This window comes from Ovis canadensis, chromosome 23 (assembly GCF_042477335.2).
Source record: "Ovis canadensis isolate MfBH-ARS-UI-01 breed Bighorn chromosome 23, ARS-UI_OviCan_v2, whole genome shotgun sequence".
NCBI classification, from domain to species: domain Eukaryota; kingdom Metazoa; phylum Chordata; class Mammalia; order Artiodactyla; family Bovidae; genus Ovis; species Ovis canadensis.
The window spans coordinates 60,259,813-60,548,170 of NC_091267.1; the positions used below are offsets into that span (position 1 = coordinate 60,259,813).

At 42.1% G+C, this 288,358-nt stretch overlaps 5 protein-coding genes across 6 annotated transcripts; 1 reads left to right on the top strand and 4 right to left on the bottom strand.

The window, feature by feature from the left end:
• The first annotated feature begins 30,379 nt into the window (after window positions 1-30,379).
• KATNAL2 (katanin catalytic subunit A1 like 2) lies at window positions 30,380-131,156 on the top strand. Of its 2 annotated transcripts, XM_069568291.1 has the most exons (17): window positions 30,380-30,537; window positions 73,132-73,202; window positions 82,352-82,518; window positions 84,040-84,082; window positions 86,102-86,219; window positions 87,261-87,359; window positions 89,509-89,607; window positions 89,826-89,903; window positions 94,088-94,186; window positions 96,616-96,741; window positions 97,532-97,595; window positions 97,792-97,910; window positions 108,256-108,347; window positions 110,944-111,054; window positions 129,151-129,313; window positions 130,133-130,235; window positions 130,744-131,156. In XM_069568291.1, the coding sequence occupies exons 1-17, from the start codon at window positions 30,487-30,489 to the stop codon at window positions 130,881-130,883; spliced, it is 1,743 nt and encodes a 580-aa protein (XP_069424392.1). In that variant the 5' UTR covers window positions 30,380-30,486; the 3' UTR covers window positions 130,884-131,156. The 2 variants fall into 2 exon arrangements, with proteins under 2 accessions (XP_069424392.1, XP_069424393.1); XM_069568292.1 differs by lacking the exon at window positions 96,616-96,741.
• LOC138428078 (elongin-A-like) lies at window positions 43,899-45,842 on the bottom strand. Its single transcript, XM_069568300.1, has one exon. The coding sequence runs from the start codon at window positions 45,840-45,842 to the stop codon at window positions 43,899-43,901; it is 1,944 nt and encodes a 647-aa protein (XP_069424401.1).
• A 4,527-nt stretch (window positions 131,157-135,683) lies between the features above and the next one.
• On the bottom strand, window positions 135,684-182,301 carry HDHD2 (haloacid dehalogenase like hydrolase domain containing 2). Its single transcript, XM_069568487.1, has 7 exons — window positions 182,134-182,301; window positions 169,619-169,729; window positions 164,937-165,145; window positions 159,069-159,153; window positions 147,912-148,128; window positions 143,851-143,914; window positions 135,684-138,938 (listed from the first exon to the last, which is right to left on the bottom strand). Exons 2-7 carry the CDS (start codon window positions 169,717-169,719, stop codon window positions 138,835-138,837), a joined length of 780 nt encoding a protein of 259 aa, XP_069424588.1. The 5' UTR covers window positions 169,720-169,729; window positions 182,134-182,301; the 3' UTR covers window positions 135,684-138,834.
• Window positions 182,302-187,295: 4,994 nt separating this feature from the next.
• IER3IP1 (immediate early response 3 interacting protein 1) lies at window positions 187,296-203,154 on the bottom strand. The gene is made up of 3 exons (XM_069568488.1): window positions 202,930-203,154; window positions 189,352-189,453; window positions 187,296-188,484 (listed from the first exon to the last, which is right to left on the bottom strand). Exons 1-3 carry the CDS (start codon window positions 203,018-203,020, stop codon window positions 188,429-188,431), a joined length of 249 nt encoding a protein of 82 aa, XP_069424589.1. The 5' UTR covers window positions 203,021-203,154; the 3' UTR covers window positions 187,296-188,428.
• Window positions 203,155-239,039: 35,885 nt separating this feature from the next.
• SKOR2 (SKI family transcriptional corepressor 2) lies at window positions 239,040-273,349 on the bottom strand. The gene is made up of 7 exons (XM_069568489.1): window positions 270,752-273,349; window positions 269,659-269,722; window positions 269,235-269,306; window positions 256,548-256,613; window positions 256,069-256,167; window positions 246,770-246,837; window positions 239,040-239,102 (listed from the first exon to the last, which is right to left on the bottom strand). The coding sequence occupies exons 1-7, from the start codon at window positions 273,347-273,349 to the stop codon at window positions 239,040-239,042; spliced, it is 3,030 nt and encodes a 1,009-aa protein (XP_069424590.1).
• Between the last annotated feature and the right edge of the window lie 15,009 nt (window positions 273,350-288,358).

The window sequence follows — 288,358 nt, forward strand, 5'->3', positions numbered from 1 at the left end:
CTCAGGTTTGATCCCTGTTCAGGAAACGAAGAGCCCACATGTCATGGAGCAACTAAGCCCCAGAGCTTTGGAGCCTGAGCACAACTGGAGAGCCCCCAAGCCACAACAACTGAGCCTGCAAGTCTTAACTAGAGAGTCTGTGGAGCGCAGCAAAAGATCCACCTGATGCAAGAAGATCCTAAGTGCCCCAATTAAGGCCAGACACAGCCAAATAAATAAATAATATTTTTAAAAGCCATACTTACTGTATATACCCTTGATATGATGTGATACGAATGGCAGTTTACCTCTGTGATCTTCCTCTCAAAACACACACCTGTGTGAGCGCTAAGTCACTTCAGTCATGTCTGACTCTTGGCAACCCTATGGACTGTAGCCACCAGGTTCTTCTGTCCATGGGATGTTCCAGGCAAGAATACTGGAGTGGGTTGCCATGCCCTCCTCTAGGGGATCTTCCCAACCCAGGGATTGGACCCACATCTATTAGGTCTCCTGTATTGGCAGCTGGGTTCTTGACCACTAGCACCACCTGGGAAGCCGCACACACAACACACACACACACACACGCACACACACAACCCCAGTTTAATCATGGGAAAAGTTATCAGACAAATCTCAGTGAAGGAGCATTCTACAAACCATTTGACCAGTATTCTTAAAAGTGTCAAGGTGAAAAATAAATAAATAAAAGTGTCAAGGTCATTGAAAATAAGGAAGTGAGAGAAACTGTCACAGCAAAGAAGAGTCTGAGGAGACACAACAACTAAGCATGACGTGGAAGCAGTCCATATCCCTTTTGGCACCAGGGACTGGTTTCATGGAAAATACTTTTTCCATGAACAGGATGGGGGAGATAGTTTGGGGATGATTTAAGTGCATTACTTTTATGGATGATCTGACATGAAGCAGAGCTCAGGCAGTAATGTGAGCAATGGGAAGTGGCTATAAATGCAAAAGAACCAGGTTTGCCCACTACTCACCTGCTGTGCAGCCTGGTTTCTAACAGGCCACGGGCCCATACTGGTCCATGTCCCAGGGGTTGGGGACCCTTGTAATACGGTATTCTGGCTGGATCCTGGTGTAGAAAAAGGATAATGCATAAGAACTAAGGAAATCTGAATAAAGTGTGAACTTTAGTTAGTAATAATGACTCGGTATTTGTTCATTAGTTGTGACATGCATGTGTGTGTGCCAAGTTGCTTCAGTCATGTCCAGTTCTTTGCAACCCTATGGACTGTAGCCCACCACGCTCTTCTGTCCATGGGATTCTCCAGGCAAGAATACTGGAGTGGGTTGCCATGCCCTCCTCCAAGGGATTCCCGACCCAGGGATTGAAAGCCTGTCTCTTAAGTCTCTTGCATTAGCAGGTGGGTTCTTTACCACTACCACCACCCAGGAAGCCCAGTTGTAACATACATTAATACAAGATGTTAACCACTGTATAGTACAGGAAACTCTACTCAGTGCTCTGTAATAAGCTATATGGGCAAAGAATCTGAAAAAGAATGGATATTTGCATATATAACTGAATCACTTTGCTGTACACCTGAACTAACACAACATTGTAAATCAACTATACTCCAATATAAGATAAACATTAAAATTTTTAAAAGATGCTAATAATAAAGGAAACTGCAGTATATAGGAGGGAACTGTGTTCTGTCTACAGAACTGGAATCTAAAACCTATTTGTCATAAAAAAAATTTCAAAATTAAATTTGTCAGTGATAGAAAGAGACTGGCTACTGGATTTTTAAAATATAATTTCAACTTTTGAATGATTGAAAAATACAAAATATCTTATCAATTGTGTCTGCAGGAATTTGAAGATATTGTCATTAAAAATGTGTTGACCAGGAAATACAGACAATTCAAACATTAAATCTGACCACAGAAGTCCTCTCAAGCTTTTCATTAAAACTCCTGAAGTTTTCTGTTTGAAAGTTTTAAACAAATTTAAGATTTATATTTTCCTTAATATTTTAGTATTCCATTTTTCTTATAAAAAGAAAAAAGTAATGATCTTTTTCACTGAGCTCCATGTAGACATTCCTAGATCCCCTCCAGTTTATGAACATGCCTCAGAAATATTACTATTTTGTGTGCATGATCTGAAAAAGGTTAGGAAGCACTAACTTAGAGAAACTTTTATACATGCACATGTGCACCAGGAGATATGTACAAGAATAGTTACTTCACTGTTTGTAACAGCAAAAAATTAAAATAACTTGTCCGTCAAGGACAGAATGACTATATGTATTGTAGTGTGTTCCTGCAAAAGAATGCTATGTTTAGAGTACGAAAGAAATGAATAAGCCAGAATTGCATATATGAATATGGACAACACCCTAAAAAATGCTAAGTGAAAAAATCAAGTTGGAAAAGTTACATACCTTTTATATAAGTTTTGCAAAAGGGAAAAATAATGCTGTATAGTTATAGATATGTAAATATGTGCTAGAAGTTCAAAAACATTCATGCGAATGATGAGTATCAAAACCAGGAAAGTGGATCCCTCTGAGAAGAAGGGAATAGGATCTGGAGGCTATTCTTGGGGTTTTACTATATTTGTAAAGTTTTCTCTCTTAAAAAAAAAAAAGATCTGAAGCAAATATGGCAAAATGTTAAGATATGATAGAATTGGAAAGTAGGTATATCAATCTATTATCCTCTATACTTGTGTGCTTGAAATATTTCATAATGAAACAAAACACATAAACACCCTAAATCTGATCATCTTAACTACTTCGCGGCTACTGCAGCCATCGTCCTGGGTGACCACAGTTGCCAAATGTCTTTCTATCTTGCTTTTTATCTTGTTCCACTCCATTCATTCTCCATGTAATAGCCAAGATGCATTTTTATAAATATAATTCTGATCTCACCATCTCCCTATTCACAATCTTTTAGCAGGTTTACAGCACTCTAGAAATAAAAATTAAATTCCTTACCGCAGCCCACAGACCCTATTTATCTCTCACATTTAGCCCTCATTCTTCCTCCATTGTCATTATTTATTCCCTCAAACTGTGGAACTTCTCACCACCTCACATTATATTAATTCACGGTTTACGGGAACAGTTCTTCCCAGAGTCCCCACCTCCTTTAGAATATAAGTTCCTTGAAGGCAGGGACTTTGTTTTTCACTGCATCCCCATTGCCAAGAACATCATTTGATTCATATGAAGCATGAAATTAATATTTTCTGGATTAAAGAATGAATGATTTCATTTTCATTCAAATAGAGGAAGAATAAAATACTTCAGTGGTTAAAAATGATATAATCAAACACATAGAGTCTGAAAATGACAGGTTACACTCTCAACAATAACAAAAATTGCCAATACTCATTAAGGATTCATTATGTGCATTTCCAAGCACTGGAACCACATACATTGTGGGGTACATATGAACCTTGCTTTCCTCCTAGGCCGTGCAAACCTATTTGAGATATGGGAACCTCCTCCCTAGCCACAGCTGATTGGATCTGGAGGAGAGGGGACTGAGAAAAAAATCCATGTGTTAGCCAGAGGGAAGTGATCGGTTTCTTTTTCTTGAAAATCTATGCTGAGTGACGTGTAGGCTAAAAAAGTTTAAAGATGAGTCATGTTAATGGCAGGACATTTTTGAGCGAAAGGAACAGCTGCTGAGGTCCCTGAAGCTGCACCAGTATCTATCCTTTCTGAACCTTGCTGTTCAGTGTTTCTTTGGCTTAATGACATAAATTACCCCACTATTCTTCCAGAAAAATCCACCGCTTTCATTTTTAAAACTAATATGCGTAAGTTACTTTGTTTTGTTAATTATTCATTCTCTTAGAAACAAACAAAACTAACAATCTCTTAATCAAGGAAACTTGACTAGGGCAATCTTTCCCACACATGGTCCACTTTCATTCTGAGAAGGTATTACTGTTCCCATTTTACAGATGAGGAGACAAGGCTTGAACATGTCCAATACCTTTCCTAAAATCATACAGCAGTAAACAATGGGGCAAGATTCCTATCCTGGTCTATGCGGCTGAATGTGGCTGCAAGAATGGAAGCAGGAAAACTGTTCACAGATCAAGTTAGGAAGATGGGGCAAACACTTTGATACCATTTAAGGTAAATTAGAAAGTGACATTGATAACAGAGACAGAGTAAAAACCAGGTTTCATTCTTTTTTGGATAAGATCCAGTAAAACCTCTCTATTCTTATATTTCAACAACTGTTGGCAGAGAGACATTTATACCAACACAGAATGTCTATATGATTAAAACTTTTTCTCTTTCTACCGACAGAGTTGACAGTTTTAAAAGAATGACAAGATGCACTTTTTTTTTTTAAGGATACATTCTTTTTAAGCAACATAAAAAATAGTTTTGGGGGAGCAAGTGGGCAAGGGAAATTGTTGTTTTATCTCTTTCCCACCTGCTGCAGCAAGGGCCCCAATAATGCCTTGCCTGAATTTCCTGTCTGACCTCTAGTCAATTTCTGTTGATTGAGGAAGGCCAGTAACACTGGCCATTATCAGCTTTAGGGCTCCTAATGTAGGACTGTTGTCCCCTTCTGGGGAGAGGTTCTTGGGACCTCCTGGACCACTGGATGCAACTTCCCTGTGGGTGACAAGTGGCCACCTGACCATCTTGTTTCAGCGTCACCAAGATTGGGAAGTCTGCCTTCCTGGCTTCTGGGGGCCTCAGTACCCTCATCCAGGCAATGCTTTTCCCTCCAACTTGTCCTTTTCCTTCTTCTGAAGCCTCTTTACTTCTCGCTGCCTCTCCTGTCTCTGTTCCATCCTTTTGAGAGAGTAGACTTCGGGCAGCTACAGCATCACTTTTCAACTTGTGAGACCTGCCCTCTCTAGCTGGCATGGCTCACCTTGATGAGTGACAAGCAGAAGTGGGAGAGGTGTGTCTTACACAGACCCTGGTTCAGCAGGCTCTCCCTGACAGGAGTGATAGAGGTTTAAATCTCATATTGTGTAGTCCTGTCTTTTTCTAGTAATCTCCTCTTTATTTTGCTGTTGTCTCTTTTTCCTTTTTCAGTCTTTTCCGTCCCTCCTTCCTCGACCTCTCTCTTGATCCTTAAAGGGGACTCCCCTTCAATCTGAAAACTTCTTGTGTCTTTAAGTTTTTGTCATTGGTTTGTTTGTTTTATGTAGTTTTGTCTGTCCAACTGCTCCTGCAATTCTCTGCCAAAATTGTGGGCATAGTGGAGCATTTAAATCTTGAAATACAGCTGCAGCCCTCATTGCCTGAAACACCAGCCTTGAGTTACTCTGTGGGATTTTAAAGAACAAAAACAAAAGAAAGGAGTTTGTATTTTTCCCTCTTCTGCTTTTGCTATGTAAGTGTTCTACCTGGGCTCGAGGAGCTTGCATTTCTCTCCTCTCTGCCATTGCAATGTAAGTGTTCTTTCTGCCTGAGCTCAGCGGGGCTTGCATCTCTGTTCTGGGCCTTGGAGTGTTAACTTTTCTGCCTGGGCTCTCAGGAATTACCCAACTCTTCTGGAGGTGCCCCAGACTGAGGGGGAAAAAAGGGACCATTTTCAATTCAAGTGGGAAAACTATGAACTCTCTGGTTCTGTCTATCTTTATGTAAAAATTAACTTGTAAATGAGCTGTATTTAATTGGCTTAAAGAAGACTGAGTTCTCACATACATTCTTGGAAATATAAAGGAGGCTCACCAGAATACAACTTGTGTTCATGTGATCTGGGAAATATTCAATATTTAATTAATATCTGATCTTGGAGCTAGCTTAAGCTTATGGATTTAATTAATATGAACCTGTCTTTAGAGTCATCAGAATTAAGTATAACACATTAATTTTCCCTAGGGTTCCTAGAAGTCAATAAGAACATTTGTTTTTATTATGAAATTTGTCAACAGGAAAAATAACCTGATATGATTAAATTTTCAAGTAAATATAACTGGGATAAGAAATTTGGGGCAAACTCTACAGAAATAATTATGTTTTAGAAACGTCCATCTGAAACAGTCTCTCTAAATCTTGGTAAACTAAAATTAAGTTAAATGATAAGAATTCATTGAGTATCCAGGCCATTTCAAATAATATAAACTATTGGGAAGGTTAAGTTTCTAAAACAGGTCTAAAATTTACCTACTTTTGTCTTCTTGTGAGAAACTAAAGCTCTTTGGTGCCACTTTGAGATTTCTCTACCAATCTATAGAATGCTAATGTAAAGACATGGTTGCTTAAGCAAAGTAGGATGTGTGTTTTCAGAAAAGAAGGTATGAGGAATGGAAATATATTTTGTTAAAGGAAAAAAGGTGATTTTTGTCCTAAAGCCGGTTATTTCTAAATGGGAAGAATAAGGGACAAAGTATGACTACAGCAAGTTCATGAGGTCTGCAGAAGAGGAACACTGAGAAAAGAATTTTGTATGTGTTCAGGATTTTCTAAGGTTGGATTAAATTTAATTAGGTAAATGGATTTTGTTAAGAGCAAGCTGATGCAAGACTGGATTTAGTTTCTCTCTTTCATAAAAGAACAAAGTTTTCCTGGAATGCTGCCTTTGATATCAGATTATGTGAGTTTCTGTGTCTTTAAGTGATCTGGGGTTTTTTTCAATTTTATTTCTTTATTTTGGCTGCCCTGAATCTTCACTGCTGCATGGGGTTTTTTCTAGTTGCAGTGAGTGGGAGCTACTTTTCGTTGCAGTGCACGAGTTTCTCATTGTGACGACTTCTCTCGTGTAGCATGGGCTCTAGGCACATGGGTTCAGCTGCTCCACGACCTCTGGGATCTTCCTGAACCCGGGATCAAATCCATGTCCCCTGCATTGGCAGGCAGATTCTTAATCCCTGGACCAGGGAAGTCCTGTAATTGTTTTTGAAATCTTCTTTTTTTTCACCTAACTCAAGGAATAACTGTTCCACAGTGGCCTTTGAGTCTATCAGACCAGGTGTTTTAAAGCTTTTCGAAAGTTTTGACAGACTTCCCAAATATCAGATTCTACTAAAAGTTCTTTTAATCTCCAGCTACTTCGAGGGGGTCCTTCAAAGTGCTACGGGAGCATCCCAAAAAGACATTCTAATCTCAGTGGGATGGTATGTTAAATGACATGGGAAACATTGTCCAGACTGTTGCCTATGTCAGAAAGAATCATCAGGCTCTCCCCAGTTTTATCACAGTCACCAAGCAGATAAGGGAGAGGATTTGGGGATTTTCTGCTCCCTAGTCCCTCACCTTAATCTATGTCCAAAAAAATCCCCTATGGGAATACTCCCAGCTCTAGGGCCTCAGGTCCTGACCCCCAAGGCATTTTCCATTGCATCCAACTCCAGCTCCTCCAGGAGTTCCATTTTGCAGCTCTAAGATCCCTTTCACTTTCGGCCTTGGCAGCCTCATACTTTGTTACAGACTACCTATTGGGCTGGCTAAGCAATCCATGTCCTACGCTTTATAGATGCTCAATCTCAAGGAATATAGCCCAACATAAGAAAATTGTTATCGGACATAAGCTTTATAGACAATAGATCTCCCTCAAGGAAAGCCCTGGCTACACGCTGGCACTGGTTCAAACATCCCCTATTGAGGACACTTGGCACAAGGGACTGGATCAACCAGAGGCACCTGGATAGGAATCAGTGGGAGAGTACAGGATGCTCAGAATCCCATTAGGTAAGGGGAATTCAGAGGACACTCTGATCCCCTTTAGACAGAAAGATCCTAATGAATGTCTCTGAGCGTCATTTCCAGGAATGCTCTCAGTTGCAGGTTACTCAGTATGGGAGGATCCTCTTCTAAGCCAGAAGAAACACCTCTGGAATGTATCTTTAAAAACTGGAAATTAAAAAAAATAAATGTGCTGAAAAGGGGAAAACTTAAACTCTGCCATAACACTGCCTGTTAAGTTGGTGGGACAGAGAAAAATGGCCTGAAAATGGGTCTCTAAATTACAATACTGCCTTGCAATTGGATCTTTACTGTCGTCACAAGATGGGGAAATGGACTGAAGTTCCATATAGCCAAGTCTTCATGGTCCTTTACCAAAACCCTGCTCCATGTGGCCTGGGGAATCAGAAAACACTCCCGACATTTTAGATGATTCCCTTTTAACCTGCCTCAACTTTCAGGGTGAAACCAAGTTTCCCCTTCTTCTCCGGAGCTACCTATTTCTTCAGAGGCACCTACTTCTCCAGATATCTCTGACCAATCCCACACTCCACCTCCCTATGTTCATTTATATGCCATTACCCTAGGAAGGAGACAGTAATCCCTCTGGGGTAACCCGTAGTGGAAATTCCTATTACGCAAAATCCAGCTCCAACCAGTCAATCCTAAAGGAAATCAGTCCTGAATATTCACTGGAAGGACTGGTGCTGAAGCTAAAACTCCAATACTTTGGCCACCTGATGCGAAGAACTAACTCATTTGGAAAGACCCTGATGCTGGGAAAGATTGAAGGCGGGAGGAGAAGGGGACAACAGAGGATGAGATGGTTGGATAGCATCACCGACTCAATGGACATGAGTTTGAGTAAACTCCGGGAGTTGGCAATGCACGGGAGGCCTGGTGTGCTGCAGTCCCTGGGATCACAAAGAGTTGGACATGACTGAATGAACTGAACTGAGAGGGGTGCACTGACCACCTTGCCAGGGACCAACATGAACATTTTGTTATTGGTGGAGATGACCGCCTCTTCCGAATCAGTAGCCCTGCTAGAGTTATAATTCCCAGGAGGGAACAGAAGCCAGATAGCTCATGATCCAATGTGTATTAGAAGGGATGAGGAAGTATATAAAAAAGCCGGTTAACTGGCTTTATGAAAACATTAAAGGAGTGACCCAAGAAGATAAAGAAAATCCAACCCTCTTTCAGGGGCAGCTTGTGAGGGCTTTTAGAACATTTACTAATATTGATCCTTCCACTCCTGAGGGCCAATCCCTACTGGGACAACAGTCTGCCCCAATATTAGAGGCACAATTAGGCCCACAAAGCCTGATCCCCCAACTCCTAGAGGTGGCCTTTGGGATACTTAATAACTGAGATCAAGCTGAGGAGGAAGAAACTGACGTGAAAATGGGCAGGCTACAGCTCAAGCTAAACTGAGGCCACAGCTGTCAGCCATGCCTTGCAACCTCAGGAGAACCCAAGGGATCCCGAGGAAGTTTAGCCATCTGCCTGGAGGTAAAACCAGCAAGGGGGAATGCTTCAAATATAAGTCAACCAGTCACTGGGCCTGAGAATGTCAAAAAGAACCCCCTGGTCCATGTCCAGTCTGCAAACAAACAGGTCACTGGAAGTGGGACTGCCCTCAGTCCTGAAGGAGAAGGGACAGCTCCCACTGTGGAGATGGCCACACTGGATGACTAGGGTGGCCTGGGGATTCTGGAAGCTCTCCCCACAATGAGATTTCTATCTCTATTGAGGAGCCCTGGGTGATCCTTGACATGGCAGGTAAAAAAAAATCAACTTTTAAACTGATACAGGAGCTACTTAACTCTATCCTGGTCTCTCACCCTCGGCCTATTTCCTCCAAAAGCTGTACTGTGATTGGTGTTGATGGAATCTCCCACGCACACCTGTTGCTTCACTGGGCCTCTCATTTGCCAACCTGAATAGCATTTGGTCTCACATGCCTTTTCGGGTGTGCCTGAGTGTTCTACCCCACTACTGGGAAGAGGGAGAAGGCAATGGCACCCTACTCCAGTACTCTTACCTGGAAAATCCCATGGACAGAGGAGCCTGTAGGCTGCAGTCCACGGGGTCTCGAAGAGTCCGACATGACTGAGTGACTTTACTTTCACTTTTCACTTTCATGCATTGGAGAAGGAAATGGCAACCCACTCCGAGCTCCCTCGGAGACATATTATGATTAGGAGACCCTGAGCAGCCTCTTGCATTGACTCTGATGAAAACAAATCAGCTGAAGGAACAAGGGCCTATTCCCTGCCATATTCTACACACAGCAAAACCTGCAGTTTGGAACAAAGTAATCCCTGAGAAGGCTATAAACGTCCAACCTGTAAAAATTAGCCTTAAGCCAGAAGTTGCTTATCCTAACAAGAGACAGTATACCCCATAAAGCTGGAAGCAAAAATAGGTTTGCAATCCCTTATAGATTTATAACGTGGCCTCTTAGTGCCCTGTCAGTTTCCTTCCATGCAATACCCCTATTCTGCCAATTATTAGGCGAAATGGGGAATGATGAATGATATAAGACATAGAGCAGTAAATGAGGCATGGGTCCCTATACATCCCAATCCTTAAATGCAAAAAATTTAAATGTGAAAAATTCCCCTGTTAAACACGGGGCTGAACTATTCACAGAAGTTTGGACATGGAAGCAACCAAAGTGTCTATCGATAGATGAATGGATAAAGAAGTTGTGGTATGTATATGCAATGGAATATTACTCAACCATAAAAGGGACACGTTTGAGTCGGTTCTAGTAAGGTGGATGAACCTAGAGCCTATTGTACAGAGTAAGGTTAGTCAGAAAGAGAAAACCAAATTTTGTATATTAACACATATATATATGAAGTCTAGAAAAATGGTACTGATGAACCTATTTGCAGGGCAGGAATAGAGACACAGATGTAGAGAACAGACTTTGGACACAGCAGGGGAAGGAGAGGGTGGATAAATTGAGAGAGTAGCACGGAAACCTATACATTACCATATATAAAAATAGAGAGCTAATGGGAAGTTCTTGTATAACACAGGGAGCTCAACCTGGTGCTCTGTGGCAACCTAGAGGGGTGGGATGAAGTGGGAGGAAGTCAGTTCAGTTCAGTTGCTCAGTCGTGTCCAACTCTTTGCGACCCCATGAATTGCAGCACGCCAGGCCTCCCTGTCCATCACCAACTCCCGGAGTTCACTCAGACTCACGTCCATCGAGTCCGTGATGCCATCCAGTCATCTCATCCTCTGTCGTCCCCTTCTCCTCCAGCCCCCAATCCCTCCCAGCATCAGAGTCTTTTCCAATGAGTCAACTCTTCACATGAGGTGGCCAAAGTACTGGAGTTTCAGCTTTAGCATCATTCCTTCCAAAGAAATCCCAGGGTTGATCTCCTTCAGAATGGACTGGTTGGATCTCCTTGCAGTCCATGGGACTCTCAAGAGTCTTCTCCAATACCACAGTTCAAAAGCATCAATTCTTCAGCACTCAGCCTTCTTCACAGTCCAACTCTCACATCCATACATGACCACAGGAAAAACCATAGCCTTGACTAGACGGACTTTAGTCGGCAAAGTAATGTCTCTGCTTTTGAATATGCTATCTAGGTTGGTCACAACTTTTCTTCCAAGGAGTAAGCGTCTTTTAATTTCATGGCTGCAGTCACCATCTGCAGTGATTTTGGAGCCCCCCAAAATAAAGTCTGACACTGTTTCCACTGTTTCCCCATGTATTTCCCATGAAGTGATGGGACCGGATGCCATGATCTTCATTTTCTGAATGTTGAGCTTTAAGGCAACTTTTTCACTCTCCTCTTTCACTTTCATCAAGAGGCTTTTTAGCTCCTCTTCACTTTCTGCCATAAGGGTGGTGTCATCTGCATATCTGAGGTTACTGATATTTCTCCCAGCAGTCTTGATTCTAGCTTGTGTTTCTTCCAGTCCAGCGTTTCTCATGATGTACTCTGCATATAAGTTAAATAAGCAGGGTGACAATATACAGCCTTGACGTACTCCTTTACCCATTTGGAACCAGTCTGTTGTTCCATGTCCAGTTCTAACTGTTGCTTCCTGACCTGCATACAGATTTCTCAAGAGGCAGGTCAGGTGGTCTGGTATTCCCATCTCTTTCAGAATTTTCCACAGTTTATTGTGATCCACACAGTCAAAGGCTTTGGCATAGTCAATAAAGCAGAAATAGACGGGGGAGGTTAAAAAATGAGGGGACATATGTATACTTATGGCTGATTCATGTTGTTGTATGGCAGAAACCAACACAATATTTTAAAGCAACTATCCTCCAATTCAAAATAAGTAAAAAAAGATACAGGGCTGAGATTTTACATCTCATAGAAGTGACTCAAAAACCGAAACTAGTAGCAGTCATTCACTGCCATGGGCACCAAAATGTAATTCTAAAATTACCCACAGGAACAACAGGGCAGATCGGGAGGCAAAGAAAGTAGCCCTGATGCCCATACCAGGCAAAACTCAATGTTGAAAAAATTCAACAACAGGCCACTTGACTTTAGCAAACAGTGAACAACCAATCCTTGCTATTCAATATAGGTGGGGAAATTGAAAATTGATTCTAGTTTGTTCTCTTGGATCCTACACAGTATAAAAATTTTTCTACCAGGAGGTTTTCATTTTCTTATAACCCTTTTCTTTCCAGTCATACTGATTGACGCTATATTTCATCTAGGGCTCCATTGTCTTCTTTACTGTTGTAAACCTGTGTCTAACACCTTTTGGTCCAAGAAGGACACCTGGCACCAACAGGTCGAGACCTTCTATTCTAAAATTAGAGAAACATGGTAAACTTTAACCTGGAGATTAACAAAAATATACACCCAAGCAGAATGGCTTCTTGGCAGGGGCAATATCACTCCCTGTCTGGCCACCAGTTAAAGAAGGCCTCCCAAAGTTAACCTGATTCCTTCTCTTTCTAGACCCTTTAATGGTTATTGTAGTTTACCTCCTTTTTACCCCTTGTTAGCTTAACCTTTTGGTTAAGTGTCTGTTTTTTAGACTCCAATATTTCTAAGTAAGACTCATGATGGCCCAAGGAATTCAGCCCATTCCAACGGAGAGTGGCCCAGGGCCCTACAATTCCTTGGAACAGTCAGCGAAGGACTTCTACACCTCTAGAGTAGGCTAGGGTCTGCGGTCCCTGTCCAGCAGGAAAAAATTTCAGAAGAGCCTTTGGCCCCTTAACCCTTAAAAGTAAGGGTGTGGAGTCTCTCAGAGGGGAACAGGACATGTGAGGGCCTGGGATCCTTGCTGCAGAGCTACAGTGCACACTTGGACACACCTCTCCTCCAGCAACAAAATACAAAGAAACTATACGGGACTAAAAATAACTGCAAGTGAGCAACAAAATACAAAGAAACTATACAGGACTAAAAATAACTGCAAGTGAGAAACAAAATACAAAGAAACTATATGGGACTAAAAATAAATGCATGCATAGAGGGTTGGAGCAAATTCTGGACAAAAGATACAGAGAGACCAAAAAACCCAACTGCCACTTTTGAAGAGCCTGGAACAAAAAAAAGGGTGTCAGGAACAAAAGCAGGGAACTGAGCATCCCCCCCTGAACTCAACACCACCAGAGGGGTGGGCAAACCACCTAAGCCACCCACCCAGCCAGAACCCTGGACACACAGCTACCTTCACCCCATATAAGGAACAAGCTTGACCTGCTTCAGAGAGACATCAAGCAAGGGAAACTGTTACTTGTTCTTGCTCCCACTGCTGCAGCACGGGCCCCAATAAACCCTTGCTGAAAGAAAAAAATGGAGTTTTAACAGTATATGTTTAGAGATGAGTTATCTGTTAGGCAGGCATCTTTCTTGTCATTCTTGAAAACTCTCCTGCATCCTTGCATGCCCAGTTAGAAGCTCTGTGGAGGGTAGTTGGATGTAAGTAAGGCTGTGAATACAGGTTCCAAGGTGCTTGTGTGGGGAGGGGCTAGTAGAAAGGGAGAGGCCTTGATGGATTCACACATACTCTGAAGAACATAGTCAATTTTTTAAAAAAAGGTTTAAAAATAAAATACACTCAATTCGCCCTATAGAACATAAGCTGTAAGAGAAAGAACAAGTGAAATAACTTTTTTCCGATTGAAGTTGGACTGTGTTTTCCAGTATTTTAGAAATAATATGACTTTAAAGAAAAGAAATAATATCCCTTGAGAAATAAGCGGTAAGCTTTGATTCTGTTTTATATACATGAAAGGACAAAACTTGGAAACATCACTAATGTGCACAATTCAGTTCAGTTCAGTGGCTCAGTCCTGTCTGACTCTTTGCGACCCTATGGACTGCAGCATGCCAGGCCTCCCTGTCCATCACCAACTCCGAGTTTACTCAAACTCATGCCCATTGAGTCGGTGATGCCATCCAACCATCTCATCCTCTGTCATCCCCTTCTCCTCCTGCCTTCAATCTTTCCCAGCAGGGTCTTTTCACATGAGTCAGCTCTTCGCATCAGGTGGCCAAAGTATTGGAGTTTTAGCTTCAACGTCAGACCTACCAATGAACACCCAGGACTGATCTCCTTTAGGATGGACTGGTTGGATCTCCTTGCAGTCCATGGGACTCTCAAGAGTCTTCTCCAACACTACAGTTCGAAAGCATCAATCCTTTGGCATTCAGCTTTCTTTATAGTTCAATTCTCACATCCATACATGACTACTGGAAAAACAATAGCCTTGATTAGATGGAACTTTGTTGGCAAAGTAATGTCTCTGCTTTTTAATATGTTGTCTAGATTGGTTATAACTTTTCTTCCAAGGAGTAAGCGTCTTTTAATTTCATGGCTGCAGTCACCATCTGCAGTGATTTTGGAGCCCCCCAAAATAAAGTCTGCCACTATTTCCACTGTTTCCCCATCTACTTGCCATGAAGTGATGGGACCGGAGGCTATGATCTTAGTTTTCTGAATGTTGAGCTTTAAGCCAACTTTTTCACTCTCCTCTTTCACTTTCATTAAGAGGCTTTTTAGTTCCTCCACACTTTCTGCCATAAGGGTGCTGTCATCCGCATATCTGAGGTTATTGATATTTCTCCTGGCAATCTTGATTCCAGCTTGTGCTTCTTCCAGCCCAGCGTTTCTCATGATGTACTCTGCATAGAAGTTAAATAAGCAGGGTGACAATATACAGCCTTGATGTACTCCTTCTGATTTGGAACCAGTCTGTTGTTCCATGTCCAGTTTAACTGTTGCTTCCTGACCTGTATACAGGTTTCTCAAGAGGCAGGTCAGGTGGTCTGGTATTCCCATCTCTTTCAGAATTTTCCACAGTTTATTGTGATCCACACAGTCAAAGGCTTTGGCATAGTCAAGAAAGCAGAAATAGATGTTTTTCTGGAACTCTCTTGCTTTTTCAGTGATCCAGCGAATGTTGGCCATTTGATCTCTGGTTCCTCTGCCTTTTCTAAAACCAGCTTGAACATCTGGAAGTTCGTGGTTCACGTATTGCTGAAGCCTGGCTTGGAGAATTTTAAGCATTCCTTTACTAGCATGTGAGATGAGTGCAATTGTGCGGTGGTTTGAGCATTCTTGGCATTGCCTTTCTTTGGGATTGGAATGAAAACTGACCTTTTCCAGTCCTGTGGCCACTGCTGAGTTCTCCAAATTTGCTGACATACTGAGTGCAACACTTTCAGGGCATCATCTTTCAGGATTTGAAATAGCTCAACTGGAATTCCATCACCTCCACTAGATCTGTTTGCAGTGATGCTTCCTAAGGCCCACTTGACTTCACATTCTAGGATGTCTGGCTCTAGGCGACTGATTACACCATCGTGATTATCTTGGTCGTGAAGATCTTTTCTGTGTATTCTTGCCACCTCTTCTTAATATCTTCTGCTTCTGTTAGGTCCATACCATTTCTTTCCTTTATTGAGCCCATCTTTGCATGAAATGTTCCCTTGGTATCTCTAATTTTCTTGAGTAAATCTCTAGTCTTTCCCATTCTATTGTTTTCTTCTGTTTCTTTGCACTGATCACTGAAGAAGACTTTCTTATCTCTGCTTGCTATTCTTTGGAACTCTGCATTCAAATGGGTTTGTCTTTCTTTTTCTTCTTTGCTTTTTGCTTCTCTTCACAGCTATTTGTAAGTCCTCCTCAGATAGTCATTTTGCTTTTTTGCATTTCTTTTTCTTGGGGATGGTCGTGATCCCTCTCTCCTGTACAATGTCACGAACTCCATCCATAGTTCATCAGGCACTCTGTCTATAAGATCTAGTCCCATAAATCTATTTCTCACTTCCACTGTATAATCGTTAGGGATTTGATTTAGGTCATATCTGAATGGTGTAGTGGTTTTTCCCTACTTTCTTCAATTTAAGTATGAATTTGGCAATAAGGTGTTCATAATCTGAGCCACAGCCAGCTCTCGGTCTTGTTTTTGCTGACTGTATAGAGTTTCTCCATCTTTGGCTGCAAAGAATATAATCAGTGTGATTTTGGTATTGACCATCTGATGATGTCCATGTGTAGAGTCTTCTCTTGTGTTGTTGGAAGACAGTGTTGGCTATGACCAGTGCGTTCTCTTGGTAAAACACTATTAGCCTTTGCCCTGCTTCATTCTGTACTTCAAGGCCAAATTTGCCTGTTACTCCAGGTGTTTCTTGACTTCCCACTTTTGCATCCCAGTCCCCTATAATGAAGACAATATCTTTTTTGGGTGTTAGTTTTAGAAGGTCTTGTAGGTCTTCATAGAACCGTTCAACTTCAGCTTCTTCAGCATTACTGGTTAGGGCTTAGACTTGGATTACTGTGATATTGAATCATTTGCGTTGCAAACAGAGATCATTGTGTCGTTTTTGAGACTGCATCCAAGTACTGCATTTTGGACTCTTTGAGTTGACTATGAGGGCTACTCCATTTCTTCTAAGGGATTCTTGCCCACAATAGTAGGTATAATGGTCATCTGAGTTAAATTTACCCATTTCAGTCCATTTTAGTTCACTGATTCCTAAAATGTCGATGTTCACTCTTGCCATCTCCTGTTTGACCACTTCCAATTCGCCTTGATTCGGAGAAGGCAATGGCACCCCACTCCAGTACTCTTGCCTGGAAAATCCCATGGACAGAGGAGCCTGGTAGGCTGCAGTCCATGGGGTCGCAAAGAGTCAGACACCACTTAGCGACTTCACTTTCACTTTTCACTTTCATGCATTGGAGGAGGAAGTGGCAACCCACTCCAGTGTTCTTTCCTGGAGAATCCCAGGGACTTTGAAGCCTGGTGGGCTGCCGTCTATGGGGTCGCACAGAGTCGGACACGATTGAAGCAACTTAGCAGCAGCATGGACCTAACTAACATTCCAGATGCCTATGCAATATTGCTCTTTATAGCATCGGACCTTCCTTCCATCACCAGTCTCATTCACAACTGGGTGTTGTTTTTGCTTTCTCTCCGTTCTTCATTCTTTCTCGAGTTATTTCTCCACTGATCTCCAATAGCATACTGGGCACCTACCAACCTTTGTGAGAGCCCCATGAACTAATGTGCACACCTGATGCAATGTTCATACTTGGATGAGTACTGAAACAATGTTTCAAGTCAAGGATAAGAAATTTATTGAATGTTTTATAAAAGGAGAGGAAAATAAAATTTCCTTAGAAAGAGGGCAGTTTTTCTTTTCTCTGTAGGTGTGAACAGTTTAGGAAGCAATTAATTGATATATTTTTAAAGTAGTTCTGGCAGTGCGGGCGGGTCACCTGATGCCTTTGCAGTCCCTGGAGCTGCAAAAGAAAGGGAGGTCGGAGTGTCACTCTCTTCCTCGAAGATGTCTATTGCTGTTTGGGTTCAAGTCCTATACGAGGCTAAGGGTCACTTTTTTGAAGTCACTTTAATTTCTGGAGAATATTTTCACTGGATATGGAATTAAGTTGACGGCATTTTGTTTCCTTTCAGTGCTTTAGAGATGTGTTTCTATAATCATCTGGACTCCTAGGTTGTTTCTATGTCTTTGCCATTGTAAATAATGGCCCAATGAACATGGGTGTGCAGATATCTCTTCAAGTAAGTCATTTCATTTCCTTTGGGTATGTATCCAGAAATGGAATTGTCATATCATATGATAGTTCTATTTTTAATTTTTCTGAAAACGCCCATCCTGTTTTCCACAGTAGTTATACTAGTTTACATTCTCACCAAGAGTGCTATTGCCTTTTTTCCGCAGCCTCATCTCTTGTATTTTTAATAATAGTCATTCTAATAGGTGTGAGATATGATACTGTGGTTTTGATTTGCATTTCCTTTATGATTAATGAGGCTGAGCACCTTTCTATGTACTTATTTTCCATTTGCCTATCTTCTTTAGAAAAATGTCTATTTCAAGTCCACTGGCAACTTTAAAATCAGATTGTTTGGGGTATTTTTGTTATTGTATTGTGTGAGTTCCTTATATGTTTTTGTATATTAACCCCTTATCAGAAAAATAACAAATATTTTCTTCCTTTCTGTAGGTTAGATAATTTCCTTTGTTGTGCAAAAGCTTTTTAGTTTGATGTAAGATTGCCGGGAGAAATATAAATAACCTCAGATATGCAGATAACAACACTTTTACCGCACAAAGTGAAGAGGAACTAAAGAGTCTCTTGATGAAAGTGAAAGAGGAGAGTGGAAAAGTTAGCTTAAAGCTCAACATTCAGAAAACTAAGATCATGGCATCCGGTCCCATCACTTCAAAAAAAAATAGATGGGAAACAGCGGCAGACTTTATTTTTTTGGGCTCCAAAATCACTGCAGATGGTGACTGCAGCCATGAAATTAAAAGACACTTACTCCTTGGAAGGAAAGTTATGACCAACCTAGATAGCACATTCAAAAGCAGAGACATTAATTTGTCAATAAATGTCCGTCTAGTCAAGGCTATGGCTTTTCGGTAGTAGTGTATGGATGTGAGAGTTGGACTATAAAGAAAGCTGAGCACCGAAGAATTGATGCTTTTGAACTGTGGTGTTAGAGAAGCCTCTTGAGAGTCCCTTGGACTGCAAGGAGATCCAACCAGTCCATCCTAAAGGAGATCAGTCCTGGGTGTTCATTGGTAGGTCTGAGGTTGAAGCTGAAACTCCAATACTTTGGCCACCTGATGTGAAGAGCTGACTCATTTGAAAAGACCCTGATGCTAGGAAAGACCCTGATGCTAGGAAAGATTGAAGGCAGAAGAAGGGGTTGACAGAAGATGAGATGGCTGGATGGCTTCACCGAGTCAATGGACATGGGTGTGGGTGGACTCTGGGAGTTGGTGATGGACAGGGAGGCCTGGCGTGCTGCGGTTCATGGGGTTTCAAGGAGTTGGACACGACTGAGCAACTGAACTGAACTGAATCCCATATGTTGATTTCTACTTTGGTCATTTGTGCTTTGAATGTCATATAGAAAAAAAAAAAATCATTGTCAAGACCAATGTTAAGGAGCTTTCCCCTTATGTTTTCTTCTGAGAGATTTATAGTTTCGGGTCTTACACTTAAGTCCTTAGTTCAAGTTAGTTTTTGTGATGTAAAAACGGAATGCAAATAATGCAAGATAGGAATCCAATTTAATTTTTTTTTGCATAAGAATACTGTTTTCCCAACATCATTGATTGAAGAGACTATCATTTACTCATTGAGTATTCTTGGCTTTCTTGTCAAATATTAGTTGACAACAGGTGTATTTCTTAATGTGGGCCTCAGAAATGTTTGAAAGCCAGTGGTCATGTGGAGAAAATTCTTTAGAAAAAAATTATATTACCTTTGGAAATAAGGCAAAAGAGAATATGGCATGTCCTGTCAATATCATACCAGAGCAATATTTAAGAGACCCAACTGTTTTTCAAAAGGACTTTTTGTGATGATGTAAATGTTCTGTATCTATGCAGTCCAATATATTTGTCATTAGTTACATATGACCATTGAATACTTGAAATGTCACTAGCCTGACTGAGAAACTAAATGTTTAACTTTAATTTTAAGTAGTTAAAATACAATGTAAATACCCAACACTAGAGAAATGTTTCTATGTCCTTTAGAAAAGAAAATGTCAAGATTTTATTGCCCCTTAAACTATTAACTAGTTTTGTATCTAACCTAGAAATCTTATTTTAACTTTTTTTTCTCAAAATGCCTATAAATACCCAGTTCGTCAAAATGCTCTTTAAATCAGCTTCACCATCTTATTGGCTTCCTCAGTTAGTTAGACAAAAATCTTTGGCATATGTCCATTTATATCAAAGAGAATCATAATTTTAACTTTTTGAAAATCATGTCAACAAAACAATTTGATAAGTGTAGTATAAAAGAGTGTATAGTGAAATCAAGGCTTCCCTGGTAGCTCAGCTGGTAAAGAATCCCACAATGCAGGAGACCTGGGTTTGCATCCTAACTCTATCCTCTTGGATAACATAACATTAGTTAACTCAGCTCTTTAAGCCTGTTTCCACAACTGTAAATTGGGAGTGTTAATAACTGTAAATTGGGAGTGTTTCCTCAGGGTATTAGGGGTAAATTAGATAACCATATAAGTCACATAGTACATTGCCTGGTGCCCTGATTTAAATGTTCAACAAATTACAGCTATTATTACTGATGAGAGAGTGGTGAACAATTTCAAATGGTGCCAAGTTTAAATATAGTACAGTGTAAAATAATCTGTAATTAAATTTTCTAATTAGGAAGTTCGGCTTCCCTGGTGGTTCAATGGTAGAGAATCCGCCCACCAATACAGGAGACACGGTTTGATCCCTGGGTTGGGAAATTCTCTTGAAGAAGGAAATGGCAACCCACTCCAGTCTTCTTGCCTGGGAAATCCCATGGACAGAGGAGCCTGGCAGGCTAGAGCCCATGGTGTCCCAAAAGAGTGAAACATGGCTTAGCAACTAAACAGCAACAACCATTAGGAAGTTACTGGCAACTGTGACAGGAACAGTTGCAACAGAATAGGGACAGAAAGTGTTGAGAAATGAATGGGAGGTGGGGAAGTGAAGAAGAGAGTCAGTCCTTTCCGAAAGCTTGGAGAGAGGGTCAGAGAGGCGATTCAGTTTAACAATTATAAGGTGAGAACTTTTTTAGATTGAGGTGACTTGAATATTTTCGTACCCTGAGGGGAGAAAATGGATGAGAAAGCCAAAGAATGAAGAGAAGATGGTTTAGAATAAGATTCATAGCAAGAGAGACAGAAGGGAAAGACATTGAAGACACAAGAGTAATTTAGTACATGAAGAAATTAAGCAGAGGAAAAGGTAAAGTCCATGTTTGTCCACTTATAATGAGTAGGTCTCATGCAGCGGACAGTGGAGGAGAATGGAAAATTTAATGCAGTAAGAACCCACCTGCAATGCAGGCAATCTGGGTTGGGAAGATCCCCTGGAGAAGGGAACGGCTACCCACTCCAGTATTCTGACCTGGAGAATTCCATGGACTGTAGTCCATGGGGTCACAAAGAGTCGGACATGACTGAGCGACTTCCACTTTCCACTTTCACTTGAATCCAATAGTCTCTGACAATCAAGTCCACAGTAGATTCTATCAGTCTAAATGGACCAAGTACAGACAGTTTCAAAGTAAAGCAAAAATTGGAATTTCCAAACTTTTGCTTTGATTAAGGGGTGGGGGGAGCCTAGAGTAGACAGGATGCCAAAATACAATCTTGGGAACATAAGCATCGGCTCACAAACGCCTGAACATCTGCTGAAATAAAGGACAAATACTATGATGCATAAACTTTAGAGACAGAATTAAGAGAAACAGACAGTTGCTCCCCCACAAATTCATCAAAAGATCATTTGAATGTCGAGCAACTTCCACAAAACAACTTCTGAACACTGGCGGAGGACACCAGGCACCCAGAAAGGCAGCCCATTCTCTTTGAAAGGATATAGGACATCATACAGGTTGGTCTGTGGGGAGTTTTGGAATCTGAGAAGGCAACATAACCGGAAAGAAGAAAAAAAAAAAAAAAACCCCACAGAATACACATCTAACCTCAACTGCAGAAAAGAGAACTTTCCCTCCAAAGGTTCTAGCCTAACAAGCTAATGTGCAACCTAGTCCACTCACAGAACAAAGGATTGGGCAAATACCAAAGAAGAGCTAGCTGGCTGTGGACCAGCCCTCCCTGTCCAGAGGCAGAAAGGCTTGACAGCCAGAGCCGGAAGGCAAGGGGCTGCTGCAATATCAGCCTCAGAGATGGACTCTTCTACCAAACTGTGAGCAGGCTCCCAGCTGCTAACCACATCTTCCTGAGATCCTGGATGGTTGACAGCTGCCAGGAGGGTTGCAGCCTGAGATTAGCTCTACAGAGGAGACACACGGCACACCTGAGACAGTGCTCTAGCAGCGCACCCGGGACACCAAGTGGCCAGGAAGGGGAGGTGATTAAGATGCACGGTCACCTGAGCAGATCAGACCTGGAAGGGCACAAAATGCACAACCAACCCACAGAGACTGAGCCAGAACTGTGTCTGGATGTCTCCTGTGGAGGTACAGGTCAGCAGTGGCCTGCCCCAGGGGCAGGGGCTCTGGGTGCAGCAGACTTGGGTATTGCATAAGCGCTCTTGTAGGAGGTAGCCACTGAACCCACCATAGAACCTCCAGAACTTACACAAGACTGGGGAAACAGACTCTTGGAGGGCACAAACAGAACCTTGTGCACACCAAAACCCAGGAGTAAGGACCCCACAAGAGACTGACCCAGACTAGCCTGTGAGTATCCAGGAGTCTCTGGTGGAGGCATGGGTTGGCCTGCAGCAGGGTCAGGGGCACTGAGTGCAGCAGGGCATGCATGGGACCTTTTGAAGGACCCTTATCTTCAGTAACACTGAAGAAGCTGATGTTGAACGGTTTTATGAAGACCTTTTAGAACTAACACCCAAAAAAGATGTCCTTTTCATTATAGGGGACTGGAATGCAAAAGTAGGTAGTCAAGAAACACCTGCAGTAACAGGCAAATTTGGCCTTGGAATGTGGAATGAAACAGGGCAAAGGCTAATAGAGTTTTGCCAAGAAAATGCACTGGTCGTAGAAAAAAAAAAAAGAAAATGCACTGGTCATAGCAATCATCCTCTTCCAACAACACAAGAGAAGACTCTACACATGGACATCACCAGATGATCAACACCGAAATCAGATTGATTATATTCTTTGCAGCCAAAGATGGAGAAGCTCTATACAGTCAACAAGAACAAGACCAGGAGCTGACTGCGGCTCAGATCATGAACTCCTTATTACCAAATTCAGACTCAAATTGAAGAAACTAGGGAAAACCGCTAGACCATTCAGGTATGACCTAAATCAAATCACTTATGATTATACAGTGAAAGTAAGAAATAGATTTAAGGGCCTAGATCTGATAGATAGAGTGCCTGATGAACTATGGAATGAAGTTCATGACATTGTACAGGAGACAGGGATCAAGACCATCCCCATGGAAAAGAAATGCAAAAAAGCAAAATGGCTGTCTGGGGAGGCCTTACAAATAGCTATAAAAAGAAGAGAGGTGAAAAGCAAAGGAGAAAAAGAAAGATATAAGCATCTGAATGCAGAGTTCCAAAGAATAGCAAGAAGAGATAAGAAAGCCTTCTTCAGCGATCAATGCAAAGAAATAGAGGAAAAGAACAAAGTGGGAAAGACTAGAGATCTCTTCAAGAAAATTAGAGATACCAAGGGAAAACTTCATGCAAAGATGGGCTCAATAAAGGACAGAAATGGTATGGACCTAACAGAAGCAGAAGATATTAAGAAGAGGTGGCAAGAATACACAGAAGAACTGTACAAAAAAGATCTTTCATGACCCAGATAATCATGATGGTGTGATCACTAATCTAGAGCAAGACATCCTGGAATGTGAAGTCAAGTGGGCTTTGGAAAGCATCGCTATGAACAAAGCTAGTGGAGGTGATGGAATTCCAGGTGAGCTGTTTCAAATCCTGAAAGATGATGCTGTGAAAGTGCTGCACTCAATATGCCAGCAAATTTGGAAAACTCAGCAGTGGCCACAGGACTGGAAAAAGTCAGTTTTCATTCCAATCCCAAAGAAAGGCAATGCCAAAGAATGCTCAAACCACCGCACAATTGCACTCATCTCACATGCTAGTAAAGGAATGCTCAAAATCCTCCAAGCCAGGCTTCAGCAATACGTGAACCGTGAACTTCCAGATGTTCAAGCTAGTTTTAGAAAAGGCAGAGGAACCAGAGATCAAATTGCCAACATCCACTGGATCATGGAAAAAGCAAGAGAGTTCCAGAAAAACATCTATTTCTGCTTTATTGACTATGCCAAAGCCTTTGACTGTGTGGATCACAATAAACTGTGGAAAATTCTGAAAGAGATGGGAATACCAGACCACCTGACCTGCCTCTTGAGAAATCTGTATGCAGGTCAAGAAGCAACAGTTAGAACTGGACATGGAACAACAGACTGGTTCCAAATAGGAAAAGGAGTACATCAAGGCTGTATATTGTTACCCTGCTTATTTAACTTCTATGCAGAGTACATCATGAGAAATGCTGGACTGGAAGAAACACAAGCTGGGATCAAGATTGCCAGGAGAAATATCAATAACTTCAGATAAGCAGATGATACCACCCTGATGGCAGAAAGTGAAGAGGAACTAAAAAGCCTCATGGTGAAAGTGAAAGAGGAGAGTGAAAAAGTTGGCTTAAAGCTCAACATTCAGAAAATGAAGATCATGGCATCTGGTCCCATCGCTTCATGGGAAATAGATGGGGAAACAGTGGAAACAGTGTCAGACTTTATTTTTGGGGGCTCCAAAATCACTGCAGATGGTGACTGCAGCCATGAAATTAAAAGACGCTTCCTCCTTGGAAGAAAAGTTATGACCAACCTAGATAGCATATTCAAAAGCAGAGACATTACTTTGCTGACTAAGGTCCGTCTAGTCAAGGCTATGGTTTTTCCTGTGGTCATGTATGGATGTGAGAGTTGGACTGTGAAGAAGGCTGAGCACTGAAGAATTGATGCTTTTGAACTGTGGTATTGGAGAAGACTCTTGAGAGTCCCATGGACTGCAAGGAGATCCAACCAGTCCATTCTGAAGGAGATCAACCCTGGGATTTATTTGGAAGGAATGATGCTAAAGCTGAAGCTCCAGTACTTTGGCCACCTCATGCAAAGAGTTGACTCATTGGAAAAGACTCTGATGCTGGGAGGGATTGGGGGCAGGAGGAGAAGGGGACGACAGAGGATGAGATGACTGGATGGCATCACAGACTCGATGGACGTGAGTCTAAGTAAACTCCGGGAGTTGGTGATGGACAGGGAGGCCTGGCGTACTGCGATTCATGGGTTCGCAAAGAGTCGGACACGACTGAGCGACTGAAGTGAACTGAACTATCTTCATTACCTGCACCATAGTTTGGCCTCAGGTCAAGCAACACAGAGGGAACACAGCCCTGCCCATCATTAGAAAATTGGGTTAAAGATTTACTGAACATGGCCCTGCCCATCAGGACTTTGGCCACCTGATAAAGAACTGACTCATTTGAAAAGACCCTGATGCTGGGAAAGATTGAAGGCAGGAGCAGAAAGGGATGATAGAGGATGAGATGATTGGATGACATCACTGATTCAATGGACATGGGTTTGAGTAAACTCCAGGAGTTGGCAATGGACAGGGAGGCCTGGCGTGCTGCAGTCCATGGGGTCACAAAGAGCTGGACACGACTGAACGACTGAACTGAACTGAACTGAACTGATCAGAACAAGACCCAGTTTCCCCCTCAGTCTCTCCCATCAGGAAGCTTTCATAAGCTTCTTATCCTTATCCTTCAGAGGGCAGACAGAATGAAAACCACAGTCATAGAAAACTAATCAAACTGATCACATGGACCTCAGTCTTCTCTAGCTCAACGAAACTATGAGCCGTGCTGTGTAGGGCCACCCAAAACAGATGGGTCATGGTGGACAGTTCTGACAAAACATGGTCCACTGGAGAAGGGAATGGCAAACCACTTCAGTATTCTTGCCTTGAGAACCCCATGAACAGTATGAAAAGGGAAAAAGTTATGACACTGAAAGATGAACTCCCCAGGTAGGTAGGTGCTCAATAGGCTACTGGTAAAGAGTGGGGAAATGATTCCAGAAAGAATGAACAGACAGAGCCAAAACAAAAACAACACCCAGTTCTGGATGTGACTGGTGATGGAAGTAAAGTCTAATGCTGTAAAGAGCAATATTGCGTAGGAACCTGGAAAGTTAGGTCCATGAATCAAGGCAAATTGGAAGCGGTCAAACAGGAGATGGCAAGAGTAAACATCTACATTTTAGGAATCAGTGAACTAAAATGGACTGGAATGGGTAAACTCAACTCAGATGACCATTATATCTACTACTGTGGACAAGAATCCCTTAGAAGAAATGGAGTAGCCATCATAGTAAACAAAAGAGTCCGAAATGCAGTAGTTGGATGCATTCTCAAAAACGACACATGATCTCTGTTCATTACCAAGGAAAACCATTCAATATCACAGTAATCCAAGTCTAAGCCCCAACCAGTAATGCTGAAGAAGCTGAAGTTGAATGGTTCTATGAAGACCTACAAGACCTTCTAGAACTAACACCCCCAAAAGATATCATCTTCATTATAGGGGACTGGGATGCAGAAGTAGGAAGTCAAGAGATACCTGGAGTAACAGGAAAATTTGGCCTTGGAGTACAGAATGAAGCAGGGCAAAGGCTAATAAGAGTTTTGCCAAGAGAACGCACTGGTCATAGCAAACACCCTCTTCCAACAACACAAGAGAAGACTCTACACATGGACATCAACAGATGGTCAACACGGAAATCACATTGATTATATTCTTTGCAGCCAAAGATGGAGAAACTCTATACAGTCAGCAAAAACAAGACTGGGAGCTGACTGTGGCTCAGATCATCAACTCCTTATTGCCAAATTCAGGTTTAAATTGAAGAAAGTAGGAAAAACCACAGCACCATTTAGGTATGACCTAAATAAAATCCCTTACGATTATACAGTAGAAGTGAGAAATAGATTCAAGGGACTAGATCTTATAGACAGAGTGCCTGATGAACTATGGATGGAGGTTCGTGACATTGTACAGGAGACAGGGATCAAGACCACCCCCAAGAAAACGAAATGCAAAAAGGCAAAATGCTTGTGTGATCGGGCCTTACAAATAGTTGAGAAGAGAAGCTAAAGGCAACGGAGAAAAAGAAGGATATATCCATTTGAATGCAGAGTTCCAAAGAATAGCAAGGAGAGATAAGAAAGCCTTCCTCAGAGATCAATGCAAAGAAGTAGATGAAAACAATAGAATGAGAAAGACTAGAGATCTTTTCAAGAGAATCAGAGATACCAAGGGAGCATTTCATGCAAAGATGAGCACAATAAAGGACAGAAATGGTATGGACCTAACAGAAGCAGAAAATATTAAGAAGAGGTGGCAAGAATACACACAAGAACTATACAAAAAAGATATTCATGACCCAGAAAACTACGATGGTGATGGTTTACGGTGAAATGTGTCAGATTCGTGATTTCCGAAGATTTAGTTTCAGGACCAGAGACTGGCTTGACCACTCAGGGCTCTTGTGTGGCAGAATTTTTATTATTACAGTGAAAAGGGACAGAGAAAACTTCTGACATAGACTTCAGAAGGGGGCGGAGAGTGCCCTACACTAGTCTTCAGCAAGGGAATTATATACTTTTTAATTCGTTATTACAATAAATCAAAAGAATGTCTCAAGTTTGTGAAAATTTTACCAGTTCCACTCCCACAATTTGCATTTTAGGATAACAGGATCAGAACTTAAGGATAGAAAGATCCTATTAGACCAACCCCCATAATTTACATTCTAAGATATCAGGATTAGTCAGAAGGTTTTTAGGTAGGAGAAACTGTCCTCAAGCAGGATATATTGTTGTTGTGTAATTCCTAGTACAGAGTTTAAATTGAGTTGTTTATTGTGTCATCAGTTCCTGTAATCATCAGGGCTTAAGGAAAAAATATTTTATGTGACTAAGACTAAGGAATGTAGAAAAAAAAAAAGTTTGTCCTTTCCTTCTCCTTGAGAATTCCAGACCCCTATCTATCTCCTCCTTGAGAACCCCAGACTCCTCTCTCCTCAGAGACCCCCCGACCTCTTTTTAACCTGCCTAGGAATTAACTCTCTGAATGGTGTGATCACTCACCTAGAGCCAGACATCCTGGAATGCGAAGTCGAGTGGGCCTTAGGAAGCATCACTATGAACAAAGCTAGTGGAGGTGATGGAATTCCAGTTGAGCTATTTCAAATCCTAAAAGATGATGCTCTGAAAGTGCTGCACTCAATATGCCAGCAAATTTGGAAAACTCAGCAGTGGCCACAGGACTGGAAAAAGTCAGTTTTCATTCCAATCCCAAAGAAAGGCAATGCCAAAGAATGCTCAAACTACCGCATAATAATTGCACTCATCTCACACGCTCGCAAAGTAATGCTCAAAATTCTCCAAGCCAGGCTTCAACAGTATGTGAACCGTGAAACTTCCTGATGTTCAACCTGGATTTAGAAAAGGCAGAGGAACCGGAGATCAAATGGCCAACATCTGTTGGATCACTGAAAAAGCAAGAGAGTTCCAGAAAAACATCTACCTCTGCTTTATTGACCATGCCAAAGCCTTTGAGTGTGTGGAGCATAAGAAACTGTGGAAAATTCTTAAAGAGATGGGCATACCAGACTACCTGACCTGCCTCCTGAGAAATCTGTATGCAGGTCAAGAAGCAACAGTTAGAACTGGACATGGAACAACATACTGGTTCCAAACTGGGAAAGGAGGACATCAAGGCTGTATATTGATACCGTGCTTATTTAACTTATATGCAGAGTACATCATGTGAAATGCCTGGCTGGATGAAACACAAGCTTTAAGTTGGCTTAAAACTCAACCTTTCGAAAACTAAGATCATGGCATCTGGTCCCATCAGTTCATGGCAAATATATGGAGAAACAGTGGAAACAGTGCCAGACTTTATTTTTGGGGGCTCCAAAATCACTGCAGATGGTGACTGCAGCCGTGAAATTAAAAGACACTTGCTCCTTGGAAGAAAATCTATGACCAATCTAGACAGCATATTAAAAAGCAGAGACATTACTTTACCAACAAAGGTCTGTCTAGTCAAAGCTATTTTTCCAGTAGTCATGTATAGATGTGCAAGTTGGACCATAAAGAAAGCTGAGTGCCAAAGAATGATGCTTTTCAACTGTGGTGTCGGAGAAGACTCGTGAGAGTCCCTTGGACTGCAAGGAGATCCAACCAGTCGATCTTAAAGGAAATGAGTCCTGAATATTCATTACAAGGACTGATGCTGAAACTGAAGCTCTAATACTTTGGCCACCAGATGCAAGGAACTGACTCATTTGAAAAGACCCTGATGCTGGCAAAGATTGAAGGCAGGAGAAGAAGGGGACGAAAGAGGATGAGATGGCTGGATAGCATCACCGACTCAATGGATATGAATTAGAGCAAGTTCTGGGAGTTAGTGAAGACAGGAAAGCCTGGCATGCTTCAGTCCATGGGGTCGCAAAGTGTCAGACACGACTGAGTGACTGAAATGAACTGAACTGCCAATCAACCTTTTTTTAAATATAAATTTATTTATTTTAATTGGAGGTTAATTACTTTACAGTATTGTATTGGTTTTGCCATACATCAACATGAATCTGCCACAGGTATACACGTGTTCCCCATCCTGAACCCCCCTCCCTCCTCCCTCCCTGTACCATCCCTCTGGGTCATCTCAGTGCACCAGCCCCAAGCATCCAGTATCGTGCATCGAACCTGGACTGGAGATTCATTTCATATATGATATTATACAGGTTTCAATGCCATTCTCCCAAGTCATCCCACCCTCACCCTCTCCCACAGAGTCAAAAAGACGGTTCTATACATCTGTGTCTCTTTTGCTGTCTCGCATACAGGGTTATTGTTACCATCTTTCTAAATTCCGTATATATGCGTTAGTATACTGTATTGGTGTTTTTCTTTCTGGCTTATATCACTCTGTATAATAGGCTCCAGTTTCATCCACCTCATTAGAACTGATTTAAATGTATTCTTTTTAATGGCTGAGTAATACTCCATTGTGTATATGTACCACAGCTTTCTTATCCATTCATCAGCTGATGGACATCTAGGTTGCTTCCATGTCCTGGCTAATATAAACAGTGCTGCGATGAACTCCTGCAGCTCAATTTCAGAAAAATAAACGACCCAATCAAAAAATGGGCCAAAGAACTAAATAGACATTTCTCCAAAGAAAACATACAGATGGCTAACAAACACATAAAAGATGCTCAACATCACTCATTATCAGAGAAATGCAAATCAAAACCACAATGAGGTACCATTTCATGCCAGTCAGAATGGCTGGGATCCAAAAGTGTACAAGCGATAAATGCTGGAGAGGGTATGGAGAAAAGGGAACCCTCTTACACTGTTGGTGGGAATGCAAACTAGTACAGCCACTATGGAGAACAGTGTGGAGATTCCTAAAAAAACTGGAAATAGAACTGTTTTATGACCCAGCAATCCCACCGCTGGGCATACACACCGAGGAAACCAGAATTGAAGTGACACGTGTACCCCAGTCATCCCCTTTTTTGTCTCTCGATTGGCCAGTGCGGTGCAAAAGCTCCGGATTAACAGGTTTATTTTGATTGGCATGCGGAAAGAAACCATCTTTGTCCAGTGATTGGCCGGCATGTCTAAACTCTGGCCAATCCTGAAGGGGGCGGGCTGGTTAAGCGTCAGATTTCCCTGAACGGCCTCGGTGGCTGTACTGGTCGGCCTAGTAACTGGCTCCTTTTCTTCCTTATCTCGGTTCCTAACGCAGCGTCCTGATGGAGCTATCTTACCAGACCCTCAGATTCACCCATCAGGCTCGGGAAGCGGTAAGGAAAGCATATACTCTCAGGAACGCCTCTCCTCTTGCTGCGGGCCGATTCCTGTGCCCAGTTGCTATGGCGACAGAGTCCGCTGCTGTTGTGGCGCAAGCACAAAGTCTGGGGACTAGGGTTGAAGCGGGGTTGCGGGAAGAAAGAGTCGGATTTGGACTCGAGTACTGTTTGATGAAAAGAGACCGCAGAGTTTGTGACTGAGGAAATGAGATGTTGAGGGGAAGGTATTATTATTAGGCAGGCTGAGTCTTGATGGGTGAGCGGATTTAGAGTATGGTCAAAATGAAATTGTTGAAACGCAGGATAACACTGACCTGGGAGCTGGAATACGGAGTTCTGGCCCTGATTCACTACTACCAAGGTTGAGAGACCTTAGGAATTTAATTCCTCTCTCAGGCTTCCGTTCCCGCAGTAGAAAGTAAAGTAATTGGACTATAATCCTTTCACACAAAGATTACATGAATTTTACATTATGTAGTGTTTCCTATTTTCTGGGTCATTGGCTAACTGGCTCAAGTATATTTTCCACAGCAAAAAACGTAGATTGAAGGTGTATTATATGCCAGGCATCGAGGATATAACAATACTAAAAGGTAAAAATGATTACCAACATTTTTTTTTTAATTGAAAAATACTGATATTTAAGCTCCACCTCAGAGACTCTGATTTACTGGTTTTGGTGTATCCTGTTCATTGATAGTTTTTAAAACCTCAATTGTGATCTCAATCTCGATTGCAATGTGTAGCCAAGATTATGAACCACCACTCTACTCTTTCCCACCTTTAAAAAGAAGCTGATAATACACAATAAAAGGTAACCCTTTGGCCTTACACTCCCTCTACCTAGCAGTGTCTGTGCAACGTCTCCAATTTCTTTCCAACTTCTGGAAAGGATTGGCTACACTAGCTGTTGCCACTTTGTCACCTCTGGATTGTGCTTAAGCCCTTCCAACCTGAGCCTGAACTACCTGCATCAAAACATTTGGAGATGGCTTTTAATAAAGATTTCTGGACCTCACTGAGAATTACAGAATCAGAAGCTCTCTGGGATGAGGATCTTGAAACTTGCATCTTAAGTTCAGACTCCAGGTTTGAAAACCACTGCCCTAGATAGTCTCATACATTTTCATGACTTCCAATGCCATCTGTATGCCAGCAACTCCCTTAAACTGACTTTAGACTGTACTTCTTTGCTGAGCCCCCAAACCCATGTGATATCCTAGAATATGGAACACAGAGGATGATAAATCAATTGACTACTGGACAAATCCAATGGAGAATCAAGCATCTGCATGTTAAGTTGTTAAACCCTAACTCTTAACCTTCTTCTCTGAAACTTGTAGCTTTCCCAGTCTTCCTCCATCTGGGAATGTGAAACCACCATCCACCCAGTGGCTCAAATCAGAATTCTGAGAGTCATCCATAGCTCCTCCTTCCTGCTAATTCCTGCTTAAGGAAGGCATCAGCAAATCTTACAGGTTCTATTTATATAATGGGTCTTTAATGAAAAATATTTCTACAGCCTTTATCTGGGTACAAGCCACCATAATCTATCACTTGAACCATTTCAATAGCCTCTTAACCATTCCCCCTGTTGGTTTTACCTCCTTTCAGTCAGTTCTTCCTCCAGCAGTCAGAGTGATCTTAAAATTGTGTCACTCCCTGGCTGCTGCTGCTGCTGCTAAGTCGCTTCAGTCGTGTCCGACTCTGTGCGGCCCCATAGACGGCAGCCCACCAGGCTCCCCCGTCCCTGGGATTCTCCAGGCAAGAACACTGGAGTGGCTTGCCATTTCCTTCTCAAATGCATGAAAGTGAAAAGTGAAAGTGAAGCCGCTCAGTCCTATCCAACTCTTAGCGACCCCATGGACTGCAGCCTACCAGGCTCCTCTGTCCATGGGATTTTCCAGGCAAGAGTACTGGAGTGGGGTGCCAATGCAAGGTGGCACTAGGGAGAACCATATTTAGGTATGCTCATTGATGTCTAAAACTCCTGGGGTCTAAATGCAAGGAATTGTACTGATTAGGGGCCAGTGGAGGGGATAGATTGAGGTGGGGAAGATAATCAGTGAGTTTGATGTATGTCCATAGGAACTTTGATCATCTGTGTTCTCTACTGTATTGGATTTCAAGAATGCTTCCTCTTTATTTGGGTGATTTTTATTGTTGTTTCAAATTTTAAACATATATGTTCTCATATATATATATTTCATTGGATTTTTATTTTAAATAATGTAATGTCAGCACTCAGTTTTAAAAAATTTAATAGTTACACTGCAAGGAGATCCAACCAGTCCATTCTGAAGGAGATCAACCCTGGGATGTCTTTGGAAGGAATGATGCTAAAGCTGAAACTCCAGTACTTTGGCCACCTCATGAGAAGAGTTGACTCATTGGAAAAAACTCTGATGCTGGGAGGGATTGGGGGCAGGAGGAGAAGGGGACGACCGAGGATGAGATGGCTGGATGGCATCACAGACTCGATGGACGTGAATCTGAGTGAACTCCGGGAGATGGTGATGAACGGGGAGGCCTGGCGTGCTGCGATTCATGGGGTCGCAAAGAGTCGGACATGACTGAGCGACTGAACTGAACTGAACAGAACTTAAGAAAGTTTCCTGTTCCCTTTCACAGCCTCAAGTATTGCTCCCCAGAAGCAACTGCTGTTGCCCTTCTTAGCAGCTTCTTCAAAATAACAAGTTAAAATTTCTGAATTTTGATTTTCCATTGTCAGATGTAAATTCTGCTTACTTTGATGGAAAAAGAGCATTCGGCTTTTTTCAATCCTACCTCGGTCCTTCCCCGTCCTCTCTCTCTAGCCCATACTTCCCTTCCTCCATTCTCCCAAGATCGTTTTATCACAATTTTTGGTTAAATACATATTCAGTATAATTGTGTATATTAATCCGACCATGAAACCATTATTCACAGCTGAGCCATATGGTAAACTGTGATTGTATTTTATTTTTTATTTAACTGTGGGATAAGACTCAATCGTAACTCTGCCTTATTCTTAGGGTTACTTTTCTGTATTTTTGATACTACTTCCTAAATTTTCTGAAGGAATTGTAAACCTCCTTTCCATGTGGTGAAGCTCACCAAGAAAATTTTCAGGTTTTTTTCTTTTCCTTCTTTCGTTTTGTTTAGAAGAGTGACTTAAACAATTTATTTATTCGTTTTTGGTTGTGCTGGGTCTTGGTTGCTGCGCAGGCTTTCTCCAGGTTGCAGAGAACGGGGGCTGCTCTCTAGCTTCAGTGTGCAATCTTCTCAACGTGATGGCTTTTCTTGATGTAGAGCATGGGCTCAGGGCGTGTAGGGTTTCAACAGTTGCTCCTCCCGGCTCAGTAGTTGCGGCCCAATGGCTTTGTTGCCCTGAAGCATGTGGGATCGTCCCCGACCAGAGATCAAACCCATGTCCTCTGCAGTGGCAGGCAGATTCTCAACCCCTGGGCCAGCAGGGAAGTTCTTCTTTTTCCTCCTTCCTCCCTTATATCCCTGTTTTAGCAAAATACCCCAACCAATGGCTGCCAGAGAAAGGGCACACAGCAAGCGAAGTTTTTGAAGTATGTATGTCCATACATCCATACAAAGCAGCAGTGTATGAAGTGGCTTTCCAGGTGATGCTAGCGTTAAAGAACCTGCCTGCCAACGCAGGAGATGACTGAAGTGGCTTAGCATGCGTGCACACTATGTGTGCAACTCTGTCCTTCTCTCACCTTGTTGATGGTTGGGCTGAGATTGATACTCTAGGTTGGAACTGATTTCATGCATTTGAAGAGGGATTTCTCCATATTTTTTAGCTTCCAGTGGGGTAGCAACAAGTGTGATGTTATTCCTTCTCTGAATCCTTTTAGAATCTTCTCCTTACCATCTCTAGTTTCTGAATTTTCATGAAGATATCACTTGTTGAGAATTCTTTTTCATTCCCAATTCTGGTATGAAGTTATGGGCCATCTAGATCAGGGAATTCATGCCCTCAATTCTGGAAAATATTCTTGTATTAGTTCTTTAGATAATTTCTCTGTCTGTCTCTCTCTTTTTTTCCCCTCTCTTGCTCTTCCTTTGTTTCTCTCTTGTCCTTCTTCCCTCCCTCCCTTCCTTTCATTTTCATGTTTTCCTTTCCTGGAAGTCCTATTCATTGAATGTTTGACTTCCAAATGGAATCTGTAACATGCTGTTTTCTCTTTTATTTTACATTGCTTACTCTTGTTTTTTCTTATCAAGAGACCTCCTCGACTTTTTATCCCATTTTGGTTGAGTTTTAAATTTCTGCTTTCATATTTTTATTTCCAGATACTTTCTTATTGTCTCAATGTTCCCTTTTCATAGCTCCTTTTAACTCTGAAGGTTTCCTCTCCCCTCCCTCCCTGCCCCACCCCCTTCCCTCTTTGTCTTTTGCTCCTAGTATTATGTCTGTTTCCTCTTAAGTTTTTCTTTGCTTTTTTTCCCTGGTGCTCTGTCTTTCATGTAGGTTTTCCTCATAAATCTAGTGAACTTTGCCTGAGCAAGACACCTAAAAGCTAATTAGAATCTGTGAGCTTTAGAAGAGGCTCCTCAAATAGGGATGAGTTTTTCTGTTGGATGATCTGGTAGGCAGGAGCCATTTTACTGGGACATCCACAGAAGCCAGTTTCTGTAGATATTTGCTCTGAGGTTTTCAGTTTCTCCAAGAAATGCTCTTCACTTTCCTACAGGGAATGAGGGCAAAACAAGCATGCTTCCTATCACTGTTGGAGTTAAACAGGGAAAGGCAGTTGTTTGGGGGTGGGGGGTTTCTCTTCACTGTTCAGTGCAAAATTTATACTTAATTATTCTTTCCTTTAAAAAAAAATTCCTTCACCATCATTTTAATGTGATTTGGGGAGACAGCAGAGAAACAATCTCTAGAACCATTTTTGTTTTACAGATATGTATTGTCTACTGGGCACAAAGACTCTCACTAGTTGCTTTTGCAGGAGGTGAATTTAAAAAACATTAACGAATGTGTGATTCGTATCTAAAGGATAGCTTTATTTTGTATTGTGGGTTTCAAGTCAGGCATTTGTCATACATATTTGTATGTTAAAATTTACTTTTAAATACGGTTGTTTATTTGCATATGATAGGGGTTGGTGGCTGAGCTTAAGAATGGGAGTTAGATCCTTTTGAATTCATATACTGGTTTTTTCTTAACACTGAGGTGTAAATATACATTTATTCATCAGCTCCTACAATGAACACTTACTTCTTGACTACTATATATAAAAACATGGTGTTTTGAGATACCCATGATGTTTTAGGCATTGACACTGCTGATTAGCTTTAGGATACGCCTCTTGGTTTCCATGATACTACAGTCTGCTAGAGTTCTGTTTTCCTTCTTGGCCTCTTTATTGCCCTTATCTTTCTCTGTCCCTTACAGTTTTGTTCTTTAGGATCTAAACTTGCCTCTTCTGGTCAGCCTGCTTTCCAAACTTGACAAAGTGCCCCTCCTTGATGCAAAGAGTAGACATCACCATGCCACCTTTATCCCAGTAAATTATAATTGGATTTTTCCTTGCCCTGACCTTTTCCTTTCCTGTCCTTTTCCTTCCCCTGACCCCAGTAGACTATAAGCTCCTTGAGGGCAAGAACTCTGGTAAGTTTCTTTCCTGATTGGGAAGCTGATCATGTTTCAGAAGGGCTTCTGAGTCTTTAGTGTGCATGCTGAACACCCGGGGTGTTTTGAACACTCAGGTTGTGATCCAGGAGTTCTGGGTTTGCATCATGACCTCCTGTGTGGCACCGTAATGATCTGTGGGTAGCAAAAATCTGTGAGTGGAGAATTTTCTCCTGTTCCATTTAAATTTAGTGTTTAATTAAAATAAGGCTATGTCCAATTTGTAAACCTCTCCCACTGTTTTTTTTTTTCCCCCTACTTGAAGGTAAGATCCTGGGGGAAAGGAACTCTGAAGAGCAATTGCTTCAGTGTTTTAAATTTGACCACAGAATTTAAACCAAACAAACAGTAATTGGTATCAATGCAGAAGAACAGTGTTTAGAAAGCCATAATTGACCCACACATTCATGTGCAAAATAATCCGATACAAAATTACTTTTATTTATTCTCAGGTGTCATTACATGTACTTTTCAAAAGTTGTGACTTTGCTTGTGTGAAACTTTTATATTAAAAAAAATACCTACTATAAGTGTTAACTAATTAATGAGGTGGCAGATTAGGTTTTTAAATGAGTGTTGTTAAATGCCTTAGCTTTTATTAATCACATGGTCCCCTAAAAAAAAAAAAACTAGGATAATTGAAAATTTAATTACATCACTGTTTTTCTTCAGAGAACTAAGGCTTATTAAACTTTAAATGTTCAAACATTTAAGCATCTATTGAAATACCAATAGCTATAAACAATGCACAGTTCTAAATACTAATTAAATGAGCTCTAAATCACCATAAGCTAAGCTGAATTTTAAGTAACTCATGTTTTAAGTGCTCTGCTCTGCTCTTACTTAAGGAAGATTAACTACTTCACTGCTGACCACTGGTGTAGCCTTGTGGGGATCTTTAAAAATGCTGTGGCTGATGTTGAACCACATTTTTTCTGTACCTGGACCACGAAAGGGAGACTGATCAGACAACCTGGAACATTTTGCTAATGTCACATTGAAACTCTTGGAGATGTGGGTTTTTTTTTTTTCTTTATTCCCCTACTTTTAACCACATAACTGAGAATATACACATGTGAGTTTGTATGTTTGGTGTTTTGTGTTAACATCCTTTCTTTCTTTTGTAAAAAAAAAAAACCATTAATTTTAATAGATTTTCTTTTTAAGTACGAAAAGTATATATCTCTCCATTCAGATCAGTCTTGTGTACATTTAAAAAAACTGATACAGCTTCCTGCTTTCAAATGTGATACAGCAAATAGTACCAGCAGTTTTGCAGAGATGAGGCAGGGAGCTGAATTTGGGAAGACTTAGGTGGTTAGAATGGGGAGGGAAGAGGACCAGAGAGGAGGCAGCTTGGCAAACAAATTGCTCCATGCTTCTGAGTTTGGGCTGAATACTAAGCTGTGCATACACAGAGTGGAAATGTTTGAAGCTGGGGAAAAGCCAATTATCAGGGAACTGTAAGAGGAACAGCTACCGGTGCTCATGTAACACTGAGCTGTTTGAAGTCCAACCAGCCTGAGTGGAGACCTCTTGTGGAACAGCAGAGCATTTACTAGAGATTCTAGGAAAGCAGCGCAGGAGGGAAGATTCCCCTGGAGGGCATGGCAACCCACTTCAGTATTCTTGCCTGGAGAATCCCATGGACAGAGGAGCCTGGTGGGCTATAGTCCATGGGGTCGCAGAGTCAGACACAACTGAAGAGAGCTGGCACAAAACTAGTCTTAGAATAAACATGACTTTACATAACCTCTTTCCAAACAAAGCTTAATAGGATCAGAATTACCTGCAAATAACTGAACGATCTGCTTCCCCCAAACCCTCAACATACTTAAGGTAATATAATCTAGAGATTTGCAGAACTGGCATCCAAGGAAAAAACTACTAGCAGTCATAAAAAACAGGAAAATGTGCCAAAACGAGGACAAAAATCCATCAACAGAAGACTCAGTAATACAACAAAAGACAGAATTAACAGACGGCGGAGGTGGGGGGTGGTCTTTAAAAACAGTTGTTATAAATATGTTTAAACATTTAAGGAAAACATGATTATAAACAGGAGAGAAACAAGATAGAAGAAAATAAAATTTATAGACTTGAAAAATAGGTAAAATTGTTTCTGGGTCCTCAAGTCTGTTCCACTGGTCTTTTTGTCTACTTCCTATGCCAATGCCTCACTGTTTTAGAAATATAGTTGTATACATTCTTTTATTTTTATTTTTTTCATTTTTTTAGTTATATCCATTCTTCATGGGCTTCCCCAGGGGGCTCAGTGGTAAAGAATCCGCCTGCCAATGTGGGAAACACACGATTGATCCCTGGATTGGAAAGAGCCCCTGGAGAAGGAAATGGCAACCCACTCCAATATTCTTGCCTAGGAAATCACCAGAGGAGTCTGGCAGCCTACAGTCCATGGGGCCGCAAAAGAGTCAGACACTTGTTTAGTGACTAAACAGCAATCCATTCTTGATATCCTCTGGAGCAAAGACTTCTGACTTGTTCTTTTTTGTCAAATGGTCACACTATTATTGACATGTGTTTACATATTTTAGAATCAACTTGTCAAATTCCACAAAGGTTGCTGAATTTTGATTGAGATGGCGTTGAGTTGGAAGAATAAATTTGAGAAGAACTGATGATTTAAAAATAATGAGAATTACAAAGAATTCTCCAATTGAAGAGTATCGTTTCTCTTTTTATTCTGGCTTCCTTAATTTTTTTCAGTAGCAGTTTAGAATTTTTTGCATAGAAAATCTGCCCATTTTCTGTTAGAAATACTTGTAGTTCTTGATACTATTCTAAATGATTTTCATATCATTGTAAGTGGTTTCTTGGTTTTTAAATTTTAATTTTATATTTATTACTGATATGTATAAACGCAGTTGATTTTGTATGTTGATCTTATTTTAGCAATATAAAATAGTGTGTTCAGAGTTCTTTTTTTAATCAAAGACATATATTGATTTTTACCAAATGCTTTTCTACATTTGTTAAAGTGATTATAATATTTCCCTTTATTTTGTAATGTGGTACATTAACTATGTTGTTTGAGTCTCTAATATTAAATGGTCTTACCTCATTCCTGGGATATGCTGAAGTTTGATGTTACATAATGGTGATTCAATTTGCTAATATTTTGCTTAGACTTTTTCCATCTGTATTAATGAGTGAGACTGGCCTACTGTTTTCCTCTTTTGAGTGTCTTTTTCAGGTTTTAGTATGAAAGATATGTTGTCTTCATAAAAATTGAGAAATATTCCCTCTTCTTCATTCAGTAGAAGAAATTATGAAGATTGCCATTGTGTTTTTGATTGAATGTTTGGTAGAGTTTGCCTTGAAAGCAATCTGAGAATGGATTTCCCATAGAAAGTGTTTTCTTCGTTTTTTGTTTGTTTATTGGTTGGTTTTAAACAAATTCAGGTTATTTTCATCAAAACTGTTGGTACTTTAAAATTTCTTTTTGCTGTTGGTTTGGTATGTTATGTTTTTTTAGAATTTATCTATCTCATCTAAATTTTTGAATTTGTTGGCATAATCGTTCATAATATCCTTTCTTAAAAAATTAAATATATATGGAATCTGTAATCATCTTCCCTTTTTATTCTTACACTGGTTTTTTGTGCCTTCTCTCTTATTTTTCTTCATTAGTCTTAACAAAGGTTTATCAGTCTTTTTAAAGAAACAAGTTTTGTTGATCCTGTCTATGATCTGTTTGATTTCTATTTCTCTACTTTTGCAGTCTTAAAATTATTATTTCTTTGTAAATCAAAACAACAATGAGCTATCACCTCATACCAGCCAGAATGGCTAGCATCAAAAAATCTACAAATAATAAACACTGGAGAAGGTGTGGAGAGAAGGGAACCCTTCCAGTCTGTTGGTGGGAATATAAATTGGTACAGTCAATATGAAGAACAGTATGGCGGTTCTTAAAAAAAGTAAAAACAGAGCTACCATATGACCCTACAATCCCACTCCTGGGCATGTATCTATCCAGAGAAAAACATAATCTGAAAGGATGCATACACTCCAGTGTTCATTGCAGCACTGTTTATAATAACCAAGATATGGAAGCAGTCTAAATGTCCATAGACAGAGGAATGGATAAAGAAGATGTATTATATATATACAACGGATTTTGTGGATGAATGGTATCCCCATCTTCTCAAATGGTATATGTTTAGGTACCAAAACATATAGAATTGTTATCTTCAATTAATTTGTGTGTTTGATGTGAGATAGGGGTTAAGTTTCATTTTTTTTTCCTATTTGGTGATCCAGTTGCTCTGCTGCTGCTAAGTCGCTTCAGTCGTGTCCGACTCTGTGCAACCCCACAGATGGCAGCCCACCAGGCTCCCTTGTCCCCAGGATTCTCCAGGCAACAACACTGGTGTGGGTTGCCATTTCCCTCTCCAATGCATGAAAGTGAAAAGTGAAAGTGAAGTCACTCAGTCGTGTCCGACTCCTAGCGACCCCATGGACTGCAGCCCACCAGGCACTTCCATCCATGGGATTTTCCAGGCAAGAGTACTGGAGTGGATATCCAGTTGCTCTAGCACCTTCAAAATTTTTTTTGAATTACTGTGGCAACTTTGTAAAAAATCACGTTACCATATATTTGTGGGTTTATTTTTGAACTCTCTGTTCTGTTTGATTGATAGATTTATCTATCTCCATGCCAGTATCAAACTATCTTAATTATTGTGGCTTAATACTAAGCCTTAAAAACTGGTAGTATAAATTCTCTGACCTAGCTATTTTTCAATGCCATCTTGGTTCTAAATTTCCACATAAATGTCAGAATCAGATTTTCAATTTATATAAAAAAGTTCACTTGAGTTTTTGATGAGATTGCATTTAATCTATACATCAGTTTTAAGGAGAACATCTTAAAAAAATCATTTTCTCAATTCTTAAACGTTAAAACTTTTTAAATATCTCTTAGCCCTATTTTGTAATTTTCAGCATAGAGGTTGCATTATTTTGCTAGGGCTGCCGTAATAAAATATCACAGACTGGGTGTCTTATACAGCAAAAATTTATTTTCTCACAGTTCTGGAGGCTAGAAGTCCAAGAAAAAGGTGTTGGCAGGTTTGATTTATCCTGAGGCCTTTCTCCTTGGCTTGCAAGTGGCCACCTTTTTGCTGTGTCTTCAACATGGTATTTCCTATACTAGAGAACCATCTCTGGCATCACTTCACGTGTCCAAATTTCCTCTTCTTCCAAGGACACCAGTCAGATTGGATTAGGGCCCACCCTAGTGGTCTCATTTTAATTTATTAGCCTGCTAAAGGCTCTATCTTTAAATACAGTCACATTCTGAGTTATTCATGGTTAGGGCTTCAGTATATGAATTTGGGGAAAAGGTGATACCATTCATCCCACAAAAGAAATCTGCAACATCTTTTGTTAAATTTGTTCCTACTTGATTTTTATAGACTGTTGTAAATTATATTGATTGAAATAGTTTTCCTCAAGTCTGTGTCTGATATACTTCTAATATCTTGAGGTCCATGTTTCAATTTTCTGTTATTCCTAATGTTTTTCATTTATGTTGTTCTTCTCTTAGACTGCATGGTAGTGTAGTTGATTTGTTTTTAGAAATAATTTGTGATGAAGGATGATGATATCTTCCTGTAAAGGTAACTTAGGCTTGTTTCTGTCTTGTGCCTGGTGGGAGGAGCTAGCAATTCAGGAACGTCTCAATCCAAATTTAGGGACTGAGATTTTTCTGGGGTTTCCCTAATAGCTCAGCTACTAAAGAATCCACCTGCAATGTAGGAGACTCCCATTCAATTCCTGATCCGCTGGAGAAGGGATAGGCTACCCACTCCAGTGTTCTTGGGGTTCTGCAGTGGCTCAGCTGGTAAAGAATCTGCCTACCATGTGGGAGACCTGGGTTCAATCCCTGGGTTGGGAAGATTCCCTGGAGAAGGGAACAGCTACCCACTCCAGTATTCTGGCCTGGAGAATTTTAGGGACTGAAATTTAGGGACTCAATCCAAATATAGGGACTGAGATTTTTCTGGGCCATACAGAACATGGGCACCTTACCTTATCTTTTGTCCTCATTCCTAGAATGGAATAAGGACTGAATATTCATTGGTTTTGCCAGGGTCCCCTATCTTCATGGGTCTTGGTTTAGAACTTTTGCACCTTAGCACTTTGAGGTTGTCAAATATACTACTCAGCTTCTTAGCCTTTTAGAGGCTGGCAGATGTTCTAGAGAAAAGTGGATTCACATGCCACGGTCATGTCTTTGTATTAATTAAATACATACACACACAGTTGTGTCTGTAGAATAAAATCCTATCAGTGAAATTGTTATGTCAGTTTGTATATGTGTATATTTGACATGTGTGCATCTGACGAATGCAATTCTGTAGAAATAAATGAAAACCACCCATACTGAGCAAATAGGCTATTTATTGAGCGCTTGCTATAGTAAGAAAGTCAACTGTCATCACTTGCATTTGGCAGGCAGGGGAGTGGGAAAGCTTTATAGTGAAAAAAAAAGGGGAACTGTGTGTATTTAACATTTTCTGATTGGAGGCTGTTGACTTGGGACATCTGGAGTTGGGCTACCTAGAAGTGGGGCATCTTATGTAATTGATTTGGAGGTCATATTCGGCTTTCTTGGTTGGTCCTGACTTGGAGGCTAAGAGCGAAAATAGGGAGGCTGGCAGTTGTTGAGCAAATCTTGACCATTCTGGGCCAGTTGCTGTGGAGGTTGTGGTTTAGTTTCTTGGACAGATTGCTATGGTCTGTGATTTGGTTTTCTGAGATGGTTGCTTACAGAGGTTGCGGTTTGGCTTTCTGAGCTTATGTGGGTCTGGCCATTATCCATTTATATATTCAGTTTCTCATCCTAAGTGATACTGTAGTACCAAAGGATGTATATAAATTTGCCTTTTAACTTCCGTAGAAGTTGTATCAACTTATCATCTTACTAGTAATGTATGGTCATCTGCTCCAACATAGCAGGCCATTAATTTTTTGAGTTTTACTCAAATGATATGTGGAAATGTGTATTATGTTTCAAATTTGCATTTTTGTAAGATTGAGCATTTCCTCATATAGAGTCATTTGTGTTTCTTTTTGTGTGAACCATCTTTTCCTATACTGTCCATTTTTATAGTAAATTGTTGATCTTTTTTTCTTGCTTTGTGGGCACTTATTATATATAAAGGAAATTGGCCTTTTGAATGTTAACTGAGTTGTAAATATCTTTCCCAGTTATTGTCTCTTGACCTTTTTTATATATTTAGAATTTTTTATGTGGTCAAATATATCAGCCTTTTTAATTAATGGCTTCTGGGTTTGTGTTCAAAAAGGCCTCATCTACTCTGAGATTAAAAAAAAAATCCCATGTTTACATATTTTTATTTATATAAATACAACCTGAAGATAATATTTTTTAATTAAGACTACGTCTTACTGTTTACCAAGGTTAGTTAAGAACAAAGGTATAATGGATCTTAAAATTGTCAATGAGAATGAGGTTTCTCATTTTCAGAATTCTGAAGTGTTCTCTAGGCAGGGAAGCAGGGGCTTGGTGTGCAGGTTTACAGGTCCAACACTTGAAAACTATAGGCGTCTGAGTCCAAAAGTTTCTACAAAGCAAAAGTTGCTGGTCTCCTTTGAAAGTCGCATTCCATAACCCCCGCTGCCCTTGTATTTCTCACCCTGAATTCCACCTCCAAGGCAAGGCCTCAATTTATCGTCGGGAGAATCTGTTCTTGAAATCTTTAATTGTCTTGGCCATCATGGGAGCAATTTTCTTCACAGGTTTCCTGCCATTGACCACCTGTGGCAAGTGGGTACTGGTAGTGCTTGAGCATGTGTGGGCCGGCTTCTCATGGGTAAGGTTAAGGCCATTGCTGCTGGAGGGAGTATGGCTGGTTTCTCTGGGGTATGGAGCTGGCTTGATCTTGACTTTTTCAGGGACAGCTGCTTCTTGTGTTTCAAACTGCCGCCTCCTTTGGACATCAGAAAGTGGCTGGGCCAGAGAGTTGAGTAGGATCATTTTTGCTTGTCGGCCTTTGGGTTTATTGGCGTGTGCAGTCTGGATATTCACCGTCAGTGCTCGAAGCCGCTGCTCTTGGGCATCCTGAAGCCGCATGTACATCTCTCGCCATGACTCATGCTCTTGTGGCCTTTCTTTCCTAAAGTTTTGGTGACAGTGAATTTTCCATAGTTGATCTGTTTCTTGAACTAGTGTATGATTGTATTTCTCTATGCGATACAGCTGATCAGGTGCACAGCTCTTCAAGATGGGTTCAAGAACTGAATATGGGACTCCTCCCACTTTAAAGATTGAATTGATGTTGTTTTTAAGTACCCAGATGCACTGTTGGCGCAGGGTCATCATTTTGGCGAGATAGGCACACTTAGAGCCAGAAAACACTTGCATCTTAGAATTCATTCTGCATCCAGTAAATCCAACTTCTTCCACTTTCTGGGGTGAAGACAGTGCTTTTTGCTTTGGTCGGAAGGAAGACATCAATCTAGAGGCAGGAAGTGGATGGTACTTGGCGGAGATCCTGGGTAATGGAAGATCTGGCCACACAGGTGCATCAATGGGGACCTTTTCCAGCTTGGCCCAGACGTTTCCAGATGGTTGCTGCTTCTCTGATCTGTTTTCATTCACCTCAGGCAGTTCCTGAACCAAGTCCAAGTTTTGACTTGAGTCATTTTTTTTAGGTTCTTTCTCTTCTAGAGCAGTGGCTGAAGTTTTCATAATCTTTTTCTTTTCCTCCCTAGGCTGGTCCTGGTTGAGGAATGAATGAAAAAACATGGTGGGCGGCTTGCATTCATTATCCATATCTGTCTCCTCAACTTCAGGGAGGGAGCCATCTGGCTTTCCATTCAAATGGGGAGGTCTTACTTTCCCTTCTTGAATCTTTTGGTTATCGGTAGCCTTCTCTTTCACCATGGGTAACAGGCCTTTTGTCCCCTCTGTTATGTCCAAGCGGTTGAGGCTTTGCTTGTTTTTGTCTGGTTTGGTTTTCTCTGAGTCTTCCTGCTTTTGCTTTTTAAAGTCTGAAGTGTGCCCGAAGGAAGGTGAAAACTGGATCCCGCGGCGCCTTCTTTCCTCCTCTTTGACGCTAGTAGAAGGCGGATTCTCCTTTGCTCTGTCGCTGGGGACAGGCCGCGGGCTTTCCTCTCTGGAGGAAGCCAGGACTGATTTTTGGCTGGTCAAAGTAGAAGACTTCTCGTATTCTTTGGCACCCAAAGGGTGTTTGTCATCGTGGGGAGACTGGTACCCCCAGCTTAGGCTCCCAGCCTCCCTCCTGTGGGGGGCACACAGGCCGTGGTCTTGACTGAACCCCAGTCTGGCCCGAGGAGCATCATAGGGCCCTCCTTCAGGTCCCCGCTGTACAACGTAGACCTCCGAGGGGCGTCTGTGACGGTCCCCGGACATCAGACGAGGACGTGTAGACGGTGGGGGGGACCGTCTGTAACCACAATATGCCCGCGCTGAGGAATAAGCTGGGGAACCTCTGCAACACTGCCTTCTGTCCTCGTCCCTCTCACGGCCGCAGGACTCATGATGGGGCCTCGCGGGCTCTGAGGGGTGTCTGTGTTGCTGCTGTCTGTGCTCGCGGCCACGCGAGCGACCGCTGCGGTCTGCGAGGTGTGCGCGGCCGTCTCCCTCCATCGCCGCCTCCTCCTGAGGAGCTTCCCTGGGGCAGGTTCCTCTCAGGGTTTCAGTCCCCCGGAGCCAGCCTCCTCCACTGCGCTGCTAGGTCCCGGCCAAGCTTCCGACGCGATGGCTTTTGCGCCCGCCACTGCCGTCGGGCAGACCCGGCTCTCCGCTAGAACCGCCACGGGGCCGGGCGAGACCGAGGGCACTTCTCGTCTCTCCACGACCTCCTTGGTGTGAGGATGGGGGCGGCCAGGCCCCGCGGCTCCTCAGCAACCTCGTGCTCGGACCCCGCCGCCGCCCGGCTCTGCCTCGAGCTCCCCCTGGTGCACACGGCGCACGACCCCGCCTCCGGCGCTCAGGACGCAGCGTGCCCACGGCAATCGCTACCTGCGCTGCGTCCGGGACTTGAGGAAACCCCAGCGCCCCCTTCCTGCGGGGGCTGCGAGCGGTGCCCACATTACATCACCACCAGGAACCCCTGGGCCACCTCGCCCCGCTCCCGTCCCCGGAGCAGCAATCGCGACAACCACCCTAGCGCTGGACGCTTGAGGTCGAGTAATTCCAGCCTGTAAGAACCAAAGAAGAGTTATATTATCCTCATTTTATGGGTGAGGCTTAGAATAAAGTAACTTGCCTGTGATCACGAAACAGGAAGAGGTGCAGCCGCACTTTGACGGCAGGTAGTTGAGGTCCAGAGTCACAGCTCTGAATACGCCGAGGACCTGAGGCCTAACCGAGAGAAAGGGATTTGCCTAAAATCCGACAGATTAGGCCCATGGAGGGCAATAATAGTCCCTGTGTCTGATTTTGGAGAAGGAAATGGCACCCTACTCCAGTACTCTTGCCTGGAAAATCCCATGGACGGAGGAGCCTGGTAGGCTGCGGTCCATGGGGTCGCGAAGAGTCGGACACCACTGAGCGACTTCACTTTCACTTTTCACTTTCACTTTTCTCTTTAATGCATTGGAGAAGGAAATGGCAACCCACTCCAGTGTTCTTGCCTGGAGAATCCCAGGGACGGGGGAGCCTGGTGGGCTGCCGTCTATGGGGCCGCACAGAGTCGGACACGACTGAAGCGACTTAGCACCAGCAGCACCAGCAGCAGCAGTGTCTGACTTGCCCTCAAGCAATATCTAACGAAGGTGTCAATAATTCTGAGAGGAATGAATGCTGTTTGCTCTGATCACCAAACGTCAGCAGTAGGGCCTGAAATGGATCAGTTCATGGTGGTGCCTTAGACCGAAGTGTGCTCGAGGAAACAAACCCTTATCTTGGAAGGCCGAAATTTATTGTTACTATTATTACTACTAAAGTGAAAGTGAAGTCGCTTAGTCATGTCCGACTCTTTGCAACCCCATGGACTATAGCCTACCAGGTTTCTCGGTCCACGGGATTTTCCAGGCATGAATACTGGAGTGGGTTGCCATTTCCTTCTCCAGGGCATCTTTCCCACCCAGGGATCGAACCTGGGTCTCTTGCATTGTAGGCAGATGCTTTACCGTCTGAGCTACTAGGACAGTCTACTAAAAGGCACAACTAAATAGACAACTTAAAATGTCATCATTGATTACATCTTATTTGATTAGATCAGATCTTACTAGATTATTAGATTCTGGCTAGAACTCTAATAACCCACTCATTGGAAAAGAACCTGATGCTGGGAAAGATTGAAGGCAAAAGGAGAAGAGGGCGGCAGAGGATAAGATGGATAGTGTCATTGACTAAGGGATATGAATTTGAGCAAACTCCTGGAGATAGTGAAGGACAGGAAAGCCTGTCATGCTGCAGCCTATGGGATGGCAAAGAGTGGGACACGACTTAGCAACTGAACAACAACTTTGGTATAGATGCCAGGCTCTTCGAAGAGCTTGGTTCCTCTCTTAGATAGCCCAAGACTATCTGATTACCTTTGGTCTCCTCATTGCTCTTGGACTTAAAGAAATTCCAAGTCACTGATGTTATCTTCTTCCCTTTGTAAGCAGAGAAGTGACCTTCTCCTCGCCAACCAGACTTTGGATCTGAAAGCAGGATCCTGTCATTGACAAGAACAGAAAGATTTGTGTGTCTTCAGTGAGCCCAAGTGGTTGGGATACTAGGGTCAGAAGAGGACCAAGATTCTGTGTCTAACTTCCTCTTTATAGTAACTTTCTCCTGGCATGCTGCAGCCTATGGGGTCGTAAAAAGTGGGACATGATTTAGTGACTGAACAAGAACTCTTTAAGAATGCACCTGACCTGACCTCTTGCCCAAATCAGGAAAGACCAGTGATTGCTATCTTTGTTTTTTACATTAAGACTTTTTAAAATCTCTTTAACAATTCTATAAGTATTCATTGTGAGCTATGGTTCAGCTTTAAATTTTTTCCTTCATTGTTATGGATAACAATAAGTAATCTATATTTCTCTCATCATTCTAGGTTTTAAGGATTTCCCAGTTCTTCAGTTCAGTTCAGGTCAGTCACTGAGTCGTGTCCAACTCTTTGCGACCCCATGGACTGCAGCACGCCAGGCCCCCCTATCCATCACCAACTCCTGGAGTCTTAGAATTTATTAATCTAAGAATTGCTGACAGTTCAGTTCAGTTCAGTTCAGTTCAGTTGCTCAGTCGTGTCCGACTCTTTGCGACCCCATGAATCGCAGCACGCCAGGCCTCCCTGTCCATCACCAACTCCCAGAGTTCACTTAGACTCACGTCCATCGAGTCCGTGATGCCATCCAGTCATCTCATCCTCTCTTGTCCCCTTCTTCTCCTGCCCCCAGTTTTGTTTATTTTGTTTTCAAGGTTCTCAGTAGTATAAATTGGCAGTTCTAATGGTTACTTACATAATAATAAGTCAAACTTAAAGAAATAATAGGTAACAAACAGAATAAATAAGTAAAACCAAAATATTCCCACAACCCAGATATACTAGTGTATTACCCAATGGTGAACCTTGGTATATATCCATATATCTTTTCGGATCCTTTGGCATAGGTGTGTATACACATACATGCACAAACACATGTTTTATCAAAATGAAATTGTACAGTACATGTTATTTTTAACCAACTAGTTCTGTAATCTAGGTCTAAAACAGGGTCATTCATTGTACCTCATTGTATCCCCTAAATATCTCTGAATTTTCACAGCTCCCCCTGTCCCTACTTTCTCTATTTTATTTATTTAATCTTCTAGTTTTATTGAGATATAATTGACATATAGTACTATATAGGGTATATAACCTAATGATCTAACTTAATACATTGTGAAATGATTATTATAAGTTTAGTGAACATCTAGCATCCCGTGTAGATACAAAATTAAAGAAATAGAAAAAAATTTTCCTTGTAATAAGAACTCTTGGAATTTGCTCTCAACTATGTTCATGTATAACACACAGCAGTATTAATTATGTTTATCATGTTGTATGTTGTATTCCTAGTACTTATTTACCTTATAACTGAGAGTTTGAACTTTTTGACCACCTACATCTAATTCCTCCTTCTCCTCCTACTGCCTCTGGTAGCCCCAAATCTGATGTGTCTTTTTTTTAATGAGTTTGTTTGTTTTTGAAGTATAATTTACTTACCACACTATGTTAGTTCCTATTTTATGACATAGTGATTTGGTATACATTTGATTTATATAATTTCAAAATGATCAACACAATAAGTTAGTTTTGATCTTTAGATATTACATAGTTACTGACTATTTTCTCCATATTGTGCATTTATTTTGCAACCAGAAGTTTGTACCCCTTAATCTCCCTCACCTATTTCTTTCCTACCTCTCACTCCCCTCTGGCAAATCACCTGTTTGGTCTCTGTATTTTTCATTCTTTTTCTGTTTTGTTAATTTGTTTTGTCTTTTAGATTCCACACGCATGTGAAACCATATGGCATTTGTCCTTCTCAGCTGGATTTATTTCCCTTAGTGTAATACCCTCTAGGTCCATCCATGTCATTGTAAATGGCAATATTTTATTCTTTCTATGGCTATGTAATATTCAGTTGTATATATATGCCACAACTTCTTTATCCATTCACTTATTGTTGGGCAATTAGGTTGCTTCCATATCTTGACTATTGTAAATAATACTTCAGTGAACATAGAGGTGCATAGATCTTTTCTAATTAGTGTTTTCATTTTCTCTGGATAAATACTCAGGAGTAGAGTTACTGGATCCTATGGTAGTTCTATTGTTAATTTTTGAGGAATTTCCATACTGTTTTTCATAGTGTCTATACCAATTTAGGGAGAAGGCAATGGCACCCCACTCCCGTGTTCTTGCCTGGAGAATCCCAGGGACAGGGGTGCCTGGTGGGCTGCTGTCTATGGGGTCGCACAGAATCAGACACGACTGAAACGACTTAGCAGCAGCAGCAGCATACCAATTTATATTCCCATCGATGATGCTAGAGGATTCTCTTTTCTGCACATCCTCAGCAGCACTTGGTATTTGTTATTTTTTTGGTACTAGCCATTGTGACAGGCCTTGCCTGAAAAATCCCGTGGACAGAGGAGGCTGATGAGCTGTAGTCCAAAGAGTCACAGAGAGTCAAACACAATTAAGTGACTAAACACACAACATAACACACATTGTGATAGGTATGAGGTGATATCTCATTATGGTTTTGACTTGGCATTACCCTAATGATTAGTGATGTTGCATATCTTTTTATCTGCCTCTTGGCCATCTGTATGTCTCTTGAAAAATATCTATTCAGAATCTCTCCCTCTTTTTTAATCTGGTTGTTTTTTGATGAGTTGTGTGAGTTCTTTGTATAGTTTGGATATTAACCCTTTGTTGGATATACTGTTTGCAAATATAGTCTCGCATTTAGTATGTGGCCTTTTCATTTAGTTGATGACTTCCTTTACTGTGCAAGTCTTCTACTTTGATGTAATCCTATTTGTTGATTTTTGCTTTTGTTTCCCTTAGCTAATAAGAAAGCACATTCAAAAAATATTACAAAGACAAATGTCAAAGAGCATATTGCTTACGTTTTCTTCTAGAAGTTTTATAGATTCAGGTCTTACATTTAAGTCTTTAATCCATTTTTAATTTATTTTTGATTATGGTGTGAGCATATTCCAGTTTGATACTTTTGATAGTTTTCCCTGGTGGTTCACACGATGAAGCGTCTGCCTACAATGCAGGAGACCCAAGTTCGATCCCTGGGTCAGGAAGATCCCATGGAGAAGGAAATGGCAACCCACTCCAGCATTCTTGCCTGGAAAATCCCATGGACGAAGGAGCCTGGTAGGCTACAGTCCATGGGGTTGCAAAGAGTCAGACACAACTGAGTGACTTCACTTCACATAGTTTTCCCAACACCATTTATTAAAGAGGCTGTCTTTTCCACATTGTATATTCTAGCCTCCCTTGTTGTAGATTAATACTGTATATAAGTGTGGTTTCATCTCTGGGTTCTCTACTCTGTTCCATTGATCTATGTGTCTGTTTTTGTGCCAGTACTATACTATTTTGATGACTGTGGTTTGAAATCTGGGAGTATGATACCTTCAGCTTTGTTCTTTCTCAAGAGTGTTTTGACTGCTTATTTTGTGGTTTCATACAAATTTCAGAATTTTTTGTTCTAGTTTTGTGAAAAATGCCATTGATATTTCAATAGGGACTACATTAAATTTGTAGATTGCTTTCAATAGCATGGTCATTTTAATAATTTTCCTTCTTCCCATCTGTGAACATGGTTGTCTTCAATTTCTTTAATCAGTGTCATAGTTTTCCAAGTACAGACCTTTTATCTCCTTAGATTTGTTCCTCAGTATTTTTTATTTTTAATGTGATGATATATGGAATTTTTTCTTAATTTCTCTTTCTGGTAATTCATTGTTAGTATACAGAAGTGCAACAGGTTTCTATATATTAATTTTGTATCCTCCAACTTTACCAGATTAACTGATGAGTTCTAGCAGATTTTGGTGGCATCCTTAGAATTTTTATGTATAGTATTGTGTCATCTGCAAACAGTGATAGTTTTACTTTTTTCTTTCCAACTGGATTCCTTTAATTCTTTTTTCTCTGATAGTAGTGCCTAGGATTTCCAGTGCTATGTTGAATAGAAGTGGTGAGGGTGGGCATCCTTGTATTGTTCCTGATCTCCGATGAAATGCTTGTAGCTTTTCACCATTGAGTATGATGTTAGTTGTAGGCTTGTCATATATGGCCTTTATTATGCTTTTATTATATTCCTTTTGTGCCTACTTTGTTGAGAGGGTTTTTTTTTGTTGTTGTTGTTACCATAAATGGATGTTGAATTTTGTCAGAAACTTTTTCTACACCTGTTGAGATGATTATATGGCTTTTAGTCTTCAATTTTTTAATATGGCATATCACATTGATTGAGTTGCAGATATTGAACCATCCTTGCTTCCTTGGAGATAAATCCCAATCGATTATTATGTATAATCCTTTTAATGTACTATTGAATTCAGTTTGCTAATATTTTGTTGAGGATTTTTACATCTATGCCCATCAGTGATACCGGCCTGTAATTTTTTGTGTAATGTCTTTGTCTGACTTGGCATCAGGGTACTTCTGGCCTCATGTTTGGAAGAATATGTTTGGAAGTGTTTGTCCCTTTGCAGGTTTTTGAAATAGTTGGTGAAGTATCAGTTTAACTATTTTCTAAATGTTTGGTGTAATTCACCCGTATAGCCATCTAGTCATGGACTTTTGTTTGTTGGAAAGTTTTTTGTTTTTATTTGTTACTGATTCGATTTCATTACTGGCAATTGTTCTGTTCATATTTTCTATTTCTTCCTGATTCAGTCTTGAAAGATTGTACATTTTTGTGAATTTATCCATTTATTCTAGGTTGTCTATTTTATTGGCATATAATTGTAGTACTCTCTTATGATCCTATGTATTTCAGTGGCATTGGTTATAAATTCCCCTATTTTGTTTCTGACTTAAATTGATTTGGGCCCTCTTTTTTTTTTTTTATGAGTCTAGCTACAGGTTTATCAGTTTTGTTTATCTTTTCAAATAACCAGCTCTTAGATTCATTGATCTTTTCTGTTTCATTTTTTAGTCTTTATTTCATTTATTTCTGCTCTGATCTTTATTATTTCTTTCCTTTTACTAACTTTGTGGTTTTTTTCTTTCTCTAGTTCCTTTAGATGTGAGGTTAGGTTGTTTGAGTTTTCTTGTCTCCTGAGGTAAGCTTGTATTGCTATAAACTTCCCTGTTTTACTTATAAACTTACTTATAAGTTTACTTATAAACTTCCCTGAATTACTTTTGCTTTATCTCATAGATTTTCAATCATGTATTTTTGTTTTCATTTTCTCTGTGTTTTAAAAATTTTGCCCTTGAATTTTTTCAACAACTTCTTGGTTGTTTAGTAACATATTGTTTAGCCTCTACATGTTTGTGTTTTTGCATATTTTTTCTTGTATTTGATTTCTAGTCTCATAGTATTGTGATTAGAAACGATGCTTGATATGATTTCAGTTTTCTTAAATTTACTGAGACTTGTTTTGTGACCTAGCATGTGATCTATCCTGGAGAATGTTCCATGTGCACCTGAAGAGAATGTGTATTCTACTGCTTTTGGATGGAATGTTTCATATAAATGAATGTGATCCATTTGGCCTAATGTGTCTTTTAAGGTCAGTGTTTCCTTATTAATTTTCTCTCTGTATGATCTGCCATTGATGTAAGTGAGGGCTGTTAAAAAGTCCCTTACTATCATTGTAATACTGGTTTCTCCATTTCTATCTGTTAATGTTTGCTTTATGTATTTAAGTGCTCTTATCTGGGGAGCATATATATTTATAATTGTCTTTTTGGATCGATCCCTTGATCATTAGGTGATGTCCTTCTTTGTCTGTTACAGCCTTTGTTTTAAAGTCTTTCATCTGATATAAGTATTGCTACCCTGGCTTTTTTTTTTTTTTTTTTCATTTTAGTCTGCATGGAATACCCTTTTCAATCCCTTCACTCTCAGTCCATGTGTGTCTTTAGATCTAAAGTGAGTTTCTTGTGGGCAGCATATATATGGGTCTTGTTTTTGTGTGCATTCAGCCACTCTGTGTATTTTGATTACAACATTTAGTTCATTTACATTTGGAGTAATTATATATATATATAGAAATTTTGTAAATTGTTTTGTGATTGTTATTGTATTTTTTCTTTTGTTCTTCTTTTTCTCTCTTCTCTTGTGATTTGATGACCATCTTTAGTGTTATATTTGAATTCCTTTCTCTTTTTGCATGTGTGTATATGTATTATAGATTTTGGTTTGTGGTCATCATGAAGTTTATATATATAGAAATATATATTTTAAGATGCTGGTCTTTTAAGTTCAAATACATTTTAACAATCCTGCATTTTTACTTTCCAATGTTTATTGCTTTTGACATTTTTTTGATTTGTCTTTATTTTTTGTAAATTAATTAATTTATTTTAATTAATTACTTTACAATATTGTGGTGGTTTTTGCCATACATTCACATGAATCAGCCATGGGTGTACATGTGTCCCCCGTCCTGAACTCCCTCCCACCAGCCCGCCATCCCATCCTTCAGTGTCATCACCGTGCACTGACCCTGAGTGCCCTGCCTCTTGCATTGATTGACATCATTTTTATCCCTTAACTACTTAATATGGATATAGATGAGTTTACTACACTTGTCTTTTTGTTAAGATTTATGTATTTACTAACTTTTGGCTGTATTGGGTCTTTGTTGCTGCCTACGGGCTTTCTCTAGTTGCAGCAAGTGGGGGCTACTTGTCGTTGTGCACGGGCTCCTCGTGTGGTAGTTTCTCTCGTGGGTCATCGGCTCTAGGACACATAGGCTTCTGTGTGTGGGCTCAGTAGTTGTGGTGCACGGGCTTAGTTGCCCCACACAGCATGTGGAATCTTCCTGAACCAGGGGTTAAACCCATTTCCCCTGCGTGGGCAAGCAGATTCTTAATCACTAGACCCCCAGGAAAACTCAACCCTTGTCTTTTAACCTTCCTACTAGGTTTACACATGGTTGATTCACTGCCTTTATTGTCTGTGTGCCTTTACCCATGAGGTTTTTCCTTTCATAATTTTCCTAGTTCTAGTAGCAGTCTTTTCTTTTTCACTTAAAGAAGTCTCTTTAACATTTCTTGTAAAGCTGTTTTGGGAGGGCTGAGCTCCTTTTGCTTTTGCTTGTCTATAAACTTTTTGATCATTCTATCGAATTTGAATGAAAGCATTGCCTGAGAGAGTATTCTTGGTTATAGGTTTTCCCCTTTCATCTCTTTAAATATATTGTGCCAGTTCCTTCTGTCCTGCAAAGTTTTTGCTGAAAAGTCAGTTGATAACATTATGGGAGTTTCCTTGTACTTAACTTTTTGTTTTTCTCTTGCTATTTTTAATCTCTCTCTTTATCTTTAATTTTTGCTGCTTCTATTACAGTTTGTGTTGATGTGGTCCTCTTTGGGTTGATCCTGTTTGGGAATCTCTGTGATTCCTGGACCTGATGTCCATTTCTTTACACAGGGAAGTTTTCTGCTATTATTTCTTCACATAAGTTATCTGCCACACTCTCTCTCTCCTATTTCTGAGACCCTATAATGCAAATGTTAATACCTTAATGTTTAAGAGTTGTCTTAAACTCTCTTCATTAAATTTTCTTTTTTTTTCTGTTCAACTTGGGTGATTTCTACTTCTCTGTTTTCCAGCTCACGGATTCATTCCTCTGTATCATTTAATCTACTATTGATTACTTCTAGTATATTTTAAAATTTCACTTATTGTAGTCTTTATCTTTCTTTGGTTCTTCCTTATTTCTAACCCCTTATTAATAACTTTCAACTTCTTACTCTGCTCACCTAATCTTCTCCTGAGTTCTTTGAGCATCTTTACAATTATAACCTTGAGCTCTTTATTGGGTAGATTGATTACCTCCAGCTCACTTAGTTCATCTGGAGTTTTATCATGTTCCTTCATTTGGAACATATTCCTGTGTCACTTCATTTTGCCTAATTTCCTGTTTTTATTTCTGTGTATTTGGTAGGTTGGCTATATTTCCTGACTTTGGAGAAGTAGAGTTTTGCAGGAGATGTCCTGTGTTTCCCAGTAGTCAGCAGTGCACTTCCCTCTGGTTGCAAGAGCTGTATGCTTTAGGGTTCTCCCCTATGTGGGCCGTGTGGGTCCTTATGTTGTGACAGGCTGACTACTGTGGGTTGTCTGGTAGGCCTGGGTGCTTTATATATAGAGCTTCCCTGGTGGCTCAGATGGTAGAGAGTCTACCTAGAATGCAGGAGACCCAGGTTCAAACCCTGGGTCAGGAAGATGCCCTGGAGAAGGAAATGGCAACCCTATATATATAGCAATATAAATAGCTATAAACCATATTGTTTCGTTGCCTGTGCTGAAGCTGCTAGCCACTGGTGGGTGAGGCTGGGTCCCAAAGCAGCTGGGTACAAAGCCCTGAGGGGTTCTGGGGCTAGTGCTAGTCCAAAGATGGGTGGAGCCAGGTCCTAGGATGGTTGGTTGCAGGGCTGGGTGTCTCGAATTAATTAGATGGCCTGCTGGTGTGGGGCCTGTTCCTGACACAGCTATCTGTGGAGTCCAGGGTGTCCGAAAACAGGTGTTGGCTTGCTGGTGAGTGGGGCTGAATCCTGGGGCTTGGGGGTCCTAGGGCTGGGTATTGACCTGTTGGTGGATGGGCCCAGGGCCAGGGGTTTCCCAGGGCTAGTGCTAGCCTGCCATGGGTGGGACTGAGCCCCTTGGAGTCCTGGGGCTAGCCCAGATTCACTGGTATGAGGGTTCTGGGGGACAGGTCCTGGGGCAAGGTGGGTAGGGTTTTATCCCCACCTGTCTAGCTACTTGGCCTGAGGTGTCCCAGTACTGGTGCTTACAGGCTTGTGGGTGAGGCCAGTCTCAATGCTAACAAGCTCCAGGGAGGATTCTGGAATGGCACTAGTCAGCAACAGTGTGCTTGTGATAGAATGAGCTTCCAGTAACGGCTGCTACCAGCGTCTGTGTCTACGAGGTGAACTCCCATGTCTTCCTACCTCTCCAGGAGGCTCTCAGAGATCACCGGGGAGGTCTGACCCAGGCTTCTTTCAAATTATTGCTTCTGCCCTGGATCCCAGCACATATGGGATTTTGTGTGCACAAAGGAAAAAAAAAAAATAGAGGTGAGGTCTCTATTTTCCACAGCCCTCTGGCTCTCTTGAAAGTAAGCCCCATTGGCCTTCAAAGCCAAACATTCTAAGGGCTCATCTTCTTAGTGCAGGACTCAAAGATCATGATGTGGAGCTTGAACCCCTTACTCCTTGTGGAAAACCACAGCAGTTGTAATTATCCCCCCATTTGTGGGCTGCCCACCCATGGATATGGGTCTTGACTGTACAGCATCTCCACTCCTCCAGCCTGTCTCATTGGGGCTCCTTCTTTTCTATCTTTACTTATAGAAAACATTTCCTGCTCTTCTTCTGGTCTCATCAATAGTTGCTTTGTAAGTAGTTGTAATTTTGGTGTGCCCATGGGAGGAGGTGGGTGCAGGGTCTTCCTCCTCCACCATTTTGGCCATTCACCTTTATTTTTAATGACACTGACTTGTTCAAGAAGCCATGTCAATCATCCTGCAGAACATCTCCCTTTCTGTAGTTGTCTGATTGTTTCCTCGAGGTTTCACCTGCTGTTTTATGCCTGGTCAGACTGTGATGTCACCTTACCAGGATGGCAGTCTGATCTTTCCATCATGCAGCTATGTTGCAACTAGAAAGTAGTCTGTCTGAGCATGAGCTTTTGACAAGAGCATAAACCTTGTGATTCCATAATCTGGTTATGTGTTTATAACAGTGGCATGGCATAGAAAGTCCTCTGTATTTCAATAGGCTTTATACTTCCCTGAAATCCCCAATTTTATAACCAATTCATACTCAGGATTGACTGTACATGCCTCCCTTCATGGAACACTGTTCCTGAGCATAACTGACTGGTTCTGATTTTATTTTTTATTAAGTATAGTAAATGCCTTTCTTGGATCTGTAGACACCACTTTTGGTAGTTCTAGTGCTTTATCAAGTTGAGCAGCATTTGAAAGTTGGGAAGTTTCCTGGTAGAAACAGGAGGTAATCAGGAAACAAACAAAAAACAAATTAGAACTTATGGGTATATATATTCAAGCTTTTAAGTGAATTTTAGATGCAAAGACTGTAAAAGAGAACTATAATAAAAACATTTGAAAGAAGAAATGTGTCCTTTTTAACTGTTTGTTTTTGAGATGGAAAGCTTAATGCAAAATTTGGATCTTATTACAGAAATTGAAACGAGCTCATGCAAATTAATCTCCATTGCACCCGTAAAAAAGAAATTAAAAGCACTAATGCTGCTTGTAGTGTATATACAGTAACATTTCCTAAATATCTTCTGGGTCTAAAGCTAGGAATGATATTCAATGCTTCCTTTTCCTCAGGCTACAGTATCATAGGATTCAATTTTGAATCTGATAATGGAGGCACTTTTGTTGCACAATAGCCCACAAAGGAAATGAAGGAAGTAGAAAACAGGCAGATTATTGAAGCAGAGACAAATGAGACGCCTCGGTTAGATGCTCAGTTCTGGGCTTCCTTTCTTTGGTAGACAGAAATTAATTGAGCATCTAATTGTGTCCATTTCGGGGGCACGTTACCTTTTACAGTTTAAATCGACCATTGGTGGTGGCCCTATTCTTAGTCTTTTAATCCAGAAGACAGTTTTCTATGTTCATTTGAATGACATGAGTAGAAGATGTTACAGATCTGGCAAACGTAATACTTTTAATTAACAAATTTATAAGATGACATTCTGTGTTTCAAGTAATTACATATCTTAAATAGTTAATACCAGGTATTTCCATAGAGTTTTCTTAGCTCTCTTTTCTGCTGTTAACAAATTCTGAATTTCCATCAAACTTATCTCATAGAAAAAGTAGTGATTTTATTTTAAGGCCTGGGTACCTCAAGTATAAGCTGTTTCACAATCTGCATAGAAAGCAAGCCATTTTTGAAGCAACCCCATGATCAAAGAATTCTAAGTTACTGAGCTACAGCGTGTCCTTAAGTCCCCATTATCTGCTGTAGAGAGCGAGACTACTTGCCAGACTTAGTGATTCCAGCCGTAAAACCCTAGAAATACTCTTGACTGGAGTTGAGACGCTGCCGTTTTCCAGGAATGTAGTAAAACTTTGCTCAAGCATCTCTGACAGGTCGTTTATAGTCTTGTCAAGAATATGGTCAACATTGCTCAGATCAGCTCAGGATCCGGAAGTCCCTCCATTCCAAGAGTTAGAGCTTTGCCTTCCCATTCATCTTGGTATACCAGGATTTCACTAGGTCAGTGATTCACTGATTAAGTGACTCTGCAGGGATTCTAAAAGGAATTTGAAGGAAATTATTCTAACAAATCCTTCAGCTCATTTGGTGAGGGCAGCTGTGAAACCCAAGGCGCTCCATATGTGTGTGGATAATTGGATCCCTAGATTTCTCTGCCTTAGTGTATATGTACATGAAAGGCATCTGTATATTCGGTGTATAGGCATGCGAGGTCAGGGGGACAGGGAGTGGGAAGTGTAGTGTGGAGGAGGAGATGCCTGTGGGTGCCTTTGGCTGGATCTTTCCCTCCTAGTGAATGGAACGCCCAAGGCCAGCATCAGTGTCAGGACATTTCCCACTCCCATACCTACTGATGTGGAAGAGGGGAGGGACCCTGATATCAGAGTGGCTCATCTGCCAAGGCGATGATGGAATTCCTTAGCATAGACATTTTTTGATCTGTGAACAGTAGAATCCAGCCTATTGTGTTTCCTTGCTTTGTACTTGCCAAAGTATTAAACAATTCAGAACCTCTGGATAAAAAGAAAAAAAAATGGAGTTGCTGTACCCTCATCCCATTCCTCTACCCAGAGGTACTACATAGCTAAGTTTTTCACCAAATCAGAGAGATACACATCCACACTCTTTCACTCAGAGAGAAAGAAAGGAAAAAAAATATTAGATATGTAGATACCTTTTCACCTTACATATGTCTTGGGCTTCCCTGGTAGCTCAGACAGTAAAGTGTCTGCCTGCAATGCAGGAGACCCAGGTTTGATCTCTGGGTCAGGGAGAGACCCTGAAGAAGGAAATGACAACCCACTCCAGCACTCTTGCCTGGAAAATATGCTACAGTCCTTGAGGTTGCAAAAAGTCAGACATGACCGAGTGACTTCACTTTCACTTTCACTACGTATGTCTTAGAATTAGGTAGATCTGCATTTGCTTACATACAGAGATGTTCAAAACATATTATTAAATGGGGGAAAAAGGCAAGATGCCAAACAGTATACACAAAATGATTCCATTTTTGCAAATTTAGAAGAGTATTTACAAAAATGGAATCATTGATATATTGATATATATATTGATATATTCAGAACAATTACATGAGAAATTAGCAATAGTGGTTGGGTGGAAAGCTAAACGTTTCCTTTTAAACTTTTTGTGTTAATCGAAGTTTTTCTTTGTCCAGTTTAAACATTACCTTTATATTTTAAAAAGTTACTTATTTATTTTTGGCTGCGTTGAGTCCTCGTTGCTGCACGAAGCCTTTCTCTAGTTGAGGCGAGTGGGGACTACTCTTCGTTGAGGTGAGAGGGCTTCTCATTTCAGATTCTCTTGTTGCAGAGCACAAGCTCTAGGGCACGGCTTCAGCAGCTGTGGTGTCCCACAGTATGTGGGATCTTCCTGGACCAGGGATCGAACCTGTGTGCCCTGGGCTGGCAGGCAGATTCTTAACCACTGTACCACTGGGGAAGTCCAAACACTACCTTTAATTCAAACTTTCTTTCTACTTGGGAGTGGACAGATAGTACGTGGGTGGGGAGAAAACACTACGTGGGTGGGGAGAAAACACTATGTCTTCAAAATCTTTCCTTGTCAGTGTATATAGGTCTACTTTGTTCTTTGTATTGGGGCATAGTGATCCTTCGTAAGCCTGTAGCATGATTTATTTAACCTCTAATGGACATTTTCTGTGTGTGTGTGCGTGCGCGTGCTCCATCATGTCCGACTCTGTGTGACCCCATGGACTGTAACTTGCCAGGCTCCTCTGTCCATGGAATTTTCTAGGCTAGAATACTGCAGCAGGTTGTCATTTCCTACTCCAGGGGCTCTTCCTGACCCAGTGATCGAACCTGAATCTTTTGTATCTCCTGCATTGGCATGTGGATTCTTTACCACTAGCGTTTTAGATATTTCTAATTTCAGAGGAGAATGTGCATAATGCTTTATTAAATATCCTTGAACATTAATTATTTTGCACATGTGAACCATTTCTATAATGTAGTGTAATTAATTGATCTTGCATAAATGGTGAGGTGTCGAATTGTCAGTTGGTGGGCATGTGTTTCATGTCGCTCTGTAAAAATGTTGTACTAGTTTATATTCCTACCAACTGTATCTGAGTACATATTCTTTCATACCTTGCCTGCTCTGAATATTAGCTGGGTAAAATCTTTAAAATTTCTGCATTAAAAAATTTTGAGACTCTTTTCGAAAGAAGCTAATATTTTTGTCCAGATGCACTGAAGAAACATTAATGATACTTAAGGTGGTTTCTTAAATTTCTGTGCACAGCAAGCTTTTTGATACAACCATAAAGAAAACATATGAAGGGAATATCTGCTTAGATGATTTTGTGTGTTCTTTTCTTTCTGGGGACTCTATCCTGTAGTCACATTGGCTCAGCAAGTTTGTTACAGCCAGTTCATCAGAACAAGTAAATGAGCATCGTTGCCACATTCTAAGATATGACCCGGCTCTGCCATCCAGGCAGTAAGGACACCCTCATAATCGTTTGGGTAATAAGCAGCCTCCCATTTCCATTTTGAGTAACTTCAGAATATTACATGAAATCATTTGTATTTCCAGTAATATCATTTATTTTATATTACTAAAACAATTACTCAAATTATTTACATTCATTTTAGCCTTTTTCTCCCTACCTCTCTCTGTTTTTATGTATTTTAAGACAGCTTTGTTGAGATATAATTCATATACCATGCAACTCACCCATTTTAAATGTATAGTTCTATGGCTTTTAAGGACAAAGGGTGACGGCTAAGGGGTGCGGAGTTTCTTTGGGGAGTAATGAAGATATTTTAAGATTATTATAGTGATCGTGGTATAAATCTGTAAATAAACGTGGGCTCTACCCAGGTGAGCACCTTTAGGAAATTCAGGGCTACCAGCCAAAGCCAGAGCAGTGCGTGTCATACTGAGGAGCACAAGGAAAACACCCCTGTCTTTTCTAAGCATCTTAGTCACAAGAGAACACGAGTGCGTGTTTAGATTACGAAGAAACTCGTACTTCCAGAGTGGAGCATGGAGGAACTCTGAACTCCATGAACAAAGTAACTAATAGATGTTGAGTTGCCACCAAACGCTGACCCCGATGCTGGCAGACACCCACAGTTTTGCAAAACACTGCCCAGGTAGACATGGTCACAGTTAGTGTCCAGTGTAGTCCCTCTGGGGATGTCTATGGCTTTCACTGCTCTTTAATTCAGATCCTTTTGTTCTCAAAAACCGTTGCTTACAAATGAAACAGACGAGCTTCAGGTACAGCAGGACTGTAACTTTTCTGGAGCTAAAGGCATAATCCCCTACGAGATACACTTCTCCCGGTGCAGCAGAGTGACTAATTAACTGAGGCCTGGCCAGTAGTTGCTCTGAAATGGTTACTAAAATTGTGAGATTCAGTTTGAGGACCTGTCAGAGACACCATTTGTTACTAATGTGAGGTCAGCCAAGACTTACTGGTAACCATAGTTGTTTGATTTTGGCAAATTTGGCACACCATTTTTGACAAATTAAAACAGCAATTTCTCTTTGGTCTCGTGAATTTGCAGGGGTGGGAATGGACATTGATGAGTCAGGGTTAATGCAGGGGAGGAATTGATGGAGGGAAGGTCACTGGCCTGGGAGCCAGAGACCTAGGTTCTGAGTCAAACCCTCAAGTGTGAGTTTGAGAATGTGGAGATTTAGAAACGTATTCCGTCAATCTTGCTTGTTTAACATGCAGTTTTAGTTTTTATTTTGCAAGCTTGATTTGAACTGAATTTTATGCTGATCATCTTTATTCTGTAAACAGTCCTTCGGAACTACCCAAATTTCACGAAAGGACCCCAATGCTGGGAAGGATCAAGTGCAAGAAGAGAAGAGGGACAGAGGATGAAATGGTTGGGTGGCATCACCGACTTGACTTAAGTCTGAGTAAAGGACAAGGAAGACTGGCGTACTCTAGTCTGTGGCCTCTCCAAGAGTCAAATATGATTTAGCCACTAAAGAGCAAAATTCAGGAAGTGCTTCCCCTCCTCATACACTAGATGACACTATAGGTGAGGCAAATCGATTTACCAAAAAAGAGCCTTGGATAACCAAGACTAATTTTGATAAATGAGAAAAGCTTAGCACTACAGGATACTTCTATTTTCTGGGAAACAGAAGAGTTACCTTGAGAAGCCTTAAGATAGCAACCCTCTAAGACACTAAAATTATGCCCACAGATCAGAAAGCAGTGGAAGCAGATAATTGAATAAAGATATTATGAAATAGCTGCATTATACCTAAGCTCTTACTTTGATATGAACTTTTTTTGGGGAGGGGGGGAGAAATTACATACTGTGAAATAAAAGTAGTCACAAGAAGAAATAAATGTGAATTCTATTCACGTAATGTTAAAAAATATGAAAACCTAAACCTACAGTCTGTTATACAGAGTGAAGTAAAGAGAAAAACAAATATATATATTAAGTTAGCTACTTAGTCGTGTCCGACTCTTTGTGACCCCATGGACTGTAGCCCGCCAGGCTCCTCTGTCCATGAAATTCTCCAGGCAAGAATACTGGAGTGGGTTGCCATTCCCTTCTCCAGGGGATCTTCCCAACCCAGGGATCGAACCCAGGTCTCCTGCACTGCAGGCAGACTCTTTACTGACAGAGCCAGCAGGAAAGCCAAAAATATTTACTCGTGATCACATTTTAACGAACTGAAGAGTCTATTATTAAGAGATAAATAACATTGTGTGATACGTTCTTTTTTTAATTTAACTTTTGTGTGTGTGTTAGTCCCTCAGTCGTATCCGACTCTTTGCGACCCCACAAACTAACCTGCTAGGCTTCTGTGTCCATGGAATTCTCCAGGCATATATATACAGTATATATATATGTACGCTATCTAAACGACATATTCTAGAAGAATAGAACTGATGAACCCGTCTACAGGGAAGAAATGGAGACACAGACCTAGAGAACGGACTGATGGACCCAGCTGGGGTGGAGAGGCTAGGAGAAATTGAGAAAGTAACATTGACATGTGTTCACCATCATGTGTGAAATAGATAACTAGCAGGAAACTGCTCTGTAACACACAGAGCCCAGCCTGGTGCTCTGTGACGACCTCAAGGGGGTGGAATGGGGAGAGAGAGAGGTTTTAGAGAGGGGAGATGTGTAAAATTATGACTGATTCATATTGATGTACAGCAGCAACCACCACAACATTGTAAAGCAATTCTCCTCCAATAAAAAAGTGAATTATCCTCCAATAAAAGCAATTATCGGCCAATAAAAAGGCCCTTCCTCATTAGTATAGCAGTGAATATCTGCACCTGTCATGTGGGAGACAGGGGTTTGATTCCCCAGCAGGGAGGCTGTATACATTTAAAGGACTTCCCTGTAACTCAAACAGTAAAGAATCTGCCTGCAATGCAGGAGACCAGTGTTTGATCCCTGGGTTGGGAAGATCCTCTGGAGAAGGGAATGGCAATCCACTCCAGTGTTCTTGCCTGGAGAATTCCATGGACAGAGAAGGCTGTCGGGTTAGTTTGTGGGGTCACAGAGTCGGACATGACTGAGGGACTAACACACACAAAAGTTAAGTTAAAAGAAGAATGTGTCACACAATGTTTACTCATTCTCTTAGTAATAGACTCTTCAGTTCTTTAAAATGTGATCGTGAGTAAATATTTTTGAATGTTAAAAAATGTGAAAACTATCTACAGTGTTTTTTTAAGGATGTACGGTAGGCTTCCCTGATAGCTCAGTTGGTAAAGAATTCTGCAGTGCAGGAGACCCTGGTTCGATTCCTGGGTCAGGAAGATCCCCTGGAGAAGGGAAAGGCTACCCACTCCAGTGTTCTGGCCTGGAGAATTCCACGGACTGTATAGTCCACCGGGTCACAAAGAGTCGGACACGACTGAGCGACCTTCACTTTCACATAGTTGGTAAAACCATAAAGAGAAAGGGAATGCTCAGCATAAAAATTGGGATGGAAGTTACCTCTGGTGGGAGGAGGGGAAACGTCTGAAAGGAACAGTGAGGGGGTTTCTAAGACACAGAATGTGTTCTGGGCTTTAACCAGGGTGAAGCCTGTTATTATTATTATTAAAAAGGAATGGATGTTTTATACTCTTCTATATGAATTATATATTTCATAATAACAGATTAAAGCATAGCAAAGATTACTGTAATTCCCTTCTTGATTCTTTATCTTGCCTTGTTAAGTTGCTTTCCAGTTTTTTAACTCACCCTGATGCCACAGATTTCTTCAAGGACAGAGGGGGAGATGTACCCAGGGTCATTTTTAAAGAGTGGCCTGTCATCTGCTTTTAAAACTCTTAATGTTATCAGATCTATCCCTGAGGGCAAATTTGGACTTTAGAAACACTCAAAGCTGCTAATAAAGGGTGTTCTTAAATTTGGTGAGGCCCAACTTCAAACAAGAGGACTCTCCAACAGCTGAGGGGTGATTAAGTTATGATGATTTCAGCGCAGTCATTAAAACTTTTAATAACTGGGAAAATATTTACAAAGTATTTTTAAGGAAAAAAACACAGCTAATCAAAACACATGAGAAGCCTATTTTGTAAGAAGATGGAAAGAATGTAACCAAAATATCTTATTTTTTTTCTTGTGCATTTATGCATTATTCTACTTTTCTACGGGGCCACATATTATTTTTGTAAATGTGGGCTAGGGGAGGATGAAGTGAAGTGAAGTCGCTCAGTCATGTCCGACTCCTTGCTACTCTCTGGACTGTAGCCCACCAGGCTCCACCGTCCATGGGATTTTCCAGGCAAGGGTACTGGAGTGGGTTGCCATTTCCTTCTCCAGGGGATCTTCCCGACCCAGGGATCAAACTCAGGTCTCCTGCATTGCAGGCAGATGCCTTACCATCTGAGCTAACAGGGATGAATCTACATTGAAGATGATTTTAAAAGAAGAGTTTCAGAAATGTTTTGATCAATGGAATAAAAGCGTGACCTACTAAGGTGACTATTTTGAAGGGTGACTCAGTTTAAATACATTGAATTGGCCAAAAATTTTCCTTCAATTTTAAAGTAAAAATAAAAGACATATTTTTCATTTTCACCAGGAACTTTATTGAACAATGTACTCACCGTTTTCTTCCACTACCTTCTGGCATTTTCCAGACAACTTCATAATTCCATAGTCCCAAAACTGTTTCTCTTTTAGAGCAAAGAACTCTTCTAGGCGCTTTTTACAGTTCTAGGGAGTTGAATTTTTTTCCATTAAGAGAATTTTGTAAAGACCAAAATATATGGAAATCCAAAGGTACGATGTCTGGTGAATACATTGGATGAATCAGAACTTCCCAGCCAAGCTTTAGTAGTTTTTGCCTGGTCATGAGAGAAATATGTGGTCTTTTGTTACCTTGATGGAAGATTATGTGTTTTCTGTTGACTGATGCTGGACACTTTTTGTTGAGTGCTGCTTTCAGTTGGTCTATTTGGGAGCAGTACTTGTTGGAGTTAATTGTTAGGTTTTTGACAAGGAGCTCTTAATAAAGGACTTCCTTCCGATCCCACCATATACACAACAGCACCTTCTTTGGTTGAAGACTGGCCTTTGGTATGGTATAGGGTGGTTCATTTCGCTTGCCCCATAATCTCTTCCGTTCTACATTATTGTACAGTATCCGCTTTTCATTGCCCGTCACAGTTTGTTTTTTTTAATGGACAGTTTTCATTACATTTAAGTAGAGAATCGCATGCAGAAATATGGGCAAGAAGGTTTTTTTCCCACTTGACTTATGTGGAACCCAATCATCAAAGTGATTAACATAACCAAGCTGGTGCAAATTATTTTCATTGCCTGATTTGGATATTTTGAGTATATCCGTTGTCTCCTGTATGATATAACATTGATAGTTCGCAATTAATGTCTTGATTTGATCTCTATCAAGTTCAACTGTTCTACTTGACTGTGGAGCATTGTCTAGCAAAAAACTCCACAAAGCACCTTTGACATGTTTTTTCACCTTCTCCAAACACTTCAAAAAACTTTTTTTATTTGTTTCAATTGAGTTTTTACCTTTCTCAAAATAGTAAAGCATAACATGCTAAAAATGTTGCTTTTTTCATACATCTTCAATATTAAAATGGCTACACAAAAATTCACCAATTTTGATGCTTTTAAAAAAAAATTGCACACTGATATGACTGCTGTTAAAATAGTCTGACAAAATTGTTTCCAAAGAAGTTAAAGACGGCTGAGTGCTATTTAGATCCAGTTTACAGAAAAAAAAAAAGAATGAACTTTTGGCCAACCCAGCATTATATGATATATTTGTTTAAAAATCAATTCATATTAAAAAGATTTTTTTTTTTATAGAGCAGTTTTGGGTTCACAGCAAAATTGAGTGGAAAGTTCAGAGAATTTGCATATATCTCCCACTTCACATGTCCACAACTCCCACATCATCAATATCTTGCATCAGATGAATCTACATTGACACATCTTTATCACTCAGAGTACATAGTTTGCATTGCATTAAAAGTCACTTTGGTGCACACCCTATTGGTTTTGACAGCGTGGCTACCTTGATAGTGTCATGTAGAATAGTTCACCGCTCTGAAAGCCTCTGTGTTCTGTCTCCCCGTCTCTCCCCACTGATCTTCTTATTGTCTTCATAGTTTTGCTTTTTTTCCAGAATGTCACATAGGTGAAATCATACAGTATGAAACTGTTGATATAAATAATCAATAAACAACCTATAATAGGAATGTTGTGAAGTGTTAGTTGCTCAGTCGTGTCCGACTCTTTGCGACCCCATGGACTGTAGATTGCTGTAGGCAAGAATGCATGTAGGTAAGAATGCTGGAGTAGATTGCCATTTCCTTCTCTAGGGGATCTTCCCAACTCAGGGATCGAATCCTGGTCTCCTGCATTGCAGGCAGATTCTCTACTGTCTGAGCCACCTGGCCAATCCCGTAATAAGAGTAGAGAATGTTTATTTGAGCCAAGCCAGGGACTATAGCCTGGGAGACACAGATTCAAGAAGCATTTGAATTATATTCTGCAGGATCAAAATGGGGCAGGCTTTTAAAGGCAAAAACTGGAAGGTTGCAGCTTTATCAAGAATTATAACTGGAACTGGCAAGAAGTAACTGTGCTTGTGGAGGAAGGATTGGTTGGGGTCCACATGGTTGCAGCTGCTAGCAGATACTGGTGTGAGGATAGCTAGTGGTGGTGTTGAGTCTTATACTGTTCAGAAACTCAAGTTCTTAGTAATGTAGAACCTGTCTGAAACCACATTCACAATGGCCACCAGGCTCCATTTTGGATGCTTGAACCACAGTTACTCCATTCTGATTTTTAAAAGCATTCTTTTCTTTAATGGTTAAAGCAGATGTACAATTTATATCTGATAGGCTACAGACTGGCTATTCTAGACTAAGTCAAATCATGTGTTAGTCAGAATGACTTCTCTGTAACTCAGTATTTGAAAGTTTCTTCCATTGTTACCTTTTCAGATTGGCGTCTTTCACTTAGTAATATGCATGTTTCCTTCATGCCTTTTTATGGCTTGGTATTTTTTTTTAAGTACTGATAATCCATTGTGTAGAAGTACTGCACTTTATTGATTCACACACTGAAAGGGTATTTTAATTGTTTCTGGCAATGAATAAAGCTGCATCGGCAGCTTCAGAGTGAAAGTTTGTGTGTAGATGTGTTTTTAACTCTTTGGAGTAAATTCCAAGGAGCATGACAGCTGCATCATATGGTAAGTGTATGTTTAGTTTTGTAAGAAACCACCAAACTGTCTTCCAAAGTGGCTGTACCATTCTGCATTCCCACCATCGGTGAATGAGAGTTCCCATGGCTCTACATCTTCCTCAGTATTAGTGGTGTTCGTGTTTTGGATTTTCACCATCCTCATAGGTGTGCAGTGCTATCTTGTTGTTTTGATTTGCCACTCCTTGGTAACATATGTTGTTGAGCATCTTTTCATATATTTGTTTAGACAATCCATATATCTTTTTTTGTGAGGTGTTTGTTCATTTTTTTTTTGCCCATTTTCAATTGTATTTTTTGTTTTCTTATTGTTGAATTTTAGGAGCTCTTTGTATATTTTGAATAATAGTTCTTTATCAAATGTGTCATTTGTAAATATTTTCTCCCAGTTTAAATCACTACTTTTTGTGTTAAATATTTTATTACTTCAAGGATTATAATTTTCCTTTAATCTCCTTTTCTCTTAGACTTCTGGGGACTTTTGCTTTATTTATTTTACCCTGAATTCAAAGAAAAAAGTTTAACTAAAAAAATAACAATAAAATGTGTATAAACTGGGTGATAAAATGCAAATTTATATTTTTAGAAAGCAATAATTATCTTTGAATGGCAGAAAACAAATTTTGGTTTAAAAAGTAGTACTTACTCATGTTTGGGAACGCATGTAAGAATTAAAGATTTTAAAATTTTAAAAATAAAAAATTAAAAAAAAATAAAAAGTAGTACTTACTATGATTCCTTCACAAGGTCTTTGAAACACAAGTTGCTTCATTTTCTGTATTTTCTGGCAATCTGAATAAAAACTTGTCACCTTAAGCAACAAAACTTTATTTGAATCATTTTGGGTGGATATCTTTATAAAATAGTGTTTTACTTGCCTATATAAACAGCAAATATTGAACATAACTAACTTTGAATCATAAGAGAATGCTGCTGCTGCTAAGTCACTTCAGTCTTGTCCGACTCTGTGCAACCCCATAGATGGCAGCCCACCAAGCTCCCCCGTCCCTGGGGTTCTCCAGGCAAGAACACTGGAGTGGGTTGCCATTTCCTTCTCCAATGCATGAAAGTGAAAAGTGAAAGTGAAATTGCTCAGTCTTGTCTGACTCTTCACGACCCCATGGACTGCAGCCCATCAGGCTCCTCCGTACTGGAGGAGCAAGAGTACTGGAGTGGGGTGCCATTGCCTTCTCCAAATCATAAGAGAATGGTGTATTCAAAAAACAAGAACAAGATGTTTTGGAAAAGGAACATCAGAGCATAAGAAAAAGCTCTTGAAAATTAAAAATGTTATTGTCTAAATAAATTCTGTGGAATAGTTTGAAAACAAGGCAAAGGAAATTGCCCAGAGAATAGAAGAGAAAAAAAGAGACCAAACAATGGGACACTATGGGGGGGGGGGGGGGAATCGTGTAAAACATGCATACAGGTATTTAAAAATCAAATAGTGCTATATTTTATCCCTTTTTAAGTTTCTTTTTCATTGTGATAAAATACACATTACATAAATTTTACCGTTTTTTACTATTTTTTTAAGGTTTATATGTTTATTTTTCACGATACTGGGTTTTCATTGCTGCATGTGGGCTTTCTTCAGTTGCAGCAAGTGGGGGCTACTCTTGGTTGAGGTGTGTGGGCTTCTCACTGCAGTGCCCTCCCGTGTGCAGACCACAGGTTTCCGTAGTTGCAGGTCGTGGGCTCTGGAACATAGGCTCAATAGTCAAGGTGCGAAGGCTTAGAAGTCCCTTGGCGTGTGGGTCTCAGACCAGGGGTCGAGCCCGTGTCCCCTGCATTGGCAGCCGGATTCTCAACCACCAAACCACCAGGAAAGCAAAGACACAAGGAGATGTGGTTGAGAATTTGCATGGTTAAAAGTGTCTTTGTTCTATTTAAAAATGTGATCCTTTGAAAAGGCATAACCTTCTTACTCCTGATCCTTTGAAGGTAAAGGATCTTTGCTTCCCAGGAAACTTAGAATCTTTTTAACTCTGGTGTTCTGAAATTACACAACTTTGTTTATGCCAGCCTTTTTCCATTCGCTGTGCTTGCCGTTGTCAAACCAGACATTCTCATGCTTCCATTCTAAAATAAAATGTCTTTTATTATTTATTTGATAAATTATTCCTCTATGCTTTCTCTAGTTTATTTTTAAGAACCTGTATTAACGGGGCATAACCTGGATTGATTTTTTAAGATTTTTTTCCCCTATAGTGTCCCATTTTTTGGTCTTTTTAAAAAAATATATTTTCTGAGCAGTTTTCTTGGCCTTGTCTTTAAACCATTCTACAGAATTTATTTAGACAATAATATTTTTAACTTCCAAGAGCTTGTTCTTATTCTCTGTCCCTTTTTCAAAAGAGTTGGCTTAAGACTAAATATTAAAAAAACTAAGTTCATGGCATCTGGCCACATTACTGCGTGGCAGATAGAAGGGGAAAAGGTGGAAGTAGTGAGAGATTTCCTCTTCTTGGGTTCCAAAATCACTGGGGACGATGACTGCAGCCATGAAATCAGAAGACAATTGCTTCTTGTCAGGAAAGAGATGACAAACCTAGATGGTGTGTTAAAAAGCAGAGACATTACTCTGCCAACAAAGATCCGGATAGTCAAGGCTATGGTCTTTCCCAGTGGTCACGTATGGTTGTAAGAACTGGACCATAAAGATGGCAGACTGCCAAAGAATTGATGCCTGCGAACTATGGTGCTGGAGAAGACTCCTGAAAGTCCCTTGGACAGCAAGGGGATCAAACCAGGCAATCTTAAGGGAGATCAACCCTAAATATTCACTGGAAGGACTGATGCTGAAGCTGAAGCTCCAGTATTTTGGTCATCTGATGCGAACATTGGGAAAGTACCTGATGCTGAGAAAGACTGAGGGCAGAGGAAGAGAGTGTCAGTGGATGAGATGGTTGGACGGCATAACCAATGGAATAAACATGAACTTAGGCAAACTCTAGGAGATGGTGAGGCCTGGAGTGCTGCAGTCCATGGGGTCCCAAAGAGTCGGACATGGTTGGGCAACTGAACAACAACAATGCATGTTTCAATTTTATTACATTAATTTTTAGAAAGTTTGGATGAATGCCTGAAAAGTTTCTATGTGTCATTATCGTGTTTGTGCCTAGATTTTATGATATAATTTGGGCCACTTGTGCCTTTCTTGCTTTTATCCAGTTCTTACCTGTGTTCTCTTTAGATAAAGGTAAGCATTTTCAAATAAGGGAAGTATTAGTGAAAGTCAATGTTTTATGAATACATTTTAAGGGAATGTGAGATACCAGATAATGTAATTAATACTGCTAATGCACATTAATACTATGAATAAAAGTACAGCTTCATTCAGTTTGAATAAGGATATTGTTATTCAGGAATGTCCCCTTTATGGCCCCTGCTACTCAAGAGGATATTCTAAATGCCCGGGGTGGTGGTGGTGGGGTTCTCCTGAGCAGTTTGTTTGAGCTTATCTCCACAATTTTTTAAAAAAATTATTTATTTTTAATTGAAGGATAATTGATTTACAATAGTGTGTTGCTGCTGCTGCTGCTGCTAAATCGCTTCAGTCGTGTCCAACTCTGTGTGACCCCATAGACGGCAGCCCAGCAGGCTCCCCTGTCCCTGGGATTCTCCAGGCAAGAACACTGGAGTGGGTTGCCATTTCCTTCTCACATCATCTCCATGTTTGTGCAGGGTCTGGGTGGGATCCTGGGTGAATTTAGGGGCTTCCCTGGTGGCTCAGTGGTAAAGAATCTGCCTGCCAATTCAGGAGATGCAGGTTTGATCCCTCAGTCTCAAATATCCCCTGGAGAAGGAAGTAGCAACCCACTCCAGTATTTTTGCCTGGGAAATCTCATGGACAGAGGAGCCCGGCAAACTACAGTCCATAAGACTGCAAAAGAGTTTATCTTTTAACATCACTTTCCTTCACCTGGTCCAAATAAATGTGTATATATTTGTTCCTTTAGTGATAAGCAATAAAATGCCAATTAGTTTGGCAGTAAGAAGTGAACTAGTCAAGTGCAATCCCAATTGAGATCATTGTACCTTCAGTTTACAATTGAGAAGGCAGCTCTGAGAAGAAAATTAACAATGGAAAAACAACTTTATATATCCTTAGAGACCCCAAACTACCTTGCAGGCTTTAAGTTATGCTTCTTGCTTTTGACAGGTTACAATTACCTTCAAGGGTTTACTGCTATACAAGGAGTGTTATATTTCATTGTCATCCCATCTGCATTTTCTTTTTTGTTCACAGTGCGAGATGAGGACAGAAGCACGACGAAAAAATCTTCTGATTTTGATTTTGCATTACTTAACACAAGAAGGGTATGTTACATTACAGATATTTACAGAGATGATTCCTCTCTTTCTCTGACCTCTGCTTTTCCAGATACACACTTTTAAAAGCAATTAATAACTTTTTTTTTAGAGCAGTTTTCGATTTACTGAAAAATTGAGCAGAAATTTCTGGTATATGGGCGAGAACTCCCATATATCAGCAATCCCCCACCCTGCCTCGTGTCCCCTGTTACAGCTTACATTGGTGTGTACATTTATTGCACTTGATGAGCCAATATTGATATATTATTACTAAAGTCCGTAGTTTATGTCAGAGTTCACTTTTGTGTCATATAGTTCTACAAGTTTTGACAAAGGCATGATGTCACATATCCACCCTTGTAGTATCGTACAGAATAGCTTCTCTGCTCTAAAAATCTCTTGTGCCCTACCTATCAATGTCCCAATCCCACCTCCAGCAACCTAGACACATTTTTATTGTCTCATTTGTCTAGATATTTTTCACATTGTACATTAAAAAAAATTTTATTAACAAAGCTACCCAGTTCATGGGATACTTGCCCTTTCCCATTCAGGTTTGAAGATGGTGTAGGCCTTTTAATAAGATTTCTGAAGTCCCATTGCTGGCACACAAAGAAAACTTTCTTATTCCTCAGTTTTCCTTCCCTCAATATAAAGGTTTTGCATTTACCTGGATGACTTGTACTCAACTCTCTTTCCTGAGGAAATTGGGAAGCATTTGAGTTTGGCCACCTACCCTATTTGAAAATGTGAGAGCATTGTAGAAGGAAATGACAACCCACTGCAGTACTGCTGCCTGGAGAATTCCATGGACAGAGGAGCCTGGCGGGCTACAGTCCATGGGGTCACATGACTGTGCAACTAGAAAAAAAATGTGCGAGCACTTACAATGAGGACTGCTGGTATACTGGGTGTTGGGAGAGGAAGAGAGACTGCAAAGTATCTGAAGGCTCCTCTTTTTAATTCATTTTTTATTTTACTTTGACTGATGCACTGCACTGCATGTGGGATCTTAGTTCCCCAATAAGGGATCAAACCCTCGCCCCCTGTTAAACTCAGAGTCTTAACCACTGGTCCACCAGGGAAGTCCCCGAAGGCTACTCTTTAGAGTTTCCTTTCCTTTTAATTTTCATCCTGGAAGAAAATATTCAGGTTTCAGGGTTAGGGCTGAAAACATTTGCGTTAAAGCAGTGCTTCTCAACCTGGAGAACCACTGAGGGGATATTTGGCAGCGTCTGGAGTCCTTCTGAGTGGTGTACTGGCATCTAGTGGGAAGAGGCCAGGATGCTGCTGAACGCCCTTCAGATGCACATTTTAAGTCACTTCAGTCATGTCTGACTGTGCGACCCCACAGATGGCAGCCCACCAGGCTACCCGGTCCCCGGGATTCTCCAGGCAAGAATGCTGGAGTGGGTTGCCATTTCCTTCTCCAATGCATGAAAGTGAAAAGTGAAAGTGAAGTCACTCAGTCGTGTCCGACTCTTAGCAACCCCATGGACTGCAGCCTACTAGGCTCCTCCATCCATGGGATTTTCCAGGCAAGAGTACTGGAGTGGGGTGCCATTACCTTCTCCGTCAGATGCACAGGACAACCCCAAATGTCAATGACGCCCCGATGGAGAAACCTTTCCTTAGAGCACAAAGAACCAGCCAGCTGCTGGTATTTTCCCAAAAGACTGAATGAGCATCTCTTCCTCCGATAAATGTCATAGCTGTCCGTGAAATAGGAGATCTACTGTAGCTGAGAGTCTAGTAACCCTAGTGTTGAGGTAGGAAGGCAAGCTGGAGGGTAGGAGGTGGCTGGGACGGAAGTGAGAGCTGATGCTTGTTTCTCTGATCTGTGCCAGCAGCAGCTGTTTTAAATAAATAAATCTAGCGCCTTCCCATGGAGAAGGCAATGGCACCCCACTCCAGTACTCTTGCCTGGAAAATCCCATGGACGGAGGAGGCTGCAGTCCATGGGGTTGCTAAGAGTTGGACACAACTGAGCGACTTCATTTTCACTTTTCACTTTCATGCATTGGAGAAGGAAATGGCAACCCACTCCAGTGTTCTTGCCTGGAGAATCCCAGGGACGGGGAGCCTGGTGGGCTGCTGTCTATGGGGTCACACAGAGTCGGACACGACTGAAGTGACTTAGCAGCAGCAGTGCCCTCCCAAGGGGAAGAGACCTTGAGGAATTTTTCTTTTAAGCTCCAAGGGAAGTAGTATTAGGGTCCCCCCTTTACATGTGAATAAATTGAGGCTTAGGGGCATCTAGGAACTTGCTGGAAGTCTCCTGGGTCTAAGTGGGGGCACTTTGCAGGCCTGTCTTGCCCCCAAAGTCTTCAGGGTCTGATTCCTCTGCTCTGGTGTGGAAGACTTGTTTTTGTTTGAGGATTACCTCAGGAAAATCAAAATGTATGTGTGTCATATTTTTTGTTAAAAAAAAGATGGCTTTTTAAAGTCAGAAAATGAAATCTTTACAACTGTAGTGAAGCATTCTTTTGTTATTGAAAGATTTGACTTTTTATCGTGGAGGTTTTTTCTTTTTTTTGCCAAAATTTCAAAGGCATCCTTTTTGGTGATGGATTATAACACAGCATTTTTTAAAAACTTTTTATCTTATATTGGAGTATAGCCAGTTAACAAAGTTGTGATAGTTTCAGATGAACATCGAAGGGGACTCAGCCTTCTGTTATACATATCTCCAATCTCCCCAGACTCCTCTCCCGTCCAGGGTACCACATAACATTGAGCAGAGTTCCATGTGCCAAACAGTAGTTCCTTGTTGGTTATCCATTTTAAATATAGCAGTGTGTACATGTCCATCCCAAACTCCCAAATTATCCCTCTCCCCCTCCCCCTAGCAACCATAAGTTCGTTCACTAAGTTAACAACAGCATTTAAAAATTCTTTTTGTTTACTTATTTATTTCTGGCTGCATTGGGTCTTCGTTGCTTTAAGAGGGCTTTCTCTAGTTGCGGCAAGCAGGGGCTCCTCTTTGTTGTGGTCCGTGGGCTTTTCACGAAAGTAGCTTCTCATGTTGCAGAGGAGGCTTCAGTCGTTGCCGTACACAGGCTCAGTATTTGTGGCGCACGGGATTTGTTGCTCCATGGCACATGGAATCTTCCCGGAGCAGGGATCAAACCTGAGTCCCCTGCATTGGCAGGCAGATTCTTATCCCACTGAGCCACCAGGGAAGTCCCAGCAATTTTTTTTTTTTTAACAGCACTTTTGAATAAACTTTGTTACTGAGTAATATTTCTCCCCTGGACTGACCACATTAGATCTTCAATTACAAAATGTGGCCTTTCTTATAATATGTTACATCAAAATTTTGGAAATGGCTTTTTTTCTCATGGTAAACATGATGAACATGGTAAACATGATGAACATGGTAAACATCGCTGCAGATGGTGACTGCAGCCATGAAATGAAAAGACGATTACTCCTTGGAAGCAAAGTTATGACCAACCTAGACAGCATATTAAAACGCAGAGACATTACTTTGCCAACAAAGGTCCGTCTAGTCAAAGCTATATTTTTTCCTGTACTCATGTATGGATGTGAGAGCTGGACTATAAAGAAAGCTGAGCGCCGAAGAATTGATGCTTTTCAACTGTGATGTTGGAGAAGACTCTTGAGAATTCCTTGGACTGCACGGAGATCCAACCAGTCCATCGTAAAGGAGATCAGTCCTGAGTGTTCATTGGATGGACTGATGTTGAAGCTGAAACTCCAATACCCTGGCCACCTGAAGTGAAGAGCTGACTCATTTGAAAAGACCCTGATGCTGGGAAAGATTGGAAGCGGGAGGAGAAGGGGACGACAGAGGATGACACGGTTGGATGGCATCACCGACTGGGTGATGGACATGAGTTTGGGTGGACTCTGGGAATTGGTGATGGACAGGGGGGCTGGCGTGCTGCAGTTCATGGGGTCACAAAGAGTTGGACACGACTGAGCGACTGAACTGAACTGAAACATGATGAACTGCATCATCTTTAACAAACATTTCTCAGTCCACTTACTTTGAAACACAGTTTTATCAGACACTTCTCTTTTTGGTGTTGGGGGTTTAAATTTTATTGAGAAAATGGCTCATCACCAGTCTCTGGCCAGAGAAATGAATCCCTGGCCCCCACACCTAGTTGGCAGGCAGAACAATCAGGTGATGCTCAACTGCTAAATCTCTGTGTCCCCACGTAGCAAGGGAGTGGACAGCAGAGCCAGAGAAGAGGAGTCGGCGAGCCAGGCAGTCTGCATGTGGGCACTGGGTTGCTCTGCACTTTCCACCATTCACTGATGGAAAGCACTTCCAAGGGCAGCATAGTGCCAAGTGTCTGCTCTAAAACCAGGGCTGGTGGGTTGGTGTGGTAGGAAGGGCTTGCAGGATAGAAACACAGACTCAGGAGCCAGTATTGTTCAGTCGCTAAGTCATGTCTGACTCTTTGTCACTTATGGGCTGCAGCACACCAGTCTTCCCTATCCTTCACTATCTCTGGAGTTTGCTCAAACTCATGTCCACTGAGTCAGTGATGCTATCCAACCATCTCATCCTCTGTCACTCCCTTCTCCTGATGCCCTCAATCTTTCCCAGCATCAGGGTCTTTTCCAATCAGTCAGCTCTTCGCATCAGGTGGACAGAGTATTGGAGCTTCAGCTTCAGCATCAATCCTTCCAATGAATATTCAGGGTTTATTTCCTTTAGGAATGACTGGATTGACTGATTTGATCTCCTTGTGTCTCAAGAACCTTCTCCAGCACCACAATTCGAAAGCATCAGTTCTTCAATGCTCAGCCTTTTTTATGATCCAACACTCACATGACGACTGAAAAAACTGTGGCTCTGACTATAGGACCTTTGTCAGCAAAGTGATGTCTGCTTTTTAATACTCTGTCTAGGTTTGTCATAGCTTTTCTTCCAAGCAGCAAGCTTTTTTTAATTTCATGGCTTTAGTCACTGTCTGCAGTGATTTTGGAGCCCAAGAAAATAAAATATGCACTGTTTCCACTTTTTCCCCATTTATTTGCCATGAAGTGATGGGAGCGGATGACATCATCTTTGGTTTTGGTTTTTTGAATGTTGACTTTTAAGCCAGCTTTGTCACTCTCCTCTTTTACCTTCATCAAGAGGCTCTGCCTTGATGCAGGAGCCAATCTGCCTTGGTTCAAATGCCCACTCTACTCTTTCCTAGCCAGTGACCTTGGGCAATCTACTTACTTTCTTTGTCCCTCAGTTCCCTTGCTTGTAAAGTGGAAGATAATGAGTGTCAGACACATGCTTTTATTATGAGGATTAAATATATGACATGCTTAGAGTAGCCCCTGACACCAAGTGAGCATATATGAGTCCTTGCTTACTTTTACTGTGGAGGAGGTACGGGCTGGATTTTATTCTTCTAATACACAACCTGGATTAGCAAAGGACTTAAAGCAGTTAAAAATGTGGGTTTGGCCCATTTTTCATTATCTTTTGATAAAAATCTCAGCTCCATTCAAAAAACTCTGAGCTAAATTACCTCAAGACGGTGTTTTCTAAGCACCTGGAACTCTACAACAGTCATTCTGCAGAATGTTAATTGATATGACTCACATGAGTTTATGGTCAAGTAAGCTTGGCAAACATTGGGTTCAGTTCAGTTCAGTTCAGTTGCTCAGTCATGTCTGACTCTGCCACCCCATGAACTGCAGCATGCCAGGCCTCTCTGTCCATCACCACCTCCAGGAGTCCACCCAAACCCACATCCATTGAGTTGGTGATGCCATCCCAACTCTGTCGTCCCCTTCTCCTCCTGCCCTCAATCTTTCCCAGCATCAGGGTCTTTTCAAATGAGTCAGCTCTCCACTTCAGGTGGCCAAAGTATTGGAATTTCAGCTTCAACATCAGTCCTTCCAATGAACACCCAGGACTGATCTCCTTTAGGATGGACTAGTTGGATCTCCTTGCAGTCCAAGGGACTCTCAAGAGTCTTCTCCAACACCACAGTTCAAAAGCATCAGTTCTTTGGCGCTCAGCTTTCTTTATAGTCCAGCTCTCACATCCCTACATGACCACTGGAAAAACCATAGCCTTGACTAGATGGACCTTTGTTGGCAAAGTAATATCTCTGCTTTTTAATATGCTGTCTAGGTTGGTCGTAACTTTTCTTCCAAGGAGTAAGCGTCTTTTAATTTCATGACTGCAGTCACCATCTGCAGTGATTTTGGAGCCCCCCCAAAATAAAGTCTGACACTGTTTCCACTGTTTCCCCATCTATTTCCCATGAAGTGATGGGACCAGATGCCATGATCTTCATTTTCTGAATGTTGAGCTTTAAGCCAACTTTTTCACTCTCCTCTTTGACTTTCATGAAGAGGCTTTTTAGTTCCTCTTCACTTTCTGCCAGAAGGGTGGTGTCATCTGCATATCTGAGATGTTATTGATATTTCTTCCGGCAATCTTTAGGGACTAGTTTTTCAAGGAACACTCTGAGAAATACTTCCTTCACAGATTCACTGACCCTTATAAACCTGGACTCACCTTATAAGACCCCAACATCATGAACATTGTATTAATAGATGCTTGATAAGTGTTATTTGAACAGCCATTGAGGAACTTACTAGCAGGTAGGTGGGTGAAATAATTGGAAAGAAAGACACAGCCATCCACACAGGTAATTACTGATTTTTTTGTTGTTGTTGTTTTCTAGAAACTGTATCAGAAAGGAGAACTGTGAAAACAAAAAGACCAAAGTCACACAGCTATCCTTTCTCCTGCAGGTGCTATTACGGCCTCAAGAATCGACTGTTTACAAAGCATGCATTTCCCTTTTCTGCCACGAGATGGCCTCTTGCATCTGTAATTGATAGAAGTTATGCTAAAGTTGATCATTTCCAGAGACCTGCTGGGAAAGGGAGAAATGAATGAATTATCAAGTTGAAAAATGTTTAAGGACATATTAGTATCACGAAAGTAGACTTTCCTTTAACGAAGAGCTGAGAGGATTGATTTTTGTGTATTAAAATAAATAGAGAAAGCATTGTAGGGAAGGCCACGCGAGCTGGTCTTGAAAGATGTATAAAATGTGGATAGACAGTTGTGATGGACAAGGACGATTTAGACAGGGGCACAGAGCAAGCAGGGGCAGGGCATAAGTGAACCACTAGGTAAACAAAGAGCAGAGATCAAATGCATGAGGGAGAGTTAGTGAGAGCAGACAGTGAGGGGTCTAGCTCCGCACGTGTGCCTCCTCTGGCCCCAGTGCCTGTTACCAGCCTCTCCCTCATCTTTTCTACTTTGGCTTTCTCCTTACTGCTCACACCTCTTTTTAAAGTCCTGTCCTGTCACTCTGTTGGTTAAGAATTTCCAGTAGCTCCTCCTACCAGCTCTGTTAAATTGAGACCTCGTTCAAGCCCAAACAATGGATTGGAACACATAGACATAGCTCTGGGGACTTGCCTGGTGGTCCAGTGGTTAAGACCTTGCGCTTCCAGTGCAGGGGTACAAGTTTAATCCCTGGTAGGGGAACTATGATCCCACATGCCCCATGGAATGGCAAAGAAAAAAAAATCCTGTTTTCCTGATCAATTAGTTTAAGAAATATGGGACCTGCCATCACCTATTGTTATCATTTTTAAGCCCAAACTCTATGATCCTGGAAAGTGTTCAGAATGTGATGTCAGGAAAGCAATCTTTATATTCAGGCAATCTCTAATGTATGTTCCCATCTTTTTTTTTTTTTTAAACAAGTGTATGTATATAAGTATATGTGTATTTAAGTCATTTAAAAATGTTTGGAAAGAGAGGAGATGTTAACATTGTCTCTGAGTAGTGCAATTTTCTAATTTTTTCTTAAATGAGCATGTATTACATTATACTAAAAAAAATTATTAATAAAAGTGGATTTAGTTTTTTTCCTATGTAAAATGGGGATTAAGACATAGGATAGAAGCCTGATGAGCCATTAATAAGTATAGAAGCTGACTGACCTGATCAGTTCACATTTGCAAATTCTTTAAAATAAGCAAGGTACTGGAAATAGTCATGGCAACCCCTTTCAAGAAAGTTTAGTCCTCTAACTGATCTGAATCTGGAACACAGAGGAAGCATGACAAAAAGGAAAGTTTTCTCCTCTATATGTTCCCAGGTTTGAAATCAAAGAGAAAGAACTCTCACTGAAGCCTGCAATCTGAGGTCTTTGGATGAGTTCCTGAAAGTATATGCTAATTTGTGCATATTTGCATGTTTTTCAGGAGAGAGTTTTTGGTTTTCAAAGAGGTTGAGGACTCAGATTAAAACCAGAGAGTTTTTCCGCTTTCGGAGGATTGTGAGACAAGGAGCTTGCTTTTATTGCTGAGACCACTTAAGTCAGACAGCCTTCCTACTGACCAGGTTAAAATGAGTGAGGGACCCACGCTGCTGACACTACATGCATACAGAGGAAGCTGCTGGTATCATCTGTGACCAGTGAAGAAGTGATCAGAAACAACACATCCAAGCAGATGACATTTTCTGATACTAAATTTCCTTAGTGATGTCGATCAACAGATTTTTGGAATCCCCTTCAGAGCACATGACATATTCTTTTCAGCTACTTCAATGATGGCAAGCCTTGCCTGTGTGGTTAAACTGGGGTTTTATCACTCGTCAAATGTTACCTGAAATGAATACTAGTAAATAAAGAAGCAAGCAAGTTGGGCAAATAACCATCTTTGGCTAAACATGAATAAAAGTAAATTACAAGATATTTTCTTAGTTGATTTACTTATTTGACTTTTAAGTACTTGAATTTTTATTTATGCATTTACTTGGCCGTGCTATGTCTTAGTTTTGGTGCCTGGAGTCGTCCATCTGCTTTGAGGCATGTGGGATCTTTAGCTGTGGCATGTGAACTCTTAGTTGCAGCATGTGGGACCTAGTTCCCTAACCAGGGATTAAACCCAGGTCCCCTGCATTGGGAGTGCAGAGTCTTAGCTGCTGGACCCCAAAATGTTTTGAAAGACAGTGTTTGGATATACTTAACCTATGTGGTGGAGCTCTTTACTGTACAGGCAAACCTTATATACTCTAGTTTTTGTTTAACGTACTCTTTAATATACGCTCACTATTTGTATTGAGTTTCTTTGGACTTTGCCTTTATTCTCTTTACCTAGAGTTAATTTTGTTTTTCTTTCTTCTGTGACATGGCCAGATATATTGATGCAGCCAATGCTTTGGAGCAAGAAACTAAAATGGGGTTACGACGCTTTCAAGTTTGTGACAACGTCGATCTTGAAACTATTTTAATGGAATATGAGAGCTATTATTTTGTAAAATTTCAGAAATACCCCAAAATTGTCAAAAAGGCATCAGACACAGGTACATGGCTATTTTTTAGAAGTAAGGCGCTATCTCATCTTTAAGCTCTGTGTGTCTTCCTCATTTTATTCCCAGATAGAGGATGTCCCCAACTCTACACTGAAAGGATAGACCAGAAGGATTCTGTAGCCTCTTTTAGATCCAGTGCAGACAATTTAAACATGATCGTCTGGACACTGATGTCCCTTTTTGTCTTGTCGGCATTTGCTTGAGGACTGTATGATTTAGGGCAATGAAAACAAAACTCCAGCAGGTCACAGGTACTTTCTTTCTTTTCTTTAGAGATGGAAAGAGCTGTTGGAAGACAATAAATGACAGAAGACTTTTTTCTTGTTGGGAAGACCTATTATCTATCTTGAAAATAACATGAAAATGAGTATTGGTGAGGCTAATAGCTCATGTATAGATAATGAAATGCTTTTGAAAGCCATCAATCCAGATAATGATCAATATAATGCAAAGACCCAGTATAGGTTAGCAGTCAAGGAGGCTGGCTGGAGGAAAGATCTAAAGTTAGGGCCCTGTGTTTTGTAGTGACATTGACTTAGAAGTCTGTAAGTGGGGGAAGTAATTATAAACCAAGGGAGATCATTGTCCTGTTTACAAGGCACTTGTTAAGCCACAGACTTTAACATTTCATGTAGGGACCAGGAAACCAAAAGGAACGTCAATTAAAAATAGCCAGGGCTGAATCACAGAGCTGGAAGGGGTCTGAGAGAGCAAAAGAGGTTTATCTGCGCTCCCTTCCAGTACAGTGTGCATAGCTCTGCATCTGTGGCTGGTTGTTGGATCTGAGTTTTGGCAGAAAAAGGCAGAGACTCCTAACCACTGGGCCACAAGACTGTTACTGACATGGTTTGATTTTAATGCTAGTTCTAGCTTGGAACCACACTCTCCTGGGATATTGGACACAGTGTCTTTACTTTAAGGTAAACGGGCAGGGTTTGACTGATAAGTGTTCCATTCTGGTGTCCCAGAAAGTAAGAGTGAAAGTGTTAGTTGCTCAGTTGTGTCCAATTCTTTGCGACTCCATGAATTGTAGCCCGTCAGGCTCCTCTGTCCATGGAATTCTCCAGGCAGGAATACTGGAGTGGGTGGCCATTCCCTTCTCCAAGGGTCTTCCTGACCCAAGGATCGAACCCAGGTCTCCTGCACTGAAGGCAGATTCTTTACCTTCTGAGCCATGTTCCAGGGACCACAGCAAAATAGTGTCAAGTTCATGAAAACTTAATGAAATGGTAACTATAAAGCAGCCCACACTGGAGCTGCCACCGAGTCTGTGGTCTCCCAACGTGTTTAATATCTTCTGAGGCCTTTGGGGTCTTTGTGTGGAAATGCTTGGGAAGCATGGGCTTCTTTCTCTTTGCTGGTAATTCCATTCCTCTCTAGATGAGAATAGCTTACAGTTTCTGCATGTAGCACAAATTTTAAGAACAATGTAAAAGGACAAACATACCTGAAAAATCACTTTCTCTTAAAAAAATAAATGTCCTTCTCCTCTTGATATTTATTTTGCCGCAGCAGAAAACAGTTTACCTCAAAGAAGTGGAGGGAAGACCAGAAGGTAAAGTAAATGGTATTTCATCTTGACCAACTCAACCCTTAAGAGTTTGTGGGATCTGTTTCCAGAAGATTCTCCAGTGTGGCTCCATGTCTGCCAAGCAGCAATCTCAGACCATGGTCCTGTGACCCTGGGGGGCCAGCCATGGGCTCCTCTGATGTTACAGACAGCCAGGGCGTGGACCACTGTCCATCGGCTCTCTGCTTTTACCATCAAGAATTGCATCCGCCGATGCTTTGTCTTTCTAGGCTAGGAGGTTTGAAAAGTATGGACCTCAGAGACCAAAAGATCCAGGTTCAATTCCTGGCTCTGCCACTTACAAGCTTGGAGCAAGAGTCTGACACATAGTGAGTTCCCAGAACATAGTAAGCACCTCCCCAGAAATATTTTTCCTTTCTGAATCGTAAAGGTCATTTCTCTGTGTACCCCAGATCACGTCCTGACAGTCTGGAGGGAATCGGGTCTTTCTCTTCCTCTCCTTTTCTCACACTCATCTTGTGTATCTCTTTCTCCAGCTTCTCAAATCCCGGTCTCATTTGGAAGTTGTGGTATCTGACTGGAGCCCCTCTGTCTCCTGACTCTTCTGGGTTGACGCTTGCCTCAGTGTCCCCCGCGTTCCCCTCCTCCCAATCCGGGCTACATGCCTGTCAGCAGAGCCTGTTCACAAAGTGCCCAGGACCGCACAGCTGCGGGGCATCAAGGCCTGTGGCTCTTTGCTATTACGGGAAAGCCCAGACCTCAGGGGAAAGTGGCAGTGGGCTTCCAGTAGAGACCACACAATCACTCAGGCCGTGAGCAAAGTTTAAAAAAAAAAATCTTAGGACACAATTAAAAGAAGAAAATTTGGATTGTGATCGTAGGTAACTCACTGGGCCCTTAAGAGCTTCTGTGAGGCCCTCTGGATTCCCTGCTCTGTGACTCCAAGTCCTTTGTCCACAACCTGAGAAGGAAGGGACTTAGCCACCTCATCTTTTATTATTTTTTAAATATAAATTTATTTATTTTAATTGGAGGCTAATTACTTTACAATATTTTATTGGTTTTGCCATACATCAACATGAGTCCACCACAGGTATACACGTGTTGCCCATCCTGAACCCCCCTCCCACCTCCCTCCCCGTGCCATCCCTCTGGGTCATCTCAGTGTACCAGCCCCAAGCATCCTGTATCATGCATCGAACCTGGACTGGCGATTTGTTTCGTATATGATATTATACATGTTTCAATGCCATTCTCCCAAGTCATCCCACCCTCTCACCTCATCTTTTATAAATGAAGACCTTTGGTGTCGTTTAAAGAAGAGCCGTGGAGCCGGAGCCTGCTTCACCATGACAGTCACGGGGTCCCTCAGCCTGAGGCTACCTTTGCTTTTGTGCAGTTCTTTCCAAATAGTCTCTTTGTTTTCACCAAAGTGTTCTTCTTTCCTTTATAGTTTCCATAAAGCTAGTCAGACTCCGGTAATAAATGATAACTACTTGTGAACAGAAACAGTGAGGAGCATTTTAAGAGGCAGCTTTGGAATGCGAAAGGAAACCTGATTGCTTTTCAGCCGCAGGTTCATCCCTGGAACTGCCTCAGCACTCCGTATCTGGCGGAAAGCTCTGGGAGCGACTGTCTAGGAGCGCCTTGCTCCTTTAGCCCTGGAGCAGGGTGGCAGGGGGCAGCTGGGGGTTCTTCAGCTCCTCTCTGGGTAGCTGTTTATACACGGCAACCATCGAGGTTGGCTGTAAGAAAGATAGCTAGAAAAATGATACATAGCATTTGTGTATAATCTTATACTCATTATACTTTAAACGGTTATTGAAGTGAGAGGTTGTGTCATGAGAGGAGGCGGTGGACCCTCTAGCCCCACCTTAGACCTGGGAGGTAGACTGAAGATGGGCAGGGCTGGGTGGGAGGACGGTCCAGATGGATTTGTGCCTCCAGATCTTTCCAGAACTCTCTTTAAATGCACTGTGTGAGGAGTTTGCGATCTCAGATTGTTAACAGGATTTCCTCCAAGGTCTTTGTTCCCTGCCCTAGGGTGATGACCGACAGTTGTCAGAATCTTCCCAAGATCAACCAGCAGAGGCCGCGGTCCAAAACCACGGTGGGAAAGCTTGGGGAAGCCAGGCCCCTCCACACGGAGCATCCTAAACAGGTCAGCTTTGCTTGGCGCTGGTCTCCTTGCAGGTGGCTGAGAAACAGCCCCAAGGAAATAGTCATGTTTATTTGTCCCTCGAGGACAGTTTGATTTCGTTCAGTTAAGAGTTTCTTCCAGTACTTGGTGGAGGACTCCTTCCTCCCCACAAACTTTTGGCTGGTCTGCGTGCTGGGCAACAGGCCTTGAGGGGTGAATCCTAGGCCCAGTCAGAGCAGGAGGGCCTGGTTCCCACAAGGCTCAGGCTTCCTCTTGAGGAAGCTGGACGTGCCAGCTCTTCCCGTCCCACAGGGTGTCCCGGGGTCCTACCCGTAGGTTGGGGTGGTCTTGGTGTGGCCGGGCTCCAAGTCTCCTGTTGGGTTTCTCCAAGGCACACGTGGTGGGTCACTAAGCCCACCTCCACACTGGGCTTTCTGCGGGGAGAGATGGGCAGGCGAGTGAAGCCCATGCTGAGAACCTTCGGTCCAGGACAAAACATACCAACCAGGTTTAAAGGAAGGAGAACCAATGGAAATGGTGAAGAGGGAAGGGAAGGATGCATGTCAGAGCTGTCCGGGCGGATGGAAAGTCATTATCTCACAACTCAGTTGGTCAGAGAGAATCTCTCGTCTTCAAGGGGGTTGTGTGGTCCTGGCTATTGTGGACTGGCTCAGGTGGAAGCGAGGTAAAGCGGGAGGGGCAGGATAAATCCCACAGGAGGCTGGCTGACTGTTGACTCTGCTGTGTTTCCAAACTCAGCCACCCCTGGCCACAAACACCTCTGGTCCCAGGAGAAAAGACAGGCCTGTGAGTGGAGGTGTGGAGGCCCAGCCATTTCCTCCATTGTTTGTGGGCCTCAGAGCCTGTGGCTTCCTGGGACAGCTCCTCCCACCCAGCACAAGCAGTGTTTATTCGTCTTGTTGGGTCTGCACAAAAGTGGTGGAATCACACATGGAGGTCCCCGTTTGCAGAAGGATTTGGGACGACGGGACAGGCAGCTGCAGCCAGCATCTCAAATTGCTTTCTGTCGCTGACTTCTCACTTCTCTTCCTCTTTCTCCAGGAGGTTGTCAATCACACTCACAAGGAGAGTGCTGATTTCGGCTTAAGTATATCTGGAATCAACAAAGGCAGAGGAGAAGAAAACGTCCATCCAAAGAAAGTAAGTGGGTCTCATGAACCGAACACTGAATGGGGAATTTCCTTTTTCTTTCTGAAAATGAAAAATTTTGATTGTTACATTTGTCAAACAGGTAAGGTAATATGTGATGATCAAAGGTTGGCTATAGGGTGAACTGGGAATAGATGGGCTGAGGATGAAACCCTGAGGTCCTGGACCGGGTCTCCCTTCTGGATGGGTGGATTTGAATGAGTGGCTCCATCTCCAAGGGGCTCAGTTTCCCATTTGTAAACTGCGGAGTTTGGAAGAAATGGCTTGGTTCCTTTCAGCTTAAAAATCCTGTGATTACAGTGATAAACTCTCCCACATTATTTAAGGAGTTGTGGCCTCACATTCATTCCTTTCTGCCCTGTCAGTGGGAGTTGACTAGCAGTGTCCCTTTCTCCTGAGAGATATGACTCCAGATTTGAATGTAATTTCATGTGAACCTCAGTTGATATAAGGTTGATCTTGTCCTCGATAGCTATTTCTACTGCTTTCCTAATGAACTTCATGTCCTGATTCGTGCGTAAGAGTCTCTCAAACAGAAAAGACCCAATTTGGGTAGCTGTAGGCTAAAGGCAGGTAAAAACGTGTCACTTTTTAAAAGCAGCATTGACACCAGTGTGTTTCTCTTGACTGTAACTTTGAGGACTGAATTCTGTTCAGAGTTACCTTTCTTTCTTCGATCCTATGGGACTGCTGACTCACCTCTAGTCAGCGCTTCTCAGGCAAACTAAACTCTGGGTGTGTGTGTCTGGAGGGAAATGGGGAGCATCTCCCTGGAAATCAAGGGGAATTGGCTCCTTTTAGGGCCCCAATTATATGGGTGATTGCTGGAGGCGACACATTCCAATCAGCGCTGCCCATAAAAAAGTACTTCCCTGCTCACCGTTACTACCTTCATCACATTGTCCAGTCACTTTTGTGCCCAGCAGTGTTGCAGCATTAATTGCTCTTATGAACATCTCACATTGATATGAATGGATATTTCTAATCAGGTCAAGGAAGGGGCTATTTAATCCAACACTTAACCTTTGAAAGAATCTGGCTATAAATTCTGTTTGCAGCAGAAATGCCCTCAGGTTAAGCTATGGACAGTTTCTGCCTAGCATTTCATGAGCTGAAGAAGGGCTTATAGTCAGGGGCCCATCCCCAAAAACGGGCGCTTCATTGCCATCTCAGAGGTGCCCAATCTCAGAGCCTCCAAAGCTCGAGATACCCAAGTCCCTTTGCAAATTTACTAGGTGTATTGTTCTCAAGGCACCAGCTTTGAAGTCAGCCTGCCTAGGTTCAAATCCCACGTCTCACCTTCCTGACTGTGATTCTTGGGCAAGTTTTTAGATCTCTCCAAGCCTCATTTCTCTCATCTGTGAAATGGAAATAATCATAGTGTGCATCTCCAATGTCATAATGAACAGAGAGCACACGATAAACACTTAGTAAGTGGTGGCTACTGTTACTGTTATTTAATTTTGACATGTATTCTTGCTTTTTCCTTCCCCCTCTAGGGGGGACAGTGGCATCAGAAGGAGTCTGGGTATGGAAGATAGATATCTGGGTTTGAATCCTGGTCTTAAGTTCCTTGTTAGCTGTGAGACCCTGGGTAGATCATTTCACTTCTCTAGGCTTACCTCCACATCTGTGAAACTAGGCTGCCACTCCTGACTAGCAGAAGTGTTGTAAGAATTGGCAGTAATCCACAGCAGGTACCTCACACACCTGATTTGTGCCAGGCAGTCTCCTGAGTGGTGAAGGTACAGTATAGTCAGTAGATAGGAACTATCATGATTCTTGTGCCAATGAGTTCTTCCCATGTGTGGAATATTTTAAAAGAAAGATGATACAGGGGAATTGGACACGTAGAAAACATGGTGCATCAGGAACTGAAAAATGCTCGGGAATTTTATTCAAGCCAACTTCATTGTGAAAAATTTATTTATAACGTGTTTTTTCTTTTTTTCCTGGAGTGCCCCAACCTGAGGAAATCATCTTATTCATTATTAGCATAGTTTCCTCTTAAAGCTTTACTTTAAGTTTGCACTGCAGACCATGGTACATAAATGTGTCTTGATTTAATGAAGCTGAGCTACTAAGGATAGTCTCCCCTCCTGTTTTAATGGCCACTGCAATAACTGTTATTCCCTTTCAGGGCCCAATCATTGACTTCCGAGGGCTGCTCACAGATGCCATCAAAGGAGCAACCAGTGAACTTGGCTTGAACAGCTTCGACTGTAACCCAGACCCCTCAGTAAGTGGCTGGGATGGGACATTCATCTTGCACACTGTCAAAATCCAGATGAAATTCTGGAATACAATTTTGAGTCCAGAGGAGCCTTGAGATCCAGATCCCTGTGTTAAAGGGCACAGCGATCTGCCACCATTTGTGCCATGGAGCTCTGTGCTCTGTTTTCCTTCCTAAGTGATGAAGCAATTTTGTAACGTGAGGCTTTCTACTCTCATCATCAGGAACGACTCTTGAAACCTCTGAGTGCATTTATTGGCATGAACAGTGAGATGCGAGAATTGGCAGCCGTGGTGAGCCGGGTAAGATCTGATATTCAATTCACAAATTTACGGAGGCAGACTGGGGCTCCAGGAGCATTGCGGGCTGCTTCTTTTATTAATAACAATAAATATGATCATTTATTTATAAAGTGCCCCCACTTGCGAAGGCACTCATATTGTTTAGAGGCACAATAATGCATGATGAATAAATTATAGAATCATAAAATTACAATACAAAAAGCCCACCATCTCACTATAGAGGCCAAGAAAACCCAAAGAGAAAAGGACTTAGAAAGGAAGGGACAGGTGAAAGGTTTTAGAGCTAAGCCAAGATTTAAGGAAAGAAAGCCTCTAAGAGAAGGAGAGAGGACGTCTGTATTTTGTTTAAACAGTCTAAGCCTAGAAATAGAGATGTCAGGAGTCTGGTTTTATAATTGGAAATTTTCATGAAGAAACAGATTAGTGGGAAAGATCTTACCATCTACACGACTGATTTTTTTCAAGCTTGGTCCCCCAGGACCTAAAGGCAGTGAAATCTAGTGGCTGATGACACACAAGCTTGGGAATAGGTGACCTGGATTTGATTTCTAGATCCTCCTCTTTTTCACTCTGTGACTTGGGGCAAGTTCCTTGGTAACAGAATAGATTCCTGAATTATAGGAGATTTTTCTAATCTCCAGTGATCTCATATTTAATGAAAGACTGAAACCTAGGCAGGCTCCTTCCTGGATGTTTAAAATGATGCAAAAATTGCACAGCTGCTCTGAGGTCGTTAAGGTCCCCAGGTCTCCATTTAGCCCAGAGGTGTGTCCCCTACACACCTCTGATGTGTCAGGCATGTGCTAGCAGCTGGAAACACAAAGGTGAATGGGAGCTGGGAAGGATCTATATCTTCTTAGGGAAGAAGAGACACAGGAAATAGCCTGTGAGAGAGGGCAGAAGAGGGCGGAGGGGAGGCATTCTGAGCAAGGTACAGACAAGTGAGTTGTAGCACTTATGCAGTGTTTCTGGGGAACCAACTGAAACACCATTAGAAATGGTGGGAGAAGGGACTGGAGAGCGAGGCTGGGGTTCCTGCGTGTTAGGGCGCTGTGAACAGTACCCGAGGCTGGGCTCAGTCTATATTAGACGGAGAATCTCTGAAAGGCATCCATCAGGAGAATGGGATAATCAAATGTGCTTTTAGACAGCTTGTTCTAATGACAGTGTGGAAGGCCATCAAAGAAATGGAGATAAGACCAGCTCAGAAGTTATTATCAGTGAGAGGATGAGGGGTTGAGCCAGGCTACGGTAATTAGGATGCATAAGAGAGCAGAGAAAAATATTGTTATACCCCCAAATCAAGTCTTGTTACTGTCTTTGCAAATGGATACAGTGACTAGTGATGATAAAGTTGTGGAGTAGAAGTGGCCTGGAATGATTCTACCTGGAATCCTTTCTACAGAACTGTGAGAGGCAGTCATATGGACTCTGCTTGAAAGCCGACAGGGATGGGGAGCTCACCTCCCGCTGAGGCAGTTCTACTGAGTTCTGATAACTTTTGATTGAGATAAGGAGGAACTTCCTACTGGGAAATTATAAACACCACCATGTGGAATTCAGTGTCAATGCTTGATGAGGACAAGAGATTCTGCTGTTACCGATGGACGCCTTGAACTCCAATGAATGCCCATTGTGTGCAAAGCTTTTCCTAAGAAAGTGTGATAATAAGAGTGAGTGGCTGGTCCTTTCAAGACGGGGTGGTTCTCCCAGGATTTGGGAAGACCGAGACCTTTGTCATCTCACCCAGGAATGGATCCTGCAATCACACAGTATCAAAATCACCTGCGTAAAGAGTTTCTCTAAGAAACGTTGTCACCCCTTGTGGAGGGACCTGGGCGGATGGGGCACTGAATGGGGGCACAGCATCTCACCAGCATTTAAAACATATGTTTTTACGTATTACATAGGTTTATTAGGATGCACCAGGTCTCAGTTGCAGTACACAGGATCTTCACTGCATCATGAGGGATCTTTTGATTCAGTGTGAGGGCTCAGTAGTTGCAACACTTGGGGGCTTAGCTGGTACTTGGGCTTAGTTGCCCCTTGGTACGTGGGATCTCAGTCCCAGACCAGGGATCAAGCCCATGTCCCCTGCATTGAGCAGGTGATTCTTAACCACTAGACCACCAAGAAAGTCCCTGGTTTTATGTTTTTTCAATCATGTGCATGTATCACTTTTTTAAAAATTAAATAAATATAAAATTAGTTTCCAGATTGTTCTGTAGTCACTCAGAATGACTGTGGAAGGAAGATGGGTTTGTTTGTTTGTTTTTTTGCTATAACACTCTAGACAAGTTTGCCCAAAACAGCTCCACTGAGAAAAGCCCCTGAGTGACTGTTCTGAGCATCTTGTGAAATTGAAGTTTGGAGACTGCAAATTAGTTATCAGTAAAAGCTACCTTAATTGATTATCCTCCGTGGTTGCTATGGGTCCTCCGTGGTTGCTATGGGGCTCTACTCTGTGAGGGGAAAACTGTACTTTCACTTGGTTGTTGGCTTCCTTGGATTTTGTAGAAGCAATTGCTCCTGATGGAAGTAGGGAGCAATCACTAGGGAAAAAGAGAAATTGGTTTCAGAGGAGCATTATCTCTTTTATGTAGCAAATTAGAAAGTGTTGTTGAGATCAAGGAGCAGGAGAGAGTCCAGGCACCAGCTAGGAACTATGTTTCGGATAAAAGCTAACGTAATTTGTAGGCATGTTCTGTACCTTCTTTGATTACAGTCGTAAATCAGCATGGTTTGTTATTGACTTGAAGACAGGTATAGTCCATTGTTTGGAGATTTTTTCTTTTTGGTAAATTTTATGTTGTATTATTGTTGTTGTTTAGTCACTAAGTCATGTCCTCTTTTGCAACTCTATGGACTGTAGCCCGCCAGGCTCTTCTGTCCATGGGATTTTCCAGGCAAGAATACTGGAGTGGGTTGCTATTTCCTTCTCCAGGGGATCTTCCTGACCTCAGGGATCGAACTCAGGAATTGAACCCACATCTCCTGCATTGGCGGTTGGATTCTTCGCTGAGCCACCTGGGAAGCCCCTTATTTTGTATGTGTGTATGTAGTTGGAGAAGGAAATGGCAACCCACTCCAATATTCTTGCCTGGAGAATTCCATGAACAGAGGAGCCTGGCAGGCTACAGTCCATGGGGTTGCAAAGAGTTGGACACGACTGAGTGACTAACACTTTCCCTTTCATATATATATATGTGTGTGTGTGTATGCATATATATTTTGTATATATAGCTAATATTTGTATATATACATATTTTATATACATATATATGTACATGTGCATGCATGCATGCTAAGTCAACTCTTTGTGACCCTATGGACTGTGTTCTGTCAGACTCCTCTGTCCATGGGATCCTCCAGGCAAGAATCCTGGAGTGGGCTGCCATGCCCTCCCCCAGGGGAGCTTCCCGACCCAGGGATCGGACCTGCATCTCTTATGTCTCCTTTGGTGGCAGGTGGGAACTTGACTACTCAAGCCACCTGGGAAGCCCATGTATGTATAAGTCTGTATACAAAGCCTTTTAAAATGTATATATATACACATGTATATACATATATACACACACACATATATAATGTATGCATATATATACACATGTGTATACATATATATACATATATGTGTGTGTATATATATATACACAAGTAAATGGCAGCCCACTCCAGTATTCTTGCCCAGGAAATCCCATGGACAGAGCAGCTTGGTGGGCTATAATCCATATGGTCACAAAGAGTCAGACACAAATGAAGCAACATAGCACACACACATATACATACATACATATATGTTTAATTTGGCTACACCAGGTCTTCGTTGTGGTGTGTGGGCTCTAGTTCCCTGAGCAGGGATTGAACCTGGGCCCCCTGCTTTGGGAGCCCAGAATCTTGGACCACCAGAGAAGTCCCTAGGAGATTTTTTTTTTTAACCCTAAAAGTACAGTATTATATTATGAATATCTTCTTCAGGGAAAATCACTAAATATTTTCATGGCATCCCTTTGTTGAACTGATGTCAAATTACAATATGTATATACATATGTATCTAATACGAAAAGCTGTTTTTATCACAAGCACTTTATGTCCTATTGCAAGTCAAGTATTCTGCTCCTGTGTTTATTACAGCTGTGAAGGAGAACATTAGTTTTAACAGAATGATCAAATGTGCATTGCAGGACATTTATCTCCATAATCCAAACATAAAGTGGAATGACATTATTGGACTTGATGCAGCCAAGCAGTTAGTCAAAGAAGCTGTTGTGTATCCTACAAGGGTAAGGATGGGAGGCCTCTTGGGAGGCCTGATTTCTGTTCATTATCCCTGGGGCAAGCTCACCTATCAGGAGGAGAAAGACAGGGTGATTTTCTGTTCATAAGTTGACTTTTTATTTTCTTTTTTAAAAATTCAAGTATATTAAAAAATTTTTTACAATGTTGTATTGATTTCTGCCGTACAACAATGTGAATCAGCCATAATTATACATACATCCCCTCCCCCCACCAGTTTCCCCTCTTCCCCCCATCCCATCCCTCCAGGTCATCACAGAGCACCAGACGGCTCCCTGTGCTACACGGCAGCTTCTCACCGGCTGTCCTTCTTACAGCTGACGGTGTATATACGCTCACGCTACTTTCTCCTTTTGTTCCACTCTCCCTCCCCCACTGTGTCGACAAGCCCATTCTCTACGTCCGCATCTCCATTCCTTCCCTACAGATAGATTCTTCAGTACCATTTTTTCGATTCCATATACATGCATTAATATCTTATATTTTGTGTTTCTCTTTCTGACTTACTTCACTCTGTATAACAAGCTCTAAGCTCATATACCTCACTAGAACTGACTCAAATTCATTCTTCTTTACGACTAAGTAATATTCCATTGTAGGTATATACCACATCTTCTTTATCCATTCATGTGTCGATGGACATCTGGGCTGCTTCCATGTCCTGGCTATTGTAAATGGTGCTGCTGTGAACACTGGAGTACATGTGTCTTTTTTTATTATGGTTTTCGTGTGGTACATACCCAGCTGTGGGGTTGCTGGGCCATATGGTAGATTTATTCCTAGTTTTTTAAGGAGTCCCCATACTGTTCTCCATAAGGCTATATCCATTCTCATTTTACATTCCCACCAACAATGGAGGGTTCTCTTTTCTCCCCATCTTCTCCAGCATTTATTGTTTGTAGATTTTTTTGATGATGGCCATTCTGCCTGGTGTGAGGCAATACCTCATTATACTGTTGATTTGCATGTCCCTAATAATTAGTGATGTTGAGCATCTTTTCATGTGTTTACTGGTCATACATTCACTTTTTGTCTATGTCACAATATTTTGTCAACACGGGAGCACCAAGGCTCTGTCCATTCTAGGCCATTTGAAATCATGTTACGTATTGGTTGAAGGCAGGTGTCTCCTCTAAGAGGTAATTTAAGATCTAAGACTCCGTAGTATATATGATTAGTCAGTTACTATTAGCCTGCCTCCCTAAATATACTTATTATAGTAAAAATACCTGCCATAGGAGAGAGCATCTGACTGTGTTTGCATGGATTCCCCCCGCCTCGCCCCCAGTACTCCCATCATTGAGGGCTTTGCTTTTGGCTGGTTGTAAAGACTAGACAGCCCCTTCCAGAGCACCAGGTAGTAGAGCCATTGAGTTGTTCTCATTACTTACTGCTGACAAATCTTTGTGCGGAGTGGCTCACTAAACAGGAAGAAAAATAAAAAAACAAGACTCCATGTTTGGTTTATACCAGTGGCGGTGAGGTCAGTGTTGTTCGATCACTAAGTCATGTCTGACTTTGCGACCCCATAGACTGTAGCACGCCAGGCTTCCCTATCCTACACTATCTCCCTGAGTTTGCTCAAACTCATGTCCATTGAGTCGATGATGCCATCCAACCATCCCATCTTCTGCCTCCTCATTCTCCTCTTGCCCTCAATCTTTCCCAGCATCAGGGTCTTTTCCAATGAGTTGGTGCTTCGCATCAGGTGGCCAAAATATTGAAGTTTCAGCTTCTGCATCAATCCTTCTAATGGATATTCAGGGTTGATTTCTTTTAGGATTGACTGGTTTGATACTAAACAGGAAGAAAAATAGAAAGCAAGACTACATGTTTGGTTTATAACAGTGGTGATGAGGTCAGTGTACCACATGGCTTTTGCTGTATAACAGACCACCCCAACACTTAGTGCCTTAGAACCACAATCATTTCCTTGTTTGCAGCAGTTCTGTGGGTGGGCATTTGGGGCTGGGCTTGGCAGGGCCAGCTTATGCTTTTCTGCGTGATGTTGGTTGGGCTCACTCACATGTCTGGGGTATCAGCCAGTCTGGCTGGAGAAGATAGAAAGGCTGGGAAAGCTGGGGTCACCAGGGCCCCTGAGACCTCTCTTTGCCTCTCATCCTCCAGCAGGAGAGCCCAGTCTTGTTCACGTGGTGGCAGTGAGTTCCCAGACAGAAGCAAGAAAGGGCCCAATCGCTGAGCCTTTCCCACGCCCTTATATTTTCAAGTCTCTTCCATGTGCTAAGGCCCCACTGGCCAAATTCATGAGGTCAAGTCCAGATCCAAGTGGTGGAGAAATATCCTCTGCCTCTTGATGTGAGGAGCTGCAAATAATTAGTGGCCAGTTTTGGTGATCTCCTGCAGTCAGGATTACAAATTTACTTTCTTGAATAACCTATTTATTCTTACCTCTGAGCCCTTGCAGCCCCTGATTTTTGGATGCTTCTATTCGAATGAGACAAAATCAGTCAGTTTGGACTGTCTTTCCTTTCTTCCTTCCTGTGTTCAGACACGTAGGGGAGGAACCACAGTGGTGGTCAGGGTAAGTAGAAAGGTATTCCCTGCTTCCTCTGAGTGGCTCCATTGTTCAAGTCTTCTTGTGCAAAAGGCTAGAGCATCTCATTAAGACTCTCTGGATGTGTTGTCGCCGTGGTATTTGAAGTTCCATACGATGTCAAGATTTTGGATTAGCATTGGCAAGAAGCTAATAGCTAGTTATAATTTTACTGTTCCTTTTCCTTCTCTCTTGTCCTTTACCAACTCCAGATGGTTTGAATTTGAACTAACAGGAGAGATTCACTGAAGTCCATGCATGTCCTGTTTGGAGTCGGTGTCTCATTATGTATTATGCATTGCATAGTCTCAACTTCCAAATCAGGCTTCACCATAACGTTGAACTTTACTCACATACACCTTTCTATATTGGTTTTAAAAAGTTGGCATCTTAAAGAGCGTACCTGCTTCACAACATTCGAAAGACTGCTCGAACTCTAGGGGAAATTGTTATTTGCATGTGAGCGGTGACTACTGCAATGGAGGGGATAGTACCTATATGTGCCTTTCTTCTCCTTAAAATAACTGCTCTTTTAAAAAGCAAAAAAAATCGGCCATGCATCCTATCCAGAGTGAAAGTCAAATTGGGATAAATTAGATACTTGTGTGTGTGTGTTGGGGGAGGTGGTGTATACAGAGAGAGACAGCTAGTCTTAAAAAAGGAGGGGCTGGCCCAGAGTTGCCTGTGTTTCACCCTAGCTCCCCTAGCTTGCCTGAGCTGAGGGTGTGCAGGCTGCCCTGCAGGTACCAAATCTCATCATTGTTCCTTGCTCCCACAGTACCCACAGCTGTTTACAGGAATTCTTTCCCCCTGGAAAGGACTGCTACTTTACGGACCTCCAGGTAAAGGGATCTTTCTGCTGTGATCTTGGTGTGAAGCGAGTATGCAGGGGATGAGTGTGCATCTGTCTTCCCTTCGGGACTGAGGCATCGCGTGCTGTGTGCCCCCCTCCTGTGTTGCTTGTGTGACTGTCTTGTGTCTGTCAGCAGAGGGATGGAGTTCGAGGGTCGCTCATGTTTTACCCACATGTGTCTCCAGGTACAGGAAAGACTTTACTGGCCAAAGCTGTGGCTACGGAATGCAAAACCACCTTCTTTAATATTTCTGCATCTACCATTGTCAGCAAATGGAGAGGGGACTCAGAAAAGCTTGTTCGGGTAGGGTTTCTTGATTTTGTTTCTTTAGAATGAATTCTGGCAGAAGACAGTGGTACAGAATGATGACAGTGGTCTTGTTTGTTCTTAAGTGATTTAAATGTTCAAATTTATCCTGGATCTTAATGACCAAAAGCCCGGGAGGTGGATTGACTACTATGTAGCTGTTAGTGGTGCCCCTATCAGCAAACATGATCTCCCTTCTTTGGGAATTTGGCCAATAGCCCCTTTTCGATTCACATGACATAGAAACAGAACCATGAAAAAAATTGTCTCTGTAGTGGCCTATTTTTCTTTTATTCAAGAAACATTTATTATTAAGCATGTTCAGTATATTCAGTTAAGATTTACTGAGAGGCTACTGTGGTATGCTTGTCCTTATACTAGATACTCTAAGGAAGAATCAAGAAACTTAAAACTTACTCTTTCAGTTGCTCCAGCCAACTTTACTCCACAGCACTATAGGTTGGAGGGATTTTTTTTTTATTCCCTTAGGAAATTGTTTTTATCTTTATAATATACCATTTCTAAGAGTATATGGTATATATTTTAAAAAATATTTATTCATTTTTAACTGATTGATGATTGGTTTACAGTATTGCTTTGATTTCTGTCATAAATCCACATGAATTAACCATGAAAGTGAAAGTTGCTCAGTTGTGTCCAACTCTTTGCGACCCCATGGACTGTAGCCCAACAGGCTCCTCTGTCCATGGAATTCTCCAGCCAGAATACTGGAGTGGGTAGCCTTTCCCTTCCCCAGGGGATCTTCCCAATCCAGGAATCGAACCCACGTCTCCCACATTGCAGGCAGATTCTTTACAGCTGAGCCACAAGGGAAGCCCAAGAATACTAGAGTGGGTAGCCTATCCCTTCTCCAGTAGATCTTCAGTTCAGTTCAGTCACTCAGTCGTGTCTGACTCTTTGTGACCCCATGAATTGCAGCATGCCAGGCCTCCCTGTCCATCACCATCTCCCGGAGTTCACTCAGACTCACTTCCATCGAGTCCGTGATGCCATCCAGCTATCTCATCCTCAGTCGTCCCCTTCCCCTCCTGCTCCCAATCCCTCCCAGCATCAGAGTCTTTTCCAATGAGTCAACTCTTTGCATGAGGTGGCCAAAGTACTGGAGTTTCAGCTTTAGCATCATTCCTTCCAAAGAAATTCCAGGGTTGATCTCCTTCAGAATGGACTGGTTGGATCTCCTTGCAGTTCAAAGGACTCTCAAGGGTCTTTTCCAACACCACAGTTCAAAAGCATCAATTCTTCAGTGCTCAGCCTTCTTCACAGTCCAACTCTCACATCCATACATGACCACAGGAAAAACCATAGCCTTGACTAGACGGACCTTAGTCGGCAAAATAATATCTCTGCTTTTGAATATGCTATCTAGGTTGGTCATAACTTTTCTTCCAAGGAGTAAGCGTCTGTTAATTTCATGGCTGCAACCCAGGAATCAAATTGGGGTCTCCTGCGCTGCAGGCAAATTCTTTACCAACTGAGCTATCAGGGAAGCCACAGGTGTACGTATGTCTCCTCCCTCTTGCATCTCCATCCCACCTCCCGCCCATTCCCACCCCTCTAGGTTATTACAGAGCCCCAGTTTGAGTTCCCTGAGTCATACAGCAAATTCTCATTGGCTGTCTATTTACATATGTTAGTGTATATGCATCCATCCTACTCTCTCCATTTATCTCACCCTCTCCCCCATTTATCTTACTCTCTTCTCCCCCACCCTTGTCCCTGAGTCTTTTCTCTGTGTCTGCATCTGCATTGCTGTTCTATGAACAGATTCATCAGTACCATCCTTCTAGATGACATATATATGCGTTAATACAGGATATTTTTTTCTCTTTCTGACTTACTTCACTGTTTAATAGGCTCTAGGTTCATCCACCTCATTAGAACCGACTCAAATGTGTTCCTTTTTATGGCTGAGTAATTATACATGTACCACGGCTTCTTTATCCGTTCATCTATCAATGGACATCTAGGTTGCTTCCAAGTCTTGGCTACTGTAAGTAGTGCTGCAATTAACATTGGGGTATATGTGTCTCTTTCAGTTTTGATTTCCTCAGGGTAATGCCTAGGAGTGGTATTGCTGGGTCACATGGTGTCTTTATTCCTAGTTTTTAAAGGAATCTCCATACTGTCTTCCATAGTGGCTGTATCAGTTTACATTCTCACCAGCAGTGGAGGAGGGTGCCCTTTTCTCCACACCCTCTCCAGCACTTGTTGTTTGTGGATTTTTTGATCTGGCCATTCTGTCTGGGGTGAAGTGATATCTCATTGTAGTTGTGATTTGCATTTCTCTAATCGTGAGTGATGTTGAGCATCTTTTTATATGTTTATTACCATCCGTATGTCTTCTTTGGAGAAATATCTGTTTAGGTCTTTTGCCCACTTTTTGATTGGGTTGTTTGTTTTTCTGGTATTGAGTTGTATGAGTTGCTTGTATATTTTGGAAATTAATTCTCTGTCAGTTGTTTAATTTGCTGTTATTTTCTCCCATTCTGAGGGTTGTGTTTTCACCTTGTTCATAGTTTCTTTTGCTGTGTAAAAGCTTTCAAGTTAAATTATGTCCCATTTATTTATAAATTCTTATTTTTATTCCATGCTAGGAGGTGGGTCACAAATGATCTTGCTATTATTTATGTCATACAGTGTTCTGCTTATGTTTTCATCTAAGAGTTTTATAGTTTCTGGTCTTACATTTTGGTCTTTAATATATTTCAAGTTTATCTTTGTGTATGGTGTTAGGGAATAGATCTGATAGACAGAGTGGCTGATGAACTATGGACGGAGGTTTGTGACATTGTACAGGAGACAGGGATTAAGACCATCCCCAAGGAAAAGAAATGCAAAAAAGCAAAATGGCTCTCTGAGGAGGCCTGACAAATAGCTGTGAAAAGAAGAGAAGTGAAAAGCAAAGGAGAAAAGGAAAGATATACCCATTTGAATGCAGAGTTCCAAAGAATAGCAAGGAGAGATAAGAAAGTCTTCCTCAGCGATCAATGCAAAGAAATAGAGGAAAACAATAGAATGGGAAAGACTAGAGATCTCTTCAAGAAAATTAGAGATACCAAGGGAACATTTCATGCAAAGATGGGCTCAGTAAAGGAAAGAAATGGTATGGACCTAACAGAAGGTGAAGATATTAAGAAGAAGTGGCAAGAATACACAGAAGAACTGAACAAAAAAGATCTTCACGACAGAGATAATCACGATGGTATGATCACTTATCTAGAGCCAGACATCCTGGAATGGGAAGTCAAGTGGGCCTTAGGAAGCATCATTACTAACAAAGCTAGTGGAGGTGATGGAATTCCACTTGAGCTATTTCTGATCCTAAAAGGTGGTGCTGTGAAAGTGTTGCACTCAATATGTCAGCAAATTTGGAGAACTCAGCAGTGGCCACAGGACTGGAAAAGATCAGTTTTCATTCCAATCCCAAAGAAAGGCAATGCCAAAGAGTGCTCAAACTACCGCACAATTGCACTCATCTCCCATGCTAGTAAAGTAATGCTCAAACTTCTTCAAGCTATGCTTCAACAGTACATGAACTGTGAACTTCTAGATGTTCAAGCTGGTTTTAGAAAAGGCAGAGGAACCAGAGATCAAATTGCCAACATTTGCTGGATCATCAAAAAAGCAGGAGCGTTCAAGAAAAATATCTATTTCTGCTTTATTGACTATGCCAAAGCCTTTGACTGTGTGGATCACAATAAACTGTGGAAAATTCTGAAAGAGATGTGAATACCAGACCACCTGACCTGCCTCTTGAGAAACCTGTATGCAGGTCAGGAAGCAACAGTTAGAATTGGACGTGGAACAACAGACTGGTTCCAAATAGGAAAAGGAGTATGTCAAGGCTGTATGTTGTCAGTCTGCTTATTTAACTTACATGCAGAGTACATCATGAGAAATGCTGGGCTGGAAGAAGCAGAAGCTGGAATCAAGATTGCCAGGAGAAATATCAATAACCTCCGATATGCAGATAACACCACCCTTAGGACAGAAAGCGAAAAAGAACTAAAGAGCCTCTTGATGAAAGTGAAAGAGGAGAGTGAAAATGTTGGCTTAAAGCTCAACATTCAGAAAACGAAGATCATGGCATCTGGTCCCATCACTTCATGGGAAATAGATGGGGAAACAGTGGAAACAGTGTCAGACTTTATTTTTGGGGCTCCAAAATCACTGCAGATGGTGATTGCAGCCATGAAATTAAAAGACGCTTACTCCTTGGAAGGAAAGTTATGACCAATCTAGACAGCATATTAAAAAGCAGAGACATTACTTTGTCAACAAAATAGTCAAGGCTATGGTTTTTCCAGTGGTCATGTATGGATGTGAGAGTTGGACTGTGAAGAAAGCTGAGTGCCGAAGAATTGATGCTTTCAAACAACCAGTCCATCCTAAAGGAGATCAGTCCTAGCTGGTCATTGGAAGGACTGATGTTGAAGCTGAAACTCCAATATTTTGGCCACCTGATGCGAAGAGCTGACTCTTCGCAGAGTCGCAGAAGAGCTGACTCATCCCTGATGCTGGCAGGGATTGGGGGCAGGAGGAGAAGGGGACGACAGAAGATAAGATGGTTGGCCTCACCAAGTCAAGGGACATGAGGTTGGGTAAAGTCCGGGAGTTGGTGATAGACAGGGAGGCCTGGTGTGCTATGGTTCATGGGGTCACAAAGAGTCAGACATGACTGAGTGACTGAACTGAACTGAAATGATGGTGTTAGGAAGTATTGTAATTTAATTATTTTGCACATAGTTATCCAGTTCTTCCAGCACAGCTTATTAAAGAGACTATCTTTTTCCCGTTTTATATTCTTGCTTCGTTTATGACAACAAAAACACGATGACCCAAAACCTATGGGATGCAAAAAGAGCAGTTCTAGGGAAGTTTATGGAGAAGGAAATGGCAACCCACTCCAGTGTCCTTGCCTGGAGAATCCCAGGGACGAGGGAGCCTGGTCGGGCTGCCGTCTCTGGGGTCCCACTGAGTCGGACACCACTGAAGCGACTTAGCAGCAGCAGCAGAAGGGAAGTTTATAGCAGTACAACCCTACCTCAGAAAACAAGAAAAACATTGAATAGATAATCTAACTCTACATCTAAAGCAGCTAGAAAAAGAAGAACCAAAAAATCCCAAATTCAGAAGAAGGGAAGAAATCATAACAGTCAGAGCAGAAATAAATGAAAAAAAGAGAAAGAAACAATAGTAAAGATTAATAAAACTAAAAACTGGTTCTTTGAGAAGATAAACAGCATTGACAAACCATTAGCCACACTCATCAAGAAAAAGGTGGAGAAAAATCAAATCAACAAAAAAGGTGAGGTTACAACAGACAACATAGAAATACAAAGGATTGTAAGAGAATATTGTGATCAACTGTATGCTAATAAAATGGACAATTTAGAGGAAATGGACAGATTCTTAGGAAAGTTCAAGCTCCCAAGACTGAAGCAGAAAGAAATACAAAGTCTGAACAAGCTGATTACAAACACTGAAGTTGAAACCATGATCGAAATCTCCCGAAAAACAAAAACTTAGGACCAGATGTTTTCACAGGGGAGTTCTATCAATCATTTAGAGAAGAGCTAATCCCTGCCCTTCTGAAAGTCTTCCCAAAAATTGTAGAGGAAGGGGCACTCACAGACTCATTCTACGAGGCCACAATCACCCTGATACCAAAACCAGGCAAAGATATCATGAAAAAAGAAAGTTATAGGCCAATATCAATGATGAATACAGATGCAAAAATCTTCAACAAAATTCTAGCATGCAGAATTTAACAACACATTAAAAAGATCATACACCATGATCTTGGATTTATCCCAGGGATGCAAGGATACTTCAATATACACAAATCAATTAATGTGATACACCATATTAACAAATTGAAAAATAGAAACCCCATGATAATCTCAATAGATGCATAAAAAGCTTTTGACAAAATTCAGCACCCATTTATGGTAAAAAACTCTTCAAAAAAATGGGCATAGAAGGAACCTACCTTAACATAATAAAGGCCATATACAATAAACGCACAGCAAACATTCTCAGTGGTGAGTAACTGAAGACATTCCCTCTGACGTCAGAATGTCCATTTCTCACCACTATTATTCAACATAGCTTTGGAAGCCCAGTTACAGCAATCAGAGAAGAGAAAGAAATAAAAGAAATCCAGAGTCTAAAGGAAGAAGTAAAACTCTCACTACTTGCCGATTACATGATACTATATATAAAAACCCTAAAAATACTATCAGAAAATTACTAGAACTAATCAGTGAATTTAGTAAAGTTGCAGGATACAGAATCAATATACAGAAATCACTTGCATTCCTATATACTAACAATGACCAATCAGAAAGAAATTAAGGAATCAATCCCAGTTACCGTAGTATATGGTATATTTTATATTATAAAATTTTATTATACCTTCCAGTCACCTTAAGAAAATACTTGTTTTAATTTATGCCTCAATATAAGGTGGGTCCTGCTCAGAAATCCTGTTAAACTATTGCACTCTGTCGGGTGACTGGTAAGTAATCAATACAAAGTGAATGTAAATATATTTTCTGAAAAAAAATCCTTTAAAATATTGCACTTAAGTTACATTTCCTTGGAGAGGCTCATCTTCAAAATATTATGGCTTATTTGAAAGTGATCATAAAATATTTTTAAAAGATTGATTTACCTAAAATACCTAAAATAACCTATTTATTACTTTGTGATTGTCCTCAAGTTACTTCAAAAGTGTATATTTTTATAAATTTTTATCACCCGTATCAGATTGTAATTTTTGGAAATCTATGCTGACATCTTCTGTTTCATTGTTCTTCATCTTGAGTCTAACTCAGTGCCAGATGGGATTTAAACTTAATCCTCCTAAATTTATGGGTTTCATTTGATTCTAGTTAGCTATATTTCAATTAGCTTAAATCCAACTAACTATAATTCTTATCAGCCTGAAGACTTCTTTCTAACATTCCATTTCTATGGGCTGAGGAACAGCAAAACTTACAAGGTCCCCTCAGAATCAGCTTCGAATCAGTGAGCAAAAAACACTGTAAGGTGTTCAGAGAAAAGATTCCATCAGATTCCTTGGACAGGACTCACCTAAGCAGAAGAAAAAATTCAGATGTTTATGAATATGGATTTTCTTGTTCAATGTTGAACAGCCAGAAAAGTCATTTAACTAGAATGCTCCATTCTCTGGGAGCATTTTATATAACTCCAATTTTCCTCTGCTTCAGGAAGACTTCTGAGAATGAGGAAACAATTCCACCCCCAATTTCTCCCCTTTGTTTTACCAAAATATTTTAAAAGTTGTCTTTAAAACAATATTAATAGTAAAAAGACCCCTGAGCTATCTTTCCAGAGGAAACCAGAACAGTTGCTGGTACAGCTTTCCAGAGCATTTATTTGTATTCACATTAACCTCAACAACCATATCTCGATTTTCCCTTCCTTTTAAAATACAAGTAGGAACATAGTACATATACTCTTCTGTACCTTGTGATTTTCTTTCACACTTAACAATGTAACTTGGATGTTGCTCTACCGTTTTATAGACAGCCCTAACATGGTTTTTATATGTCTGCATGCCATTTCATTGCATGGTTAAAGGCAAAATGTGTTTAACCAGCCTTTTCTCAATGGACATTTCCATTGTTCCCAGTCTCTTGCTATTATGAAGAAAGCTCTCCAAGCTCCTGTCTGCATATAGTATAGCGTAGGACAGTTTCTTTGAAGTAGAGTCACTGATCAGAAGGAAGGAAAACCACTGGTTGACAAATTCCCTGCCAACAGGGTTGCACCAGCTTACACTCCCGTCAATGTGTGTGTGTTGGTTTCCACAGCCAACACCATGTAGCACCCCAATTTAAAAATCTTTGCCAGTCTGATAGTGAAAGTAATATTTCAGTGCTCAGATTTGCATTTCTTTCATTCTGAATGAATTTGAACATCGTTTTATAGGTTTAGAAGATATTCATATTTCTTTCTGTGAAATACATTTTTGTTTTTGATATTAAAAATAATTCAAAAGGAAAACAGAGTCAGCTTGTAGTGCAGGAAATGCAAGAGACCCTGGTTCGATCCCTGGGTGAAGATCCTGGAGAAGGAAATGGCTACACATTCCAGTATTCTTGCCTGGAAAATTCCTTGGACAGAGGAGTCTGGCGGGCTATAGTCCATAGGGTCAAGAAAAGTCAGACATGACCAAACAACTAGGTGCACACACAATCACGAAACCTGGAAGGAACCTATCTTCTGTGCTTTCTGAAATTACTCTATTTTCTGAGCTCCTGGAAAGAGCCACACCTGGAAAATCTTGGTCATGCTCTCAAGATTCTTATTGTGAAGCTTTCAGATAAAGAAAGCCCTTCACGACCTTCTCCTAAAGCAGAGATGCTTTCCTACCATTTGCATCTCTTTCTACTCCAATTAAGGAGTTATTTATAGGGAACCCTTTTGTTTCTCCCTTCCCTCCTAATGTTTATGCCTCTTAGGAGTTGATGCTATTGAGTAGTTGAGTGGTCTCTTTAGCAAATGCACACACCTGTTGGTGGTTACGTCTTTCAACATTTCATGGCCATGCGCCCCCCCCCCCCATTGCATGATTTAACTTCCTCCAAGTACTTTTGAAAAATTTTAGACTAATGCTTCCTGAGTGCTTACCCAGGATTCCATATGTTCTCTGGCCATGGGAAAGTAGTGGTCCACATGGAGAGGTGGGCTTCAAATGTGGTTCTCCTTCCACCGGGATGTTTGGTCTTATTGAACCCGATGGCCTCTCTGCAATTTGGGGAGTCTTTAAAATGTGTATGGTTCCAAAAGAGTCCGAGTATGCCATTTTTCATCCGGGTAGACTGCTGCTGCTGTAATCATCCTTATTATCAGGTCTATTTGAACCTTTCTGTTCGTGACAGGAAGAGATTTCCTGCCTCTAATGAGCTGGTATCTGTTGTCTGTCTAAAGATCTTTTGTGATGAGTGTTCCAGCATTGACACTGTTCTTGTAAGCTCCTTGGACTGAGCGAGTTGTCCTGGCCACATAAAATAGGATTCTGTGAAAGGAAAACACTAGTGCATATGAGCTTGGAAGGGGCGCTTAGTGGTAAAGAACCCATCTGTCCGTGAAGGAGACATAAGAGACGTGGGTTCAGTCCCTGGGTTGGGAAGATCCCCTGGAGAAGGGTATGGGGACCCACTCCAGTATTCTTGCCTGGAGAATCTCATGGACAGAGGAGCCTGGCAGGCTATGGTCCATAGGGTTGCAAAGAGTTGGACACAACTGAAGCAACTTAGCACGCACGCACATGAACAGCCAGGGACCACACGCACAGCAATGGTGAAGATGAGGCTGTTCCCATTCAGTGACAGCGAGGCCTGTAAAAGATAACTGGCTACTACTACGAAAACCACAATCTGGCCTTTTCTGAGCCCTTCCCCTCTTCTGTACTCTGTGATGCTTTGCTAGTGCTAAGTGACGTGGAGAATAAATCCCCTATGCCTATTTAAGAACATCTGTTCTTTTCTAAATCTCTAATGCTTTCTCTGATCAACCAGGGAAAAACTGTATATGGTGCTCAAGTGATCAGTTTCAGGGCTTTTTGGAAAAAGGTGTAGCTTCTTATACTCTTTTCCTCACCACCACATCTCCCTCTAGAGCTCTTGAGTTTGTTTTTATATGTCTGTTCTTTTGCTGGTTGCTTTCCTGTTCCTGTTTAGTCTATAATATTTTACTCTGGAATTGAGCATTTTATTCAATCGGGAATTGCCTTGAAGTACCTGAGCCTACCAAACAGCAGTGTGGGGGGTCCTGGGGAGTAATTTGGGGAGCAGAAAAGGGCAGAATTCTTCAGCCTTGTTACTCACAACTGGATCTCTATTCTTTTTCTGCAGTTCTTTCTTCTGAGAATTACCTTCTTATTGTCCCTAAGTGTTAAGCAAAAAAAATTGTTAAATGATTTTACATCTTCTACAGCTTTTGTGTCCATATGGAACACGTCATTGGCAGGGGATCTCAAGGGTTAACTAACTGACTGGAAGTTCAGGAACTGAGTTTTGTCTTAAGCTCTGCCACTTATGATTAGTAACCTTGAGCTCACCACTTATTCTCTCTGGTTCTCATTTTATCAGGTGATAGATGGAAATAATTGGACCATCCAACCCCATGGGGTAGTGCTAGGGAGAAATAACTAATGATTATAAAGTTGTTGTGAGATAAAGTGCAGCATAGATGCTTAATATTACAGCCATCCTAATCTTTTAATCTCTGGGGCCATCTGAGAACTTTAAGTATATGGATTTGAACATGTTGGTTTTCTCCCACCCAGGTGTTATTTGAACTTGCCCGCTATCACGCCCCCTCCACCATCTTCCTGGACGAGCTGGAGTCAGTGATGAGCCAAAGAGGCATGGCTCCTGGGTAACAGACCGGGTTTTTTTTGGTCCTCACTTTTCCCCTCCTGTAAGTGTGTTTGATGGTCGGAAGCCCATCGACATTTACCAGCAGAATGAGCCTATTAATAAGCCCACAAATTTTCTGCAGACACACGGAAAGGTCTTTAAATTAGATCCTGTTAACTGAATAGCTGATTTAAGTAGTTTTTATAACCGGAGGAAATGTCCTCCTCCCTTCCCCCCTTCCCCACAGAGTGGTTTTCAGGCCCAAAGATCACCCAGCCCCTGATCCCAGGCCGCCATAACCGTTATGCTAGCTCAAAATAGCTGCCTGTAAGCTCCTCTGCTGGAGCCAGAGGGGCTGCCTGTGGGGAGCGGGGCTCCCCAGGGCCGAGTCTGGAGAGGAGGCCCTTGAGAAGGTGTGTGAGGCCGGGGAAGTCACCGCTTCTCTGTGACACCAGACTGCGGCTCAGCCTGACCGATTGTGAACATGTCACACACGTTATCTCTAAAGATTAAGTGTCCACTAGGGTCCCCAGCCAGAAAGCCCACATCTCAGACTGTAATGAGGCTCTCCCTCTGTGTGTGTGTATGTGTGTGTGAGTGGTGTTTTAAGAGTTGTTTTTCTTTGAAACGTTTTACTAACCTTGATATCCCTGGCTTGAAAAAACAGGTCTCAGGGAAATCTCAACACAGCTGCATTTATTGATGGCCTCCAAGGGTCTGTCATCAAGACAAAATTGATAGTAATAAAAAGCAAATAATTATCTTGTTGGAAGTATAACTAGAATTTAATTTATGAAATTTTACTTATGAAGAACCATTTTCCCAGCAGAGAGAAAATAGCCATCAAGACATACCCAGGATGCTCAGGACTGCGACTATTTCTATGGCTTAAAGGGTGCTAGTCAGCCCTGGACTCCAGAGAGGGCCTGATGGGAGAGGCAGCTGCGGCGGGGCCTGGCAGGGAGCCCACCGGAGTGCCGAGTGTCACTCGTCCCCACGGCCCCATGCAGGCGGCCTGCCTTCACCCTTGCGTGCAGTCTGTCGGCCTCCATCCCCAGGGTTCCCCACAGCTGTGACTGAGCTGCTTTGGAAGCTCCTCCTCTATTAGCCTTAAGCATGTCAGTTTCCTCCTCTGGAAGTTAAACACTAAAACTGGAGGCTTCAAAGTGTCACGGGAGTGTATGTTCCTCGGTTCTTTGTCTTGTCACAACAAAGATTTGGAGTGACGGACATTAAAGCCCCCTCGGCGCGTCACAGCTCTCAGGTCTTGGATAGACCGTGTTATAGCTCTCAGGTCTCGAATGGACCGTGTTATAGCTCTTAGACAAATCAGTGTTACAGCTCAGTGTTACAGCTCTATTTTATTTAGAAGATAGCAGGAAAATCCATCTTCGAGGCGTGAGGGCACGTCAGTCCAAAGACGAGGAGAAGAGCGCCCCAGCGCGCAGGAGAGAGAGAGCTGGCTTTGGCCCCTCTATTTATATGTTTATCTCTCCCTGGGCCTGTCCTATGTAAATTGGGCCAGCCAGGAGTGTTTGTTTTACCTGAGGTCCTCACTCCAGTCCTCGGGCCTTCTTTTGTTCCATTTTCACGGGCTTTTCCCTTCCTCGTCTTGGAGCCACCGCCATTTTGGACTCCTTTTCCGTGTTCTACCTACCTAACAAAAGGATCAGGGAACAAGGGCAGGTGCTCTGAAGACTTTGGGGGTCATATTATGTTAAAAGACTAGTAATTATGTGTTAATACTAGATAAATATATAACTCTACTGTGAGACTGGCTTTTCTCTGAGGTAGAAAGGGGCACAGTTCCTAAAAAAATCCCAGAAGCCTAATTTGGGCTGCCAGCATGTATGTGCAGAGATGAGACCCTGAGTGTGTGTTGTGCTAGAACGGCCTTTTATTGTCCTTTAACTTGATCTATATGAGCGCTTGCTGGAGGCGGCCAGGCTTAGCCCCTTTTCGATTGTGCAGGTCCTCTCGGGTCCTGAGGATGGCCTCAGGCAGTGGGGATGGCGGGGAAACTGGAGGGTGAATTTGCACAGAAAACGGCCTCTAACCCGTTTTCCATGCTGTGCATGGAAAGCCTAGTTTCCCCGCCATTCTCTCCTCTCTCATTAGAAGAGAAGGAAACAGATTGTGTTGTAGCTCATCTCTCTTCTTGGACAGTTTATATCCATAGATTACACTAAACAATAATGTGTGTAAAATACTCTCATGCCCGCTGTATAAATGAAAACGATTTTCAATGAAGCCTTTTTTTTTTTTAAAGGGTGGATGATTCTGCAGGTCAGTACAGCTGGGCTGCCTTTTTAAGTCTACTAGTGCCACGGTCTCCCCCTCGGTTATTTTCCGGTTCATTGCCAACCTTTGGTTTTCTTTTCGGTATCATCATTGTATTCATTTACTTCCTTCCTGGTACTATTTGAAAAGAGTTCCAATTGCTCATTTGCTCCAGCCTTGGGGTGAGCAGCACCTGAGAACGTGGCAGGGCAGGGGTTACTTGTCCAAGGGGAACTCAGCCTGCAATCACCGCGTCCTTACTGTGAGCCTCACTGTGGTCTCGGAAGCAAAGACTCTGCCTCTGGGGAGCATCTCACCTCCTCGCCTTTCTCTAGGGGAGAGCATGAAGGCAGCCTGAGGATGAAGACGGAGCTTTTGGTGCAGATGGACGGGCTGGCTCGTTCCGAGGATCTCGTGTTTGTCTTAGCAGCCTCCAACCTGCCGTGGTAAGAGATCCAGAGAGTACATTCTGAATGCATTTTCAGGAGCCACTGTGCAGGTGCGGATATCATATTGATTGCTTCAGGCAAAGTCTCCTTGTTTGGTTCCAGCCCTGGAAGGTTAAGCTGAAGGCTTTCCTAGACCAAATTCTCAATCCTTGCTACTTGGATTGTGAAAGAGTTTGCCTGAACCGAAGGAACATAGGTCAGGGCTACCACTGACTATTTAAAATGGACATTCTGAGCCAAATATTTACGGTGTTTAAGCAGGGCTTTGGCAGAGAACCATAAAATACTAAAGTCTCCCAGACTCAAGAATATTCCAGAAATAATATGTTTGGATTTTAACAGTGTTAAATTTAAACTTTTTTTGAGTTACCAGGAAAATCTTTAATATTGTGCAGTAAATATGAAGCTAAATAATCTCTAATTGAAACTATAATCTACTCAGAGAGTCTGTTATTCAAACTGTATCCCAGAGTGATATAACAATTCTAGAAGTAGAATTGGGAAATAAGAGATGTTTTTCGAGATGACTAGAGAAACATAATGTCGACTTGGAGAGAATATTTTTAAAAATTATTATAATCCCTTTATAGTTCTCAAGAATATGTTCACATTGTTTGTTTTGAGCTACAGGTGAGACAGCAGACAGATAGGAAAGGCTGCTCTTGCCATTTGCAGAGGAGGCCAAGGTCAATCCACCTAACTTCAACAGCCAATTTGCAATGGAGCTTGAGCTAGCCACACCCTCCCCCTTCCCATACCTCATCCATTTCTGTTTCTCTGTTCAAAGATGCAATGCTTCTGTTTGTGCACGCTGATCATCTAGGCTCCCAAAGAAGTCACTGGAGAGAGATAAGGACGTTCATGTGGAGTCTGTTATTTTAACTAAATAATTTCAACCCAACTTCGCCACTTCTCAAATTCATGACTTTTCTGATGTGCTAAGGTGATCAGCATTTTACATTGTGAGGAGAAAGGTTTTTATACACAATGTTGAAGTTGAAATCAGACAGCCATCATTTAGGCATGGAGAATCCTTCAGAGAGAGAATCTCCATTCCTTCACTTGTTTGAAACAGGGTTGATCATAATCTCTTTACTTATGTCCTTATGTGAGAGCCAGCTGAGGAGGGTGGGTGAAAACTGGACAGCTTCGTGCATGGCTCTGGAAAGGGCTGTGCCTGCCGGGGCGGAGTGGAGAGCCTTCATTCCCAGCGAAACCTAGGACTTCACTGGGAGGTGATGGTGCTGCCACAGTTTCCCTTGGGCGACCAGTCTTTGATAAACTCAAATAAAATGGTTCAGAGAAGAAAACCAAAAAGCTGGCAAGCAATCACAAATAAAGAAGCTCAGAAGGGCTTTTCTGAAAGAATTACCTCTCATCATGAAAAGAGTGAAAGTCCATCATGTCAAATGGCAAATACATACGTTTTTAAGCTTGAATTCCTTGACATCACAGCTTGCAACCCTACAGCATACCTGGGAACTGTCCTACCCACTTGAACGTTGCTGGGTTTAAAAAACTTTTTATGATCAAAAATTCTTGACAAACACTAAAGATGAGAGTACAAAGAACTCAGCATTTTCCAGTTTCAGTAACTAGCATCTGGCCCAATTGATTTTAATCTATTTCTACCTCCTCTCTTGTTTTGCTGCAATATCTTAAACTATATCCCAGATTCTCATGTTATTGCTCACATATGTATACTTCAGCATACATCTTAAAAAAATAAGGACATTTTCTTACATTATCACAATGTCATTATCAACCCCAACAAAATTAACAATAATTGCTCAATATCATCTAATATCCAGTTTATATTCAGATTTCCCATACTATTCCAAAAATATCTTCATACAGTTGGTTTACTGAACTGGTAACCAAACAAAATTTGCATTTTGTAATTGGCTGTTCTCTTAAGTATCTTTTAATCTAGAACAGACTCTTTCTTCCCCCACCCCTTGCTATTGACTTGATTACTAGAGAGATTGTCCTGCAGAGCCTAAACTTCCTGGATGTGGCTCATTGTATCCCCGTGGTACTGTTTAGCTAGTTCTCCTTGCCCTTAAAATTACTCTAGACTAAAGGTTAGATTGATTAGATTTGATTCAGGGCCAATGGAATTCTGGGGTGAACATGCTTCATAGGTGATGCTGAGTATATCGCATATCATCATATGCAGCCATATATAATGCCCGGTCGTCCCACCTTTGGTTATACCAGGGCTGATCCGTGGGTTCAGGTGTGTCAGCCAGGGTCCTCCACTGTGTAGTTCCCATCAATGTTTGAAGCATCCATTGATATCTTTGCCTGAGTCACTTATTTCACTAGAAGTGTGATTCTGTCATGCCTTCTGATTGACAGCTGGAATTATTCTCTGCGATAGAACTTTCCCCAATCCAAAAGGGTTATTTGGTAACCGTAAAATAGAGTTCATCCCCAAAATGAGGAATTCTTTCTCTTTGATATTTAGAGTCATGTGTTGTGCCAGCAACCTCCAGGTAACTGATGAGTCCTGTCTCCCTGTCTCTCTCTGATCTCATGCCTTGTTTGGTATAACATCATTTGTTTTTTTTTTAAGTTTTATTGATATATAACTCACATACCATATACTTTACCCATTTAATGTATACAGCTCAATGGTTTTAGCTATATTTATATTTATATGGTTGTACAACCATCACTGCAATCAATTTTAGAACATTTTTCTTTACCCCAAAAGAAACCCTATACCCATTAGCAATCATCCCCATCTCCCACTCCCAGCACTAAGCAACCACCTAATCTATTTTCTGTTTCTATAGATTTGCCTACTTTTGTACCTATTAATATGAGTGGAATTATTATGGTAACTCTATGTTTAATTGGGCTTCCCAGGTAGCTCACCTGGTAAAGAATCCGCATGCAGTGAGAGAAACCTAGGTTCGATCCCTGGGATGAGACGATCCCCTGGAGGAGGGCATGGCGACCCACTCCAGTATTCTTGCCTGGAGACTCCCATGAACAGAGGAGCCTGGTGGGCTGCTGTCCATGGGGTGGCAAAGAGCCTGACACGACTGAGTGGCTGAGTACACACGCGCGTGTTTCCTTGAGGAACGGCCAGTCTGTTTTCAGAAGTGGCTGCACCATTTTACACTCCTACTAGCCATGCACCAAGCTTCCAGTTTCACCGCATCCTCGCCAACACTTGTTATTTTTTGTCATTTTGGTTGTGGTCATCCTAGTGGATGAGAAGTGCTGTCTCCTCTCTTTGCTTTGCTTTTCCATGGTGACGGATGATATTTATAGTGAGCATCTTTTCATGTACTTACTGGCCAATTGCGTATCTTCTTTGGTGAGATGTGTTTTCAAATCCTTTGTCCATTTTTATGTTATTGAGTTATAAGATTTGTTTTGTCGTGTATCAGATATATGATTTGTAGATATTTTCTCCATTATTTGGCCACTAGTCCGTCTTCCCTCCCTCCTTCCATCTCTGAATTTTTTTGTTCCTCTCTATCTTTTCATGCCCTTGCTAAACTTTCCATGGCTATCCCATTTCCTAAGCCCCAAGTCTTTCAGAAGACACTATGACCATTTTTTTGGCAATAGTTCTGTCTAATAGAAGTACAGACTTAAAAAATGTCTGAAGTGAAGTGAAGTGAAGTCGCTCAGTCGTGTCCGACTCTTTGCGACCCCATAGACTGTAGCCTACCAGGCTCCTCTGTCCATGGGATTTTCCAGGCAATAGAAGTGGAGTGGATTGCCATTTCCTTCTCCAGCAGATCTTCCCGACCCAGGGATCAAACCCGGGTCTCCTGCATTGTAGACAGACGCTTTACCGTCTGAGCCACCAGGGAAGCCATATTAAAAAATAGCAAAAGAAACAGATAAAATACAATTTTGTTAACATGTTTTATTTAACCCAATATATCTAAAATATTATTTCCATAGATAATCAATATAAAATTATTGTGATATTTTACTTTTTTTTTCATACTAAATCTTTGAAATCCAGTGCATACTTTACACTTATGGCCTGTTCCAGTTTGGACTAGCTACAGTTTAAGTGCCCAATAGCCACACGTGGTTGGTAGCTACTGTATTGGACAATGCAAATCCAAGGGTAATTTGTCAGTCCCGTACCTCTGTGGCAGAGATTGATAACTGCCTTCCGGTATTTACTTCATCCTTGTAATGTAATAATAGAACCCCAATTTCTGAATTCTGTTTCTTAGTCTTCCCTGCTGTTAGGTGTGGCAAAGCCAAGTTTCTTTGTCATTTTCACAAGATGACCCAGGCTCAATTTTAATATTCTGCTACAGACTTGGAATCAACCATTGATTCACAGAGCCCTGGTTCCCTTCATTGAAAAGTACTGTTTAAATATCATAGTCCCACAGTACGGGTGTTCCTTGCTACTGGATTATCATTGATTCGTGGCCTTTCAACTGAGTAGAGCTAGGAAATACATACCTAGTGTCAAAAAGGGGCAAATGATGAGTTCGTGCTGGTATTTCCCATTCAAATGTAAGATTACAAGGTTTTTAGTTAAATTAATTGATTTTATATTTGTGTCTTTTCTTTGTGAAAATTTTAGTTCTTAACCGGTATAATTACTATTCACTTTATCCTAATATGTAGATATATTTTATATTTGTGTCTATAACAGCATTTTCAGTAATATTACCAGTACTATCATAAGAGTAGTATTTTTATAAAGAAAATGGTATGGACCTGACATAACTAAGATGAAGAGCTAATCTGAGGTTTCTCATCTTCAGCACTCCTGACATTTGGGGCCAGATAACCCTGCTGTGGGGCATCCTGTGCACTTTGCCATGTGGAGCAGTATCCTTGGTCTCTCCCCACCAGATCCTGGTAGCATCACCCCCAGTTGTGACAACCAGAATATGTCCACAGACTTTGTCAGGTGCTCCCTCGGGAGCAAAATCATCTCTAGTTGAGACTCACTGGATTAATGGGAGGAATGACAGACATTAATTGTTACATCCTCCACAAATAAACTCTCGAGTTTTTTTTTTTTTTAAGAAAACTGTAAAATAACTGAACTTGATTTACTTACACGAAAGGTGGCATATTATAGAAACTGTCCTGTATTTTTATTTTTTCCATAACAAAATGTTGGCGATCCTTCTAAATAAGTACAGAAAGTTCTCGTTCCCATTGTAGCTGCCTGTGTTCCATCTAGATCATATAATTTATCCCGTTCACCTGCTGATGGGCACTTGGCCATTCCTGCTCTTTGCTATTATAAACAATGTTGCAGTGAGGAATGGTGCGCACATACATCCCTTGGTGTGTTTTCCAGTGTATCTTTGGGGAAAGTTCCTGGAAGGTTGCTGGGTCAGAGGGTTAATGTGCATGAAATTGTATTCGAGATTGCCAAACTTCCCTCCATAGCGGTTGTGGATTTTGTATTCCCACCAGTGTCCTGCTTTCATTACTTAACAGTATAGTAAGAACATTTCCAATGTCATTAAATAATCCTTGGAAATTGGATTTTGTAATGACTGCCCAAAATTCCCACATGCAAATATACTATAATTTAGTTAATCATTCCTTTCCTGTTGAACGTAAATGATGCTCCCAACTTTCTCTATTATAAATAACACTGAAACGAACTTCCTTGAATAAAAATCTTTGGCCAAAATCTAGTCATTTCTTGAGGAGAGATTTCTTGAAGTAGGATTGCTGTATCAAAGGGTATTGATTTTTAAAAGGTCCTTTGTTACATATTGCCCAAGTTCTTAAACTAGGAAATAGGATTTTTATCAGACTACTTTACCTGTCTCCTGAGAAACCTGTGTGTGGGTCAAGAGACAACAGTTAGAACAGGATATGGAACAGCAAACTGGTTCAAAATTGGGATATACAGTCAAGGCTGTATATCATCACCCTGCTTATTTAACTTATATGCAGAGTACATCATGTGACATTCTGGGCTGAATGAAGCACGAACTAGAATCAAGATTGCTGGGAGAAATATCAATAACTTCATATATGCAGATGATACCACTCTAATGGCAGAAAGTGAAGAGGAACTAAACAGACTCTTGATGAAGGTAAAAGAGAAGAGTGAAGAAGCTGGCTTGAAACTCAACATTTGAAAAACTAAAATCATGGCATCCGGTCCCATCACTTCATGGAAAATAAATGGGGAAAAAGTGGAAACAGTGACAGATTTTCTTTTCTTGGGCTCCAAAATCACTGTGGATGGTGACTGTCACCATGAAATTAAAAGACGCTTGCTCCTTAGAAGGAAAGCTATGACAAAGCTAGACAGTGTATTAAAAAGCAGAGACATCACTTTGCCAACAAAGGTCGACCTAGTCAAAGTTATGTTTTTTCCAGTAGTCACATATGAATGTGAGAATTGGACCATAAAGATGGCTGAGCCAAAGAATTGATGCTTTCAAACTGTGGTGTTTAAGAAGACTCTTGAGAGTCCCTTGGACTACAAGGAAATCAAACCAGTCAATCCTAAAGGAATTCAACCCTGAATACTCATTGGAAGGGCTGATGCTGAAGCTGAAGCTCCAATACTTTGGCACCTGATGCAAAGAGCTGACTCAGTGGAAAAGACCCTGAAAAGCTCAGAAAGATTGAAGGCAAAAGGAGAAGGGGGCAGCAGAGGACGAAATGGTTAGATAGCATTACCAACTTATAAGGATAAGGATATAAATCTGAGCAAACTCCAGGAACAGTGAAGAACAGGGGAGCCTGGCGTGCTGCAGTCCACCGGATTGCTAAGAGTTACACGACTTAGCGAATGAACAACAGCAAACATTTTTATCAAAAATGTTGCTGCTACTGCTGCTAAGTCGCTTTAGTCGTGTCCGACTCTGTGCGACCCCATAGACGGCAGCCCAGCAGGCTCCGCCATCCCTGGGATTCTCCAAGCAAGAATACTGGAGTGGGTTGCCATTTCCTTCTCCAATGCATGAAAGTGAAAAATGAAAGTGAAGTCTCTCAGTCATGTCCGACTCTTAGCAACCCCATGGACTGCAGCCTACCAGGCTCCTCCATCCATGGGATTTTCCAGGCAAGAGTACTGGAGTGGGGTGCCATTGCCTTCTCTGAAAGAATATTGGGGCATACCTTTATTTTGGCTTTAGATGAGGGAATAAACTTCTCTGATAAAAGCAGTCTTCCCTTCTTGGGGAAGTAACTAAATCACACCAAAGTATGTAAAAACCCAGTCGTAAAATCCCCAAAGAAATCCTTTCTGGTTGTTTAGTGGTGTTTCTTATCCACATCTTCCAGAGCTCTAGGCTATTGTCTACTGCTTGTTAACTTATCACTTTCCTTAGACAAATCCGTTCTGTCTCAAAGGGCCATCCATCATTTTCTCCCTTCTCACAGTGAGACAGCGTGCAGCATCTTTGTTTATTCAGTGCTTCTCCTCCAAGGAGCCCCTTCCTTGATCTGTAGCATCACAGAGAGGACAAGAAAGAAGCAAGAAATAACAGTTCATCTGTGTTATTTGATGGGTAAATTAGCAATGAGAGGAATAACAAATATTGCACCTTTAATATTTCCACTTAAAGTAATAGCTATGGAAGAAGTGTTTAACAAACACGATTAGGGCTAATTTGACCCACCTCGACTATTGAGTATTCAAACACTGAGCTCTGGGAGCCCAGAGGAAAACAAAATACTGAACAGGGCTATTAAAGTAAATGCCATCTTTAGATGTCTATTTAACTTGATGGTAGTTGGTACAAAGAAGGTACAAAAATTGTATGTGTGAAGCATGTTGAAACTCATCTTTTCTTTGTTAAACCCTAGTGAACTTTTTGGCCAACCCAGTATTTGCAAAAGGGCTAGACATTTCACTATCCCTCTTAAAAATCATCCACATGATATGACCAAACTCTAGATTTTATAAAACGTAGAAGAAAGCATAAGATCTGAAAGGTTTGGAAGGGGTTTATATACTGGGAACGTGCAAAAATGTACCAGTGTAAACTAACTTCTTCACATGTGTGCTCTCTCCTGTCTGGCGTGAGATCTCTACAGAAGTGTATACATGTGATCCAAGAGGGCAGCAGACATAACCCTGGGCTTTTCCACAATAACTCCATGCATCTGCTGGGCTCCAGGGAGAAACTGTGCTCTCTGAGGTCCTACCTTTCAGCCTCATGTCTTGACTGTCATCACCCTCTAGACCAACATTTCTCCAACAATGGTTTCCCACAGGGTCAGATCCCCCAAAATGAGATTTCACAGGATCTAATTTAACTCAGAGATACTGAGTTAAACATAGTTCAACTGATTTCCCCATGACAGGACTTTTAAGTGCCTTCAAGATGCTCTTGTGTGTTCTGACTGTCTAAGAAAAGCTATGAGAAGTGCATTCCATATTTATTTGATCCCAGAATCCTTTACCTTAAAGAGCATCTCATAAGATCAATGTTCTATTTGAAAACTTTTTGCAAATAGTGGTTTGCATTAACTCATTCTGATCCGATAATTGCATCTTTCATTGCGATGGCATTCAATTCTACTTGTAAGCATTTAAAATCTTTTGTTTTTAAAAAAGTGGCAACAGGCCCAAAATGAAGTCACTCATTCTAAGCCCACGTCGTTAAACCAAGACTCAGTCAGTTCAGTTCAGTTGCTGAGTCGTATCTGATTCTTTGTGAGCCCATGGATTGTAGTACTCCAGACTCCCCTGTCCATCACCAACTCCCGGAGCTTGCTCAAACTGATGTCCATTGAGTCAGTGATGCCATCCAACCATCTTGTTCTCTGTTACCCCCTTCTCCTCATCAGGGTCTTTTCCAATGTCAGTTCTTTGCATCAGGTGGCCAAAGTATTGGAGCTTCAGCTTCAGCATCAGTCTTTCCAATGAGTATTCAGGGTTGATTTCCTTTAGGATTGACTGGTTTGATCTCCTTGAAGTCCAAGGGACTCTCAAGAGTCTTAAACACCACAGTTCAAAAGCGTCAATTCTTTGGCGCTCAGCCTTCTTTGTGATCCAACTCTCACATCCATACACGACTACTGGAAAAAACCGTAGCTTTGACTAGATGGACCTTTGTTGGCAAAGTAATATCTCTGCTTTTTAATATGGTGTCTAGGTTGGTCATAGCTTTTCTTCTAAGGAGCAAGCGTCTTTTAATTTCATGGCTGTAGTCACCATCTGCAGTGATTTTGGAGCCCAAGAGAATAAAGTCCATCACTGTTTCCCTATCTGTTTGCCATGAAGTGATGGGACCGCATGCCATGATCTTCATTTTCTGAATGCTGAGTTTTTAAGCCAGCTTTTTCACTCTCCTCTTTCACTTTCACCAAGCGGATCTTTAGTTCCTCTTCACTTTCTGCCATAAGGGTGGTGTCTTCTGCATATCTGAGGTTATTGATATTTCTCCCAGCAATCTTGATTCCAGCTTGTGCTTCATCCAGCCCAGCGTTTCTCATGATGTACTCTGCATATAAGTTAAATAAGCAGAGTGACAATATACAGTCTAGACATATTCCTTTCCCAATTTGGAAACAGTCCATTGTTCCATGTCCAGTTCTACCTGTTGCTTCTTAGCCTGCATACAGATTTCTCAGGAGGCAGGTAAGGTGGTCTGGTATTCCCATCTCTTGAAGAATTTTCCACAGTTTGTTCATACATAACCTAATTGTAATTTCAGCCTCTTCCAGGAATGTAATCTTAACCAGTCAGTCTGGAATTACCTGGTCAGTACTGGTGAGTTAATCCACCAGGTGGACTTTGCTGTTCCCCAGCGGAAGGTGACCTTGCCTAAAACAGTCCCCTCTCTGCTCTTCGCTTTCTTGTGTCTCCTTCTGCTTATGAAAGTCTTCCGTTTTGCACAGCTCTTCAGCATTCCTTTCTATTTGCTAGGTGAGATGCTCGTGGATCCCTGAGTCACTGAACAAGAAAAGTCAGATCTTTAAATTTACTCATTTGAATTTTGTTTTTTAACAATAGTATGTCCATGTCTACTGGTGATCAGATTGTTTTGCTTGAAGTTGCTTCTCTCCATACAAAGCTTCACTAACCCATGCAATCCTGTCGAGTTTTTGTTTCTCCACATGTGGCTGTTGGATGATTCTGACACAACCAGGAAGGAAGCGTGAGGCGCAAGATTTGATGGGCGCAGCGGGGCAGACACGGGGCTGACCCGGCAGGAGGTCACCACGAGCATCCTCGGTCTCGCCCCGTCCACACCTTCTCAGTCTGGTTCCCTCAGACATAAATTGATTTTAGCCTGGCCTCCTGCGGCGTTACTTTTTCTTAGGGTGCAGGTTGACATGTGAACTATAAGACCAAACTTTAAAAAATACAAAATTAACGTAACCATTTTACAGAAAATTTGAGAGCTAGAATAAAATCACTCATAATTTCAGCACTGTGACTTAAGTATTATCATCTTTGTATACATCCTAATGGTGGAAGTGTTTTGGTTATTTGTTATCATTTATTGCCGGTGTATCCTTCTGTGGTAATTTTTTTCCCTCAGAGGGAAGTCATTTTTATAATTTTAGCTGTTTACAGAGAGAATACATGTTCATCATAAAAATCATATTTTATATGCTTTGGTATTGCTTGAAAGTGAACAGTCCCCTATAATTGTATACACAGACACCACCACCACCCCCAGAAACAAAAACGTTACATATTATTTTGTTTTACGGCCTGGGTTTTTTTTTTTCTTTCACTGAATATATTGTGGACAACTTTGAAAATTCTATTTCAGTATAGAATCCCACTGTGTGAGTGAGCTGTAATTTGTTTTTTAAATTAATTTTTGAATGTTTTGATTGGAGAATAATTGCTTTATGATGTTGTGTTAGCCTCTGTGGTATAATGGCGTGAATCAGCTCTAAGTATGCATACATCCTGTCCCCCTTGGGCCTCCCTCCCACCCCCATCCCACCCCTTTAGGTCGTCATAGAGCACCCAGCTGAGCTCCCTGTGCCATAGCAGCTTCCCACCAGCAATTTATCTTACACTTTTCTTCTTCTTGAGGGCTTTAATATGGCACCAACCCATCGGACCAAGCTCCTTCCACCCTGGCTCCTAGCACAGACACTCGAGGTGGGGGGCAGTTTTCCCTTTGGTGTTGGGCTGAAGCAGCGGAGGTGTTATCAAAACGGCTTTGTGTCCTGATGGACCTCCCCTTGCCAGTCCTTTGTTCGAGAGATCTTCTTGGGGCTTTTGTCTGTGCCTGTCTGCAGTTTGCCAGCAGGTTTCTCCAGCGCCCCATGTGGGAGGGCTGTGGGAGGCCAGAAGGGAACCCCTGGAACACTGCCCCGTCATTCCACCTGCCCCTCAGCCCCTCAGCCCCTCACCCGCCGTCCCAGTGTCTTCCCAGGTCTAGATGCTGCAGGGATTTTGGTTGCAGAGTGTGGACTAGAGAGGGGCGGTCTTCTCTATCTTGACCTATCTCTATCTGCTCTATCGTGACCAGAAGCAGTCTCTCGCTCATGTTTTTGATCCCCTCTTTTCTCTCTATATGCGTCTTAAATGCAATTATTTTATGGCCTGTGTCAGTGGAGTCCAGTTCTGTTCTCAGCTTCTTCTGCAGACTCTCATGGTGGTTCCTTATGTTTCATGATTTTGGACGGTGAGCTTCCATTTACTGAGGGGGATCTTGTACACATGCCTCCGCAGAAAATTTATGTCTGACTAGGTCAGGCTGTGGGCCACTGCAAGCTGATTTCTCAGCATAGCATTTCTTCAGCCGTGCCTGTGAAGGTGCATAGTGAAGATTTTCAGTGAAGATTCCCCCTCCCCTCAAAGTACAAGACGGACAAATTCCCTTCTTCCTTCCACTTCCAGTGAGGGGATTTTTCTGACCCACCTTGTGATAAAGGATGTGCCATCTAGTTTTTGTTTGTTTGTTTAGTGTGATGGACTTTGTTTCCACCTACCATCTAGAATGGGTCCAAGGCCTTCTATGCTATCCCACAAGTGGACTTTAAAATCCAAACTTTTTTGGTAACTAAGAGGCAAACACTCCTGAATCAACCACAACTTCAGTTTCACTTGCCCAGCCTTGAGTTTTGGCTTCTTCTTCGTTTTTAGGCCTTGAGAATTTTGGTGCCACTTCCTTGTGGACTCTTTTGTTGTGTGTTCCAAAAAAATATGTCCTAGCAAGCTTTTTAAGAGACTTTATATCAAGAGATGTCTGAATGTCTAGCTCATCATCTTGTTAGAAAAAGAAGCTTCCCATTTCTTTTTCTCAATTATTGATCATATATTTTCTGGCAAGAGTAACTGGAATATATTTCCTTTGTCGGTATTGTAGTAATTTGAAGTAGTTGCGATCCTTTATTATAAATGAGTGATGCTCTTAACCCCAACATCAGTAGAACTCGGACCAAACTGATGGCTCTCCTGCTGGATCCCCTTGTCTAATGCTTGTGAGCTTATCCTCAGTCTCTGGAGATGAGAGACCCTCTATGGAGATTCCATCTTTCACCTTATCTTCAAAAGCATTGCCCAGCCAAGTGAGTTGAATGAATCATTCCCTACAATCATCATTTCCATTATTTTTTTTTTTACTAAAGGTGAAAACAAAATGTTTTATTCCTATGTTGGTTTTCTCTGTTAATTCTAGCTAATGATGATTATAAAGTGCTAGTTTTCAACAAAGCAGATTTACCTTCATAAATAAAGACTGGGCTCTAAGCGAGCCGATCATTTTACTTGAAGCCAGTAACCCTGAACTGAAAGCTTCCTTACTTACTCAAAGTAGTGTCTATTGAGTACCTATTGTGAGTATTCTGTGTGATGGATGAGGCACCCAAGATATATGGTTCAGAGGCTGGCTATCTGATGGGACAGTGGATAAGACATAAACACAAATAACTAGGAAGTAAGGCTATAGCTGGAGAAGGCAATGACATTCCACTCCAGTCCTCTTGCCTGGAAAATCCCATGGATGGAGGAGCCTGGTAGGCTGCAGTCCATGGGGTTGCTAAGAGTCGGAGACGATTGAGCGACTTCACTTTCCCTTTTCACTTTCGTGCATTGGAGAAGGAAATGGCAACCCACTCCAGTGTTCTTGCCTGGAGAATCCCAGGGACGGGGGAGCCTGGTGGGCTGCCGTCTGTGGGGTCGCACAGAGTCGGACACGACTGAAGTGACTTCTCAGCAAGGCTATAGCCAGCCATATGGCTGGTACGGACAATACACAGGATAAAAGTATATAAGGAAGAGGCCATTTCTGATGAAAGATACTTAGAAAATGGAGTAGTGGGCACTTGAACTGGGCCTATAAAATGTATCTGGCTCCCAGTAGACAAAGTGAAAGTTCCCAGTAAAGAAAATGGCCTGAATAGATTCTCCACTAGAATGGCAAAAGGTAAATTCAGACAGAAGCAGACAAAGGAGTTTGGTCCAAGTGGGAAGTGTAGGTAGGAGGAATCAGCTCCTGCAGAGCTCAGTGCAGTGGACGAAGTAGCCTTTGAAGCTTTGTTCGTTGGTTGTCATCTGCCAAAGCCCACGACAGTTCTGGAATCTGCTCTTCAAGGATTGTCACGCTCTCTTACTTCACGTTGGTTACGGACATTCTGCAAAGACTCCGCCTAACAATCTGAAGGTTGCTTTCCTCTTGCCACACTGAGATGGCTTGAAGTTAATGTTTTCATGATGGAATGAGCAAACTGGAATTATGTTTAATTTCCAATTCTGTTAACTTTGGAATGATCATTTTCCCAGGAACGACATGGTTTAACAGGAGACACAGACCAAGGGCTAAGGAAGGGCCCTTACAGTTTGGCACAGGAGCCCAGGTGCTCAGGCGCGACGTCTTGTGGCCCATGTAAACTGTCTAGGTGGCCAGCAGGCATTGCCACCTTGTCTCTCTCAGTGGGCACCAGTCCAGTGGTCAGGCTGTGAGGTCTGTGAGCCTTCACTGGGTTACAGTCTCTCTTGCTGGTTGCTTTTGACCTTCGAGGTGATGAAACTATGAAATGACCAAGATAAAGGAGATGTGAAAACAGAATAATTTAGGTTTAAAAATCAAAGTGTAGCAGCTAAAGGGAGTGTTTCCTGGTTGCCGCAGGTTAAATTTTTTCACTTGAATATATTGGCAGAAAGAATGATTCCTGGGTACATTCCATTTGTCCTTTGTTTCCTCCCTTGTATGATTATATTATTATTGATGTCATTAAAAGTACATTCATCAGGCCCGGCTGTCAGTGACTTGCACTTATTTTGTGCCCACAAGCAGTTTTGAGGTGGATCTCTTGCTTTAGGGCATTAGCTGATCAATAAGACCATCTGTCGTGAGGGACTGTTTTTTCCACCTCCCTCTGCTGCCTCCATTTTCCCGGGGCATTCGGGGATCTGGTCTTCCTCTCACTAAGAAGTCCCTCCCGCTGGGATGGAGAGACCAGAGGTGCCCCACCAAAGAGCCGTCCTTCCGCAGCCCCTGCCCTTTCCGGAGGGACAGCTGGTCCAAGCGGAGGCCTTGGGGGAGATATGGCGACTGCCCACCACCCCAGTGCTGCCGTTTCTCCAGCTTATTCTCTCTTCCTTCTTGGTTTTCAGGGGCTCAGGTCTTGCTTTATCTTTGAAGTTTACAGGGCCCAACATTCCTTCAGTCCAAGGCCCAGGCCTCCCTGTTATTATAGCCTATTATTTACATAGAAAGTGAAAGTGAAAGTCTCTCAGTTGTGTCCGACTCTTTGGGACCCCATGGACTGGAATTCTCCAGGCCAGAATATGGAGTGGATAGCTTTTCCCTTCTCCACGGGATCTTCCCAACCCAGGGATCGAACCCAGGTCTCCCACATTGCAGGCGGATTCTTTACCAGCTGAGCCACAAGGGAAGCCCATTTACATAGAAGTAGGGAGTTAATCACATTCGTTTCTGTGTACTGGAGACTCAGCGGTTGGCAGTACACTTGACAGGAGGGGAACATTGCTGGACTGAACTCCTGAAAGCGAGTCTAACGGTTTCTCTTCTCTGTTAGAAGATCTCCCCGACCCCCTCCTTTCGTCACCCCTCACCCCTTCTCCTGCTGCCGCTAATCCAGGCCCAGCTCTCTGCTAACTGTCCAAAACAACTCTGAATTCACTCAGACTTACCAGGTGTTCAGTCCATTTCATCTTCTTGGAGGCACACCTTCCAGAACCTTCTCACCAGCTCCAAACTGAGTGGCTGTCCTCTGCACCCCGGGCCCCCATGTCATCTCTCTGTCAGACCCTCTGTTTCATGGAGCCCACGTGGCCCTTTGGTTTGGCTCCTCCTTGGGTCCTCCAGAACTTTCCCGATAAAGGGTACGTGGGAGGTGATTTTTTTTTTAGGCTCTGCATATTGGTTTGATCAAGATACTGATTTCTACATTGGAAATTATTTCCCTCAGGATTTTGAAGGCACCACCCTATTTTTTTTTTATTATTATTATCTCACTTTGCTGATGAGAAATCTTATTCTCCATCCATTGGATACAACCCATTTTCCCTCTCTGGAAACGTTTATGCTCCTCTCGTGGTTCTCAGGGTTCTGAGATCTCGCCTTAATGTGGCTTGGGGTCTCTCTGCCGCTCCTGCACTGGCCTCAGTCCAGTGACTGGGGCACAGGCTGCGGAGCCTCACTGTTTGGGTTCAAGTCCCCGGCTTCCATTCACTCGCTTTGGCCTCAGGCAAGCTACTCTTCTTTGTACCTGTTTCCTCATCTTTAATGGAGATGGTAGTGCCTACTTCACAGGGTGGTTCTGAAAATTAAATTAATATCTGAAAAGTGCTTGAAATAGTACCTGCCACTTGGTGAGTGCTATTTAAGCATTAGTTTTTATTATTATTTCAAGTGTAAAAAGTAATGTCTTAGAGGGCTTCCCTGGTGGCTCAGCTGATGAAGAATCCACGTGCAATGCGGGAGACCTGGGTTTGATCCCTGGGTTGGGAAAATCCCTTGGAGAAGGGAAAGGCCACCCACTCCAGTATTCTGGAGAATTCTATGAATTGTACAGACCATGGGGTTGCCAAGAGTCAGACACGACTGAGCGACTTTTACTCTCTCACTCAGAGGCCTGCAAAGTTCCCTTGACCCTGTGTCTGGAATATAAACATTGGCCCTGAGAGGGAGGGGGCATGGTTGTGCAAGTGGCTGAGTCTCTGATGAGATGAATTTCCACAGGGTGAAGCTGATAAAGCAAATGCGAAAAAGAAATAGGTGGTTGTTATTGCCAGGATAGTGCTCTGGACTGGATTCTTAGCTCGGAGGAGTAATAGGTAAAGAAAAAAACTTAATCTTTTAAGAAATCTGGTCCTTCCAATTTAGATTCAGATATATTTCCTTTTCAACTTGAAATATCCTGACATAGATTCAGAATGAGAGTAAGAAAAATGGGAAGATGCTTTGCAGAGCCTTGGTATCTTTAGGACAGAAAATTTGGTGACCATGTTACTCTTTATTAGTGGCTCAGCCAAACCAACACACAGGCATTTCCTAATTTCTTACCCTGGAAAATCAGAGATTTCCTTCCCATCTAGGAGACTGAAATTTTAACATACAAAGAGTTCACAAACTTACACTCAGAATGATATGTTTTTAATAGGTACTCAAGGTAACCAGAGCTGCAGTCAATGAGGGAAAGTTCCACTTCACATAATAATTCCAAATAATACATTTGGAATGGAAAAGGTTTTTTAAATTGCCATTTTGCATCGCTCTCATGAAACAGTTTATTCAAAGATCATCAACAGATGCCAAAACCCCTAGTTGAAATGGCCTGGGGAAAGGGGTATTCACATGGTGCCAGAGTAGTCTACATAGAACACTTACTCCTTGCAAGGGATCTTATCCAATGCAGAGAGCTGTGGTCAGCAGATGATCTCAGTAATTAAACATCACATCATTAAAGTGAGATACACCAACATGTGGATTCCAATGTAATTAATACGAAAACGTATCATCTATGAAATGTACTTGACAGAACTGTTTATCCCGAGTCTGATTAAGTTTTGAGATCTCACTTCCATCTTGGAGAACTGGGGATAGAGGAACCAGTTACCTGATACCATGAGGAAAACAGGCGAATCCGGAATGTAGGGCATTGTACAACTAGCCTTATCTTTTCAAAAAGAGGCCAAAGCAAGGAGACTGCTTTAGATTACAAGAGAACTAAGAGATAGAATCATACGTGGTACATAATCTTTGATTGAATTTTGGTTGAAAAAAAACAGTAAAAGATATTTGGGGGATGATTGGAGAGATTTTAATATGGAATAACCGTTAGACATGTAATGATTCTGTTAGCGTCATAATGATATTGTAGTTATATAAAAAGTCCTTTTGGGGGGAAATACACACTGAAGCATTTGGGGGTGGAATTTCATGATGGAATTTACATTGAAATAGTCTAACAAGAATAGATACATAGATATGAAGCAGATATGGCAAAATGTTACCTGTTAGGTCAAGATGGTAGGTATGTGGCTATTTGTCGTTTTAGTCTATTTTTCTACTTGCTTGAAATTTTTACCAATATATTAAGAAATGTAGGGAAATGGCCCACAGATGCAAAATTACACAAACCTGGCCTGATGGTGTTTTGAGAGGAGCAAGGGCCAGTGTTTCAAAGGGCCACATTTGCACTGGGCACCCAGGAAGGAGCACTCACTTTCACTCACAATGGAGTGAGATTGTCATCTGCTCCAGAATGGATGTGAGTTTTGGAAGAATTAGTGTCCTTCCCAGAGTGCCCATGTTATTGTCAGGAATAATGTACTCACTGGCAGGATCAGATTGAAAAACTGAAGTTACAACTGCATTGGGAATGCTCACATGTTTGGTTGTTGTTAGCTGGATTTATTTCCCCTCAAATTAAGTCATTTAAAATTCACATGAGTTCTTTGGGGGATTTTTTTTCTTTCTCTTATTCTCCTTCCTTCCTCCTTTCCTCTCTCCCTCCCTTTTTTTTCTCTCTCTCTTTTTCTTCTTTTTTAACTTTTTCTTTCTCCCAAACAACACAAAGTGGTGGTGCTGTCCCCTCAAGCACAGACGTAGCGTCACAGGGAAGATGCAGGATTATCACCTGCTAAATTGTTCTTCAGATATAGTTGTGGCTCACGAAGCGAGTTTACTGCCTCAAACCAGTTCCTCTGTTTCGGCTGTGATTCAGGGAGCTGGACTGTGCCATGTTGCGCCGCCTGGAGAAGAGGATTCTGGTGGACCTACCAAGCCAGGAGGCCCGGGAGGCCATGATCCACCACTGGCTGCCCCCTGTAAGCAGGAGCAGCGCCCTGGAGCTGCGTGCGGACCTGGAGTACAGCCTGCTGAGCCGGGTGAGCCGCCGGGGAGGCCGCCCCGAGACCCTCTTCTCGGCAGGGTCATCTCGTGAGCTGTTCGAAGGTTGGAGTCAACTAGAAAAGATCCAAGCTACCCCCAACAACCCGACAGGCCTCTCCTTCATGAAAGAGTGAGCTGTTAGTCCCTTGCAAGCATTCCAGCAGAAAGGGATGTGATGAAGTGGAAACAGCATAGGGCTTGGACTCAGAGGGCCTCTGGTCAGATCCTGGCCCTGTCACTTATATTAGCTGTGTGCCCTTGGGGACATCACGTCCTCTCTGAGCCTCAGCTTCTTCATCTGTAAAATGGGTAACAGGCCACAGAGGGTTACTGTGATGATTAAATGCACATCTTTCACAAACAGGCTTTAGGTCACCTCTCTGTTACCCCACAGCCACTGGTGTCATTGCTTTCTTGAAAGGACACTTGAATGTGGTGTTCTCTGAGGTTCCTTAGAGACAGGTTATAATCTTATTTACAGGTATAAAAATGTCCACTAAATTTGATCATCCTGGGATCTGGGCACAAAGGCCCCATTAGGCTGACTTGAGCGGGCCAGTCGTTCACCAGCATCTCACCGCCTTTGCTTGGATGGTATTAGGAATCCATTCGTTGCCCAGCTTCTTAGGTTATCCAGACACGTTAGCAGCCTCCTCCCCGCAAACACTGTTTATCCGGGAATCTTTTATATAGTGTCCATGGGTGACAGACACGGAATCCAAACAGGGGCTCTGACCCCTGGTCCTGCCTGTGAGGATGTAACCACCGCCAGCGTTCTGCCTGCTGCCTAATGGCTCGATCTGCGGGTGTTTCAGGAGACCGAAGGCTACTCTGGCTCGGACATTAAGCTAGTCTGCAGGGAAGCAGCTATGCGGACTGTGAGGAAGATCTTCAACGCCCTTGAAAATCACCAGTCAGGTACGGTGGGGATGACAGCCAAGGGGCTCTGGTAGAGAAAATTGTGTAAAATTTAGCTTTCGCCAGCAGGTGGCGCCTCGCCTCTGTTACTCGTGGCTCCCTACACTGGCACTCGTTCTTTGGTGGAAATCTTCCTTCTGCACCCAACTCCTTTCTCCTCTTCTGTTCTGTTTTGGATCAACTTTGCCCCCAGGTGATAAACTCCTTAGGGCTCGGGCTTTTATTTCTCTGGTACACTATGTGGGGCTGGATCTATTTGCGGCACTGTATAAATATTAAATAATACTTTGTAACGATACATTTAAGTCAGATTTTCTGTACGGGCTTCAGGGGCTGAGTGCGCATTAAAGATGTTTTCCCCCAACCTCCTTTAGCCTTGCCTGTTGCTGCATTAACCATTAAGAATGCTGCATTATGCATTGTCTTGAAAGAAGGTCTATTAGCGTTTCAAGAGCATTGATCACTGTTAGGTCGATTGTTGAGCTGTTATTCTTGTGTTTCCATCTAGAGAGCAGCAATTTACCTGGGATCCAGCTGGATACAGTGACCACTGCCGACTTTTTGGATGTGCTCGCCCATACCAAGCCTTCAGCAAAAAGTCTGACTCAGAGATATGCAGCCTGGCAAAGTGAGTTCGAGTCTGTGTGAGGTCACATTTACCCTGACTTGGCCTCAAAGAAAACCACAGAGGCCTCCTCATTGATTAGTGTAAGTTTACAGGAAGAACAGAAAATGGGAATAGAAAACAAAATTTATCTTGAAGACTGGATTAATTTGGACAGCTGTACTGCTTTGGAAATACATATTTTCATGGTCAATGTCAGCAAAATACTGACAATTCTAATTACAGGTATGTGTGCTATGAGGTCATGCAGTGCAGACTTTTCTGACAGTGAGACCCCATAAAATTTCAGTGAGTGATTTCTTGTAGTGTTCCTTCTTTGTGAACTGGCATTTTTATTTTGAAAAAGGTGTGGTTGGGAAAGTTGTGTTGGGATGCACAGGGTGGTTCTGAGTTGGGGAGCCAATCAGAAGCGAAGCTTGACAGACCACCAGCAGACAGTTCAAGGGTGGATAAGAGAGAGAACATGAGAAGGAGGCAGAGTCTGCTTCCTTCTTCTGACAATATTCTGAATCTCATCAGCTCTCCCTGATTCTGACTCCAGCCATTCTATCAGCAGAGCCAACTCCTAACAGACTAGCCCCACTCAGGAATGTCACTGGCCCATCTCTGAGTGAAAGTCACTCTTTGTGACCCCATGGACTAGTCGGTCCATGGAATTCTCCAGGCCTGAATACTGGAGTGAGTTGCCGTTCCCTTCTCTAGGGGAACTTCCCAATCCAGGGATCAAACCCAGGTCCCCTGCATTGCAGGCAGATTTTTACCATCTGAGCCCCCAGGGAAGCCCATGTCTGGAGATGAGCTGATAGCAGAGGGGATAAGCAACCATTTTCCCCACCCACCAGTTGCAGTGTTTTGAGTTCTGGCCCCTCTTAACATCTTCACATCTCACACCCTGTGTGTTCAGCCCTTCTCCTTCCATTGCCACGGCTCCTCATTGGATCCAAAGCTTAGGATGGGATACCTAAGCTTCTGGAACAGTCCTCCCTGCTCTTAGGCTCCTTAATCTCCTTATGGGGTTGGAAACAGCTGGAAACATCTCATTCAGAAAGCCACCATCTGAGGCATCCACTTGCAGATGCTGGTACATTTGGAAGACTTTCACTAAGTAACGCTGTGCCCACCCCCGCCTGGAATTTCCCCTGGCGGCCACCTTCTGTCGTCTCCCTTGCCTTGTTTTCTTCATCTCTGCAAGTCAGACTCATCCAGAAAACACTTCCAGGAAAAAAAAGGACATTTTGGCTACATAGTCCTAAGGATTTCACCCTTAAAAACACATACACACACACACACATTGGGGTATTGATCATTTGGAATAGAATATTCTCAAATGCCTCTTAAGACATCATTTCATGGAAAATGTAATCAAATTGAAAATATACCCTTATAAAATGAGTTTAAAAGAAACAAGAAGACATTCATCTTAGCAGAAGCGCAGCCGAAACTTCTTCATGGTCACTAGGTAGGCCCTGGAGCAGCACTGCTGATAGCCAGGACATGGAGGTCTCCAAGTTCAGTGGCCTCGCTGCTCAATTTCCAAGAGGTGCCTTCTGTGCTTTTGGGTTATTTTCTTTGTCTAGCTGTCAGCTGACATTTCTTACAGCTGTTAGGGCATTTGCTTGTGACTTTTGCCATCCTTTCTGATTTCATAAAATCTCAAGTGGATGGAACCTCCACTTGAAAAGCAGATGTACTGTACATGTACGTAAGATGTATTTAAGATATAGGGTACTTAACATGTAATATATGTGTACTTAACATGTACTGTACGTGTACTTAAGAGTGAACAGGCAAAGGAGTGGAGGAGGGCTCCTGTGGACAGCATGCTTTGTGACAACAGGGTTGGGCCCCTCAGCTTACTGCCTGAGAGTTTCTGACTCCATTCAGGTAAGTGTGGTTTGGCCATCCTTCCCACAAATCCATGTAACCTTCCATTTCCAAAGCCCACTGACACATCCTTCCTCCATTCCTTTTGAGAATCTCCAAATTCATCTTTGGAGCACTTCCACCTACATTCAGTCACATTCTCCTTTCCCCATTCCTTGGAAAGTTTGTCTACAAATGATCACGCATGACTGTTCTTAGATCATCCTTTTATTTTAGTGGCTTCTTCATCACTTTTATTCATTATCTAATGATTTCCTGCTTTGGATGAAATGAAATGTCGCTTTTTCATTCCTTTGCCCCATCTATACCACATACATACATCTTTCCCTATCGTCCTCAAATAGTTTTATTACAGTTTTAGGTTAACTCAATAATCATATTTTTATGACATTGTTCATTGGACATTGTTCACTGCAGAGGCAACAATTGGTTCAGGTTACATTTCCTTTCTTGATGAGTTTTGTCTGTCTTGGAATTAATAACTGTCTCCTTTCTTTCATTTGCTTAATTTTCTTGGCAACATTCTGAGATTTGTCAGATGCCCATCAGTGTTGAGGGCTTCCCTGATAGCTCAGTTGGTAAAGAATCAGCCTGCAACACAGGAGACCCCAGTTCAGTTCCTGGGTTGGGAAGATCTGCTGGAGAAGGGATAGGCTACCCATTCCAGCGTTCTTGGGCTTCCTTTGTGGCTCAGCTGGTGAAGAATCTACCCGCAAAGAGGGAGACCTGGGTTCGATCCCTGGTTTGGGAGGATCTGCTGGAGAAGGGAAAGGCTACCTACTCCAGTATGCTGGCCTGGAGAATTCCATGGATTGTACAGTCCATGGGCTCGCAAAGAGTCAGACACAACTGAGCAACTTTCACTTTCATCAGTGTTCTCTTCTAAATGGCCTCACACATCAGATAAAGCTTCAAGCCCATTCCCATGCACTCTGGTCCGGGAGGTAAGGGGAAGGGGGCCAGAAGACCGGTGCAGCATAAGCAGATTTACCTAATCCCGTTTTCAGCCCTGCCCTGCTCATCTCACCCTGGCCCACCCCCAACTCCACGTCTCCAAGGCCTTTATGTTCACAGGCCCACTCTCCCAGAGTAAACCTCCTCTCTTGCCTCACTGAGGGTGCTCATCTGGCTACTTAGGGTGGGGAGGGTTTCTGGGCTTCCAGCCACTTTCCCAGCTTTGAACCAATTCCTTGCTTCTCAAACTTGCCCTACACCTCATACCTCTCTGCTCAATGTCTCCAAGCCTTGAGTTTTTGAGGTTGTCTTACAGGATGAATTCTGTTTTTTTTCTTTATGCTGATTTTGGCACAAACGCTCCAACCTCTTCACAGATCCTAGATAACTGTGCTCTCTCACCTGCCAATGTCTCCTCTACCGCTCTTGTGGGTTTATTCCAACTTTATTCCTCTCTTGAGTGGGGCTTTGAGAGATATCAGCTAATACATGATTAATCTGCTGTTTAGAGTCTCTGGTTATTTTTTTTAAAGTAGACTAAAAGTATGTCTAAGTTTATAGAGATATAGGAGACCAGCCTGGAGAAGGCAATGGCACCCCACTTTAGTACTCTTGCCTGGAAAATCCCATGGACGGAGGAGCCTGGAAGGCTGCAGTCCATGGGGTTGCGAAGAGTCGGACACGACTGAGCAACTTCACTCTCACTTTTCACTTTCCTGCATTGGAGAAAGAAATGGCAACCCACTCGTGTTCTTGCCTGGAGAACCCCAGAGACGGGAGCCTGGTGGGCGGCCGTCTATGGGGTCGCACAGAGTCGGACACGATTGAAGCAACTTAGCAGCAGCAGCAGGAGACTGGCCTGTTAGTTGTTGATGGAAATTTTAACTTATTTCCACATGTGGTATTTTCTTCTAAAGCAGAGGTCAAAATTGAAACGCCTACAGAACTTCAAGCATAGTAACACATGGGTAAAGTAAGGTAAGGAGAGGTGGGGACTGTGGCGAACTGCGGACACAGCAGCGACCTGGCTCCAACTGAACACGGAAATGCAGACCCTCTGACCTTCCCAGGAAAACCAGTCATGGATTTGCATTTACCATCTCCGGGTAATTCAGACACTGGCAGTTCAGGTTCTTCGCCCGATTCACCCACGGCACTCATTCTGGCCATCAGATGCCTTCCCTGATGGCATACTAGTCATCTAAAGGGACAGCAACCTCGTGCTTCCTGGCTCTGTTCCTCATCACTTGTCCGTAGCTCCACTGCATGGCGTAACTGTGTGTACGGGTGACTGTCTGTCTACCCTACCTGAATGTGAGCACCACGGTTGTACTTTCTGCCACTGCTCCTGAATGGATGAAATGACACAGACCAGACTTGTCTGAGCACCATATGTGCTTCAGAGGCTGGACACTGTGATTACTGTTCCGAAGCCTTTCGCTCACTGCACATCAGCTTTTCTCTGGGAGGCCTTACACAACCACCTTGAACTTGCCCGAGCCGCTTGGACTTCTGGGTGCACTGTTTACATGCTTTTATTTCCCAACTAGAGGATTTGTATCTAGGAGTTGGAGCTACAGTCTGCTCGGTCTTCCTTGGTGCTTTACTCCCAGCGGGCATTTAAGAAAGAACTTTGATTTCCTCAGGCACAGCAGCCATTGAAACAAGCAGGCACTGAGATGTGTATGACATTAAATACTGGAAAAAGATACTGAAATCTGTTTCATCTTAATAGATGCCGTTTGAATTATGATAAACAATTTCTGGTGTTAGGGCACCTCGCCTCTTGAGGAGAGCAGCGTACTTTGAGTAGTAGGTGGTTGGTGTAACACAAAGTTAGCAAAGGCCTTGTGCATTTATTCTGGGCAAAATTTTGTGATTTATGTCAAAGAAAACTCTGATACACACTTGGCTCCATGCAGATAACTGCTAACAGGACAAGGGACTCTGCCACCTGAGGCAGGTGTTTTAATGAAACACATTAGTGCAGTTTTAAAAATTCTTTATTATAGGTACCCAAGGACTTGAGTTTCATCCTACATGAACCACCAGTGATCCAAAATCAACTGAACATCATCAACACAGGTGTATTTTGACTTTCCTGTACAATTCACTCCTGTAATTTTTCAATGTGTAAGTAGGGTTAGGTGACGACAACTGTCACTCCAGGGGAGTCTGTGACATCCACAGCCATAGGTGTTTGATGGAGCCGTTGCTGAAGGAGGTGGGAAAGCCCCCTTCTTTCGGGGCATCACTATCTGCTCTGGGAGGGGTGGAATGGTGGGTAGGCAGAGTCACTGCAGAACTCGCTGATTCTGGATGGTGTGACGTGGGCATAACTGTGTCTCCCCCAGGACTGGTCCTTCGCCCATCATACCAAGCACACACCTAGCTCACAGCAGACACGCAATGACCACCTCCCGACAGTGGTTGTTCTCTAATGCCCTTTCTGGCCCTAAGATGTCACTTGGTCCCTTTCTGGGGCCAGGACAGGATTACAGTAAAGCTGATACGAACACTATCCTTGGGGTCAGTACCACAGGACAGTCCTTAAATGTAATGGCTGGAAAATAAAGTCCTTTACATACTTTGGTTATTAAATCTCCTCCATGAGGCCCAACGAAGACCAACCTGCTGAGCTGGGAATGTTTCCAGTAATTTCAGCACTGGACAGGTCGGTTAGAAAGCCCTATTTAGCATTTGTTAAATAAAATGGTAAACTAAAGTTTAATGGCCTCCAGGGCCGCGTGAGAGTGGAGGGAAGTGGAGCAGCCACTTTTCTTGGCGGGGCTGGGCGCACACGGTGCCTTACCCTCTCCTGCCACACACCTGTCAGTCATGTCCACTGTGTGGCTTTATCTCTAACCTGTCCCCAGAGCACCAGAGCCATTGCTTAAGGTCTAATAGGCCTCTTCTATGGACAGCAAGTCTAAAATGAAACTTATTTTCTCCTCCCTACCCACAGTTATACGTCCTAGCATTAAATTCTTGTGATATTTACAGCCAAGTTTGATTGGCCCGGTGACTGCCTGAGTACCTGTTCTGTGCTGTAGCAGACACAGTCCTGTCTGGTGGGGAGAGGATTCGAGTGAAGGTCCAGGTGTACTCTAACAAGTGCTCGGCATGAAGGCAGGGACTCTTCCTCCATTCTGCAGGCAGGACCACATCACAGGACAGGGACACAGGATCTCCACACTGCCTTGGGCATCCTCCTGGCCCCGAGGCCAGATCCTTCTCTCATACACTTATGTCCTAGCAGCCACTTCACACACAGCATCGAGCAAACACTTGAGAATGCCTGGGCCAAGGAATCGCTGTCCAGGTGCTGGGGAACAGGCCACAGGTGAGCATACCAGCAGCCTCTCCGCTTGCACACGGCGCTTCCCTCTTTGCAGCTCTGGTCTGAAGGAGTTCAAATATCATAGAATGTCTCCTTTTTAAATTCTCAGGAAGACCCTCCCCACTGAACTGGCTATAGAGATGACTTCTACCAAACTTTCCCAGATGGTTAAATGTGGACACTGCTATATCTGCATCTCATCGTCGCAAACGTGGGCCACTTAGCATCATCTGCCTGATTCTATTCAAAGTCCTTAATATGTGGGCTGTGCATTTAACTCTCACAACACGCCTACGTGGTGGGCACCATGGTTATCTCTACGGAGAAGGGAGCAGAGGCAGGAGAGGCTAGGGGAGTGGCTAGGGTCACGGAGGGGCGAGCTGGCAGTGCTGGCCAGGCTCTGTGCCCTGCCACTGCCCCCTCCTTCCCATCTGGGTGGTGTCCCCGCACTGCTGTCTTTTGTACTCTGGCATGTGCAAGGACTAAGTATGGGATCTGCACAGTAAGATCAGCATGCAGCAAAACGGCCAGGAGGAGGGGGAGTGGCCATTTAGCTTTGCCCCCTCCCACCTAAGACCAAGGTGATCTCTAAACAAGCATGAAAACCCGAAGCTCATCAGCACCGCTGTGTGCTTCAGTACAGGGAGCACCAAGATGATGGACAATTACATGCTGAAAATCCAACGCCCAAGAGCCCAGTAAAACAACTGCAGAGGCCCAGGATCATCAGCGTATGCAAATATACAAGGAAAATCATGACCTCCTCAGTCCCCTTCATTTTGGTGGGTTTAACATGAGAAGAATCATCCATGCTACAAGGCGAGATTTCATTTTACAGCCGTGGTAACCAAGTACATAAAAGCTTGAATCTGTCCCAATAGTTTCTGAAGGATTTTTCCCAGAGTGTCAGAGGCAAAAATAATGAAATCTTGCAAATGTACAGTTAATGGGACCCAGGTGGACACTAACCTCAAAAATGCATGGTCTGTAAGACATTAAAGGCTTGATTTTAGTTTCTGCACTGTTCCTGTTAATAACAATGTCTAATTAAAACATCTGTGAAATACTGATAGTTTTAATTTTACATAAAATTTCCAAAACAACTGTTACACAGTATAATAGGTATCTGCAATGAATAGGTTATTAATGGAAATATTATTTTAAATTAAAATCAGGTTCTAAATTTAAATTAGTTATCTCTGGTTAATGAAGAGAAAAAGAAGTCACCCAGGCTGGGAGTAATACAGTAAGCTAATCTAGTTTTCAACATCCGTGAAAGCAAATCCACTCCATCACTTGGGCTAAAGGACAATTTATTTTGTTGCTTCTGTTCTGTACTCCACTTGGCACTTCTGACGGATTTCACAGCTGAACTCAGTATTAAAACTACAGCCTAATGTACCCTTTAATACTTTATAACTTAAAGAGACGCCATTCAACTTTAGTCAGCCTGAAGCCCACCAATTTACCATTGAGGAGAGGGCAGAGAACAAGGCTCCCTGCAGTAGACTCTGCAGCCCTGCTAACCTGATGAATATTTTAAAAGGAACATGCAATCTCAGCTTTCCCTTTTTTGGGATCTCATCTTCTTTTACGAAATAAAAGGGATTAGCCTGGCTGAGTGGCTGGCTGCAATTCAATACCTTTCTTTCTAATTACTGCACAATAAAAGAGGGTTAAACGGTGAGCAGGGCTGAGTGGTCTGTGTCTGTCTAGGCCGGCGCTGAGTGTGTTGAGGGATTCATTCCAGTCAATGAAAAGCTGCATTTCAAGTTGCTTCAGATTCACGGAACGGTTCACAGCAGATGCTGCAGAATGTGGTCCACGGCGTGCGGGAAGCTCTCACAGGTTAAGTAAGGAGCTGGGTTAATTTTGTCTTCGTCTGCTGCTCGATATTTCCCTGAAATGAAAGTAAAGCCCATGAACAAAGGCTACTGCCAGGATGCCAGAGTAATCACGGCCTCTGAGCACACAGGCCACCTCTGAGCACACAGGCCAAGAGAACCAGGGGCTCCACAGCCCCCACAGCACCTCTCATCCAGGCTTCAGGATGCCATGAGGCAATCCAAAGCCAGATGTGTTCAGCATTTTCCAGGCCCTCTGGTCTCTTAGCAACGGATGCCGGATCCTAGGCACTGGGTCACCTGACAGTTAAGGGTGCCCTCAAATCTCCTCACCTGGTAAAATTTTCCTCCCCCACCAGCCCTAACAATACGGACAGTGATTAAATCAATGCTTTTAGATGACAGCCCAGACCCTATAGGACAGAGGCCTTGTCAGCTCATGGGTGACTGGAAACGGCATGAGCTGCTGCCCAACAGGAACCCTGTGTGAGTGGGCAAATGAGCACACCAGGGGCAGGGAGAGACGGATGGTCACGGTGCTCACGTGCAGGCTGGCCGGACAGGCTGCCCAGCAGGGCACTGAGGAATTCGAGACCCACAAATGAACAGCCCGGCACCGCAGAGGAACTGGTCACACAGGGTCACAGAGCTGACCTGACAAATGGCCATCAGGCCGTGCAGGACCCCCGTTTAGACGCCCTTCATGTGTCCCAGTGCTCTCCAGGGAGAACCCCAAGTGTCTGCTGTTGCCCACCAGGACCTCAGTCACCCAGCTCAGCACCCCTCACATGGTGGGCACTCTGTAGCACTGGTTAAATGAAAGGCAGGAAGGCAGGAAAGAAGGGATGGAGGGACGCGAGGAGGAACGCCGCTTCAGTCAAGGCCTTGGGGATGAGACCGACTGCCCTGCAGCCTCGCTGCGGCCTCTGCACTTGCCCTTTCTGCGTGCTCTCTCATCCCCCTTTCTGCGTGCTCTCTCATCCCCCTTTCTGCGTGCTCTCTCATCCCCCTTTCTGCGTGCTCTCTCATCCCCCTTTCTGCGTGCTCTCTCATCCCCTTTCTGCGTGCTCTCTCATCCCCCTTTCTGCGTGCTCTCTCATCCCCCTTTCTGCGTGCTCTCTCATCCCCCTTTCTGCGTGCTCTCTCATCCCCTTTCTGCGTGCTCTCTCATCCCCTTTCTGCGTGCTCTCTCATCCCCCTTTCTGCGTGCTCTCTCATCCCCCTTTCTGCGTGCTCTCTCATCCCCCTTTCTGCGTGCTCTCTCATCCCCGTTTCTGCGTGCTCTCTCATCCCCCTTTCTGCGTGCTCTCTCATCCCCCTTTCTGCGTGCTCTCTCATCCGCCTTTCTGCGTGCTCTCTCATCCCCCTTTCTGCGTGCTCTCTCATCCCCCTTTCTGTGAACTCTATTTATTCTGCAGTTTCCCCTATTCTCCGCCTAAACCTGGGTTTCCAAACAATAGGCTCACCACTTTCTACAATACAACCCCTTTTGTTTTCTACAACTACCTAAAAGGTTTTGTCCAGCAAACACGAAGCCTGAATATCCCCAGCCCACAGCCTGGCACTGTGGTGGTGACACTGCTCCTGTCCTGTCTTGCTGACTTGCGAATTCCTACAGGAAAGGAGCCAGCATCAAATGCACAAAGGTAACTTCCTCAGCATCCTCAGGGCATCTGCCCACAGTATGGTCCACACAGCAAACTCTACTGCTTATTTCTTCTTAAACTTAAATCCCATTGAGTATAAACCTTTGCAAAGTTTCTGCATGGTCTCACAGGTAAGTTAATGACTACTTTTTACTACACCACCCACTTCTTTGACCTCGTTGTCTAAGGACTGACGTGTGAAAGTCAGGGTTCTTAGCCATGGAGAGAGGGGCCTGCAGCATGCTTCTGCTTAGTCTGGCCTGCGGTTTCTACAGACTGACACAGCGGCTTACATGTGTGTGCAAGTTCTAGCAATCTGCACTGTGTCTGGCGCATGGCCGGCGCTCAACAATGCTGGCTGAGGGAAGGGGGCAGGCCGCCGCCACTCAGGCCTGACGCAGCATGGCAGCCTGTACTCTCCTGGATGAATAAATGTAAACAGAGGCAGAATGCAGGAAGCCATGTTGACAACATTGGACAAAGGGTGATCCCATCTTTCCTAGGTCATTGTTTTAAATGCTAAACAGATTCTGGTCAGGGCTAGTCACGGAGAAGGCAATGGCACCCCACTGCAGTACTCTTGCCTGGAAAGTCCCATGGACGGAGGAGCCTGGTGGGCTGCAGTCCATGGGGTCGCTAAGAGTCAGACACGACTGAGCAACTTCACTTTCACTTTTCACTTTCATGCATTGGAGAAGGAAATGGCAACCCACTCCAGTGTTCTTGCCTGGAGAATCCCAGGGACGGGGGAGCCTGGTGGGCCGCCGTCTATGGGGTCACACAGAGTCGGACATGACTGAAGTGACTTAGCAGCAGCAGCAGGAACAGCAGCAGGGCTAGTCAAAAGTCTTTACAAATGTCTATTGAGCGTTTAACATGTGTTAACTGAGAAACAAATTGCTCAAGACAATCACTGAGTAAGTTAAAATTTCCATGGTAATTTTCAACAGTGAGAAACCAAGCACTTGTCCACTGCATTCAGTTCAAAACCATCAGTGGAACCGGCAGCTCTGTATGCTTTCAGAACAGTGGTCTTACTTGGGATTTTTTTTTTTTTTCCTGACCAAAGATGAACAGTACAAATGGGTCTGTTTCCATGAGCTGAACTTAGCTACATAACTTAGACATTTTAGATGTGACTGTGTGGAGCTGCTGGCTTCTCTAAGATTGATAGGCTGCCTCTGTCATGGGCTGACCGCAGCCAACGGCCAGTCAGAAAAGAAGGCAGAACCATGGAGACCAGCTAGGGGGAGCTGGGCCCACGAGACACTGGCACAGGAGCAGTTTTCACACTTGGTGTAAATCCTTAATTATGTGAGCTAAGAAAGGAAATGTTCCTGGGGACGCAAGAACAGAACTAGTTTTCTGTGGATTTCCTCAGTGCCCGGATCATAAAATGGTGACTGTCAGGAGTCTGAAAATTCAGACACAAGGGAAGATGATGAGTGTGCCTGCCTTCCCTGACTCCCCGATATGTCCTGTTGTCCTCTTTTTTGCGTCCATCAAAGCAGAGTGATGTTCCAGGGAAAACGGTGATCATTTTGAATGAGAAATGTGCAGGAACACTGTTAGTTCTCAAGCGACTAGAGCCACCACCTGCAGGGGTCCCCTGGCTCACCCCTAGACCTCCTGCATGAGAAGACTGTTGCCCTCTTGGTTCACACTGTGTGTGTTCAGTGGCACAGTCGTGTCTGACTCTTTTGCAACCCCATGGACTTCAGCCCGCCAGGCTGCTCTGTCCATGGGATTCTCCAGGCAAGAATACTGGAGTGGGTTGCCATTACCTACTCCAGGGGATCTTCCTGAACCAGGGATCAAACCTGAGTCTCTTGCGTCTCCTGCATTAGCGCAGATTCTTTACCACTAGTGCCACCTGGGAAGCCAGCCCCACGCACAGGGCCTGACAAGTACTTCTTATTCAATTACAACAGCATCTCATGCTGTCTTGTTTCTGTTCTTAAATTCAAAATAGCTTTCATGCAACCACATTTTCTTGAACAAACACCACAGTCATGAGTAAATACACGTTTTTTCTAAAAATTTCCTGGCGGCTGGTCTTCTATGACTCTAAGTTCTCCCTTTTCTGGACGACCTGTACGAAGCCTGGCGTATGAACTCACGGGGCCACTGACGGAACCTTCTGCTGTCACTGTTCCGTCACCGCATCATGTCTGACTCTCCCCAGGGACTGGACCCTGCCAGGCTCCTCTGTCCACAGGATTTTCTGGGCCAGAATACTAGAGTGGGTTGCCATTTCCTCCTTCTCCAGGGATTTCCCAACCCATGGACTGAACCTGCATCTCCTGCATAGGCAGGCAGATTCTTACCTGCTGGGCCACCAGGGAAGCCCACAGAACCCCTTATCTGCTATTTAATTGATAAGAGTCTGATGACAATTCTCAGACCAGACCCGTGGCTGTCATCCTCAAACACGTGCTATTAGTTCCAAGCTCAGCAGGCACCCCCTGGCGGCAGGTGTGGGAGAGACCTTTTCATTTTATCTGGAAAGGCTGATCAAGTTCTCAGCACAACAGCACATGCCCACACACAGCTCTCATGCCTTGTCTCTCCTTACCTTGAGAGGATTTTATTCATCAGACTCCACACTGGAAAATGGCACAGAGCTACAAGGGACCAGTCCAGCCCCATCATCTATCTATACACAGCCCAAAGAGGTGAAGGGCTCTGATAGAATCTCAGAGTCAGTGTAGAGCTGAGACTGAGACCCAGGACACCTAACTGGTCCGTCATCATGACACCGTATTAGCTGAGGCTTCCCCATTAAGTTCTTTCCCTTTCCTTAAATTTATTTGAGGGACCACACTCAGTTTACTTAATTTTGGTATAGGAAATTGTTACTGTACATGAAAAGGAAAAAGTTTTTTATGTGTGTTTTTAAGACAACATTAACACAAAGTATCACTTAGCTCGTTAGTCCCCAAAGAGGTCAAAGTCATCATTTTATACCTGGTTCAAAAGGAAAGGATATTTTTACAGAGCCCCTCGATCAATGGTTTTTTAGTCAACCGGTGATTTGTGTATCCAGAAAATCATATAAATGCTAACTGTCTTGTGTATGACTTTCTCTGAGGAAGTGTGAAAACACCTCTGAACTCAGATCTGATTTTCCTAGCTTTGCTCAGTACGGGCCCTCTCACATTGTCTGTCTTCCCTGCAGTCCTAAGCCCACTTTATTTTTTCTTCGTGGCAGAAAAAGAATTAAAGTACCCAGTGGGCTTTGCCATTTTTTCAAAGACTGTTCTTTAAGAATGGTGTATTTTACCATTCTGTATCAGAGAAAGCTTGTACAGAGGATACGTACCTGTCTTGACTAAGATGCCCCGCATGCCAGCATTCTGAGCCCCACCAACATCATCTCTGCAGTCCTAGAAAAGCATGACGAACACTTAGTCCAGCATCTTCAGTGAGCTCGCCAACAAACCAACCTACCAGCGATTTATTAGGCTGGAATGGCCAACCGCAATCCCATGTTTTTTCTTAAAACGAGAGTGAGGGAGGTATATAAAAGGATAAACCCACATGTAACAGTCCAAGGGGGCATACCAATTGGAAAGGGAAGCATCATGGAGGCAGAGGTGAGAAACAAGAGTAGTAACCCCAGTAACCAAACATAAAAAGGGCAGCTACAGTGCTTCATGTTTTGCACATGTACATCTATTTCTTTTTTAAAAATACTTTTTATTTTTATTTGTTCGTTTGCACCAGGTCTTAGTTGCAGCATGTGGGGTTTAGTTCACCGACAAGGGATCAAACCTGGGTCTCCTGCATTGGGAGCATAGAGTCTCAACCACTGGACCACAAGGGAAGTTCCCATCTATCTCCTTTTAAAACAGATCATGGAAAAAAGGTATTTTATCATTTGGCAGCTCTTAAGGCAAATGATCCAGCTGCAGGGCAGTGAGTGAACTAGGTTCAGAAGACAGCTCTCATGCTGCCCACATAAGACATTATCCTTACTTTTCATCCAACTGTCAGTAACAGGAGGAATCAAGTCAGACCGTATACTTAAACAGATTTTGAGACTGTCTTCACACTTAGGAATAACAGACCAGTTTCAAAGGAAAGCTCTTGTTTTTCAATTCTTACTCAAGATAGGGGTGAATATACTCAGCTAACTGTGATAAATGCAAGGCAATAAAAATCTAAGAAATGGAAGAAACATCAATAAAATCAATCCTGCCATCTCATGTCTATAAGCAGAATTTATTCAGATCATGCCCAAAGACAAACTTTTCCCTTAAAATCATTCATGTAATTTAACAACCACCCTTGGAAATGAGTCTCAGAATTTCTCTCACAATCTTCACTCAAGGTCTAACTTAAAACCTTTTCTGTTGCATCTAAGCCTGCCTTGTGAAGCAGGCAAATGGGGGAGAGGGAAAGGAAGAGGGAGGTGGGAAAAAGCAGACATGGAAAGGGAGGGAAAAGCCACGGCTCTCTCAGACGACAACCCTCCAGACAGCTGAGCTCTGCTGTCACGCGCCTTCCCACCCTACATGCTGTCCCAACAGCAGTGTCTCCAGGGACCACGAATTCGGAAAGCTCCAGGCTAAGGTCACCACTTTCTTGAATACACATTTGCCTAGAAAAGTCAGCTAAAGGACTGCCAGAGGGAAAAGCTGTTACTGAAAAGACAGTTTTTCAAAGCCGTACTGAGTCCAGTGATAGCCTAGTGGGTTTTGGTGCAGGAACCTAGAGGCAGAAGACGGCAGTCAGGAGGACTGCGATCCATGAGCACCAGCACAGTTCAAGGCAGCAGGGGATCTACAGTTTCTTCTGGAGGGAGTCTGGGGCCCCTAGTTCTACTTCCAGCCATGCCACTCATCAGCTCTGGGTCATCCGGCATGAGGCCTACCTCTCTGGGCTAAGGTTTCTCAGCTTATAAAGTGAGGAGGTTTGGACCAGACAATCTTGATGGTCCCTTCCAGCCTAAGGCATTATTATTTAAAATTGAAATATAATCCTTGCCACCTACCACTGACCACAAGGTAGTGTGCTTTCCAGTACTCTTCCCCTCACAGCACAAATAGGAAATAACGTTTTCCCAGTAAGTCTGTTGCTCAGTCGTCTCTGACTATTTGTGACCCCATGGATTGCAGCACCAGGCTTCCCTATCCATCACCAACTCCCAGAGCTTACTCAAACGAGTCGGTGATGCCATCCAACCATCTCATCCTCTGTCGTCCCCTTCTCCTCCCACCTTCAATCTTTCCCAGCATCAGGGTCTTTTCAAATGAGTCAGTTCTTCACATTAAGTGGCCAAAGTATTGGAGCTTCAGCATCAGTCCTTCCAATGAACATTCAGGACTGATCTCCTTTAGGATGGACTGGCTGGATCTCCTTGCAGACAGAGGGACTCTCAGGAGTCTTCTCCAGCACCGCAGCTCAAAAGCATTGATTCTTCGGTACTCAGCTTTCTTTAGGGCTTCCCTGGTGGCTCAGACAGTAAAGCGTCCACCTGCAATGCGGGAGACCCGGGTTCAATTCCTGGGTCGGGAAGATCCCCTGGAGAAGGAAATGGCAACCCACTCCAGAACTCTTGCCTGGAAAATCCCATGGATGGAGGAGCCTGATAGGCTACAGTCCATGGGGTCGCAAAGAGTCGGACACGACTGAGCAACTTCACTTTCAGCTTTCTTTATAGTCCAACTTTGACATCCATACATGACCGCTGGAAAAATCATAGCTTTGACTAGATGGATCTTTGCTGGCAAAGTAATGTCTCTGCTTTTAATATGCTGTCTAGGTTTGTCATAGCTTTTCTTCCAAGGAGCAAGTGTCTTTTAATTTCATGGCTACAGTCACCATCTGCAGTGATTTTGGAGCACAAGAAAATAAAGTCTGTCACTGTTTCCATTGTTTCCCCATCTATTTGCTATGAAGTGATCAGACCGGATGCCATGATCTTAGTTTTCTGAATGTTGAGCTTTAAGCCAACTTTTTCACTCTCCTCTTTCACTTTCATCAAGAGGCTCTTTAGTTCTTCACTTTCTGCCATAAGGATGGTGTCATGGGCATATCTGAGGTTATTGATATTTCTCCTGGCAATCTTGATTCCAGCTTCTGCTTCATCCAGCCTGGCATTTTGCATGATGTACACTACAAAGAAGTTAAATAAGTAGGGTGACAATATACAGCCTTGACATACTCCTTTTTCTATTTGGAACCAGTCTGTTGTTCCATGTCCAGTTCTAACTGTTGCTTCTTGACCTGCATACAGATTTCTCAGGATGCAGGTCAGGTGGTCTGGTATTCCCATCTTTTAAAGAATTTTCCACAGTTTATTGTGATTCACACAGTCAAAGGCTTTGGCGTAGTCAATAAAGCAGAAGTAGATGTTTTTCTGGAACTCTCTTGCTTTTTCGATGATCCAACGGATGTTGGTAATTTGATCTCTGGTTCCTCTGCCTTTTCTAAATCCAGCTTGAACATCTGGACATTCACGGTTCACGTACTGCTGAAGCCTGGCTTGGAGAATTTTGAGCATTACTTTGCTAATGTGTGAGATGAGTGCAGTTGTGCAGCAGTTTGAACATTCTTTGGTATTGCCTTTCTTACCAGGGTAAACTGACAACGTGCTCACAGCCAAAGGTCACTGGCTAGAACATCTGGTCACCAGAGCCAGCCCTGCCACTCAAAAGCCTGAGGCAATCGATATCTTTAGCTATCTGTGGCAAATTGGGAAGTTCTTCCATAAAGCATATACTAGCAAAAAAAAAAAAAAATCAATAGTGAGAGAATTCTTTAGGAACAGGTGGTCTCTGGATTAAGGAATAGTAAAAAAATATATATATATAAGTTTTCTTCAAAAAGACATATAAAGCATTTAATTGTCTTGTATCTGATGGTCTTTTGAATTGTATATATCTCATCACACTACTGGAGAAAGCAATGGCATCCCACTCCAGTACTCTTGCCTGGAAAATCCCATGGATGGAGGAGCCTGGTAGGCTCCATGGGGTCGCTAAGAGTCGGACACGACTGAGCGACTTCACTTTGACTTTTCACTTTCATGCACTGGAGAAGGAAATGGCAACCCACTCCAGTGTTCTTGCCTGGAGAATCCCAGGGATGGGGGAGCCTGGTGGGCTGCCGTCTATGGGGTCGCACAGAGTCGGACACGACTGATGCGACTTAGCAGCAGCAGCATCACACTATGAAGACTGTCAGAAATAATCAACGGTTCAGTTCTTTAGAATACCAGTGAACAACTACTGGAAAGCCTGCTTTATGGGTGGCCTCTTATTACCATCTGACAATTGCTAATAAAGGGTCTGCTTGTGTTTCAAAGCAGTGCTTTGAAGCTGGCTCCTCCCAGCAGGATAGGTGAGCCCAGGGCATTTCCTGGGCTCTTCTACTTACATCTCCAATCATAATGGTCTCCTCAGGTTCACAGCCAGTGCCCCGCAATGCCTCCAAAAAGAACGTTTTCTCTGGTTTCCCCACGACCGTGGCTTTGGTATCGGTGGCATACTCTAAAGCAGTCACAAATGGTCCAGGCCCCAGGGCTAAGCCATCCTTCCTCTTGTAATACCTGGCTTTGTGGATTGCTATCAGAGGCGCTCCATCCAGGAGTAACCTAGAGAGTCAGAGACAATGGAAATTGGCTAAAAGCAATGCTTTTTTATGAGTGGAAAAGAATGTCAGACTTACAAAGTAGTTTTATTCACTCACAGAAACAGACAGTTTCGTATTAACTTTTAATGACTTGCTGTCTTCTAATGAATTTGCTAGGAACTGCTGGGAATTACATTCAGATACACTAAAGAAAGGTGATAGATTATTAAATTTGGGATTGCTTCAACCTTTTACCTTTAGTGGTTTTAGACGCTTTACCCAAATCATCAGGGAAAGAGAATTAAGAGAAGTAAAGCTAAATAAGACACTCGAGGGAAGAAGCTTAACTTAATGAGACAAGTTGTTTCAACCTCCCTAATGGTAAGCAGGAGGCTCCTGAGCCTTTTACAATATGACTCAACTGCTATGCAGTGACACGTTTAGCTAACTCCTAAAATACCTGGCTCCCTCTTTTCTCTACTCCAAAATGTAAGATTCTAATTCAGAAATTTCACAGAGCATTTTACAAATATTTTCTGCTTGTATCATCCCCTCTTCATTTTACCCTTTGACTGCTTCTGCTGTTACTTTGAAAATCAGGCCGTTTTCACGGAAGGACAAAGCAGTAAGGCTTAAGGGGAAATGTCAAGTCCCTTCCTTTTTCCTGATGGAGGACAGATACTCTCACACCAACCGAAAGGGCACGAAGAGTTTTCTCCTTAGAGAACCAAACTGCACATAGTTAAGGATCCTCATTAGTGACTCAGGCAAAACATAACGGAAGAAATCCCTCAAACCCCACCAACCCCATCCAAAAATAATCTGCCATCCATCCCAACACCGCAGCCTACATACAGGTACACAGCGAAGAGCCACACACCTATTATCATCACATCATATACGGGACATGATAGTCTTCTTAAGCTGCTTTTAACCAATGGAATAAATGATCTCACTAGCTTAATTTACTTTAAGTCATCTACTTAGTTAAAATATTTAGTATGTCCATTGAGGCAGAATTCATCACATCTTACCCTTCACAATTATGAGTAATTAAGCGCTCAACTATGAAACTGCTAAATTATTCTTGTCAGTGGGCATGGAAATGCCTTCCTGTGGGAGATGCAGGATTCAGACATTTATGATTAAATATTTTATTAAGTAAAAACCAATACTGGCCTATTACAGGGCCTTATTGTTAGTTACTACGAATTGCTCACAGCACAGGATGGATCCTTCAAATTTATTCTCTAATATTAATACAAATTTATTTCTTAAGCAGATCTTAAAATCCAACGGTTAGGAAACCTGATAAGGCCACTATGCTGGACCTAAAGAACCACAGCTGATCGCAAGGAGAAAATAGTGAGTGATTTATCTATCTCCCCTCTTGTCATCCTGCCCCCAATCCCATTTATTTGCTACTCTACCACGGAACTGGAATTCTTTATGCAACAGACCTCAAAATTGCTTTTCACTTACACAGCTAAACTAAAAACTCATTTGATTTAGCTTTGTTAATATTTTATTATATATTAACTGGGTATAAGACTTATCAGCTTGATTGATGTGTGTACTTAATTCCCAGGCAGTGCTTTAGTGCCTTCCCTGGAAGGACTGAAACTGTGGGTTCCTCTGCATTTCTCTAAATGGGAACTGGTTCCACATGGGCCTGGAGAAGACAGGCATCTCTCAGCGAAGTGGTTCCTGCTTGTCATTTTTCTCTGATAGCAGAAGATTTACTGAATCTTTGCAAGAGCCAAGGCATGTTCAGGATAGACTGAAAGGTAAATTATTTTCTAGGACACAGTAAAAGTGTTTTTTAAATAGTTAACACTTCCAAAAATATGAGAAAATAGACACCATACTACTTAGAGGTGTTTGTATATTTCCTAGGCAGGGCAATTGATTTCTTTGTTATCAGAAGTAACTCGTCAGCAAGAAATCTGAGGATTTTCTATCTCTATTTGACTATAAGTCCATTGAGGTCCAAGAAACAAGAAAAAAAGGCATCAAGAAGGCCTCATGCAGAAATCTTTGGCTATAAATTCCATGTAAGCAAAGGAAAAACACTATAAAAAAGACCTAGCCAGGGAGCACATTATTGAAAGGGATGGTAAAGAACACCAAGTCCAGCACAGCCCATTTTACAAGACCACTGGGCAGTGCCAGCTGAGGTCAAGGAGAGCAGGAACCCAGAACTCCAGAAAACCACTTTTCTAGAAAAAAATAAAAAAACAAGATCAACTTTTTACCATTTCTGCTAAATATGGAGCATGTGGAAATGAAATTACATGGCAGCTTAAGCAACTGCCAGAAGTTTCCCATTTGCCCAACATCAAACTACTGAGTCCTTTTCTTCCCACTCCCCCAAATAACTCTCCCCCAGTCTTTCTCAGCTTAGTAAATTCACCCCATTGCTCAAGCCAGAAACTTAGCAGTCATCCTTGATTTCTTACATTCCCTCACCCTTCCATATCCCTTTATTAGCACATCCAATAACTTCCGAGTTCAAAAGAAAAACAAAAATGTCTCCAGTCTTACTTTCTCTACTGAATCTCTGCAATAGTCAACTCATCTTCCTGCTTTTTGCTGTTGCCCTATTATACCAACCCATCGTACAGGCAATAGCAAGAGTTTTAAAAGTACAGGTGAGATCATGTATGTCCCTGCTCAGCTTAAAAACCTTTCAATAACCTCTTACTGCAAAGGGTATAAAATCCAAAGTCCTCTCTGCAGCCGGTGAGGCCTGGCCTCATCTGGCCACCGTTTACCTCTCCAATCTCAAGACACCTTCCCTATTGCTGACCACATACCAAAAAGGTCAAACTCTTTCCTGCTTCAGCCCCCCCACACACTGGTCCCTCCTCCTGAAACACTGCCCCATACTTTGCACACAACTTTCTTCTGCTCACCTGTCAGATTTCAGCTTGAAGTGAGCACACAGAAGCTGCCACTGCCAACCTCCCTACAGAGTGGACTTCCTCCTCACAGTTCAGCTTCATCTCATCTTTTTTCCTTTCTATGAACTTTCCATAGTTTATAATTCTTACTCAGCTGTGTTTGGTTTGTCTTCCTCACTAGCATATAGTCTCCACTATGCCCATCAGTTTTGCTCATCACTGTATTTCTTACTTCAAAAAAAAAAAATAAAATAAAATAAAATAAAAAAACCAAAGCAAAATAAAAAAGAAGCAATGGGACACTTCCCTGGGGGCTCAGTGGTAAGGAATCCACCTGCCAATGCAGGAGACGTGAGTTCGATCCCTGGGCTGGGAGGATCCCACATGCCGCGGAGCAACTAAGCCCATAGGCCACAACTACTGAGTCTGGGCTCTAGAGTCCAGCAACCGCAACTGCTGAGCGCACACACCACGGCTACTGAGGCCCACGCGCTCTTGAGCCTGTGCGCTGCAACAAGAGAAGCCACCACAACAAAAAGCCTGCACATCACAACTAGAAAGGAGCCCCCACTGGCCCCAACTAGGGAAAAGCCCACGCAAAGCAATGAAGACCTAGCACAGCCAAAAAATAAATAAACAAACAAAATTATATCTTAAAAAAGCCCAAACAAACTCTGGGACCTTTCACTAGACACTTACTAAATAAATTCATTAATAGATGAAGCACCATATTCCTCAGTATCCTGATCCTGATCTATAACATGGAGAATAATGCTTACCTTTTTGGGGAATAAAGATGATACGTGCAAACATTTTCATAATATCTGAGAGTAATAATAATTATTTCTATTCATAAATATGGGAAGGGTAGTGTCTGTGCTACTTAAAATAGGTACAGCAAATCACTTCACATTTGTGGGTCTCGGTTTCTTATCAAATGAAGGACCTGAATCAGATTAGGTCTTTCAACCTCAACACTGACATTTTTTACTGAAGAATGCTTTATTGTGAGAGGAGGCTGTCTTATACCCTGTTGGATGTTTGGCAGCATCTACGGCCTCTACCCACTAGATGTACTCTTTTCCCCCAGTTATGACAACCAACAATGTCTCCAGACATTGGCAAATGTCCCCCTGGGAGCAAAAATGTCCAGAGTTGAGAACAACAACTAGATGATGCCAAAATCTTCACCTTCATGGACTTCCCTGGTAGTCCAGTGGTTAAAAATCTGCCTGCCAACTCAGGGGATACGGGTTTGATCCCTGGTCTGGGAAGACTCCACCTATGGTGGGGCAGCTAAGCCTGTGCCCCACGACTACAGAGCCCGTTCCCTGGAGCCCATGCTCTGCAACAAGAGCAACCATGGCAATGAGAAGCCTGGGCACCACAGCTGGAGAGCACCCCACTGGCCACAATCAGAGAAAGCCAGCATGCAGCAACAAAGGCCCGCACACATCCCTCAAAAGAACCAGAACAACAAAAAAACCTTGACATTCAATACAATCACAACGAATACCAATCAATCTGACAAACACAAACTACTGAAAGTTCAAATCAAAACAATAGCAAATCATTAAATATATCAAGAGAGAATCCCATCAACATTTAATTGAAACCCCCAGAATATCTCCAATGTCATATTAACACAGCAATTTTCTCACTTATAGTAGGCTACCAACTATCACCACTGCTGTTTGGTATTGTAGTTGAGGTCCCAGAGAGTATAATATAGAAAAACAAATGAAAATACAAAGACTGGTAGGGGAGAAGTAAAATTGTCATTATGTGTGGTTGACACAATTATCTATGTAGAAAATTCAATTCAAAAGATTTTACAAGTAAATTATTAGAATTAGCAAGTGAATGTAAGAAGGCCAATGAATAAACACAAGGTTAACATACAAAATCTCAATCATATTTCTACACATTAGCAGTGAACAATTAAAAACAAAATTTAACAAAATACTACTTACAATCACATCAAAGAGGAAATAGAAGGATTAACTTAACAAAATAACTAACCTATTCTCTAGAAATTGCAAAACACTGCTGAAAAATGTAAAAATAAAATCTAAATAAATGGAGATATATTCCATTTTCATACACTGGCAGCACATTATTATTCAGTAAGTTATACCCAAATCTGTAGATTTAATGAAGGACCAATCAAACTCCTAGTGAGCCTTTTTGGTAGAAAGAGACAAGTTGATTCCAAAATTCACATGGAAAGGACGTAGAATCTTAAAAAGGACTGAGTTAAAGAATATACTACCAGACATTAAGATTTATTGTAAAGCTGCAGTATTCAAGACAGAGTGACTGCACAAATATGAAACAGAGCCACACTTATATAGTCACTTGATTTATGTCGAAGCACTAAAACATCACTGCAATTCTGTGAGGCTCTTGAAAGAATGGATCTAACGCAGTAAATGTTGCAGAAACAACGGGATATCTGTAAAGAAAAAAGTGAAATTTACTTCACACAATTCATAAAAATCCATTCAAAACAAGCCCTAGACCTAACTGCTAACGGTAGAACAATAAAGCCTGCAGAAGAAAACATATGGAGAATATTTTCATGACCCTGCTGCTGCTGCTAAGTCACTTCAGTCGTGTCCGACTCTGTGTGACCCCAGAGACGGCAGCCCACCAGGCTCCCCTGTCCCTGGGATTCTCCAGGCAAGAACACTGGAGTGGGTTGCCATTTCCTTCTCCAATGCGTGAAAGTGAAAGTGAAAGTGAAGTCGTGTCTGACTCTTAGCAACCCCATGGACTGCAGCCCACCAGGCTCCTCCGTCCATGGGATTTTCCAGGTGGGCGAAAATTTCTTAAGCACAACAGAAGAAAATACTGGCAAAATAGACTCCATCAAAATTTAAAACATCCTGTTCTCATACTGTTAAAAGAATGCAAACCACCAACAGAAATAAGATATCTGTAGGACATATATCCAACCAAAGACTTGTATACACAACACACACGGGGCTCCAACAAACCTCTAAGAAAACTACAACCCTCAGAAAGGAGAAAAGATTTGAATGGGGAGATCACAAAACAAGTTACCCAATGGCCAGTATGTGAAAAGGCTTCAGCAACATTACTCACTAAGGAAATACAAATTAAAACCCAGTAAGATACCATTATACACACCAGAAAGAATAGCCATAGTGACACAGGCTAAGGAGAGACTGGTGGAACTCTGGTTCATAGCTGGTGGGAACGTATAACTTTATAAAATCACTGTGGAAAATTACTTAGCAATATTGATGAAAGCTAAGCAGGCACTTATCTGTTATCCAGCAGTTTCCCAGATACAGACCCCAAAGAAATAAATGGGTATGTCCCCAAAAAACATGTAGACGAATGTTCATAGAAGCTTTCTTAAGAGCCAAAAATGGAAAAATCCAAATGTCTGTTATTGATCGAATAAATTGTGGAACTGCCATACAATAGACTACAATACCACAAGAAAAATAAAGAACAAACAAAACAAGAACACAGTGCTGCTACACGCAACAGCCTGGATAAATCTCAAAAGCAGACCGAAATCAAAAAATGCTACAACAGTATTTCAATCATATGAAGATCGAAAACTTGCAATATTGACAGAAGTCAGAGCAACGGTTTCCCTGAGGAAGGTGTGGTACTGACTAGAATAGAGAACCTTTTAGGGTGCTGGAAATTTTTGTATCTTGATCAGAGTAGGGGTTATGCTGCTGTATCTGTCAATTTATACTGAGTTGTACACTGACAATCTGTATCCTTTACTGTATAGATTATACATCAAATTTTTAAAGATCAGTAACATTGTATTTATGTAGTTTACTCACCTAAACCTTTTGCTTACGAGTGGCAAGAACTGCCTTGATCATAAAAGAAATCTCCCCACTTAATTAAAAAATGAGTAGTAACTGACATTAAACTCAATTCGGTATTCTGTGATCTTCAAATTGGCATATAAAGTTGTTCTTCTGCATGTACTAATGGAACACTTTAAATAACTCAAGTTCTTAAGTCTTCAACAATTTGTCATCTCTGGAGTGTTTTATTTTTATAGTCTGGACTTTAATTAAAAAGACTGCATAGCAGTCAGCTCTTTCAAAATAGAAAAAGCCCATAGAAATATTTCTAATTTAAGCTCTGCTGCCACACTATTCTAGAATTCCTTATGCCAGGGCTCTAAGAAAAGATTCAGGAGTTGTTGTACAAAGGCAGAAACTGATTCCTGTTGAGTTTTTTCCCCTCCCCTTCTCCTCTTCCCTTTCTAAGGAATTGAATATATTAAATATAAAACTTTTTATTTTTCTTAATGAGAAGGGGAAAGGAAAGCAATCCAACATTCAACAGAAACCATTTATGGGGATAAGAATTTCTTCCCCAAACACAGGAGAAACTGGTTTCTGCATACCTCTAAGACTTCTGAGTGCCAAAAAATTGATGCTTTTGAACTGTGGTGTTGGAGAAGACTCTTGAGAGTCCCTTGGACTGCAAGGAGATCCAACCAATCCATTCTGAAGGAGATCAGCCCTGGGATTTCTTTGGAGGGAATGATGCTAAAGCTGAAACTCCAGTACTTTGGCCACTTCATGCGAAGAGTTGACTCATTGGAAAAGACTCTGATGCTGGGAGGGATTGGGGGCAGGAGGAGAAGGGGATGACAGAGGATGAGATGGTTGGATGGCATCACTGACTCGATGGATGTGAGTCTGAGTGAACTCTGGGAGTTGGTGATGGACAGGGAGGCCTAACGTGCTATGATTCATGGGGTCACAAAGAGTCGGGCATGACTCAGTGACTGAACTGAACTGAAGACTTCTGAAGGATTCTCATTCCTTGTAACAATTATAGGAAAGAAGTCATTAACAAAGTGTTCAAAACATAAAACTTTTTTTTTAAAGCAGCCTTCATCTCTGCATTTAAATATGAAAGCTGTGATGTCACTTATCTTTAGTTGTAACAACATTCTAATAAGCTCCTAGTGAAGCTGGAGAACAGCTGCTCTTAATTTAGAAAAATATTTTTTTCTGTGAACTTTTCTTAGGTTAAGCAATTCCATTTAGTTTTTTCCCTAAATTCCTGGGATCTCACAACTATACTTCTGAGAAAACATGTTATGGAAACATACCATTGCTTAACAAATATGTTCAGAAGTTTTTTTAAAAAATTAACTCATAAACCTGGAAATAACCAATAATCAGAAATGCACAACACATTTTAAAGTGGAATATGCTCTGGGAATCAAGTTATGTTTTAGAAGAATATTTAAGCATATAGCAAAAGTTAAAAGGCAAGTTACCACACAGCATATATACATTCTCAGTTTTGGCTATATATATGTTCCTGGAAACAAACTAGTTGTATGTTAAAATATTAATTGTAGATCTCTTAGGTGGAGAATCTGTTTATTCACATTTCTTTTTTGAGCATTTCAAAATTTTCACAATGATGTATTACTTACTTTGGGGCTTGTTAATGCTAAGTTCATTTAGATTAAGTGATCTGCTTGCCCAGGTAGCATTTCTCCTAATAGCTGACATCAAATTTAATTAAAATTGGTCCATTACTAAAATGCTCAAGCTTTTTTTCCCTAATAGGTCAGAAGATTAAAAAAGACCTTCCTACAAGGTGGTATAAGACAACTGAGAAAATGAATGAACTAGACCTACAGGTATTCATACTGATGAATCATACGTTATTTCTAGGGAAGAAAGCAAACTGATGAACATATAAAGTATAAAACATGCAAGATAATACAATATATTGTCCAGAAGTACTTATGTATGGGTTACAAGTATAAAGAAATGCAATGATAAACACAAAATTCACAATCCTGATTACTTTTGGGCTTTGGCTAACAAAATTGAGGGATACATACGGGATAGCAAACATGTTGATAACTTATATTTCTTAAATTGGTTGATAGACATATGGGTATTTATTATATTACACTTTATACCTTTTCAGTTCAGTTCAGTCGCTAAGTTGTTTCCGACTCTGTGACCCCATGAATTGCGCACGCCAGGCCTCCCTGTCCATCACCAACTCCCGGAGTTCACCCAAACTTATGTGCATTGAGTTGGTGATGCCATCCAGCCATCTCATCCTTGGTCATCCCCTTCTCCTCCTGCCCCCAATCCTTCCCAGCATCAGGGACTTTTCCAATGAGTCAACTCTTCGCATGAGGTGGCCAAAGTATTGGAGTTTCAGCTTCAGCATCAGTCCTTCCAATGAACACCCAGGACTGGTCTCCTTTAGGATGGATTGGTGGGATCTCCTTGGAGTCCAAGGGACTCTCAAGAGTCTTCTCCAACATCACAGTTCAAAAGCATCAATTCTTCGGTGCTCAGCTTTCTTCACAATCCAACTCTCACATCCATACATGACTACAGGAAAAACCATAGCCTTGACTAGACAGACCTTTGTTGGCAAAGTAATATCTCTGCTTTTTAATATGCTATCTAGGTTGGTCATAACTTTCCTTCCAAGGAGTAAGCATCTTTTAATTTCATGGCTGTATACACCTTTTAGTACTAGGCAAAAGGAAAAAAGACATCAATGGCTTTTAGGATTTGAATGTCTCATAGACTCCAAACCCAAATCACCTCTATTCCCTACTGGTGGTTCCTATCCTTCCCTAAAATCAATCCTTTAAAATTCAGTGCTCTCAATTTTATTCAGACATTTTAGACATATTTGTGTAACATGAAAGGCTGATGTATTTGCCTATGGGTAATATGCCTCTAAAGCTAGTATTCAATGCAACAGGATTTAAAATCCAATGTATATTCTCATTATAAACCTGAATAGCAATTTAACTAATCGGTGGTTCATTTGAGATGCCTATATTTGTCACTCGCAATCCAAACAGCTGTAGTCATTGGTTGGAAGGCACAGTCTCTGTGGAGACATCAATATGCAAAGAAGGGCAAGACCTAAAATCCTTCTGTTAACTTTCCACCCAGCTGTTAAGTGCATTTGTGAAATTAGAGTTGACTTATAAGTGCACTATAATGCTTTAAAATGTAGTGTTTAAAAAAATCAATATGGTTAGGGAAGTGTACTAATTAAGACAGCATCCGAGCAATTACAAAGTCAGTATTATGTCAACACACATTTTTATTACCCTGAGTCTAGTATTTATCTAAGACAGAGACCTCCCAACTTCCTATTAAATATGTCCTTCCCAAATTACCAGCTAAAATCAATCAATACCTTCTCCTTGAATTCTGTGGTTCAAGAACTGAATAAAATGTAGTAGGGGGCAAACTCGGAAGTAAGAAATAGTAGCAAATTCTCTATTTCAAATGAAAACTGCTTTTGGTATCGCTACAAACCTTACTTAAGGAGCAGGTGAGATAATCCCCTTGTACCTCTATCTCCAAAGAAGCTAGAACAGAAAACTGAAGTAGGTGAAGGAAAGAAATTTTAATACTCAAGTTATCTGGCATAGTAGTGGATCTCTGGAAAATAATGTCTACTGAGCGATTATAAAAAGTGAATTTGTTTTTATTTAAATAAAGGCTTGACTATCACAGTAACTGAGGGTCACAGACAAAGGGGCATTCAGTAGTGTTATTTCCGGCCACACAGATTGTACATGAGGACAGCCATCTTCAAGATCAAATAATGTGCCCAGATGTGTGAACCTTGTAACAAGTTTTAACATTCTGATTCTAGGACATATATTTATATCAAGAAGTGAATTCTACATCAAGTATAAGTTAAAGTGATTCTTGAACACCTTTGCACTGGTAAGAAAATGATGTTAAATTCCAAAAATTTACTAAGCTGTTAAAGAAATCTTTTTTAAGTTAAAATACATCTATGCAATGTGTAGGACTACTTAACTTGTCATAAATTTAAAGGCAAGTCACACTGCTTAATATCCAACAAGTAAAAGGCAAGATAAAAAATGAAAAGTTTATAAAAATGAAAAATCCAAGGGGAAAAATTAAATCAGTCTCACTCTAGAGCAGATTTGCGAATAAATTTTGATTCAATTTATTTTAGGAAGTGAGTATCTGATCACATGAAAAATAAATAGCTAAAGACTCACCGGAAGGCTTGGTTCAGAATTTGATAATTAAAATGTTCTGGTGCCAATCCTATGACCACAGCATTAGGATCACTTGTCTGTATTCCTGAAAATGTGAAGAAAAAATTACTGAAAAATGCAATTAACAGTAATGTCACAATTTATAACCAAGCAGTTTTAGTCAACCAAGTCTGATTTTTTGTTGTAGCAATAATCTGAAGTTTAAGAGATTATCCTGGGCAATATACTTTGGAAGTATGAGCTATACTTGAAAGAAAAAAGAAAAGGTCTCCTAGTAGTTTTGTATATTACTTTTGCAGTCTTATAGCTACTAAGTAACTAGAAGATCTGAATTAAAAATTGTAACCTGAGGTTCTCAAGCAAGTAACAATTTGTAACTTCAAAAAGCTGTACTCATTAAAATCAACCAGAACAACCACAGTTCTCTATGAGCTATCAGATCAATAGCAACTGATGAGGGACTGGAAAGCTAAGAGGCAAAGAAAATTAGACTTTCTGAGCCACATAGCTGAGGGGTACACACAGTCATGATAAACATGGAATGCACTATAGATCCTATAGCTTTCTACATCATACCTAATGCACATTTAATTCCACAAGTATCATTCTATAACGAAAACATGCTTTAAGGCCTTGGTACCTGATAACAAGACTTTAGATACAAGAACCAAACGAGGGTATTCACCATCGCAGTTATTAAAACTCTGATTGAAGGGTCTGTGCATTATTCATATGCCGATTCCTATTTGCTTCTCTTATTGCCTGCCTTTAAGCATTCTCATTATCAATTCTACCAAAATGTGAGGAGAAGTAGTAGAAAGAGCAGATAGTCAAGATCTTCAATTCCCTCCTAACCGGCAGCCACGAGCACTGAGTAACTGGTTGCAGCTTGTTGAAGGGAGAAAATAAAATCAATGGCTATAGTTAAAAGCTGAAGTTTTGTATTCTTTTTATTTTCTCCATCTACCACTAGCTAAGATATTCAATATTAGCCAATATATTTCCATTCCCTTCAAAAACCCATCGGCTCTGGGTATTTCCATGTTGCAAGTTCAGTCTTACACTAAATAACAAAGATTTCTTCCAGACCAGGGATTCTGCTTAGATGTGTCGACTCCAGCTCACTGCTGTACAACCAGAATCTTTCTTCAAATAAAGTAAAAGGTCTGGATAAAAAACTTTTGCAGTACTTCAGCTGGCCCAGAAATATAAATATACTAATTACAGAATGTATGTGTCATTATTTTTGGCAGCCCAGTTTCTGAATATCATTTTCATAACCGGGGAATCCACTAGCTCAAAAGGCTTGGTGAGGAGCAGATCTCACCCTCTCTTGAGAGGGTGGAAACACTGCCTACTTGTATTTCCAGCCTCTCTGCAGCTATGGGTACTGGCCTGAGACGGAGGTTCTGCCAATCAAAAGCACCCACCCCAGGCTCTACAATGGAAGCTAAGAACATCAAGCAACTGGGAGAGTGCCACTGGAAATTCTGAGGCAGGAGGGCAAGCTGGAACTTCCAGTCTCCAGTGCCACTGGGGTCAACAAGCCAGCTCCAGAGGTCAGTGTGCAGAGGCACATGGGCGACGCCTGATCAGTTCTACTTGCGAGATGCTGCATACTGCTGCTTGGGGCCCAACCCCAGAGACTTAACCCCAGCCCCCCACTGGGCAGTTAGTTCTACAGGCCACCTAAAGTCTTTTTTGTTGTTGCAGACATATAAATGATATTTAAAAATGGAAAGACTAGATCATAATGAGTCCTGATATATCCATCATCCAGCTTTAGCAGTCACCAACATTTTGCCTTTTCATACTGTTCATTGGGTTCTCAAGACAAGAACACTGAAGTGGTTTGCCATTCCCTTCTCCAGTGGACCACATTCTGTCAGACCTCTCCACCATGACCCACCCATCTTGGGTGGCCCCGCAGGGCAAGGCTTAGTTTCATTGAGTTAGACAAGGCTGTGGTCCTAGTGTGATTAGATTGACTAGTTTTCTGTGATTATAGTTTCAGTGTGTCTGCCCTCTGATGCCCTCTTGCAACAGTACTTTGGCCACCTCATGTGAACAGTCAACTCATTGGAAAAGACTCTGATGCTGGGAGGGGTTGGGGGCAGGGGGAAAAGGGGACGACAGAGGATGACATGGCTGGATGGCATCACCAACTCGATGGACATGAATTTGAGTGAACTCTGAGAGATGGTGATGGACAGGGAGGCCTGGCGTGCTGTGATTCATGGGGTCGCAAAGAGTCGGACATGACTGAGCGACTGAACTGAACTGAACATTGTGCCAATTGTATCTATGATTCTCTACATTTTCTAAAGTCTTTGAAAAGTAAATCCCAGATATCCATCATCTCACCCCTTCATATTTCAGTATATATCTTTAACTGATAAAGACCTAAAAAAAAAAAAAAACTTTAACATTATACCATCAAGGTTAATGATAATATTTTTATTCATTTATTTTTGGCTGCACTGGGTCTTCATCACTGTGTGTGGGCCTTTCTGTAGTTGTAGAGAGCAGGGGCTGCTCTCCAGTTGTGCTGTGTTCTTACTGAGGTGGCTTCTCTTGAGAAGCACGGGCTCTGGGGCGCCTGGGCTTCACTAGTTGCTGTTCCCGGGATCGAGAGCACAGGCTCAACAGCTGTGGCCCACGGGCTTAGTTGCCCCATGGTATGTGGGATCTACCTGGATCAGGGATCGAACCTGTATATCCTGCATTGGCGGGTGGAGTCTTTACCACTGAGCCACTAGGGAAGCCGAGTTATAATTCTTATTACTCACTCAATACCTAGACCACATTTGAATCTCTCCAAATGTCTCAAAAACGTCTTTTTATATCTGATATGTAATTGACACCCAAAAAGGTCCATATATAGTATTTCATTGTTATCCTTTACTTCTCATTCTACAGCAGCAGTCTTCTGTCAACCTTATCTACTAAAGCACCTAGATCTTGGAAAAAGTCCTACTTTCTGGATTCGACTGGTTGCTTATGAGTATCATTTAATTTGTTCCTTTACTCTTATTATTTCATATAACCCAGTAACTGGATCTAGTGGTTTTGTAAGTTCACATTCAATTACTAAGCAAGGTTATCTCATAGGCGATGCTATGAACGTTCTATTGCATCACATCATGAAGCACAAGGGATCTGGCTGTTCCTCATTTAGTGATGCTAAGACTGATCAGCTGGTTCAAGTGGTGTCAGCATGATCCCTCCATTCTGAACCTCCTCATCAATTCTTCACCTATTGTGTTTAAAATCTGTTGACACTGTTGCCTATTTCACTAGGGTTTGGCAAATGTGATTTTATAATCCTGCCGTTCTTTCTGCATTTACTAGCTAGAACTCTTCTATACAGAACTTACTCTCATCAAATGTTTAGTTACTCTAAAATACAGTTAAAATAGGAAAGGCAGGATAAATTATTGTTTCATTTGCCAATTTTCAGAATGAGTTAGGGCATAACAACCTCCAATAGTGACCAATGAGTTTTGTGGGGTTGAGTATCATTTTAATCATTTTGTATATAAGATGTGTTGCAATCTATTACAATCATTATTCTTTTTGATGCTCAAATTATCCCTTCAAATTGGCTTCACTGTCCTTTAGCCAAGACTTTATTCGTTTTCAATAATTTCCTTGCTAAAAATTAAGTTATCCCAGACTCATACAATCCCTGTGGATCTAGAATCTCCCATTTCTTCACAGAACTAAAGTAGGAAATCATAGTAGACACTATAGTTTGTCCACAGGGTTTCATTGCTTCTCCACCTTTTTAGCAGAAGATCTAGATAGTATGTATTTTTTAAAAGAACAAAGGAGTTGATCATAATATTTTTAATTCAAAATTAACACACACCTTATTTGATTTTTATATTTGTATTTTTTTTCACTTACTCTTAAAGTCTGGAGTACTAATAATACTAGCATAACTACCACTTTGTCCTGTAATGTACCCATAATTATAAAATAATATCAACACTACTAATAAACACTAAGACTACTGAACGCAGTTTTAGGTTTTTTTGCAGTTCTTTTATCCTTCAATTTATCCCCTATGAATGAACTATCAGAATACTATATTTTAAAGTCATGTAAAATAATTCTTTGAGTGGTTATGTCATCAACTTTATATACAGTTCATTTGTTTCTGTTTTTGGTTTTTAGGGATTGGCTTGTTTTTTAACTTTTTGTCTTTTAAATATGTAAAATATTCACCTGGTTCCAATATCAAAACTAGATAATAATGTACTTTTATTTAGAGAGATCACATCTCCTCTTCCTGCCCTCCCCCTTTAGATAACCATTTTTACTAATTTTTCACTTATCTTCCTTCAGCTTCCTTTCACGAATATAAGACAAATACATTCATAGCCATAGCCATTTCCCTCTCATTTTCTTACACAGCAAATGTGTAAGGTTTTCTAAACCTTACTTTTTTCACTTACTATATCCTATGAAGATCACTCTTATCAGGAGACAGAATTCGTTATCACTTACCTTTCAGCTACAAAGCATTCATTCCATTTTGTGGAAATACGCTAGTTTTAATCAGTCTCTTCCAATGAACATTTCGGTTGTTTCCAATTTTCTAAGGTCATAATGAGGTCCAAATAAGGTCATAATGACCCACCTTACTCATAAGCCCTCATACCTATTTGTCAGTACATCTAGCAGCTGCAGGCCTATAATAGGCAGTGCTGCTTCCCAAGCAGTTTTGAGAGCTCCTGCCAAATTCCTCTCCAAAGGAGCTGTGCCATTTTATATTCCATCAGATCTTTTAATAAATTTATTTTCATTTAATTTAGCCAAAGCTGATTCCCGTTTCGTGCAAATAATAATTCTGACTGATATACAGTTATATTTCCTGGTAGTATAAGTTTTGAGGTTCTGCATTTGTCCACGCATAGGTTTCCAAATTATTATTTACAAAGCTATAACACAGCTTTATAATGATGACTTTATAATTTATACTTATTTTGTCAATATTGTGTACTTTACTCTATCATCTATAAAGAGAAGCAATGTGGCAAAGCTTCATAACACTAGGATATTTTTCCAGAGTTTAGGCATTTTCCAAGAGAAAAGTTTTATTTTTCCTTGACTGAAAATATTTCATGGTCACTGCAAAAGCTTCACACTATATAGAATGACATCTATCTTTAAACGTGTTGATATTGGTTTATCTTTTCTAGTCAAATTAATACAGTGGCTCCAGGAATGAGGACAGCAATGCTCAGAGAAATCTTGACTTGTGCTCTTTCAAACTGTGGGCCATGATCCATCAGTAGACTGTGAAACTAATCTGAATGGCTCTAAGCAGCATGAAAATTACACAAGTAAACCAAACAGAAAATGGGCTTCCCGGGTAAAGGGTGGTAAAGATGGTAAAGGATGCCTCAGATGGTAAAGAATTTGCCTGAAATGCAAGAGACCTGGGTTCGATCCCTGAGTTGCAAAGATCCCCTAGAGAAGGGAATGGATACCAATTCCAGTATTCTTGCCTGGAGAATTTCGTGGACAGAGGAGGCTGGTAGGGTAGTCCATATGGTTGCAAAGAGTCCTGAGTGACCAACACTTTCACTTTTCAAACCAAATAGAAAACAGAGTACATGTTACACAGTAAGAGTAAGTATTATTTAACATGTACAAGTACACATACATATGTCCTGAATTTCTATGTAATGTGTTTCACTTACTGTGGATGGCAGTCAAAACAGGTCTGAGAAACACTGTATCTGTTGACTATTTCATTAAGAGGAAATCTGAATAAATGCTTCCAAACATCCAGTTTTAAGAGTGACTTATAAGCTGATATGAAGAGCTAATTGTTAAATCTTTCCGAATGCCTCCTACCTTTAAAATCAGGTAGAGCCCGATCATCAACCAGCAGCATGGGTCGGACTTGCTTCTGCTCCACCAAGTTTCTGGCTGCAGTCAGAGATGTGAATATTTCATCTTCAGAGATATCAAACTCCAGTTTTTTCAATCTTTCCAAGAGGTCTTGCTTGCTCTCCTTGGTTGTATTGGTCACAAACCTAACCATTACAGAAGTAGCACGTAACCTAGAAAAGTATAATTCAGGTGTCAACAGGCAGTTTTTACATTCTAGCCCCATAAAACCTAATTTGGTAGCCCTTGCCAAAGGTCAAAAAATGAAAGGTAAGTCACTGAGTGTTTTTATGGCCAACAGGTTTTATAACCTATCCAAAACTGCTTACAGCTTATCCATACCCTGTGGACCGCTTTATCTACAAAGGCTATAAAGACTACCTTTTCAAGAACCTTCTATACTTTTAACTGAATTTCACTACCAGGTTTTAAGCAAAGAAGTGAAAACAAAGACCCAAAGCTGAGTAACTACTGTACTCACAGAATGAGGTGAAAGTTATCTTGAGATTATCTACCTAGTGTAACCTTCTGAAGGACAGAAAACTCAGCCCTACAGGATTAATGACTGGGCTCAGCTGTACACAGCTGGGCAGCTATAGGGCTGAGACACGAACTCTGGCCTGCATTCCGGACAGGGTCTGACCCCCTATGCTAAGAGACAGAGGACACCTCAAGAGTTCTTTCTTCTGAGCCAATTAGACACTGGCTAAGCCCTAATGTGCTACTAAGTTTACAAACAGAAACTACTTGGAGAAAGAAACATGTCATTTTTATAGATAGACTAGAATGTGCTTTCTCCTTTAACTACATACATATAGGATTTTGTATGTAAAATTTCATACAAAATTTCATAATCTGCTTTTGATTTCATAATCTACTTCTTGGAACCTAAACTGGCAATCAGGCATCAGAGAAAGAATTCATAATAGTTCAGCTTTAATTAAAAAAAAAATATTTTCCTGGTCCTACACAATGATGTGGTCTCTCACCTAGAGCAAGACATCCTGGAGTGTGAAGTCAAGTGGGCCTCAAGAAGCAATACTACAAACAAAGGTAGTGGTGGTGATGGAATTCCAGCTGAGCTATTTCAAATCCTAAAATATGATACTGTTAAAGTGCTGCATTCAGTATTTCAGCAAATTTGGAAATCTCAGCAGTGGCCACAGGACTGGAAAAGGTCAGTTTTCATTCCAATCCCAAAGAAGGGCAATGCCAAAGAACGTTCAACTGCCACACAATTGTGCTCATTTCACATGCTAGCAACATAATGCTCAAAATCCTTCAAGCTAGGCTTCAACAGTATGTGAACTGAGAACTTCCAGATGTATAAACTGTATTCAGAAAAAGCAGAGGAACCAGGGGTCAAATTGCCAACATTCGCTTGATCACAGAGAAAGCAAAAACATCTACTTCTGCTTCACTGACTACACTAAAGCCTTTGAATGTGTGGATCACAACAAATTGTGGAACATTCTTAAAGAGATAGGAATACCAGACCACGTGACCTGCCTGTTGAGAAATCTGTATGCAGGTCAGGAAGCACCAATTTTTTTTTAAAAAAAGAAGCAACATTTAGAACCAGACATGGAACAACGGACTGGCTCAAAACTGGGAAAGGAGTATGACAAGGCTATATATTGTCACTCTGCTTATTTAATTTGTACATCATGCAAAATGTTGGGCTGGATAAATCACAAGCTGGAATCAAGAGTGCCAGGAGAAATATCAATAATCTCACATATGCAGATGATACTAACCTAATGGCAGAAAGTGAAGAGGAACTAAAGAGCTGCTTGATGAGGGTGAAAGAGGAAAGTGAAAAAGATAGCTTGAAACTCAATATTTGAAAAAATAAGATCATGGCATCTGGTCCCATCACTTCATGGCAAATAGATGGGGAAAAAGCGGCAGATTTTCTTTTCTTGGGCTCCAAAATCACTGCAGATGGTGACTGCAGCCATGAAATTAAAAGATGCTTGCTCCTTGGGAGAAAAGCAATGACAAACCTAGACAGCATATTAAAAAGCAGAAACATTGCTTTGCCGACAAAGGTCCATATAGTCAAAGCTATGATATTTTCCAGTAGTCATGTATGGATGTGAGAGTTGGACCATAAAGAAGGCTGAATGTCAAAGAATTGATGTTTTCGAATTTTGGTGCTGGAGAAGACTCCTGAAAGTCCCTTGGATAGCAAGGAGATCAAACCAGTCAATCCTATAAGAAATCAACCCTGAATATTCACTGAAGGACTAATGCTAAAGCTGAAGTTCCAATACTTTGGCCACCTGATGTGAAGAGCTGACTCACTAGAAAAGACTTTGATGCTGGGAAAGACTGAGAGCAGGGGGAGAAGGGGGCAACAGAGGATAAGACGGGTGAATTGCATCACAGACTCAATGGACATGAATTGGAGCAAACTCCGGGAGATAGTGAAGGACAGGTATGCTGCAGTCCATGGGATTTGCAAAGAGTCAGAGACGAGTTACCGACTGAACAACAGCATTTTAATCTAAAACTAATTTTAATTGACCTACAATTAAAATTTTTATATTAATACCCTGTTGGGCTTCCCAGGTGGCACAGTGGTAAAGAAGCCATCTGCCAATGCAGGAGATGCAAGAGATGTGGGTCCTATCCTTGGGCTGGGAAGATCCCCTGGAATAGGAAATGGCAACCCAGTTCCATATTCTTGCCTGGGAAATTCCACGGACAGAGGAGCCTGGTGGGCTACAGTCTACGAGGACGCAGAGTTGGACATGACTGAGTGCTCACACACGCCATGCACACCTTATATTTTATGCCTGCCCCAAACAGATGCAAGGCATAAAAGCACTGTCCATAATTTAAAATAAGCCAGAAAACAAAACAAAAGAGATTTTAAAGCATTTATTCAAAGAGCATTCAATACCTTTATACGATTAAATATTTCATTATAATCATGATTTTCTCTATAATACCTGTGTGGTCGCTTTGCCTAAAAACACACTAAATTTAAGTGCGTAAGATCTCTTAAAAGAAATTGAATACTTTAATATAACTATCATCTGAAAAATGAACAAGTGTAAGTACTGAAATGATCATACTATTTCTGACAAGAACTTAAAAAAAAAACCTTTCTTTTTGCTAGTCGCTTAACTTGCCTAAAGCTATTTGTTTCCAGAGAAACCAAAACTGGCAGTGACAGTATATGATCTCTCTGGGGTGATGACCCGCCTGTGCCAGTGAGAGGACAATTTGTAGGCTCTGGCCCCTCCAGAATGGCAGGCTCACAGGTTACACATGTACTTAGAGATGTCATTCATTGTTTACCAGAAATTAGATTTTTCTATCCATCCAGACCAGAAAGCTCATCTCTGAAGCTGTATAAGCACTTGTCCAACAGGAGAGCAAACTGATCAACAGGTAACATTTTCCCTAGAAAGCCTGAGAAAGACCATGGCAAGGAGTCAAGAGAAAGTCCCACTCTCCAACTGATTTAATTTGGGCCTTAAACAACATGTTGCTGTCCGCCTGTAAAAGAACACCATGACTCCCAGCTACATCAATAGCTTGCAACTGATGCCTACCAGATCTAATCTCACACTTGCTGAAGCCCCACATGGAAAGAACACCAAGTCGGTGCTGCTCTCTTGCCACAATACCTGGCACTGATACTAGTCATGAGATTCCCTGAATAAGAGCAGACTATGAAGGTTGTAAGGCGTAAAATGATAAAGCACTACATGCTAAGTATTGCTGACTTTAAATCCGCCTCTAAATTATTTTAAGATAAGATGCTAAATAACATTACTAGTTCTGCCATGCATGCGTGCTCAGTCGTGTCCAGCTCTGTCCGACCCCATGGACTGCAGCCCACCAGGCTCCTCAGTCCACGGAAGGTTCCAAGCAAGAATATTGGAGTGCATTGCCATTTCCTTCTTCAGGGGATTGACCCAGGGATCAAACCCACATCTCCTGTGTCTCCTGTGCCGGCAGGTGGATTCTTTATCACTGAGCCTCCGAGGAAGTCCCAGGTCTACTGTCCTGAGGAGTATTTTTTCCAGGATACTCAGAAACAAATATTCACATTCAGTTCACTTTAACAAGCTTTTCTATAATATACATTTTTTATCTAGACTTTTGGTAAGCGATGCATCAGAAATATAAGACAATCTTCAACCTTCAAAAGCATTAAATTTAGTTAATGGAGATAATGCTAAAATTTCAAGTCCCTTAATTAAATTTTATTTGAGTAGCTGCACACTCAGTGCTAGATCTTAGCTGAAGGAGGAGTGGGCAGAACTATGCCTTTGTGTATGTGTGTGTTTCATTTTGTGATTCCAGGATTCATCTGCGATTTTTCCAGTGCTACTTATTCCACATTTTCCAATCTCGAGCTTTCATTCCCAAATTTACATTACTTAGAAAAAAGACACACACGAAGAGCAAAAAGATAGACCAAAAGGCCGAACCTAACAAAAGGCTTGGAGAACAATTTGTGGAAGATGCAACAATGCATCCGTTTTCCAGCTAAGCCCAAGGCAGTTCCTGTATCTGCGGTAAATCGGTGAAATGCCATCTTAAGGCCATCCATTCAGCTAATGATCTGCCTTGGTAAACTGGCACTTACAAACATATTTGTCAGCTGAACGTGGAGGATAGCTTGCCTTTTAAGAGCTTCCTGTGCGCCTGGCACAGCTGCATCTTCAATGTGAAGTGTGCCACTGAGATCGACCAAAACAGCTTTTAATGCACGGCGTGCTGCCATCCTTCATTCCCTAGGAGAGAGCAAATGAAATTAAAAATACAGTTTAGGAAACAATGGACAATTAAAACCTGGTAAGACTTCAAAATAGCACTCGTATCGAGAAAGATACTGCTTAATGTTAAGCTGCTTCTCTTGTAGAAAAGAAATGTTTTTTAAAAATAAAAAATCCAAATTTCACCCATAAAAGTTTTCTGAAGTCTTAAGGGAAATGTTAAAAGAAGGGTTACATTTACTTCAGATTTCTTGAAATAATTCTTCATGGAGCAATTCATTCATCTATTTTTATGTGTGAGAAAATGTACTCTGAAGAATGGGTGGATGGAAGGAAGCCCTAAATCACTGGCAAAACCTTTTTCCGCTCTGGCTATGTACCATGAAAATGTTCTAATCGCCAATCTTCACTGTTATATCCTGAAGTGGCATATACAGGCCAAAGAGCTACTAGTATTTATAGATCAGTGAGGAGGGTATTTCAAGTTATACGGTAATTTTAGTCAGGAAGTATTTTCCTTACACTATAATGTCCAATTTCCCTTTTGCATATATCTCCTTTAAAGTATGTTTACTATCAGTTCTATCACATAGACAGTGGAATATAATGGCAATACAAAGTTTAAGTATAAAGATAACAGTTTAAAGATAATGAGAGGTAGGAACTGTATGGAATCTAAAGACAAAAGGATAGGACTGCCTGCATTTTTAGTTTTTGAAACAATTTTTTTCCATTTTTTTGTTTTTATAATAAAATATTTCAGACATACAAAAGGTATCAAGAATAATACAATCCCTTTTATCCATCATTCAACTTCAGAAATAGAACATCATCGGCAGAGTTGGAGCCCTCTGTGTACCCCTCAGATCTGAGTCCACTTCTTTCCCGCCCCAAGGTTACTACTTTCCTGATTTTGAAGTGCTGACAGCTTAGTATTACTGTTCTATGTACACTTCATGACTTGCTTTACCATTCCACATTGCTTGTGAGATGGAGCCATGTTAACACACGTAAATATAGGTCATTTTCACCGCTGTATGGTATTATTCTATTGTGTGAAAACACAATTTATCTTTCTCTTCTCCTGACCATGAAGGCTGAGGCAGCTCTGCATGTATTATAGTGAAGGGTGCCTCTGTGAACATCCTCGTGCATGTCTCCTAGTGGCCATGTGTGTGAACATTTCTGAGGTCTTGCTGGGTCTGAGGGTGTGTGCTCATTTCACCCTCCCAGGATGTTGCCAAGCTGCGCTATTCCTCGTGTCTTCAAACGGCGAATGTGTACTGAACACTTACTGTGTCAGGCCCTGAAGAGACAGCAGAGCTGGAAGAGCCATCTTCTTTAAAGTAAGAAGCAGAGGGGAAAGCGGGTGAGAACCCGGGGATGATACAAGTAGGCAGGAAGAGCTCTCAGGTGGTTGACTGCATCCCTGGGACACAGGTGGATGGGGGCACATCTCTCTCTCCTAGCTAGCTCCCTCCGACATGCACTGTGAGAGCTTGGGTCACCGGGCCTGGGTGTTGGTCCTGGGTCTGCCTCAAATTCATTGTGTGACTTTGGCCACGTTCCTTCTCTGGTCCTGAGTTTCTCCTCAATATGTGGGGCAGGGAGGCAAGAGGAAGCCTCAAGCTTTACTGCCTACAGCTGGACAATGTGGGATGAAGGTATCAGTGTAACACGTACACAGCCCTCTACCTCAATTTCGTCTTCTCTCACGTCTTCTGTAGCCTGCCAATCCCTGCTGGGTCTGTCTCCCAAAGCTGCCAGGAGTACACCAGGCTGTCCAGCATTACCCTGTTAAATGCTGGTCCCCCTTAGGGGTAGTGCTGTCAGCAGGCAGAGGGATGGCAAAGATGACTCCTGAATTCCCTCCAGCTTCTAGGTATTAGCTCCTTAGCTCCTCTTATTTCCCAGACCCCTCCTACTCCATGTCAGCCATCTCTGCACACAAGGAATAAACATAAAAAATAAACCCCGAGTGAGCCCAGAACTGCAGTCAGTTGCTGGCCAGTGGCAGCTGCTGATCAAGGAGCACTGAGGACTGCCACTGGGCAAACTGGAGAAAAGTGCATTTCCCACGTGGTCAGCTGTCGGCATGTCCGGACCTGAGGCCGACGCAGAGGCAGGAAGGCGCAGAGACGGTGTGCCAGCTGGGCCCAGGGATCCGTCAGCCAGGATGGCTCCAGGCCCGCCCTGTTCCTTCCCAAGCCCGATCAGGGCTTCCCTCAGGGAGCTGGAACCTGGGTCCCAAGTGAGGGAGATGCAGAAGGCAGGGAAAGCAGCACCAGGGGTAACAGTGAGGTAGGTCCAGGGTTCAGGAGCAGCTGCCTACCCTTGGGCAAGAGCATTAATCATACCAAGCCTCCACTTCCTCATCTATAGAAGGGGAAACACACTTGTGAAGACCCGTAGGGCTGAGAGGGTTCATGAGTTAAGGAGAATGCCTGGCAGTGATAAACATAATCCAGGAACATAATCCATGTGTCCTGTTCTTTCCCACTCATCTGTTTAACAGGTACTTCCCTCCACCTGCCCGCCCACCCCACCCCATGCATGGCCTGGGGTCACAGACCAGGAAAAGAAAGAAGTGAGAAGTGACTGGGAGGAATTCACAGAGAAAGAAAGAACAGCTCCCATTTACCGGATACTATAGGTGATCTGCGCTCTGCTAAATGCTCTGTAGTCTTTACTACCTCACTGAAAGTCCTCAGCAATCCTAGAGCAAGAAATTGAGACGCTGAGAAGTTACTAACTTGCTCAAACTGAGTTTTGACTTTGAATAATGTTAATGGTTTATGTATTCAAATTTAAATTAAGCCGGCCCTAAAATGGAATTCAAACAAACTACAGACAACTTCTGTAGAGTGCTGACACTAGCCCTGCCATAGGATATACTCAAAGGACAAAAGAACTGCAAGAAAATCTTGAACTTAGCAGGCTTGTTGTTGGTAATGGTAGTGGAATGAGTTCCAAAATAATTCCGTGTGTGTTGTAGGACTGAGTAAATCAGTATGTACTGTTGATGTTTAGAAAAAAATCAGGGCTATCAAATGGAAGAAAAGAGCTATAAACATGGAATGGGAGGACAAGAACCCTGTTGTGTGGTTTAGAATTAGAGGTGTCATTATGAATTCGTGATTTAAAAATATTTACGTATTCCTTACCACTCTCCACTAAAAGGAACAAGCAGCAACAAGACTCCAATAGTTATGACCACAGCTAATGTGCACTAAACAAAGCAGGGCTGGGGCAGCCAAAATACAAGGCAAGTCTGGAAGATGATGTTTTACCAGATTACAGGGGGACAAAAAGGACAAGGGAACCGGGGGATTCAGCTGACCAAACCTGGGGCAATCTGAGCACCAAAAAGAAAAAGACAGCAGAAATGAGGAACACATAATACAGCCACTGGGTGAAAAGCTGTTAGGGGATAGTAGTTAACCCTTGAACAATGCGGGGGGTAATTTATGCATAACTTACAGTTCACCCTCCACATCCAGGGTTCCTCCACATCCTTGGATTCAACCAACCGCCAACTGTCTAGCACTGTAGTATCTACTACTGAAAAATATCCAATTATATGGACCCACGCAGTTCAAACCCACACTGTGCAGGGATGTTTAATCACTCAGGCTCAAATAATCACCCACAAATTAAGGTTCTCCATTAACTACAAATGAGATACTTTCCAGATACTTTTACAGTGGAGAAAAATGGCCAAATAATCCCTTAACTGCCGGGAGCCAGCGTGAGGAACTCCTCCCATGGCAAAGGTCACGAGGAAGGAGGCTTCGGCATACACAAAGGCGGATCGAGCCTCAGGAAACCCCCTGTTCCCGAGCATCTACCCTCAAAACCAGCGTCTACCTACTTTACTGTTTCATGCTCTCACCTACACCTCTGACTTTACAGGGGGCTGACCCCCATTACCTCTCTCGGAGAAGGAGTTAACTTACAGCTCCAAGTCAATAAAAATTCCTGGGCGTGACAAGAGCAGTTCAACTTACGAACTCCTCTGAAGGTTATCTAGCCTGCCTGTATAGGTTTGTCTGGCCACATGTGATTGTTTGCAGCCTCCCAGCCATGAGAGGCATGAGATGTTTTAGACTTACTAAAGGCAGATTCTTTTGGGAAGTTAGAAATTATTGGTATAGTGGGTTGGTTAGGAATTATATTGTTGAAGGGTTTTTCATTTGTTGTGCCAATAATTGCTGCTAATTCCCTGCCCTGGGTGTGACAAGGGTGTCTCAGGTCAAACCTCTCTGCCAGCAGACTAGCTTGTGTGACAGGATTATCCATACTCCTGCCACTATGCACATGATTGTTTACTACCTCTCAACCACAAACAGCACAGAGAGTTTGGAGTATTTTGAAAATCTTAATTAGCATACGGCTTTTTCTCATTGTTGAGTCAATGACTGCCGCCAGGCCTCCATATCCTTAGGCACCTGGGAATATATTAATCAATGTATTTGGAATATAGAAAAGGAAATATAGTGGTTTTTGATGTTAGCAATACTAGACTTTTTGATTTAATGAATTTTCTCTTTTGTTATAGATCACTGTACTTTGTTATAAATCACTGTGTCCTTGCTATGTAAAAATGTAACTTTATCACTATCTTAAGACTAAATAGATCTTAAGGGGAACATTGGTGAAGGGTTTTCATTTGTTGGGCTGATGTTTGCTGCTAAATCTCCATATTCCCTGCCCTTATAATGAATATAACTAGCATATAGGAGAAATAAGTATTAACCTTTAGGATTAATGTTAACCTCAGGTTAAATAAATTCCTTTCTTGATTGTAACCCAATATACCCTCACCCTAAAGGAATGCAACTTTATTTGGAGGGTGGTGCCTGGTTTAAGAAAAAACACCCTTGGAAAAATAAGTTTTTTGGTTATCAGAAAGAAAGGGTCGTAAAATGTCAGCAGGTCTCATGGCCAGAAGATGATGTAAAACCCCTAAGACCTTTTTTTTATACATTTATGTGAAGCACCTGATTTTGATGAAGGTCAGGACTGCTGACCCCCGCGTGACTCTGTATTCATCCCTATGTATAACAAAAGGTATATAAGCAAACCTGAAAAATAAAGAAATGGGATCAGTTTCTGGAAAGACTGATTCCCCTGTGTCGTTTCTTTCTTGCTCCCCATTTTTCTGGCTGAATTTCCATCTGGTACGTGGGTACTCACCAAGCCTGCTAATTTTGCCTGGGCTTCTAAGATCGGACTGGGGAGGCCTCAGTGCCTCCTCTCCTTCGAGAGAACGGAAAGACACCTGTGGCCTACGTAGGTGGTGATTGGTATTCCATGTAAACCAAGTTATTCAGCCCCTTTTTCTCCACTAATTTTCCAATCTCTCTCTATATCTGTAATTAAATAAGTTTTTTCCTAGGACACCGATTCCGTCCCCACTTTCGAATCACCCTGGATCCACCGGGGCTGGACCCCAGCACTTAACCAAATGATTAAACTAACACCCTTAATAATGGGAGAAACTGACATTACATGCTTCCTGGGAAGACCTTTGTAGTAGTTCTGCCTTTGCAGAATTTCTGCCAAAAATGTTTAACACAAATCAATCATGGCAATTCCAAATTCTATAAAACTGGCTTGAACTTAAAAAAAAAAAAAAATCAATATCATAAAAAACAAAGAAGAGGCTGGGGAACTGTTTCAAATTAAAGATATGTGGAGAGACATGACAAATAAGTGCAATGCATGAGAGAGACATAAAACAAATAGAGCAAAATATTAACAATTAGAAAATTGTGGTGAAACGCATATGACTTTCATTGTACTATTTTTTTTTTACAAATTTTCAACTTCTGGAGGAAAATAAATTTTAAAAAGATCTCTTTTAAAAATGGGCTAAAAAAATAAAAAATAAAAATGGGCTGAAGGCACGAGATGTTTTCATATCTAATAATAATCGTAATATAAAAATGAAAGTTGTATGTTTAGCCAGCCCCTAGTTTAAGATTAGAAAGAACACTGCTAATACTGCCAAGCCTCTTATATAAGCCCCTTTAGTTACATTTCCTTCTTACCTCCCAGAAGCAATTAACATAATGAATTTTGTGATAATCATTTTCTTGCTTTTCTTAATATTTTTACTTGTCACACAGCTTTAAATTAATGTCTTTTAACTCTATAAAAATGAGATCATAATTTTTCAGCTTTCACATTTTGCTCAACATTGTATTTCTGAAATTGATCCACATTGATGCCTGTCATTTTCCATCAAAACAAACACCAAATTTCCCCACTGGGATTCTGACTAGAACTGCACTGGATCTACAGAGCAGTATTGAGAGAACTGAACTCCCTACTATACTGAGCCATGGAACTTCTTTAAGATGATAAAAGAGTATTTGCTGCTGCTGCTGCTGCTGCTAAGTCACTTCAATCGTGTCAAACTCTGTGCGACCCCTACAGATAGCCAACATTAGACTTATCAGTAATATACTTATAAGTATATAACTTACACTTCTTACTATGATATCATGTATCAGTAACAAACTAAAAACAATGAGACAGCGAAAGACACAAGGATGTTACTTCCATCACTTCTATTTAACATTGCAAATGATACCTCAGCTAATGCAGTACAAGAAAAAGGTATAAGGATTGGAAAGAAGAAACAAAACTAACATTACTCATGATGAGTTGATTGTATATACAAAAATTCAGGAGTCTAAAACAAAGTAAAAAAGTATAGCAATTAACACTGGAAAATCACTATGTCACAAACAATTAGAAAACTAATTTTTAAAAAGGTATCACTTACAGTAGTGTCAGAAAATACAGTTACCAGAAAGTCTAACAAGAGTCACTTCCATGGCAAAATTACAAAACCTCAATGAAAGACACAAAGAAGACTTAAATATATAGACAGATCTTTTAAAGGACCGAATATTATATAAACTTTCCTTTTTAATGACCAGGAGATTTAAAGCAATTCCAATCAAAATCCCACAAGGGTTCTGTGGAACTTGATAAGCTGATTCTAAAACACACACCAGTACAAAGAGCCAAGATACTTCAGCCAAGATTGAAGAGAAAGAAGATGGGAGCCTTGCTTTTCCTAATATCCAGACAATTAATCAGGTCTTGTAACTAATTAAGATGTTGAGGTATTAGCAAATGAAGAGACAAACTGATCAACAGAACAGAATAGAGAACCAAAAAAACGACCCTTTTTGGGTCCTAACCCCAACCAGTGTGGAAGCTTGATATATGACAGAGATAGTATTTCAGATCAGTGAAGAAAGAAAAATGACTATCTGTAGCAGAAAAAAAAATGAAATTAGACTCCTATATCACACTACATGTGATGTAGTGTGTCCCAAATGGCTCAGTAGTAAAGAATATGCCTGCCAATGCAGGAGATGCGGCTAGAGACTCGGGTTTGAGCCCTGGGTTGGGAAGATGCCCTGAAGAAGGAAATGGCAACCCAATTCAGTATTCTCGCCTGGAAAATCCCATGGACAGAGAAGACTAAAGGGCTACAGCCCAGGAGATGACGAAGAGTAGGACACAACTTAGCAACTGGGCATGCATCATCATACTACAGAAACATTTTCCCCCCAAGATTAAAAAAACACATGTTTAAGGGAAAACTGTAAAACTTTCAGATAGGAGAGTATCTTCATGAACTGAGGGTAGGAATGGCTTTCTTGAGATATAAAAGCATAAAGGAATGAAGGAAAAAACATATTTCAACAGTACTGTGAAAAGAGAAAGAGAATAGAAATATATAGAGTGAAAAATAGATTTGCAACCCATGTCAGAAAGGATCAGAGTCCAGGAAATATAAGCTATAAATATTAAGAAAAAGATAAACACTTAATAGCGTGTTAATAGCATAAAAAATGACATAAGATCTCAATATACCCTTTACAAAACAGCAAATCTGAAACGAATTATACAGCGGAAGTGACAAATAGATTCAAGGCATTAGATCTGATAGGTAGAGTGCCTGAATAACTATGGACAGAGGTTCATGACATTGTACAGGAGGCAGGGATCAAGACCATCCCCAAGAAAAAGAAATGCAAAAAGGCAAAATGGTTGTCTGATGAGGCCTTACAAATAGCTATGAATAGAAGAGAAGCAAGGCAAGGGAGAAAAGGAAAGATATACCCATTTGAATGCAGAGTTCCAAAGAATAGCAAGGAGAGATAAGAAAGCCCTTCTCAGCAATCAATGCAAAGAAATAGAGGAAAACAATAGAATGGGAAAGTCTAGAGATCTCTTCAAGAAAATTAGAGATACCAAGGGTACATTTCACGGAAAGATGAGCACAATAAAGGACAGAAATGGTATGGACCTAACAGAAGCAGAAGATATTAAGAAGAGGTAGCAAGAATACACAGAAGAACTGTACAAAAAAGATCTTCATGACCCAGATAACCACAATGGTGTGATCACCAGCCTAGAGCCAGGCATCCTGGAATGCGAAGTCAAGTGGGCCTTCGGAAGCATCAGTACAAACAAAGCTAGTGGAGGTGATAGAATTCCAGAGCTATTTCAAATCCTAAAAGATGATGCTGTGAAAGTGCTGCACTCAATATGCCAGCAAATTTGGAAAACTCAGCAGTGGCCACAGGACTGGAAAAGGTCAGTTTTCATTCCAATCCCAAAGAAAGGCAATGCCAAAGAATGCTCAAACTACCACACAATTGTACTCATCTCACACGCTCGCAAAGTAATGCTCAAAATTCTCCAAGCCAGGCTTCAACAGTATGTGAACCGTGAACTTCCAGATGTTCAAGCTGGTTTTAGAAAAGGCAGAGGAACCAGAGATCAAATTGCCAACATCCGCTGGATCATCGAAAAAGCAAGAGAGTTCCAGAAAAACATCTACTTCTTTATTGACTATGCCAAAGCCTCTGACTGTGTGGACCACAAGAAACTCTGGAAACTCTTGAAGAGATAGGAATACCAGACCACCTGACCTGCCTCCTGAGAAATCTGTATGCAGGTCAGGAAGCAACAGTCAGAACTGGACACGGAACAACAGACTGGTTCCAAATTGGGAAAGAAGTACGTCAAGGCTGTATATTGTCACCCTGCTTATTTAACTTCTATGCAGAGTACATCATGAGAAACGCTGGGCTGGAGGAAGCACAAGGTGGAATCAAGATTGCCAGGAGAAATATCAGTAACCTCAGATATGCAGAGAACACCACCCTTATGGCAGAAAGCGAAGAACTAAAGAGCTTCTTGATGAAAGTGAAAGAGGAGAGTGAAAAAGTTGGCTTAAAGCTCAACATTCAGAAGACGAAGATCATGGCATCTGGTCCCGTCAGTTCATGGGATAGATGGGGAAACAGTGGAAACAGTGACAGACTTTATTTTCTTGGGCTCCAAAATCACTGCAGATGGTGACTGCAGCCATGAAATTAAAAGATGCTTATTTCTTGGATGCAAAGTTATGACCAAACTAGACAGCATATTAAAAAGCAGAGACATTACTTTGTCAACAAAGGTCCATCTAGTCAAAGCTATGGTTTTTCCAGTAGTCATGTATGGATGTGAGAGTTGGACTATAAAGAAAGCTGAGCGCCAAAGAATTGATGCTTTTGAACTGTGGTGTTGGAGAAGACTCTTGAGAGTCCCTTGGACTGCAAGGAGATCCAACCAGTCCATCCTAAAGGAAATCAGTCCTGAATATTCATTGGAAGGACTGATGCTAAAGCTGAAACTTCAATACTTTGGCCACCTGATGCAAAGAACTGACTCATTTGAAAAGACCCTGATGCTGGGAAAGATTGAAGGCAGGAAGAGAAGGGGACGACACAGGATGAGATGATTGGATGGTATCACTGACTTAATGGACAGGAGTTTCAGTAAACTCTGGGAGTTGGTGATGGACAGGGAAAGCTGGCATGCTGCAGTCCATGGGGTCGCAGAGTCCAACACGACTGAGCGACTGAATGGAACTGAACTGAATAATCATCAACATATCCTTTACAAAAGAGCACATAAACAAACGAAGTTTTTTTAAAAACTCATTGGTAACCAAGGATATGCAAATTTAAAGCATAATGAGATCACTGCAACAACAAAAAGATAGGCAAAATTTAAGTCAGAAAACATCAAAGGTTTTCAAAAGCATCTCCCTTTTATGGCTAAGTGAGAGAATAAACCAAACACTCATTTAGGAACCAATTTGGCATCACCATACTCTATGACCCAGGTATTAAATCCTAGAGATTTTTTCATATTCTGCCTTTAGATAAATGTCCAAAGCAGCACTGTGTGTAATAACCAGGTACTGGAAACAATACAAATGTCTATCAACAGCAGAATAAATTGTGGTGTATTCAAACACAGAATGCAAAAGGAGGTGGAAATGAATGACCACAATTACATCATCCTAGGTAACTCTCCAAAATCTTCCATAGAGTGAAAGAAGCAAGTCACAAAAGAACACACGACATATTACAGCATACACAGGTGATAAAAACTACGAGGAGGGAATGATTAAGGCAAGAGTCACAGACAGTGATTCTTGCAGGGGCTGGGCGGGAGATGCACACCAGGAGCACAAGGGTGCCTCTAAGGTCTTCTTGACCTAGACAGTGAGTACACAGTGTTTTTTAATTATTTAAAACTGACGTGTTTTGCGTACTCTTGTGTAGATGACATATTTCGCAATAAAAACTAGTCTTGCTATGTTTTAGTCATTTCTCATACATTTAATAGTCATAAAAAACTAAAATTTTCCAATTAATGTACATCAGTATAACAGCCCTCATCAAGTATTTTAAAATAAACCTCTGGTTCTATCCGTCTTTCATAATGAATCTGCAAGGGGAGAGGTGGTTAAGGAGGAGAGTGCAGAGGCAATAAAAGATATTATGAGCTCTGGTTAATCAACATTCCACTGCAAATCCTTTCTTTTATAACAGTCTTCATCAGTTCAGTTGCTCAGTCCTGTCCAACTCTTATGTTATTCTATTTCTGATCTTTATTGTGACCTTGAAATGGAGCATTACATCAATAACAGCACCAACTATAAACCTGCCTGAGAGGGGAAGAAGCAACTTGTTAGGCAAAAGACTAGATTGTTCCAAGTGACAATTTAGACGTGTGACAGTTAAAGGATTCTTTAAAATGCATCACTAAAGGTAAGAATATGGTAAATCAACCCTGAATACTCATTGGAAGGACTATTGCTGAAGCTCCAATACTTTGGCCACCTGGAGCAAAGAGCTGAATCATTGGAAAAGACCCTTAGGCTGGGAAAGATTGAAGACAAAAGGAGAAGCAGGTGAGGATGAGATGGTTAGATAGCATCACCAACTCAATGGACATGAATTTGAGAAAACACTGGGAGGACAGAGAAGCCTGGCATGCTATACAGTCCATGGGGTCACAGAGTTCCACCCGACTTAGAGACTTAACAACAAATCCGAACTACAAGTTAGTACTTGATAAACTGCAAGATCTTAGTATCACTCCAGAAAACTGCAAAGGCTTCAAAGGCGGTCCTTGTTTCTTCATATAAGTCCATGTCCCACCATCTCCCATGGCTTGAACAACTTATGTGAGAGATACTTCACAAGAATCATAATCAATTGATACTGGTACATATTCAATGAAAAGAAGAAAGGTAAAAATTCTCTCTCATCCCCAAAAGAACTTTCAAGATACTTCAGAGACTATCTCCCCCTGAATATGCCTGGGGCTTCTCAATCCAAGTTCTTGTTATCCTCCAGAAGCTACTCTTCATCCTGCGACCCTTATGCGTGAATGGCAGCACCATCAACGTAGATGTAACCACCAGACCGTCTCAAGCCTCCCTCCCAATCAGTCAAAGGCCAAATCATATCATTGCTACCTCCTGTACAGTCTTAAATCCACTCACTTCCTTTCACTTAGCCAAATTATCTTGGCTTTTGAAATCATCTCTCATCTAGACTATACCAACAACTTTATGTCGTCTTTGCTTGGAATCATCTTCCTACTTCTAGCTCTTATAACTGGAACGATTCCACGAACAGGGCTCTTTCTGCATTAACTCAACCGCGATCCCCTCCTTCTCCTGAGGAGGACAGATCACGCACCCTCCGCCAGCGCGAGGTTCAGCGCCTGGCAAACGCCAGACAGACGGGAAGGGACGCGGGCTTCGAAATACAGTCCAGGGGCAAGTTCCTGGAACGACAAACGCCCCAGAGCCGCTCAACCAGAGCTAGCAGGCCGGGCGGAAGCGCTGCTGGGCGGTGCCGCGTCGAAGGCCGTCCGGGCCGAGAGGGCTGGGCGAGCCTCACCCAGCGAGCGCGCGGGTTGGTGCCGGCGCCAGGAGGGTGGAGGCCTAGAGATGCCACCGCTTATGTCCTCAGCTTCCTCACAAAGAAAGGAAGCCCCCAGACGGGCGGGCGCTCGCCCGTTCCACAGCGGCTCCTCACCGGGCTCGCAGAGCCGTTCTCAGCAAAGGCGAAGGCCTGGCTAGCGGAGAAAATCAGCACGACCGCTCCCCTGCACCGTGTCCTTGCCCGGGACGCCCAGAGCGCCGGGGAAGCGTCCTGACGACGCCGGAAACAGGACCTGGGCTGCGCCGGAAGTCCCGCCTCCCCGCAAACGTCTCCGACTCGTCCGCCTTGGGTTATTTTCCCGTTTCCTTTGCGAGCTGACGGGTCTAGCGCTACCTCGTTACCCTGTAACAGAGTGAGTGGTTGCTGCTGCTGCTGCTGCTGCTGCTGCTGCTGCTGCTAAGTCGCTTCAGTCGTGTCCTACTCTGGGCTGTGGGGCAGCCCACCAGGCTCCCCCGTCCCTGGGATTCTCCAGGCAAGAACACTGGAGTGAGTTGCCATTTCCTTCTCCAATGCATGGAAGTGAAAAGTCAAAGTGAAGTCGCTCAGTCGTGTCTGACTCTTAGCGACCCGATGGACTGCAGCCCACCAGGCTCCTCCGTCCATGGAATTTTCCAGGCAAGAGTAATGGAGTGGGGTGCCACTGCCTTCTCCCGAGTACGTGGTTATCGAGACCTAATCCCTTTAAGTGGGGGCCCTGCTGGGCTTGAATTAAGCAGGAAAAACAAAAACTTCTTTTGTCCAGTAGGCAATTTCTCGTTCCACAGCAGTGTTGTCAAACCAAGTTATTATTACCTTTCTTTGCGCCATCGTCGCTTACTCTGCCACGTCAGTGAGACAGCCTTCACAACAGACCAAAAAGAGGGATTGGGGGAAGGGGTCGTGACTTTACTTGAAATGCCAGCAGACCGAGAATGTGGCTGACTGGGGTCCCAAAGAACTGTTTTACCTGAATTAGAATTCAGGCTTATTTTACTCTGAAAGGAGAGAGGATGTGGGCTGTTGTGAACTTATTGGTGCCTCGGGAGACCCCAAAAGGGGATGTGATAATCCTTTGTTGTTTCAGTCAGGTCATCAGTTCAGTTCAATCGCTCAGTCGAGTCCGACTCTGCAACGCCATGAATCGCAGCACGCCAGGCCTCTCTGTCCATCACCATCTCCCGGAGTTCACTCAGACTCACTTCCATCGAGTCCGTGATGGCATCCAGCCATCTCATCCTTGGTCGCCCCCTTCTCCTCCTGCCCCCAATCCCTCCCAGCATCAGAGTCTTTTCCAATGAGACAACTCTTCGGATGAGGTGGCCAAAGTATTGGAGTTTCAGCTTCAGCATCAGTCCTTTCAATGAATGCCCAGGACTGATCTCCTTTAGGATGGACAGTCCAAGGGACTCTCAAGAGTCCTCCAACACCACAGTTCAAAAGCATCAATTCTTCGGTGTTCAGCTTTCTTCACAGTCCAACTCTCACATCAGGTCATCATGTTCCTGTAAACCTCCAACTCGAGATAAATGTTATTCTCTGTTATGCAACTTTTTATCTCTATATACCTTGACATGGCAAGCCTGGGAGGCGGAACCTTTGAAAATGGACTATATATTTCAGGCTGTGGGCAACAATCCTTTACAAAGGTTCAGAGTCAACATGACTAAGCACAGACAACAGAGCACAAAGGTTAAAGGAACAGATCCAACATGGAATTAGCTTTTTTCCAGTTACACTTCTCACCCATTCTGGACTTATCTCGGAAGTCATCTCCTTGATAACTGCCCTTGAAACACCCAGTCTCTGAAGCAGTTTCCTGCTTTACTACTTGAATAGCATCTGGCACTCATTGCTGTCTTTTATTAACCACTACCACTGACAGAAATGTCCCTTTTCCAGCATAAACTTACTCCAAAACTTTATGCTGGCAAGTTTCCTGCCCTGCCTCTCTAAGGAACAGATGAGACGGGTCTTGCCTGTTATCCCTAGGGGAGCAACATCTTGGGATATGTAGAACCACTTCACTCACTGCTTCCTTTCCATACACGTTGGGAGTCTCCACTTATCTCCCTTTGATCTAACTAAACCCCTTGAGTGCAGAGATGGTCATCCTAGGCATTCTATATGAAAACGACTAAATGAAAAGCTTTTAAGAGCAGTCTGACATCAATTTACACATATGAAACCCCTTGACAAAACTGCTGCTCTACGCTTGACTGGGGACTCATTTACTGCTAGAACACCTACATCCCCTCTGCCCACTGCTGCAGTCAGCCTGTCGTAAGCCCTAACCCTTTCTGATCCCTGAACTAGGGACCCTTTGCCTTTCTTCCTCACTGGGACTGCAGGTTGCTTTCATCTTATATTTGTTAAGTCAAAGTTTTCTGCTGGAGGGCCAGTAGAAGGAAATGTAAACTATTCCTAGTTTCACCTTCAGAACTAGGAGCCATGTGTGTTTGATCAAATTAAACCACCACCAAAGGATTTTAAGTAGGTAATATCAAAGCATGTATTTTTTTAAACACTTACTCTGGCTGAAATATGGAACAGATGGGAGAGGTGCCAAAATGTATGTGAGACTGGATAAGAATTTTACTGCAGGGCTACAAGAGAGGTGCTTAAACTGTGTGGAAACAAAGCAAACAAATTCAAGATCTTTAGGACGTAAGCAGTCAGAAATTGGTGAAAGATTAGGTTAAGGGTAAGGCTGAGGAAGGCGTCAAGGTGGATTCCTAGGTTCCTGGGTTTGGGCAATTGGGTGGTATGGTGTCTTTCACTGAGATGTGGAATAATAGACCATGACTAATGGCTTCCTCTTCACAAAAGATTCAAATGACTTTGCCTGCCAAAGGGCAAGATGAGTCAAGATGGGATGGGACCTCAAAAGAAAAAAATGGGACAAAACCCCAGAGGAGTAGAGATGTAAATAAGACAGTATCAGAACTAGAATAAAAGGAATAGAATTCCTAAACTTAAATTCATCATGAGTATCTAATTTATCCTGATCATGACTGTCTGTGGATACTGTCCAGTATGTGTCCCAGGACCTTGTGTTTTCACAATATCTGACATCTAATGACCAATCAGAGGCCAAGGAAAATTTTAGCAAAAAAGATTTCCGTTATGCTTGGTATCAAAATTTTATTATTGGTAATAACTTTGGTTACAAGTCAGTAGGAAAGTAACTTATTTCACATAAAAAAAACATTTCAGAACATCTTTTTTATCTAGGATCAAAGGTTAGTGACCTGGTAAAGATGACTCGTGTGCGAAACAATTATTGACCAATTTTGACCAATTTTACAGATGAAGCAACCAAAACAACTGAGGTCTTAGGAAGTTTATTTAAGCCATATGATAAATAGTTCTGGCTGATATACTAGCAATATCCTGCCTCCTATTTCACTCAAATATATTGCCTTGTCTCAGGTCACTTCATGAGTATACACATATATACACACAAGTGATAAATATCTGCAGGGCACAGATCACCATGCCTACTCTACAAAAAGCAGGGTTTTTTTTTTTTTTTTTAAATACTTCATAACCATATTTTTGAAAGCTTAGGGTTTGGTGGAAGAACCTTAGGAAGCTTGTTAAGAGTGGATGCTGAACAGTGGGCCTGAGTCTCATTCCTGCTTCAACTGATATACAAAAATGGACCTGCTCCCATCTGTTTTATTGTTTCTGGCTGTGCTGGGTGTTCATTACAGCCTGTGGGTTCTTCTTTGTGGCACATGGGCTTAGGTGCCCTGAAGCCTGTGGGATCTTAATTCCCTGGCCAAGGATCAAACCTGTGTCCCCTGCATTGCAAGGCAGATTCTTAACTACTGGACCACCAGGGAGGTCTGCCATCTGTTTAAGATACTAGAAGATTACACTTCTAAATTATTATTCTTTTGGAAATCCAGTTCTGCTGTTAACAATCGAAGTTTGAAACCACTTGATTAAGGACTAGGCTATGAATTTGAGTATGTACAGACTACAGTCAAGATCCTTCATCCTAGGTCATAGGCATATAGACACAGGGTCAGAATACACAAGACCATTAACACTACAGGTATTTGGAGTCCAAAATAATCACAGATTGTTAATCCTAAGAATGGCTAAGTGGGAAGATGTTGGCAGGCAGGCAGGCACTTAAGTTACCTTCTACTAAAATAAGACACTAACGTTACTGCATCGCAACTTCCCTGGGGAAACCAGGGTTAACCTGTGAAAGTTTACAGACCTCTTTGCAGGCACAGTAGAGCTAGAACTGTGTAAGAGGCCTTTAGGGAGAAAGCTCTTTTTTTTCCTTTCATCTTTTAAAGACTTATTACTTGGCGGTGGTGGGTCTTCGTTGCTGTGAGCAGGCTTTCTCTAGTTGCAGAGTGGGAACTACTCCCTAGTTGTGTGCTGATTTCTTTTTGCAGAAGCTTCTCTTGTTGCGGAGAACAGGTTTTAGGCCAGCAGGCTTCAGTGATTTCAGCGTGAGGAGTCTAGAGCACAGGCTCAGTTGCTGTGGCGCATAGACTTAGTTACTCCATGGCATGTAGGATCCGACCGTACCTGGGATCAAACCAGTGTCCCTTGCATTGGAAGGCAGATGCTTAAGCACTGGACCACCAGGGAAGCTCCTAGAGAGGGAATACTTTGATGCCCATGTTGCACTTTCCTCAGAACCACTTTGCTACAGAATACTCTGATCCTGCCCTGCTGTGACTGCTCTCCATTGCAAGGTGAACTTGGACAGTATCTCAACATTAAATGAGTAAATAAGTGTGTTGTAACATCTTCAATAAAGTGCTATCAGGCCAAGATCTCTTCTTTCTCTTTAAAATTCTATATGGCTCATTGCCTGTGGAGAAACAGGAGTGCCCTCAGTTAACTGCTACTTTTGAATCTGTTCAACAGCTTAAATTCAGATTCATGCGTCAGATTCTTAAATTGCCTTTAAGTGCAAAATATGTTAGTTACTCCCATTAGGCAACAAATCAACTAAGGATCCCTCATCAACTTCTTTGGTTCAGCTATAAGGCACCCCTACTCAGAGATCTTCCATCTCCAGCTCAGGCATGGCCAACAGGCATCTAATAACCTGTCCTTAAGTCATAGAATCAGAATTGTTCATGAGTTGTCCTGATATATGTCAGCAATGCTGTTAATTCATTGAAGAAAAAAGAAACTCATTAAATCTGTGTTCAATGATTTTAGAGCAAAGAACACATAGAGTAAGTATTACACACAAAATAAGATTAAGCTGACAGGTATATACTAAGGTACAAAAACAAGTGTTTGACTTGGAAATTGAATTTTATTTACAAATGTTCTCTTTTAAACACAGATGCCTTTCTACCCCTTTTAAAGCATTATTTACTAATTTCCAGAAAAACCATTTACATTGTCTTAATCTTTCTGCATAAAACGGTATTATGGGGTAAACAAATATGGGATGGTCTAAGACATAAAAACAAAACAAAAGACAATTTATCCACCATGAATGCTCTAGTGACTGACAGAATGAAGAATCACCAATCACACCCCTTAATGTGCTGCTCCAAGAAACGTGATAATTTGGGGAGGTAAATGCTTAACAATAAAGTCTTCTTACATAGTGTGGTTTAATGGTGATTGTTTAGGATTGCTCTAACAGGCTACTATTTATGCTGATTTAAAAAAAGAAGTCATCATTGTTAAAAAGGGCATAGACTTTTCTATACAGATTTTTCTTTAACCTTTGGAAATATGTAGATACTGATCTGGTCTCATCATTCAGGCCAATTAATAACAAATGCATGAATCAAACTTAAAATGAAACTTAAAAACACAATCAACATGTGACTATCCATCTTAAGAAAATTAGAACTCTCCCAGAAATCAGAGTATTGCTCCTCAATAGTTACTATGGATTTGAATTTTTCATAGCTGAGACAGTATACAAACACAATACTTAACCAACGAGTTCAAAATAAAACAATCCAGATTACCTAACATTTTATATTTTAAAAATCCTTTAAATTTTATCTAGGAGGATAATCGTTCTCACATCATAACTAAGTCACAAGAACTCTGAAAAAAAATTCACCCCTGAGAAGTCAGAGAGAGGAATCTCTAAAAACACGGAAGTGACAGTGCTGCACCCTTTTAACAATCTTTTCCGCAGCATGAACTTTTATCAGCAGTCAGCAATCGAATGTGTTCCAATCCTCGGTAGTTATGGCCTCTGATGATCCGATCTTTTTACAATAAAACTGTAAGTGCAACATTTTAAAAAATCAGATAAATAGGGACTCTGGTTTTATTGTAAGGTTTACATTTTTGTCAAGTCCAAGGAGAGCCAGCTAAGATATGTATACTTCAATAAAGACTGAAGTAATAACTTCTGCCGGCAGGTTGTCTTCGGAGTCTCCATTTCCCCCATTGATCTTCACCCAAATAGTAAAAGTAATACAATTGCAATTGAGTTTACTATTATCAATGGCACTGCAAAGAAAAAACAAATTTAATTATTAAATCAGAAAAAAACTAAGTCATAGTTACTAGCATCAGGAAGGTAGAAATACAGAATGTCATCAGAATCACATTGCAAGTCCTTATCACATAGCAGCATTCAAACATGCACTGGATCATAAAATCCAAAACTTATTTGAAAGAGGGCTTGTGTGACTGGGATAAGGGTCACACTGGCACAACTAGATCAATACAAAGTAATCTGGGGATAGTGCTAGAGCAGCTCCGGGAACACAAGCAAACTGGACCCGGGCAGGAGTAGACCCACAGGGTCACCAGCAACATCTGACATTAGAAACATAGTGCAAAGAAGATTCTGTAGCTTCATCACTAAATGAAGAATGAACTTACTTATCATTCTACCCAAAGCTGTGATGAAAGCAGCTAACAGACAGACAGAGGTAGAGGTAGTAAGAGACTCTAATTTTAACAGTTTCTAATAAAAGGTTTTGAACTCCCAAGTTGTTCTAAAATATTTTCTAATAAAATAACAGACATGGGGCCTGTATTTTTCTCTTGAAAGTCTTACAGGACTCTAGATAACTTTTCTACTTAGAAGCAAAAAGATCTTCTAAAAGGCAAGAACACTAATGTCTTTCAACCCCGAGAGGTGACATACAGGTAGCAAAGAAACATCACATGGCTGAGCACTCCATCTGCATCAGTTGGCTTAAACAGAGAGAAAAGGCAAGAGCGGAAAGAAACTAGTGACTTTTTAAGCGGGAAAGCCAAGTCAAACAGAAAAATGTTCCCACTAAAAATGACATTCACACTTGGAAGTTTTGCTACTTAAACCACAAAATTAAAGTGAAAGAGTGTTCTATTAGTTTTACTTCTTACCTCTCATCACGGTTCTTACAGATCGAATAAGGTTCATTAGCTGAGATTTAATTCCTGGCTCTTCTCCGAATCCTCCAATTCCCTGGTCTGTTCCCCAGCCAACTGCATAACATAAAGATGATAAGCTGTGTTAAAATCTATTATGCACTTGCCTTGCTCCCTCATTAGTCACCTTCTAAAACATAACTCTGAGTCTCTGTTAAAGACATAAAATATATCATATGATTTAAAAATTTTAGAGTATATTTTTTACTTTTGATAAGCAGCACATTTAATTTCCCTTTTAATTTTATAAAATAAACTACAGCCTAGTAAATTATTCCATGGCACTAAATTCAGTAAAGATGACTGTTGTGACAACCTAACTCTTTTCTTTCTTCTTTTTTAAACAAAACATTTTTCAGGTCAGAACTGAGAACCAAAGCATACTGTCAAGTTGAATAATACATTAGTTCAACTCAGAATTCATAAAACCCAACGTAATTATTAGTATAAAGGTGTTGTATCTAAGTTTCAGTACGTGTGCACCTGGGGAAATGTTAATACAAACCTGTTCACAGCTTGGATAGGCCTCCATGGCATGCCAACAGAGGTATATCTTTTTAACTTGACCATTTCTCCTCATTTCTCAATTTTGAGGTGAGGAATTTAGCCTACTATCTAACTCTAATCCCACTTATTTTTAGTAAATGGGTCTTTTACCTTCTTCTATCATTTTCCTGATAATATAAATCATTACTTCTTTACCTTTATTTGTTCATCTTTTTTTTATTGCCTTACACATTCTACTAGAGGCTCACACATCCTCATTTCTGCAATGTCCTTCCCTTGTCCTTATTTCAGGTCCACTTTTCATATCTCATATGACTACGTATTTTTTTAATCTCCTATGACTACAGGGCTTAATTAATTCCTGACACGCTAACCCTTTAACCTGAAGATGGAGAAAAAGTTTTTATTTTATACATGAAAGAACCAAGTATCAGGTAACAAGATTTCATATTGCTTAATCAACTTTTACTTGGTTGAAATAAAGGTTAAATAATGATTGCTTTTTTGGTCACATCAATACTGAGATATGCTACGGTATAAAACTCAAGTTCACAACAGAATAGGTATGTTTTGGCTCCCACTCACCCTTCAAGACCTAGCTACCTGTGCTCACAGCCTTCCTAGTCCACAGAGGTGTTACTCGTTTCGAGCTCCCAGAGTTCAACCTCCATCACAGTGGTTAAGATCACAGCCTCTACCATCTTTGGCCAGACTCTCAATAGATGCCTCTGCAATTTCATCTCAACCTCTTTCTCCCTTAAAGGGCCAGATCTTTCTAGCTCACAATGTGTGATGATTTCCATCATCTACTGAGTGAAGTTAGAAGCTCCTTAAATTAACATCCTAGCCCTGTATCATACCACAACCCTCCAAGTATTGCTGTTCACACTCAATTCCCACTAACTGCTATACATGTTAAAGGCAGCTTTTGAATCCAGGTCTCAGTTCAGTTCAGTTGCTCAGTCGTGTCTGACTCTTTGCAACCCCATGAACTGCAGCACGCCAGGCCTCCCTGTCCATCACCAACTCCCAGAGTCCACCCAAACCCATGTCCATCAAGTTGGTGATGCCATCCAACCATCTCATCCTCTGTCATCCCCTTCTCCTCCCGCCCTCAATCTTTCCCAGCATCAGGGTCTTTTCAAATGAGTCATTTCTTCACATCAGGTGGCCAAAGTATTGGAGTTTCAGCTTCAGCATCAGTCCTTTCAATGAATATTCAGGACTGATCTCCTTTAGGATGGGCTGCTTGGATCTCCTTGCAGTCCAAGGGACTCTCAAGAGTCTTTTCCAACACCACAGTTCAAAAGCATCAATTCTTCAGTGCTCAGCCTTCTTTACAGTCCAACTCTCACATCCATACATGACCACTGGAAAAACCATAGCCTTGACTAGATGGACCTTTGTTGGCAAAGTAATCCAGGTCTGTCTGACTTTAAAGTCAAGGCCTTTCCTAATTCCCCTCTATGTCATAATAAAACTTGTTTTACCCAAACAGTAACTACTGATTGTAAGTCATATTATAAATTCCTAGAACTAAATTTAGTCTTTCTTTACCTTTCCCTTCTCCTCCACCCCGGAGCAAGTACTTAATATACATTTGTGGAATTAAACTGAATTTATAGCAAACCAAGTTAACTTTGGATAAAGAAAGGTATGGTAAACCCTAAGATCGTTTCCAAAGAACCATGTTTCTTTATTTTTAAGATACACAAAGCGTAACACAAACCAATCATTCAGTTGTAGCTTTGAGGGAGGGAGGAAGAAATCCTCCAACATTAAATGCATACATCTCCCCAAGTTAAAAACAATCTCAAACCTGCATTTTGCTTGTTTCCTACTTCTGGATCTCTGGCAAGCAAATTTTATTTATGCTGTTTCTCCAACATTTACTTTTACTATATAACAAGTTCTACTATAATTTCTTTCTCCCACATACTTTCTAGGTATTTTCTTTCTCTCACTTTTCTAGGTAGCTCAAATCAGTATTCTCCACTATATGGCAATTCTCTTTTTGTCATCTAAGTTCAGAGGTGTGGTACCAGCCTTTAACTACTTATAATGTGGTGAAAATTCTAATCATGTCTTGAAAAGACATAAAACACAGAATGGCCACCACCACCAGTTGTATTATTTTCCAAACCAGATTAGTCTTGCTCATATAAACCAACTTAACAACTCTGCACAGTAAGAAAGCAGCCTGGTTCAGGTAAACATAATGGTTACTGTAAGGAAGAATGTTTCCTTGACCCTCTTAGGGTCCTTGGTTATGTCTGAAAATTAAACTGACAAAGACATTAACAGAAAAGCATACAAAGTTTTTTAAGGTTTTACATGTACCTGGGAGTCTTCACAAGAAAATGAAGACCTAAAAAGTGAGCATAACAGGAAACTTTTCTATGTTTTAGACAATGGAATAAATTTGTGAAGAATTAACAAGAAAAGGCATTTGGGCTATGGGTAAGATAATAAAGTAATACAGTCTGTCTGGCCCTCAGTTCCCTGTCTCTGGTGCTAAGAATGTCTCTCTTCCTTCTGGTATGGGGAGGATACCTTTCACATGAGAAACTTATCTCCTGCTTTCAGGAAACAAGGGGCATCCGGGGGGAGGGTGGGCTGATTGCTCTGCTTCTGGTGTTTTCTCTAACTCCTTCACCTTAAGATGTTCAACACGCCACAGTGACTTATTTGGGGGTAGCATGTCCTGAACCCTATCAATGGACACACACTTTTAAGTTAGACTTCTCCCGAAATCTACTAATAAGACAGTGTATGTCCAACTCTTTGAGACCCCGTGGACTGTAGTTCCTCTGTCCATGGAATTTTCTAGGCAAGAAGACTGGAGTGGGTTGCCATTTCCAGGGGACTTTCCCGACCCAGGAATCCAACTCATATCTCCTGTGTCTCCTGCACTGGCAGGTGGATTCTCTTACCACTGAGCTTACAAGAGTAATAAGAAAGAAGTCCCCAGGCAAGAGAAGTTAATCAGAACAACAACAAAAAAAGATAGACAATAACTGACTTAGCAGAGAAAACTGAAACTTAAACCTCCAGGGAGCACACAATAAAAAACTGAGGCGAATCGTGCCGAGAATCCAGAAAACTTGAGAGAAACTTCAAAATGCCAGTGAGGGTGACGCAGTTTTGGAAACACAGGAGGACTAAATGAAAGTCCCCACAGGAGCAGTAAGCGCCACTCATCCCTGCCTCCCTTTCCCTAGACTGAACTGATGGGAAGAGTTTCTCTCTCTCTCAACCCCTCAGGAGACAGGTTTACTCTCAGTGGAGACTGAAGCAGGGAAGCTCCAGACCTGGGGAAATCTCAGGAAGGTGGACTGAATTAATTAGGGTCTACAAACCCAAGTGTCAGACTCCTGCCCGCTTTCCCTGCTTGTGTATCACATAAGTCTGGAACATAAGAATACATACATTCTGCAGACAGGAAGTTGCACAATTACTCTGGAAATTGACCAGCTGCCCGGGAAGACTTCAGTTAGTGACATACAGGGGGCTTTAATGAAACGGCAAATTTAACTGGGACGCCCACTGGTGAGTAAATCCCAACCATATACACAGAGCTTCCAAAGAGCCTCTCAAGGTTTACTCTTAGAGTGAACTGACAGTCGAGAGGGAACAATTCTGAACATGGTAGGACGGAGTGAAGCCAGAAAAGAAGGCTCTGAGGAAGAATGCAAGAAGTTCATTAAAAAAACAAAACAACGAACATCCTTAGAGAAAAACTATTGTAGCTTAAGAATCAAAGCTACTCCATTTTGTAAGGTTCGGGGAAAAGAGCCTTTGGGAATCCCCTGACCTCACCCCACCACCTGCGAACCAATCAGAACCCTTGGCCAGCCTGGGAAATTCGAGTCAAGCCCAGGAAAGGAAAACCAATCAGAACTCAACACCTAACCCTTCATCAGAAGGTGACCAATCAGACCCGGAGACACCCGGTTTTTGAATTTTTCACTCGATAATACCCTATATAAGCAATGTAACCCAGCGCTCAGGGCTCCTCCCTATAGCTGCTGCCTCGGTATCGGTGGGAGCCCCAGCTCGAGCTTGGTAATAAAAACTCTCTTGCTTTTGCATCAGATATCAGCTCCCTGGTGGTCACTGGGAGATTTCGCGACTTGGGCAAAACATAGCTACAAAACTCAGAGAACAAGATGCCATGAAAAAGGGAACGTAAAAAAGGAGCACTTGTTCTTGCTCTATCAGCACAAAAAGTTCAAAAGAGGCTGACACACTAAGCTGAAGACACCTACAAGACAAGAAAAACATTAAAAAAGGAGTATCAATATGTCAAAATAACTGGAGTTCCAGAAAGAGCAAAGAAAAAACAGGAAAATTTGTCTAATGAGGAGGCCAAAAAGCACACAGAAAGATGTTCAACATCACTAATTATCAGAGAAAAGGAAGTCAAAACTACAACGAGGTATTAACTGACACAGGTCAGAATGGCCATCATCAAAAAATCTACAAACAATAAATGCTGGAGAGGGTGTGAAGAAAAGGGGAGCCTCTTACACTGTTGGTGGGAATGTAAACTGATACAGTCACTACGCCGCTATGGAGAACAGTATGGAGATTCCTTAAAAACTAAAACTAGAACTACCATATGATCCAGCAATCCTACTTCTAGGCATATACCCAGAGAAAAACATAATTCAAAAAGATACATGCACCCCAATGTTCAACAGCCAGGACATGGAACCAACATAAGTGTCCATCAACAGAGGAATAGATAAAGATGACATGGTGCATATATACAATGGAATACTATTCAGCCATAAGAACAAAATAATGCCATCTGCAGCAACAAGGAAGGACCTAGAGACTGTTTGTCATACTGAGTGAAGTCAGAAAGACGTATCACTATGATATCACTTATATGTGGAGTCAAAAAAAAGGGGGGGTACAAATGAACTTACAAAATATAAGTACAGTCATGGATGTAGAAAACAAATTTATCATTACCAAGGGATGGAGGAGGGATAATCTGGGAAATATTAGGGTTAACATAAACACACTACTATATATAAAAAATAAGATAATAAGAACCTGCTGTATAGCACAAGGAACTCTACTCAACACTCTATAATGGCCTAATGGGAAAAGAATCTTAAAAAAAAATAAAGGATATAACTGATTCACTTTGCTGTACACCTGAAACTAACACAAACGCTGTAAATCAACTCTACTCCAGTAAAAGCTTTTAGAAGAATTATCAATCACATATTAAGAGATGATATCCCAGAACTGAGGGATATGAGCCTTTAGGCCAAATGGGCCCCATCAGGGTACAGCCCAATGAATGAAAAGGAGACCCATAGACTGCCACATTATTGTAAAATTTCAGACCTCTAAAGATAAAAGGGCTTCCCAGGTAGTGCTAGTGGTAAAGAACCTTCCTGCCAATGCAGGAGACGTAAGAGATGGGGGTTCACCTCCTGGGTTGGGAAGATCCTCTGGAGGAGGACACAGCAACCCACTCCAGTATTCTTGCCTGGAGAATCCCATGAACAGAGGAGCCTGGTGGGCTACAGAACATAGGGTCGCAAAGGGTCAGACATGACTGAAGGGACTGTGCATGCAAAGGTAAAGAGAATACCCTAAAGGGTCTCTACCTGCAAAGAGTCAGGAATCAGAATGGCATTAGACTTAACATCAATAAAGGAAATGACAAAATTAAATGGAATAATGTTCTTAGAACTTTAGAAAAAGTGGTTCCAATCTAGAATTCTACACTTGAACCACAGATCAACTAGAAGAATAAAATTACGATTTTTTTTTTACTGTTCAGCTGTAATATTCAGTCATATTAAATATGGAATACTGATATTACCAATAATTGGCTGGAGATGTGAGAGGCAGAGAAGGGAAGTATGTGTGTATTTGCGCTTACACAAGAATGACTGTGCTAAACCCTTTCACAATAGTAGGTCAATGATTTGAAACTTGAAAGAGTTGAAAATAATTGCTTTAGAAGAATAGAGGATAAAGACTGAACTCTGCAGCTTTCTTGTCCATAGCTAGAGGGCCCAGCAGAAAACAAATGATAAGACCAGCCAGCAGCTGATGCTGCCAACTGTAAACACCACAGAATGTTCTTCCCCTGCCCAGACTTCAAAAAGTCACACACAAAAGGGTAATCCATCCAGGTTCAGTCAACAATCCTCAGCTAGATACATTTTGAAGAAAAAGTATTAACTACAGTTTTGAGGCCACTGGCAAACCTCAGGTTCTTTGAGATCAGTTTCCATTTCTATGAAAGAAAATGAACGTGCTTTATTTTATGTCACCAAGTTTGCAGTGCTATCGTAAATGTAAAAGTACCTAATAAACCACACAAGAACTCTACTAATGTAAGTTTGAAAAAATTACCTTTATCAAAAAGAGCACTGCTGAAGTGAATGATCTAGTATACTTAGACTAATCTCTCTTGGTTCAATATAATTCCCAATTCAACACAATCATTTCCATTTAACCCTTGACGAAATTAAACAAATGCTTTTCAGTAATATATATTTAAATAGAAACATATATCTATAGAGTTTCTTCAATGTTTTATAAACTGCCACGCTCATCTATGTCTATCATACGGAAGGCCTATGGAATACCTTGTTCATTTCTCTGTGGTGGTGGTTTAGTTGCTGAGCCATGTCTGACTCTTGACACCCCATGCACTGTAGCCTCACAGATTGCTCTGAATACTGGAGTGGGTTGTCATTTCCTTCTCCAGGGGGATTTTCTGACTCAGGGATTGAACCTGTGTCTCCCGTGCTACAGGCAGATTTTTTTACCGCTAAGCCACCAGAGAAGCCCTCATTTCTCTGTACATTGATGCAAATCTGACTTACTGGTTTCTGTTTTTTAATATTTACTTATTTAGCTGCATTAGGTCTTGGCTGCAGCACATGGAATCTTTAGCCCAGGGACTGAACCCAGGCCCCCTGCATTGGGAGCATGGCATCTTAGCCACTGGACCACCAGGGGAGTCTCCTGACTGACTGTTAAGATCTACCTCCTTTAGGAATTTCTCTATTATTTACGCTCACACAACTCTCACTGGGGGGTTTTCATAGATGTTATCAGATTGTTTCTCGAATGTTTTATCATGAAAGGGTATGCTAAGTCGCTTCAGTCGTGTCCGACTGTGCGGCCCCATAGACAGCAGCCCACCAGGCTCCACCGTCCCTGGGATTCTCCAGTCAAGAACCCTGGAGTGGGTTGCCATTTCCTTCTCCAATGCATGAAAGTGAAACGTGAAAGTGAAGTCGCTCAGTCGTGTCCGACTCTGTGCCGCCTCTGTGCGACCCCATGGACTGCAGCCCACCAGGCTCCTCCAGCCAGGGGATCCTCCAGGCAAGAGTACTGGAGTGGGTTGCCATTTCCTTCTCCATGAAAGGGTATGGGGTTTTGTCAAGTTTTTTTCTGCATCTGTTATAACCATGTGATTTTTATTTTACTAATATGATGAATCAAATTGATTTTAAAAGGTTAAATCAACCCTGCACTCCTGGGGTAAATCCCACCTGGTTTCGTTTGCCAGTGTTCTGCACAGAATTTTCGTGTTTATATTCATCAGAGATACTGGTCTGGGGTTTCTTTTCTTGTGCTCTGTCTGGTTTTCATACCAAGTTAATACTGGCTTCAAGGCATGAGTTGGGATGTCCTCTCTCCTCTCTATTTTGGTATTAAGTTTTCTTTAAATGTTTGACAGAGTCCAGCAATGAAGCCTGGGTTTTCCTTTGTTCAAAGTTTTTAAACTACTAACTCAATCTCTTTACAAGTTATAGGTCTAATCAGTCAGTTCAATAGTTTGTGGTCTTTCTAGAAACTTGTCCGTTTCATTTAAATCATCTAATTTGTTGGCATACAGTTGTTCACACCATTCCCTTAAAATCCTTTTCATTCTCTAAGGTAGTGATGTCTCCTTTCATCACTGACTTTAGTCATCTGAGTCTTTTTTTCTCAGTCGAGGTAAATGTTTGCCAATTTTGTTGATCTTCTGAGAGAACTAGCTTTTAGTTTTGTTAATTTTCTTTATTGTTTTTCTGGTCTGTATTTCATTAATTTTCACTGTAATCTTTATTATTTCCTCCCCCCACCCCCCCCCCCCCAGTGGGGGAGGAGGGAGAACTGGATATTCTCACTGAGAGACTCACTGCTCTTACTGAGCTTTCATAGATTTTCTTGGCAGAAAAAAAAGTTTCTCTGTCTGTTGTATACTCTTATGACAATTCCCGGTGACTCTGAATGTTTGTTTTTTAAATAATATTCACTAGTTATAGTGGTTTCATTGAAAAGAGGGTCCAGTGGAGGTTCTCACACCAACATTTTGGAAGTGCTCTCCATTAATAATTGTATTTCCAAATAATCTGGTTAAAAGTGGGCAGAGGACTTGAATAGATATTTTTCCAAAGACATAAAAATGGCCAACAAGTACATGAAAATGTATTCAACATCACTATTCATCAGAGAAATGCAAGTCAAAGCCACAGTGGAATATCACCTCACACTTGTAAGAACACTTGTAAGAACGGCTATTACCAAAAAAACAAGAGACAATAAATGCTGGCAAGGATGTGGAAAAAAGGGAACCTTTGTGCACTGTCCACAGGAATGTAAATTTGTACAGGTGCACTATGGAAAGCAGGATGAAGGTTCCTCAAAAAATTTAAAACAGAGGCACATTTAGTAATCCCATTTCTGGGTATTTATCCAAAAGAGATGAAATCATTATCTTGAAGAGATATTCACACTCCTATATTCACTGCAGCACTATTCACAATTGCCAGGACATGAAAACAATCTAAGTATTCACTCACAAATGAATAAAGAAAATGTAATGTACATATACAGTGAAATGTTATTCAGCCACAAATAAGGAAAGCTTGACATATGTGACAACAAAGATGGACCCTGAGGACACTATGCTAACTGAAATAACTCAGAGGAAGACTACTACTGTACTATCTCACCTGTATGTGGGATCTAAAACCACTGAACTCACAGAAAGAGACAGCAGTATGGCGGTTGCCAGGAGCTGAGTGAGGGGGAAATCAGGAGATACTGGTCAAAAGGTACTCTCAGTTACTAAATGAGCAATTTGGGGATCTACTGTCCAGCATGGTGACCAACATGCAGTGGTCATGCAGTGTGGTTAACACACTGCACTGTTTACTTGAAAGCTGCTCTGAAAGTAAATCTTAAATGTTCTCACTGAAACAATATCTACAACAAAATGATAATTATGTAAGGTGAAGGATATGTTAACCAACCTTACTGTGGTAAGCATTCTGCAATATATTTGCGTACCAAATCATCACAGATATGTCTTACACAATGTTATACATCAATTCAATCTCAAAGCTGGGGGAAAAAAAAAGAATGATGTATTACATTTATAAACAGCTAATTCCCACTTAATAGCCTCAATTCTGTCTCCTGGCCTGCAAAAGCTTGCTATGTATTTTTAATATGGCCCTTTCAGAAAAAAAAAAAATTGGCTTTCTTCCAGCTTTATTTTTACCTTTCCCACTTAGATCTACAATGTTCTTGCAATTGACTTTTGTGTTTAGCGTGAAGCAGAGGGTCAAGATTCATTTACTTCTTTTTGAATATCCAGTTAACCCAGAATCTTTTATCGACCTTCCTATCACACTCTGCTGTTACCTTTATTAAGTGTCCATATAAATATATGTCTATATTTGGATTCTCCACTCTGCTCCATTGTTCTATTGTCCAAAAACCTTTTATTAAATTTCCTTCTCCTTAATTAGCCAGAATTGGCTTCTGCTGCTTGCAACCAAGAACCCTGACATGAATAAATAATTTCAGGACTCAATCCTTGAACCTCTCTGAGAAACAGCCTTCATTCCAACGGTTTGAAATTACCAGCCAACACTAAAAATTCCCATGTGTAAATCCTCCCCAAACCTCCCTTCTGGGTGCCAGACCTGTATACACAAATGCCTACATGACATCTCCACTTAGAAGTCTGAAAGGTAACCAAAAATACACTAATTCCTATTCCTATTCTAGGACTTAGCTTTAAATGGTATTTCCTTAGGAACCAACACTGTCCTAATTCAACCAGGAGGTTATATTCCCATGGTTCTTACCTAGTTCTCTTCCTTCAAAGCATTTATCCTAGACTCAGTTATCTGTATAATTATTTATCTGTTTTACCTCTCTGAGAACAAAGACAGTGTGTCGTGCTCGCTGCTACATCTTTTCACCTTGGTCACAGTGATTGGCCTATTTGCTCTAAGGAATGGAGAAAAACTTCCTGCCACCAAATCTAGGAACCTGCTTCTCCAGCTAACTTTTCCTCCTTTTTCAATAAAGAAAGTATCCCACCTCCCACTTATGCCATCTCCTCCATGTGTACCTTAGGTCCCATCTCCACCCACCTTCTCAGAATCCTTGAGCTATCAATCACCTCATTTCTCTCCTGTATCTTTTATTTTTCTCCCATTACTATTTCCTTCCTGTTAGCCATTCTTTTTTCTAACCTTTAATTATGAAAGTTCTAAAACATATTTATCACTCAGATTTAATAACTTGCTGATTTTTTACATCTTTTATATTGGAGTATAGTTGATTTACAACATTGTGTAATAATTGTTGACTTGGGGGACTTCCCTCATGGCTCAGTAGTTAAGAATCCGTCTGCCAATGCAGGAGACACAGGTTCAATCCCTGATCTGGAAACCACCCAAGTGCCATGGAGCAACTAAGCCCCGCTCTTGAGCCTGGGAGCCATAAGTACGGAAGCCCACACCTCTAGAGCCCGTGCTTTGCAGCAGCAGAAGCCACTGCACTGAGAAGCCTGCACACCACAACTAGAGAAAGCCAGCGCAGCACCCAGGACCTAGCACAGCCAAAACTAAATAATTCGATAATTTTTTAAATTATTGATTTCTTTTTTGGCCTTATGTGCTTCATCTTTTTCTCTGCTTGATTTCTTTAAAAATAAATTGCTGGTACTATAGTATTTCACTCCTAAACATTTCAGTATGCATCTTTATCACACTAACAAGATGTACAGTGATTCCTTAATATCATCTAGTATCTAGTCCATACGAGAATCTTCAAAATGTTTTTTACAGTTGATGTGTGAAGTAGAAGTCAACCAAGGTCCACATGCTGCATATGAATACCTTCTTACATCTCTTCTGTCTTTTTTATATTTGTATATTTGCTTCAGTGTTCACTTTCTCCCCAAGTTTTTCATGGCACTGACTTAACAAAAGAACCTTAGTTCTCACTGTTGCTGCTGACACCTAAAAACAAAACCACCACAAAACATATCCCGGTATCCCCTTGCAGCTACCATTTCTTCATTTCCTCCAACTTCGTGTAAAGCAGGGATGAAAACAGTACCTGTCTCACAGGGTTCCTGTAAGGGTTACACAAGTTAGTATGTGTAAAGCACTGGATACAGATCTCTGGCACACGGTTAGTGTTAAAGCATTAAGTATCATTATTGTTCTTATATCCATTCAACTTGTATTATACTCACAATATCTACTTGCCCTATTTGAAATGGTGCTTTCCACATCCACTCTTCTACACTTCTGATCTGTTCTCCATAAAGTACCCAGAAAGATCTTGCAAATAACACAAATCTGGTCACATCACTGCCCTGCTTAGGACCTTTCCAATTTTCACACCAGCTTTTTACTCCTCACTTCCTGACCCTTCACCTAATGTTTACTGATACATTTCACGTTTCAGGTTAGACATATTTCCTCCAAGATTTCAAAGACTCACAAGCTAGTATGTCTCAACACATCTCTTTTGTAACATTCTGCATACTTGTTATTGGTACTTCTTCAGTTTTTACTTAGGAGAAGGCAATGGCACCCCACTCCAGTACTCTTGCCTGGAAAATCCCATGGACGGAGGAGCCTGGTGGGCTGCAGTCCATGGGGTCGCTAAGAGTCAGACACGACTGAGCGATTTCACTTTCACGCATTGGAGAAGGAAATGGCAACCCACTCCAGTGTTCTTGCCTGGAGAATCCCAGGGACGGGGGAGCCTGGTGGGCTGCCGTCTCTGGGGTTGCACAGAGTCGGACACGACTGATGCGACTTAGCAGCAGCAGCAGCAGAAGCAGCAGCTTTTACTTAGAGTAACTTCCATTAGAAGGGTAGGATAACTGTTGTAACCTCAGTTCCTATTACATGGGCCTGGTACATATTTGTGCTCAATAAATCTCTCCTGAAGGAATAAATGAAACGAATCAATCTTGCTCATGGGTTTGAGTTTCAGTGATCTACACTGACATGTTCCGCACGCTGTGACAAATGATGTACCATCATGCAGTATCCTGCGGTAATGGTGCCTCAGACAGAAAAAAAGCAGCCTGCCCAAGTGGCATGGAGCTCGCTGGATTGCGAGATCCCGGTAGGAATAATTTGTCTTCCCTGTACGCTCAGATTCCAGGCTGGCGCATCACAGGCACCCGATAAACTGCGCTGAATAAATTTTTCTTGGAATGCGCATGGCTGGATGTTGTGATAATCCCAACAGGCTTCCTTTCCTCTTATCTCCAAAGCCCAGGAACCCCTATGACCCTCCCATCAGTTCCTTCTTCAAACTACCCACGCTCCAAAATGAGCCACGCCCCTCCCTCTTTCACTGAAAACTCACACCTCAGATTTTTGACAGTTAAAAGCAGCTATGGAAACGTGCACCAAATTCCTAGCCTAAACTACTCGCAGGCAGTGGAGTCCCCGGCTCTACTCCTTATCTCCGCTTCCCGACCCCGAGGGCAGGCACCCAGCGGGCGTCCAACCCTAACCTTAACCCTAATTGATTTTATAGAACAATCTTCACTCCCGTGAGACGAGAGTGGCTCGGCTTCCCCGCCCAAAGAAGGGCCCCAAAGGGGCGAGCCCTTGGTCGCCCGTCAGTCCCTGCCCAGGTGGTCCTCTCACGCGGCCCTACTCGGGTCCGCGATCCCCAAGCTCCGCCGCCGCCCCCTCAGTCCGGCCCATCGGCCCGACTCACTGTTCTTGAGGAAACGCTCCTCGTGAAGCACGGCGATGGCATTGACGCAGAGAAGGGCCGCCTGCAGCAGCGAGTACAACGTAAAGGCCATGGCCACCCACCCGGAGGCCCAACTGATTCCTCTCCCCCGGCGGCAAGTGACGTGGCGCGGCCACGTCCAGCGCTTCCTACGGCAGCCAGCGAGGCCCAAAACGCGCTCTGAGAAGCTCCGCCCCCACCCCCACGGGCTCTGAGAAGCTCCGCCCCGTCTGGCTAAGACCCGCCCTACGCTCACCTCTGTAGGGCGTGTCTGCTGAGCTGCGTAGACCCGCGCGGTCCAATGCGGCAGCTTACTGAGTATTTGAATAGTGTCTGGCCCTAATGGAAATGTTGTAAATGTAAAATACACAGAACGAAAACAGAACGTAAAATCTCCCAATAATTTAAAAATGTTGATTACATGTTGAAATGTTTTGATTATATTAGGTAAGTAAAATGCAAACATTAATTTTTATTGTTTATTTCTATTTTTTTTAATGTGGCAATGAGGTTATTGATAATGACATGGGGGCTTGTCCAATATTTCCACTGGACAGCGCTGTACTAGATGCTCCCAAGTGCTGTATGAGATGTTAATAAGTAATTCCTGTTTTACAGATGAAAAAGGCAAATACAAGTTTTTATAAAAATTTAACTGAAATAATATGGGTTGAGTTGCACCCCACAGGCCTCCAAGGACTGTGCTTGCCCGAGTTCAAGACCAAAGGAAAACCCAGGAGTCAGAAACAGGAATAATGATTTAATGGATGAGGGGCCAGGAGCAGGAATACTGACTGTCAAAAGCAAGGCCCTGGAGTGACACCCCAAGGTGGGCAAGATATGGCAGCAATCTTCATTCCTGGGGAATGGTGGGGTTGGCGGGTGGGGATAGGGGGATTACCAGTTACAGAGCAATTGGCTGTCACCTTGGCTGATTGGTTACCAGGGAAACCAGCAGAGGGGCATGCCCTTCACTGCTCCTTCAACAAGAACAGTCACTGGCTGGGGTTGGGCAAGTGTGTGGGTGGGTCAGTCCTTAGTGTAGGGTGTAGGTGAAGCAGGTCCTGGTGGAGTAGGGGATTACAGAGAGAAAGAGAACAGCCATCTTGGGTGATCTGACCTTACAACAGGTCTTAAAATTACTGGATGAGAAACATTCTCTCCTTGATCAAACTCAACCTTGGCCTATAAAAACTACAGATTCTCAACACAAATGATTTCATCCAATCCCCTATCCGCATATTAAAAGACTTCGTTTCTAACAACTCAATTCATAAGAATTGACCCTTGTTATTGTTTAGTTGCTAAGTCGTGTCCAACTCTTTTGTGACCCCATGGACTGTAGCCTACCATGCTCCTCTGTCCATGGGATTTCCCAGGCAAGAATACTGGAGTGATTGCCATTTCCTTCTTCAGGGGATCTTCCCAAACCAGGGATCAAACCTGCGTCTCCTGCATTGGTAGGCATAGCCATCACGGAAATCCCTAGCACCGCCCCCCCCCCTTAAAGTGCCTGCCTGAGAAAGTTCAAGGCTCCCCCCCAAATTTACTGTTTGTTCTAGCCCACACCTGAAAATAGGCCCCTGACCACACCTTCTTAGAGCACTTATGAAAGTGGATTTATGATTGTGAGTCCTTCCTCTGTCCCTTTGAGATATATATGTATCTCCTGTTGAAGGGTGTCTTACTCAAGGACCTGAAAGCCATTCCTTTAAAATGTAATCATCAGGACTTCCCTGGCAGTCCAGTGGTTAAGAATCCACCTGCCAGTGTAGGGCACACCAGTCGATCCCTGGTCAGGGAAGATTCCACGTGCCATGCAACAGCTAAGTCTGGATTTCACAACTATTGAGCTCCTGTGCCAAGACTCCACGCTCGCAGCAAGCAAAGCCATCCCAATGAGAAGGCGGCACACCGAAACAATGAGTAGCCCCTGCTCACTGCAACTAGAGAAAGCCTGTGCACAGCAATGAGGACCCAGTGCAGCCAAAACTAACTAAATAAAGGTAAAAAAAAAAAAAAAAAAGAAGTTGACCTTTAAAAAATAAAATTACATGAAAAATAAAATAAAATGCTATTACCAGGAACAACAGGCCCTCTGTCTGCCGGTCTCTGTATGAAGGAAGAATTCTAATTTTGATCATTTTAGCTAATAGACACAGCTGGCCTAATCAGCATTCACACTCACCGCCAGAGTCGGACACAACTGAAGTGACTTAGCACACAGCCACACATGAAAAGTAATCATTTTCCTGAACTTCTCAGTTTCCCCTTTAAAAAGGGAAAAGCAGCACATAAGGCCCAGAAAGGATTTTGGAAGCCTGTGTGTTGCAGCTGCTGGAAGAGATTCTAGCCAAAACCATGAATGATTAGTTAAACTCCCAAGAAGAAATTAAGCTTAAATGGGCCAACAAGTTAGTGCCTACAGGGAAGAAGAGATGTATCGTTTCCCACAGATATACATAAGCACTATCTCCAAAATCGGCCTTAAGTGCAAATCAGGTAGGGACAAACACAGGAAGATAAATTAAAGGGAATAAAAGAAACAACAGGATGCCAACAAATCCTCCAGTTTTTCAAGATCCACAAAGCTCTAGACACTAATGATAGAGATAGAAGGTCGTTTTGGTAAGGGGAGAGTGACCACTCCAGGTTTTCTATCCTGGGCTGGGTAGCAGGAGGGGAACATGCGGGCCTTGTCTGGAAGCTTTGGTTGAGTGGTAACTTGCAGTTTATTTTTTTACTAGATTATTGGTTACTGAAGAGAGGGGAAAGAGAGATGACTGGAGATTAGGGGATGGATGAAGTGGAGGTGAGAGAAAAGCATCTCACAGTCACCCCTCTCTGTCCCCACCACTGGGTTACAACTCACATGATCTAATTCTTTTATTGTCAAAAGAATCAGGTTAACCTCTCTGGGCCTTTGTTATATCACCCATAAAATTAGGTGATTATGATCTCTAGGGCTCCTTCAGTCTCCAAAATCTCTAGATCTAGCAAAAGCAGCTTAAAATACAATATTTGTGTACAATATTTGTACCTGGTTATCTGACCACCTGACCTGCCTCTTGAGAAATCTGTATGCAGGTCAGGAAGCAACAGTTAGAACTGGACATGGAACAACAGACTGGTTGCAAATAGGAAAAAGAGTACGTCAAGGCTATATATTGTCACCCTGCTTATTTAACTCATATGCAGAGTACATCATGAGAAACGCTGGACTGGAAGAAACACAAGCTGGAATCAAGATTGCCGGGAGAAACATCAATCACCTCAGATATGCAGATGACACCACCCTTACGGCAGAAAGTGAAGAGGAACTAAAAAGCCTCTTGACGAAAGGGAAAGAGGAGAGTGAAAAAGTTGGCTTAAAGCTCAACATTCAGAAAACTAAGATCATGGCATCTGGTCCCATCACTTCATGGGAAATAGATGGAAATAGGGGAAACAGTGGAAACAGTGTCAGACTTTATTTTTGGGGGCTCCAAAATCACTGCAGATGATGACTGCAGCCATGAAATTAAAAGACACTTGCTCCTTGGAAGAAAAGTTATGACCAACCTAGATAGCATATTCAAAAGCAGAGACATTACTTTGCCAACTAAAGTCTGTCTAGTCAAGGCTATGGTTTTTCCAGTAGTCGTGTATGGATGTGAGAGTTGGACTGTGAAGAAGGCTGAGCACCGAAGAATGGATGCGTTTGAACTGTGGTGTTGGAGAAGACTCTTGAGAGTCCCTTGGACTGCAAGGAGATCCAACCAGTCCATTCTGAAGGAGATCAGCCCTGGGATTTCTTTGGAAGGAATGATGCTAAAGCTGAAACTCCAGTACTTTGGCCACCTCATCCAAAGAGTTGACTCATTGGAAAAGACTCTGATGCTGGGAGGGATTGGGGGCAGGAGGAGAAGGGGACAACAGAGGATGAGATGGCTGGATGGCGTCACTGACTTGATGGACGTGAGTCTGAGTAAACTCCGGGAGTTGGTGATGGACAGGGAGGCCTGGCGTGCTGCGATTCATGGGGTCACAAGGAGTCGGACACGACTGAGCGACTGAACTGAACTGAACTGATCTGATTCATCACTTTTCAAATATCCAGGCTGGTAGACTAAGCTGATAACAGCAGATTATATCCTTAAAAAGAATTGTTCCTCTGATCTCATTACTTCCAAAAACATTCAAATTCTGGGATTTTTAAAATGTGTTTATAAAATAGTTGTCTCGGCACTGCACTCAGCGGTCCCATAGATGCGTCTCTTGCTTTGATAATGTTTGGATGGAATAGACCCAGGGACCCGCACCCCCTCACCCTTACACCAGCCTCCCACCGCCCTCCAATCTTTTTTCAGTCACAACCCTCAGAATCAGCCGCTCAACTCTCCCCGATCAGCAAGACCAGCGAACATCATTTTTCAAGCGTAGCTTCTTATTAGTGATCAACCATAAGCTCCCAGAATCATCAGAATTATTCCACTGAGGTGGAGGCCACCGTCATCTGCCTGGTCAACACACGTCTGCTGGCCTCCTGGGCTTCTATACTGACCACAACGATGTGGCTCTGGAGGACATGGGCCACTTCTGTGAACTGGCTGAGAAGAAGCAAGAGAGGGCCCAGCGTCTCTTGAAAATGCAAAACCAGCATTGCAGCTGCACCCTTTTCCAGGACATGCAGAAGCCATCTCAAGATGAGTCAGGAAAACCCAGGGTGTTATGGAAGCCACCCTTCTCAAGGAGAAGAACCTGACCCAGCCCTTCTGGATCTGCATGGCCTGGATTCTGCCCTCACAGACCCCTACCTCTGTGAGTTCCTGGAGAGACACTTCCTTGAAGATGGGAGAACACCTGACCAACCTCTGCAGGCTGGCTGGTCCCCAGGCTGGGTTGGGCGAATATCTCTTCAAAAGGCTCACCCTCAAGCATGACTAGGAGCCTCTGGAGCCCAGAGGCCTTTGAGGAACCCTGCTAATGTCAGGGCTTCTGCCTGAAGCCCTTCTCTGCACCCCTTGTTGTTGTTGAGTTGCTAAATCGTGTCTAACTCTTTGTGACTTCATGAAATGCAGCCTGCCAGGCTTCCCTGTCCTTCACTCTCTCCTGGAGTTTGCTCAAGTTCATGTCCATTGAGTCAGTGATGCCATCCAGCCATCTCATCCTCTGTCACCCCCTTCTTCTCATGCCCTCAAATCTTCCCCAGCATCGGGGGCTTTTTCCAGTAAGTCAGCTCTTTGCATCAGGTGGCCAAAGTATTGGAGCTTCAAGTTCAGCATCAGTCCTTCCAATGAATATTCAAGACTGATTTCCTTTAGGATTGACTGGTTTGGTCTCCTTGCTGTCCAAGGGACTCTCAAGAATCTTCTCCAGCACCACAATTTGAAAGCATTAATTCTTTGACATTCAGCCTTCTTTATGGTCCAGCTCTCATATTTGTAAATGACTACTGGAAAAACCATAGCTTTGACTATATCAACTTTTGTTGGCAAAGTGATGTGTCTGTGTTTTAGTATGCTGTCTAGGTTTGTCATAGCTTTTCTTCCAAGGAGCAAGCATTTTCTAATTTCATGGCTGCAGTCACTGTCTGCAGTGATTTTGGAGTCCAAGAAAATAAAATCTGTCACTGTTTCTGCTTTTTCCACTTCTATTTGCCATGAAGTAATGGGACCAGATGCCATGATCTTAGTTTTTTGAATATTGAGTTTCAAGCCAGCTTTTTCACTCCTCTTTAACCCTTATCAAGAGGCTGTTTGGTTTCTCTTCACTTTCTGCTATTAGAGTAGTATCATCTGCATATCTGAGATTGATATTTCTTCTGGCAATCTTGATTCCAGCGTGTGACTCATCCAGCTCAGCTTGTGACTCATCCAGCTCAGCATTTTGTATGATGTACTCTGCATAGAGAGCTTCCCAGGTGACTCAGTGAGTAAAAAATCTGCCCGCAATGCAGCAGATGCAGGGGACACGGGTTCAGTTCTAGGATCAGGAAGATCTTCTGGAGGAGGGCATGGCAATCCACTCCAGTATTTTTGCTTGGAGAATCTTGTGACAGAGGAGCTTGGCAGGCTATAGTCCATAGGGTTGCAAAGAGTCAGACATGACTGAAGCATCTGAGCACGCACACTCTCCAAAGAAGTTAAATAAGCAGAGTGACAATATGCAGCCTTGACATACTTCTTTCCCAGTTTTGAACTAGTCGGTTGTTCCATGTCTGGTTCTAACTGTTGCTTCTTTTTTTTTTTTAAACTGGTGCTTCTTGACCTGCATACAGATTTCTCAGGAGATAGTAAGGTGGTCTGGTATTCCCATCTCTTTAAGAATTTTCCACTGCTTGTTGTGACCCACACAGTCAAAGGCTTCGACATAGTCAATGAAGCAGAAGTAGATGTTTTTCTGGAATTCCTTTGCTTTTTCTATGATCCAACGGATGTTGGCAATTTGATCTCTGGTTCCTCTGCCTTTTCTAAATTTAATTTGTACATCTGGAAGTTCTTGGTTCACATACTGTTGAAGCCTAGCTGAAAGATTTTGAGGATTATCTTGCTAGCATGTGAAATGAGCAAAATTGTGTGGTAGTTTGAGCATTCTTTGGCATTGCCCTTCTTTGGGATTGGAATGAAAACTGACTTTTTCCAGTCCTAATGGCCACTGCTAAGTTTTTCAAATTTGCTGAAATACTGAAATCAGCACTTTAACAGTATCATATTTTAGGATTTGAAATAGCTCAGCTGGAGTTGTGAAATTCCATCATCTCCACTACCTTTGTTTCCAGTAATACTTCCTAAGTCCCACTTGGCTTCTCACTCCAGGATGTTTGGCTCTAGGTGAGTGACCACACCATCATGGTTATCTGGATCATTAAGACCATTTTTTGTATAGTTCTTCTGTGTATTCTTAGCACCTCTTCTTAATCTCTTCTGCTTCTGTTAGGTCCTTATTATTTCTGTTTTTTATTGTGTCCATCTTTGCATGAAATATCCCCATGATATGATATCTCCAATTTTCTTGAAAAGATCTTTAATTTTTCCATTCTATCATTGTCCTCTGTTTCTTTGCATTGTTCATTTAAGAAGGCTTTCTTATATTTTAACCAACCTGGAGCCCTTGCCCAAGCCTTGGACCAAATGGAAACAAAGATGTTGTAGCCAAAAAATTAAAGTTGTCTCAGTAAAAGAAAAATCTGTCTCCAAATAAAAAACTGGGTAAAATGCGTAAAGTAGTCTATAAGCAGCTGGAAAAATAATGTCTGGTTATTGCTTATCTAAAATTAGAGCTTCCTGTTTGGTGCTCAGTTTATGTCTATATGACGTTTTCATGCATTCACGTTAGATACCTTATTAGACAATATTGTTGAGGATGAAACTGTTTTTCCAGGCTTAGACACAGATGTCTCCTTATCATTTGCTTCTTCAAGTTTTGCTTTGCTTTTTTTCTCTTCAGACTGTTAGATGGCAAGCTTTGGCATCTTGGATCATCTTTCTACATACTTTCTTTGTAACTGGTAATAGGGAGTAATATTTTTATTCCTTTGACAAGAGTCAAAGAATGGTTGCCTTCAATAAAGATTCTTTAGGCAAGAGACAGCAGTGGTTAAGGTTATGTCTAGGGTAATATGTTTAGCCCCTAATTGGATGCAGGAAACAGCATAGATGCAGAATTCAAACTTATCTTTTAGAGTAACAAGATATCTTAACTTATCTTTTAAAGTTAAAATGACCCAGGATGGGCCCAGTCCTTGGACTCGTTAGAGACTGCATGAATGAACTCGAAGTTTTGCCCTTCCATTCATCAGTGCCTTTGCCTTCCCATTCTACTGGTCTTTGACTTTGACTTCAGCTATGTCTTGCTTTGGCCAATAGAATCCGATGGAGGTAATGCTGATCCAGCTCTGCACCTAGACCTCACAAGGCCTTATATATTTCTCCTTTCCTTCTTGCACTTCTGACACTGCCATGAAAAAATAGTGCCTGAGTTAGTCCACTAGTTCTGTGAGAAGAACCCCTCGGAGCAGAGCCAAATCACTCAAGTCAAGGCCAGCCTAGATTAGCAAACCCTCATCCAACTAGAGATCCATGAGAATAAGCGATAATCATTTTTAAGTTACTAAATGCTGGGGTTGTTCATTCCACAGTATTTTTGAGGGAAGAGATCTCTATCTACTCCCCTGGTGATCTAACTTATTCTAATAGCTTGAAAACATTTATATACTCTGCAGATCCTCAAATTTGTATCTCCTACCTAGAACTCACCCATGAATTCTCAGTCATTATTTCCAGCTGACCACCACTTAGATGTCTTATACATATCTCAAATTTACCCCAAAGTGAACTTCTGATTTCCCTCTGAAACCTATTTCTCTGCACCGCATTTCAGCTAATGGCAACTCCATTCTTCTAGCTTTTTCTCTCACACTCTGTAACAGTCCATTGGCACATTCTTTTGACTTGAACATCAATATACAGTATATTCAAATCTGACTATTTAGACCTTCTCTACCACTAAAACTCTGATCCAACTCACCGTCATTTCTTGGATAGAGTAGTGCCATAGCTCTTAACTGGTATCTGTGTTTTTATCTTTGCTTCTCTACAGTTTATTCTTCCCAGGGTTGTCCAAGTACTTCTTCTAAAACCAATCAAGAAAAGCAATTTATTTGTTGAGAAAATGGGGTCATCTGTCCTGTGGAACTTTCCACATTCTGCGTTTTGCTGATTGTCCTGGATGACTTAAATGCTATGAACAGTACCCGAATCACCAGTAAAAAACAAAAACACTTACTGATTGAAGAAAATAGTTAACATTTAAACTGACTAAAACCTTATTACTAACTCAATAAAAAATATCAGGTGTGTGATGAAGAAAATTTCATGAGTCAGATGTTATAATAATTCAATAAATGTGTTAGCTGCCCTTTTTCTATGCCTATTTTTAAATTTCAGCATATCTATTTCTGCATTCATTAAAAAAGAGCTCATTAAGATAAGGATTAGATATGTTATTTATTAAATATTTAGAGTCACCGTAAAGAATAAAAGTGGATTATTGGTTTGTAACATTTTTATCCTAATATATTTTAATAGACATACCTATTTTATTGTTTATGTCTGAGATGTGAATCAATGATGATTGAGGTATGTTTGCTTTTAATCCTGCTATTTACAATGGCTACCTTGAATTTAAATGGGTTTATGGCAGCAGAATTCACCCAAATGGATTCTATTTGAGGTAAGCATTGGACTAAAATAGGAAAACCCCACAAGATGAGCCTCATTCATGTTTATGGATTCAAACAAGCTATTCCTGGTATGAGACTCAAATGAAACCATTTGCAAGGTGAAAGCTTGTACATTATGAAGCATTTCTGGAAATAGGGCTCTTGGAAATGGAAAGTTTCTTTAAAAAATGAAGACAAGTCACTGTATCTATTTTTAAAGGAAATTAATCCTGAATAGCTATGTACAATTAAAAAACTTGAAGTAAATAACAGCAGAATAAAAAAACTAGAGAAACTAGTTACTCAAATGCGTATCTTTCCTTCCCTTACTTATTCATTTGTTCATTCTTTTTCTCAAGGAGGATTTGTTGAATTTCTAAAAGTTGCTTTACATTGTACAAGGGTTGGGTAAGATGCAGTAGGCTAATCACAAATACTAACCAGACATCCTGCTCTGATGAAAATTATCAACTAGTAAGAAAAATGAGCCATAGAATGCAAGGAATTACAAAGCATTAAATGCTTACTGCTTAAAATGAAGAAAGTGAGAATAAAAGATAGTTTTGAACAATGTTTTCCAAACTTAGCAGATCATAGAATCACCTGGGAGCTTTTAAATATATGTGCTTTTCTACCAACTCAAGATGGCATATCATGTACACGTATTTCTTCTGCCTATTTCCTGCTGCTGCTGCTGCTGCTAAGTCGCTTCAGTCGTGTCCGACTCTGTGCGACCCCATAGACGGCAGCCCACCAGGCTTCCCCATCCCTGGGATTCTCCAGGCAAGAACACTGGAGTGGGTTGCCATTTCCTTCTCCTTCTGCCTCTTTCCTAAACTCCATTAAATTATGAAGGAATAAAAGGGTGAGATACATTTCTAACCCTAAAGATATAGAAGAACATAAGAAATTCAAACAATCTCTGGAAGATGAAACAATAGTAGAAAGCATATCAATGAATGACATTCAGTAGATAAAGCTGTAGCCAAGAATGAACCATGAAAGGGTTGCATGGAAGTAGAAGTCATTGTCTTGAAGAATTTCATGAGCGCTTCTGATTCAGAGGTGTACCAGAGATCCAGAAGGACAATTGGAGCTGAAAACACGTGAGTTGACTGATGACATACTTACGAAATAGTCAGCTTTCCCAGCCCTGACTCCCAAACTACTTGGACAATATAGTGAACAGTCTGCATTTGCCCCTGGGCAAGACTGAAAGTACTTTCCTCTTAGGAAATTAAACTATCTGAGAAGAGCCAAGTCTTCTAATGGGCACAGTGCTGCACTAAGACAGGGCCATTCTTATTTGGAAATTGGGGAGGCTCTTAGCTTGACAACTTATTTCCTACTAGTGATGGCACCCCACTCCAGTACTTTTGCCTGGAGAATCCCATGGACAGAGAAGCCTGGTAGGCTGCAGTCCATGGGGTTGCCAAGAGTTGGATACAACTGAGCGACTTCACTTTCACTTTCATGCATTGGAGAAGGAAATGGCAACCCACTCCAGTGTTCTTGCCTGGAGAATCCCAGGGACTGGGGAGCCTGGTGGGCTGCCGTCTATGGGGTCGCACTGAGTCGGACATGACTGAAGCAACTTAGCAGCAGCAGCAGCAGCTGGGTCTAAGCTGCTGATTACATACTTTTCAACATACATAGAGCTTTCAGTTAGATATTTCTCCCCACATCATTATACAAATAGTCATTCAAGTTCATTATTATTAAATATAAACAGGCAAGCAGGACACATGATGAAAATCAGCAACATGGAAAGATAAAGATGCAAACCGACTGCAGGAGAAAAGAGAGCTAATTCAGGGGGGTAAAGGCCGATTAGTGGTAATGAAAGCGATTTAAAATTTAAACAGAGTTCCCTGCCTCCCCCTCCTCGTACACAGAAATTTCTATACAAGAGGAACTATCAGAGAAAAAGAAAGAATTCTTAAAGTTAAAACATAATAGTCCTCCAAAAGGGGAAGATAAAGTTGAAAGAATATTCAAGAATATAGAAAAAAAACATAGAGACAGAAAATATGAGAGAAAGAAAGAAAACATAGGAAGAGTGAGTTTCATAAGGACAGAAATGCAGGACAGGAAGTAATAAGAAAAATTAAAATTTTCAGAGGTGAAAAGTACATGAGTGTTCAAAGGGAGAAGACGTATGTGATACTTTGTAGTTTAAATGCTTAAGTCAAACCTGGACCAACCATCATGAAATTTCAAAGCTTATTAAATCATAAAATTTAAATCCTATTAAAAGAAGGTTCTAAAACATTCAAGAGAGGGAGAATGTTATCTATAAAGAAATATGAAGCTGATTGGCACTAAATATAGAAGACAATCATATGCTTCTTTCAAGGTATTGAAAGAACATAATTTAGAGCCTAATATTCTATAGTCAATCAAATTATCTATTAATGGTGAGGGAAAAATAAAGATTTTAAACGCAAAGGCAAAACTAATATTTCCTAAACAAAAATATTTAAACAAAAAACTTTTAAATGTACAAAAGACTCAAAGCTTTTGCCTAGTCATTTGACAAAAATTTATTGAGTGCCTATTTTGGCATTATTTTAGGCGCTAGACACACAATGATACACATGACCTTTTGAGACCTTTTCCTCAAGAAACTGATATATAGACAAGTTTCTAGAATTCTTTTGGAAAAAGTTATTTGAGGAGGTACTCTGGCAATAGATTGGTGAAAAACAAAAAGCTGTAAGAATTGATCAATTTAAACCAAGCAGTCAACAGAAAAAAACCTAAGATGAAAGATATATGTGTATGTGTCTAAGTACATGTACACCCAAGTCAAGTGCAACTCTGCAGCTCCATGTATTGCAGCCCACCAGGCTCTTCTGTGCATGGAGTTTTCTGGGCAAGAATACTGGAGTGGGTTGTTGCCATTTTCTTCTCCAGTATGTCCTAGTCCTAAAAAGCATTGATAAATTCTAAAAATAAACTCCATACAATAGATAAAATGAGAATCAACTGGAAGATAGAATTGATTGGTGTGGTGTAGATCATTAGCATTCAGCAACACCCAGTTTTATCCTTCCTATGGCAACCCACTCTAGTGTTCTTGACTGGGAGATCCCATGGACAGAGTCTGGGCCTGGTGGGCTGCAGTCCATGAGGTTGCAAAGAGCTGGACACAATTTAGCAACTGAGTACAGGTATACAACATGTCTACGTGTCTCAGTGTTCTCTACGGGTAAGTAAGACCGTGTAATTGACTTCTAGCCAATGGAACTGAATTTCATTTTCAGGTCAAGGCAGTTAATAAATAGTGGACTTTCTGTTTAATATTTATTCCCCTTTGGTCTCTGGATGGATGGAATGAAACCAGTGGAGAGCTCCAGAGATCTCAGGGTTGTTAGAGTTACAGCAACTTTCTCTGTATCCACTGCGGACGGTGATATGATCAAGAAACAAACTTTTATAATATTAACCCACCAATTGAGTGAGATTTCAGTTTTATTTGTTAGTGCAGCATTTCTTAATTTAGCCTAACTAAAAATATAGTGAAGAGAAGAGGAGGAAAAGGAAGAAGAGAAGTAAGAGGAGGAAGAGGAGGAGGGAGAGAAAGGAAGAAAGAAGGAAAGAAAGAAAGAAAAGGCATGCTTTTGTTTCAGTGAGAAATAAAGTCAGTCAGTCAGTTCAGTCGCTCAGTTGTGTCCAACTCTTTGTGACCGCAGGGACTGCAGCATACCAAGAAATATAATCAGGACTCAGCAAAATAAAATGCAGACCAACAAACTCATAACGTCAAGTTGAATGTGGCCATCTGTGGGGACAGTAGCTGAATTCCCAGGAAGAAATAAATCTACAATGAATTAAAAAGGAGTTGGTAGTGACAGGAAGGAGAAGGCAGGCAGAGGCTTGAGGAAAAGGCAGAGTTCAAGAACTGTGGTGTGTGCTCAGTCGCTTGAGTTGTGTCTGACTCTTTGCAACCGTGTGGACTGTAGCCCACCAGGTTCCTCTGTCTATGGGATTCTCCAGGCAAGAATACTGGAGCGGGTTGCAATGCCATCCTCCTGGGGAGCTTCCTGACCTAGGGATCGAAATTGCAACTCCTGTGTCTAAGGCATTGAAGGCAGATTCTTACCCACTGAGCCACCCGAGAAGCCCTCAAGAACTGTGGTAGGTTCATTTATTAAGTCCACGGCACTGAACAGACTACCTCCAGAGTCATTTGTTGGCATCGGTGGAGGTAACCTACTTTAGATCTGGACAAAACTACATAACAGATGGAAGTTTGCAAGTCAGGAAGCATTTGTCTGTATAATATAAGCAAAGGACAGATAGAGACTGTGAAGAGAAAAAGTGGGGAGGGAGAAAGGAGTGGTAATAACAAATGGAGTATGGCTCAGAGAGATGAGAGCTAGGTTGGCTACTTTTCTGTATGCTGAGGCTTCCACAAGTTTTGATAGTTCTCTACAAACCTGTATACAAGTTTAGATAATTTAAGATATCCAATTCTTTTAGGGAACACTTATGGAGCAGCTGTGTTTATCCAGCCAAGAGGAATGCATTGTAGGACCAGGACAATTTGTTCCTGCCCCTTTAGGGCAGGAGTTTATAGTCTCACTGGGCACACATAAGATAGAGAGAGTAATAAGAAACCCAAAGCAGTGCATAAGAAAGGCCAAGTGACTGGTGCAGAACTACCCTTAAACTAACTACCCTTAAAGCTTTTAGAGGAAGGAGAAAATCTGAAGATTTAGAACCAGAGCTGGGGTGGTCTTAAGCTGCTGAATCTTATGGATTAGACAGAGTTTAGGCAAGAAGAAAGGAAGGAAGAAGGGTTTTTCAAGTGGAGAAATGGTGTCAGCAAAGGCAGGAAGGTTGAAATTGGGGACCAGGGTAGGAAAAGAGTCCGGCTACAAGACAGCAAATTTAGGTTGAGTCCAAATGACAGTCATACCTCAGAGATATTGTGGGTTTGATTCCAGATCATGGCAATAAACACAAAATTTTTTGGTTTCCTAGTGCATATAACAGAGAAGGCAATGGCACCCCACTCCAGTACTCTTGCCTGGCAAATCCCATGGATGGAGGAGTCTGGTGGGCTGCCGTCCATGGGGTCGCTAGGAGTCAGACATGACTGAGTGACTTCACTTTCACTTTTCACTTTCATGCACTGGAGAAGGAAATGGCAACCCACTCCAGTGTTCTTGCCTGGAGAATCCCAGGGACGGCAGAGCCTGGTGGGTTGCCGTCTATGCTGTCTCACAGAGTTGGACACGACTGAAGCGACTTAGCAGCAGCAGCAGCAGTGCATATAAAAGTTATGCTTATACCATACTGTAGTCTATTAAGTGTGCAATAGAATTATGTCTAAAGAATGTGTATTTGTTTTTGTTTAGTCACTAAGTCGTGTCCAACTCTTTTGCGACATTATGGACTGTACACTGCCAGGCTTCTCTGTCCATGGGATATGCCCTTAGTTGAAAAATGCTCTATTGCTTAAAAATGCAAACCATCATTTGAGTCTTCAGCAAATCAGAATCTTTTTTCTGGTAGAAGGTTTTGCATTAGTGTTAATGATTCCTGACTGTTCAGGGTGGTGGCTGCTGAAGGTTGGGAAGGCTACAGCAATTTCTCAAAATAAGACAGCAACGAAGTTTGCCATACTAATTCTCTTCCTTTCCTGAATGATTTCTCTGTAGCATGCATTTTACCCATAGTATAAGTTTCTTCAAAATTGGAATCAGTCCTTCAGAACCTATTGCTGGTTTATTGACCAGGCTTATGTCACATTCTAAATCTTCCTTGTCATTTCCACAATCTTATACAGCATCTTCATCAGAAGTAGTTTTCATCTCAAGGAACCACTTTCTTTCCTCATCCATAGAAGCAGCTTCTCACCCGTGAAAGCCTTATCATGAGATGCCAACCATTCAGTGATGTCTTCAGGCTCTACTTCTAACTCTAGTTCCTTGCTATTTCTACCACACCTGCAGTTACTCCCTCCATTAAAATCTTGAACCCCTAAAAGTCATTCATAAGGGTTGGAGTCAATTTATTCTAAACTCTTGTGAATGTTGGTATTTTGACTTCTTTCCTGAAAATACAAATGTGCTTAATGACATTTAGAATGGTGAGTCCTTTCCAGAGTTTTTCAGTTTACTTCGCCCGTTGGAGGAACCATGATCCATGGCACCTATAGCCTTATGAAATATAATAATAAGATTTGAAAGTGGAAATGACTTCTTGATCTGTAGGCTCCAGAATGGATGTTGTATTAGCAGGCATAAAAACAATGTTAATCTTATACATCTCCATCAGAGCTCTTGGATGATCAGGTGATTGACAATGACCGGTAATATTTTGAATTTTTTTTTTTTTCTGAGCAGTAAATCTCAACAGTGATACAGTTCAAATAGTCAGTAAAGCATGCTGTGAAGCTATATGCTGTCATCCAGGCTTTATTGTTCCATTTATAGAGCACAGGTAGAGTAGATTTAACATAATTCTTAAGAGCCCTAGGATTTTCAGAACAGTAAATAAGCATTGGTTTTAACAGGGCTTCCCAGGTGGCACTAGTGGTAAAGAACCTGCCTGCCAATGCAGGATATTTAAGAGACGTGGTTTCAATCCCTGGGTCAGGAAGATCCCCTGGAGGAGGGCATGGCAGTCCGCTTCAGTATTCTTGCCTGGAGAATCCCATGGACAGAGGAGTCTGGTGGGCAACAGTCCACAGGGGTGCAAAGAGTTAGACAAGACTGAAGCTCCTTAGCACGCTCACATGCCTTGACTTCAAGTCATCAGCTTCAGTAGCCCCTTACCAGAGATTCAGCCTGTCCTTTGAAGCTCTGAAGCCAGGGATTGACTTCTTTCTAGCTTTGAAAGTCCTAGATGGCATCTTATTCCAATAGAAGACTGTTTCATCTACAATGAATATCTGTTGTTCAGTGGAGCCTTTTGCATTAGTTATCATAGGTAGACCTTTTAGATAATTTGCTTCAGCTTTTACATCAGGACTTGCTGTTTCACATTGCACTTTGATGTTATAAAGATAATTTCTTTCCTTAAACTTCAAACCAACCTTTGCTATCTTCAAACTTTTCTTCTGAAGCTTCTTCTTCTCCTCTTTCAGGCTTCATAGAATTGAAGAGAGTTAGGAGCTTAAATGCCAACCCACGCCAGTATTCTTGCCTGGAGAATCCCAGGGATGGCAGAGCCTGTTGGGCTGCCGTCTATGGGGTCGTACAGAGTTGGACACGACTGAAGCGACTTAGCAGCAGCAGCAGCAGGAGCTTGCTGTAGATCAGGTTTTGGCTGATCTACAAGGGAACCTTGTGGCTGGCTTGATCTATTCAGACCGCTAAAACTTTCTCCATATCAGCAATAAGTCTGTTTTGGTTTCTTATAAGTCACGTGTTCACTAGAGTGGCAATTTGAACTTCCTTCAAGAACTTTTCCTTTGTATTTACAGTGTAGCTAACTGTCTGGCACAAGAGGCCTGACTTCCAACCTGTCTCCACTTTCGCATGCCTTCCTCAATAAACTTCATCACTGGCTTTTGATTTTAAAATGAGAGATGTGCAACTCTTCCTTTTAATTTAGAGGTCATTATAGGCTTATTAATTGGCTTCATTTCAATATTGCTGTGTCTCAGGGAATAGAAAGGCCCAAGGAGAGGGAGAGAGTTGGGGGAATGACTAGTCAGGAGCAGTCAAAAGATTTTCAACGTTCATCTATAGTTTGCCTTCTTATACAGCATGTTTGTGGCACCTCAAAATGATTAGTTTTTAAGTCTTCAGATATCTGAGACTATGCTATCAAATCATTTTGGTTCTGGAGTAGCTACAAAGATCTTATTAGCTTAGGCTTATTGAGAGTTAAGAATAAAAATTTCTGTTCCAGAAGATGGAACACCCATCTGTTATTGCCAAGATTTTTCCTTCTGTATTACTTGATGTTAAAGGAAGGAAACCTCTTAGGAGTTCTGAGAACTAATTAATATCTCCCAAGGGACTTTTCCTATGTCTGTTGTTATTTACATAGCTTCTTAAAGAAAAGAGCTCTCTTTCCAAACATTACCTTATTAATCTTTGTTAAATCAACCTCATATACTCAGGAAAGATAGGGTTGGGGGAAGGGAAACCAAAGTATATCAAGAAGGACGCCTGCAGATGTTAGAAATAATTTGGGGGCTGTGAGGGCTCTGAAACCTGTTACACTATATGGAATATTTTCCCTTTTTATAAGTAATAGGAAAACCACATGGTTTTCTCCTAACATACTTTCCTTGAGTGGGGAACACAGAAAATATCTTTCCTCTTACATCTTTAGACATAAATGTAGATAAAATAAGGACTATCATAAAGCAACACAGTACTGGGTTAAGCACTTGTTTGTAGGTTTGACTTGTAGAGGTCTAGTCAAGTAACTTCACGCTATTGGACTTTTCTGCAAATATCTATTGGGTTGGCCAAAAAGTTTGTTCAGGTTTTTCGTACACTGTTATGGGAAACTCAAACAAACTTTTTGGCCAACCCAATATGTTTCTGAAAACAGGACTCTTGATTGTGCATCCAGGCTTCACAAGGACCCAGGAGTGCCGCACAACTGAGTTCACAAAGATAGGGATGGAACTTGGGAAGTGATCTAGATACTGATTTTCAAGCCTAAGAATGGGTCTGTAGTTCCCTCTTTTCATGATAGGCTGTTATGTTGTTAAAAGGTAAACTGAGGCACAGTAAAATTTGTTGTTTCAAGAGTTTATTTGATCAGACATTTATTTCAATAGGGCAGTGTCAAAGCTCAGAGAAGGAAATGGCAACCCACTCCAGTATTCTTGCCTAGAGAAACCTGTGGACAGAGGAGCCTGGTGGGCTACAGTCCTTGGGATTGCACAGAGTTGGACACGACTGAAGAGGCTTAGCAGCAACATCAGCAGCAGTGTCAAAGCTAGCTGGTTAGGAGCACTCCATACAGGGCCCAAGTTTTTTACAGAGAAGATGCTGAAGAAGAGCAAAGCAATTATTTGATTGGTTATAGTTTAAGCCTTATTTGGAGGAAGCCTAGTTGGCCATTTGTGATTGGCTGTTCTTAAGTTTCACTCTCTTGGACGCGGGTGCATTGACTCTGGCTTAGGTTTGGTTTGCTTACGTAGGCTGCTAAGCTATCAGAGCCACACCAGTCTACTTACCTCCTCATTTAATTACTATAAGGTTGATTTTAGGAGCTTCCCTGGTGGCTCAGTGGTAGAGAATCTGTGTGCCAATGCAGGAGACACAGGTGCAATCCCTGATCCAGGAAGATCTCACATGTTTCAGAGCAACTAAGCCCATGTGCCACAACTATTAAGCCTGTGCTCTAGAGCCAGGGAGTCGCAACTACTGAAGCCCGCGCACCCTAGAGCCCGTGCTCCTCAGTAAGAGAAATCACTGCGATGAGAAGCCTGTGCACTGCAGCTAGAGAGCAGCCCACCTAGCACCGAAGACCTAGCACAGCCAAAGATAAATAAATAAAGTTATTAAAAGTAAAAGAATTGACTTGGGTTTTTGCTGCCTCTGCTGTTCCTGCCTCTCACAGCCACCTTCTCTCAAGTCTGTTTTTTCTTTGCCTTATTGCTTCTGATTACTGAAAGCCTCTGCTTCCTCTTGGTTGATGCTTATTAATTACTCTTGCTGCTCCATGACTTCTGCGTATTGATTTTTTTTCTCTCTGTAAGTATTTTGGCTTCTGTCCCTTGCTACGAGCCACTCACTCTGTGTGCCTTCAATTTGGATTCTGTGAAGCCAAATGCAAGTCCAAGGTCAAGGGCACAGGCAGAAGTTGAGATCTGATTTATTTATGGCTGCCCTGGGTCTTCGTTGCTGCACGTGGTCTTTCTCTAGTTGCAGCAAATGGAAGCTACTCTTCCTGGGGGTGTGTGGGCTTCTCATTGTGGTGGCTTCTTCTGTTGCAGAGCATGGGCTCTAGGCATGCAGGCTCAGTAGTTGTGGGACACGGCATGCGGAATCTTCCCGGACCAGGGCTTGAACCCGTGTCCCCTGCATTGGCAGGTGGATTCTTAACCACTGGACCACCAGGGAAGTCTGAGAAGTTGAGATTTGAATCGGATGAGGGGAAACATCATCCCTTGAGACTGAAGGGAAAGGATGAGGTAGATACTTCAGTAGGTAAGAACAGGAAGTTGAGAGAGGTCATATCTGATAATTTATGTCTGCTTACTGGAGTACGATCACTGTCTGCTGAGAGTGAGGAAGAGGGTTTGCATCAAGAGCTTATAAAGCAGTGGAGAGCTGGACTAGCTTTAGAGGGCGATGGGAGAGGAACTGGCCAGATACAGGTGAAAACATTAAGAGGTGGAGCTGAGAGCTGAGATTCTGAGAGTAGGCAGGTCAAATCTGCCGTGCCTCTGGGTTGTATGATTTCTTCTTGATTGCCCAACCCCTCCACCCTCTGAGTAGAAATGTTGGGGGCAGGTGAGAGGAGCACTCAGGAGATGAACCACTTGGGCTGAGAGAGAAGAAAGGGTTAGGAAGAGGCTGAGAAGTTGGGAAGTCAGGGGCTAGAAGCCTTGAAGGAGCTGATACAAATATAGAAAGAAAGAAGGTGGCTGAGGTTGCAAAATAGGACATTTGGATGATGGGAACCGGATTTCAGAGGTGATGCCAACAGTGTTGCACATGCCATCTATTGACTCTGGTCACAGCTTCTCTGCTGCTCCTCTTTCCACTCTGAATCTGAGCTGGCCTGTAGTCCAAGTTCTGGAACCCAGGTCACAATAGGCCTTATGACTTCTGCCTTTTCCTTCTTGGAACACTTGCCTTAGGACTGCAGCAGCATGAAAAAGCCCAGGATGAGAGACTTCATGGAATGGAGGGCCCTGACGGCCCAGCTGTCTCAGCCCATCCTTACCTGTTGTGCCTGTCTGAAGCCACAGGAGTGAGCCCAGGGGAGAGCAGTAGCAGAACTGGTCAGTCAGCCTACAGACTCACAAAACATGACAAATCATTGTTTTAAGTCACTAAGTTTTAGAGTGATTTATTCAATGGTTAGCTGATACTCTCTAGGGGTGCCATAGTGGGGTGTTACTTCCTCTGCCTAGAACGTTCTTCCTCCATCCTTGCATTCCATTCCTTTGCAGTCACTCTTCATTTGGGCAACTTCTTATTTTTTAAGGCTCAGTTCAGTGTCATCTTGGAGAAGGAAATGGCAACCCACTCCAGTATTCTTGCCTGGAGAATCCTGTGGAACAGAGGAGCTTGGTGGGCTACAGTCCACGGGTCGCAAAGAGTCGGACACGACTGAGGGACTTCACTTTCACTTTCACTTTCAGTGTCATCTTCTGCCAAAGTGTATCAATAAGGATGCAAGTGAGACATTAGAAGTGCCTTCTCAGCCTCAAATAGTCTAGGTCAGATGTTCTTTATGGTCTCAAGATATCCTGTGTGTGCCCACCATAGCACTTCTACCACACTGTAGGTCCCTGCTTGTGTGCTCAGTCATGTCCCACACTTAGCGACCCCATGGACTGCAGCCCACCAGGCTCCTCCATCCATGGGATTTTCCAGGCAAGAGTACTGGAGTAGGGTGCCATTGCCTTCTCCGGAAACACCTTAGGGAGCTTATAGCAATTCTGATACCCAGGCTGCACTCCAGGCTAATCAAGTTAGTCTCTGGTGGTGAAAACTTTCCAGGTTATTCCAATGTATGGTGAATATTGGGAATCACTGACCTGGGCATACAACTAAAAATAAACATCATGAGGACTACAAATAAATGTAACCCAAATAAGATATGGATCATTGCCATCATCCCAGAAATTCGCTCTTGTCTTTTCCCAATTAATCCTTACCTCCACTCTCCCAGAGATGACCACTGTTGTGATTTTTATGCTGTATGGATTGGTTGAAATCATTCTAAACTGTCAAATAATTATAGCATATACTATTATGTAGGACTTCTTTCACTTAGCAAAATGCTTTTGAGATTTACCCATGTTATTGCATATACCATTAATTCACTTCTTTCTAATATTTCATCATATGAATATACCACAGTGTAAAAATCCATTTTCCTGTTGATGGATACTTTGGCTGTTTTCAGTTCTTGGTGATTATGAATAAAGTTGCTGTGAACACTCTTGTACCAGTCTTTGTGTATGTATATTTTCATTTCTTTTGGATGAATGAGTGGAAGTGCTGTGTCATAGGGCAGTTTTATAAGAAACTGCTAGAGGGCTTCCCTGGTGATCAGCAGTTAAGAATCCACTGGCCAGTGAGAGACGTGTGGGTCTGATCCCTGGTCCTGAAGATCCCACACACTAAGCAACTAAGGGCAACTAAGCTCCAGCACAACAGCTACTGAAGCCTGTCAGCCTAGAGCCTGTGCTCTGAAACAAAAGAAGTCACTGCAATGAGAAACCTTCAGATGGTAACAAAGAATAGCCCCCTCACTGCAACTAGAAAAAGCCCAGCAATGAAGACCCAGCACAGGCAAAGATAAATAAGTAAATGAACACATAAATATTAGGAAAACTGCCAGACGTTTTCCTAAAGAGTTTACATCATTTCATATTCCCATCAACAATATATGAGAGTTCTAGCTGCTCCACAACTTTGTTAACATTTGATGTTGTCAGTCTTTTAAAATTTTAGTCATTCTGCTAACTATGTAGTGGTATCTTGTCATTTTAATTTGCATATCTTGATGGTTAATGATGTTGATCACTTCTTCATATGTTTATTCATGATTAGTATATTTCTTTTGTGAAATGTTTGTTCAGTTCCTTTGCTTAACTGAATTTGGTTGCTTTTTAATTTTATTAAGTTGAAGGAATTATTTATATGTCTTAAATCTAAGTTCTTTGTTAGACATATGTTTGCAAATATTTTCTCTGTGACTTGCACGTTCATCATCTTATGGGTGTTATGATGGGCAGAAGTTTTAAATTTTGATGAAGTCCAATTTATCAGGGTTTTGTTGTTGTTATTTGGTCTTTTGGTGGCTGCTGCTTCCTATGTCTAAGAAATATTTTCCTGGCTCCTATTAATAAAGATATATTCCTGTTTTGCTCTGAAATGCTTATGATTTCAGGTTTTACATTGAGGTCATTCACCTGTCTCATATTACATTTTGGGTATGGTATAAAGTAGAAGTCAAAGCTCACTTTTCTTTTTTTATTTCCAGATACGTAATTGTTCAAGCACTATTTTGTTGAAAAGACTTTTTCCCCCATTGTGTTGACACCTTTGTCAAAAATCCAAAGACCATGAACGTGTGGCCTGTGTTTGTGATCTCTATTCAGTCACTCTGGTGTTTTTACCAGTTCTGCCGTACATTGTTGTGACTGCTATAGTATAGTAAGTTTTGAAATTAGATGATATAAATTCCTGAAATCTTGATTTTTCTTTTTCAAAATTGCTTGGGCACCCTGAGTCTTTTGCATTTGTATTTATTTATAGAGTCATCTTGCCAGTTTCTCCCAAAAGTCCTTCTGGGAATTTGAAATTGTATTGAGTTTATAAATACTTTGGGGGACAAGAGACATTTCAATAATAATGAATCTTCCAAACCACATACATAGTATATTTTCAAAGCATTTAAAAATTTAAAAATTTTTCTCAGCAATGTTTTGAGGTTTTCAGTGTAAAGGTTTTGCATATCTTTTGATATGGTTATTCTTAACTTTTTTAATATGAAGTGAAATTCACTTAATATGAAATTGACTGTTTTAAAGTGACGTTTTGGTGATATTTAGCACACTCACAATTTTGTGGACAGACACTTTCTCTTTGGTTCCCACTTTCATTACTCAAAAGAAAACCCTGAATCTATTAAGCAGTCTCTACCAATTCTCGCTTCCCCACGGCTCTGGAAACCACCAATCCAGTTTTTGCTGCTATGGGTTTGCCTATTTCAGGTATTTCATATAAATGGAATCCAGCTTTCTGTGGCCTTTAATGCCTGGTATTTTTCATTTTGCATGTTTTCAAGGCTCATCCATGTTGTAGCACGTGTCAGTATTTCATTTCTTCTTACAGCTGAATATTATTTCATTGTATGTATACACCCCATTTTGTTTATACATTCACATGTTGATGGGCATTTGGGTTGTTTCTACAGTTTGACTATTGTAAATAGTGCTGCTATTTACCACACTCATATGCTGCTGCTGCTAAGTCGCTTCAGTCATGTCTGACTCTGTGCGACCCCAGAGATGGCAGCCCACCTGGCTACCCCATCCCTGGGATCCTCCAGGCAAGAACACTGGAGTGGGTTGCCTTTTTCTTCTCCAGTGCATGAAAGTGAAAACTAAAAGAGAAGTCGCTCAGTCGTGTCCAACTCTTAGCAACACCATAGAATGCAGCCTACCAGGCTCCTCCGTCCAAGGGATTTTCCAGGCATGAGTACTGGAGTGGGTTGCCATTGCCTTCTCTGACCACACTCGTATACAAATATTTAAATGGTTGTTTTCAATAACTTTGGGTTTGCACCTGGAAGTGGAATTGCTGAGTGATATGGTAATTATATGTTTGATTTTTTGAAGAACTGCCAAACTTTTCACAGTGGCTCTATGTGAAATGAATTTTGAGCTGAAATGAGTTGAAGTGAGTTCATTGCGGTTTTGATTTTCCTTTCCTTGGTGACTCATGATGCTGTGTTTCTTTTCGTGTGTTTGTTTGGTATCTGTATATCTTTTCTGGAGAAGTGTCTATTCAGATCTTTTTCTCATTTCTTATTTGGGTTATTTATCTTTTTATTATCTAGTTGTAAGAGTTTTTTTTTAAATTCCTGCTCTGTGAGGCTGTGGGGCCTTATTTCCCTGACTAGGGATTGAACCTGGGCCTCAGCAGTGAAAGCACCTGACCATTGAACCACCAGGGAGTTCCCAAGAGTTCTTCACATATTCTGGATAATCCCTTGTCAGATACATGATTTGCAAACCTTTTCTCTAAGCTCTTTCTGCTTTTTTGATGGTATCATCTATAGCACCAAAGTTTGTAATTTTCATGAAGTCCAATTTACCTATTTTTCTTTTGTCTCTTTTGCTTTAAGTATTATAATTAAGGAAACATTGCCTAATCCAAGGTCACTAGGATTTATTTCTGTGTTTTCATTTTTATTGTTCTAGCTCTGAGACAGACTATACTTCAAGTAGCACTGTCTTAGAGTAAGGAACATATAATACCTAAGTCAAAAGAATCATGCTAACTGGTGGGATTTCAGCTTCAAGTGAAGCTGGTGAGGGGAGATATTTTGTTTATGAGAGATCTCCAGCACCCTTCAGATTATGACAGTCAGGGGACTCCCAATTAACCCACGTGCACAGGGTGCCTTGCTTGGCTCACTCAGCGGCAGCAAGCAGTGGAGTTTAGTGGTTAAAAGCAGAGGTTAATGTCACAATGGTGAAAGGTTCAAATTTCCGATTTTCCACTTAGCAGCTGAGTGACTTAACTCCTTCCAGTTTCAATTAAATAGTTAAGAACTGTAGTCTCTGCCTCAGAGGGTTGTTGAGAGGATTAAATGAAATAATGCTTTAAGACACTTAGTACAATGTTCTGCTTATTGTCATCGCTCCTTGAAAGTTGGCTGCTTTTATTATTACTGGCTGCCAAGTAATTGGGTGATAGTGCCATATAAGTAGAGGGATGAGAAAGCAGCTACATATAAAATCACAGTTTTGCCAATGATGGTTTAGTATTGAATTCAAAGAGTATTTAACCATGTTTTTAAAGCACATGATTTGGGGGAAATGTTGATTCTTTATAAAGTCAATCTCTAGAGGGCCATAAAAGCTATTTTAATCACTACAACTAATTACAAGGAAGTATAAATCAATAAACTTTGCTAAATGGTCTAAAATATAATAAAGAAAGCCATCATTAACAATCATCCAGGAAGCCACTGTCTTTAATAGTGAGATGAAATAAAAGTTGGATGAGAAGAATGAATTTTATTATTTGAAAACTCCAGACATTACCAATGCTTTCAGGGAAGTTCTTAATTTAGGACCGAGTTGTGAATTTTCAGAATGATTTACTTTAGGTAACTTGATTTTATTACCTCTAAATAACATGTATACTGTGCCTGGTCTGGAAATTTGCAGAAAATATTTTCAGCTCTTATTGTTCTTCCCATCCCTTCTCAGCTCCAAACCAGCTCTCTTTCTATACCCCCTCTCAAAGCCGTATTACTGCTTCAGAGCCTGGAGTCAAGAGGCACTTGGGAAGCTTTAGCTCTCTTCTAGTCTTGTGTGGTGGCCCAAGTCTGGAGTCCCAGGGCTACCATCTGATCCCAAGCTTACCTTGCTGCCCTCTGAATAGGAGAACCAGTGTCCATACGGGTTCCTGAGTCAAATCTCTCTCCGCCTGGCACATCCCGGACTCAAGGAGTGAGCTTGCTCCTCACCACACTATTTGTTCTCAGTGGTGTGTTTACCTGAGGCTGAAATCTGCCCATGAAGGCCAGGTATGCAGAGGGGCCTGTTATCATGGGTAATGATGATCAGTAGCCTCCTGCTTCAGAGACGCCTGTGCTATGGGGCTCTATTCCCTTGTGGGGTCCTGGCTACATATCTGGTCACGGCTTTACTTGCCTTTCCAACAGTGTACCTTCCCAACCCAGTTTCTGTGCTACTCTGGGGAGTAGATCAAGTTCAGGTCCAGCCCCTTCCCCCATCTTTGTTGTTGTTCAGTTGCTAAGTTATATCTGACTCTGTGACCCCATGGACTGCAGCACACCAGGCTCCTCTGCCCTTCACTATCAATTTGAGTTTGCTCAAATTCATGTCCATTGAGTCAGTGATGCTATCCAACCATCTCACCCTCTGCTGCCTCCTTCTCCTTTTGTCTTCAGTCTTTCCCAGCATCAGGGCCCCTCATCTTTACCAGTTTATATTGCAGTCAGGGATACCAGATAGGTTGTAAACCTGCTCAGCTGTGATGATGGAGCCAAGAGACTGAGTAGGAAAAGCTGTCCGTGATCATAAGAACTGGATTTGAGACTTTACTCAGCAACTAAATAGACTTCAAAACCCTGTGACTTCCTTTAGCTAAATCAATGGGCTAATGAGAAGGTAAAATGATGTAACCAGAATAAATATGTATTGGAAAGTTGTCACACAAACAGGAAGTTGTGTTACTGTTGGCTGATCAGAGCTCCCAAATAGAGAAAAGGGTTTTGTAATCAGTTAGAGTTAACAGAACATCTAAAATAGCAGTGGTTAAACAAGATAGAACCTCATTTCTCTCCAATACAAAAGAAGCTTGGAAGTGGGCACTCCAGAGTTGGAATGGGGGCTCAGTAGTTGTCAGGGATCAGGCTTCTATTATCCTCCTGTGCCACACAAGCATATAGCTTCTGTCTCAAAAGTCACCTTCATGGTCCAAGAAGACTTCTGAGGCTTCCTCCACATTACATACATTAGGAAAGAGAAACACTGCTTAACTAATCAAACTCTTTTGAAGGGACCCTCTTGAAAGTTCCACGTATTTCTACCTCCATCGTCTTGGCCACATCTGACAGCATGTAAGCTGGGAAAGGTAGTCTTTTATCGAGGTGTATTGCCGTCTGAGAATAGTCTGTTGGACAGCAACCAGCAATTTGCCACATAGAGGCATCTGAAACCAAAAGAAATGTCAAAATTCTTTGAGTTTAAAGTAGTAACAGTGAAATGAGTGACTCTTATGGTGGCCCAAATAAAAACAAATGAGATTCACTCAACTTGTTCAGCAAAGAATGTTTTGTATCGCTACTGCATGCCAGAGACTATTCTCAGCACCAGGGAGATGGTAGTGAGCTGAAACAAACCTTCCCTGCCCTTATATAGTTTAGGATGTATAACCTCCCCAGAAAGAGTGTATAATTGCAAACTGTGATATAAGTTGTGTATGGGGAATGTTGTAAGATGGTCACACTTGAGCTTTGTGCACTGAATTTTGTAGAGCGAGACAAAGGAGCTCTCTTCATTCGGCCTGAAATTGGCTAGAAGTACCTGCAGTGTGGGAGACCCAGGTTTGATTCCTGGGTGGGGAAGATCCCCTGGAGAAGAGCATGGCTACCTACTCCAGTATTCTTGCCTAGGGAACTCCATGAACAGAGGAGGCTGGCAGGCTGCAATCTATGGGATCACAAAAAGACATGACTGAGCAACTAACACTTTCACTTTCACCCCAATGAATGACGTGGTTACCTGTCCTTAGAATGGCTATGGTTTTCCTCTTCTCTGACCTTCCTCACTGCTGACCAAGGCTGCTTTAAACTCTTACCCGTAAATGAAAGTGTTCCTCTCTTCTCATTTATATCCCCTGTAGCTAGGAGAGAATTCTTGTCTATTTTCCATAGAGCTGAGGCTATACTTCTTGCACAATATAAGGAAATTGGGATATGATGTCCCACTCTCCTTGCCTGTGGCAAATAGATGAGCAATTCTCAGGCATTCTGAGGATCAAAAGCATCAGTCTGAACTGTCTAGTCCATCCCAATAAATGGGCTGGGACTTCTGCTTTGGTTTGCTATTGCCCTTTCTGATCTTATAATTTCATTTGGAATTAAAACGGAACTTTTATTTGCAATGCTCATATTCTACATTTGCTAATATGTGGGCTAACCTTGGAATGATAAAATAGTTGAAGTAAAGAATACAGCGTTTTTTGGGCTGTCATTTCATGGAGCCAAGGATTTTATTTGTCCTTCTGGAGGGTAGCTTTATTTTTAGCCCCATGTGGTGTTCTAGATGGATGTTCTCTTTCCACAAGGCAGCTCAGATAACACAATCACATCAAGTTTTAGGGACAAATTCTTTCTGTTCCGAATTAGAAGCATCAAGCATTGCTAGGATACAGCGCTAGAACAGAGGGGAGGCATTTCTTCTGCTCAACGAGAAAATAAATGGGTTATTGATGTTTCCATATTATATGCTGGATTTCCTTCTGAAAATTTTGGTGCATAACTTCAGAGTTGCATGGAGGATTGATAAGCGCCAGGGTTTGTGAGGAATAGACTCAGTCTGATTAAAAAGAAAACAAAATACCTTGAAAGATGTGGGGACTCTGAGGCCATGAGAGAAAGGAAACAGGAGTCTCCAGCACTCAAGGAAAGACGCAGAGCTGGGCTTCCATGGAACCTGGAATTTAGCTGGAGATCCACAAGGCACTAATGTAGTTTCAGCATTCTAGCAGCAGAGGTCAATGGTCTCCCACTCTGAGCTTGACCATTAACTCAATTCAGGGCTATGCCATGAATAACTTGTCTAGGCTCTCAGACATATTTTGTTATCTGGTTCTAATTTTTCTTTTGCTGCAAGATCATTCGCTGGTATTTTAGCACTAATAACTCTGAGACCAATAAAGCTGCAATTGAAAAGAAAAAAAAAGACATTTCAGGCTTGCTTGCGTGCGTGCTAAGTCACTTCAGTCGTATCCGACTCTTTGCGACCCTATATACTGTGGCCCACCTTGTTTACATGGCAGCTTAAGAAAAAGACTTTAAATTCATCTGCAAATCTTTAGTTATTTCTCCTCTGGAGCTTCTGCTCTTACTCTGAAGATTATCTGGTCCCTTAGTTTCTGCAGAAGATGACCTCTGCTGTCCCCTGGTGGCTGGTCATGAAGACAGGTCTGTGCCTTTCCTGGTAATTTTCTGTCACTTCCGGTGTTATTGATTTAAGAGTACAAAGCTAAGGATGCTAGGCTTCCATCCCTATGTGTAATCTAGAGCTTCTGTAGGAGAAAATTCTCCATCAGCTTGACTGACCAGCTTCTCTCCTCGTACCAAGCATGGGTGCCAGTTTCAGAAATGTGTGTCATGTCCGACAGGCTGTGTGAGCCCCATGCCCCGGCTCCTGGAAGAACAGCCTCCTCTCAGCGGTCAGCTGCAGCGTCTTCACATTGTCTTTTGCTTAGTGGCACTGGGGGCCTGTCCTCAGACCCCAGGACTTTGTTTATATCCCTTCTCTGATCCAGCTTCCCATCCTTCATGGGCTGGGAAGAAAATCACTAATGAGTATCCCTCCTTTGGTTTCTTAATGCAGCAGCTAAGGATAAGAAAATTTATCTCAAGGGTGGGCTAATTGTGAAGTTTGTATTGATAGTTCATGATAATGAAGATGGTGGGGAATAAGTATTAAATATCATGGCAATGCATTTTAAACTTAATTTGAAATCTGTCAAGGGATGCCATTGGTGAGATGCCTCTTCAGGTAGGATGGTCTTAAGCAATTCCAGGGCAGGAGAGCATCCACAGTAGACTTCCATTCAACTCAGAATTACTTTAGACATCCTGGCTCCAGAGGGTCACCATTGTGGCCTGTCTATCTCTTTCATCTGAGAGGCAGAATTTTTGGCATAAAATTATCTCATGGACTTTGATTAAACATCACAGTATAGAGAAAGGCACACTACCGACTCCCTCACCAATACTGTTAGAAGACACAGCCAAAATTTAGAACCTTACTTTACCCAAAGATACCATCATGATGAGGAGGACTCTAGCTGCTGACAGTGGCCAAAGGCTAACTTAGACTTCAATAACCATTTCTGAAGGAATTCCATTTCCAAAAATAATGTATTCAAACATTTTAAGCCAAAATAATTCTAAAAAGGATTAGTGTTGCCCCTAAGCAGATGTCTATAACTATATGAACACAAACTTTACTTCATAGTTTTTTTATTATAGACTTTTTATCCACATGAATGTTAAAGAAACTACAACAGAGTTAAATACCATTTTTGATAACATGATTATATTCTTAATTACACTCAATATTAGACTGTAAAATATTTCCAGAGGAATACAATCTTCATTCATACAGCAGGCAAAGTACCAGAGAGGAAGGGGCCACATACTAGTCCGTCCAGTTTGCTAGGAAAAGCAGGTTCGCATGGCTGATACCATCCTAGCTGCTGAAACACGATCCCCGCTCCTGGGACAGGTCTTTTCACCAAGAATCACTTCTTCAGATGTAAAAGGCAGTCTTGTAGAGCTGCTCTCTCCAATTGTGCAGCCCTGAGATCCCCCGGGACTGTCCATGGGTTTCCCACCCCGGTTGGCTAACAGCCCTCCCATGCTCTGGGTTCGGTTGGCCTTTAAAAACACAGACTCGAACTTTGGTTCCACCAAAAGATGCGACAAGCATTGACTGCTCTGGTTGGCTCCCCCCTCCCCCCACTAGTGAATGGCCGCTACAGTCTATTTTACATGGTTGTCCACGCTGCTTTGAGGTCACTTGTCCTTGGGTTCTCCCGAACCTGATTTTCTATCTGATTCCCAAGCCCTTTCCATTTGCAGTCTCTGTGCGGGTCCGAAGCGCTCAGGGGCAGGCTGTATCTTACAAGAGCATAAGAGGAAGTGGTTCTGTGCACCTGGAATAAGACAAAAAGCACAGAATGACAACCCCAGTATGATACAATCAGATAATTTTAAAACATTTAAAGTAATATTCAGTATATCCTTAAAAGGAGACATTTTTAGTACAGTTTGGATAAAAATGTTTAAACCAGTGCCCATGAAAGCATCTTCCTTTCCCCGTGTGTTTGCCTGCTACCTTAGATTATGCATCTCTGCTGACGCTGAGCCAAACTAGAACTATTACATCAGAGCTGCCCTTGCTTCACAGTAAGGTCATTCTGTTGGGTTCCAGAGACTCTGATTTGTTGTGAGCAAACATTAAGCCAGACAGCCTGTGGTAAAGCGGCAGACAGAATTACAGGCACTGATGTCTTGCTGGCTTCAGCTGGACAGTCCAAGTTATATCCATTTTTCTTGTTCTGGGTGTTAGGGCAGCTCTAGAGGTATGACTGGAGGTTTTGCCATTCAACATCAATGGGACCACTGGATCGGTTTATTAACCATGTATTTATAACTGATAATGGCAGATGTGAATTAAGTCATGATTTCAGGTTCCAAGTCAGGGGAGAGTGGATGAAGTGTGGGCAACCTGGTTCAAATCCTGCCGCTTGTTAGCAGTGAGACCACACAACTGCCTCATCTCTGCATTTCGGTCTGCTCAGCTGTAGGATGAGGAGAGTAGCAGTACTTCTCTCAGTAGGTTGTTTTGAAGATAAAATAGTTGATACAAAGCACTTAGACACAACCGAGCTACTAAGCACGCACGTGCCCGTGCGCACACACACACACACACACACACACAGAGAAATATGGCAGCACACTCTCATTCTCAATGGAGACTCTTTTGTTTGACATCAGAGGAGAGAAAGACATGCTACCCTAGCTCCCACCCTTTAGTTTTGATTGTTATAAAAGAAAAACACAAAGTGTTCAATTACAATTCCTCCACACCCTTTTAAGGCCTTTTTCTTGCCATTTTCTAATAGCAGTTATCCCAGAAGTGGAGTAAAAATGACAGGAGTTTACCAAAGAGCTAGATGTTGTTAGCATAGGGAAAAAAATCACATTTTCAAACTCTCTAGAAAGATGTAAAAAGGCAATCAGTGATGAAGAAAAATGCAGACAGAAGGCCAAAAGTAGGTGGGTTATACTCATGGGTATTATCTAGGGTTTTGAACAGACTTTAATAAAAGCAGCTGGTTTGTGAGAAAGAAGACAGAATTTGGCAGAAGACTGGCATTCAAGAGTGACAGTCAACATTTAGAACTGATGGAGGTTTTGATCAGGTTTGGCCATCCACATTTCATAGATAAGAATGAGCCTCAAAGATAGTAAATGAAATTCCTTAAGATGACATAGGGGAGTAGTGTCAGATTTGAAAGCCAGACTCTTTCAAAATCAGCCCAATAATCCTGGAAAGACAGAGAAGGGGCTTAGTGTTAAACAGACCTGTATTGAATCCTGGCTTTGTCACTTTCTAGCTAAGTGACCTCACTGAACCCCTGTGATCTCATGTATGAAATGGAGACAGTAAATAGGATCAACCATAAAGAACTGTAAGGATCAAAAGAGAGAATGTGGCAGAGAATCTGACCAAGTATCTGGCATGGTTAGTGCTCAGTGAATGCCAGTTATTATTATTTCCAGCTTGTTCAGCAAGTTTCTGTATGACTATGAATGAGCCATACCTATGATTCACTTTTTACTTGTAAAAAATGATTCTGTTCTCTGTGAAAGACACAAGTGTTTCACTGAGTCACAGGGATGACATTTGTATAATGTTAAGTGGAGTTTGGGAAAAAAGAATGTAAAGTAATATTAAATTGGTGTTAGTATCATGACATTTTTATTTGCAGTGTAGATTTCACACACATTACACTGCAACATCTGTGTAGGAACTGGGGCACATTAATGACTGAAGGTAAGGAAGACCATCAGGAATAATTCCGGTGTTAAAAACAGTTCCAGATGAAAGGATAATATGTACAACATGTTGCAATATTTTTCAACTCACTTCCATTGTACTTATGAGCTCACGATAAAGCGAATGCACGGAACAGTGCAATGTCTAATCTACAAGGGCTTGTTTTAGGAGGTAGTTTAAAGATAAATAAAATAAACTACAGTTTACACAGCTGGCAGCTAAACAAATAGAATTCATTGCCCCAGAGGGGGCTATGCTTAGGCTGAAGAAAGGTTTCGATGAATCCATGGATAATGGATCTGTAAGGAGTTATCAAGGGAAAATTAAGAGTTATTCAGTATATACACCTAAATTTTGAGGTTTATCTTGTTAAAAACACAATTTGGCTCTTCTAATGGAACTGCATAGTTAGTCCCTTGGTATGGGTGGACTTCTATTTTGATTTGACATGGAATCTCTGGTGTCCTAAAGCAGGACAAATAAGATTTGTAGAGCAGTGATACGTGGCAGCACTTGCTCAGCTTATTAAGTGGACTGCCTGTGGTTTTGAAAAGCTTCCTCCTCTTAATAGTCACACTGGAATCCACTGGGCGGCAAGAACACAGCACACTACCTTAAGGGTCACTCTTGCATAAGACATTAATGCATCAGTCCCTAATTTGGAAACCTGTGGTCACTCAGCAAGACAGAATTTGTCTCTCTCTCTTGGTGTAATGATTTTTATTTTGTCATCTCTCCTGGGGTAATTCCTTGCAGGCTTGGCATGTTGAGAATCAAATACTGCCTCTAACAATATGGTTGTGATTCTCTGCTTGGCTGATTTAGCTCAGCATTTAAGTAACCACTAATCTTCTGAAAGCACCAGGGTCTACTTAGAGAAATCCCTGTTGTTTGCAAGGATGGAAACAAAATCAGCATGGAGGAAGCATTACTTACTAAACAAAAATCAATCTTTTTTTTTTTTCCCACCTCTCTGTACACTATGCCACCATCAAAGGCGTGGTTTCTGGGTGGTAGGTCTTCATTTTGCAGGTGGAGAGCAGCTCACGTGTGACAAGTAGAGAAGATGAATTGGGGAAGTGGACGGTAAAAAGAGTTTATTGAAGTCCCTAAGTATAAATCAAACTACAGTCTAATGGATGTATCACAAAGGTGGAGTGAAAAAAGCCAGATACAAGAGAATGTTCTCTATAATGTCTTTTGCTAAAGTTCAAAAACAAGCAAAACCAGTCTTCTCGGGTCAGGGGAATGACTGGAAAGAGGCACAAGGTGAGTTCACTGAGCTTTGAGTTCTTGACTTCACGACTTGTATAACTTGGTGATTCGTAGGCTTTGGTGAATGTGCTATAGTGCAATGAAAAGGTTACTTAAAAAGCACATTCCAGTATTTACTCTTTGATTTGAAAGAAAAGTAGTTTGACATTTTCAAACTTTTATACATATGGGTTTATCAGTATTCATTTGGATGATTCTTGCTCTGATTACCTTGATATCCTGCAATAAGATTTATTAGACTTAGTGTCCTAAAATTATTTATTTCACACTGCTGGGACAAACCTGATCTATAAAACTGAGAAAGAAAGCACCTCAAATCAACTTCAGACTTAAGAAAAATACCTGAATGTACAGAATGAAGCCAAACTCACAGGTGCATTTGTGTAAGTGTATGACTTCATGGAGACGGAAACACAATGACAATATCTGAGTGGCGCAAAACAGAATGGCTTATTGTCCGAGCAACTCTGTGGCTAAACACCTGCTCACAGAAGTCACTGTATAAGGACTAAGCAGATACTGCACTTAAAGTCAGGAGGCCTAGAATCCTTCCTGGTTTTGCAACAGAGACATAAAACCTCATATCTCTCTTCACTGTATCTCAGTTCCCTGTGCATAAAATTAAGGGAAAGCATATGAATGAGAGACTGTCTTGGAAAGAATTTTGAGCTCCTAATGAAATGTGACATACATACAATTGTTTAAGACAAATACTGAAGATTATCACTAATAAGGGGCTTCCCAGATGGTGCTAGTGGTAAAGAACCCACCTGCCAATGCAGGAGATGTCACAGACGTGGGTTCGATCCCTGGGTCGGGAAGATCCCCTGGAGGAGGGCATGGCAACCCACTCCAGTATTTTTGCCTGGAGAATCCCCTGGACAGAATAGCCTGGTGTGCCACAGTCCACAAGGTCACAAACAGTTGGACCCGACTGAAGCCACTTATTATGCATCACTAATAAAGACGATGGCAAGAAGCAGAGCTGTCACGTGTGCATAGTATAGGAAGCTTGTGATAGGCAGAAGAGAAATGTAAGGAAAGAAGAGGAACCACAAACCTGCACTGCATAAAATTTCTTTTTTTTTTTTTTTGCCAATAAATTCTATTGAGGTGAAAATAGGTTCCAGAGGGAAGGAGTGAGTAGTATCATTCTGATGGGAATGAATAAAATTGATAAATGACCATAATCCTAGTTGGCCATGAGCACGTACAAACACCACCTCTGACATCTGAGTTTTTCACTGATTTAGCTGTTCTAGCTGCTAGGTCATTTTAGTGTATTGCTACGAAAACAACAGTGTCCTAGCTTTGCATTCCTTCAGTTCTAATAATTATATATATCTTCTTCTATATCATAAAAAGTTGTTTTTGAAATGGTTAGGTATATTCTGAATATTTTGAACTGTGGTGTTGGAGAAGACTCTTGAGAGTCCCTTGGACTGCAAGGGGATCCAGCCAGTCCATCCTAAAGGAGATCAGTCCTGGGTGTTCATAGGAAGGACTGATGCTGAATCTGAAACTCCAATACTTTGGCCACCTGATGCGAAGAGCTGACTCATTGGAAAAGACCCTGATGCTGGGAAAGATTGAGGGCAGGAGGAGAAGGGGATGACAGAGGATGAGATGGCTGGATGGTATCACCGACTCGATGGACAGGAATTTGGGTAAACTCTGGGAATTGGTGATGGACAGGGAGGCCTGGCGTGCTGTGGTTCATGGGGTCACAAAGAGTCGGACACAACTGAGCGACTGAACGGAACTGAACTGAATACAGTCATTGAATTTTTACTGTCTTCTTTCCCCTAGGTGTCCAGAATTCTTGTCTTTTAAATTGTTGCCAGATATACGGCATTCAATCTGTCCTCATCTGTAGAGACACAAGGACTGTTTTATAAAAGAATGAAAGGCTAAACCTGGAGAAGAAGTCCTCGAAGGTCTATGTCGCCTGCAATTATTCACAGCACCATCTGCCAGTAACTCACTGCAAGCTGGATTTCAGCAAGAATTTGAGCCAAGAAGAGAGCAAAGAAGAGGAAACATAATAAGCCCAGCTTTAGACATTCTGATTTCCTTCAGCGTACCAGGAATCGGGGTGTTAGGAGGAACCAGAAGGAGCAGAAAACCTCAAAACAGAACGAAGACCACATGTACAAGACTGACTTGAGAATTTCCTTAGCTTTAGAAAATTTCCACAGAATTTGTAAGATGCACTTAGCTTCTTATTCAGGAAGTCCCAGGCCCAGAATGAAGTTCAACAGTGTATCAGCTTAAACATAGGGTGCAGCACCACCCAGCCCCCGGTGCTAGGGGGCTACCATCAAGTACATCAGTGAGGAACACAAGCAAGCAACTCAGAGTTTTCTCTGGTGAGCTCACCTTTTAGCTTTTGCTGAGATGGGCACCAAGCTTTTCTTTCCTGATCAAGCTTGCTGCATAGGGAATCTGTAAGATAAAAACAAGCAAAACTCTCCAGGTGAGCTAAACTTGGAGACAGAGGTGTAATGGAGACCCTTGCCCTTCATTGTGCCTAGCGATTTGAATGCCTGCGGATCTGCCCTGAGGAGAAAAGGTCTCCATTCTCCCCAGCAGGGTGGCGCTTCTGGGATACAGCATTCCTAAGCCCCATTAGAAAGCATTTCAGGACAGAGCAGATGATCACACTAGACTGTTGCTACAGCTAGTCTCTGAGGTTCCTATGTGACATTTGACTTAAGAAGTTAAAACAAACAAACAAACTTGCATTTAATAATATGGTATTCCTATGTCCAAGGTCACAAACAAGAATGTGATTACAAGCTAGTTCAATGTAACTTTTCATTTAACTAGAGCAATCAAATGTCTCATTATAAATAACAAATAAGATTAACTAAATACAAACTATTACTCTGGGTAATTTCCCGGTAACTACTAAGAAGCATCAGAAATAATTGCACTGAATGGAAAATATGACCCTTGAGAATTCTACCTGAAACTTGAAAAATACTCTTCAATACTGGGCCTTTGAATGAAAGTCCCTCACACTTGATATGCTAGAAAATTCAAACAACTGAAATTTGACTACATGTATAATATTATTTACATTTGCCTCTTCATTAAATCTAGTTATGTTATTTACCTTCATTATTATAAGATTAAGTTCAGAAATCTAGTGATTTAAGTCTATTTTACATTTAAAGAAACACTCAGCCTCTAGAATGTAACATGAACTATGGCTGATATTATATAAAAGCAGCGAAGGAAATAAAATTATAGCCACTCAATTAAGTAATATTTTGTGCCTTGTTTTAGACATTTCTCACATTCCCAGTATATTTATGTTTTGCTCTCCTGATCCACCAGTGCATAAATATGAACCTTTATTAACGGGAAGGAGCTACAAATCTACAGTGATGCTAGTGACTAAGATTAACTGGACCAGTTGGCCACAGTAACTGGTTTGTCAAATCAAACAGTCTTTTTGATGAAAAAGAGAGAGAAAACTAAAATAACTGTCTCAGTGTCTAGATACACAACCACAACATGGATGTATACAATAGAGACATATCCGAAAAGGGCAGAACAGCAGCACTGATGTTGCTTCATACAGGACCATAAAAAGTTCAGCGTCCTAATCTCACATTTTAGGACAAGAGCTAAGGTCAGCTAGATAACCACGACAAGAACAGTTACACAGGGACCTACTCTAGGTACCTTGTCTTTCCACTCTGTGTTATGCTATAGCTGCTATTAACAGAGACACACTTGAACCTTGATTTTCCACTATGTTGTATGAAACAATATGCCAAAAATACACGGATCACCTCTCTCTTTAGATGAATGCTATCAGAGAGCCTTGAATGGAATTCTATTATTTAGGATAACAAGTGGAAAAGATGGAAACCTGGGGTATAGAGAATTACCTAATAAAATGCATTTGGGTCACTCTTGCATTTAGAAAGCATTCTCAACATCAAGATTAGATGCCACAAAGATTTAGTAAGTATCTTCTGTACCCGGCACTACACGAGATAAGTTAATATCACCATGAGCCATCTCATCAAAGCCAGTAAAATACTCACCCTAACCTAAAGAAAACTGCCTGAAGGGCACTACTTTCACATCTAAGTCAGAATGCTTTCTCTTTCTCTTTTTTTTCAGAAACAGCAACGCAGCATCTCATTAAGATGGGAAGCTGATAAGGAAATTCTTTAAGAGGACTCAGGGAAAAAAAGGACATTTCCAAATAAGCATATTTGATCCTCAAATCTCCAGACTGAAATTTAGATCTGTGTGAAGAACTGTTCATCTCACGTTGTGAGCTGAGAATTATTAATTCCAAGTCCTAAATCATGAATGATAAATAAAGAATATATTAGCATACGGCCCAGTTGCTCATGGAAACTATCCTATTTCATTGATTCTAAGATATACTTTTCCCCCTCAGATTTTAACATTTCTGAAATTGGCTGTACTATGATTGATGGCATCCTAGAATAATAGTTAGAAGCTTCCTTTTCTTATGATACATCAAGTAATGGGCACTTTTATGATTGGTGGTGCATCAGGTTCTGTCTTCCGCATCTTGGGAAGCTTATGACCTTAGAGGCTCCATTTAAGACAATTACACCATGTAAACCCCACATATTAGAATTCATAAAAGCTTTCTTTTCATCTTGATCAGCTTGGAAATCATCAAGATTGGCATGGACAAAAACCTCTGAAAGTTATTATGTAACTTCTAAATTACCTAGTTGGCTCTAGTGTACCTAAAGTATTGAGATTTTGCCAAAAAGGATAATTTCCTAGTTTGTGCCAAGAGAGAGTTAGTCTGAGCTCAGACATTAAAGTGGATCTACATTTCAAAAAGAGAATGATGTGAAAAAGGATATACAACTTATAAACAAGTGACTGCCTTGTCAAGATGCAAGGCAATAGATCAACAACTGGAAGAGGACCCACTTTAGTCAAAGCCATCTCCTGGAGAATCTTAAGGCAGCTTCCACAGACTTTCAGACTTAGATCAAGTCCTCTGATGTGTTACACATTTAGTCACAAAATCAAAATCCTCTAGGGACCCAGGGATATTTTCTAAAAATAAAGCGTTTGATCTACCTTTTAAAAATATGTAAAACATATATTTACATATGTAAAACTCTCCAGGTTCAGAGAGTAGAAATCTGGGCAAGTTCCCATCCTAGTCAATCCTAGAGCACCTCCAAGAAAAGACCGTATATCTTTGAAGAGCTGTGTCCTTGCCGAAGAGGGAACACTTCTACAGCAACGATAAAGACCTGTCACTGCTCCTTTCCCTGCAAGGAAGCACAGCGCTCATACCATCAGAGAGTTGTAAACTGCTTTTTTTACAAGTCCACAGTGAATGAAACATTAGTACTAAATCTAGCGGACTAACATGATGTTAATTGAGGCTTTGAATGAAGAACTGAGACCGGTTCCCCTTGGCTGTGTGTGACTGCAGCGTTCTGGAAAAACAGTAGAGGGCACCTAAAGACCAGCACATTTTAAAAGCCTTTTTTTTTTTCCCTTAATCTATGCGCCCTTGGTAGCAATCCAGCAAGTTCAAAGGATGTGAATCTGAGTTCAGTCATTTATCGTGTTTTCTGTTGCAGCTTCACAATGTTCTTCAAGAATGATGACTAATGTCTTCAACAACTATGCCTTCAACTATGACATGCTTTGAACAAAGCTAATGGTAGTAGCCTCTACATATATGCACTTGCTTTAAAAAAATGTTGCCTAATTAGCAATGAAAAAAAAAGGTTATCAAGACATTATAGTAATCTCGGCTCATGTTGTAAATTATATTATATCCTAGTCCTTGGAAAAACTTTAATCAAAAGGTCATATACTCTTATAGATGTAGAAAGAAACATATGCTTACCAGGGGTTAAAAATGGGGAGGGATAAATTGGGAGACTGGGATTGCTATATACACACTACTATATATACAATAGATAGCTAATAAGGATAACTAAAAATGCTTTTTTCCTATTGTATAGCACAGAGAACTCTACTTAGTACTCTGTAATGGCCTATATGGGAAAAGAATCTAAGAAAGAGTGACATATATAAATATGTATAACTGATTCACTTTGCCGTACAGCTAAAACTAACACAATATTGTCAATCAACCATACGCTAGTAAAAATCTTTAAAACAATGTCATACACTTAGCAAAATACCTTCATTTCATTCTTTAAATTTTAAAAAAACTACACATAACATTGTAACAGTTTTTTCACTCTCTTCTTAATCCTAAAGGATAATGGTTTTGGTTTACAAATTGAATACTTTTTCCCTAGAATCATAATTCACTTGTGAATGAGAAATCTTTTGCTCTTGATTATATTTAATGTAATAAACATCTTCATGAACTTGCTAATTCTAAAAATGTTTTTGATTCATACCGAGAGGAACATATTTCTTTGTATGAATAAATCTAGTTTGGTAACGAAAACATTTTAAGCATCTGAAAACCCAAGGCAGAGGTGGAGGACTATAACATAGACTGTGTTACGAACATTAAAACTCTAATTTTAAGCTATTTGTTAAAAAAAAAAAATTAGCTTGTGGCCCAGGTATGTTAAACAAACTGCATATGCTTTAAATCTCACATTGAAATAAATGCACATTCATTTATAAATGTACAAAGAGAATCAATCATTTGAATCTATAGTCACCACAACTTTGCATTTAACAAACTGTAAAAGGAAGCAACGGTATGGAAATTACAGTCAGCAGAGAATCTGAAAATGCAGGCACCAAAGAAATTCATAAGTTTTCTTTCTACGGCAATGATACCCAAGATGCTTTCAATATAATCTTGAATAAGAACACTGTGTAACAGCATAGGATAAATGCATTGTGGGTCTATGGGAATTGTTACAAAATATGATGGTTTTAATATATTTGAATTTTCTATGACTGCAGGATACAGTAGGTTTTCATCTCATTTAAAGGAAAAGAAACCTATTCTGCAGGTAAATGACTATTCTGTAACTTATGCTCTATACACTTTAAATATAAAATAATTTAAGCATAAATGAATAAAATAATTTTGGTGAATTGTTCTGTTCTCAAGGAGCAAAGCATGTATCCATATTTAGTGATGAATTAGAGCACTAAACCAAAAATACTGAGAAAGTCAATAATTGTGATACCTAGCAACTTGATTTAGATATAATCCTAAAGACATTTTTCTCCAGGTACTCTAGCAAATACAACCTGAATAAGGGACAGGATGTTTCCATTCAAGAAATCTTGAGTCCACTGCCTCAATTCTAAAGCAGATGGTATAGTGTGAACACAAGTTCTTCTTGCACAAATGTATCTTTAGCCAATAGTTCCACTAACAGAGATACTACTTCGGGAAAGAGCATGCCATTAAATTGATTATTTATACTGGCATAGCATTTTATGATTTACATCTGCATTCCATGCTTATTAGGCACTTGTGCCTTATCATATACCTATCAAGATACTACGTTGGCCCTTCAGTGGGTCCCTTTGGTTTAGAAACTGATACAATGAACTATATAGGATGAATCTTGAAGTCAAGTTTGCAGACCTTAAAGCTTGTATCTGTTAGTCACAAAGATAGTGCAGTAAACACATAAGCTCCTGGTAATTCACTAGTGGGGCTTCCCAGGTGGTGCAGTGGTAAAGAATTCGCTGCCAAAGCAGGAGATGCAAGAGACACAGGTTTGAACCCTGGGTGGGGAAGATCGCCTTCAGTAGGAAATGGCCACCGGCTCCAGTATTCTGCTGGAAAATTCCATGAACAGAGCAGCCTGGCGGGCTACCGTCTAGAGTCAAACCCAACTGAGCATGCATGCACAATTCACTAGTAAGGCTTCTTTTAATAGTTTTGGTAGTAGTTACCCAGCACAAAAAATATTTGGGGAAATCAGGACCAAGCCGGGAAAATCTGGAAAAGAATTAACAGGATGGCTACATTAGATTATCAGAGTCGGGGGCATCCATGGGTGGTGATTAATTCAGCAATGTCTACTGATAGCTATTTGATATTAGACACCATGCTTGGTGTTGAAGGCAACACGAAGACCCGGACATTTCAGGATAGGGGACACAAAAGGAGGGGAAGAAGCAGAAGGAATAAATCATGCCTATTTCACCAGTTTTCATGTTGGCAGTGTGGATGTGCTTTTGTGGATTTCAGGAATTACATGGTACCTACAAGGGTTGGGGGGAAACATTCCAACTCCTCCCAAAGAATTTAATTTGCAATCAGGAAAATTTACTATCTAGAGGCATATGAATTAATAACACTTATCTAGGTAAATGACTACATGACGATAGAATACTTTGCAATACAATAATGATATTTTACAATACCAGTTTGTACCATCCCATACACCAAATATCTCAAAAGACATGAGACATTTTTTCCTTTATTAATACTGTCTGCTTATCACATGGATGCAATGTCACGTCCTCTTTTACTAAAGAAACCAAGTGTCAAAGAAAATTAAGACATTAAAGTTACATAACTGGCCTTAATAACTAGCACTAAAATAATTATTTAGTTTCCTTTCCTAATGCCCATTTTGCTATGTTCATCACCACCCAGGAGTCACACATTTTTGGCTGCACGTACGCCAATTTTTGTTTTAAGAGTCTGAAAATCGTATCCTATGTAAAATAAGTAAAGTCTTAAAATTTTATATCCTTGTATCTCTGATTCTATCTTTATATTCTTTCTTTGGGCAAATTAAGCAATACATAAATTCACAGCAAGTAATAAGCAGCTCTTATTATCTAGGTATCAAAAGCTAAGGACAGTAGATACTTTTCTTTTTTAACTCCTGTGGGGGATTAGTGGCCAACTGATTAAGAAAATGCTTTTCTTCCCCAATGAATTTAGGTGCAAATAAAACTAACACGAACAAAACCAAAACAAGAAGAAGGACCCTATTTAAGAGGATCTTAAGTTGAGGTGGTTTTCAGAACTGAGAGTCTTTAACCAGCACTTGAGATCCAGGAAAACCTCAGAAGGAGGGTTAGAGTTAGTAGCACTTTTAATAGAGCCCTCAGAATGGGGGAAAATGTCGTGAAATACAAGGATGCTTTCAAAATGACTCTCAGCAATCTCCATTAAAGCAAGCACGATTTTCTCCCACGCAGAAAGGAAACATCAATAACCATCTTTCTTAAATAATCTTGACAGAGAGCTAGGTGCCTGGCTCTCTAGACAAGACAGGCAAGTCTGCATAGACAAACATTTCATGGCAGAAGGATAGCGGGGACCAGCTCAGAAACGCCAAACAACCCAAATCATAACAACCGTGCTGTGAATAACATTAAGAATCAGTGTTATGTCTTTACCCAAGTGATTAAAAATATCTTACAAAAACTGAGCAGAAATTATTTCCCCACTGTACTCATGAAAATGAGGAAGCTTGGGAGATGACTTTCAAAGCACCAATAAATAATACCAGATGCGTCTGCATGGGGATAAAGGGTGAGAAAAACAGAACAAGAAAATATAACTCAAAAAACAAAAACAAAAAAACTCACACCATTAATTAGTAGATGTTTTCCTGTTTCCCTGTTTCTGTATCAACAGATCTCAGTCCGTGTCCACTTTCAGACACGATTAGGATACAGTGAGTAACATACTTCATTTGGAAATAATTCGTTTCTTTTCATCATCCTTCAAGGGAATTTAATTGATGAATTGTGTTTATACTAAGTTCTATTGACAGCGGTGGGCCTGGCTCAGGTCTGGATGGTGGAGGGAGGGGGAAGACAAAGACAATGGCCCTTCCCTGGGCCTCTGGCACAGCCCCGAGCTATGTTCGGAGGTTTGCACAGTGGAAGACGATGCAGGTACCTCTGGTTCACTCTCAGAGACGATGTACACATCTGTCCATCAACACATGGTAGGTAGTTACATTTAGAGGAAACATACTGACACATCTGTTTATCCTGCATCTAAGTAAATCTCTTGGCAATTAGCATCTAAACCAGCGGAGAGGTGAGTGGACCAAAGGATTTCAAGGCAAAAAACAGGAGCAGCTTCATACATATCAGGTGGTTTTGAAAACAAACCCATCACCTTGAATTTATTTTTAAGTAGAAATGCATCTTACAATTTGTAACTGTTGCACCATTTCTTCTCTGTAGGCTAGTTCCCTTTTCATTTGATCCTGGAAATTATCTGGAAGGAGCGAGAAACAGGAAAAGAAGTTAATTAAAGTGCAAAATCTACTTTTGGTATATTTAGCACATTGATGGTATAGTACATTACTGACAGTTCCACAGAAGCACTCTCCCTTTAAAAATATATATATTTTTAACTGGAGTATAATTGCTTTACAATGTGTTGATTTCTGCTGTACAACAATGTGAATCAGCCATAAGAATATATATCCCTTTCCTCTTGAACCTCCCTCCAAACCCTACTCCCCACCAGCCCACCTGTCTAGGTCATCAGAGAGCACCTGGGTGAGCTCTCTGTGCTATGGTTATTTGAAGACATATTTTCTCCAAGACTGTGGTTTAATCGGAATAAATAGTAAATTCTGAGAGTGTATTAGTCACTCAGTCATGTCCAACTCTTTGCAACCCCATGTAGCCTTCCAGGCTCTTCTGTCCATGGGATTCTGGTGGGACTGGTCGGCTACAGTCCACAGAGTGGCAAAGAGTTGGACATGACTGAAGCGACTTACCATGCGCACACATATGCCTCAATCGGAGAAGGAAGGAAGGACCTTTAAGTGATACTGTGCAAAATATCTTGGCCATTCTACATATTGATCATTTTTATTGTATTTCCAGAAAGGAATGATTACTTAATGTGTATCTTGTGTTTCATCGTTTCCATGTGATCTTTTTAAAAGGGGGACTTGGCTAACTTCAGCTTTTTCAGCTTTAATTGAGAAATTGACCTGATCTCACACGAATCTGTGCTGGATGGCCAGGGCAGGGCCTTGAAGAAACCAGAAACTTGGTCATCTTTTCTTCTCTTCTTTTCATCTCGGCAGCCAGCTGGTGTGAGTCCTGTATATTCCACCTCCATCTTCTCCTCTTTGCCATTGTTATCTCCCAAATGCAGGCACCTCTTGCCTGAATAATTTCCCAACCAACCATCTGGCCTCCACCTCCTTCCTCAAATCCCTATCACTCTCCTGCTTAAAAGTCCATCATGGTTTCCCATCACTTTCAAGGAGATAAACCCTTTACCATTCATGAGATTATGGATACTTAGAAACTAAAAACACTGTTCTTTTTATTTTTTGACTTCTATCAAGGACACTTTCTCCTTGGAAGAAAGAAAAGCTATGACAAACCTAGACAGCATATTAAAAAGCAGAGATATCACTTTGCTGACAAAGGTCCATCTAGTCAAAGCCACGGCTTTTCCAGTAGTCATGTACGGATGTGCGAGCTGGACCATAAAGAAGGCTGAGCACCGAAGAATTGATGCTTTTGAACTACTGTACTGGAGAAGACTCTTGAGAGTCCCTTGGACAGCAAAGAGATAAAACCAGTCAATCCTAAAGGAAATCAGTCCTGAATATTCATTGGAAGTACTGATGCTAAAGCTGAAACTCCAATAGTTTGGCCACCTGATGCGAAGAGCTGACTCACTGGAAAAGACCCTGATGCTGGCAAAGACTGAAGGCAGGAAGAGAAGTGTGTGACAGAGGATGAGATGGTTGGCATCACTGATTCAATGCATATGAGTTTGAGCAAACTCTGGGAGATAGTGAAGGACAGGGAAGCCTAGCATGCTGCAGCCCATGGGGTTGCAAAGAGTCACACAGGAATAACAAATCTTTCTATAATATTTTTAACAATTTTTAAGAAATTTTAATTTAATTATTTTAATTTTAAGAGACTTTAAAAAGATAGAGCAGTTTTAGGTTCCCAACAAAATGAAGAAGAAGCTACAGAGATTTCCTATACATACTCCCCTATTACCAACATTACTCACCAGAACTGACCACCAAAAATGAACCTACACTGACAGGCCATTATCACCTGAAGTCCATAGTTTACCTTAGGATTCACTCTTGGTGTTTTGTACAGTCTGTGTATTTGGACAAGTCTATAGTGACATGTCTCTGTTGTCACAATATTGGGCAGAACATTCTCACTGCCCTGAAATTCTCCATGCTCTACTCATTCACTGCTCCCTTCCCCTCCATCTCTAGCAGACTTGATCTTTTTATCCTCTCCACAGTCTTGACTTTTATAACATGTATTTTTTTAAAGACCCATTTCCTAGTCTCATCTCAGAACTTGATGGGAAAGTCGCTGTAATAGAGGTAAGTCTGTAGTACTGTGCAAGGGTTAGAGGAGGAGCGCTGATTCCCTTGGAGGGTGACCGGCGAGGAAAGCGGGGAGGAGATGTGATCAGCACTCTGCACTAAGTCGCGGAGGCTGAGTGGGGAACAGCAAGTACTCAGCTGACTACATCGCAGAGGTGGAGGAAGCTCCCTGCACCCCATCACCCGCCAAACCACGCTCCAGTCTTCACACATGCACTGTACTCCCAGCCACCGTGTGATTACCACTGGTGTGACCTTGCCCTTAGAGCAAACCTCTCCCATTTCTTCAAGCTCAAATGTTATGTCTCCCAGAATGTTCTCTGATTCTCCTGCCCTCTCCTTCCAGGATCAATCACCTTTCTCTTCTACTCCTCCAGTACTGTACACATATCTCTGTTAATGCATCCACCATTCATACTATGATTAGGTGTCATACATGTGTCTTTGAGGTAAACAGTGAGGGCAGACAGATATATTTTAGACACTTCTAAAATTTCCAAAGCCCACCACAGTGCTTGACACACGGCAGGGGCTGGTTAATGGATGAAGAATGAAAAGAGCACTGAAATATCCACCGGAAGGTCTGGATCTGCCTTGAATGACAGTTACCCGACTCGAGGCTCAGACCCTTATCCGAACAAACAAGGGTATGGAATAATGTGCTCTGTAAGGCCCTTTCCTTCTCTAGTGCTTTAAGATTTGATGACAAGGCAAATCAACTTGGTTGGGCTTCAGACACCCAGTTCTCTTTCCTGTACTGGTAGATGAGAAGTGGGTAATTTTGACTTGCACTGATAACAATTAGGAGTCAGGGGCTGTATGAGGGGCTGGAATCTACCTGCCACCTCAGGATGCTCTGGAGGTGGGTCAAAGCCCATAGACTGGGCACAAGGCAATAAGAACCAGCATTCCATCAGCATCCTTGGCCCCATGCCTGGGCCAGACACCTTCAGAAGATCAGTGTGCTTTCCAGAGGCCAGAGTACATCCCAAACAGGCATCCATCTGTGAAGACGAGACATGCCCTCTGAGCCTTGGCAGCTTCCTCTGTCCCTCTTGAGCTCCGCAGTGCCTCGGATCAGGGTGGGAACTGAGAGGGGTGGGAACGAAGTCTGCCTGAAGCTGGCTGTGCCACTTCCCTGGAATCCCAGGAGAGGCTGATTTTGGAGGAGGAAAGAGCTAAGGGCAATTTAGAGTGGAATGATGGTAGCTAGCCCTTACTTAATTCATGCTCATGGCTCTCTGATGGCATACAGTACAATTCTTTAAATTAAAATGAAAACAAAAGGCTATTAAAGTGATAGAAAAATGGTGAATATTTTTATAGAAGTGGAATAAGGAAAGGTGTCAAAGACAAAAAGCAAGCCAGAAAGACTGATAGACTTGATTAGATAAAAATTTAAAGCTTTGATGTGACAACAAATGCAAACACAAAACACCAAAGTCAACATTTTAAAATGAATTGAAGCAAAAAAAAAAATTTGCAACATGATACAGAATTAATACTTTAGTATGTAAAAAGTTCACACAAACCATAAGAAAATGAACATATCAAAAGAAATATGAGGAAAGACTATGGCATTCACAACACGTACAAAGGGACGGCAGATATAGGCAAAGTGTTTAATATCCCCAGCAATGAAAGAAAAGGAAATAATATGAGGAACCACTTTTTCCATTTAAGTTACCAAAGATCTAAAGAAAAGATGACACATGGTGTTTCAAGGATGGGAATATGAATCCAATGTTTTGGGAAAGCAACATAAAGTTTTGCATCAAGAGCTTTGAAAAGATCATGTCTTTGACACAGCAGTTCTTTTAGGAGTTTATCCTAAGAAAATGATCATAGATTTGTGCAAAGATATAGTAACAATGATGTCTAAAACTTGGATAAACTTTACTGTTCAATATAAGACTACATTTATAGACTGCTGGGTAGTCAAGAAAAGAAGCTCCTGTTAAGTGGAAAAAAGGAAGGTTAAAAAAAAATAGTGTGTGTAATATTTTATTTTGTTTAAACAATGACTTAATATGCATTAGAAAGGCTGCAATTCCAAAATGTTGACATTGGTTTTCTCTAGGTGACAAGATTATGGGTGATTTTTATTGTCTTTCTTTTATATTTCTGTATACTTAAACTTTTCTACAACAAGCATAAATTGGGAGATATAAAGACTGCTAACTGGCAAAAGAAAAAAACTAAAAAGTTTGCTATGCTCTAAGGCGATGAAGGCACAATTTAACTGGAGATGAAAAAATCAGTAAGCTGATTTCTCTAATGAGAATTACTTAGAGCCCAACTATTTTGGGAAGATGACAGCATAAACGGAAGTGGCAGAAGAAGTACCGAAGGCAGTCTGCCAGCCAAACACAGTGGCAACACCTGTGTTCCGCACACACGGACAGTCTGAAAAGCCAAAGAGTCTTTCAAATAGCAACAAGAAGTATCCAGCCTACATTCCTGGCACTAGAAATAAGAAGAGGACTCCTACGGTAGCTCTAATTCCCCCAGTAGAGCCTACTTATCAAGCAATAAGCTTTGGGGGCTTATTTCATTTACACAGTCTTCATTCTGTTGTCACTGCTTTTAAACGATAATAGAGACTTTTGATCCATACCATGTTTTAGAAACTCCCTTCCCTCCCTCTCCAGAGGACACTGTATAAAGAGTGAGCAAAGAAGAATTCTATGATTCTACTGATCACAGAATGAATCTAGTAACAGCCACAGGTGAAAGATGGGATGACCATATTCAGATGGACGAAATATAGTTGGGTCTTTTAAGAAGTAATCTTAAAAGGAACTTGGAAACAGATTTTTAAATAAAAATCTAAAACAATGACATGATTAACACCTACCAGTTAAGTTTTTCACAAAGCCTCAGTCATTAGGCCTTCCTTGTTGCAAACCATTGGCCTTTTTACTTGGTTCTCTCAGTGCCATGAATTTGTCATCATATCTGCAAATCCAAGGACTCAATTCATGAGTCCTCACTAATCTCCTTTATCAGTGATCCAATCTCATCATCTCTTTGAATATGACACCCAAACTTATATCAACCATTGATTGAGAGTACACTCTATGCCCACAATTTTTTGGGTGGGCAGCAACAAAGATGGTTTCCTGAGCTTATTTACAACTGTCAGATGGAGGGTGAAAGAATCAGTGAGGAGTTAACAAAAAACACCAGTGGAGCTAGGACTTCAGCAAAGCGTGCATACTGCAAGAGCAGGAAGGCTTCCTGGAGGTGGCGGGACTGGAGCCATGTTCCAAATGATGAGGAGCACCTAGACGAGGAACTAGACTAGAGAAACAAGGGGTGCAGAAGTGGAAAATGAGGGGTGAGGGCTGTCCGTGGGATAAAGAGCTGAACAGGGGGAGAAGGAGAAATAAGCAGGGTGAGTGGGGTGATTATGGAGGGTTTTAAAAGCCAGTCAGGAGTCAGATTAGTTGCAATATGATCAGCACCAGAGAACCACTATAGTGCGTGGAAGATGTGGCACCAAAGGTAGATTTTTAGGAAGGCTGGGCTAGTGGCAGCAAGCAGAAAGAGCTGGAGTGGGGAAGGGAGGTAAGGACCCAGGGTTACACCCTGCAGCAGAGACATGAGAGAGAGAGAGAGAGGGTAAGGGCCTTCTCCACTGGTGACTTCATCCAGCAACATTTTGGCAGGTCCCAGGTCAGGGCTAGGCTCTGAGGTTACACGGATGGCTAGTGGCAAGAGAGTAAAATGACTAGAAAATGACAGCAAAGGCCTGAATGCTGTAGTAAAGGAAGGTGCCGGGTGCTGGAGGAGAAGGGAGGAAGGAGAGATTCACTAAGGAAGGCAGATACAGTGTCACAACAAAATGACAACTGGATTTGCAGCAGCAGCAACGATCAAACTGGTCCTTAGTGGGAGAGTCTGGTGGCTTGCTGGGCGCAGGGCCTCTGTCTAATTAAACACAGGATGTCGCTGCAGGATGTGGGACCCGTTGTTCTACTGTCACCTCAATGACTTTGACAGAGGTGAAGCTCCTCTTCATCCATTTCCTCCAACTCTTATTTCTACCCAATTCTAGATTACATTTCTCTCACCTTTCCTTAGGATCCCCTCCTGACTTCTCTTCGCTTATCTGCTCAGCTGGACAACTAAACAGAATTGTCTTGTATCAAAACCAATTTCGCTGCCTGTCCCATCCTCTATAACTACAGCCCGATAAAGCTCTAGAAGTTCTGCTTTCTAATATCAGCTGCTTTACAATAAAGCCCCTGTAGGAACATAAATATTATACTTAAAATGGTAATAGTAACAACGACTCACATTACTACGGATAAGTAACTACGCTAAACACTTTATACATTTTAATCCTTTCTGCAATGCCACAAAGTGGGCACTAGTATTGTTCTACAGCTAAAGAGGAGGTCAGGTAAAAATCTGTCTAAGGTTACTCCGTGGGGAAGTCAGCGTCCAAACCTGGAGACCCGGCTACTAACCACCATGCTCTGTATTCCAGAAATGCTTTTCAAGAACTCAACGCTAATGAATAATCTCCTCTTCCTCCTCCTGCTTCCTCATCACCATCACTGTCACTGCCGATGCTGTTAAGCACTTATCCTGTGCTAGGGATGTTCTCGGACTTTAATGTGGATCCTCTCATGTAGTCCTCATCTTTCTATGAGACAAGGATTATCTGGCCCATGTTACAGTTTCCAAGGTCCTACAACCAGGAAGTGGCCGAGCCACAAAGTAGCTCAGGGGATTTTGAGCCTGGAATCGTAAGTTACAGGTGATAACTTAGCCTAAGTACCTAGTATTCTAAGGGAATTAGATTTGAAGTGTCCTGACTGAATCCACCTCCTAGTAAAATGCTCTGCTTGGGTTTCCTCTCTGCTTCCTTCTGATGTGGCTTTAGTAATTCCATCCTCCCCTTTCCACCGGAGTGAAGCTAAATCTGTCTGCCAGCCTCACGGCCTCTCACATTTAGTTAACAAGCACATAATGGGCATTTGCTATTTCACTGGTGTGAAATTAACTGCCTCTTTGTGGTGGGTCTAAACCACGCATTATTCAAACTTGGGTACCCACACCACTTCCTTGGTCAGTGGAGTACACTGCAGATAAAAAGGAGTAAAACTTTTCTGTTGTTTTTTAATCTAAGTGTTTCATACACATGGCAACATAGAGGAGTCATCTTAATTCACAACGAAAGGATGAATGAGGGGTCTGAATGGAAACTGGGATTCCAACTTTTGAAAAAACAGAAACATCTGCATGTTTATGATAACTAGTAAGAAATGTACAAATTACTTAATTTCTTAAAATGATTTTGTTTTTCCTTGGCTGTGCCATGGCATGTAGGATCTTAGTTCTCTGACCAGGGATTGAACTCATGCCCCATGCAGTGGAAGTACAGAGTCTTAACCACTGTACTGCCAGGGAAGTCCCAATTCCTTAAAACAGTTGATCAACTTTTATTAGTGGTAAAAATTATGGCTATCCTGGCTTCATAGGGAGTTAGGCAGACACTCCGGGGACTCACTGGGGTTTGGATCCAGTCTGCTGGATCCGCAAACTCAACAATTAGATAAACATCAGCTTAGAGGGGACACAAATCACTTAGTGTCTGCTCACTGCTGCAAGGATCTGTACAGTTTATCTTAAGTACAGTTTTAGAAATTAGGGAATCCTGGATTATTTGGAAGCACCTGTGTTTTAAGGTCTCAAAGATATTTTAACTATGTTCCTCTTTTTCTTAGCACTACAAATGTCATGATGAGCCTAATACACTATCAAGAGCTATTGGTCATTCTCCTCCCTTTGATCTTATTCTGAGCCACAGGAGGCATTCTTCAAATTCAAAATACTCAAGTATCATCATGAGCGCCAAACCTCCCTTGTGGATACTGACAGAGCTCAAACTTGGCCAACTCTGCTGTTCGTTGTGGCCAGTACTCTCTTCCGTGATAAGCCCTCTTCATTTTTATCCCTGCTAAACATTCTGGTGCAACTTAGTCTGACATGTTACCAGGAACCCAGTATAATAAGCCCTCTTCATTTTTATCCCTGCTAAACATTCTGGTGCAACTTAGTCTGACATGTTACCAGGAACCCAGTACTGTTCAAACCTACTACCCAAGAGGGCAAGTCTTTCAGTCATGCTGACGATCACATTTGAGAATCTCTGGTAGAACTTTATGTTCATACTATTAAAATCGCCACGATTACTGAAAAGTCTTTTTCCAGATAATTGCTTGTGACTCTTGCCCAGGAATTATCAACATGAGTTTTCTGATTTCTGGCTTAATAAACAAAGGGTACTGACATGCTCAAAGTCTCAGAAAAAAATTAAATGTATATAATTTAAAATATGTTTACATATTATTTTATTTCCCACTTTCCTCTCTCTGGAGAAAGGAATATGACTAAATGAAACTTCAAAAAGTTTGAAAAACACTACTGTGATGTACTGAATCATGGATGGACTTTTTGGTCAACCCATTACTTATCTAAGAGTGATTCAGAACATGACTGGAGAATTTTAGAAATCTGGACACCCATAGTAGGTCTTTCTGAAATTCTAGGACTCTGGGAGCAGAACCAAGTTTTTATGCCATAATTTCTTTTGCCAATAAATCTGAAATGAAATTTTAATGCTAAATATGGATGGAGAATCCCAAACTACTAAAATTATACTAATTTTAATTAATAAAATATAGGTATATTGAATAGTTAAATTTTAAATCTTCATATTTCAAGCACCAGGCAGCTCTCTAGCACTATCTGAGAAAAAGAATTAACTGTTCTTTTGTTTTTCCTACCTTAGAGAAAAAAATACTTGAGTAGTTCTTTTGTTTTAAAAATATTAATATATCTATTTAAATATATCTATATATTTAAGGGTATATTTGCATACATGTTTTAAATGTACACTATATATATGCACAAACACATATCTACCAATACAATTAACACTAAAACGTTCTTATAAGAAATTTTATCTGTGAGTGGATAAAATAAATAACAGGCTATAATCTCCAAACACTAAAGACGTCACAGGAAGATCATGTACTTACACTGACTAATAAAAATGTTATCAAGTATCATAATGCAATGAAATAAAAGTGATTTCTTACTGAATACTGGGAAAGATGTATTTCCTTTTAACACTTGGAATTCTTGTTCGAGTCGTCTCCGTAAATCTATTTGTTCAAATAAAACCTTCTGAAGTTCTTCTAATAAAGAAAAAAAGAAGAGTCATTTTACTAATCTTTACAAATAACTCTCCAGAGAACTGTTATATATGGCAATTTATTATTATAAGACAAAATATTTTACTAGTTTAAAAAGTGTTGCATAGACATAGGATAGATTTTGTGCAGAAATCCATGAATATAAATCAATGTAATATATTATTTTAAAGTATTATATTATAGTGTCATGTATTGATTGATATGTATGCATTAATCTCAATTATATCCACCCAATGGTCCATATATTATTCATATGTTGCTTGTCAAGCTTAAAATATGGTGTAGAGCAAATATATCCTCCTGTTATCTCTTTAGTTTTTTAAAGCTAAGAGAAGTTCTATAGAATTAAAACTTTTCTTTACCTTTCCCCATATTTTCTACATCCTTTTTGAGTGAATGAGGTGAATTCGTCTCCTGTGTGTGTTCACCTTGTAAAAAAGGAGGAAAAAGTATTAGTTTTGTGTAGACTATTTTCTGCAAGTTTGTGCTTTCACTTTCTATCTATCTATAAAAGAGTGTATTTAATATAACTTCAAAGTGGGAGTCCTCAGAGCCAAATGTTGTCCTCATTTGCTCATGTATCTCCCCTAAACCACGGCGGGGCGGGGTCGGGGCGGGTCGTGACAGAAATGAGGTCAGAGGCCACCTACACCACGACAGTGGCTCCGGAGAGCAGACTCTCTGCGTCACCCCCTCCCGTCCCCATCACCAGCCAGTCTTTACAACGATGCTAACTGTTAGAACAGCAAAAGAGGAGGTGGAAGAGTCGCCGTTTCTGGTAGAAATCTGATCAGAAGTGAAGAAGCCTGCTGTTAACTGGAAGGCCCCCAAGACCAGAAGCAGCCTTCAGTCTTCTTGGGTTGCCAAAATGGGCAGTGAAGAAGTGGGAGGTGGCTGTAGCTGTCCCTGGGATAGAATATACGAGCCTGGTGTGTGTGTGTGCGCGCGTGCTAAGTCGCTTCAGTCGTGTCCGACTCTTTGTGACCCTATGGACTGTAGCCCACTAAGCTACTCTGTCCATGGGGATTCTCCAGGCAAGAATACTGGAGTGGGTTGCCACGACTTCCTCCAGGGGATCTTCCCAACCCAGGGATCAAACCCGTGTCTCTTACATCTCCTGCACTGGCAGGCAGGTTCTTTACCACTAGCACCACCTCGGAAGCCCCCCCCCCCCCTTGAAACTGCATGGACTGTAGCCCACCAGGCTCCTCTGTCCATGGAGTTTTCCAGGCAAGAATACTGGAGTGGGTAGCCTTTCCCTTCTCCAGGGGATCGTCCTGACCTAGGGATCGAACCAAATTGCAGGCAGATTCTTTACCCTCTGAGCCACCAGGGAAGCGGTTTCCTAATAATTGATAGGTTGTTTAAGAGGAAATCAACCTAAGTGAAAGGTGTGAAATAAGTCATGTTACTTTCTAACAATCACATACTTACTGATGATAATTTCTTAACAAGATAATTTCTTAGCTACTCGTCTTCAACCATACAAACTATATTATGGATAGAGCTTAGATTATTGTTCTTAACTATTTTGCAGGGGCTAACTAGAATGATAGCGAGCCAAGAAAGTGTATAGCTGAGTCATAAATTGAGTCTATATAGTCCAGAAAACATAAGCAAAGAAATGTAATCATTCAACTATCAGAATTTTTAAAAAATCTCAACTTGCTATCTGCAATTATCCAAATAATTTAATGAAGCTTTCCATTTTCCTCTAAAGAGATGTGGCAGTCCAGCAAATGTGCTCTGGGGAGCCTTCTTGAATCCCCCTCCTCTTTCCCTTGGGTTAGCTCCTCTGTGTCCTCGGTGCTGTTTCCTTGCAGCCTTCTGCACCTAGTAGGCAGCGTACTATTTGGAAATAGGTGCTCTGTCTTTTCTGTATGGCCAGTGCCTAGCACAGTGCTGGTCACATGCTAGGTATTCAATAAAATCTTTTCAGCTGTTACTGAAAGGGACACTGGGTGGTCATGAATTCTAAATTATAGCACAGACCAGATGGATCATTTCAGTTTTCTTCTCATTGTTTTTTAATTTTCCTTCCTCAGCAAGAAATAGAATGGAAGTGGTCCTGGGGACCTGCAGGAATACTGGAGAACTTCACTGTGAAGGTAAAAATTTCTGCAAAGAGGAAAGCAGAATTTCTTCCCAAAGCCACAGCCTATATATAGTATCAAGGACAGACAGAGAAATCTTCAACATGATATTATAACCAGCGATTCTGTAGCTTACCTGATGACTGTCAGGAGTATGTATGTGCAGATGAGCATGTGTGCACATGTAAATAGAAATACACAAATGTTCACAAGCATGTGCACAGTTACAGGAAGGCGCTTCCCCTGGCTCCTCATTGTTAATAATATCCAAGGCACACCTGAATTCCTTAATGGCAGCCATTTTCTGTACCATCTAGACCATATTTGCACAAACTCATTCTCACTCTCATCTTGGACATTACCTCTCTCTACAGACTTTTGAATATTAATACTTTGGCTTTCTTCTCCATATAGTAAAATGATGAGAAAATATCTGCAAAGCATTTTACATACATATCTCAATATAATTCCTATAAATTACTATTATCTTAAAGAAAGTCTTCCCTGGTGGCTCAAATGGTAAAGAATCTGTCTCCAATGCAGGAGACCCAGGTTTGATCCCTGAGTTGGGAAGATCCCCTGGAGAAGGAAATGGGAATCCATTCCAGTATTCTTGCCTGGAGAATTCCATGGATAGAGGAAGCCTGGTGGGCTACAGTCCACCAGGCTACAAAGAGTTGGATATGACGGAGCAACTGACGAAAGAAGAGTAACATGAAGGCTGACCACAAATCACACAGACATCAATCAAGCACACGTGCATGCGTGCTAAGGTGGTTCAGTCATGGCTGACTCTTTGTAGCCCTATGGATTGTCACTCACCAGGCTCCTCTGTCCATGGAAATCTCCAGGCAAGAAAACTGGAGTGAGTTGCAATGTTCTCCTCCAGGGGAACTTCCCCACCATGGGATTGAACCCACGTCTCTTACATTTCCTGTACTGGCCACTAGTGCCACCTGGGAAGCCCCATAAGCTAAGACAAATGGTATTTAAAAATGAAGATAAATTCATATTATGTGCCGCCTTGCTTATGTTTACTTTAAAGTCAGCTAACCAGTTAAACTCGTAGATGTTTCATATTTACATATTGAGGTTGAACAAGAAAGGAAACAAGCGTGCACACATTTCTGTACTTATCTACAGAACCTAGTGAGATTTCATCATTCCACAACTTCCCCAACCACAACACATGATTTAAATGAGAGAGTTTCTGAATAAGCAACTCTAGAAGCCATTTGCTTATTAGTTTCTTTTTGATCTATTAATGTATTTTGTGGACTATTTACCTTGTATTACATTTCAACTAGATAATTAATTTCAAAAATTAATATATGATATATAAAAATGTATATCTTTTCCACTTCACAGTTAGTAAGTTTACATAGCTATGAAGCATTAAACAAATAGGTAGTAAATGAAAACTAAATAAATAACAGGCAAATCTACTGGTAACATTTATAATAAACTTCTTATCCATTTTGTGGAGGTTTTAATAATATTTTACATCAGTGTCTTTTTTAAACAGATATTTTGCTACCGCTTCTCAGGAAAATCTACCAATTTTGAGTTCAGAAGGTTCAAATGTCTCACTTACAAAGGGTTTTAAAAAGTGGGTCAGCGTTAGGTAAATAAGGAGCATAGAAGCTTCAGCTGCCTTTCATGTATCCTTTACTGGACCGTTGCCTTTTGTATATTACTAATCTGTGAAAACCAGATTCTTAATGGCGGTTAAAAATGACCTCTGGGAGCCTGGATATGTTTGTTCACTACTACTGCTAATGTTTTCCATCTGGTTAAAAGAAAAGAAAGCAGTCTAACACTAGATTAAATAAATGAGATTTAGTTGACAATGAGCTTCCCATTTTTATACATATTCCATCAGGTTAAATGCATTTTACTTCTCCAAAATTAATGAATGGGTTTGGAGACATCCCAAAACTAAAATGCTTACTATCTTCCCATTATATTCCCCCTTAAAAAAAATAAAGTTACACAAAGGCCACGGTGGAGGGGGGCATGAGATCTTAATTATAAAGAAAATGGATGAAAATAGCTTAAAGTTGGAGAATGATGGATAATTTCGGGCATAAAATCCATCTTGCAGATGGATGCGATGAAGAGCCGTGGCTCTGGATGAGTCTACACAAACGCACATTTGTGACATTGCCTGTGAAGCCTGCTCGCCCCAGGAGGGTAGAGACAGCACAATCGCACATCAGAGAAACTCCACTTCTGCTGAGTGCAGTGGAGCCCAGAGAGCCTGGAGCCACATGGTTCCTGCTTCCCTGGTCTCTCCACGGTCCTCTGGGACCAGGCAGTCCCACATCTGACCCGACCCTTGGTTCTGCCCTCACTTACACAGCCATCAGAAACTGCAAGTACAAGAGAGAGGGATGTGAGAATTCGCCATGCCAAAGCAGGCATGAGCAGTAAATAGCAGATGAAGGGGGAATTGGAGTATCCAAAGTCGGGGGAAAAAACCTTAAAAAAGCCAACATATTGACCAGGGCTACATTTCAAGTCACAATGGTAATGACTTTCTGTTAAACACCATGGCACACCTCTGCTTACAGACCCTGCAGTGGTCCCCTGTGGTCTACACTGCATGATCCACTCCAGGTTCTCCAGGGACCCTGTCCCATCCAGCTCCACCAACCTGAATTTCTTTGTCACTAAGCACAACCCTTTCCCCAAGGCAGACTTTCATTTCCCACATCTCCTGGCTCTCTTTTAGGTGGTTTCTCTTCCCTATGGTGCACCCCCACTAGTCCATCCAATATCAGAAGTCCACCAAGTGGCATTGACTCTTTCCTACGCTAGTTTGGTCTTCCTCAGCTAGAAAATCTGCTTTCTGAAGGCAGAGGAATCCTGCCCTACAGGTAACCTCCAATGCCTCTGCTCTAGGAAAGGGTACAGGTACATTCCACAAATGCTTATAATTCGTTTAATCCAATCTGGTTTCTGAAAGAAATACAAATTAATGTTATTGTAAAACTCCAATTATCATAATGTTTTTCAAGCACTAACTCATTCCTACAGACCAAAAAAGTATATTTTGATTCACTGTACTTTCTAAGCTTTACTCTCTATTTTCAGTTAACTGGAGAAGTTTGTGATTATTTTAATTTCTGTTTCTATCTGACATTTGGAAAATTTCTTCCAGGGACAAACAAAACTATAGCACTGAATGTTAACCAAGAGATGAAAATGCTAATTCACATCCATGTCTGCTGTGGCCTCCAACTGCCCAAAAAAAAAAAAAAAAAATCTTACTTTTTTAGAGCTCATTTAATTTGAAGAGCCAAATGAGTAGGTCAGATAACCTGTTCTGTTTGTTGGTGGCTGTGAGTTGGGAGGAAAAGTTGATTAAAAAGATAGTATGTTCTCAAGCTAAACTTCAATTCAATAAATAAGATCATTTAAGTCTTGTATCCTGTGTGTGCACAGGGCATCTAAGTACATAGGGTACAATATAAAATGCCTGACATTTGGATGCAGAGTAAAATTGTGGGCATTTGCCTATCCCTCCTATGGAAACACATCCTCCTTCCTTCTCCTTTTAGCCCCACTCTGTTTGCTACTCCTTATCTTGGCTGTCTCCCTTTTAGAGTCTCCTTTGAGCCTGCAAACAGCACTCAGTGGCATTACCCCAGCCAGCAGCCCCAGGGTTAGCAAGTTGCTTGTCTTTGAAAGGTCCTCTCTGTTCCCCCAGGATGGCTGTTGACAACAACTGATGAAAAACATTTGGAGAAAATGCATTTCAGAAAATGCACACTGAAGGGTAAATTCAGTCAGTGAAACTATTTTGGTTTGGGGCTGTGTCTATACACGAGATACACATGCATTCTAACACTTGGATGAGGAATAAAAAATTTCATCCACATGTTTGTCATCCATGGGGACTCATGTGCTACCACATGTGTTCTGGTGCAGGGGAGCGGACCCTGAAGAGAAGGCAAGATGTGTACACAAAGCTTGTCTGCACACAGTTCCCGGGGCACTGTCATGCTCTCTGGGCTGGGCTGAGGTCCCACCCTCTGACTCCTGGCAGGCCCAGCACAAGCCTGGCATCTGTTGACTGAGAGACTCTTCTCATGTGTGTTTTACTTGTGAAGAAACACTGATTTTTCATAATTAATCTTAGTTTTATTATCTGACGTTAAGACTTCTGGAAGTTAATTTTTTGTTTCCCTAATAACCTATCTTAGAGGTACAATTTGGATGGGGTCAAAGTTAATCTACAATTTATATAACTGGTACTTTGAACAATAATCAAGATTTAGCACAATGTATGGTTTAGAGAGGTTTTTAAGAACATTCTGCATTAAGGTATAAAAAATCAATTACACAGAAAGCAAGGTTAAGTAATTTTCTCCTCTATCAGTGGGACGTGGACTTGTGTTAATTTCTTGGTGTTAAAGTCTACATTAGACTTCTCCCCTGTGACTTTTGGCACTGTAGTGAGGTCACAGAACAGAAGAGAAAAGAAAATCAATACCACTGGAGAAGGTATGCTACAAAATGAGCTAACTAAATATTAACTCCATTAACCAAAAAGAATGAACAAGAGCAAGATTAATATCGGTGGGTTTAGAGTTTGTGATCAACATTTATCGTGAGTTGCATTCACATTGCTTCTTAAATCAGCATATCAAATTTTTTTGATTAGTGAATTATGAGTTCATTTAGAATTCTCTTGAGTTCTAGAACTTGTCAATTAATGCTATTTTTAATTTTTTTCTGAAGAGTTTTAAATTGTCCTCTGTCTCCTTGAGTTTCATATATCTTATTAAAAGCCACAAAAAGAAAATGTTTTCATAAATAAAAAGAAATTTGTATCTATATTATGAGGATTAGTTCATTTCAAATACATATATTTAAATACCTCAAGTCATTGTTCATAAAAATGTTGGTAGTAATTTAGAGGTATATAAACTGAGACCCAAAGTAGTCAAAAGGCTTACCCAAAGCCATCTAGTAGATGAGAGAATTAAAACTCAGATCTACCAGTCTATGCTTTTTAGAAATTTTCTTCTTTTATTACAAAAAAAATCATAAGCGTGTTTTAAAATAGAATGGAATAATAAATCAGAGTGCCTCATCTGCTATATATTCATGAGAAGTGTAACTGCTTCTTACTATTCTCAGGAATCTGTCCATAGCATATTAAGTACACTAGAGAATCATACCAGTGAAAATCAAATTGATTTTAAAACTTCTATACATAAAACAAGATGCAGCCACGCTGAGAGTCCAATGGTGCTGGCGTTTCTACACAATGAAAGGGATTGAAATGGAGGATGACTCCACTTCACGTGATTTCCGTGACCTGCAATAGCTTTCAGCTGTCTCACCGGCTTACCCCACTGCATTCAATTTCAAATCACTTAACTTCACTGAAGTCATTCAAAAAGGATATGCAAAACTTGACTCTGGGATTGCAAGCAAAATGCTGTCATTTATACTTTTGAGTAGGTAATATTTTGACCAAACTGGCATCCCCCTAATCTTATATTACTTGCCTTTAAAGCCATGGGTCTTATTTTAAAGAGCCCTATAGATAAAGGTTCTGGATTCTGGGTGATTTTGGCTGCTTAAAACTTTGTTTGGTCCCTCTAATTACAAAGAAGTATAATATCTGCTATGAATAAGGTTAATGAACACTAATAGAAAGGATTTTTTAAAATCTTAAAAAAATGTAATTTCTTTAAAATTGCTGAAAAGTAACAGTTACCAGGGGCTTCCGTGGTGGCTCAGCTGGTAAAGAATCCAACTGCAATGCAGGAGACCCAGATTTGATCCCTTGGTTGGGAAGATCCCCTGGAGAAGGGAATGGCTACCTATTCCAGTATTCTTGCCTGGAGAATTCCATGGACAGAGAAGCCTGGTGGGCTACAGTCCACGGGGTTGCAAAGAATAGGACACAATTGAGCGACTAACACTCACTTTCACTCAACAGTTACTAAGAGGGCTGAAAGCTGGAACAAAGGCCAAACTTAATTAAAGTGGTGTACTAAAAAATCAAAGCAGAACTAAATGTTGTTGCTAAACTGAATCTGTATTAGGGACATATTGAAGCAAGTCTTTATGTTTAGAAAAAGGTCAGAAATTTCCTGATAAACTATAATTATGATTGTCATGGGAGTGAAAAATTCATGTAAAAATAAAAAATTGCATACTGACTTGTCAGGTAGTTTAAAAAGACATTTCATTATTATACATTATACTGTATATGGACAGAAATAAAATACTGATATTATCCAATAATGATGATTGAATTAAACACTGGCTAAAGAGACATATGGCTATATAAATCTTATTGGATGTTATATTGTTTTAGATTACTACAGTATTCATACTGTCTTACAGCACATACATTTCCTCTTTTTTATTGAAAGTAACTTGAGAGCAGGGACTGGTATTGATTCTATCTCTGAATCTCTAGAGCTTGGAGAAATAGCTAGCATACAGTAGGTGTTGAAAGACGCTTGCTCCTTGGAAAAAAGTTATGACCAACCCAGACAGCTTATTAAAAAGCAGAGATATTACTTTGCCAACAAAGGTCCGTCTAGTCAAAGCTATGGTACTTCTACCAGTCATGTATGGATGTGAGAGTTGGACTATAAAGAATGCTGAGTGCCGAAGAATTGATGCTTTTGAACTGTGGTGTTGGAGAAGACTCCTGAGAGTCCCTTGGACTGCAAGGAGATCCAACCAGACCATCCTAAAGGAAATCAGTCCTGAATATTCATTGGAAGGACTGATGCTACAGCTGAAACTCCAATACTTTGGCCACCTGATGCAAAGAACTGACTCATCTGAAAAGACTTAGATGCTGGGAAAGATTGAAGTTGGGAAGAGAAGGGGATGACAGAGGATGAGATAGTTGGATGGCATCACTGACTCAATGCACCTGAGTTTGAGCACGCTCTGGGAGTTAGTGATGGACAGGGAAGCCTGGCGTGCTGCAGTTCATGGGGGTCACAAAGAGTTGGACATGACTGAGCGACTGAACTGAACAGCAGGTGTTCGGAAATATTTGGGGAGTAATTGAGTAAATAAACAAATGAATGGTATCATGTACATGTGGAAGTTAACAGTTGTTACATGGGGAAAAATAACTCCATTCACCAGCAAGGTGTTCTGGATAAAGCAGTCTATTGCTACCTCTCCAAAGCACTTCATCACAAGGCTTCATAAATTTTTTGGTTCATCTGGATTTTTGACACTTTGCTAAATGAATGGATTCTTGGAGTTTGATCTTAAGTAAGTCCCTTAATACCAAAACAGGCCAACGGGGGCCTCCTAAGTAGCTCAGTGGTCAAGAATCCACCTGCCCGTGCCGGAGATGCAAGAGATGCAGGCTTGATCCCTGGGTCAGGAAGAGCCCTTGGAGGAGGAAATGGCAACCCACTCCAGTATGTCTTGCCTGAAAAATTTTATGGACAGAGGAGCGTGGTGAGCTGCAGCCCATATGGTTGCAGAGTTGGACATGACTGAGCAAATAAACATGCGCACATAGGTCAACTGAGTGACCATTTTGGGATTTTCTCCAATGTGCATTCCATTGTGAAGATCATGAGTTGATCTTCCCTGCAAGCATGGACAGCCATAAGTACAGCAAGTCCTACAAAAGCCCAAACTCCCTAACACTTTTGGCAAAGGAACCATGAGGATGAAATTCTTGTGACTCTAAGATAAATTTTTAAAAATATATTCTTCACCCAAACATTTGTTCATTTCAATAATATATTTTCATCCCTTTCATGTCCCACCTGTCTCTCATTCAATACAGGATAATAATAATACGATATAACCTACTACCTACGTGCTTCCCTGAATAATGTGAGAATGAAATTGTAATATGGAAAATCGATGTGGAACAAGTTTCTCTGGGAATCTGTATCAAATTAATTATTGTGAGGTAGGGACTAGTAATAGATCAATAGTATGACTAGGTGTTATTACCAACATAACTATTGACTGTGTTGCCCTGAGTTCCAGGCACTGAGGAATTTTTATGTGATCACAGATCCTGACTTCCTTCCTTTTGGCATTCCTATTTCCATCTGAACATCAAACAACAGTCTAGTCTGTGGTTTTGATCCACTCTCGCTATCATCCTTGATTCTAATGCCTGTTTTAGAGTTTACTGAACTTAGTAAGTATGGGGAACCAAACCCCTTCCAAGGCCAGGAGGAACTCATATTCAAATGGAACCAGTCCAGTCATGAAAATTGGAGGAAGGCAAAGAAGAGAAATTCAGTTTTTAACAAATCTACAGAGACTATTCATGCATATGGAATCAAGAAGAGATAATTCAGTAAAGAAATCAATATGTTCTAATACATTTAGATTTTTAACGGGTATACACATTTGTTGAAATGTTGATTTAAAATTTTTATAAGAATTATGAATACTAGCTATTAGGTACAAGGTAGGAAATTAAAGTTCCAAAAAGATGATTTCAGATTGTGAAACTTGGATCTTCTCATTAAATCTATGAAAACTATTTTAACAATTTAAACATCAAATTATACCACAATTTTGTACAAATTATTGATACCTCTTTAAAAACTATGTATATTTTAATCTTTTATAGAACATTTATAAAATTTTATTTTTATTTTCTTTAAAGCTTGTACCCAGAGTTAGAGCTTAGATGCAAAGAGACTTCTAATGAGTCATGCTTTAGCAAAATGAAGTCTGATGTGAATTATTCCCTAACTGTGTTATCTTATATTAAATATAGTCTAATTTGAACTTTAAAATCACCAATAGCTAACTCCAAAATAAAAACCTCCAAACTTAGGATAAACAACCTTAAAATTAAGCATATACATTACAAAGTACTAATTTTAACAAGCAACATGAAATTAAAACTTGTCTTAAGTAAATGAAAAGTGGGATCCCTATTCTGTCTCTGAGTGGGTTATACATTATTTCGAAAACATAAGTCATTGCTATATGCAAGTTTTCTTATCTTATTAGACTTCGAGCTTCATGGGGATGCTCAAAGATAGGGCTGCATATAAAATAAAATAAAAACAGATAAAAATTCCCCCCAAATTAACTTGACAGTGCCACTAGGATGTGACACTGCTTTTAAACTCTTTCCAAGCTGTGTCTATTTTGGTTAGAGAGGAATGGGAATTCTCTTAAGTGCTCACTGGTTGTACAACACCGACCTAGCAAAGGTCTCCATCCACGTCAGCTATTGAAACAGCTCGATTAATTTGTATTCACTGGGATACATATAGACTCCCATCAGTGGTTTCCAGGCATGGGAGAAATTGGGCTACTTTAAAATTTATTTTTAGCTATACAGAGCTGCTAAATATCATTTGATCTGAGGTTGAGGAATGTTTCCAAAATTGTTTTTTTATATTCATGAATGTGTTGTTTCCAGTGGCTATTAATTTCTACACATATCAAACAAAGAAAAGCAATTGACTATCCAGAAATGTCTGGGAAATGGCTAGATATTAGAGAATCAATCGAATAGAATTATAAACCCTTGTGTGTGTGTGTGTGTGTGTGTGTGTGTGTGTGTGTGTGTGTGTGTGTGCAAACCCATCAGAAATGCCTTGGTAGCAATCCTCTCCATTTCAAGCCTCAATTTTGTCAAATATCACACTTAGGGAAAAGGTAGTTTCTGGGCAAAAATCACTGCTTTTGACTTTATGTGTGCACTTTAGATTATCACAGAAAAATCCACATTTAAAAACTTCATCATGTTAGACACAGAGCAAATTCATTCGTGAAAGGTGATTAAAAAAATTTTTTTAAAGGGCTATACTTTAGTGTGAAAGTGATAAGAAAAACACTTAAAATGTGCTAACAACCAGGTAAAATCACAAGGCACAAAAGCCAGCATTGTGAATTTTATGGAGACTTGATGTGGCCAAAGACATACCACTAAATTATTCTTAGTAACTCCTTAGCATAGTCAACCCAAACTGGATGTTGATTGATATTTATATAAAATATTCAGGGAATAATTTGGAAATATCTCATAATATATACAGCTTTCTTCCTATGATATATAAAGGGTTTTTTTTTTCATTAAAATAGGTGTTTTTGCCTTTTCCCATTTAAAGTATTGAGAAGTTTCCTTTATGAGAAAGTAAAAACAAAGGTTTGGAGACCTTTTCCATTGTACTTTGCTGTTATATAAGATTTCTTTAAGATCCTATTTTCTTTATTTCTGCTCCCCATACCACTCTTTTTCCTTCTCCCTCACTTCCTAGCTTGCTCTCTCTGTCTCATTTGACAGGCAAATTTGCAGACATTGCCGCAGGATAACAACCTCGTTTGACAGTCAATTAACCGTGAATAGTCAAAGCCAAGGCAGTTTGCATTACATAAATGGAAAATTAGATTCCTTTTTCCCAAGAAACAAAACCCTCTCCTTAAGACACTGCAATAGACAACTTAGTATCAAAACTTCTAATCACGTCTTTCCCAAACCCCTTGGAGACATTTAGCAATCAGTAAAAGGTGGTTTCATTTAATTTGTATAATGTAATTTTTGTAAATGTATTATACATTTTGTGTAGAGATCATTATCATGGAGATAATATAAATGTTGGCATAGATGTCATAAAACACCTTTAATGTCTTTCTGACAGATATTAAAAGCAATAAGCTGTGATCCTTTTTAATGGAAGGTTTCTAAGAGAACATTTCAATTATTGTCATTTTATGCTTTTCCAGCCTGTTTCATTGTGTAACCTGATATATTTCTGAATTTTCTTCTGAAATATGCCCAGCAATTAATAATCTTATTGCTATTAATGTCACTGCTTTCCCATTTGTGTTTTTCTTAGTTATATCTACTAGGAATTGATTTTTTTAATCTTTACCCTTGTACTAAATATTCAGTCTTTTGATTATGAATTTCAACCCTTCTCTCTGTCATCTGACTATTCCTTCCTTCTATTTGTCCCAGCCTACCTGATCTTTCTCTCCAAAAATCTCCCGAAGCATCAGAGTCCGTGATGAAAAAGCTATGCTCCTTGTTCTTATCTAGAATCAAACAAAACACAAAATCTACAAGTGATCTGTATAGACAAGTGGGAAACAAAGATATCCAAAAATTTTAACATGTATTTGTGTATGTTTTGAGTACTGACACCATTTAAATGCAAAGAGATATGTTGAGATTGGGGACAACAGTGCTGTTATTTGAAAAATTGTCATCCCTTGGAAACTACAGAAATGCAGCTCTTTAAAATATAAACTGTGATATTTAAAAAACCCCATAAAATTCAGTGGATGAAAACCCACAGAATGGTGGTGTGAGCAGGAAATGCTGGGTATAAGTCTCACAGAAATGATTAAATACAGGAAAGAAAACAGGGAGGTTATTTTCTTTTACCTGAAAAGTTGTTGTCGTCCTTTGTAGATAAAATAACTTGATTATTCTCCTTAGTTTTCTGATTCTGTATGGAGAAGAATTAGACACACAAATCAATGCCTGGATGAAACCATATGCTAATGTCAACAGTCAGCAGGAAGAAGCATCAATAAAAGTGACTCCGTGGAGCCTCAGGAGACTTCATTTTTTTTTGATGATTATCTTCTTTGAATAGTTATTGTGTTTAAATACAAGTGTATGACTCCATGTACCTGCCCTATCCTTTACGAAGTAGTATGTTAAACATGCACCTACTATAGACTCTGTAAAGCAACATGCCACGTTATTTGCCATATCTACACTGAGTTAGCACAGAGTCACTGGACTTTCAAGTCCTTGAGAGTGCTTTCTATGCACGCTTGAGTGAACACTGAATGCTGAGCCACTTAAATTTTACTTTGGTCTTTAGGGGTCCTGGGTAGCACTTTCTCTGAGTGGAGACTGGTTTGGGAGAAGCCAGTCTTGTTAAAGAGTCTGTCTTTTGTTTTACTGGACACAATATCTTACAGACATGTTCATTCTGGCTAGAGCTCTGGGGTTCAAGCAGCCATTAAAACAGTTCAAACGAAACTGAATCTAACTTTTGAAGTCAAGGTATTTTTGATCTTTTGGGGTCCGGGTTGGGGGAGGCACTGAATTATAGAGAAGAAAAATAATAGGATTATTCAGACTGCACCAGTTTGTGGCCCCACTGCTTTTGGGGGAACAGCTGTGCTCAGGGGGGCGCCCCGGCTTGGGCAAAGGAGACCGGTAGACTAGAAGAAGGACTTGGTCAACTTAGGGGGTCTTTCCCAACTTCTACAAGCAGCCAACTTGAACACAGGAGGGAAAAAGAGGCCCCAAGGCCTTCCAGAGGCTTTGAAAGAGAGAGACCAGAAACCACATTTTATGGAGGACCCTTGGTAGGAAAGAAGCCCTTCCAAACACACTGAATATTTCATTTCTGTGGGGAAATCTGGTGATTCATCTTTCCTGCGCATATGTAACCGATTCCGCCTAAAGGTGCATTTAAATAATAATAATTAGCTAGAAGGAGCCTAAAGGGGATATTTACATCTTTGTAGGAGGGCTGCTCCTCCAGTGATGGATGGTGGACCGGGCTGCCGGGGCTGCTGCCGAGGCCGCCGCTCTGTGTCTGCGAGGCCAGCGGCGGGGGCGGCGGTGGGGGCAGGTCCGGGCCGCCGGGGTCGCCCAGTTTCCCGTCCTCCTGCAGCAGCCGCGAGGAGCTCAGCGCCAGCGGGAAAGCGCCCGCGGCGGCCGGCGGGCGGTCCCGGCTGCTCCCCTTCTCCGACAGCCCTCTGCCCTGGAGGAACCGGCCGCCGCCGACCAAGGGGTCCGCTAGCAGGACCCCCGTCTCCTCGTCTTCCTCCTCGTCGTCCTCGGGCTCTCGACCTTCGTCCTCCTCCTCCTCGCCCTCGGGGGGCTTGTGGCCCTCCACGTCTACCTCCTGCTCCTCTTCCTCGTCGTCCTCGTCCTCGGAGCTGTCCTCGCTGGGGTAGCTGCAGCTGGTGCCACCGGGGGACAGGAGACCTCGGGGGTGCGGCTGCGGGGCCAGCGGCGGGGGTGGCGGGGGCGGCGGCGGCGGGGCCGCGTGGTGGCGCTCCGAGCCCGGCTCGTCGGGCTGCGGGGGCAGCAGCAGCAGCGGCGGCGACGGCGGCTGCGGGGGGTGGTGGTGGTGGTGGTGGTGGTGGTGCTGGTGCGGGGGGTGGTGGTGGTGGTGGTGATGATGCGCTGGGGCCGAGTGCGGCGCGCCCGCGGACGCCCCGTGCAGCTTGGCCAGGCTCTCCGCGTCGTCCTTGCCGCCCACCGGCCGGAAGGCGCTCGAGTGGTGGTAGCTGCCTCCGCCGGCTTTGCGCCCCTCCAGGAGGTGAGGGTGGGGGGCCGCAGGCCCTCGGGCGCCCGCGGGGCCCGCTCCGGCGGCCCCGGTCACCGAGCCCGGGTCGGCCGGGGGCGTGGAGCCCGCACTGCAGTCCCCGCCGCCGCCGCCCGGGGGCGACTCGAAGAGCGCGTCGCGGGCCCCCGCGCCGCCCGCAGGAGGCGGCTGGCCGGAGCCCGGGCCGTTGGCCACGACCGGAGGGGGCTGACCCGGCGGGGGCGCCGCTTCGGCGCCCGCGCCCGCGCCCGCGCCGCCGGGCTCGGCCAGGTCCAGGAAGGCCTGGCGCAGCAGGGCCGGGCTTTCCCCCAGCGCGCAGCCGAGCGCCGAGGGCGGCTGCGGCGGGGGCTGTAGGTACGTGGGCACCGGAAGTCCGCCCGGGGTCCGTGGAGGCCAGAACATGCAGAAGGGCGGGTAGAAGGCGTCCTTGCGGCCCGCCGGCCAAAAGAGGCCCGACAGGCCCGCCTTGGGCGCCGCGGCCGCGCCGCCCGCACCCCCCAGGGCCTCGGCCGCGGCGCCCGCGTCCTCCTTTTTGTGGCACAAGCCGAAGGCGGCGGCGGCGGCTGGGAAGGTGTAAGGATGCGGGAAGAGGCCCCCGCAGCCCGGGAACTTCTGCAGCACGCCCCCGAACGAGCCCTTGCTGGGCACCGGGATGACCGGATAGCTGCGCGGCCCTTTGGCGCCGGCCGCCGCGCCCGCGCCGGTCACGCAACCGCCCCCGGCGCCGCCCCCGGCCGCCCCGGCGCCACCCGAGGCGGCGGCCACCGAGAGGCTGGCGGCGGCGGCGGCCGAGAGGCTGGCGGCGGCCACGACGGCCGCCTCCTGCAGCGAGTCGTCGTCGTCCTCGAAGCGCGGCCGCTTGTGATGCGGCGCGTGCGGCGCGCCGGCCAGCTCGGCCAGAGGCGGCGGCGGCGGCGGCGGGGGCGGCGCCCCCAGCAGGTGCGGGCCCAGGAGCCCCCCGCCCCCGGCCACCGCAGCCGCCGCCGCCACCGCGGCCGCCTTGACTGAGCTGAGCGGGTGGCAGGCGGGGTGCGTGCCCGGCTGGGGCAGCGCGCGCTTTCGGCTCCCGCCGTTGAACATGGCCTTGACGTCCTCCCAGGCGAAGACGAGCTCGTCCTGGGGGCTCTTGTCCGTGAGCTTGAGATGACGGCGCCACGAGTTGAAGTTGGCTGCGTCCGGCTGCGTGTACTTGGCGTCGGGCGTGCGGTGGGAGTGGAAGATGAACTTGTTGGGCGAGAAGTACATGTTGCAGTAGCTGCATTTGATGCACTTGGCGCGCGAGCTGTTGTAGCGCGCGGGGATGAAGCTGCCGCGGCAACCCCAGGCGCACTCGTGCGAAACATCGAAGGCGAAGTTGTCGGGCAGCTTGGGCGGCCTGTTTTCGCCTAGAAACGACTTGCACAAGCGCTCAGCCTCGCGCTTGGTGATCATGCCGCAGCGGCGCGAGGAGATGGGCATGGCCCCGGCGCGCCGCAGGATCTCCAGCTGCACCGGCGTGCACTGCACGCACGTGATGCCCAGCGCCACGCGGCGGTTGTGGATCTCGTTGTAGCTGAAGCTCTTGAGGAGAGTGTTGGAGATCTGTGCGAGGCATAGGCGCTCCTGCCCGTCGATCACCAGCGACACGATGGGAATGCCATAGAGGATCACCTGGCCCACCTGGTTGGGTTTCAGGTTGGCGTGCCCGGGTCGCGGCTGGCTCAGCGCGTCGGGCTGGAAGGCGCTCGACGGCGACGCCAGCAAGATGTCGTTGGGCCCCGGCAGCGGGCTGGAAGCCATCTCCTCCGCCGGGGAAGCCCGGGCCGAGCCCTCCGGGTCAGCCTTGGAGACTGGAAGGGAAAGGAGAAAGCGTTGGCTAGAGCCTTTTTAGATTACCAGAGGGGTGGGTTGTGCGGCTAACTGAAGAATTATCATAATAACTTCCTTCGGTTAAGATATAATTATCACTGGGCAAGGGGACCAAGTTTCGGACACAGGGAAGTTCTCTCAAATTTCTTCAGGTGATCCTTTGGAAACGCGGGGATTTGGAAGTACTTCAGTTCTAAATATCCCACGTAAATTTTTTAAAAAGTCACTTCCTAAGGAACTCAAGACCTTATCCCGCATTTATGGAAGCCATTAGAATAAAATTGCATGCCTGTTAGAAATTAGGAAGTAATGATGACAGTTGTAACTAGGACAGGTTACAGAAGGTATGGAAAACTGAGGCTTGGCCATTGAAGCCCAAATTGTAAACGAGAGCCCATTCACATTTGCTTGAAAATAGATTGATTTTGGTTAAAACAATAAACCCAAGCTTTTAAAAAAGCAATGTTTGTGGTATCTGTGGTTTCCTTGGGGGAAATTCACTGCTGGTTGAGGCATAGCTCATTAAAGCAAACGAAAGCCCTTCTCCCTGATCTCTGCCATTAGATATTTTGATACTTCAGTTAGAAATTTTTGGGGAAAAATGTACAGAGCTATATGCAAGATTACATCAAAATAGGTGTTTCAAGTTTTCTAAAAGCTGCTTGCTAAATTGAGTGGTTCTGGCTCTAATAGGTTGATTAAAAAAATGAAGTTGTAGACTTGAAAATATTCAGATACTGTTTTCCTGTCATTTCCATGACAATGAGCAAATAAGTACAGGCGAGAGTGTTAAGCCCAGAAACAGTGCAAAGAAACGGAACAGCTCTTGGGGATCCTTACTGGTGGGCTTTAAAAGGCAAATTTAGTTGTAAGGTGAACCACTTTCTGTGACATTTCTTTTTCTGATTTGTGTAGATATCTCTTCACCTTATAGGGGGAATAAGTGCCCCACAGTAGGGATAAACCTTGGCCTTGATAATCTGTGGGAGCGCTGAAAGTGGAAGCCCGGAGTTGGGCCTGTGGTGAAATTCCTGTCATCTCTGGTCAGTGGGGTACTTAATGGGGGAAAACAGCCAGTAAATTGAAAATACACCAAAAGCAAGCGAAAGAAACCTTTGTGATGACACTAAGTCAAAGCAAGCAAAGTGGCTCATTCCCTGAGAAACCAACAGTGACCTTTGCACAGCTTCTTGTCCAGGGCAGCTGCTAAGAGTATGGTTTGCCCTGGAAAATCACCAGTGGCAGTGGCATCACCACCCTCCCCCAAGTACGCTGGAGTTTGTTACTATAGAGATTTCCCTGAATACACTAGCATACCCCTTTACCCAGATGGTCATATCCTTGTCCTCTCTGGGTTCCTGTAACTTCTATCCTGACAACCTTCGCCCTTCTGACCCCTGGATCCTCAGTTCTCATTACATTCCGTGGCCTCCAGGAAGGTTGAACAAATGCGATCAAAGAGAGGAAAGCTGGGCTTGTTGTCACTTTGGATGGATCAGTATTTCCAGGGGACAGGGCGATAAATGGCACCGTGATACCTGGGCCTGAAATAACCAATCCTAGCTTTGCCAAATGGTCCTTCAGTGCTCATCCCCGCTCCCCAAACAAGATTCTCATCTTATTAGACCCTGGGATAATAGCAACTCTCGCTCCGGAGCGATGTGTTCAGCGGGCCTGGCCCTATCGGAGAGCTGCTCTACGTTAGAGACCCGCCGCCTCCGCAGCGCTGCCCCGGCAGACGTGTGTCCGACTGGGGGTGTTCCAATTTCACCCCAAGCGCTCCCAGAAACTCCTGTCAGAGCAGAGACACAAATAAGAGGCTTTAGGTAGGGAGATTTTTTTTTTTTTACGTGAGTGAGGGAAGAAGAGACAATTAAAAGTTAGTTTATCCGAGGAAGCTGTCGAACTTCCTTATCCGATTTACGAGCCAGTGACCCCCAGCTAAACTCCCCTGGCTCCCAAACCAATCACCACCGAAGCCCTCCGCTGCCCCTCAACCTCACCAGGAAAATCCCACCGCTGGGGATCCCAAATCATGGACCGCGAGCTGTGCGCCAACTGGGGGCCGACTGGTTCCGGCAGTACCTGGTAACCCCTAGCAGTCTTTACTCGCGTGGCTGCGGGCCCATCTTCCGAGGTCGCTCGGAGGCGAAGCATCCAAGCGAGTCCTCGAATCCAGCGGGCGGGACTTCGGAGGGCTCCGCGTGCAGATGCTGGCGCTCGTCGGCGCTAACGGCGCTGGTACCCCGGCCGGCTGAGAAGGACCGCCCGAATTGCGGCGGGGCGTCCCCTCGACCGTAGAAAGTGTGGGCGCGCGGAACCCGCAGCAGGCGAGCCCCAGGTGGAGCGCAGTCTGACAGCGCCTTTCTCTGTCTCTGAACTCGTGTCGGACCGAGGGGACGCCACCCAGCGGGCAAGGTGACGTCACCGTCTCCCTGACACTCCACATTAAAGGGCTGGCATGTTACAGGGAGGGAGGAGGGAGAGCGAAAGGCAGAGCGAGCAGATCCTTTCTCAGCAGGCACGAAAGCTCACACCTAAACCCACCCGCAATCGACAACCACCTCTCCAACCCAGAGCAAGCGCAGCCGCGGTGCTGGAGCTGCAGATCTGATTCAGCCGTAGAGAGCCCTGTAGTGTGCGTGCATCTCGGGGACCTGGATCCCGGAGGCCCCGGATTCTAGAAGGACGCCTCTAAATTGACTGTATCCCTGCCTGTTATCGTCTCCTCCCCTCATTTCTCTGAGCCACCCTGCTTTGCGAATGCTCCCTGGGGTACGCTGCGCAAATCTGTAGCCTCACTGTGTCTCCGAAGATAAGAGGAACCGCACTTAGCCCGAGAATAGAATAGTTTCAGCGGTCCACTGAAACACTGGGCAATGAGAAAAGCCGAGGAGGAAGAGAGTTTCTGAGTAGCGTGCCCAACCTAAAAACTTGGAAGGAAGCATGGAGAATGTCTTCACTTTGGAATATACGTTTGCCCCCTTTTTAGGACAAGATGCAGAGCCGCATTCTCTATTTTGGAAAGTGCGATTGAGTGAGGACCCCAATGAGAGCACGTGTGCACTCATCAATCAACTTCATTCAGAATAGTTCTCTAACCCATTTTGTAAAAGCCATGCAGGCTACCTCAGCACAAGGAAAAGCTGAGACATGAAAGCAAGGAGGGCCCCAACCTTGACCTGCTCTTATGCAAGTTGGGGATGCTCCCAGGGAAGTAAATTCTCAGGGAATTATGTAGAAGCAAGCTCTTTTAAGAAAAGGAAACAACAACAACAATGATGATGATGGGAAAGGACCATTTCCCATAACTTTCACAAAGAAAAGCATACATACAATATAGTGGGGTGTCAGTGTATCACTTCCTAATGGATCAGCTATTAGGAGTCAAAATGACCACTTCTCCTTTATCAGAAAGGGATAAAATTGCCTATTTAGAGGACATTCTAAGAAGAATACCTACAGGGAGTGTGACTGGGAGATCTTTTAAGTTTTTCCTCTACTATCAGAGCCAAATTTTCAGTTGCCGCCTGGTAAAACACACAGGCTTAGAGTTGGGTAGTCACACCGTGGAAATGGTTGAAAAAACAACCTCCACTAACCTGGAAGCCCGGCAGGACTGCCTCAGAGCATCAACAGACCATCACTAAATTTGAGCATGAATGTGTGAAAGCACTTCATTAAAGGTCAGTAACACAAAAGAGTCAGTTGAACAAAAAGTGAGGGATACAGGGATTGTGGCTATTTTAAATGAATATGCAGAAAACAGTTTCAGAGCCACAAAATTGTAACGTTTGTTCGAGCATGTTTCAAATGGCTGTGAAGTAATATTTCACCCAAATTCTAGTTTCTGAAGACATTATGGGCACAAATTGGGCTCTGTCCTAAGGGGCTGAAATCAACTGAATGCTCCCTAAATGCCCTCCGAGCCTCCTATCCTAAAAGAAGGAAAACTCACAGGGTGCCTGCCTAGCTCATTTGCCAAAAGAGCATCATTTGCATTCACAAATCCATTTCTGTGGAAAGCTGAAGGCTGCCCACCCACCTGCTCTTCTGAAGTTTCCAGGGCCTTGGCCTGATTCTGCCTCCTCTCTGAGATCAGATGATGGTTTAGTCACTAAGTTGTGTCTGACTCTTGTGACCTCATGGACTGTAGGCTGTCAGGCTCCTCTGTTCATAGGGTTTTCCAGGCATGAATACTGGAGTGGGTTGCCGTTTCCTTCTCTAGGGGATCTTCCTGACCCAGGGATCGAACCCCGATCTCCTGCGCTGCAGGCAGATTCTTTACTGACTGAGCTATCAGAGAAGCCCCTGAGGCCTGAGGTCAGGTCTGAGGTCTGAGGTCAGGGGTTAGCACAAAAGGAGGGCTCGGCTTCCTCACACTTCCTAGAACCCGGGCTACTAGAAAGAAAGCCTGAACTGCATGGAAAGAAAGCCGGGAAATGGGACAAATTTTAAGACCAAAAATGGGAAGCAATGAAAAGCCTGTCTTCTCATTAATGTACCACAGGGAGATGTGTGGTCACTGCCAAGCAGGAAGAATCACAGGATCTTCCCTTTTGGTTTGCTGTTCCCATTTGTGTCCCCAAAGGCTCCTTGTCCTCTACAGATCCCTATTTTAAGAAAAAAAAATTTTTTTTGAAGAGAGAAATGGGATGAATCATTGCCTTTCCTCCCACCTTTGGTACTCTGAGGACTGAATCCACATCTGAGTGGTACCAGTAGCCACCCCCTTACATCATCTTTCAACATAAACATTTATACTTTACCTTGGTGGCTTACTGGCCATACAAACCTGAGATTTTTTTTTTTTTAATGCAAAGAAGTTTCACTGGAAAGAGAAATGTATGATGTTAAGTACTTTTGCACCAATAATTCTAAAAATAGCATGGCATTTTATTACCCCAGCGAGTCTAGGGTGTCTGTTTGACCTGTCAGGCCAATCATATTTTTGAAAGATTAAGGTGGAGAACTGTTATTCAAAGCTAGACGCCATGCTCCAGCAAATCCTCACCAGTCTGGAGCTGGACTTCGGAATTACAGCCTGATTATACGTTTTGAGATGGTGAGCAACTTTCTGCCACTCACTATCTCTCTGATTCTTTGCTGTCTCCTAAGCTTGAACAGGCTTCCTGATGGTTTTCCACTGCCTTTCCATTTTCTTCTTCCAGACCAGGGGCGCCTGATCCTTGTCAGTCCCTGTCCTGGCCCCTGAGAGCTTGGCAAGCTCAGGGAGGAGCAGGCGGTGGCTGGAGGCAGCGGGTAGGGGCCGAGTTAATCAATGCTTTCCTATTCTAGCTGACATGCATTTTACACGTCGGGACTCTCCTCAGCAGGCTAATTGATTCAAATTGTTTTATTGGTTAAACTGGTGTCACCCGTTTGCATGATCTATCACCGCACGGAGGAGAGCATTTCCACTCTCATCTCCGTTCTGGGCGGCTGCGGTTTACCCAGGCCAGGGACAGGTAAAGGAGCCCAGACACCGGACCCAAAGGAAAACCACAAACCGAGCTGGCTGCCTCTGAACTGGAGAAGCGACTCCTCGATGCAGGTGCACGTAGCGAGGCGCGGCTGCGTGGATGAAGGTTTCCAGCTTCAGAATTTAACAATCGGTTGAAGCGAACCCACACCTGACCGGGGCTTCCTCCACCTTGGAAGCTGACTATTTCCCAGAGGCGCCATGTGATCTCTGGGGTCTGAGTCGAAGGCCAAAACAGAGGAGCTGTCCGCGGTGCTGACGCGGTGCAGCGCTTCGAGGCGTAGCAGATCCTACCGCGTTCAACGCCCTCCCGGAAGAAGCCTCCCAGCCTATAATCACTGGAGCCCTTATATTGGGCTCTGGGCTCCAGCATGGCCTTGCAGACTTAAGAGACAGGCAAGAGACGACACAGAACCGCACCCCCCACACACACTTCTGCCACACCTGCTCCATCTCAAAGGACTCCATCTCCAGCCATTCCCCATCCCCACGTCTGTTTTGCATTGACCCGAAAGGAAGATAAAGGCCTTAATATAAATTCACTAAAATCAGAAACAACAGATATCCCCTCTCTTTCTACTCCCAGCCTCGGTACTGGAGAGCCCATGACAGTACAGATCAAAGAAACAGCCTCTCTCTCTCTCACTCATTCCCTCTTATCCCATTCTCAGCAGAAATATTACTGCTTCTGTGTCCCTGCAAGAAGTGTCCTTGGAATGGATGTTTCTGCATCAGGTAAGGCAAGAAATGGTTTCCTGCTAGTTCCAAGTCTGCAAAAGGAGACCTGCAAGGCCCAGAACGAAACCAGAAGACTAGCAGAACTAGCAGAGATGGAAGAATTCTTGTGTATCAGAAACTAGAGGCAATTCAGTTAGATTGAAACTGGGTACAAATTTCTCCTCAATCACTTACTAGCTGTGGAACTCTGCTTTGATACTTAACCTCCCTAAACCCCAGTTTCTTCATCTGCAAAATGAAGAGATTGATATGTAACCCACAGGGGTGTTGTGAGGATTAAATAAGATAATATATGTAAAATGCTTGGCACAAAGTAGTCACTTAATATATGCTAGCTTTAAAAGCACTTTCCTTGGAGAATGGAGACAAGGGTTAGGCCTGAACAGTTCCAAGATATGTTTGGAGTCTTTAATAGCTCCAGAATAAAAGATTTCAAAGGCATTTTAGTTTCATGGTGAGCATAGAGGGAACCAGGTTCCCTGGAGGAACCTTAGTTCTTTTCATTAAAATTTTATCCTGCCCCCTAATTGGTCTAGTGTTTATTTTGTATACAGGTGGCCAGAACCTTAGCTTCTATTTGTTCAACCCATTTAAAATAAGTTGATAATAAAAATTAGCAGTGGTAATTGCTGTAATGATAATAATTGCTGATAGTCCTTAGTTCCCCCTTTCTACCCAAAAGAGCTTTCTGCAACCTAGAAAGCTGAGCTTAGACTCCCTGGTTTTTCCTCCATTGCTTTGGCTGGAATTACATGAAGGAAACAAAGGACCAGGAGCAAACCAAAACTCATCCATTATGGAAGTCATAGAAGATATGAGAAAATCCTCTGAGCCTTCTCTAAAATACTGTTCATAAACAGGAACCCTTTTCCTGGGGCCAGAGTATCTGAAGAGAAGTACAATGAGAGCACAAACCTAAAAATCTAAATCAGAATAGAGGAAAGGAAGAGAAAATGAATACATTTTGCACTGTATCCCAGCCCCAGTGATTCCTTCAGCTCCTCATGCAGCAACGACTATGGGAATCAGTGAGATTCTTTCTTATCTTTCAAGCAAACCTTTATAAGAAATAAAGACAGTAGGAGAAGGAACCAATGTTTAATTTCCCTTAAAACATTCTCCCAAGAAAACTTGCCCTTGGGTGAGTGGCAGAAAGAGCGGTTACACCACCAGTTCACAGAGGCCAAGGACTAATGGAAATATTTGCTACTGGACTTTCTTCTTTATAAAAAGGAATTCACATTTCTCCATAAGCCCTCACAAGCTTGTAAATACAGCAAAGTACACACAAGCGCACATAGTTTACATGAAGTAGTAAAATCCAGAATGGAACATGAACTTGGTATACTGGGTGGTTACTTAGCAAATATTAGTGGACCAAGATAAAATGCAAAGGAACACAAAATACCTGAGGACACATGTAAGGCTACAGATGCATGCTCCCTGAACATACCTAGGAGTGTGCATCAAAGAGGAACATTGGCACAAGGAATAGCCCACTAGGCTCTCACCCTTCCTTCTCTTCTCCTTTCTCTTTTTCTGTGCATGCATACACATATGTGCCTGCCCCCTCCACCTCCCTCCTCCCCATGTTGGGAAGGAGGGAGTCCTTTGAAATGGAGGTGGTCCCAGCTGGAAAACCCCAGAGCTCATTTAGATCACATCACTTCAGGCTTTTGTCTCTGCTCCTGAATAACCTAGGCCGCTACAACAAAAGGATAGGCATCTACATGGAGTTTTCATTGGCAAAGATGCATCTCAAAGATGCTGCTATAATCATGAATAACAAGGCAAGATGCTTGCTTTTTTTGATTGCCACTCCTAAAGAAAGGAGACGAGAAAGGAGAAAAGGAAAAGGAGAAAGTGGAACAAGAAATAAAGACTGTGGGAGAGAAAACTAAGGCGAGTATTTTAGTGGATTTATGCAAAAAGAGTCTAACTGTATGAAGACTTCAACTGCCACCAAGACCAAGAAATGTGGTTTGAGGCTTTAAAAAACAAAAAAACTGGCTCTTTTGTTTCAGGGAAGCAATTTAAGAAGTAACTGAGGCTAAGGATGCAGAACGGGTGTGGAGCAGGATCTTTCATATCTTGAAGAGGGGAGGCAGAGGAATAGGAGTAGGGGGAGGGGCTGTAGACTGTCTGTTGACATGTCACAAGAGAGAAAATGACATAGATATACATTTAACATCTCCCCAGCTGACACTGGTGGAAGGAACATTGGATTTTATTTCCTGGGGAAATGAAGACATTCCCTCCCCTCCATTTCCTGTTCTTTTCCCTCTCACTCCTCCCTATTTGAAAAATTTTTCCTTTGCCATCAAGCTTGATCCCATTAGCTAATACATTATTAAAGTATCATGTGCTCTCAGGCTGCCCAATAAGCTTCATGACTTCAGCTTTCCTCCTGCCTGCAGTTGTTAGCTCAATGGTAGCAAAAGGTGAAATTAGATATTAGCAAAATAAATCCCAGGGTAGAGGGGGTTAGAAATCTGAGTCATTGATTTTTTTTCCCCTGAAAAGAATAGCAAGCACTGAATATTCAGAGAGAATATTGAGAGGAATTTTCTATTTTTGTGTACTTAAAAGTACTTTTTAAGCAAAAAGGCTTTCCCTCTTGAGGTTAAGGGTTCAAAGTGAAAGCAGAGCTAACCAGATCAAAGACAAAATAACCCGTTCCAAAGTTCTGCAAGATGCGTTATGATATCATTGACAAACTCTTAATGTTGGCAAATAATTAAATTTTCCATCTTTTAGAACTGTGTAACCTTGGGTGTCTTAGAAACAAATTGTACAAACAAACCACGGAGATGAGCACTGAGGGTTTCAGAGGAGATATAATGAACCAACTTTAATTACTAACTTGAAATTAAAAATGTAATATACAGATTTAAATTTATTTTCACCTAAATTGTGTATAAAATTATATGGCTTTTGCAGGCTAAGAAATGCTTTGTAACCAGCCATGCTACTAAAAAGTCTGAAGTAGTTTCCAAAACCAAGTTCCCAGACTCACATAGTAATAATGATACATTTATCATTACTGATGACCACCTACTGGGTAATTATTGCTTTGTTACTACTATTACAATCAAGAGATTTCTTTATTTACTGTTAACATTCACTTAAAACTGAATGTTAATGACTGTTCTGAATTCACCAAAGAGAGTTTTCTGTTATATTTCAAAAGTACTTACGTTCTGATTCAGAAATGGAAAACCATCTTATAACAGAGAGGAAGGTTGGGCAAGCACTCGGCTCTCACCCTCTTGTGAGAATGAAAACAGCATTTGGAGGAATTCTGGAGCAAAATTTTCCAGCTTGGAGTTGCAAAAGGTTAACATAATGCAACCACTTGACTTGTGCTAATTATGTAAGTATTTTATTACAGGAGATTCATTCATTATTGATACTTGTTTGCAGCAACTTCCTGCTTGGGGGAGTTGTATTTTATATGAGAAGTAAACAACCCTCGGCTCCAGGGCTGGCCTCCTCTCCTCCAGATCTGATTTCCTCCCACCCCTTTGTCTAGTTTCACAACCCTATTGGGTTGTTGTGTCCCTATTGAGGCAGAAAGACAATTCCCTAAACTGTCCTATTCTTTTTCCCCATTCAGAACTTCCCAGTTCTTTAAAAGGTAAGAGCTCAGGGTTTGGAATGTTGGGATGGGGATGAAGTAGATGAGAAAAACTGGTTTTAGTGTTTTCTTTCATATCACATGATGACAAGTGAGAATTTTCATTAAAAATCTAGACTCCTTGAGGCCACCAACCTACTTTGGAAGCTCTTCTCTGCTCCCACCCAGAAAAGCCAGGCTGGCCTTTGGTATATCCAAATCTGGTCCTTAGGGAAGTAGGGCTGGTGGAAGCTGTTAACCAATGGCAAGGCTACAAGGCTCCTGCCTGCCCCTAAGTCAGAACCCAACCTCTCAGCCAGTGGTGGTTGCTACAGTCTACAATATTTTCTTCCCAGGGTCTGTGACAAGCTGTACTAGGAAGACATGACTTTCCTTGCAGAATGGACTCACTGAAGGCCTGAGGATTGTGCTGGATCCTTGGCTTAAGGGTCCTCAGAAATTTCACTCTGAAAGCATATGCTGGCCATCTGAGCCTGGCCATCTGGTGAGAGGCCAGTGTTCCTAAAGGGGTCAAAAGACTGGCATTGGCCTCCAACCTAGGAGGAAGGGTTTCCTCTTGGGCTTTCTTCCAGATTCTGAGACCCCTGCCTAAGAGTCTCAGTTCAGAACTGGGGTGCATACAAGGTGCCAGAGGTCAGCATGCTTAAGACCCTCAAAGAAAGTCAGGAATTGGAGATGGTGGAGGGGCAGGGTAAGACCATTTAGCAGTGGGGTATGTGTGTGTGTGTGTACTACCCTGTTCTTCAAGGTTCTAATGTGGAAGGATGAGAATGAACCAGCAAGAGGCTGAAGTCCCAAATTTTCGGACAGGTTTTTAAAAAGAATAAAATGGTATAGTTTGGGATGGAGTGAGGAGGTGGCTTTAGGAAGGTGCCTGCAAGCTGGGATTGGGCAGGACTTGCCAAAGGCCTGGGCAGAACTCACAGAGCTCAAAGCCTACATCCATCCCTTTGTCTCCACTATCTAGCCTAGAACTTCAGCACTTTGGGAATGACAGATGGCTGGAGGATGACTAGAGGTTCAGAGGGCTCTGGGAAGATAAGTCTGGTCTAGAGGGGAGGGAATGGGTAAAGTGCTGAGACTGGGTCTTTGATGGGTGCTGCAGGCTTGGTCAGCACAACCCCCAATCCCCTGGGTGCCTTGCTTCCCTGCTTCTATCCCATGACTGGGTGCCTGGGTGAAACCGCTCTGCCATCTACAGAGAAATGCCGTTCCCAGCAAGGCTTACTTAATGGTCCTTTAACAAACTCTTCGATCTCTCTTTGGCCGCCCTGGCTCTTCGATGCCTCCTCCTCCCTCCTTTCTCCACTGCCTCCATCAGTTATTTATGACCAGCGTTAATTATTCACGAAAAGAGAAAACTCCAGCTTTGGGAACTTTACTAGGAGCATTTGGGTGTTTCTGCCTTTCCCGCCTCCGGGTGGGCTTGAGTCTTGGGGATTTTCAGTTTGGTTGGATCCTGCTTTGAAGTGGGGAAAGGGAAGCCCAATGGTTGGGCAGTGGGGACATGAGAGGGTGTACTACTCGTCTGGGTCAGCTCCAGCCTCTGCCTGCAAAGTGTAAACTCCGGGTCAGCGCCTGCTCTGCTGGCCAGGTGTGAACTCCCGCGACCGGAAGTTACCAGGCGCGCTCGAGGGAGTCGCTGTCCCAGCTTAGAGGTGCTGAAGCCACATGTGGGCTCTGGGGCTGCGGGCTGCGGGGGTGTGGGAGGGAAGATGAGGCCGTAGTCCCAGGCAGGGAAGTCTCTTTCCACAGCGTCTTGAAAAAAAAAAAAAAACTCTTTCTATTTCTCTGTCTCCAGTCCCCGCCCCACCCCCGCAAGTGACATTAGAACGTTGTAACCAAAGATTAATTGCCTTAATCAAATCGACCCACCCTCTGCAATTAATCTTTTAGCAACAAATTAGAGACAATTTACCTCAACCTTCCGGGTCAGGCGGAGAGAGCAGGTAGGATAGACAGGGTGGAAGAGTTTGACAAAACCCACAAACGGTGCGGGGTGGGGATTGGGAATGGGTGTGCGTTTAAAGCGGGGTGGGGGGCGTGGTGGGGGTAAGGAAAGAGAGGAGGTAGGGGTCAGCTGTAGGGTTGTGGCGGCGATCAGAAGTTCCTGGCATCCCCTTCAAGCCAGTTTTCTCCGAAGGAGGGGAGGCCGAGCGCGGAGGACGGGGCCACTTACCTGTCTGCGCCGCCCTCGCGGTCTTCAGCCGTCCGCGCGCGGTCCGCCGCTCCTGCCTCGCGCTCCGCGGCTCCACCGCCGCTCTCCGCCGCCCGCGGTCCTCTGCACTCCCGCTCGCGGTCGGGTTTTCCGCCGCGACTCTGTCCCGCCCGACTCTCCAGTTCTCTGCGGTCTTCCGCAGACACCTAGCTCTTCCTAGTCCCTTCCCGGCCAAGTTCGTAAGTTTGGGGTGAGGGTCGCTCTCCTGGAGCCCAGCTTCTCCGCTTAGCTTGCTCAGATCCGCACCCCCCTACCCTACTCCCCAGCCCAGACCTAGGTCTCTGACGCCGCCTGTTGGTCAGGCAGGGCAGGGCAAGGAGAGGAGCGCTGCGCCAACCTCGGCTTCCCACCCGTCACCCTTCCACGCCCAGTGGTACAAAGTAAGGGAAGGGAGGCCAGGGTTGGAGGCCTGATAACTGGAGCGGGGCCAGAGGCAAGAGGGAACAATTTGCTTTAGGGGCGTGCAGCCCGGGCAGGCAAGCTTGGGCTCCCTGCCAGGAGAAGGGTTATCGCAGGGCGCGCAGGTGGGCGTCTCTCTCGCTGCCTGAGGGCCTAGGCTAAAAGCCGGCACCCTCCCCCAGTCCTCTGGGGAAAAGACCACCTGAGGTGAGGTCAGGCCCGGAGGGCGGAGTCCACAGGGAGCGCTGGTCGCGGGCACCCTTTATGCGTCTTCAGCAAGGCAATGGGGCGGAGTGGGGAGGGGTGCCGGGAAACTGGCAAAAGGAGAATTAGTCCATCTCAGCACCACCAGGGAGAAAAGCTTTGGAACCAAACTCACACGCTGCTTTTAAAAGTTAGCGAATCCATCTCGTCATGAGTATCAGACGCTTTGAGGGGCGAGTCCAATCGAAGTCCGGGGGGGATGGTGGGGATATGGGCCACATTTGGGAGTACTGGGGTGTCACAGAGGCCATCTTTCTGGCTCCCGCCTGGTCCCTCCCTAGGCAAATTTCCAAACGCCGGCACTCTCATCGGGTCCCTCTTCCCTTGGAACTTTGGGAAGCCTCGGTCTAGCCCTGAGTCCACCGAGACATCCACGGATTGGAGGTTCCTCCCTCACCCCCACCCCCTACCATTCTCATCCTGTCTTTTTCATTGAAAGAATTGATGGACTGTTTCTCCGCTACCCCCTCCTTCTCTAATAAACGCTTCCCATAGATTATTCGACGCAGAGAAGGAAGGCGGCTGCTTAAAAAACAAAAAGCCATAGCCCTAATGAGTTCAATTACAATGTGGTAAACACATTGCCTCTACGCTTTAATTAAGCCTGCTGCCCAATTTTAACTCATTAGTAATTCATTAAGAGAACAGCCCGGTGCTGGCGGGTGGAAGGCACCGCAGACCGACTGTGCGCAGTAGTCAACACGCGCGCAAGCCGCTGCCGGCTCTAGCGCTGCGTGAGAGCAAATCAGGTTGGTAACCCTGTGACTTCATGCAGTAGACTGCCCTCTCCTAGATGCACCGGTCTCAAGTTCCCTGGGCTCGAGGCCGGGTTTGCAAACCTGTTGGGTGCGGAGTGGTGATGTGGGGCTAAACCACGGTGGCGGGAAAATCTCTAGATTAACTGCATCTTTCACTCCCAAAGTCAAATCTAGTTTCCGGGTATGGTGCACTTTCCCTCTTGCTTCTTTCACTTTGTACTAGCTTCTGGGGGAAAAATCTAGATCTGACCTTAGCGCCCAGCTCTGGATACCCGCTGCAAGCTTCAGGACCCTCTGACCCGGAGAAGCTAAGATATAAATCAGACAGTGATTTTCTTTTTCTCCGGGATGGGGGTGGGAGACTTGGAGATAGGGGGAGGAGACTGTTGGCTCAGAGAAACGGCTATCTGAATGGTAAACTCCTATTCTATCTTGCGATAATCTCTACGCCTGAGAGTAGGACTGGGGTTACAGCCACATCTGAAACTTTGTCAGTTGAGACCGGCCCTCTTTACGGAAAAGAAACGGGGACAGAGAGTTTCAGAATGAATTACGCACGGGCAACGAGAACTCTTCTAGTCTTTCCATCTAATAATCAAGGGACAGAGTGCAAACATTCCAACTCGAGTCGGTCCTCTCTCCTTCAGTCCCCCTCCGCGGCGGGTTCTCGGAAGAAAGTGCTGGCGTGTTCTGAGCGTCCTACCTTTCGGGTAGGACGGAACTCGTAGGTCTCTAGGCTCTAGTGCAGAGTTTCCAAAGAGAAGGGAAGGGCCAGTTTTAAGCGGTGCGGGTTTGGTTTAGAAACCGGTCTTCCGCCCCTTTTGTATTCCTGCTCTGGGCGTCTTCTTTCGCTGGGAGAAAGAATTTGGCCGCGCGCGGCGGCCTACCGCGCCCGCCGGGCATCCCTATTTCGTTTCTCTCCGCGCAGGGCTAGCCCGGCGCCGCCTTCTGCAGGCTGTTGTTAGCGCGGACCACCGCCCTGCCCTCTGGGCCTCAAGCAGATGCCAGAGGCCGTTTGCCCTCTACATCCTGAAGTTTCTCCCTAGGGTTGCCCGTGCCTCTGCAGGCCCTGGGCCGTTCTCTTCTCTGTCGTGAGAGGCAACTCGTCTTGGAAGGCAGAGGATGGATTGGATTTCTCTCCGCGGAGGGCATTGCATCTCGCAGCCTAGCCGGATGGTGCCCCAGAAGCTCAGGGCGCGAGTCCGAGCTTCTCTGACTAGTTTCTGTGCATTTGGAAAGCTTAAGAGGATGAGGTTAAAGCTTTTAACTCTCAGTCTACCCCACCCCTTTCCTCTCTCTTGCCTAGAGGCAGGAAGTGCTGTGGGAACAGATTGGGTAGTCTGAGAACAGGGGTCATGCCAGGCTTCGCTCTCCCTGGATTCCCGAGTCGGCTGGGGAGAACCGTGTGGCCCAGCATGGTTTCGGCACTGGAGATTCGCGGTGG

What these genes read in the sequence shown, in the direction of transcription:
- HDHD2 (XM_069568487.1), bottom strand. Translation starts at nt 169,719, where the DNA reads ATGGCAGCACGCCGTGCATTAAAAGCTGTTTTGGTCGATCTCAGTGGC. An exon ending in GCACAGGAAGCTCTTAAAAG is followed by an intron (nt 165,146 to 169,618) that starts GCAAGCTATCCT and finishes ATACTTTTCTAG; the next exon opens with GTTACGTGCTACTTCTGTAA. An exon ending in ATTCTGAACCAAGCCTTCCG is followed by an intron (nt 148,129 to 159,068) that starts GTGAGTCTTTAG and finishes CTGACTCTCTAG; the next exon opens with GTTACTCCTGGATGGAGCGC.
- IER3IP1 (XM_069568488.1), bottom strand. Translation starts at nt 203,020, where the DNA reads ATGGCCTTTACGTTGTACTCGCTGCTGCAGGCGGCCCTTCTCTGCGTC. An exon ending in GGAGCGTTTCCTCAAGAACA is followed by an intron (nt 189,454 to 202,929) that starts GTGAGTCGGGCC and finishes TATGTTATGCAG; the next exon opens with TTGGCTGGGGAACAGACCAG. An exon ending in TGTAAGAACCGTGATGAGAG is followed by an intron (nt 188,485 to 189,351) that starts GTAAGAAGTAAA and finishes TTTTCTTTGCAG; the next exon opens with TGCCATTGATAATAGTAAAC.
- KATNAL2 (XM_069568291.1), top strand. Translation starts at nt 30,487, where the DNA reads ATGGAGCTATCTTACCAGACCCTCAGATTCACCCATCAGGCTCGGGAA. An exon ending in AGTGGAGGGAAGACCAGAAG is followed by an intron (nt 84,083 to 86,101) that starts GTAAAGTAAATG and finishes TCCCTGCCCTAG; the next exon opens with GGTGATGACCGACAGTTGTC. An exon ending in ACTCAGAAAAGCTTGTTCGG is followed by an intron (nt 97,911 to 108,255) that starts GTAGGGTTTCTT and finishes TCTCCCACCCAG; the next exon opens with GTGTTATTTGAACTTGCCCG.
- LOC138428078 (XM_069568300.1), bottom strand. Translation starts at nt 45,842, where the DNA reads ATGGAGGGAGACGGCCGCGCACACCTCGCAGACCGCAGCGGTCGCTCG.
- SKOR2 (XM_069568489.1), bottom strand. Translation starts at nt 273,349, where the DNA reads ATGGCTTCCAGCCCGCTGCCGGGGCCCAACGACATCTTGCTGGCGTCG. An exon ending in AGCAGCCCTCCTACAAAGAT is followed by an intron (nt 269,723 to 270,751) that starts GTAAATATCCCC and finishes TTCTCCATACAG; the next exon opens with AATCAGAAAACTAAGGAGAA. An exon ending in GGACGACAACAACTTTTCAG is followed by an intron (nt 269,307 to 269,658) that starts GTAAAAGAAAAT and finishes GTTTGATTCTAG; the next exon opens with ATAAGAACAAGGAGCATAGC.